The sequence below is a fragment of the Lepisosteus platostomus genome, chromosome 9 (genome assembly GCF_059453375.1).
Source record: "Lepisosteus platostomus isolate fLepPlt1 chromosome 9, fLepPlt1.hap1, whole genome shotgun sequence".
Lineage (NCBI taxonomy): Eukaryota > Metazoa > Chordata > Actinopteri > Semionotiformes > Lepisosteidae > Lepisosteus > Lepisosteus platostomus.
The window spans coordinates 34,902,622-35,190,979 of record NC_142619.1 but is presented as its reverse complement, the minus strand read 5'-3'; the positions used below and the strand labels follow the sequence as shown (position 1 = coordinate 35,190,979).

The following is a 288,358-nucleotide window of genomic DNA, read 5'->3' as shown; positions in this document are numbered from 1 at the left end:
TAATCTTTAGTACTTCTAGTACCCAAAACACTCCTGCTTCTTCTATGCTTGCACCATTTTTGTATCCACTGCATGAGACATGTTGTTAAAATCTTCCTTGGTGGACACTTAAGTAAAATACCCAGATAGTACATTAGTAATTTCCTAATGTCAGGTTCCCAAACCTAGTCCTAGAGGAACACTGTGTCTCCTAGTTTTGTATTCTGACTTACCTCCAAATCTCAAGTACTAAATGAAGACTTACCTAAAAACTGTGTGCTTTTTTGGACTTGTACTTTAGTTGTTCCTCTTGTCTTGAATGTCAAAAATATTTTAAAGGGTACTGATTCCAAAAATTTAAGCATATGGAACTTTGCACGACCATTCCTGAACTTGTTTTCTGTAGTAATGTTTTTCACTAAATAGCCCTTAACAGTCAATTAATTTATGATGAATAGACAGATGCAGGACTGAGACTGTATCAGACACTCCCACATTGAGCATTTTGTCCTTCTGCGGAGGTCTAATTGGTTACATTTCAAGGTTGGCTACATTTTCCCTCATATACCCCTGAAATTTTGAAAGTTTTGAAACTGAGAAACTGGTACAGGGTTGATACCATTTAAAAAATCCCATTTCACTTTTTATCTTAAAGCAAATGTATTATGTTCCAAAAATAAAACTGAAATCACTTAGTCTTAAGAACTTGGCTGGAGACAAAAACAGAAAACAGTGGTCCTTCAGGACCAGGGATGGGAGTCATTAGTCTAAATTACCCACTTTTGTCCTGGATACACATCTCTTAACGCTGAAATAACTTTTTATTTTTTATTTGAACCTCTATTGCAATATTTCTTTCCATCTATTGGCAGACTTTTTAACATTTTTACCTATGATTGCAGTAAAAGTAAATTATCTGAAAATCATAATACTGTATGTAAAGGATTCGGTCTCCATATTCTTAAGAATGACCTGAAAAGAACAATGAAACAGTGTGTTGTAAACTACAGGCCACACATTTCTCAGATTCTTAAGCAATAAAATGGTTAAATTGTTCTGCAAGGGGGTAGTTTTTGATTAAATTAGATTTGTGAATCCTCTCAGTTAAACCTCTCAAATTCCAGTATGTCATGTGCTACCCTAATGCACTGCCACCTTAAGGAATGAGCAACAGCTCTCCTCTGACTCACCCTTGAGCCTGTCAGAAGGTCCTGTGTCCTGTCTTGTGACTCCACTGTTCAGTTATAGCTGCAGTCTGGTATGCAAGGAATTTTGAACAAGGTGGAAGCCACAGCTTGAGCAGCACAATTTATGGCCCATGAACAACAGGATTAGCAGTCCTAAAACCTCATATCTTGGTTCTGCATTACTGCACAGATCACAGATAGCTGTGTTCTCATTTTCCACTTTGTTTTCCATTTTATTCCCTCTAAATATATCATAATGGGAGTCAAATGATTTTATTTTTAATTTTTCATCACGGTCTTAACTGTCTGTAAAGTGCTGAAAGAAACAACAGATGACCCATGGCCAATATCTCATCACTCTTGTAAGAGTGAATGCCAGTCACCTTGACCCATGCAAGCTGGATATTACTGCCAAGAATTTGCAGTATATTTGTACAGAGAGGAGATTAAGTCTGCTGCACAAAACTTAGTAACATACACCTAAGGGTCAAAAGTTAATGCCCTAAGGAAATAAAGACTTTAAAGTACTCTTTTTTTCTATGTGTGTTTGAGCGTGTGTAGGGATACTTTATGCTTTTTAAAGGTTGTGAGACTCGGATAATGGCTTTTCTTGGACCTAGTTTCAATCATGGGCAGTTTCCAAACAGGAACAGGCAGCTGTTGGCATCATGTTCAAGACAGAATAAATGACAGGCCACAGTCCTCCTGTTTTCAATGTGGTGCCAAATTTTAGAAGCTAAATGTAGCTTTCAGCCAGACAAATATAAAGAAATGCACTTTATCCTTCCATTTTCAACTCCTACAATAATACTTGTTTTGGATGTCTGGACTTATAATGAGGTGTGTGTTATGCTTAAAGTAATTTCAAGGGAATCTGCATACATGAAAAGCCAAGGAATCAATACCTTCAAGGAATAGGGTCTGAATCTCAACACACAAAGAAAACACACAAAAAGGAAATTGAGTTTTTAAAAATACAAGTAATATATCTGTCCATTGCTTACAAGATTAATATGGAACAAATTACTTTTTTCTTTAAATTCCAAATGGTATACATTTTAGTCTTATAAATCTTCTGCTTCAAGTTGTAGCATTTGCCAATTTATCTTTCTGAATTGTGCATAAAAACCTTTGAAAAAATAAAATAAATGATGTTTTTTGCTATGCTGTACCATTTGAAATTTAGACTGAAAAAAATAAAATCCATGTAAGTAAATGCAAAATCCACATTTAGCGGTGTGAGCATTTATGGACACCTTATTGGTGACCCATAAATGTACTATAGTCCAAGAATACTTTGCAATGTGCTAAAAAGCTTCATTACATATGAAATAGCCATTTTATTCCTCAGACTACCCTGAGTTTCTCACCCAGAATTATTGTACAGTACATAAAATTAATCTATAAACTCCTGCTCTTCATATAATGAGCATCAGAAGAAATATATTATTTTATGTGTGTATGGTTTTAGAAAAAAAATAATTCATACATTTAATTAAATGTTTTTGGTATCTTTTTTATTAATTGATCATTTATAACTGACAACAATACACTTACATGACTTTTGTGGAAATGCCAACTCACTCACTATTTAGGGAGTTGTTTGAAAACAGATGATGAGGTGGTTTAACTAGTTTAATATCAAGCCAGATGAAAATCAAGACAGAAAAATACAGAAAGGAACCAATATACTATGCTTATCAAGAGAACAATACCTTGTGTCATTGGTAACTTGGGGTTGAACTCACTAAAATGTTACTCACAGTCAGCAGTCCTGGCAAGATGTTACAGCCAAATTCAGTTAATTGATAATAGTCCGTGATCTGAGAGAACATGATTCACAATGTCTCAATAAGATCAGCATATCATAATTCTTTATTTTCATGACAATTAAGCACTTTGTGTTCCACTGCATCAGAAACACCAGGTCACAACAAGTTTTTGATAGCACTTTGACTGCACGGCACTACATTGCTCAAGTCCTCACTTTCTGTGGGTTCATCCTGACATGACAACATTCCACAGGACAACACATGTTTTCATTCTGCTGTATAGAAATGGCTTTCATGCAAGAATGTTACAGTAACATGTTGATGCCCTACCTGTCATGCTCGAGCCCTGTTGAACATTGATGATCTGGAACGACCAGACACAGTGAATTGGCACATACTTGTCCAAGCTACAGTATGTAGGATGAATGGGACAGGATCCTGCAAGATAACACTTGCATCTTGGTTCAAAGCATGCAGCACAGGTGTATTGTCTATTGTTTACTATGGTGGCTACACGCTTCTAACCTGTAACTTTCCTAACAGACATTATGTGGACTAATCATGTTGATAATAAATATTGTTTAATGTGTATATTTTATCTATGTGCTGTCTATTCAATACAATCTCATTGCACCTACTGCAAAAAAGATTTACTTTACTGATATTAGCTTTGCAAATCTGCCAGTTAAAAGTGATAGTTTTCTACTGATTCTTACTATCCATCATTCTTTATTAGAAGAAAAAAATGCATAACATTCTATTTCTCTTTCCAAAATTCTATACACTTCCTAACACATTTTTACATCAGTTTTTGACCAAGACTTCGATCCAATTTCCAGATATGACAAGTGTAAGGAAACCATGATACTGAGTGTAAGTCAAAAGACATGCTGGTGTATTAAATATAATTTAATTACATAACAATAAATGACAATAGTGGATTTTCAAATATCAACCTTTCCTTTACACCAATATACGAGGATTGTGTTCCATTGGTCTGGAGGCAATGGATAAAATTTACTGTGCTCAGTATTACTAAACATTAACATATTCAAGAAAAAGATCCCATTCATTCAATTGCAATTTCCCTCTCGGGATTAATAAAGTATCTATCTATTCAAGAGAGAAAGAAAGTTGAAATTAAGAACTCAAGTTCATTGTGGATACAAACTGGAGGATAAAGCAGAGACACTATATTTCAGAGGGGTTTCATGGGTAGTGCAGTTTATTTAGTGAATATTATGTGACAGGTTTAGTTATGAAAAAGGGCTGAAGTTGAAATACAGTATAAGAAATTCCCATTTATATTACTGTTGGACTGACTTGACTGGATATTGAGTAACATCAAATAGCCAAGAATCAATTTTCCTGCTTTTCTTGCTCCTGGTCTGTGCTTTTTGATTTGCAGTTAGACATCATGGATTCTGAAATACCAAATCATTAAATTTTTAATGGTATGGTGCACTTTCAGAGTGTGCTCATAAATGTCTTTAATAGTATGAATCACCTGTTGGTCATCAAGGATTACAAGAATAAGAGAAAGCAATTATAGTAAATGTTCCATGTTATAAGAAAATTCAAAGGTCAGGAATTTGAAAATAGTTTGAAATGACCATCCATAACAACATACAGTAATCAGGGAAAGGAAGGAATTAGAGTAAATGACGTCACATTCATCCATTTGTCCTGTATTAATGAAGCGTGCAAAAAACATAAAAACAAAATGCAACTGGATAAGTGAGGACAGATCATTTTTCTTGAACTTGATTTTGTCCAAATCAGCTGAAAACATACTGTATTGTACATGCTGTAGTTACATTTACATTAGTAAAAAAAAATAAAAATGTGAATTTTTGTAAATGAACTCAAGAAATAATTCAGTTGTAGAATTCTAAGAGGTACTAAAATGCAATATATTATTTTTGAAGTACAAGTAATGAAAAATACAGTATGCAGAACTGATCTGTAAAGTTACCAAATTTCTGTTTTGAGTCACCTACCTCTTAAATCATTCCCCAAAACATCAGATTGCCTTATTTACTATTGTTCATGGGAAGAGCATACACAAAGGTTTATGGAATTTGATGTATTTAATCACTTATTCTGTTTTCTGTTAGAATGTAACTCATAGAAAGAATGAAAGTTACACAGAGTCAAATCCACATATCCTGCCTTTAACATTGTCATTTCTGTTTCAAAACTCCATAAACACAAAATTCAACAGACGAGAGACTATGCTCTTGACATATAAAGCTGCCACGGGCGTCTGCATTAATTCAGTGGTTATATTACACGGGAAAAATGACTTACTATATTATCTTTACCCAACTCAAGCCTAAGGTAAGCATCTCACCTAGAATTAACATTCGAGGCACTGGGCTAGACCAGGCCAAGCGACTTAACAAGGTCATCGGTTGTATTCTTGGAAGGCTGCAACTTAAGGCATTGTGATTCATAAAGGTTCATCATCCTTCAGGGACTGCCTGACATGAACATTAATTCTGTTAAAAATGTACAGAATCTTTCTCACTCTTTGTTAGTGTCTGTTACAGAAAACAAAAAATCATGGGCAATTTAAAATAACAAAAATTATTACACTTTAATTGCAGGAAAAAATAATTTGCACTAAAACAGATACTTTGTTTGGTATTTTTATAGTTTTTTTAATGATATACTGCCAGAAAAAGAGATTCTTGATCTTGCATTTGATGACCACTCTCAAAATTACAAATGTGGACATCTCAGAGATTGTCATGATACGTCACTTCCACTATTTAATTTTTTGTTGCACATCTAGTTTTATGTGTGTTGGTGATGGTCTGTTATGGTTTCTCATTACAGTGCAATATTTGCAGAGATAAAGTAAGAGCTTCCATTTTAAATTCATTCTTGTCTAAGGTGACCACCATTGGATATACAGAGAAAGTTTAAAAGAAGTCAAACAAACAGTTTAACAAAATAAAAAAATGAAAAAAAAAACAGGAAATGGACTACAAGAGTATAAGAGTATTCTACCAGCTGAAGATGTGTCACTGTCTGAATTCTAATTATTGTTCTGCAATGTTAAATGTGCCGTGGACACTTCTTGACTATGAGATTTGAAAAGACTGTCAAAAGCTGCTTGGAAAGCAGGAACTAGTATGAGAAAATAAACTCTAATGCAGAACAAAAATACAAGAATCACACAGAATAATAACAGGCTGTGAAGCAAGTCTCTAAAGCACAGTACAGAGCTGATTTACACTCCTGCTTTAAAGTATTAAAGGAGAGTTCTCTATTTACAGTACATGTCACTTTCACGTATCTTGGATATCCTGGGGTAGTTGACATGCTTTTTGATTTGGTCTTTTGACATGTTTTCCTCTATGTGTTTTAGATGTATATTCTTCAAAATCATGATTGACAGAGACTATTATCTGTCAACTGTACCAAGGGAAAACTAGCTGATGTTTTTTGACATTTTATTCCTAGGAGCGGATTCAGCATTACTTGGTTCAGTGCTGGGATCATGATAATTTATGTGGGATAACTGGGCCAAAGAGGTGTAGGAAAAAATACAATTAAAATAATTGTTTTATGAATTTACTGTAATTGTGTTAGCCTGCCACTGTTACTCCATTGTTGAAACCAATGGTAACTAAGGTTATTGCTAGCTCCAATGTCTTCCATCTCCAAACTTTCATTTTGCTTCTATCCATATAAAATACTTTTTCTGTCATCAGTCAAACATGAATAGTTTCATCAGACCATTTGTAGAAAAGAATCCAGTTAACTTTTCCAGTACTCTTGATAAGATGTTTAAAGGAAAACTAGGAAGTCCGACTCCTTCTGAAAATGTGGTGGCAGCATTATTGTAAAGGGGGATTTAGTTTAATGGATCTTAAATGTGAATTATTATAATAATAGTTCCTTACTTTTCATACCAAAGAATCCTAAAGCACATTATACACTTTATATATGGGGCCCATTTCATCCACCACTGAAATACAGCACCCACCTGGCACATGTGGCAGCCATTATGCACAAGGAGCAACACAGCAGACCGAGCAGAGAAGTGAAAAATTGCTTCAGTAATTGAATTAAAGTGTAACTTTCCTTTGATTGGCCAGATTGCAAAAGCCCACACTAGAGCTCACTCATGACATTGGGGTTAACACCACTATGCGCATGAAAAATACTATGGGCTCTTTAATGCCCAATTAGTCAGCACTTGTGTTTAACATCTTATCAGAATGATGAGACTTTCTACAGTACTGTGTCCCTTGTCACCTTACTAGTCCTTACTGGTTTGGAAATTCATATTCTGGAAATTCAAGGAAACCTGTTATTCCTTGGATGTCTTCCATCTCAGTACTGGGCAGGCTCATCTGAAATCTGATGAGATCAACTTGATACATGAAGGCAGGTGCTAATGCTGCTGTCGTTAAGAGGAAATGAAGAAAGATGTATAGCAAATGTAGTGCTATAATGCACTTTCTACAATATAGTTTTTTGAATATACCACAACTACATATACTATACTGTATACTGGATATAGTTTTTCCATGCTTATGCATTATGAACCAAAATTATTTTCATAATATTTTCATTGGTTTTTGGTTTTTGGTCATTGGTTTATAACTTAGGGTATCAAGCATCTCTTACAATCACTTATGAAAATGTACTATTTAAAACCAAAAAACTACCAAAGATATTCAAAACCAGGCAGTGAAGCACTTTGTACAGAGAATTTAGAGTGGGGACCGACATGAGTTGTCAATTTAAAATGTGCTGTCACGAAAATTGTTATTCTAATCTGTAAACAGAATTCTTTTCTACATAATTATTTTTCTAGAAGTGTTTGTTTAACATTCAGGAAAACGTGTATGAATGTGATATTCTCCAAATATGTTAAAGAAGAGGTCTGCAAGGTTTTCAGAGTCTCAGAATCTCAGTCAAAAATTGAATGTTCTTAAAAGTGTTAGAAATACTTTGGATTTTTTAACACCACAATGATACATGATTTAAGATAACAGTCAAACAGACTTCATGTTAAAGTAAAACCATTAAAACCTACCAATTTCAAAATATCTAATACCCGTTGCTTTATTGAACAAAGTGATATATTGGATGTCTTTTTCTAAATCGTGATTTTAAATTTGAATTAAAAAAATATTGATATTCAAAATGGTATTACATGTGAAATACAGCAACCTGACTGAAAACAGAACACCGCCGAGGAAGCTTAAGTCTTTACATCATGTTAAGAATTTTCTGATTTTCAGTGTGAAATCTCAGCCGGATACTAGTGAATGGTTTACAGAATTTTCTTCTTTGTCTCATTATTCCTCAGGGATAGATTCCATTCCAGAAGGGGTTTACTGTCTTGAACCACTCATAAATTTTTAAAAGCTCCATTCATCCAGGACGCGTAGTCTACTCTCCTTAGACAGCGGTAGTGTGGAAATATTTTATCAGTACTCTTCATATTTACTGCCCTTGTGAGATTTGGTGGGTATTTCACCTTCATGGTTCTTCCTTTTTCATGTTGTTTTTATTTCAAGTTACTGAAGCAGCGTGTTAGTGTATAACATCGACTGCTCTTCCTGAGGTGGCACAAACAACTGTGAATAAATACAATTGTTATATTTTGGTTTCTAATATCTGTTTTTCTATTCTGTTGTGTGTTAGCAGTTTTAAGAAACTACATTATAGATGATTGGACATTGATTGTGGCAGCATCTGTGCCAAAATTTGCCCAGGATATTAACTGAAAAAAAGCTAAATTCTTACACAAAACATTTGTTTTTGTAAAAGCCAGTCTCCCTGGTGTATTACCTTCTGTTTCCAATATAAAAGTCAGAAATTTATTTCATAATATAATTAATATTTTTTTTGTTCTCTGCACAAGAGAATGCTGCCACATATACTATAAACATTGTGTAATTTTAGGTGAGAAACCCATATCATGAAAATGTCTAATTTTCCCTTTGTAATGTACCTAAATAGCGGACACTATCAGCATGTAGCCAGTATATATTCCAGAACAAAATATAGACTTAATCATGGGCTACACACAGTTTCAAAGAGGAATAAATAATATTTTGAGGGAATAAAGTATAAATAACAGCTGCCAAATGAAAATCATGCAACGGAATAACAAAGGCGAAATCCTGAACCTTGCTCCTAAACAGGTTACCACTCCACTCCCCTCATCCCAAACAGCAATAAGAACAGGAAATGCTCCTCAAAAAAGCCCTAAGGGCAGAGAAGTTCCTGCAACTGGAACCACTCCGCACACATTCCCTTCCCCTTGTCGATTCTGTGATACCTATACAGCTATGACATGAGCCAAAAAGTGGATGTCCTCCTCTTACATTGCAGTCAAAATGCATCACAGCAAAAAAAGTTTCCCTACAGTTAGAAAAGAAACAAAAGGCCACATTCATATAGATAAACTGGTTTTCGCCTTAGTTAACAAATGTGAAAAAATAAAATCTCACTTTTTAAAAGTGCTTAAAAATAATTCTAGATGCCTCTTGTAAACAATATCAGATAAAGAGTGGAAGTGGGTTAGATATTACTGTGGATGACAAATCAAGGCCTACAAGATGTCAGTTTCCAACAAATCCAATCACTGTGAGCTTCCATTACCCTGTGCTACTACAAGTTAATAATAATGTGATATACACACAAAAACACACCCCAGTCTGTTCTTAACCACATGGTTATACAAAAGAAATATAGTGAACCATATCCTTGAAAAAAATGTTGCTGATCTGATCTGAGGAGGTGAGCCCTTCAGATCTAATGAACTCCTCTGTTTCCTGAGCCAAAGTAAATAGACACTGCTGCCCTCAAGCATGGACTTTGACACTGCAGACAACAAAACAGACAGGGTGCCAGCCTCAGTAGTATTCTCATTCCTGAAAAGCCATGTCTTATCTCAATTGTCACTAGACTCTAATCCACAAAAAATCTTAGCCTAGATCACTCAACAGAACAAATCATAGCAGGTATGACCACCTGTTTTCTTTCAGAAACTGTTGTCAGTGTAGAAAAGAATTCTGAAAACATACTGTAACCTGGGGTTTGTCATGGCTTATGGAAGAGCAGTCAACATAAATATCTTTTGGAAGATGCACTATGGAAATACTATTACAACATCATCTAACTCAAGATTTTTGTTGAATTCTTATTAACAAAAAAATCCATATGTTTCTGTAGTTCCAAACTCCCTATATGAGTATTAAGTTTTTCTATTCCAGTTTTTCTATAACAAAGTCCCACTTTGAAACCAATTGCATAATAGTTCTTTGTGCATTTAGGTCTGGATTGTTATCACAACAATCCATTAATTTATTACTGCCTTCTCAGTTTTAACAAGCAGAGCCTGCTGTTCCATTGACTTGAGACTCAGTTTTAGCCAGTTTGAAAATTTCATTTTATCTAATTCAGGAGAGTCAGATTCCTTTAGTTTTTTTTTAATTATAGAGGAAGCAGGTGAAAATCAATGGGGTTTTAAACATAATATCCAAATATTAATCTTTTACACTTCTGCCTACCCACATAGAAAATATCAGTGTACCAGGTCTTCTAAAGAAGAGGTCACAATTAGAATCGACTTGCCACCAGTTGCTACTATAGTGCCTCTAATTGTTGGAAATGGTTACACTGGGTGTCAACCATTTAATAACAAGATTATTGTTGATCGGTACAGAAATACACATGGGTGTAATTAGTGGTTTTTGTGTGGTATAAAAAGGCGCGAACGATGCTAATGTTTTTTTTAACATTGCATTTTGTAAGATAGTAGAAAGCTTTCAATAAAGTCTCCTGCACTGACTTGGATTGTAATTAAACACACAGTCTCAAAATGTAAGCTATTTTATATGTACCTACTTTTTATATATCAAGATTTTTATATTGAATATTTTTATTTAATACTTTAGCATGGGGATTTTATGTTTTTTTTGTATGATAGCATTCAGTGTTCAATATTCAGCCCGTGTCTGCTCCAAGCATGTCTTGCGACACTAGTTCAACTTTCCCACACCAAGGAAAAGAACCTACTCACCAGAGGCACCATGCTGCTCTCCCTTCTTTCTTGACCAATTCTGAGGACATCACACCACCACTGAGTGCAAACAAATTCCCTGGGCCCCCATTGTCCTACCCTCTCTACCAATCTCTATTTGCTCTCACCCCTACCACAGTCCATATCTGGTTCTTTCTTCCACATCTCTTTTCTCCTTTTGCATCTTTTGGAGTCCTGACCCCCCCCTAACATCCTCATCCCCAGCAATGTCTACCACATTTCTCTCTTTCCCTTCCCCCATTCACCCCTTTACACTGTCCTGCAGTAGCTCATGTGTATGTTGATGCTTGCTCTGCCCCTCCTGATGGCCTTATTGCCCAGCTCAGTCCTTGTTCATAATTCACCAACCTCTCTGACCCCAGCACTCACATTGTATTTCTGCTTCTTTGAGTGCCCCAGTCACAGCCTGGCAAGCAGAGGCAATGTGCCTTCCTCACTGGTAGCCTACATGGAATGTTTGTCAGACCCTGACTTCTCTAACCTTTTCTGCACACACTGGTTCACTTGCCCAGTGTCCTTGTTTCTTACCTGTAAGAAATTAAGTGATTTGTAGCCCCTTGCAGCCTATTGAATTTTTGTCCACAACTTCCCTTTTGGATCTCTGTTCCACATTTTTTGGTCTTTATCGAGCCAAGCTCTGGAAGTGATATGGTGCTGATGCTGACTCTTCGTTCACAAGTTACTCAAGTATCCCTTTCATCACCTTCATTCAAAACAATACACTTTAGAGCATTGCACCCACAACTCTCCACCGTCACTGTTAGGCTGATTATATAGAAAGAATATCTTTCTTCATATTTAGTCAAGCTGCTAACTATACGGTCATTTTTATTCTATTATAGTCTTCATCATTAAAGAATTTGCTGCTTTTCGCATTATGGGATTTCACTCACTTCTTTTAAAGGTTTTGATATCCTTGCCCTCTAAGACCAGTTGTTGTTCTCCTTAGCCTGGCAAGCTGATTCACATCATAGGGTTTCAGGGCAGCTGAGTCCTATCCTGGCAAGCAATGGGTGCAAGATAGGACACACAGACACAAACACACTCACACCTAGGGTCATTTTTCCAGAAGTCAATTAACCTACCATTATGTATTTGGACTGAGGGAGGAAACCCACCAGGAGGAAACACATGTGAAAATGGAGAGCTATCTGCTCCATGCAGATAGCATCCCAGATCCAGAATTGAACTTGAGAGCTCAGAGCTGCCTGCTAACTATAGATTTCCAATTTATAAGTCCTACTGCTGTAATTACTAGTTTATTGTAATAAAACTATATTATTATTATAATTACTAATATTTCAAATACACTTGAGAGTGATTGTGATAATTAGGAAGATGACCCAATTTAAAGCACTACAATTATAAATAGAGAGGTTTATGCATTGCCTCCAAGTTATTGGAGTTCACAAGTTATTCAAGTTATGTATTGATGTACATATCTGTCTAAGTTGTTGAAAGTCTCAGACAATGTAGATGTTAAAAAGTTGTGAATCCTTGTCCTTAGAGGTCTGATGAGGCCTACATTTAAAATATGATCTGACAACAGTCAATATGATCAAGCGACCAAGTCCAGAACATTTGAAAAGTTTTCATACAGTACCTAACTCAATCCAAAAACTGTTGACATCTTTTCCAATTGGCTAGGCCATTTGCTCTGTGTGTGTGCCATTTGCCAATGAAAATAGTTTTAAGAATAAAAATGAAATAATAAAAACAAATAATATTTCAGATTTTAGATGACAGGTAAAAGGTATTATATTAGTTGTGCCAGAGGAGCAGAGTGTCAGGAATGTATTGCAGAGTGAATACTTTTGCAGAGTGAAATCCCTGCAAAATCAAACAAAGCTGTGAGACCTCCAAGAAAAGCCATTATTTTAAAATGTAAAGGCGGAAACCCCTAGACCTGAATATCATCACATTTCTAACACAAAACATATGCTATTGAAAGAAGCACGTTCCATTTTGTAGTTAAGTCGGAAATGACAAAAAAAACATCCAATAATGAAAAGTGCAGAAAAGAAACCACAGCTTGTCAGTTATGACAAACTAGCCACATCTCTGCCAGTTCCTAAAGATGTTAATTTAGAGAGAAAAAGCTATATTTTTTGTAAGAAAATATTCTGTGATTCATTTATTGAAATAAGGACACCTAGCGTAGGCCTGTTTTTTTCCATGAAAAACCTTTTCTGTTTACAATAGTTGTAATTTTGCATACTTTATAAAATTATCTTAATTATTATAATTACAGCCTACCTATACAAGCACAAACAACTGTAGTTAAATTTCAACTATAAAAATAAAGTTTTGCTCATAACTTTCACTTAACGTACAGTACATGCACTTCACTCTTGCAGGCTTATAGGAAATGAAACAATTCACAAAAAGAAAAAAAAACACTCTCTAAAACAAAAAAAAATATTACTGTAAATAAATATAATCAAATATGTATTGTTATTAAAAATAAAAATATAGTGTTTTAAAATTTAAATACACAAGGCAGTCATTATTTCAGGTTCAGGTTTGATGATAAGACTCTGCTTGACTTTATGGCACTGAAGAAGGGAACGAGTATTGAAATACTGTATGCTTGGTAGTCTGTTACTGCAGTGTTAACAAAATGTCCATGAGAAATTATGAGTGCTCTTAAACAAATACACAAATGATGCAATTACATTCAGAGCATTTTTTTTTGAATGTAATACTGAGTACTATGAGATTGAATAGACTTCAGGTCTAGCTGGACTGGACAAACCTCTTCCCTCTGTACATTGCTGTTTGCTGTCTTGTAAACAAAACATATTGGAAGGAAACCCCAACAGGAATGCCAAGAAATTAAACTTAAAATTTCACCAGGAGGGGCCTCAATTTGTGGTTATCAAACCTATGTTTTCTGTGACAAAGAAAAAAGAGGGAATTGGCACAAATATGAAACCAGTATGAACAAAGTGCATTCCTTGGGAATGCTCGGGTCACATCCAGAGCATGGAAAACCATTTACTGATTTCATAGGCATAAGTGTCATTGTGGAATTAAGCATGATTTATGTTCCAGGAAAGGAAATAAATATTATTTAACTCATCACTGCAAACTCAGACAGTGAAAGGCCATTGACATGCCTTGAACATATGTGTGTCACAATATAGCCATGTTATTCTCACCAGGGGAATGTGTACTTGTGATTTATAAGATTAGAGAAGAATTCTCTAACAGCTATATCAGGAGATGTTGAAAAAGCATGAAAGACTATCCTTGGCACAGGAATGAAGAGATCATTTTTCAGCATGTACCCTTTTTATAAACATGACATTGGTGTTTGGAAAGTCCTGGAAAATTACCTATAAAAGCAATAAAAGAAAAGGAAAATTTGGCTAATTTCTTTCTGAACAGCTATCTTATCATTGAAAGATAACAAACAAAGAAATCGTACTGAAAACATTTTTTTCCAGGCATATTGTTAAGATAGGCATCTGCTTTTACAAAAAATCATAAGAAGATAAAATAAGCTCATGTTTGTACGTAATTAAAATCCACATGCAGCTAGACAGATGCTGCAGACTTTATCCAGCTGACTGTCCTTGCTTTGAAACAAAAACAAGGCTGTGACTGCACAGGTCACATAGAAATGATAAGTCTACAAAAGAAAGGAAAAGAAAAGGTACTGTTTAGACAATGATTAATTCCAGGGCCACTGTTTCACTGTAGTGCTTTGAATTGCAGTTTTTGAGGCAGTTATCTTGAGCACTTGTTCAGTTAACACTTTATTGTCAATCATTTTAAAAATTTATTTACAAAAATATAGGTGGGCAGATGCTATAATCTATTATTAGTTTATTAATAGTCTGATAGTGTTTTCATCTTGCCAGTTTTCAATTTTGTGACATTTAACAAAAAAAAAACTATGGAATAAAAAGTATTTTGTAGGCAGCACAATGTTTGAATTTTGGATTCAATTGTGGACAATGCTATCTTCAGTTTTGAGTTTGCATCTTTTCACTGTGTTCATTATTAATAGATGGCTTTATTTTATGGCTAATCCCACAAAAACTGAAATTTTAATGATGTTACACATCATAGTATTTGATGATGGACACTTGATGATGGACACTATTTTTAATAATAATCTGTGTCTAGCAGTCTAGCAGTCTCATGAGTCTATAGATGTTTGTATTTACCAATCTTCTCATGAAAACATTACATCAAGATATTTGGAAAAAAAAACAAATTGGATTTAGCTAGCCAACTGCTTAGTAACTGATTCAAAATATATGGAAAGCGTTAAAAAGTACATTGCTGTGTTTTAATTTACATTCCAATGCTTTTCTCTTTCCCTAGAGCATTATTTATATAGTATAAAGTGCCCTCCATATTTATTCATATCCTGATGAAAGAGGACCAAAAACATAATTTGGCAAAAATACTTATAGTTAAAATATCTTGTTTAAAACAATTCTAAAAATGTTATATTAGGTATAATCCATTTGCTCACAGGAAAGTCATATTTCTCATAATTTAGTTCCAGATAACTTAAACATCACTTTTATCAACTCATCTTAGTATTCCTTCAAATAAAATCAAACAAAAACAAAATCATATGAGATCAATAACAATGATAACAAAGTGTAAAGAAAATACTTAGAACTAGGTAGAAGCCTCAGAAGAATTCCTGTTTTCCTGGGGTATAAAAGAACACATGGAATACATTCAGTAGCAGCATCCATCATTGTGAAAAAGGTTAGAGGACTGTTCCCACTACAGGCAAATCAGCATTGACCTCCACTGTTTATAGGATGTCAATGAAAGAATACGACACACAATCCACCACCTTACAAAGTAGTGTTCATTATTGAAAAAAATGTAGATTACAGGTAGGCAACCCAGCAAGGAACAAGATACCAGGCTATTTTGCCACTGTGGGCTGGTGGTTTGGGAGAACCACCTTAAATCCATAAGCAACAGTGGGAAATCCCCAACAGAAACTAGCATCTTTAGGACAGGAAGTATGCAAAAGTACCATTTGATGTTGTCAGAAAGAAAGAAGCCTCCTCAGAAAGCAAACCAGTAAAAAAGGCATCTTGAATTTGTCACACTAAATCTGAAAGACAGTTGGAACCAAGGTTTATTGGCAGATGAAATGGAAATTGAGCCTTTTGGACATGGTATTCAACATTATGTTTGGTGTAAAAAAGGTGAAACTCATGTTTGTCACGGACGTCCAAAGGGACTAACCGTGGGGAGCAGGAGAGCGGAAAAAGACCCATATGCGTAGCGGCGAGACGGGAAAAGTACCCGGACTCATTAGTGCAAAGAGTTCAGGAATGCCGTATAGAAACCTATGCACTCAGGGAGCGGACGTGGGGCGCCCTGGTGCTAGGCGGGTCTCAGGACATCCGAACGTCAATGCTGAGCGAGGACAGAGTGCAAGACCTGGAAATATATAGCCCAAAGGAAAGAGAGGGACAGGAAGGACAGCAGACCGGAAACTAGGGACAGGACAGAGAAGGAGCGCCCTCTGGCTGCAGAGGGCGTGACAGTACCCCCCCCTTCATGGGCGGCTCCCGACGCCCATACAAGTAAATAAGCTGCACAGCACTGGGGGGAGGAAAAACCTCATTTAACTGAAAGGAAAACTCCGGGAATCCACGGCTGAGAGCTACCCCTTCCTCCGGGGTATAAACCTTTATTCGGTGGAGGAAGGGAGGGTAGAGTAGAGCTCCGGAGACTTAAAACAAAAAAGTACACAAGCACAACCACAACAGACAAAACCCTGGGAAAGACCAGGGAGACAAACCACACAAAAAAGATAGGAACCAAAAACAGTGTTTCGAGATACAGAGAGCAGGGGGGACCAAAAAGGAGGGGAAACCAGGAAGAAAAAAAAATCAAAACAAAAAGGCAAAAAAACACAAAAACCCCGGGGAAAAATACCGCAGACTGGGCAAAAGGCACGTTCACATTCTAACGCTGATATCGGAGTGGACAACCTGAGGAAAGCCAGACCGAAGTCCGCTCACAGACACAGATGCCCGGAGTGATATGCAGCGAAAAGAATGGAGGAACGGCAAATGGGCACGTTCACATCCTAACGCTGATATTGGAGTGGACAACCTGAGGAAAGCCAGACCGAAGTCCGCTCACAGACACAGATGCCAGGAGTGATATCCAGCGAGAGGCATGGAGGAACGGCAGAAAGCTTACCATTCTATCACTGATATCGGAGAGAGCAAGACCAGGAAGAGCCAGGCAAGAGAACCCGCTCCAGACACAGAAGCTCAGAGTAATATCCAGTAATATGAATAGACAAGCCATCTCAACATTCAATCACTGATATCGGAGTGATCTACCCGAGGAAAGCCAGGTACAGGACCCGCTCACAGGCACGGAAGATCGGAGTGATATCCAGTGATTAGAATAGAGGAACTGAAAAAAAAAACAGCCCAGAGAACAAGAAAAAAAAAAACTGCGGCAAGACAAAAAAAAGCGCCGCTCGCGGGGTCAGTAGGTGGCTCAGCATTCTGTCACGGACGTCCGAAGGGACTAACCGTGGGGAGCAGGAGAGCGGAAAAAGACCCATATGCGTAGCGGCGAGACGGGAAAAAGGCCCGGGCTCATTAGTGCAAAGAGTTCAGGAATGCCGTATAGAAACCTATGCCCTCAGGGAGCGGACGTGGGGCGCCCTGGTGCTAGGCGGGTCTCAGGACATCCGAACGTCAATGCTGAGCGAGGACAGCGTGCAAGACCTGGAAATATATAGCCCAAGGGAAAGAGAGGGACAGGAAGGACAGCAGACCGGAAACTAGGGACAGGACAGAGAAGGAGCGCCCTCTGGCTGCAGAGGGCGTGACAATGTTGAGAGAATAGCCATACCATTGAGAAATATATCTGGGGTTGTTTTGTAAATACAGCTCCTGGAGTCCCTGTTAAGATCATAAATCATGAATTCTAACATGTACTGGACAATTTTGACCAAACATCTTGTTTCCTCTGCCAAGAAGCTCAGGCTTTCCCACCATACCAGCATGGTCCAAAGTTTACATAAGAGTTGATAAAGAAGTGGTGGCCTAAATGTTCTGTAGTGGTTTTACTTTTCAGACCTCAATACAATCAATTTGTAAAATATTTGTGGTTCAAACTCAAGAATTCAGAGTTTATAAATGAAAATTAATAGGCTCTCAGGGAGAAATTCTGTCTACAGTAATGGTTAATACTTCTCTGTCAGAAGTATCGGAACGTTATAACATACTATATGAGGTGTCTTCTCAGGGTAATCCCAAAAGGCTTCCCCTAAATTTAGGGAATTTTCTTGGCGGCAGGAACCTGCTTGATGTTACTGGGCACACTCTCCTCTGAAAGTAGTATGGTGTTATAGTTTCCCCTCTTCTGCGAAACTCTCAGCAACTGCTGATACTAGGATATTGAGGTACCATATACCCAACTAAGAAAGCTTGTTGTAGTTACCAGTCTCGCTCCATTTGAGTGGAGTCTAAGATCTCTGAACCCTTTGCTTGCAGAGTGCTTGCAACCTAACTTTAAGTTTCATGGCCATGTTTCATGGCTGTTCTGTGAGAAGGTGAGTTTTGTAATTACTTTGATAATGCTGTACAGATTAGTATATAGCACATGATTTTACTCAGATAAGAAAATGTGTGTTTATCCATTTTCTCACATGCGTTTTCTCAATCTTTCCACTAAGTAATTTCACATGTGAAAAGTGTGCTGCTAGGCATGCCTACTGTAGGAGAATGCGTGTGCATAATTTACTCACATACATCTCAGTTCTCTACAAAGCCCATTTTATACAGTACATACTGTACGATGCGTATTGCTCTCCCTGCAACTATCGCTAGCCGGTTACAGAATGAGAGAGAATGAGAACTGAGAGTTGCATAAAATGTAATCTTTTCTAAGTATTACATAAGAGTTACAATTAAAATGTCTTCACTTTTGTTGTAATCTGGTTCATGTAAAACAGAATTTTGAATTTCAGAATCTTTGTGGGTTTGAGCACTGTCTAACGCTAACATGTGCTGTCCACTTAATTATGGTTTAGCTAAAACTCAATATACTGTATATATTACAACATTTGTGTGCTTATTTTGTTATGGAACGGCACTATCCGAAAATTGCTATGAAAAGTATTTTAGAAAGCTACTGCCAAGAGGAATAAAATATGGTATGCACATCAAACTTTAAATTACATTTTCAACATGAAAATATAGGAACAAAATAGGGGCATGCTTTTGGTCATTTCATGCAGTTTGTCTTCTTGCGTTATGATAATAAAATTCAAAAGCATACTGTTTGAATTCATTCTAATTTTATCTTTTTTGTGTGTCAGATGTGTTTAGCTAAACATCGACATCAAATTATCTAACATATCCTGGGGCAAATTTAAACCAAGATAGCTCTGCCATAGATTTGGTCATTATAATAGTAGGAATTCTTGAGCACTCTCAGCAAATAAGGAACCAACAGTAATAATCGTGTTTCCCAAACTGTCTGAGTTTTGAACATTAAATTTAAATGGAAAAATGGTAGATTAATCTGGTAGATTACTTTACATTGTGTAACATAAGCAGATGAACATTTGTAAATTATACATAAATTAAATTTTAGATTGCTTTTCAAATTACAGAAAAGCAAAAGATTTTTTTAAAGATACAACTTTGAATTATTTTACATTGAAATGCTTCCTTGCGTGGCTCATAAGAAGTTTAATGTAAAGGTTTGATTTTTGATAATGAAATTTCAGTAGTTCATTTATACCCTAATTAGGATGGAGATTTGAAATAGTTTGTCTCACTGGTTTTAACTTGCTTGGCTGAAAGGACAACAAACTGTCCATGAGGACGTGATTGTTGGAACCTTGTTTTATGAGGAATGAACCAGAGAGCTGCTGCAAAGGTGAAGATGCGACAGAGGCCGGAAGTCCCAAAATGAAAAGTGTGTAGGTAAACTAGAACTGTGATATTTATAAGTTGGTGGGTGGAACTGAGCAAATCAGTGTTTGATCAATGAATCAAGTTTAATTTGAACTCCATTGATCAGCACGTTCAGATAAGTATTTCAAAGTGTGCTGAATACCACTTTGCTAGTATTAAGAAAACGATCAATAAATGAGAGCAGCATTACTAAATGACAAGATATGTATTTTATTCAAGGGCCTTGCAGTGATACACCCTGGACATAGACAAAAACTGATTACATAATGAGAATGTGCAGAAATGTTTATCTGGGTTATAAATCAAATAATTAAACAATTGTTGTTTTTTTCACTAGAAATATTTATTTGAATTCTCTTTTTCGCACATTTTTGTATTCAACCTGTTCACCTGTACTACTCATCAGCGGTTGTATGAGTAATTCCAACCCATTAAAAGTAATAGTATGCATATGAATCACCACATTATGACAAGAGAATAAGCTCATAAACTATATGAAACATATTGAATGGTCATTTATGACAACCACTGTTATATTATGTATATTAAATGATTGATATTTTATTATTATTACACCTCAGGATAAATACTCTTTAACTTTCATGACAACTCAGGATTTCTTGAAACAATGGAAAAAATGTAAAAACAAATGGAACACTTCTAAAACAATGAGAAATTTGTTGTTCCAGCTTGCTAATCCATCTCAGTAATGAAGAAAAACAAAGGTGATGAATGATCCTGCTGTTAAGTGTATATTTAAGTATTCGCAGCTTTGCCAGGAATGACTGGTAAATGCTTTTGGAGGTCATCCTTGGAAGGTCAAAGTGATGTTAATGTAATGTTTATGTAGTAATAATCACAGGAACATCAAACTGTATCATAAAATTGTTTTATTTTTTGGGGTGGTGTGTTTTAACAGTTATGGGCTTTTTTAAATACGATTTTTTTTTGTCAATTTTGGATCTAAATGTGAGTTTATCCTTGATTTAGACTTGACTTGTGAAAGTGTTTAGTAATGCCTAGGTCTTGACAGTTTTTTGTTTTCACTCATATTTTTGTGTTTGGGTCTCAGTACAGATCTTAAACGTTATGATAATAAGATTATTGTCAACCTTTATTCATAGCAGAATGTCGTGTCAGTGTCAGAAGTCCTATTGAAATGAGTTGGTGTTAAACAAGTGGCTTTGGCTGAAATCCAATCACGTGTTCCTGTTATGCTCCATTGATAGCTTTATGAATTGAACCCCAGTTTCTATTTTCAGACTGTCCTTTTCCTTAATAAAAGAAAATCTGTTTTCGGTGAAAATGTTTTTCTTTATCGTTTTATACCATGTGATGCAATCAGTTTTCTTATTTGAGTGCAGAGACTAAAGCTAAATAAAAAATGGCAATATACTGTACTGTATGTGCAATTAAAACACTGTTTCTTGAAAAAACACAGTATTGGATTGCATTTATGTGGCTTTACTTTCCCATTTAAAAGCTGTGCAAAAAAATACTAACATTTAATTTATGAAAATCAAAATGTAACCACTTGATCGAGCTATATACAGTACAAAAGAAGCATTGTGGCTTAACCTGATAAAGTTTTTCCCTCGCTAATTTATCAGAGCCATCAAAATGATTTGGATTCTAATAAACAGCAATTCTTTTTTAACTGACACTAAAGATTTTCTTCTCTGTGCAAATAAAAAGGAAAGATTTGAACAGCAGAAGCTAATGAAAGCAAAATTATGTATTCAATACTTTGACTAAAGCTCAGTGGAATATACTTTAAGTACCAGAAAATCTACAATTTACAGCAATTCCACAGCAATAAGCTATGTAAAAGAAACACAGTGATAATATAATCAGTGATTTAACATATTGTGTGTCATATATGATCCCTTATTATTCATGGAATGTATACTTTTATCTCCTGTGGGTACAGTTAAAGAGAGTTCTTGAAAATAACTGAACTGATGTTCGTAAGGCAACTTTTTAAATCTTGTTTTAAATCTGTGTTTCACTTTGACTCTTCATATCAACATAGGAAAGAAATATTACAGGAAAAGATTTATACTGTATGTACCAAATATAAGATCTTTTCCTTTTTCTTCTTTTAATTTTATGGTCACATCTTAGGAAGTTGTTGGTCTGCTTATTTGGATAGAATGCAAGATCTTTTATGGATTGGAGCTGTTGGTCAGGATTCAAATTTCAGTACCACTCATTTAAATATGTTCTGAAGAGTAAAGTCAATATCATTAAATAAACAAATTTAATAAACACCAGCTAATGCATATTCCATAAATCATTGTTTTCATTGCAATGATTATCAGGTTTTAAAGGCACTCAGATGCCCCTGCAATTGGCTATATGAGGAGAACCTTCTCAAGGCTTCTCAAGACTTTTCAAGGCTAAGCAGGACAGATTTATATATGTTTGAGCAAATTGTGGATCCACTTAAAACTCTAAAACAAAGTGCCCAAGTCTAGTCCTCAAGGGCCACTGTCCAGAAGGTTTTATAGGTTTCTTTAAATCTTCAGCTTATTAAGAACGTGGGAAAGCTTCAACTTGTGTAATGTAGGAATTAATGAGTAGACTTAATTAAATACCATTAATAGGTATTAATAGAAATTAATTTGACTTACATTGTCAAATTATGTATTTTGACATTACTGTACATGTGTTCACGCAATGTCTGTCAGATCATGCTGTAAAGAACACCAAACTCTTTTATTCCTTTGCAATTAGTAAGTAATGTCTGGTAAGGTGTGCTTGTCAAGTCCTTTGAATTATTTCTAGCAAAGAGACATTTCTCATGGCTGAGAAAGCTGTGCTTTCAATCCATTCAGCCAAGCTGTCCTCTTGTTTCAGAAACCAGCACTCACCCATCTATAGTACAGGAAACTCACTGCCGAAATTGCAGCAGAAAGAAAACATCCTTTCTTGGCTGTATTAGTAAAAAAAAACAGATGTGTTTTTTGAATCTAAAGTTGAGAGAAAAAATGTTGCACATCTGTTTAAAGTTTAATTCAAACTGCTTGATTTCAGATAAAGTTAGGGGTCAACAGATCTATGGTTGACAGAGGCCTGTTGATGTGCCAAAATAATCCCCGGTTTTAGCATCATGGAGTAACCACACATCAAAGCCATTTTAAGTCAGCAGATCTCTGCTTACCCTCATGAACAAAACTGTTCCTACAGTACATGGCAGAAACAAGTTAATAGTAATTACAAGCAGTGCTTCAACAGTTCTTCAATAAGCTACATTTTGAGCAAAACAAAAAGAAAGTACGTTCATCAAGATATTATCTGAAAATATCTTATTCCAGGTAAGAGTTACTGCAATCCAAAGTCTATACCAGAAGCAGGACTTCACCCTAGATTGGACCCCAGTCCAGTGTTGCAGATACAGTATACACAGATAATCGTGACACATCAATTGACAATAGCCAGTACTGTATGTCTTTGAAGGGTTGGAGAAAACTGGATAAATCAGCAATAAACCAAGTGGTGATGAAACTTCGCACAGATGGTACACCATGCCAGAATCAAACTAGGACCTACTGTAGCAGCTGTGAGGCAGCAGTGCAATCCATCATACCATTGTGCCACCCCTCCACTTTTATAAAGTAGAACAGCCAGCAAACTCACTTCAAAGTAGTGGTTTATAACTGTGATGTGAGAGGCAAGAAAACAGTACATACTTACTGGGATCTAAATCTATTTCTAGGGGAGAAAGAAAAAGATTTGAGGAGCAAGAACTGATGTTCAGAGTGGGTATGAAATACATAAAAAATAAATATGTCAAAATGAGTAATAATCATACATTAGCTACAGTATATAAAGTATATTATATGGTTACTTTTAGAAATACATTATAGTGCTTGCAATGCAGCTTAAATCTACCAAGCATTATAACCATCTAAAATCATTTACAAGTCATTTATATTTTCATTTATGCATGTATACATATATCTAATTTTTTAAGTATGCATCTGAAAAATGTATGATTTTTTTGGGTTCTCCCATGTGTTGGCAATTGAGTGTACACTCAATATTAATTGACAAGAGTTAATCTTAAATTCCACCTAACTGACCTCAGTTAAACAGGATTTGTATCACACTAAAGTAATAGAAAGCAACATGACAATCATCAATATTGTTTATTTAACAAAATGTTTCAATAGGAATGCGTTTAAAAATATTGTCAATGGTACTTAAGCTCTTAGTTTTGTCCATTGGTACTCAAAATAAATTTTGCATCACATGTGTAACTATATCAATTGTTTTTATTTTTTCTTAGTAAGGGCTTTTCTATTTCCCCAGGTAAGTTACATCATTTTATGCATTACTTTTTAAATTTAGAAATTGGATGGATCTACACTGGCAATAGACAAATTTGCCTAAAGTGACACTAAATAGGTGAAATACACCAAATGAAATTGATTATACCCTGACCTAAAAAGGTTTCCCAGACTTGGATATCCTGCTGTCACACCAGGCAGCTGGGTAAAAAGAACCTATACCAGATTAGAGACTGTGAGCAATCAATCTTATCCTCTTCTGCATGCGGTTTAGAAGTCCACTGGGGTATTCAGAGAAAGCCTTCAGTCTCTTCAAAAGGTCAAGGGCAGGTGGTTTACTCAAAATGTCTGTATGCTTCTGATATCCAAAGTGAAAACAGCACATTTCTTTTCTTGAAAGAATTAATTTATAAATGCAATTACATAAATGTACATTGAATATGCTGTACATACAGTATGTTATTCCAAACATGAACATATATGGTCTTAATATGCATTTTAGTTTGAAAGGTATATATTAGGCAGTCATTTAGCTTTTAGCTCAGGGTTTTAAGAGGAACTTTACCAGATTTTCCTTCAGGCATGCTATGAGTAAAGCAAGCCTATAAAACTTTGCTAAGTGATTCTTACATGATTTTACAATGCATATATCACATCTTTTTTTATTTTTTTTGCCATGGATTCCTACACTCTACGCCATACCATACATTTATGAACATAGGAAAATAAGGTTACAAATGATTGGAGGCCACTTGGAACATGTAGCTTGTCTGGGTGCTAGCAGTATAGTTATCTGAGGATCTCACTCACCATGTCTTGAGAAAGAAGTGTGTTACCTTGAGTTAATACAATAGTATAAGCTTGGTGAACTATGATTCCATTGTACATTACTACACTGTCCTCAATTTGTGCTAAGATATATTGATAAACTAAGGATTAGTTCTTATTATTTCCACCTTAATATACATCCTCTTGATTTGTTTTTGCAGAGGTTGTTTTTTTCCCATAAAATTGGGACATTTCAGTATAAATAACATTATTACTTTGGCAATGCATATACAGTAGGTGTGGCATGAAAATGTTCAGCCGCTGCTCTGTTTAACTGTGAAATTATTAAATATTTAGAAATAAATAAAAAGTCTATATTTTACATAAGAAGTGTTATTCTTTCCCCTAAAAATGCACACCCCAGAAAAACACTATCAGAGGTATGGCAATATTGCAGTGTGAACTCATTGATTACGGTTTCTTTAAAGATCTGTGAATACATTTCTGAGGTTAAATTTAAATAATGACTGTTACTATCTCAGTTTTTTAGGAGTACACAAACCCTCATGATATGGGGGATGGATAATGGATTTGTCCATTGCTTGTGTTGGTTTTTTCAAACAGGCTTTTGCACCAGAGAGATGGCAATTTAGAACTAGCATCCAACCACACACTCACTGCACTAATTTAGTAAAGCAAAGGTAAGTTGTTCAATCCCTGATAGACCATGTTCACCAACTAGTGGGTCAACATGGTGTATGATGGTTAATCCCCTCAATGAGGAAAAATAGGATTGGCAATTATAGTATATTCATGTATTTGTTCCCCATAGCCAGAGAATATCACCTGAATGCTACACAATAGACACCTCTACCCAGAACTGAACCCAGCGCCCACTATCATCAGTAACAACCATACTGTTCCTAACGTAATCCACTAGATTGACTTTGTCACTGTCTTTGAGGATTTTGAATACTTGATTAATGTATTCTTATAGTTCTGCATTCAGTTTAAAAAAGAAAAGTTTCCTTTATCCTGTCAGTGTACAGTAGATGTAGAGCATTGCCCTAGAATATACTTAGCTGCTCTTCCTTGGATAGAACAGAAATATCTTTTTTTGTAGTATGGTGAAAAAAATGTTATATAATATTCTCAAGGACTTACTACTGCATTCTCTGCTAAACAAATAAAAAATAATACAATGTTCTTTTATTGGAAGAATTTTAACATATCTTCTCTTGATAAAACTTGTGTATGTTTATATATCACAACATTCCACTTTCTTTTTATCGCTGCCTTTATGGTGAAGACATAATGTCAACATAAATACCAGTGTACCAATTTAATATTTGTAATTTGTTTTTTCTATCTATCTGTAATATTCTGCACTTGTCTACATTACTAGTTATCTGCAAATGTTTCCCAGTCTTAGAATCTAGATCTTTTTGATATTCCTTCAAAAGCTAACATTTATAGTTAGTTATCTGCAAACCGGACTAATTTACTTACTGTACCAGATTCTAGAAAGTGTATATCACGTATAAAGGACAACGATATTAATACAGATCCCTGTGGTACTCCACTATTAAATCAGCACATCCATTCCTTATCTGTACTTTTTTCCTGTCCATTAACCAGTTCTTTGTTGAAATACACCTTAAACTTGAGTAATCTTAGAAGTAATCCACCTACATTCTGAGAATTTAAGAGAATATGTATCAAACACCATCATTTACCAAACATTATGAAAATCTAAATGCAGTCACACCCTGCTGAGCACTACCCCATATAATGCTGAGTAACAGTTTAGCAGTGTTACATTGACTTTATTATCTTCTAGGAGCGCACAAAGCCTCAAGATAGTCATACTGTAAGTTACGAAATGCCCACATCTTACTGTCATCCGACATCTTTGTTTACACTTGCTCAGCCAGTAAGACCAATGAATACATTACAGTACTTGTACATTCCAAGCCAGCATCACCTCCCTGATAACCACCGCTGTCTTCTTACAAGTTATGTGCTGCCTTTTCTGCTCCTGCCTGTAATGAAGAGGTGGATTTTCTTCTCTTACAGTCATAACCTACATAATGCCTCTCATTTGAGTTTATGTGCTTTCATAACAACAGTGGGGTCTAGATCACTTCCATAACTGACTATACTACTACATTTATTATTAATGTATGTATTTTTATCAATATAGTATTAATGTGTTATTTTGTCATAAAGTACTATATGAAATACAGTAAAGTAGTGTTTATGGAAACTGCACCCACAAAGCATCTTTTATGCTGTTTTTTTTCTCTTTTCTGCAAGAACACATTCTAAGCACTATATGAGGTAGAAATGTATATCATATCATGGCCTATTGCCATCCAGATGATTCTCTAGTTTATAATTATGGTTTCTGTAGTCCTACATGTTATAGAAGGCTCATTAGTCCGTAATTACTAGGTTAACATTTGTCACACTTTTTACAGATAGATCCTTCAGGGACTAACGTCTCTATTAGCCCTAATTTAGCAGGCCAACCCTGTTCTCCGGTAGTGCACATCATCACTATCATGACCGGAAAATGTGCTAGCATGTGGCCTGCCTGTCCAGGAATTATTACCTCAAGCCTCCCTGTATCCTTCAGTCCCACAGGCCTTTAAGACAGCCCATGCTCATTACTACCATAAAATCTTCCTGCAGTTCTCACTCTGACTCCTTCCAGGCTGGAGGCTAGACACACACTGAAACCCCTTCTCTCACAAATGGTTTTGGAGACTCTTAAGTAACCCAGCGGAGTGGCTAATTCCACACAGAGCCTTTCCTCACAGCTCCTTTCCCTCACATAGACTCTCACTCCCTCTGAGTGCCAGCTACTAACTCAGACCAGCTGTGCCTTATTGTGCAGGTTTTCCTGATTAACAAGCAGCCATCTTGGCTCAAGGCCTGATAATACGGCCTGAGTTTTGAGCCAAGATGGTGGCTTTCTCAAAAAGACATCTCACTACTCACACCCCTGTCTTGAATGACTGTTGGAAGAGTTTTGTGTTTTTCTAACAGTGAAAATAAGTTACAACTCTTGATTCCTTAAGTACAATTGGTAAAAAATGATCAGGCCCTGTAAATTTATCTTTAGTTTTTCTAACACCTCTGAGAGCTCTGCCTCTTCTGGCCTATAAAGTATAATAATAATAATAATAATAATAATAATAATAATAATAATAATAATAATAATTAATTACACTTATATAGCGCTTTTCTGCCCACTCCACTCAAAGCGCTTTACAGGTAATGGGGACTCCCCTCCACCACCACCAATAGAATTTTGCCTTTCCTCAACCTGAGACATTTTGTTGATTTTCTTCAATGGCAAACACTATTTAACATTTGAGCCATTTCCCTTCCAAAAGTCTCAGTATTATCTGAGAAACTTCACATTGTTCTTTACTGTTCTTTTGCTTTAATAATTCTAAAAACAATCTCATTTTTTGTTTCTCTTGGCCACTGTAATATCCTTTTTTAAGTATGCTTTCAATCAACTCATTGAACTCTAATTCCTTATCTGGATTCGGTTCTTAAAACACTTTATAAAATGCTATTTTGTATCCTTATATTTTCCCAATTAAACAATCCATTTAAGCCACTGCTTACTTGCTTTTGATTTATTTATTTTTGGGATGAACTGTTTCAGGCAGAATCTCTTACCCTATTTTATTACTGTTTGTCTCAAATTCTCATTCTTTCATAGTCTCTCTAGTCTTATTCCTTAATATAGTAGCCTGCTCTCCCAAGGTTATAAATAAGCCTTTGATTTCAACCCTACCTACAGAATAATGTTTCAAAATATGGTTTACAATATACTATGTCATTATCTAAGTTCTCTAATGGTCTCTTACGTCTGTTTTCCAATACAGACATTCCCTTTTGTACAGTAGATGCTTTATATAACTGAGTAAGGAAGCAATTTCTTTTTTTGTCTCCGCTCCTTACAGTGTATGTACAATACCCCCCACTTCAAAATGTTTCTTCTTGTTTAGATGTTTCTGGTTTTCTCTGGTGATCCTTACCTCAAGCCAACTGTCCCTATCTCAATTAAATGTTTCACAATCTAAACTAAGATAAAAGCAGTGTTGCAAGTTGTATAAAGTGCCAAAAAGTCTTTTTTTCTGGTTAGTGAGAGGCTTTCCTTACTTTATCATCATAATAAACCTCACATTAAAGTCATCCTGAATGAGATTGCTTGACTGGTTTAAGAAGCTCACAATCTGGAGTACAGTGTTTTGAAACAGACTTGATGCATGAACCTTGACCACTCGTTTAGTATCACAGCAGTATGAATTTTAGATTTTGTCCTCTTTTGTAAGGCCTCTTTAAGGCTAAAGTAAACTCTTACATCTGGGGGAATGAATAAAACATCAGACAAGAAGGCACTCTGCCAGTATGATGAAAATGTCCTCTTGGGAACGGCATCATTTAAAGATCATTAACCCCACCCTCCCCAGACAACAGCTAGTAATGCTTTCAATTTTAGCACATGTTAAGATTGCTTAAGAGCTAACTTGTTTTTCATTTACAGGGATTTAGAAGTTAAAACAACAGAAGCAGAGAACAGTAAAACCCTTTCAGGCTGTGTTTCACATTCCAAGTATTATTAATGAATTCAAAGCTGAGCTATTAATGCCAATGAGGCTCAGACATTTATAATCACAGAAGTTAAGAAAGGCTTTTTACCTTGAAATGATAATTTCCTAAATATATTCCCTTGAAAATATGCACTATCAAAGGTATTCAAATGATGCCCAATAATATGTTTGACCTTAATTTGGAAATTACTTGAAGTTCCTAAAGCTAACTGTATTAGCATATACCTCATAAAATACAAACACCTTTGTTTAAATTAAAATGGATCTGAAAAAAACATGCACTTTTCCCATTTCTAATTTCTGTGTTTTATATTTTAAACCAATATTGTATGTGCAAAACTTTTATTAAAAATATTTTGATCATAAAGTTTTTTTTTCTATGAGTGAGCTGGGTTAAGACCGATATTAACTTGTTAGAATATAAAGTATTCTTAATTTAATGTTACCAATTTCTATTGCCATCTTTTTAATAGTCTTTATCTAGAGACAAAGTATTTAAAGTGTTCTTAAAATTTAAGCATTAGATCAAACATGTTTTTTCAGGAAATACCCACTCTGTCCCCAGTTACCACATTTATATGTATAGGGGGATAAATTAGGTTGCCGTCATATAAATAAGAGAACTTTTTCAATGTCTGTATGTGTACTTTTAAAGAGAATCTTTTTTCTCCAAATTTGCACCCCAAACTCTGTTAGCAGATTTTCTAAACCTGAAAAATAACATGAAAATATTCAAATATCCAAATGTAGCACTGAAATACCATTAAGACATTTAAATTTAAGATGTCTGAGCACAAACACATGTAAATATCACAATTAAACTATCCAAAAATAAACAAATGTGAAGTCAGGAGAGTCAAAAATTAGGTTCAGCTGGAACTAAAGAGAGAAGAATCTGTACTTCTTGACCAGGGCATTCTCTAACCTTAACATCTTATGTAGCCAAGCAGCCATACTGTATCACCTTGCAACTCACAACTGGCAACCCACTGAAGCTAAGCAGGTGTGAACCTGGTCAGTACCTGGATGGGAGACCTCCTGGGAAAAACTAAGGTTGCTGCTGGAAGAGGTATTAGTGGGGCCAGCAGGGGATGCTCACCCTGCGGTCCATGTGGGTCCTAATGCCCCAGTATAGTGACTGGGACACTATACTGTAAACAGGCGCCATCCTTCGGATGAGACGTAAAACCGAGGTCCTGACTCTCTGTGGTCATTAAAAATCCCAGGGTGTTTCTTGAAAAGAGTAGGGGTGTAACCGTGGTGTCCTGGCCGAATTTCCCATTGGCCCTTACCAATCATGGCCTCTTAATAATCCCCAACTATGAATTGGGTTCATTACTGTGCACTCCTCCCCACTGATAGCTGACGTGTGGTGAGCGTTCTGGTGCACTATGGCTGCCGTCGCATCATCCAGGTGAATGTTGCACATTGGTGGTGGTGGAGGGGAGTCCCCATTACCCGTAAAGTGCTTTGAGTGGAGTGTCCAGAAAAGTGCTATATAAGTGTAAGCAATTATTATTATTGTGTATATCACAATATCAAACTTTTAAGACTAATTCAGCCTCTTAAACTAATTTCAAGTGACAGTCTCTTCTTAATATTGAAACAGACAAGGGAACACACATACTGTAGATGATAACTGAAGAAGGTTAGGATCTTACTAGTGTATTTACCATGACAGAGGAGATTTTCTATGTTTTTTTCCTTTTTTAATGATTATTCAATGGATCGACTTTTTTAGATGAGATACTATGATTAGTTTATCTATTCACACATTATCAGAGAGCAGCTTTTTCCTGGTAAAGGTTGTACCAACCTAAAGTCTATCCTGGAAGCAAATGGAGAAAGGCGGGACTAATCTTTGGTGCCAGTCTGTTATGGGGTACACGTCCAGGGACAATTGAGAGAGACCTATTAACCTAGACATCATGTCTTTGTAAGGTGGATGGGAACCAGGAGAATACAATGCAAACTCCACATATAGTATAAGGAGTTATAGTCCAGAATCAAACTAAGAACCAAAGCTTTAAAATCACTAACAAGCACTAACAAGCACTAACCACCATTCCACTATGTCATCTGATTTTAGTTTATATTTTATTGTGAAAAGAGTCATTGTACTCCAAAAGCCACAGAAACCATAGGAAATAAAGTTCATGATGTTGCCAAGAAACACTCACAATATTCGTCTGCTCACGGAAAAGATTACGACAGAAAACTTTTCTTCTTGCTGGAGATTATCTGCGAGTGGGAACTGAACATACTGTAGAGCAATGATAACCTGAGAAGTTAGTAGCCTGGAGGGAAGACTTAGAGTTATTTCACTGGGGAATATACAATTTTACAGACTGAAGACTGAAAAAGAACAAGGCTTTCCATTGGAGCTTATTACTACCATCTGTCTGGTTAACATCAGAAACATTTGCTTTTTGCAAAGCAAACAAAGCAAATAACCTGTCTGAAGAGAACCAAGAGAAATACAAAATCAAAGAAGAGTTGTACAGTATATTTCCTCAGACATTTGGAGTCATATCTTCAGATCATAGCTAAAATCAAAGGCATCCTTACCTGCGAATGTGTTGTACTTTCCACAGATACAATTCTCAATGAAAATTTCAGTCCTGAACAGTAATGTTTATTTGAAAGAGCTCTAACTCCAACTACAAACTGCTTCTGCAAGGGCCAGTTATTGAGGTCAATTCAAAACATGTCATGAGGTTCTTAGTTTAATGATAGCTCTGAAATGAGCAGGGGGGTCAAATGGTCTATTCTCTCTAGAACCTTTTCTTATGTGATTCAGTATATGAAATAGATTTTTGTAGGAGAGGGGCAATCATATAATTGATATGTGATAATTCTGTTAGTCTTGCATATTTCTAGACGTTCATAAGACTGATATATACCATTTAAGCAACAGTCATTAAAATAAAACTGTACAATGGCAAATACTGTTTGAAGCTTAGTATGACTTTTCAGCAATAAACTGTATCATCATGGCATGAAAGAAGAACATATTCAGCTTATACGTGACTCAGTATTACACCACTATAACCTCATGATGACCTCTAGCATTAATACTGGTGATAAAGTAAGCAAATGGAATTCAATCTCTCTGGAAGCACAAGATACATTTACTTGGGTCCCTGTGGTTCACTGTAAATGAAGTTTTGCAATTGCATTAATTGTATAGATGCCAGTGGCTCTTTTTGGTTTTTCTATCATAAAGAATAAAAAATCCCTCTTTTACCCGTACAAGTTAACAAATACATTTTGATGTTAAGCCTTAATAAGCTCCATTAAATGGGTGAAAAAGGAGAACCTTTTTATTACACAACACGTCTTAAATAATTTTTCATTAGTGTGTCAGACAGATTTGTAAGCTCAAGCAGATGAACTATACATTATATTACTGTATTATTGCTTAAAACACTACTGCCATTGTCTAACACTTTAGAAGCAGTCAAATGTGAATCCGTGGTATTACTGACAAACCCTACTTGGTGTTCAGGGTTTAATTGTGGAAAGGAGGAGATTTACAGCAATTTAATTCACATGTAATTATCTAAAAATGCACCACTACCCCCTCCACTATCCACCCAAAAACCAAGCCCAGGTGCAGTTGTGCCTATGCACATCTTATGACACCAGCACTGAACAAGCCTCTAAGACAGAATGAAGTATTTAGATATTCCTTTCATACAGCAAATTCCAAACTTGAGAATCTTTATAGTGGTATTTAAAGGGGAATTCATGGCAGCTGGCTGAAAAACAAAAAAGTAAAACATTCTGCATTCAGTTGTTCCTGGAGGCATATACAGGACTAAAATTAGTGAAAACAACCAAAACAGGTGTTCTTAACGATGTCTTTGAATGCATTGAAGGATATGGAAAAACTCTGTGCAGCTCTGTTAATTACACAAAATTATACTACAGTGCAAAATTACCTTGCTATAAAGCATAGCTTGCAACTCCTAGCACACACACAAATTATTTAGAGATGCTTTGGCCTTTGGCTATGTGTCAATAAAGTAATTCAGAAAGCTATTTACACACACCTATAAATACAGTATATTCAACACCAGAGTCTACTTGTCTACTAGGTTTATTGAAAGTTTTTTACATAACCATATTTTATACTTAAGGAGATTACAGTTTGACCTAAAACCTTTGAAAGAAAAAAAAAAGATAAATTAGTTTGCATTTCTAAAAACATTTTTTATTTTCCTTCTTTCAAATATTTTTTACAAGGGACATGAAGATTTTTTTGCCTCAAGTTTATTTTTCAAGTATTCTATTTTGGCCTTAAGGATTCCTGAAAGGATGACTATTTTATACAGTATATTGACTGTTTTAAGAATTCAAAATTCGATCTGGATTCAAATAGTAAATAGCTCAGTAATATTGTTGGATAAACTCTTGGATAAACATTGCATGTAAACATTGCATACAGGAAATTTGTTCAACAGCTTAACCACATGAATGGTCTACTTATCTTTAGTAATGATGAATAACATATTTTTTCACATCCCTAAATAACAGTTGTGTTTTTAATAATTGAACGTCTAGAACTTAATCAACAAAAGGGTAAAAAAAATACTTCAGATTAAATTATTAGGCAGTATAAATAATTTCCTTTCCTTTGTAAATCATGTTATCTTTTATGATACAAGCCATGATCTAGCAGTAGCGTTTATCACATCACTTCATCACAGATTTAGCATTTTTAAAATTTAAGTATTTTCTGTCCTAATGTGTCAATGATGACATCAATGAATTTACGAAATCACGTAAATTTCCCTTTTCTCAGGTTTGTGCCAATCTTCCACAACATTATATTATTATTATATTTCATATTTCTACTCCTCACGTGAAACATTTTGCATTTATTATTATTATTTCTCCTTTTCTCTTCACCCTTTATACTTCAGACTTTAAGTACAACTTGAAGTTGTGCCACCTGCAGAAGTTTTCAGATGACTCTGCAATTGTGGGATGTATTGAGGGTAGGCAGGAGGAAGAGTACAGACTGATTAACAGCTTTTGGAGTGGTGTGGGGAGAACCACCTGCAATTGAACATTGCAAAGACGAAGGAGTTGGTGATAGACATCAGGAGGAAGAGGGTCCAACCTACTCCTGTCTGCATCCATGGGAGTGGCGTGGAGATAGTTGACTCATACAAGTACCTTGGCATTCACATCGATGATAGACTGGAATGAACTAAGAACACTGAGGTCATCTACATGAGAATGGTCAATATGGCCCAGAAGATCATCGGCTGTGGTCTCACCGAGATTAAACAGCTCTATGAGGACCGCTGCCGTGGTAGAATTCTGGCCATCACAGAGGACAGTCACCACCCCGGGCATGAGCTCTTCACCCCACTGCCCTCAGGCAAGAGATATAAGAGCATACGGACAATTACCACTAGATTCTTCAATAGCTCCTATCCACAAGCAGTGAGACTGGCGAACACATTTAGCCATTCCCCTCGGACCACACCTACACCATCACCATCTACCTCTTTATGATTTCTTATCTATTGCACATCTCCAGTCATTGTTTACACCTCTGTATTGTTTACATTCAAACTGTCTACATGTTTACTTGCACATTGTCTATTGTTTGTATATTGTCTTAATGCACTGTATGCACTTTGTTTTGTTTTTTACACTTGTTTTACAAGACTTTCTGTAGGTAAGAATTCCATTATACCAGTACCGGTTACATATGGCAATAAAGTTCAAGTTCAAGTTCAAGGAGCAGAGCCGACTTTACTTTTTGAGGAGGCCCAGGTCCAGGTCCAATGTGTGTAGTAAGATGCTTCATATGTTCTATCAGTCGGTTGTGGCGAGTGCCATTTTCTATGCGGTGGTGTGCTGGGGCTCTGGGATTAGAGCAGAGAATGCTAACAGGCTGAACAAGCTCACCAGAAGAGCAAGTTCTGTCATTGGGTCTGAACTGGATCCCTTGGAGATAGTGGCTGAGAGGAGAAGGATGTCCATATTAATGACCATCATGGACAACATCTCCCATCCCCTCTATGACATACTTGTGAGAATGAAGAACATGTTCAGCAATAGGCTGAGGGAGCGCTACAGGAGGTCATTCTTGCCTTCTGCCATAAGACTTTACAACTCATCCACTGTGTGTCTGGGCAGGGGCAACATTGACCTGTTTTTGGAGTAAACATGAATTCTCTGTTTACAGCTGGTTTTTGTGCAATATATGCTGGGGATTTTTGCAATATATTTATAATGTGTGCAATACATCTTTTCGTGTACTGTACATTCTGGTTTGTTTTCTATCTTCTGTGAGCAATTCTGTATACTCCATTTTTTAAAACTTTTTACTGCAGTTCTCACTGACTGTACGTACTCTATTGTATTGTTGTATACTATAATATCTTTATATAGCCTAGATAGGCTGTGTTTTTCAACCTTATTAGCCTCTTTTCTGTTATTCCCATCTTTGTATTATAAGCAAATTAGACATATATACTGTTTATGGCATGATAAGTCCCATTTACACACATTAGGAAGATCAGAGGACTTTGTATTGAGGCCTGCTTCTGATTTCCCCCAGATGGTGCTTTCTTTAAGATAGCCAGATTTTCTATGTTTTATCAATTCCTACTGTATATTCATCTCCAAAGTGAACTACTTATTCCTGCCAATATAATAAATAGAAATCTGTTTCAGTTGCCTTATGAAAAGGTAAATAACAATATTCCAGTTATGACTGGTCCTATTTGTGGTATACTGGCACACAGTAAAGATTTTGTCAAGTATTGCCCTTATTCCTATATTATTTTCCAAGTATCTTCCAAGTACCTGATATAGTATATACCAGATATACTACCAGATAAAGTATACGATATCTATGACATTGGTGCAATGGATATAAATAACACAAATATAAAGTATAAACAATATCTTGCACGTTTCACGATCTACAGTTAGTTGAACAGACTGCACCTTGTAATCTATGAACAATTGTTAACTATTTAAGGTGCACTGATCCCCAGCAAATAAAAATCGCAAGAGATTTTGAATGGTTTAGGCTGTTTACCCCTTTGGTCGTTAGTAATTGGCAATGGGTGTTAGTAATTCTTCCACTGCTGGACTGCTTCAAACTAAAATATATGTAATTAATTCTCTTTTTGGTCAATTGTTAGCAAGATGTGACAAAATTTGCAATCACTTGAAATCAGAAAGGCACTACATTATTAAGTATATATTCTTGGTTTTGGGACTTCTACTAGGATTCTATGAGGCTTCTGTCCTGACCCTCCTCCCAAAAACCACATCCCAAAGGTGTACACATGATGATGACATTTGTCTGGCAACCCAACACTTAGTTTTGACACCTTGGACCAGGACTTAAACGAAGACATATCAAACTTGAACAGCAATACACTTGCAAGACATGATGACTCAAACCAAGCCCCACAAAAACAGTATAATTTTATAACAGTACAATTTCATATCTATTTCACCTCCAACACACAAAAGCTTCAAAAGAGCTTAACTTTCAGATGAACAAGGATAAATTGCAGAACATTTCTACTCCAACATACCTTGGAGCGATCCTAGACAGGATGCTGACCTATAGGGAGCAGTACAGCAACCAAGCTCCAAACAAGGAACAATTTGATCTCCAAATTTACTGGTATATCATAGGGCACTGCCATTACCATCCTCCAGACCCCAGCCCTTGCACTGCCATTCTCAGCAGCAGAACAATGTGCCCCTGTGTGGTCAAGATCATCACATACACACCAAGCAGACACCCAGCTGAATGCCATCATGTGCATCATTAATGGAACCCTACACCCTACTCCCCTGGCTCCCTCATATCTACACATATTTGAGTACTCACAACCACCAATAATACACTCAAAAAGGTCAATCTGCCTCTACATGAGGACATATATATAATATATATAAATTCACCAAAAACACTATACCTCTCTGAAGGAGACTGAAAGGATTTGTCTGGGGAGAAAAACCCTCACTGGCAGGACTTCAAAACAAACTCCATCTGGGCACAAGAATAGGAATCACTGGACAACAATCAAGCACCTCATCACTCACTTCAGGAGTGCTCACATTCCATGTCTTGCCAACTTCTATAGATGCAAGCCTTTTTTGTGCTCTTTGTGCCATTGAGTTGAAGAAAACTATGCAATGCATCGTAGAGGACTACAGTACAATCCATAGACTCAGTGGAGGATTACTCATCCTCAACACACTAGACCAGAAGCTATTCCTTAGCTCAGGTACTTTGCATTTGGTAAATAAATATTATGTGTAAAGTATACTGTATATGTACTTTTCATATACTGTACATCTTCTGATGCTCTCCTTAGTCAATAGTTGCATTTGCTGTTGTTGTTGGCCAGGAATCAATGTTATCAGATGGATGGAACATCAGGTGTTTCAACCCTTATCCATAATGCCCTCCTGCCACCAGGTCAGCAGTGATAGCCAGTCACTGCTCATCTCTTTCTGGCCTCCAGTTTAACTCCTCTCTCCTGTTCCAGAACCAGCATGAGGCTCTCTCTGCTGCCTCTCCCAACCTTCAAACTGCTGTCTTTCTGTCCCTCCCAGTCAACCCAACAGCAGTCAGCATTCTCCACACTGATTGTGTAGGGAATAGGCTGAATCTAACCTCTACCAGGAATAACCACGTCTGCCACCCTTTCCCTTAACAGTTTTGCAGCAGATCTTCAGATTTGGCACTTTTCCTCTCAAAGGTCTCCTCACACCCTTCCTCCCATGGCACCGTCAGCTCAGTGAAGATGAACTTTCTCACTTCGGGGGACCTCATCACCACATCTGGCCTTAGTGATGTTTGTACAACCTCGGGAAACTGCAAGTTTCTCCAAGGCCCACTCTCATGTCCCACGATAGAGCTTTATGCAAATAGAATCTTTGATTTTCCTTGACCTTGTCCACTTCTCTCCCTCCCTGATAACTACAACTGGAGCTGTAAATCCTCCCTGAGATTGCAATTTCTTCTCTCTTATATAAATATGATGTAAGATAACTAAAACTTCAACTCAAATTTAAATAGTGACCAAGCCAAGCAATCTCAGACTTTGCCGCAAAAAAAATGTCTTTAGTTGTTTTTATATGGACGTTTATAGAAATGTTTTATATGTTCATATATAAAGAAATAAATACAATTTTTTTTTTTACATTAGTTGTTTTTGAGGTAGAATGTGTAATACTGTATCATTATTGGCAATAAAGTCTTTGGAAGAAACGTGAAAAAGTGCACTTTAAAAACTCAGAAATGTCTCTATTTGATAGCCAATTGTGTTTTGAAACAAGACTGTTTCAGTGTAACTGGACAGAGAGAAATGCAGTTTAAAGGTCAGCTACTTTATGGTGTCACAAGAGGCCTTTGCAGTTGCATTAACATGCTATGTTTGGATTGCAATTTTAACAATCTTCATTGTTATCTGCTGCAGTTACAGGTGTCTTTTACAACGGTAAACAAATGGTAACTACTTTAAAACTGTTTACAAAATGGTTAGTAATTTTTACTGCTTCATGGCTAGTATAGCTGCCATCAACAAAGATTTTGGTTGAAAATGGCACTATTGTTTTGCTGGAATCTCTTTTAAAGATGGTTTTTAGTCATTGACGTTACTGACAGCCAAATCAAATCCCATTCTCTTTCACACCATTGGAATTTGCTAGTCTGGACAACAATCTTTCTCTCATTTCAGAAAACTTTAATTTTTTTAACACTTTAATTTTTTCATTATTACAGAAGTGTGACTTTTACGGAGCAGGTCACAACATCCAGGAAACATTGCAAGAAAATATTTTTTTCTCTTTCTTTTTTCTTTCCTTATTTTCTTTGAAGAAGCACTAGGCCTAGGGGTTATTAATGCATGCTGATTTAATCATTCAAACGACAGAGTGAAAATTATGGAACGGTCATTGAGCTTACAACCAAAGGGGACAGAGCATGTTTGGTTCATGTTTAAAAAAACCCAATAATATTTTAATTTAATGACAAATTACAGTTCAGTGTATCAAAAGTATAATAATACCAATATTTTAAGACTTTAAACCTTGTAATTTTATGTAGAAACAGATTCACAGGGCTGCTGCTATATTATGTTGGTTGATGTTGCCAATACATATTTTTAGAGGGCTAATAACATGCTTCTAATTTAAGCATCTCTGGAGTGGAAAAATTATATGGGCAGAGTGGTGCCAATTACCTTTAAGCACTGGATTGTAAAAAGTGAATCCCCTTTTTGTGGTTGATGTATTCCACCTAACCTTTTGCACAATCTCCTTTTGTCACACACCTGATATTGAACAGGAATCATTGTTCAGAAGCCCGACAGTAATACATGGTGGAACCCAATCCTACCTATTAGTGTTGTCTACATTTAGAAATTAAATGTTGTAAATAATGGGAGCTATAAAATAACATTTTGGACAAACTCTGAAAGAATTTAATACAAAAAGATCATATCTACAGCTTAATATCCTATAATTTCCAAGCCATTGTTTTATGGTGTGATCCTCTGTTTAATATACTGTATAACTAAAATTCCAAATGAAGTAGAAAGGGATTTGGTTAAATTTCTCTACAAATGTTTTCTTGCATAACAAAACAATCATTATTTGGTATACAGTACAGAACTTTGCATTCTAAAATAAATGGAAAGAGAGTTGTTTTTCTGGAACATCCTACAGGGATTCCCCAATCCCATTGTATTCATTAAGTTTCTTGGTTTGCAGATACTGTAGGCCCAGCTGTTCCTAGTGGGAAAGACTTATTGCACCTTCAGGCAATGTTTATAAACTCAGAAAGGTAGTTTGTATGTTGACTCTAAGCCCCAAATGGGGCAGAGTGATCTTTCTATAGTTCAAAGAAAGTATAAATGGCTTAGCATTAAATAACAGTCCTATGGTGTTGAAATTCAATCAGATTGTTCTCCAACTACACTATGGAAAATACGCCTGGTACAGTATACAGTATTATCAAACATTTTCTTGAATTCAGTATTTTCAGTGTTATTTTCTATCAAGAGCATCATATTTACTAAAATTGTTGAAATTAAGAATATGATGCTTGTTGAAATTAAGAATATGATGCTTGTACAGTACAAGCAGTTATTAGAAAACCGTGTGATGTAACAAATTCAAACACAAAAGGGTCAATCTTATTTATTAGCTACAATTGTCTTTATACTTTTTTGCATGTGTGTAGTAAGATGCTACATATGTTCTATCAGTTGGTGGTAGCGAGTGTCATTTTCTACGCAGTGGTGTGCTGGGGATTAGAGCAGTGGATTCTAAAAGGCTGAACAAGCTCATCAGGAGAGCAAGCTCTGTCATTGGGTCTGACCTGGACCCCTTGGAGGTAGTGGCTGAGAGGAGAATGATGTCCAAACTAGAGGCCATCATGGACAACTTCTCCCATCCCCTCTATGACAGGCTTTCAGGAATGAAGAGCACGTTCAGCAATAGACTGATTCATCCACGGTGCGACAGGGAGCGCTACAGGAGGTCATTCTTGCCTTCTGCCATAAGACTGTACAACGCATCCACCTTGCGTCTTGGCAGAGGCAACATCGACAGTGACCTGTTTCTGGACTAAACGCATCTACACATCTACTGCTACATCTGTTCTCTTTCTATTTCTTTTTCTTTTTCCCGTTTACAACCATTTTTTGTGCAATATATGCCAGGGACCTGTGCAATACATTTATATCTATATTTACATCCATATCTATATTTATATTCATATGTGTGATACGATTTTTCTGTGTACTGTTCTGTTCTAGTTTGTTCTTTGTGTGTCCGGACTGTGAGTAACTCTTGTATTGTATTGTATGTATTGTACTATTATTATATAATTCGTTACACTGTGGCTGTGTTGTGTGTGTTAAGCTGCTGTTGCACTGCAATTTCCCTCACGGGATCAATAAAGTATCTATCTATCTATGTCATTGAGGCTTCCATTTTTTGCAATTTAAAACACATGCAAAAACTGGAAAAACTAACATTATTTTCATGAAAACATTGTTACCACTTTTATTTTAATAATGAGGAAAATTTGTCAATACAGCATATTGAGAATATTACTTCTTTCAAGACAAAAACATTAGTCATAAATTGCCTGATTGTCAAATTAAAATAAAAACTGCTTCATTTTTGGAATTACTTTTGGAATTACTACGATTATGAATTTCTGAAAACGAACAATTGCTTTTTTACTTTCTACTTGCATTCAATGAACTTTTCGAAGACAGACGTGGACATAGAAAATAAATGTGTCAGATTTTAAAACAGCAGTGGTCAAAATATGGAAAAGGGGTAATGCTTTGTGAACTACAGCTAGAAGACTTGGATTGCTGGTCTCGACAGAGTGAATGTGTGGTTTATAAAGGGAAAGCAAGATATGAATCCAGTGAAAGTCAACAGACATCTCAAAATATGAAATACAACTCAATAACTAACAATGCAACTTTTGCAACCAAATTCACAAATAAAATCCAGAAATTTGTTACTGAAGTCTGAAAACTGCAATCAAGTGGTTTTCATTTTTAAATTATTTAAGCCAAAGACGGACAGTATTAGTTTACTCACGCCTGAAGATGGCTCCACGGCCGAAACGTTGTGTTTTTTTTCTCTTCTTTTTTCAGCATGGGATAAACCTATTACTTATTAGTTTACTATGTTTTATATGGGAAAAGATGGATACTTTTGAACACTACCAAAAAAATCTTAACTTGCAGCATATGAAATTCCCGTGTTAGACACAGGTGATCTTCTTTGGAAAGTATTCTCTACTTAAATAATGTGGAGTCAAAATGAAAACAAGAAGAGTGCTCCTGAACAAAACATGTTTAGTAAAACTATGCCAAATAATAAATAAAAAATATTGAATCACATGGTGGCTTGGTCTTTTTGAAAAGCCCATTCATTCCAGCACTTGAGCCTGTAATAAATAATAACAACAACAACAACAACAATAACAATAACAATAACAATAACAATAACAATAACAATAATAATAATACTAATTATTATTATTATTATTATTATTATTATTATTATTATTATTATTATTATTATTATTATTATTATTATTATTATTATAAGTGCATACTAAATATATATAGTGTTTACAATCTTTGTGCCTTCTATCAAAAAAATAGTTGGCGGTAGACACCACATCAGGGGAGAAGAGGGGGCCACTCTGCCAGGCTGTGAGTGAGTAGCAGGCACCAGGGGCAGCAGGTGTATTGATTGAGTCCAGCATAGTGTAACTGTGCGATTGTATCCACTGTGAGGAGCTTCATGGGCTGGGGGAGGGGGGGGGGGTTCCTACAGGGTCAGCAGGAAAGAAGGATTGGGAAAGGTTTTAAGGTCTCCCATAATTCGACCACAGCCCCTTTAAGAAGGCATTCTTCCCTGCTTATTACCTAACCACTCATCATCCCTGTTCACCACCATACCTCCAGTCTTAGAATACTTAAGTGCGCTGAGCACTTACATCACTGCTCAGTATTTGGGTTTTTCCTGGCGTTGAGCTCAACCTCCTGTTTGACTTTGTGTTTTTCCTGATTCATGTACTTGTTGGCTTTTGGACTTGGCTTTCCTGTACGACTGTGATTCTCGGTTTTCGTCTTTGGTGCCTATACCTGGACATTTCACCTTGGTGTTAGAATACGCTCCCTCTAAACTCTGCTTAGGATCCATTTCATGATTCCACCAACTTGTAACAAAAGGGTGAGAGATAAAACACTGGAGATAGACTGGCACCAACTATAGGCCCAGCTGTTCCTAGTGGGAAAGACTTATTCTTGAGTTGGATGCCCAACAATAAAACAGGCTAGAAGGGAGAGACAAAAGGATTATGAAAAGAGAAGGAAAGAGGGGGTCCTGGAAAGAAAGTGATAGTGGCAAAAGTGCATAACCCAGTGAAGGCTGTCACTACTGTCAAAGCTGTCTGTGGCAGAATTAGGTTATGGGGCAGCTTTTTATCATGGAGTGAATTTCATCATCCAGGTGGATGCTGCACATTGGTGGTGGTGGAGGGGAGTCCCCATTACCTGTAAAGTGCGTTGAATAGAGTGTCCAGAAAAGTGCTATATAAGTGTAAGCAATTATTATTATTATTATTATTATTATTATTATTATTATTATTATTATTATTAATTTGAGGGGAAAAGTACCAGTGAAGGTTTGTGGGATATCTGCCCCTGCCTAATAAAAAAACATGGATGAAAAATCACCTTTCAGCAACAATGCACAAAGCTAACATTAAGATGGAGTGGCTTAAAAGAAGAAAATAAATGTCCTTGACTGGCACAGTCTGAATCTGATCTGTGTCAGGACTTCAAATTTGCTTTCCAAGTCAATAAAGAAGAATGAGGGCAAATTCCACCACCCAAGTGTAAAAGGTCAGTAGAGATTTATCCAAAAATTCTTCCAGCTGTAATTGTTACCATGGATCCTTCCATTAAGTAATGGATTTAGGGGAGTAAATACTTATGAAATTAATATATTTTAAAATTTAATTTAATTAAATTTCCTTTATTGTTTTAGATGACATTTAACTTATTTTACTAACTAAAAAGAGTTCAGTTTTTAAAATTATAAAATATTTATTATTAAAAATATGTACTTTAAAAAATAGTGTGTACATCATTTGTAATTTGGAAGGCACTGTGCATGTAGTAGGGCACCTAGAACATCCTAAGACAGACTGTGATATTAAAAATCCAAAAAATCTGGCCTTGCTGCTGTAGTCTTCTAGAAACCGTTCTAAATTCTGACCTATTGTTCCCCTTCCTTAGACTTCAATCTAGTTCCTGCTCTTCCCCAACTGCCTGGTGCCCATTGCAAAGTAGATCCTAATCTCAATGCGACACCATGGTCAGAAAATACAAGGAAAAAAAACATATGTATGAAAACTATACTACTGAAACATTTCAGAAATGTAAAATGCATTTACTATGCTAACAGACTGAGAGTGTTAAAATTCATAGAGTGGCAAAATTTCATAAATCAGCATGGTATGGTCCCTAACCATATAAATTGTGAAATGAAAATGGCAGGAGGGCAAATTTGATTTATTACGCAAAGCCCAAAGGCATAATACGGTGCTCAGAAGATATTCAACTTTAATTTACATTAGAAAAGCATGTAATTACTCAAATATAACATGGTAAACTAATTTTAAGCTTTCCTTAATTTTTCTTTCAAAATATTGGAATAAATGTATGAATTATACATAGTATTTTATCTTCCCTGTTGCTTGGTGTTTACTGAAACTGAGGTGTCGAACACTCAGTAAAAGAAAACTAAACTGCCAAAGTCAATTAATAAATTATGTTGGGAGTTATCAGAAGAATGTTTGGGTTTTCTGAAAAATGAAGATTTCATGGTTATAATTGTGGCCACAAACTAGGAAAATTGCAAAAAGTTTTTTTCCAGTTGATTTAATAAATTATATACTGTATATAATTAATTCACAGTGTCAATGTAAGCTCATTAGACTTAATTAGACCTATAACGGGGTTAATTTTTAAAAATGCACTGAAAATCCTAAACTTTTTTGCACACTTATTCAGGACATTTATCACTGGAAAATTATTCAAGTGTGTTTTGCCTTTGTACTTGCACACTAAATTTTAGAATAAAAAGATCAGACACATGACCTTACTTCTAACGAGGGCAAGTGAACCAGTAACAGCAGGGTTAAGGTGCCAAAACAGGAATCAGTCTGAACTGTACTGACATCTGTTCATTCTTCAGTTTTTTTTCTACGTTGAAGATTTTCAGTGAATGAATTTGAACCAACATGCCATCTTTCACAATCTGAAGGCATTTATTGGATTCATTCAAGACACTGTATTTTGGATTTATTTAAACTCTCAGATGATTTAGTTAAATGTTAGTTCTTCATAAAAAATTAAGTCCTGGAACATGTTTAAGGTTACTTGTTTTAGGAAATGGATATACCAGTAGTGTACAAGTATTTTAAGTGGTCTAAGTGAGGCCCTGCCCTTGTAATTTAATATCTGCTTTATTCTTTTTTATTCCATATAGTAGTTCTCTGAGTATAGCATTTCATATCTTCATGGTAAAACCTTACCCTGGGAGATCTGACAGCAGATCAGGTGTGGATAAAGAAGTAAAACATAAATTTTGAGCTAAAACGATTGAGAAGTACTGTAAAAATAGCCAGATTTGTAAAGATCCAGTCCCACACTTTCAAAATAACTGAATATTTAAATACTGCATAGTGTGAAGGATATATTCATAATAAGTATAGTATTAAGGAGATAGACTCTGCCTTCATTGCCTGTTGCTGCTTGTAAACTGTTATCTGTGCTTTCTGTCTAAATTGCTAATCAATAAGGATTTATCCTGCTATCGCCATTCTCTTAAATACATTAAAAAAGCAACCTCTGTATTTAAACTGTTTGCAGACAAAATGTTAAAAATTCCCAAAAAGTAAAAGACTTTAGATTTGTTTATCATATCTTGCTCCTGTCGCTTTTCCTGATAAATTGAATTAATGATGTTCAGCAGTACAAACCATTCTCAGTATTAAAAATAGTTCTGTCAAAGAATTTGGCTTCAGTGGCAGCAAATACGCTTGTTATTTTACTCTGTAATAAACAAGCTACAATTCCACATAATTATGTTAACTGTTATCCACTATAATACCTTCTATTTATGGGAAATGCATACAGTCATACCTATTAACAAATATGTTTTGACCAATGTAAATGCTACACAATATAATTCAATAGGCTTTTCCTGTGTTCAATACTACAAATACAAAAATAGGTTCTGGTAATGATGATATTTTCATTTGTCATTTTAATTTGCCAGTGTTTCCCAGTATACAACCCGTGTATGAGTGCAGTATTTCTCAGTGGTTATTAAAGGTTCACAACTGTCAGTGAAGACAGAAATTTAAAACTTTGAGACATTGAATAAAGACACCTACAGTGTTCTCCAAGGTACTGCTTGAAACAACTTCAACAACAATGTCAGAGTCATATATAAGAAAAATGACAACATGGTAAATAATGTATTGATCATAAACTTTATTGATTGTTTAAACTGTTCAGATACTTTCTGCTTGTGGAAGGTTTTTTGAACTCTTGGAACTATACTCAATGGGACAAGAGTAGATGGTGTAGTTCATCCTCATTATATTGTTCATGATCTCAAATTTGGAAGTTAAAAATGTATATACAGGGGATGTATTTCAGAAGCAAGGACTTCTGTGTGCTGGTCAAAGGCATTTTAAAGGTATTCAAGCAGGATAAGAAATCTTACAAAGCCTTTCCTCTTGAAAATTGATCCCAATTATTCCACTTAAGCACACTAAACTGTACACTATTTATGTAATATTTATCAGTTAATTGTTTAATATTCCCTACTTTTAACTTATAATTTATGGTATTATTTTTCATTTCTATTTTGGGAATTGAAATATTGGAAAATTGGTTAAAATTTGAAAGGATTATTTTAAATTTGTTTTCTTACAGAAAAGAAAATACAGAAATCACAGAGTTCACAAAAATACATCAGTCCTATCAGTCTTCCTGTGATCCCTTTCTACAAACAGGAAAACTGTTTGTAAAATGCTTTAAAATGTACCTTAAAGGCAAATCTGTTTCTCCATTGAAGCATTCATGGGTGAACAATTGTATAGTATCTGGAAATAAGGTGGTCATTATGATAAATAATCATTTACTAATTATTAAAAATGCAGTACATGTTCCTCTCCTCCATCCGTCTTCAGCGAAAGCTTTATCAACTAAGGGCCACAGCTAGAGCAAGCCTAACCAGGCTTGCACAGGGCAGGACGCAAGTCCATTGCAAAACAGACAAACAATTTAGAGATAGAGGTAATGTAAAGCTGTCAATTAGTCTAGACATCATGCCTTTGGATTACCAAAAGAAAACCCTTGAAAGCGTAATAAGAACATCCAGACTCTGCACAAATAGAACCAGATTTGAACCAAGCAACTATGCTTCTCATTGTGCCACTATGCCATCTGTACATGTTCCTATAATACAGTGCTAAGTGGATTTACAATGCTTATAAATGATAACAGCATAGTTGTAGCAGGTACAGTATGTTTTTCATGATTAAGTTAATTGTAAATTCTTTCAATATTCACATAAATATAACTTGTTTGCCCCACTCCACTCCACTACTTTTTTATCTGCGATGACAGCAAACTAAATGTGAAGAAAATCACAATGTCCCAATTTTTCTACTGTACTGTATACAGTATTAAACAGATGGAATCTATTCAACCCTAAATATAAAGAACACAGTTAAAGATGGTTACAGATTAGATTAGACATTCAGCCCATCTAACCCATTTGGTAGGTATAAAGAAATGCCCCTTGTTCTTGATTTTAAATGCACTTCCATATAGTTTTCACACCTATCCCCTGGTTTTGTGCCTCACTGTTGAATATGAAGAAGTCCACTCAAATAACTAAGATAGTATCTGGCTGCTTTTCGATGGACAGATTCATGGGCAGAAATATATTTTACAGTAGCCACAATTGTTTTCAATTGAAATGACACTACACTGCATTTCCTAGCATTTGCCTTTTGATTACTTGCCCCCATTATCTAGAAAATGTAAGTGATATGTCAACATATGTTTCTTTTAGAAGGAGTCAAATATTTTTTGTAGTTGAAGCCAATACTTTGACACAAATCATTGACAGCCTGGGATTAATTACTGTAGCTATTGACCACCAAATGGGCTGAATGGTCTCCTCTCTTTTGTAACCTTTCTTCAACATGTTCTTGTTCTGTGCTTCAAGCAGAATCTCTTTAACTGTTGCCATTTATTCATATACTGTAGATATATATATATATCTATCTGTCTTATTCAATCCATCCATTTTCTAACTGCTTTATCCAATTCATGGACATAGAGGTGACAGAGCCTATCCCAGAAAGCAATGGGCGCAAGGGAGGATACACCCTGGTAGGGACATCAACCCATCGAAGGGCACACCCAGACACAGATGCACTTGATAAAAATTTTAGTTTTTTTTAATGATATTAAACGTAAAACCCATGTTTTTCAAACCAGTTGTAGTATGAAAAGAAATAGCTGGACAGAAAAACCTAGAACAGCTACAACAGCTGTCCTTCTATCAACCAGTGTACTGTGAAATATGAACTGACTTGAAAAATAATTGTTGCACAAAAAATTGTTTGAATAAATAGATAACAATAGGTAAACCAAAATTGAATACATAGACAGTGTAGGTAAAATACATTTTTTAGATTTACAAACGGCTTGACAAATTGAGCTGGAAAATGTTACACAGGCCATCAAGGCATACATCATAACTTGGCAGAGCATTATTTCATCAGGTCATGATTTCATTAGGCTTCCTAGTTTCCAAACTTGACCAAGACAATTTTAAGCATAAACGTTTAAGATAAATTAGAATTAGCCAAAAGCAAAGCCAAAAGGTATGCTTACTAAGACAGCAAGACACAGAGATAGAAAGTACCACAACCAAGCTCCTTGCAGCCATTATGCTCAGAATGGCAATAACAGATATTCAAGATGACATAGAATTTAAACAAATATTAAAATCTTACTTTAACATCTAATGGCAATATTCCTAAAAAAATAATTTCTGAACACAGAAAGTTCCAGAAAACTAATGAAATTTAGTCAAGACTGCATATGCCAATATTTATCTTTGTATGAGCTTAAAATAATTTGATTAACATGAAAATTACATAGCTAAAAGAGAACTACATCTAAATTAGCAGTTAAAGTCAACAACAGTTGTTTGTAGAAAGTTGTTGTAGCTAAGTAATGCTTGCATTTGGGAACCTGAGAGCCCATTTCCCTTGGTGGGCTTCTATGAAAATTAACAAAATTAGATAAATGTGTCTGATGACTTACTGTACACATACAGATCCTACCATTCAGAATGCATGCCAGATAATGCAGTGCATTGCGCTGTGCGTTCCTCAGGCACCACAGATCACTGCACATTTTTTTAAATAATCTGTTGTGGGACTGCACTACTTTGTAAAACCACCAGATGGAGCACTGAATGTTTAACATGGCATGTGAAAGCAGTTGGACTGTCACTAGAAAACATCTGGTTTCGAATCCCGGTCAGTTCTGACGGACAATCTTTTTCCAGTTATACAATTTCAGTTGTATACTGAATAGACTTTTACTAATTTTAAACAATGTATTATATTATGTTAAATATTAGATTAATTTAAAAAAGAAAGTAGTGCTATTTCACAAAAGCAACCTTACTTATTTCCACGTGTGAAATATAGTTTATTATTCCGCTGTGGCTTATGTGGACAGATGTGCTTCTTTAAGGTTTACATTTGCATTGAGATAATCTATATTGTGTCTTAATGAAAATTTCAGCACGAGTAATCGGGATAATTTAACTTTAAATTTTGACTATGATAAATATATTTCACACATACTGTACTGTAGTGGCATTAAAGTCATATGGTCTCATTCATAATATATAATTAATGTAAACACAGTAGATGGTAGTGGTAGCTAAATATAAAAAACAAAGTACACACCGTTTTCCACCGTCTTCATAAACATTTTATGCATCAAAGTCCTTAACTAATTTATGGTGGTTATATTGGAACATTACATTAATTAGGTATATATTATGTTATACTTCTGTTTTTGTTTTCTGCTACCAAAATTTCCCTTTAGTTGTAAAACTCCATATTAATATTCCACATTAAGTGGATATAAACATGAACAGTAGAAAACAGATTAAATTAAGCAATTTGTTTCACTAACATCTAATCCACCACACGTGCCACCTATTGATTGTCTTTGGCCAGTGAATTGCGTACCACAACGCACTGCACTACTTTTGCCATATTAGGAAGAAATACCACACATTCTGAGTGGTTGCATCTGTACTTTATTTCATATTACAGACAATGCATAATGTTATCTATAATGTTTTGGATTGACTTCTGAAAAGATCAACAGCACCTGCTACAGTACAGTATATGTAATTAAAGCTAACGAAGTTCAGTTATCGTTGTTGGTCTTAATGTCAAAACACAAAAAGAAATTATCCATTGGCAATAAAACTGAACATCTGCACATCTATACTTAAAAATGGAAATGACATAGTACAAAAATCTATAATGTTATTTTTCTATCAAATAAAAGACCAGACTTGTAACATTAGCTCAATATGTATAGTATGCATTTTTTTAATGGAAAATGAGATAAACTATTTTTCAAAAAAGACATAGTAGAGGACATTGAAAATGTAACTGATTTTTCATCTTGAACAATAGACTTCATTGATAGGAACCACTTCTGTAGAATCTCTCTAGGAATTCAGTTAAACAACTTGAGCAGTCCAATGCTGATTAAACTCTGTTTTCAAGAAATTAACAATAACAACTCAGACAATATTGGTGATGTTGTCTACCAGAACATGTTCATTGCAGCATTGTTCTTTTCCCATATTTTATAATTTTGTTTTTATCTTGTGGGCCTAAGACAGCAAAAAAACACCAACCCACCATTACTGTCAGGTAAACATTAATAAGTTACAAAGAGGTAATATCAAGGAGATAAGGTATTATTCTGGGACATCTATTTGCTACTTTAGATTGGATTTTGAAAGTGCTTGAAAGCGGTAAGATAACAATACAACATGGTAGGTGGACAGGGGGGACAGAATAACTGTATGTTGGTTTTCCAGCTGTTAAATCAATGTTGTCTTTCACAGGAAGAATAAGTAAAATCAATAAATCTTTTAAGACCTACCAGCAATATTTTCAGAGTTTGTAAAATTATGTGTAAACTTTATTATCACTCGTAATTGCCACCTAAAATTTCATTAAACTGAGGCCTTCACTTGGTCAGTTTCTGAACATGACAATGAGTAAACCATAGCTATGAGTCTACAGTATGTGTGCAGATTTCCAATAACTATTAACTGGATAGGTGTCCCCACACACACGTCCCAGTGTGTGGTCTGTGTGTCTTTTTGTTGCTATGTTCCACACATCCTGACTTTGATTGTTCTCCCTCCTCCATTGGTCCATCATTACACCATTGTTTTCGTATTATGTCATCTTCAATCAACTCTCGACCAGTCAGAACTCAGCTTTTTCAGTATTTAACTTGGAGGTTTTCAGAATGAGGGAGCCTTTTGCTTGACTTCGGTTCTGCTCGGCTCAGGTTCATTTCACTTGCGTTTTGCTACGGCTTCATTTCACTCCATTTTTGTTCGCTTCGCTCCGTGTGTGTTTCCATATACAGTAGCTTCAGCGTTGTTGGTTTGTGTTCGTCTCCTTGTACTTGTTTGTAGGTATTATCCTGTATTTTGCCATTACCTTGCCCAAACATATTATATCAACCTACAGTATGTGCCCTTTTGTACCCTATTCCTTGTGTCTACTCTCATTTTCTCTTATTTGTATTCGTAGTTCACTTGTGTATTTGTGCGAACTTTTGTGTTAAGGGTTTGTTAAGGGTACATTCTACACACGTAGTTGATATTTGTGTTGGTAACACTAGTTTAGGACGGGTGAGTGCCTTTTGTCTTGTATGGTTTTGGGCAGTTAGTGAAGGTTAGCCAGGGTGTTAGAAGACGCAGAAGACCGAGTGTTTCAGGTTTTGTTTTGGTACATAGGTCAGCTTTCCCTCACTTTATTAGCCAGCTCCATTTTGTTTATATTCTTTTCTTTGGCACCGTTCTAGTTCCCTTTCCCTATGTGTTAGTGTCCTATTCACGTACCAGTCATTTATTCACTTTAAAATCACTTTTGCACCAAAACTTGTTGTCACACTTCCTAAGTCTCTCACCAGAAACTCACCTGCATCCAAATCATCCTAAACGTTACACCCCTTTACCACTAGACACTTGGGGCCGTGACACCCACCAAGAATGATGTTCAATGGAAACTATGAAAGGAATATGCACCTACAGTATGTCATATATAGTAGTATAAAATAGCTGACTACTAATGATGTTAATTTACAGACACATATGAGAAACTGACACATTTTCCAAAATTTTCCTAATCTATAAGCATTCAAATTTTGTTTTACATACTGTAGCTTTTTTCTTAATTAATTTTTTCTATCAATTAATCCACAAGTAAGCATAAAACCACAAGGAAATTGTAAAGCAGAAAGGCAGCTGGAATCAACAAATTTACAATTCCTGACCTTTGTGGCAGGACTCTTCTAAACTCTCCACGTATTGTTAAAAGGTACAGTAACAAGAGTAATATTAGCAAATACTCATAAACCATCAGACACCAGTTATGAAAATGGCACACAGACTTTGTTTTAGTGCTCAAAATGTGAATATATTAAAAACTAATCTTTTAATTTCAAGAAATCAGACTTTTACACAGATGCATGACCCAAATATGTAAAGCAGAAATTGACTTCTTTCATCACTTAATATTGTACTTAATTACTATTACTTTTGAAACTTCTTAAGTTACAGTTCCCTGCCTATTTCTTTTTTCAATGCTGGAATTCTAATAGTACTAGTTACTGTCATGGCAACAAATATTCCTTGTTCACTACTGAATTCCTCTTATGATTAAAAAATGAAAAAAAAAATTCTAATACCAAAACCTGTTTCTCTTTTAGTAATTTATAACTTTATACAGTAGTCCAAATGCACAGAAAATATTTCTGAAAGTACCTCAACAAGAACAAACTTTGTCTGTGACCCAATAGCAATAAAACTTAAACTTTTTATGTTTCTTCATCTTCTTTTATTTGTATTATTACATCAACAATAGTGATGATAATATATTGTACAGTAGCAATTATTATTGTACTTATTATAGTTAAGTGAGTTCCATTATTATTCAGAAACAAAATATTTTTTTACATTTTGTTGTGTGACTCTGAAATACCCACATTTCAGCAAAATATTGCTTTAAATCACATAATACTTCTTAGAGAGGAAATAAAAGTGTATAATTAAATCATAACATGTCTGCCTGAAAACCTAATTATTATGCAGAGATGGTCTAATTAATGTAGTTAGGTCATCCTTGACCTACTGCAAGAAAAAAGTAAATCTTTTTAGGCCATACACAGGAAGAGTGATTTGTTTCCTGGCAACAAAAACCAGCAACATTTTCTAAGTATGAGTAATGGACAAGTCAAAATGCCAGGCTTGACTGTTATATTGCTAGTTCTAAAGAGGCTTTGTCTTATTCAACTCATTTGTTTCTTTTATGCCCTTCAGCATCTTTTAATGGCATTATGAATTTGTATTATATCATAGTATAAAATAAATGATAAATTTATAGACGGGATAAAGAACCAGTATAATGATAGGTTGTTGTAATACTGAATAGAACACTTACTAATTAAGACTGATAGATATTAATATTTATACTTTTTTTGTGAATTTTGAATTATCACTGTAACTGATCTGTATCAACACCTGAGCAATCAGTAGTCTCATGAAATAGGTTTGAAAATAAAAGCATTCAAAGGCATCATTTTGTCTATGAAGAATCTCCTGAATCTCTGCTGTGAATGTTATGGTTTATTAATTAAAGGGTAATAAGGTCATAAGGTAAGGTAATAAGGGGGGCTACTGGATGCCATTAATTTGATATTTTCCTGGAGTTCACATTCATTATTGCTAAATTATGAAAGAGGTCATTGCATGTTTTATTTTTATTCAGATCAAAACAGAAAATGTTGTATTGTCATGTGAAGTTAGTTTATGAGAATGATTAGAGTTTTAATAGATTTTCTGTGTATGATTTATGATGTCAGTGATGGTGAGACTACAGTATTTTTATTAAATAAACAAAAATCTGAGGCTGATGAAATACTATATGCATATATACTGTAACAGTCTATTGGTCATGTTGTAACAGGATCTGTAAAAATAGGTGGGTCCAGAACAACAGACACGCAAATAGAGCTGAAAGGCTAAAACAGCTATGTATTTACAGTGCAGGGAACAATCCAAAAACACCACAAACACCAAAACAAAAACCTAAGCCCCTCTTCAACTACTGATTCAACTTCTTCAAGTCCCTCTCTAGCATATTAGCAGCTAAGCTGCCTACCGACTTCAAAACAATTCAGTCTCACCAAGGCCCTTTACACAGCTCAGTCTCCCTGAGACTCTTCAAAACAAAACTTCTAAAGACCTAAAAAATTCACTGGCCCAGAAAGCCGTCACTTCCTGGTTTTTAAATTGTCACCTTACCTATAGTCATCCAACAATGGTTCTAAGAGCAGTAGGTCATTCCACCAGAGCTTCTTGGGGAACGTGATTCAGACAAGGCTGCTATCTTGCCTGAACCTGCTGGGCTCTTACGGTATGGTATATGCAGTAAAATAGACACATCATTTACAGTGTACATTTTGGACCTTCTTCTAACTGAGGGTTGCAGGGGAGCTGGAGCCTATCGCGGCAAGCAGTGAGAAAAGACACAATGCACCCTGGAGGGGATTCAGTCCATTGCAGAAGATACATACTGTACAGTACATGATGAAAATAAAATATAACTAATTGTAACTTGTCCCAATTGAGCAGGTTAATAATCATGAGAATAAAACATAACATATTTCTATTGCACTTAAATATACATGTACATACTCTAGTCCAATTCAATGCCCTAATGGAAGGAGCTCATGTTCACTGTGAAATGGGTGGTCATGACAGTTAATAATTATACTAGCCTTACTTGTTTGGTACAGGTGTTTGCCATCTGTAGTTGTTGTGCACCGCTAACTTTGCTGCCTACCTTCACTAGCCTTCTTATTCTATTTGTATTGCACAACAGCAGGGTATGCACCCAGTCAATGTCACTCTGGATTGTAAGACTCAGCTTTCAGTCCATGTGAATGCAACTTGCTGACTGAGGAACAGTAAGATACAGTAAGAGCGATTATACAGTAGTAGCTCTTACTGTTGCAGCTGTGGATTATCCTAATGGAAGCTGTGTCAATGACCAGTCATAATCAAGTACATGTTTTTGAAGCACAGAATAGAAGAGCAGGATACGCAAACTCAAAACTGAGGTATGCCACGTCAGATCATTGTAATAATACACAATATGCACAATATGTGCAATCATGTAATCATTTGTATTTAATTTGGTTTTGAGTCTGTCAGATCCATGTAACTAGCAAATTGTAGACATTTTCAAGCTTGACATGCAGACTGCTTGAGGTGTTTTATTAGGCTGCGTCCCAATATGCACACTTGTGGAATTGCACCCTCCATATGTGCAATCCTGCTGAAGTCTCCAAGGGCTTGGGTGTCCCATTTCTAAATTTGTGTGTCATAAGTGTGCTCACGAGTGCCCCCATAGCATCCTTACTGCACCCTTCTCTGCATTGGAGCAGACTCTGCTAAAGGAAATCGCCCCCAGTTCTTTGCAGAATGGTGACGTTTCATGTAATAGCCTATCAAAGAGGAGAGAAGCTGCCATGGAGAATAAAACATTCACGTATTAGTAAAATTAACTTTCTTACAGTTGTAAACCTCATTTTATGTAAAAAATATTCATTTGACTATTTAAGATTCATACTTTAGGTATTTTAGGTTCGAAGTTTGACGTAAAGTTCATTACCCCATTTCGACTGATGAATATTTGTTTACCTGCGATATATTTTGTTCATGGAATATTTAATAGTACACATATTTAATAGTACAAAGCTTTGCGGTATTGCCAAGTTGACCTCGTTTAGTTATGACCTCACACATTATGTTCCTCGTACTGTCATTTTTGTACCAGATAGACGGGATAAAATGTGTTTAGCAGTACAAAGCTTTGAATAAACAACAATAATGCCAAGGTTTCTTTAGTTTACTTCGACTGCTTTGAGCCGAGCTTGCTCAACGATGTGTCACTACTTTTGTGCAGGGATAGACGAGATGACATTCAACATCATCAAATTGCGAGCGAAGAACTAAAAAATATATTTTTAAAAAATATCGGCCAACATGCCCATAGCCACTGTAAAAGAAGCATCATCAACAGAAAGCATCTTGACAGTGAGCCATGTAACCAACAAGTGACATCACGTGAGGATGTCCCTTACCTTTTTGTAATGGTGCCCCTTCAAATTCTCGCACCCTTTAAGTCCACTCTTGCGCTACATCACAGAAATGCGGACTTGAAGGAAAGGCTTAGGGCGCAGTGCGAGATTTGAGACACGGTCTTAGACATTAACAGATTCATGCTTTCCACAAGTGTACACAAGTTGCGCCAGGCTAAATATTGGTGCTGCCTGACCAAACGAAATTGCGAAAGTGAATGTACAGTACAAAAGACGATTAGATGTAATTGGTATTAAAACTCATTGTTTTCCTTGTGGTTTCTCCTGTATTTCATTAAAGTGGGTTTTCTCAACTTTGGATTGCAATCTCTCTCCCAGTGACAGCGGCAGGAGCCGCAGGAGAGAGGAGCTTTTCAGGTATGATTAAAACATAGCTGAGGTTGAAAATATAGACACATTGATTTACCGATCTTTTTTTTAAATAAAACTTTACCATCTGCTAAGCCTTACCTATCTCACCTCCCTTGTTACCGAGTGCACTTGTTTTTGATGCTTTATTTAATTTATTTTTTTATTTCTGCAATTCATTTCTACATACTGTAGGTTTCAATGCAGTAATTTTTAAGTTATGATTTACTAAAATTTGGAAGTAACAGAGATCCAGTTTATCATTATTTGTTTTTAATTGTTTAATATTTTCAATGTTAAAATACATAATCTCTGTAAAATGTACTGTATGCCTCACAATCTTGTTTATAAGTTATTCATTATGTGTTCTTCAAAGCTGGTGAATTAAAGTTTTCTACAAGTAGTTATATAATTTTATTGTTCTAAGTAGTAAAATAATGCTGTGTTAGGAGATGGTAACAGTAGTGTACAGTATGTGCAAATTTGTGTTCTGGAGGTGCCGCTTTCCAAAGTCTTGTCTATGGCCCACAAACTAGGACCAGCCCTTCCTACTTAACAATTGCACATAGCTAATTTTTTAAAATATGTGTTATATATTATGTTCATAAACATCAAAGTATCAGGGATTAAGCAATGATTTTCTTTGCTGACCATTGTAAACTTCAACCGTCACTCAATGAATTTACCTTTTTATGATTTGTGTTCTCCTATCATGTGTTCTAAGAAGCCTGAGAACTGAAATCCTTCAACCTTCTCCAGTCTTAAAATTCATTGCATGCAGCTCTTTCTCAGCTTTCAGAGAAATCATTGTTTTTCTAATCCTCTTTAGCCCATGAAAATAACACCATGCTTCAGATATAAGTAGGACTCACATAAACAGACTTCAGAGGCAAGATAAGCCTCGACTCTTCCCACCTGATTGTCACATGCTGATTGATGTACGTCAAAATAGCCACTTAGTGACATTTGTATTTGGTTACTCACACTTAATTAATTCACCAACCAGACAAAATGAGATGGTTCAAAAGACCCCAATCTATTTACAAGTTCAGCCAATGAAAACTAAATTACAACAGGCAATAGGAACATAAGCCTTTTCTCTGTTGCTGTGTGAAGATTTGTGCTATTGTTCTGTGAAAACTAATTCAGTTTAGTCATCCTGGCATTTGCCTTTAAAGAAAAATTATATGTCATCTGCATCTCTTTCAGTTCTTACTCATTGTATATCCAATTGTTTGCATTCTATGTGATTCTTACATTTTTATTCAGTTTAGGATAACAATTTCTGCTGAACAGCTACTGAAAAGGATTTCCAAAGCCAAAACAGGGGAAATGTAATGAGGAAATATATCAGGGGAGCACACAACACATCTTCACTGAATGTTCCAGCATGGTGCTAGTATGATTTTCTTGCAACTGGGAGAAAGATTTTCAGTGGATTAGGCAGCCTGCATGATGAATTACAACAATAAATCTAAATCAAATGGAAATGTAGTGTAAGAAGGCTTTTTTCCCCATGAAAAGTCCATACATGGGGGAATAAAATTAGAACCATGCTGATCACCCTTCAGTCCAGTAAATATAGTTTGTTTTGCTAAAACTAAAAAATCAAAAGTAGGCAATTTTGATATTAATCCGAAATTTGTCAAATCTAATTTTGTTGCTTTATACTTCATGTACTGCACAGTATTATGCATTAAAATGATCAATGCAGTATTCTTATATTAAATAAGTGAACTGAAACATTATGCACATCCTACAGTGTTATTTCACACTATGTAGTATTATTATTGTATAGTTATATAGTGTATTATGTTATTTTTAACAGCATTTCACAGTTAACATAATGTTCTTTAGCACTTCCTGTGCCAAGTGACATATAATAAACCCACACTGCTCACTGCTTGCACCTGAAGAAAGCGCTATGGCGGAAACTTTGTGTTTTCTTTCTTCTCTTTTCAGCATGGAATAAACCTATTACTTGTCCCTATAATAAACCCAGTTGTACAGTATATTCAATTTCTACACAGTGAGGCATTTTAAACATCTTAAAATTGTTAAGAATAGCCCTGCTAGCAATGGAGTTTAATGTTAATTCTGTGAACACTGATTGATATAAATTTGTGCAATATCAGTTCCTTATCTAAGTCACCCTGTCCCATCTTTACCATACTGATAAGGCTTCCAGCAATGTAATGGTGCCTTTAATTTAATTAGTACCCTATGGTTTATTTCCATGAAAAATCTCTAATGAATAACTGATATATGCTTTCTCTGCATTTAACTGAACATGGAATTGCATCAAAATGCACTTAAACATAGTTAGACATACCAAACACATCCAGTCTTCTCAGAGTAGAATGTCTTCATTACAGCTGACCCCAATATAATTTGATTAGATTGATCAAAGTTAACAGAACGATACAATAAATATAAAGACAGCATACTTTAAGTTCCGTGTTTGGTATTAACTTGCCTTGCTGCAGAAATGACACAGCCTCTTCACTTGTAAGGAATAAACCAGGGAGGCTGCTGCAAGGGTGACAATGTGATGGGTGCTAGAAAAGATTTACACAAAGGAGTAATCAGCAGCTGAAGCACTGTATTTATACATAAGAGAGAGAAAGAGCAAGATTACAATTTGGCCTCCTCCCAGAATTCGGTTTAACAACTCCTTTTAATCTGGGTTTCACTTTTACTACATCATTATAAGTAACATAGATCAAGAAAAAAATACAATTTACATTTATCTGACAAGGTAGTGTCACTTTTTATGCTCACCAAATGTATGATTTCATTTTCGAGAGAACTGATTTCTACCATTCTGATTCTGGTTCTCTCAGACAGGTGCACATAAACTGTAGGCATACATTAGCTTCTGATGCCTTAAACCATATTTCTTTGTCTATTCTCTTCTTGTGTCTTCAGTGATGCTTCACTCCCTTATTTGACTTTTCATTTCAGTTAAGGGAGTTTCATTATCTTTGTTTCTGTTCTGTTCAAGGCAATTACTAACTACTAAATGTCTAATTTCTGGAATTTTGAATTAAGATTAAGTCATTATAAAAGAAACATCTTTGAAAATTGCATCTACATCACACTTCTCTATAATTCATATGCACTTTTTGTGTACTGCCATAAAAATATTAGGTTTCAAATGAGAGGAAGCTTTGCAGCCCATCTAGCATATTGAATGTCTGAAGGTAATAGACTGCAATGAATAAGCTGCTGTCTTTGTTTTCAAAGGTTATGGGAATCTGGAACAAGTTTGCAGCCATACTTTGGAAGCCAATATCTGTATTTCTTTCAAGAAATGGCTGGAAGAGGTCTTAGGATCAATCAGCTACTAGTAAAATAGCTAGATGGCCTGAATGTGCTCCTCTCATTCGCAAACCTTCTTATTTTCATGTCGCAGCTCTTTGCAGTTTGTTTCAATAGCAGACGAAAGAAGAATAAAGAGAGATGCAGATGAAAAGAAGAAAAATGTAGAAATGCTTTATTTGAATGTTTCTGGATTATGGCTTAATAATCCCTTCATAATGCATACAAGCATAATGCTTTTCAGGGACATGTGCAAATGGAATAAAGTGTGCATAGGAAGTCAAGAATTGTATCATGCCAAGTACTATAAATGATACTAAAACAAATGTCATGACCTCTTAGCACAGGTTATCACTTGCACGCCTCTGTAAAGCAATACATATAGAATTTTATCATCTTGTGTAGCAGTTATGAAGGCATTATAAAGCCAACAAAGCAACAATTACAAAAAAAAGCAACAATAAGATTGTTAATGCCTAGAGCTAGGTTTTTTGGTGTGTCATCACAAAGATTTTGAAATTTGGAAAATTAAAACAAAGAAAAAAATCGGTGAAAAATGACACAATTGCAAACTTGAGAAATGCATTTTGTTCAAAAAGCTGTTTGTTCTTTAAATGAAAGACTCCAAATGCCACTGTTTGAAAACCATATTTTTCTGTATTAAGAAAATGAAGCAGACAGAGACAGAGAAATGGAAAGAGAAACATGATTCATGTTCAATTAATTCCCTAGTTCCTGGGTTCACATTTTCTGCATCTCAAAAACACAATCTATTACAGTGAAAGATTCTCGTGAGAGTAACAGGTACCTGGAGTGTAGAGTCTTGGCCAAATAGTGTCTATATTGATAGGCTGGGCAAAAGATTTTTATTTTTTTAAAAAGAAATAAAAAATGAGATATAATGATGTGTTCCTGCTTAACTTTGCACGACTTTAAAACCTATAAAAACAGGTTTCGAGAGTTAAAAACCACTTTTTATGCGCAAAAAATGGGTGATTTTTCTTCCTCGTGATCAGCTCAGAATCTTTGTGTACGCTGTAAGGTTTTTACTTCTTAATTAAACGTTTAAAATACACAAATTTCATAAAGACAACACACTTTTCGAAGAGAAAAAATCCCATTCTTTTCTCTTCCTGTTGTGTGAAACTGATCAGCAGGTCTTTTTTTCCCAATCAGAGGCTCTGAAAATAGCGTACCGACCACTGCGCTCCGTCAGAGAGGGGCGCGGCACCGAGAGAGGGAGGAGGTGCAGAGCTCAGCAGTACAGAACGAACGTTCTGCTGCCTGGAGCGCTTATGGCAGCAATCGCGTCTGCATTTATAACTAAGTTTTTAAAATTAATCAAGCAATATGAAGCATCTCTTTTTACTTTTAAGTCACTTAATTATCATTAAGCACAGCTTTCTCACCACTTAGACTACTTTTTGATACCATCCTTAGACAAAGCAGAATCTTGTTGTTCTGTCTAATTACAAGTGGAAAGATTACAGATTTTAATCATCTTTAATTTTGTTACGTTATACATTTTAGAAACGTTTCATCCATACAAACACCACAAAACTATTCTCGATTGTATTTCTGAATGGTATGTTACACTTAGTTCACTGTTTTAAATACATCTAATTAAGAAATTTTGGTGTTAGCATAAACTATTAGCAATTAATAATAATATTAATTTTAGCAGTGTTATAAGTTGTTGCACTTTCCCTCACATCTTGTAAAAATATATTTTCATTGTTCAAATATACATTAAATCTGATCATATAATAAGTTAAATACAAAACTAATGAAAAAATAGGGTTAAATATATTTCAAAATATTTTACTAACAATGTTAACTGTTTATGAATAATAAAATGTATTAACTAAGGAGTAGGATGACACAGTTGTTAGTATGCTTTTTGTTTTGTTTCTTTTTCATAAATACAACAGTAGTACCTGATGTCTCAGTGGCTTTCAAAATTAAATTATGCATGCAAACCTGTGAACTAGAATGATAACTAAGATATCCATCCATTTATAATGGTGGCGAAGTGGTTAGCATTGGTATCTTGCAGCACTGGGGTCCTAGGTTCAATTCCTGCCATCCTGTGTGTGTGGGGTTAGCATGTTCTCTCTGGGTTACATGGTTTTTCTCCATATGTGTGATATGACTCCCTCTCGCACTCCAAAACATACTGGTAAGTTAATTGGTTTATGGGAAAACTGGCCCTGGTGTGTGTGTGTTTGTGTCTGTCTGTCCTGTGATGGACTGGCGCTATGTCCAAGGTGTATTCTGCCTTGTGTCCGTTGCTTACTGGGATAGGCTCCAAATCCTCTGTACTGGATAAAGAGATTAGAAATGGATGGAAGTAAAGGCACTACACGTATGTGGATGGAACTATACACAGTGTTAGAAACCCACTATGAAATGGCAGCATCTCACTGAGAATAAAATAATTTATAGTGCTGGCTTCAGGAAACAGCCTTTCCACCTCTCTTGCACCATACCTAGTTATTTAAACAAATTGCCTCTAATTATAAACATCTTAATATGCTGGCTCTGTGGATCCGCATCAGCTATGTTTGCCCATTCCTTCAATTCATGTGCATCCAACACACAGTTCAATGCTAGCAACTACACAAAATCTAAAATACAATCCTCATTTCAGTATCTATGTAAACATACAGTCTGTTAACTTCATCATCTTCATCAAAAGTAAGCCTAACCCCATTAGGAAGTGTTCTTGTTATCAGTGTATTCCTCAGCTTTCCCAAAATTATCTTCTTCTTACCAACATCTCTAGTCTTTTATCCTGCAATAACTCAGCCAACACTTAAATCTCCAAAAGCTGATTGTGTTAATTTCTTTAAATCACAAATATCATGTGTAAATACTGGCCATGTAATACTCTGCATTGTGGAATAATAGTTTATTGTAAAGGGAACTAGAGAAACTAAGAACTAGAGAAATCAAGAAAAGTTTTTTTTTCTAGAATTAATAAATGCACATCCTGTTCACTGGGGAAATTAAATCCACACTGAGCAATCTTCAATATGTTCAGAATATGACAGCGAGAATCCTATCAGGGATGCATTACACCTGTTTTCAAGTCCTTGCACTGGTTACCTACAGTATCAGGTTTCAAGTCAACTTCAAAATCCTCATCCTCATTCAGTACCTACAGCATATGGCTTATTATCTGTCTACTCCCCACCTTTGTCCGTCTGACTCTGGTCTTCTAGGTGTCCTCAAGAATATCTACATTATGTGGGTGACAGGGTCTTCTCTAGCTGCACCCCAGAGCTCTCAATTTGTATTCCCAGTGATATCAGTCACGTACCCTGAGTGCCTTTAAATCTAACCTCAGAACCTTTCCCTTCAGAAGACTCAGTGTCTGTATCTGCTTCATTTTCTAATTTTGGTAGCACCTCTAACTGCTTGTCTTTCTTATATGTATTTTCTTTGTAATCTGTGGTCTTTTTATCTGTTTTTACTGTTTTTTATGCATGCTAATTTTCTGATTCCTCACTCTGTTTCATGTTTATAGATAAGACTTTATTGATCGCGAATGGAAATTGATGTACATATTCATGTACATGATGAACATGTTTGCATGTTCTTTTGTAACATACACCTTTTTGTGATTTTTTTGTATATCTAAGCAAGTGTTCCTGCATCCCTCTTCTGCACTATAGTCATGTCTTTTTTTCTGTTTGCTTATTTCAAAGCAACACCTGCTCCATTTCTAAAACTTTTTGCTCATGTGCATTTTTGTATTTTTTACACCTCTAGCACTTTAACGTCCTGAATTTTCATTTGCCTTACTTTGTAGAATGAATTTGAGTTTTAGCCTTAAAAAGCTTAAGTTTTCACTATCTTTTGTTTCTTGTCCTACAACTGTTATTATTGATCACCGAAGTATTGTACTTGACACGACTTCATTCACCCTTTCCTGAACGTCTATGACAGGCAGAGAGAGTGCTGTTTCTGGTGCGATCTTTTGCAGCTGACATTTCACTGTTTTAAACGAACAAGAAATTAGATTGCTCATAAATCACTTATTCTATATAAACACAGCGTAATTGCCCTCCGAAAATCCTCTTTTTCTTGTTCGTTTTAGAGACCTTGATCGAAACTGATTTTAGATGTTAGAAAGGATTTATTTTCTCTGTATTTCCTACATTGCTTTGTCGAGATTTTAACTTTATATTTAGGCTCAGATTTCAACTATAAATCGTACAGTAATTAATAGCAAGTAAATACTGATGTTTTGCTCCCTCTTACCACAAAAATATATATGTTTTGTAGCTGGGATGAACTTTATTTCGTACACGTAGCTACTGCGATTCGGACACGGAACAGTTAAAGATGGCGGCAAATCAGGCACCCAGAGAGAGTGGAGGGAGGGGTGTCTTCTTGCCTCCATAACTAAAATGACAAATAGGAGTGGCTTAAGCGACATACACAGTCGTGTAACTGACAGTTTGAGGTAGCCTATCGTGTACATTTCGCTTTGTTGCTGATAGGTTAAGCTTTCGAAACTCTGCCCCAAAGTCATGTGACTGATTTTTCGCCCTGTTTCGTTGGGTAAACACAATGATCACAAGCACCACCATGGTAACTGGGATGTGTAGTTTTTAATTCCGTTTGAATTATAACTGTACGTACTGTCTTCATATTTGGCCTGGGCTTTAAACAGAAGGCGCGCCAAAAAAATTCGGTGCCGTCGTCTCCGCTTTAAAGGTACCCCCGTGCTGGAAGAATTTGACCTCGGAACGTTTGCCCAGCGTAATAGTGGCTATTCTCTACCCACCTAAAATAATCTTTTGCAGGGATGCTCATGCTGAAAATTGGTGTAATGGTGACAAAAGTTGAAAACAGTGATAATATGGAGTTGTGTTTTTAATCTCTAACGTGTCTGCTCTCAATAGAATCATGGATTCTGGCCAATTGCTTGAGAAAAATGACTGGGCTCTGATACAAAAACGATCCCTAGAAAACTTTGTGTACTCTGCCAAACATTTATGTTTTGTTTTAAAGTCATGATGACCATTTGCAGTTTATTATTTTATAAGGTATAACTTAACTCTAATACAAAACTGAACCTGTCAAACACAGCCTCTGAACTTTTCTGGTTATTTTCCAGAACTATGTAAGTATTGCTTCATCGCAAATCTGAGATTGTGCTTTTAAACAGTCATTAAACTAACCAAAACCATTACCAAAAACACATGGGCATAGCAGTAGAAGATTCCTCATAAGTTATTCAATCCAAAGTCTAAAATCAAGCATTAAAAAACATTAGACAATATAATTTGTTTAAATTATTGGAACACTATTCCTAATACATTATATCTAATGTTATGCTATAGACCTATACTATGAAATCTGAAAGCTGCCAAAAAAAAAGATGTCAGTAGTACTTTATACAGCCATTCTTCACGGGACAGATGGTTACAATAAGTGGAAACAATTTTAAGTGAAACTCAGATATTAAATTCAACTCCACAAAGGCTATCCAAAGACAAAGAGCCAGAATCCCAGCTTTTAAAGTGCTGACCCAGCATCATTCTAGAAGAAAGAAGTCCTTTAGCATATTAATTAATATGTGTCTGTTTCTTATCATCTTCAGGAAGCTCCATACACTTCCTTTCCATTTCTGAATTTACAGTTTTCTGAAATCAAAATATCCTAAACAGCTGATAACAGGAATCCTAAATAATATTAGGAGCCAAGTTTGTACTATTATGCATGATTTCAATTCAATTCTGCGACATTATACAGAAATATGGATTTTTAAAACAGTACTGATATACATGAAAATCAAAAAGAGCATTACAATAATTCATATCAATTGGTTATACTCATATTCCAAAAAGAACTAATTAAATATCTTTTCATCCATGTGCTTTTGTTTATACAAAATGACTTAAAAATAATAATGTTATTAGAAGCTTTCACTTCACAAATTATGTTTTAATTTTAAAACACATTCGAGATTTTTACCAGTTCTATCTCCAGATTGTTGGAAATTATGCAGTGAAAATAGGCACAATACAAAATTACAAACCAACACAAATGGTCATCATTTCTCAGGGCAATTCATAGCATATGTATCAAGCCAAGAGATAAACTATGGTCTGCTTAACATCCTGCACATTGGTAGAAGGTGGTTATCAGTTGACACTGAACACTGTCAACATAACTCACTGATTGCAGATACAGCTGTAATAACATAAGGAGCTCTTCCACAATACATACATTTCAAAACTGCTTATTGTCTGGCAAACTAAGGCTGGCATTAAAACATGAATTAATTGTTTGAAAATCCTTATAAAGGCAGAGTCAAGGGAACACATTTAAAAATAAACCTTTGAATCACCAGTTACTTTCAATTTCACTTCAGTTGCTATTTACTAAAAAAATAAGACCTCACAACTCAGCTAACCTAGGACAACTTACTTGTATTGTCCCAGATGGGAAGTTTACTTTGGACACAGGTAAAGGACATAACACAATACATTGAACACAACATGAATTTTTTAACAAATAAGAGACATACATGTAGGATAAGAAAGAAAAATCAATAAATATATAACTAAAATACACAATGAATTGTCCAAATTCAGCAGGTTAATAGCCATGGAAATAATATAACTTGGTTCTATTGCATTTGAACCTAGGTAGCCTAAATTGATGCCCAGATGGACGGAGCTCAAATTCACTGTGCAAGAAGTGGTCATGACAGTCCATGATTATATTGACCTTCTGCCCTATTTGTTTGATGTAAATAGAGTATTTGAAACCTGGAGATGTTTGCTGGATACCTTCGCAGTCCTGCTCAGTCTGTTTTTATAGTGTGTATTAGGGTTACCAAACCAGGCTATCACAATAAATATTAAGAAAGATTCAATGAAAGTTGTTGCTTTCTAGAATTTATGATAATGTTTGTGGATTTTGACACATTACGTTTAAGGAAGGGGTTTTTACACCATTCAACAAAAGTCCACTACAGGCCCATTATCAGTGTCTACGTCTTGGAGGAGACTGACATTGACACAGTCTCAGAAAACTTAAAGTTATAAACAAAAGCCTGGCATTTGTCTTGGGACCTTTTAGATGTGAATATTTAGAGCTATGGACACAAAAACATCTTCTGAGAAATGAAGCAGTGTGATGATTGTATTTTTAATTATCTTTATCAGCTGAGCCAGCAATAGTCGTTGCTGCTCCTGTTCACTGGCAAGCACAAAAGTTGAGTTGACCACACTCTTTTTTCAGCACTGATGTACGAGTCTCCAGAATACAGGTCTAGCTTTATGCAAAAGCAATGGCTATATAGTTGTTACTGCCATATTCCTAAAATGACCATACTGTACCTGCCTCCCTTGTTGGGAAACCAAAAACAATAACTGGGGACACATGTGAGAATTCTAATGGCACAAGTCAAATCCATAACAGGGGCACAAATCAACAGGAATACTATATTTATTTTACTTAAAAAGTGTGAGAATGCTGAGCGCTGAGCTGCAAGCTGTAGTCCTGAAACAGGATGTCACCTTTGGGTGGTCTGTCACTGTGAGTTTGCTGAGCACCTGGAACACTCAACCAGTCTTCCCTTCACAGAAAGATATACATTCTCTGTATGAGAGACCTACTGGTACACCTTACCTGCCTTAATCACCGGCACCCAGTCTCCAACTATAAACAACATTAACCTACTACTCAATAGATAACTCAAATTAATCCTGGAACACATATTAAGAAAAACAAATGCTAAATTCACTGTGAAGCCATCTATCTTTTTTAAAATCCAATCCATAACAAAACCTTGCAAGTCTTCATTATCTTTTTCTAAACTTTCAAACCTATAATGGAGTAATGCTGCCAGCTGATGTCATTCAATGCATTCAATGCCTTGATTCAATTCAATCAAGGCAGGTGTGTCCAATTTACTCTCCAGGAGGAACCTACAACCAAACCTCAGCTTGCTCCATCACAATCAGTGTGCAAGCAATTTTAACAAGGTGAAGCCGTGCTGTTTTTCTTGATTGAGACTCAAGACTCTCTGAAATCCCTAGCCAAGTGAATATTTCATTTAAACAGCATGAATGGGTTTAAAACTTTACTATTTTAAACGATAAGATCTTCTTATCTTTTATCTTATCTTAAATGTGTTTTGTGGCAACAAATGTAGGCAATTGATGGGAAAGTATTTTATTATTCTATTATTTTCAAGGTCATTGAGGTATTCTTTTTGCAGCCATGCTAACCATAGTTATAGGCATGGTCTAATTTTTTATACTTTACCCAATCATGCTGGGGTGTTATTTGCCAAATTAATAAATGAGTCACACCTGTTTGAAAACCTTTGCTTTCAGTATATTTGGTGTTCCTTATTTGCGCAGGTATTTCCTTATTTTTGTCCACTACCTGTACATTCTATTAATTGTACCACAACTTCCATAATCTGTCTATTGATTCATCATTCAATTATTAGAAAGCTGCTCATTGTTGGCAAAGGTTCATGGCAATCTGGAACCTCTCCTTGATGTGTAAGATGCAAGTAGGTACTCCACCCCAAAGGAGAGGCCAATGCACGGTATACATACTTACTGTATACACAAACAAGGACAATTTAAATAAACACATTTCTCTAGCCAGTATGTTTTCGAATGAGAGAAAACCCAGTTTGACACTGGGAGAAAATTTCATACACAAGGTCCTCCAGTCTGGAAGCCAAGACAAAAGAGTGTGGAGGAAGTGCTAATCGTTGCTCTAGTGTGGTCCCCTAAAATCTTGCTAACGGAGTTAAAACATTTTTATTAAGTGGGGTTTCTTTTACATGGCAGATTAAAAATAATACTTCTTTCCTTTCACTTAGAGTATTCGTAAATAATGGTTCAACTGTTGTACGTATCTAAATTGTCTCTTTGAATCCAGTGGAATGGAAGCTTAGCTATAACAATCAGCCATTAGCTAATATGTTGGCATCTTGGTAATCGTTTAGGTCAATTTTGTGTACCTGGTTAGATTAATATTTTGAGATTATGGAATGAAAACATTCAATCACATGGTTTGAGAATTTTTTAAAAGGTATTTCTAAATGTGGACTCTAATGCTGTATAATAAACAACAAGGTATTTATGATGAACACTTTACATTAAACATGCTTAAAATGCAGGAGAAAGAATGTAGTATTTGTAATGTTGTTAGAGTGCAAAACAGTGTAAAATACAATTTCTATCAAAACATTTTTATAACTAGTTTGCTGGTTCACTTATTAATACCTGCTACTCAGTAATTAAAAAAAACAATTATAATTTTCTGAGATCATATCAGAGTTATAGGGAAATATTTAGATCAGCTCTGCTAAACAAAACCTTTTTCTTGGATGTCAGCATTCTTCATGTTATTAAAATTTGCTTTACTTGCATAAAGTTATTAAAAGAAAAAAATCAATGGAGGGAATGGATTAGTGAATCCAATGATCTATTATCTGTGATGAGCAAAAGTTAATCCACACATGAAAGTGCTTGGTGTCTCTGCTAACATACTGTGACAGGCATATAATGGATTCCCTAGAGCGTCATCACCAAAAAACTTACAAGCCAATGTCATCTTTTGTCAAATCCTGCTCTGCTAAGATTCTCTTTACACGGCTAAAATTTCAGTGCAGCTTCAGGGATTTGAAGGCAAAGCTGGTCCTGGAACAAAGCCATCCATTTGTCTTGAAAGACCAAGATTAACTTGGCATCCAGCTACACTGTTTATACAAGGCCTTCACTCTGTTGTTGAACTTCAATAACATTTAGTAAATTGGCACTCATAAGAATGCCCAAGAAATAAAACAAAGGTCTTCTTTAATTTGTGTGATCAGTCTCTGTATGACTTTTGAAGATATGTAGAACATTTCTGATCTCACTCAGCTTGCACAGAGGAAGAGTCTCAATCATTCTTCTAAACTAAATATACTTTAAGTAGGATAATTCCTATGCTATTTCTTACCCTCTGAAGCTGCCAAGAAGGGAAATGTCTAAAAAAGCAATTCATTACATCAAACTTCAGAGCCTGGGAAATAGCCTATTTCCATCAGATGTATCCAAGTCCAGAAAAAAAATCTAAGATTTTTAATCTGCTTTAGGAAAGAAATAACTCTTTCATCCAAATTACAAAAAATGACCTTCTTTCCACTGCTGTAGTCTCAAACATTTAAATCGTTTTTTCCATGCCACTCTAATATAAAGTGGCTTCAACATATTTCAGATGATTCATTCTGATCATTTTATTAAACAATAATATCCTTATTCTTTTCCTTATTTTTTAAAGTCTCAGGAGTAGGTTAGTGGTCATACAAGTTGTGTGTATTCTGTGTTGATTTACTTTATCCACGTTATTATTTGTCACAGTAATTATTCCAACAATAATAGCTTTTAATCATGCTTCTCAAAGCTGACTTTGATAAGTATTACATTTGCATGTCTAAATCCTCTGAAACCTACCCATAAAAAATTGATAACCTTAGTCCACGCTACATGGATAGATTTCCCTCTTTTTTCCATTAAGGGAATTCTGGCCCACTCATCCTTACAGTACTGCTTCAACTCTATGGTGTTTGAGGGCTTTCTTGTATGCACAGGTCTCTTAAGGTCTCTCAACAGCATCTCAGTTGGGTTTTAGTCTGGACTTGGACTTGGCCATTGCAAAATCATTGTCATACATTTGCTTGTGTGTGTTGGACCATTGTCCTGTTGCATGATCCACTTTGGATTTATCTTTAGCTACAGGACACATGATCTAATGTTTTCCTCTAGAGTACCCTGGTATACTGTGGAATGTTTGGAAGACTCAATGAAAGCAATTCATCCAGGTGCTGAGGCAACAAGCAGGCCCATTATTTTGCTTGATGGCTGGTATGAAGCTCTTATGATCAAAGATTTTGTTTTTAGCTAAAGATGGCAATTTGCATTATGGCCAAACAACTCCACTTTTAGCCCATCTGTCCAGAGCACATAGTTCCAGAAGTCTTGTTTTTCATTCAAATGCTGTTTTGCAAGCATACTGTACATTGTGAAGCATTGTTCTCCTTAGAGAGCAGGGATTTCCTTCTGGCTATTCTTCCATAAAAGCCAAACTGAATTTTCTCTATTTGTAGATTATATTTATTATCATGGAATGATGAACTTTAAATTGTTTGAAAATAGTTTTATAACCCTTCCCAGACTGAATCCCAGATGATTTTTACAAACAGATAAGATAAGATTAGATCACTTTATTAGCCATATACAATTTCTTGCATTAGGAATTAATCTTTTCCACATACCCCAGCTTGCTCTCCATGAGAGGCACAGAAACACAGGGAGAGAAGATTTGGGTCAGCCATTGCACAGCACCCCTGGAGCAGTTGGGGTTAAGGGCCTTGCTCAGGGGCCTAATGGAGTAGGATTCCTCTGCTAGCCACAGGATTTGAACCAGCAACCTGCCAGCCACAAGCACAGATCCTTAGCCACCACTCCACCCCTCTCTTAGCCAGACAAAGTTTCTGATTTTATATACAGGTGGAATCATTTCCTGATGATCAACAAATCATTTGCACATGTTGTGCACTTGAGTCTACAGTACATACCTTCTTGAGTTGGTACAGTAGAACTAAAGGTGCACTTACTTTTCACACAAAGATATTGAAAGATATTGCTAGTTGATGTTTATAAAATAATGACAAAAAGTAATTTTTGTGTGTTATTTTTCACATGAGGTTATTAACATGAGGTTTGTTATTTGAAAATTAAACATATCAAAAGTAGATTGGAAATCATCTTGCAGCAATACGGAAAAGAATTGAATCATATATTTTATTGCCTTTGTTCTGTTAGTTTAATAATACCACATGCTGATAGCTGATAGCTGATAGCTGGAAGATTATTTTTAACCAACCACAATGCTAAAATTAGGTAGAAGTAATTTAGCTGATTCAATAAATGCTAATTGGATGGAAAGTGATCCTTGGTGTCTGACAGAAGTATGCTTGTCTTTTCTTGACACAGGTACTAAAGCAACATGATTTAAAGATGTAAACTTAACATCCCTCCCAGGTGTGTCATTGTTATCATGTGTCGCTTCTTCTCTGTCATTTTACTGTAGGTCAGTTACTACTGGCTACTAATTTACTGTATTTGCTTAGTCATCTGAAAAGTGCACACATCACTTATCTTACTTTGCATATCCTTGGAGGCACTTACAAACAGAGGGACTTTTTGTGGTGGGTAATAAAGCTTAGAAGTATATTAAGAACATACTGTCATATCCTTCTCCAATTCCAAAAACCTCTGGAGGGCTAGAAAGGGTGAAACAACACAAATCACAGGACCCTAAAAAAGACAATATACAAAAATTGAGCATTTGAGCAGGCTAAGAGACAGAAATAGATCATGATGAACTAAAGCCTCAGTGACCACAGATTGGCCCAAAAAACTGGGTGACACAATCAGACCTGCCTTCCATAGAGGCTGTGCTCCCACTGCCAGCAAACAGATGCAGAGACAGAGATCCACATTCTGTTGCACTGCAAGAAATGTTCTGGGATTAGACAAACATTTTCCCCAAAAAACAAATACAATCCCAGAATTCCCACACCTGCCAGAATCAGAACAGCTTCCAATCTTACTGGGAGAGAGGGAGAGGAAGCTCAATAGACTTACTGTAGCAGTCTTAATACAGTATGTGAACTACTGTCATAGCCTAAGGAACAGACAGTGAACCTGTTTCACAAAAATGTTTTGTGTTTTATGTAAAAACCAAGATTCATTGTCTCCAGTAACCCATAGCAGAAGTCTCAAAGGAGAAAAAAAGTCCAAGAATACCATTCTCATGACATAGATCTGTCTTGTATCCTGGTGTACCTACAGTACTTACACTGCAGCTAAGGAAGAGGAGACCTCTATGTAGTGGTTATTTTGCAACAGCAGCTGCTGAAGCCTAAGCACGGGACTTAGAGACAGGTTTTTCTGGAGAGGCTTCAGCAGAGAGTGTGGCTGCAAGTCTGCTGAGATAGAGGAAGCAAACAGACTGACTTAAGTAGGTGACTGAAGAAGTGAGATAGCTGTGTGAGTGCTGTCTGTAAAAACTAGGCTGAATTTCAGCAGTAAATAGCTGCCTAGCTAGCGTCAGTAAAAAAGCTAGAAGGGAGGAGCCTTAAGAGAAAAGACAGTGAAGCCAGCTGGAGAAAAAAGGAGGAAATGGGTGGATTGTGTCTTCAGGGGGCTGATGTCACGACCGCCAGCCAGCAGAGATCAATCCACAAAAAAGCTAACCAGTGCCAACAACGGGTTGATAACAAGTGCTGCCGCACGTGTTAATCCATCAGCTCACGCCCTATTGTCCGGCAGGCAGTGCAGTTTAAGCCATCCTAACCCGCTTCCCGCTGCTCAGTATTGGGTCTACCTCGCCTTTGTTTGTACCTCGCTTGTGATACTTCTCCCGGCTTCTGAACTTCCCTTTTGCCCTTCGACCTTGAACCTCGCCTGTTGTTTAGGATTGTATGCCTGTCTCTGTATCTTCTGGCTTTCGAACTACCTTTTGCCTTTCGACTACGAACTCGTCTGATGTTTTTGATTATACACCTGATTCGATATCTACCCGCTCCTTTGTCTGCATAGGATCCTCATATCTCATCATTGGGATTCGTTACAGCTTGTAAATGCTAGCCAGTGTGAAAGAGCTTCTGCTGGATCAGTGCTCTTAAAAGTACTGGAAAAAGGCTTATAATTTTGGCTAGATGAAGTGGAGGAGTCGCTAAGGTAGCTCGATGTCAGAGCACTGATCAGTGGAGAAAGCAGCCTTAAATAGGCAACCTAATGAGCTGATTGAGAACTGTTTGAGTTGTTTGCCACCTTATTGGAAGGTCTAGTAGAAAGCCATCCAGATCTCATTAGCATTTGATCGGAGGAAAGTTTTGGTTGATCCTGGCAACAGCAGGACGCAAGTCATCACATCCCATGAATGATGGTAGTCCTTTAAGATTCCTAGGCATCCTCTTCAGTCCCAGCTGTCCTGATCAATGCGGTCCATTATGCTCCCCCCAACCTGTTTCTGTGAGTCCAACACAGGGCAAGGTATCCTTTAGATGCCTGAGCCTTCCTCTTCCGCTCTCTGAAAAGCTTCTGATGTCTGCATCCTCCTGTTTCTAGTGGTGCAGTCTGTGTCCTCCCTTCCTGCTCTTGAAATTCTCCTTACGAGTCCTCCTAATTAAGGCTTACAAACTCCCTTCCTGGACATAAGTTCAGGATTCGAAATGAGGGGCAGGAGTGATGACAGAGGAAATTGGGTGTAAGCAATCAGGGTTGTTTGAGAGCCATCTGTATGTTGATTCCCAGGTGTCATAGAGCTCTATTTCTTCCTTCCTCTCTCCTCTGTTTCCTTTGTCTCCTTGTTCCAGGTATGGTTCCAAGCAGGTTCAATGCCAACTCACTACTCAGTGTGCTATCCCTTGCTGTATGATAGTTAATGGCCATCTAGTCACACAATCACTCACTATCCCGCTATCACTCCATTCTAAAAGATTGCTGTTTGCTGTATTGTTTTCACAGAAGAGAATGAGAACAGAAAAGAATACCTAACAAAACCCTTGCTATTTTATGCAACTTACTCTGCTCTCCTCCCCACTGATAGCTGATGTGTGGTGAGTGTTCTGGCGCACTATGGCTGCCGTCGCATCATCCAGGTGGATGCTGCACATTGGTGGTAGTAGAGGGGAGTCTCCATTACCTGCAAAGCGCTTTGAGTGGAGTGTCCAGAAAAAGCGCTATATAAGTATAAGCAATTATTATTATTATTATTATTATTATTATTATTATTATTATTATTATTATTATTATTATTATTATAAGTATGTTTGGTGGTACAGGGCAGTGCTGTGGTGAGCTGACAGGTTGGGATACAAGTGCAGGAGGTTTTCTGTGGGGTTTTGGAAAGCCAACCGCAGCGATCTTCGGGAGACTGGCTGAGTGATATTGAGGGCAGGTTAATATAATGTTGGACGCAGGTTGATAGTTGATGGAAAAGGCAGATGGCTGAAAAATGGCACTGTGGGGTAAAGTCAGGCAATGGAGCCACTGAGCAGGGGCTGTTTGGTTGGCAGGTACAGTAGCTGGGTCACAGAGATAAGAAAGAGAAAAGAAAAAAGTAACTGGCAGTGATGCTGCTGAGCAAGGGCTGTCCTGTAAAGCAGACAGCAGAGAAGCTACTCAGGGGCGGCTGTAGCAAAAAAAAGTTTCCACTTGATTGACGCTGAAATGTTTATAGTTTGTGGTCAAGAGGTAATGCGGAACATGTGATCTGACTGTGCTACACAGCTCAATGTTGGTGGATTGGACTAACTGGAAATTATGTCTTAAATAGGCTGATCAATTGTCACATTAGCGTTCAGAAGAACCCTGTGCAGGTAACGAACAAATTCAATAGGATAAAGCAAAGTCGGTGTCGGTGAGGCAGGCTGAGTGTCGGAGTTCAAAAAGGCAGAAAAAGGCTTTCATCAAATCCAAAGGGGTTACAAGATCAGTGTCGAAGAGGCAGGCTGAACCGGTATCCAAAAGGCAGAGTCGAGAAGATTTGCTTTGCAAGGGTTTGAAATGAAGGAAGAGCTAGGAGAAACAGCAGGCTATTTAATACCAAACAATGAAGTGCGATTTGAGGAAAGTATAAATAGAAGGTGCGGTGAACAGCGAGAGACGTGATAGGACGATTATTTAGCGTGCTGTTGTTTCCAAGACTTGGATCAGGTATCTGATTATCTGAGGTCATGAGAATGTGCCAGCGTTTAGGTAGGTTAGGTGTTTGATTATGTGCGAGCGTGACATCAATCAAATCCTTGAAGGTTAGATTGGCTGTCTGATTGAAAGATTAAATGAGGAATGGAGAGACAGCCCTAGTACCCAATGGACAGGTGAGTGCCTGTGGGAATGTCCCAAGATCCCATGGCAAAGTCAAGCTATGAGCCTCTCCCAGCCCAGCACTGGTGTCCTGCCTTTTCCAAGTTGTTGCTGAAGAACCTACAACAGGTAATCCAGGACACCCTTTGAAACCTGCAGCCTAATGATCACATCTCAGGGTGAATTTGAGCCTAGCAAGGGAGTGTGTAAACATACAAAAGTAGACTCAAATGTTTTACATGGGAAAACCAGATTTGCTCAACATCTATTGGGCAAAACTAGATGAGCATGTTCTGAAATCCATTTAAATACATTTTTCTGCTTAAGAAAATGATTTCACTAAGTTATGTTTGTCATGTTTTGGGTCAATATGGATTGCTTAACCAGATGAATGTTACATCCAATGAAAAAGTGACAACATCCATAATGATTTTCAGCCTGAAATTGCACATTGCAGCAGAAGCTGTAAGCAAGGCTCTGTTGAATGTACTGCTGCTGTTAACATAAGTAATTAAGGTCCAAAATCTCCAAGAGTGATGATACCTATCACATCTACAGTGAATTGTGAAAGGTGCTGAAGATCCATGAAAATGCATTTGCCAACACAAAATCCAAATATAGAAGTCACTGAGGTTTTAGGAGTTACACACAGTTACTGTATATACAGATACAGTGAAGCAATAACCTGTCACTTTTGTATTGAATATCTACACAATTTCTGGAACAATATTCTACAGTTCTTTACTGATAAACTGTAAACAAAGTCTTGAGCTCCATCTGAAGCAAAAAAAGATCACATACCACTACAATATATTAGATTTTTTGTCTTAGTTGTTATCTGTGATCCTTGTATGCCTTGCTTGGTAATATTTTGCAATAGGAGTCTGTATTTTTAATGTAATTACATTTAAAGCAATACAAGAGTTAATCAGAAAGTTAATATGAAATGCACTTTTATTCATGATTTATTCATGGGCCTTTTACATGACATATCTTGCTCCTCATGAATTAAACATTAAAAACCAGGTGTTGAGTTTCTGTAATTACATTCAATATTAAAAATTAAAACACTGTTTGAAATAAAAATATTAGTACTTTTCTGAAACAAAGTTTTCAGTAATTGATTTAGTATTATAAATATTGATTATAAACTGTACTTATTTTTTAAAGATATCTCTTCAGCATTTATTGCATGTTGAGTTACACTAGTGGTAGTAAAGATTCTAGGTGAATAAACTGCATTCAGTTTATAATTCAGTTTATTAAGGCATATACAGTAGTTATATCTTCAATACTATGTCTACTAAACAAAATCTACAATTTACTGTCTCATTAAAATGTATTTGTAAAGATACTTTGCCTTTACATATAATTTTTTTTAATCATATTTAGCCTTTATCATCTTGCCCAATTTTGGCATTTCAATGCAGGATTGGGTGTAGTCTCTCTTGGGATTCCACAGTTTCTTGGCTTTGTAATAACTTCACTCACAGATGCAGCAGAAGAGGAGTACAGTATATATACAGACAATGGAGAATTGTGAATAAGGGTGCTGTCAGCAACATTCACCTGTTAAAATAAAGCTGGAGCTTTTATTATTAGAATGAAAAGGATATGACTCAAGGTGTGAAACACTGAGCCAAAGTAAGAATGCTTTGATCTCAAAGATTTAAATTTTTGAGTGAATGTTCTCCACATCTGAAATGAATAAGACAAAAACCTGAACATGTGTAGGTATGTTCAGCAAAACTGGCTGCTGGAGTTTGTTACTGAAATTTGGAAAGTATAGTGGGTTTGGAATGCTTCAGTAAAACACTTTGATACTATATCCTGTGTCCAGGAAATTAAAGTCAGAGGTTGTACAAGATGGATACAATCAATAGTAAGACCATATTTACAGAAGAGAGAACAAATATTCTGCTAATTTAATTTTAATACCACACCAGCTGTACTGAGCTACAGACTGGACCATAAAGAGAGAGGAATAAAGTAACAATAGTATACTTTGATACCACAAAATGGAAAACAAATTGACAACACTGAAATATTTTGAACTCTTTTAAATAATAAAAATAATTACTCATTACCTAGAGCTGTGAGAGATACAAAAGTGAATATTAATGTGATTTCCTATAACAAAACTAATGCAAGCTTTAGCTAATAAGGTTTGTTCCTTTCACATTCTAGTATAAATTGACCAAACCCAGTAAATAAGAAAAGAAGTCTGTGTTAATGAAGGATACAGATACAGCCATCTCGAACTCACCTTATAATTTGCACCAGTGGAAAGCATACCGTGGTATACTACAGTACTGTTCAGTGTGTCATTTTCAGTCCTTCACTGCTGAAAGCAGACTGATAGGTGGCTCTTGTGTTGTGTTATGTTACTGAAACAGTGACTTCATTTGTTTTTCTGTTTTTTTCTTATTTGGATAATCATTTTTTTATAACATATTTTATATATATTATATATATATATATGTATGTATGTAAAATACTGTACATAGCCAAGCTACTGTGTTAAAATGTATTGTGGCTGTACTTTTTTATTCTGAAAGGGATATTAGATGCCATGAATGTATCCCGGATAATGCTTCCGCATTAGACCACTATGTGTGGTACTTCAAAGTACTGTAACATTCATGTACTGGAAGCTTACTTCTTTAATTCCACTTTATATAGAATCATGTAACTAAAGGGAAAGTTGGGTAGCTGAAAATAAAATTAACCAAAATATAATGTTTCTGAATGTGATTGACAATATTAAAATTGATTAATATAAATATGTTAGCAGAAAATAAAAACAGAGCATAAAACAGTATTCCACCTTCTTCATAAATATTTTCTGCATCATTTTTTTAACTGCGTCACTTGCTGTCATTATTTTTGAAAAGTTTTGATGTGTTTAACTACATTTACCATGAACACTTGCAAGGTTCAAAATAAAAAAATACAGCAGGAACGACAGCAGGAACGTCTTTGAGTCAAGGCAAGGGAACTCATGATGGAGTAGGGGGTATTCTGAAGAGAACTACCATTTTTAAATTTTCACAAACACTTAAAACATTGCCAGCAGCTGGCAAAAGGCTGTACTACTACAACCACATTACTGTACAACATGAATGTATGGCTTACAATATTAGGTGGTAAACAGTACGATCACAATTACATATTGTCATTGTATTAAAATATATGGTATATTTACTTCTGAAATAAAGCTAATATGCAGTAGTTACAAAATTAAACAAAATTAATAGTTTGATAATTACTATATGTACATAATAATAATTAATAATTGTATACAGTACACAAATTATTTAAAAAGCAATGCGTGTCTTTTGTGTTTTTACGTATAGATCATTTTAATATGAATATAAACCTCAAAAAAATACATTCACCTGTACAGATTTGACCTTCACCAAGTCCTCACCAATTTCTAATAGTTTAAAAAAAAAATGACTTATTTGATAAAAAAAATAATAGTTTTAAAAATCCATACACTCTACAGATAACATAAATGTTGTGCTCAACAAACCACTGAGTGGCAAAAACTGCTCTGTGGATGAGGGCATTGATATTGTGGAAGACATCCTGACACTAAGCATGCTGGTTTTTTTATGTGCTTAATTAACATTAGCCATATCCATATGGAAGCTCTTGCTTTCAATATAATTAGTATCTTATTTACACAGGTGTTTCAATTTTATTTGTTCAATACTGTCACACCCTCTACATCTAGAGGGTGCTCCTGCTCTGTCCTGTTCCTAGTTTCCCTGTGCTTTACTTGTTCTTCCGGTGTGTCTTGTTGTCTGGGGCTTTATATTTCCAGGTCTCCCTATCCTCCTTGCTCGGCATCGGGATCATCTGCTACCTGAGGGCTTATGTCTCGTTCCGACTCTGCCCGATACCTTGAGCCCGGACCGAACCCCTGTGTTTGCTCCGTTCCTGCCGCTACGCATAGGGTCCTCCCGTCTCGCCGGTCTCTCTCCACAGCTAGCCCCCGCCTTCCGTGACAACTACCTGTAATTTTTCTTTTATGCAATACCTTCTGAATATGTTGCATTTGATAAGACATGGGGAAAATAATGCAAAATGAATTATTTGTAATTGTGTTTTTTGTTGAATGTATAAAGTACATGACAGTTAACAGTGCTTTGCTTTAGTACCTTTATACTTTTTATACCTTGGCAAGCATAACCTAAACTGAAAAACTAACCTGGTTTAACGTCTATGTATATTTAAATAACTTTAATTAGGTTAGTTGGTGGATTTTTTTTTATGTTCTATTTCTGTGAACTTGAATGTGAATAGGTAAAAGATATTATTCTACTGATAATATAAACAAGAATATGGTTGCTGGTATTGGAGTCATTCTGAGTCATGTTCCAATGACTGTTGCCATAGAAACCTTGTGTGGGAGGGTGTGCTCAAGGAGTTTACAGCACATCATCTGCTTTTTTGTTGTTTTCCTGTTACATTTCTCTCATATGGTGTTCTATAATAATTGCTGCTGCTGTTTCTTTGAAGATGATTTGTTTTGCAAATTTCTTATAGCAACATTAAACTGAGTCTGGAAGCTGAAATACTTCTCAAAGTTTAACTTCGGAAATGACTCAAACATATTAGTGCTGCATCATTCAATAATAAACAGGCCAAAAGGACATTTGCTTCTAAACTTCTCGGCATTAGGCTATCCTGAGGCTTAATGCTGGTATCCTGAGGCTTGACTGTCAATATATAACAAGCTGGTTTACATTTCAACAAAAAAGATTATGGAGAAAAACACATAATTATATTGTTTTGATAACTTAAGGCATCTATAAAGCATCAAGCCTTACAGAAAATTTACTAAATTTAAACAGCAGAGATTAGTTTTCCATGCTTTGTATTTCCCAACCCTCTGAAAGAGAAGTGTAAAATGACCTGCCAGGTCAACAGTGATAGCCAGTCACTGCTCATCTCTTTCTGGCCTCAAGTTTAACTCCTCTCTCCTGTTCCAGAGCCATGAATATAACATATCAACAAGTAAAAACTGTGTGCTCTCGCTAGCCTGCGACACTGTGTTAGATAAAGTGGTTAGAAAATGGATGAATGTGTATTATATGTGACATATGTATGTGTGTACTGTATATAGAGAGAACAGATAATGTCATATCTTATGCAACTGTTTAAGTGACGTGTTACAGTATGTTCGAATTATCAATAGTTAAAGAATACAGTAAAAAGGCTAGGACCATGAGGAAGAGAATTTAGTGGCAGCACAAATGTATAGCTTAATATGTAGTATGTAAAGCTAATAAAAAAATTAACACAAAAGATTATTCATTCTAAGAGCTTTTTTTTTTATTAGATAGCAGTTAAGGAAGTACAGCGACACTCTCTGGCCTTTATTCCAAAAATACTAGACACGAAAAACAGACTATAAATAAAAAAATGCTCACACAGTCTGCACACTGTCTGTAATTCCATGAAGATGACTCATTTGTTTCCTTTTGGAATTTGTAATTGAAAATCATTTGTAATTGTAATTGAAAAGCACATACTGTATATTATACACACCATACACATATACAGCACAGTACAATACTTAATATACTGATTATTCCTTTATTTCAAGGAATAAAAAGGTGAAGGCAATATATGAAGTCATATAATCCTTGGATCTTGTCAACTACAATTAGAGTAAAGGCAAATACCAAAATTTATATTTGCAGTTAAATTTGCCCCAGGTGCTTTCCTCTTGACTGGTGTTGTTGCCTGAGGTGTAATGCTCCAGGAATCAGTCTGAAGTGCCCTCACTGCTGCATCATCATACACTCTGATATGAACCTGGCTCCAAGGATGAGCCAAGACCCCTCTGCATCAGCATGGCAGCTGTCTGGATTGAAGAGGATGGAACACTTCACAAGGGTAATCAAGTGGGAACCTCCTTTCTCCTCTTTTGTTGACTATTCCACAACAGCTCAGGAGGCTTGACAGTGATGCTGATTTTGCAGCTGAAGTTGCAGCTTCTATCTGTTGCTTCCAATAACAGATTTTAATCCTCACCTTGACTCTCGTCCATTGAATTCAACATCTCTGAGTCATAGAGTACGCCACAAAATGCTGACACTGCATATACCAAAACTATCTACTCCCACTATTCTACCACTATTGTTAAGTCATTATATTAGACTTTTCCATTTATGGAAAGTCGTTTTAAGTAATTTTAGACTTTTTTCATTATATTAGGAACTTTTCCTTCCATGGCACAGTAAAAACAAAGTCTGGCAATCTCAGATTAAAAAATAGTGTGCTATAATTTACTACTTCAAGTTGTCAAGGCAAACATTATTTCTGCTAACTTTACATCCTGTTTGCCCCTGTGGACAGAGAAATGTTTTCTTTGTATGATGATGAAAGTCAAGAAAACCCTGCACAATTCAAACACATCCACATTTGGTAAAACTTGCCAGTTGTGTGGTACAATGGGATAATCCACCAACATTAGAGTATGTAATTGAAATAGCCCAAGAGTTTGGACAACAGCACCCAATCTAGCATTTCTTACCAGTAGTGCTAATTGTGCGACATACCGTAATTTGCTGACAAAAAATATTCTCTGAAAATGCTCAAATTAACTGCTTGGTTTTCAATAAGTATAAACCTAATCATTTGCATAGCACTGGTGTGTAAGTAGGTCTTCCCACTGATGATACAAAAATATTATTACTGTATATAGTGAGGGCAACATTTAGAAGTAGTTCTCTGCTAATACAGTCAAAAACCACACTACAAACTACACAGCCATAGGAACTTTTCCATTAGTGGCATCATGAATATACAGTGTACAATAGCTCAGTGGTATCTATCCAGTAAAAGTGTAACATACCTTGCCATTTAAGTCATATTTTATCTGTATGACTTCATTAATATTTTAATTGATGCACAGATTAAGGCTAGCTTTACTATGTATATCAACAATACAAAGTTATTTATAGTCTACCACTCACTGAAAATAATACTGTACATAAACAGCAAAAAGACTCCCAAACATACTGTATGATGATATTAAAACTCAGCAAAGACACTAATATATGTACTGTAATACATTTTTAGATTTAGATAAAAAATGAAACAAATTTGTATGAACAGTAATGTTTAAGGTGATATTTAAAGAAATGAATATCTTTTTTTAAATGTACTGTAGGCAGCCCTTACAAATGTAGACAAATCTGGGTGAAATATATTCAAATGTGCAGAACTTTTCAAGAACACCTACTGAAGAGTTGTATATTGAAAGTGCAGTGGCTGAACCAACATGTCCTTCAATTCTGCAGCAGCATGCTTAAGTTGCACAAAACATTAGAAACTATTTAACTGGTTAAAACACACTATTATCCACTCCAAAATACTACTGCGGGTTGTGTATAGTAACCCTATGTAGATCACTCTATATAATTTATTGACAGGCTAAACTATAGCTCCATGTAGTCTTATACAGTTCTGTTACATTATCATAAGACTTTGGCCTTATGTTTTTTTTCGTGGTTTTTCTCAGACCGTAAGAGCTGTGGTTAAAGAACCTCTTATATTGCACTGTTTAAATACAGTGAGGTTTAGTGGGTTCACACAGATATTAGCCTCTTCTTTTATGCCGGGGTTTTCTTCTCCTTAGTTCATGGTTTACCTCAAAATATCTGACATAAAACCAGTGACAATATTTCTTAATAGTGGGATGTCATCTCTCACTATATTTAATGTGTATTTTTCTGTTTAAGTATGAAACATAGACTTCCTCACTTTTTTATCCATGCACTAAACAGGACTGAAGTAAAATAGCTGTTTATGGATTAAATCCTTGTATTTTCAAAATGATTGTAAACTACTGTAGTAAAGAATTATTAGAGACAAAGGTATGTCTTTGTGTGCTCAAATTATATCGTGCCATTTGAGCTCCTGTAAATTCTATATCAGATAACAAGATTACAGATTAACTGACTAAGGCATTCAAAGACCAGATAAGGATGGACATTGAAGTACATACTGTATGTACAAGCTGAGTTTGTGGTGTATTTGTTATGGACAGGGTCTGTAGTCCGTGTCGTGTTTTGTAGTAGACTACATGCGATGCAGTAAGAGCTGGAGAAAACAGTTGGCGTGGAATGGGAAAACACACAGGGGTTTAATGGTGCACAAAATAACAGTGACAGTCTGTGAAACAGTGAGCGAGGGAGACAAAGAGTGGATGTAGGGTATCCTGGTACGAGGCGGGCCTCGCGACATCTGTACCTTAATGTGTCACAGATGTCGGAAGGGACGAACCGTGGAATGGCAGGTGAGCGAAAAAAGACCCTATGCGTAGCGGCGGAACGGGGGTTAGCCCAGGCTCAGCTGTTCAGGAAATGCCGTATAGAAACCTATGCCCTCAGACCACGGATGTGGGGCAACCTGGTGCTAGGCGGGTCTCAGGACATCCAAACCTCAATGTTGAGCAAAGAGGAAAGCGTGACCTGGAAATATATAGCTCCAGACAGAGACACACCGGAAGGACAAGCAAAGCGCAGGACACTAGGGGCAGGACAGAGTAGGAGCGCCCTCTAGCAGTAGAGACATAATGTTGAGCCCTGGAGGAGCTAAGGAGACACAACAAGGCACACCTGGAACCCATATAAATGATCACAGGGAACTATTCACAGGAGTAAAATGGAGCGCCCTCTAGGGGAGGGATGTCAACTGTAACAGTATTCAGATTAATTTAACATAACTATAACAGTCTGCTATGTCTAAAAGAAGGACTTTTGTTTCATCCACATCTTCACAATAAATAGTGAAAACAGTCAGCATAATCTTTAGTGCTAGCTAGACTGCAGAATCGTGTAAAAGATTTAAATTTATGAGGACTCTTTATTCCATAATTGCATAGGCATGGAGTGAGACACTTTGTGTGGTTTCACAAAGTACAATGATTGTTTACCAGCAGCATTAAAATTCCTTTCCCAGTCTTCCTAGTCATATTTTGTACTAGACAACAAAAAAAACAAAAATCTCTGAGATGCTTAAACTTTGTGACAGGCTGTCCGGAAATCCAGAATCAATCAAATTGAACTTACTCAGCATCCTCTTTATAAAAAAATATGATTTCAGCTGTGTCAGCAACAACTTGTGGTTATCTTAATGTACTTGATCTGCTTTCTATTAGCACAAAGACAACCCCCATTCACAGTCCCATAAACATGAAAGTTTTTTGGTACATTTTTCTTTCTACCACATAATCAGCCACTGACTTCATAACTCACCTCTGATAAGATGCAATTAATATGTCACTGTGATGACAGACACAAGCACAGAGGATGCAATTCCTTGTAGGGGAAGTTACTTCCATTCCCTTTAAGCATGATGTTTTAGTTGGTAAGATAATCTTCTGTAAATATTTGGAATGAGTAAGCCAGCATGACATAGAAATGTGTATTTTGGCTCAGGCAGATGGCTTAAAAGAAAGACAGAGAAAGTAGAGCTTAAAATACTTAAAGCACTATTTGATACACTAATACAATGCTGCATTCCTTGCCAACAAAACCCTTTTCCTCTTATTTCTGAAAAGAAACCTACCTGCAGGTTTATTAACTTTATTATGGAACACAAACCAGAGGACTCAATTTGAAAGTACCGTATATGGATTTCATTTCATTTAAAACATGAAATGGGGTGCACTTCTTTATCCAAACTGTTGTGGGAGTATGGAATAAGGTATCATCATTGTTGAAGTCAACACCCTGGCTTCTTTAAAGAAATGGCTGAATAACATCTTTGGGTAAAATACCTACCAAAAGGGATTAGTAGAAACACCTACTCTTCAATCAGGTTAAACTCAAGTCTCAAACTTAACCATTCAATACTGCTTGTCTAGGGAGAAGCATCTTTATCTATACTCACTTTGAGGATGTCATGTTGCTGATATACTGTAGGTGATAAAAATTTCTCCCAAACATATGGAAGCTAAGACATTTTTAGCAACAGACAAATGATGCATTTTCGCCCTACTGAAAATAAAAATAAAAGCAGGGAGATTTTTTTCAACAACAAAATACACTGTAATACTCATATTTAATCCACAGGATCTTGTCTTAATCTTATTTACAGTAGATAACCTTTTCAACTAGTTCATGAGATCCTAATCCATCAATGTTCCTATGGGATTTTCACCCATATTCTTACAGTTATAAATTGCTCATTGTACGTGGGAATTTTAAAGTTCTGAGTAACATTTTACACATTTTCAAAATGATTTGTTTATACAGTTAAATACATTTCTGAATCCCAGCAATATTTCAATATTCCAATCGCAGCACACAGACATCCCTATTAAGTGTAAACATTAGACAAATTGATTGTTTAATGATAATTGAATTTTTTTTTTCTTTCCTCCTACAGTAGTTCTAGTGGACCATACTGCTGCTTTTGGTGCATTGATTACTTCATCTTCACAGACAATTTAACGGATGAGGCAGTCTAGGTATTGTAGTATAATAATATAGTATAATCTCCAGTGTCTTCAAGTTCCAGGGAGTTAACATCACAGAGGACTTAACCTGGACCCACCACACCAACATTGTGGTCAAAACAGCACGGCAGCGCTTATTCTTTTTCCGCTGGCTAAAGAAGTTCGGCAAGCCATCACATATCCAGGCCAGTTTCTAAAGGTGCATTACAGAGAGTATCCTCACTGGCTCCATCACTGCCTGGTATGGGAACTGCTCTGCCCGGGATTGAAAAGTACTGCAGAGAGTGGTGAAGTCAACACAGCTCATTAGCGACTGTGAGCTACCAAACATCCAGAATATCTATTTAGCTAGATGTCTTAAGAAGTCTAGGTCCATTCTCAAGAACTCCAGTCATCCCACTCACAAACCGTTTTCTAGCCTACCGTCTGTAAATGGTATAGAAGCATTCGGTCAAAGTCCAACAGTTTAGCAACAGCTTCGATCTCCAGGCAATAAGACTGCTAAATAGCCAACCTGCAGCTTCTTCAACAAATCACCCGTAATGGCTACATGGAAATAGTTTTCATTGTATTCGGCATACTGCACTACTTGGACATAATGTATTGCATACACCCTGGACACATAGCAGCTCTATTTGTATTGTGTTTTTTCCGAGTTTATTTTATTCAATTTCTATTGCATTATTATCTATTATTATGTAACCTTATTTTGTAACTTTAATTGTGTGATTTTTACCCCCCCTCCCCCCGGTGAGCTCATAGAAAAGACATTTCATTGCCAGCAATTACTGCTGCACACTGTATTGTTGTGCATTTGATAAATAAACTTTGACTGATTGATTAAGTACAGTCAGTCAGAAGTGCAGTAAAAAGTAAAAAAAATGGAGCATACAGAATTGCTCATAGTACAGAAACAAACCAGAATGTACAGGACACAAAACGATGTATTTGCACATTATAAATATATTGCACAAATCCCTAGTATATATTGCACAAAAATCAGTTCTAAACAAGAAAACCAGCTGTAAACAGAGAATTAATGTTTAGTCCAAAAACAGGTTAATGTTGCCCCTGCCAAAGATACACAGTGGATGAGTTGTCTCATGGCAGAAGGCAAGAATGACCTTCTGTAGAGCTCCCTGTCGCACCGTGGTTGGATCAGCCTATTGTTGAACGTGCTCTTCATTTTTACAAGCATGTCATAGAGGAGTTGGGAGATGTTGTCCATGACGGCCATTAATTTGGACACCATTTTCCTCTCAGCCACTAGATCCAAGGGGTCCAGATCAGACCCATTGACAGAACATGCTCTTTTGATGAGCTTATTCAGCCTGTTAGCATCCCCTGCTCTAATCCCAGAGCTCCTGTACACCACCTTGTAGAAAATGGTATGCGCTACAACTGACTGATAGAACATATGAAGCATCTTACTACACACATTGAAGGACCTGAGCCTCCTCATGAAGTAAAGTCGGCTCTGGCCCTTCATGTAGATGGCCTCAGTGTTCTTAGTTCATTCCAGTCTATCATCGAAGTAAACGCCAAGGTACTTGTATGACTCAATTATCTCCACGCCACTCTCATGGATGCAGACAGGAGTAGGTTGGACCCTCTTCCTCCTAAAGTCTATCACCAATTCCTTCATCAGTTGCAGGTGGTTCTCCCCACACCACTCCACAAAGGTGTTAATCATTTCTCTGTACTCTTCCACCTGCCCACCCTCAATACATCCCACAATTGCAGAGTCGTCTGAGAACTTCTGGAGGTGGCACGACTTTGAGTTGTACTTAAAGTCCGAAGTATAGAGGGTGAAGAGGAACAAAGAAAGAACTGTCCCCTAAGGAGCCTCTGCTTTACTCACTACCTGAACAGACACACAATTCTGCAGTCTCACAAACTGTGATCTGCCTGTGAGATAGCCGATGATCCATGAGATCATGGAGGCACCCACTTGCATCTCCTCCAGCTTCCTTCCTAGCAATAAGGGCTGGATAGTGTTGAAGGCACTGGAGAAGCTGAAAAACGTAATCCTCACAGTGCTGCCAGCCTTGTTCAGGTGGGAGTAGGCCCTTTGCAGAATGTATATAATTGCATCTTCCACACCAACATTGGGCTTGTAGGCGAACTGCAGGTTGTTCAGTGATGAACTGTGGCCTTACCCTGGTGATCCAGGGTTTGTTATTGGGAAAACAGTGTATGTATTTTGTGGGAATGGTGTTGTCCACACAGAAGTTAATGTAATCATTAACACAGTCCACCATGTTGTCTATGTCGTCCCCATGTGGCTCACATAGCACATCCCAGTCGGTAACTTCCAGAGCACCTCCATAGCCTCCATAGCCTCCTGAGACCATCTCCTCACAGTCCTCATGGTCACAGGTTGGCGCTGGACAATAGGCTTGTATAGTGGTGTAAGCAGGACAAGGTTGTGATCTGATCTGCCAAGGGGGAGATGGGCAGTGGGGCTATATGCGTCCTTAGCATTGGCATATAGTAAGTCTAGTGTTTTAGTTTCTCTGGTTTTGCTCTTAATAAACTGGTGGAAAGTAGGTAGAGTGGTGGAAATAAAAAAATGATTAAAGTCTCCTGAAATAGCCAGGAAAGCACTAGGGTGTTGTGTTTGTAGCCTGGCTGTGACTGTGTATGACGTCACACGCTGCCTCTGCATTTGCTGTAGGAAGAATGTAAACAATAACAAAGATGGCACATGTAAACTCCCATGGCAGTTAATGAATGGCATGTTGGTGTGTGAGGTGGTGCTGAACCAGTTCAGACTGAAAGGGGCCAAAAAAGAAATTAGGGAACGAAAGACTGTTTATGTGGAGCTTCCTCCTGTAATCACCTGTACATACCTACCCCTGACTGACTGACAGAAAAGCAAGCTCCCACAGAGCGGTATTGGCTGGCCAAAAGGATATAAAAATTCTGTACAGGTGCTCTTTACCTCCACCGAGAACTGTGCTGGGACTTTATTTTCCTGAGGGCAAGGGACACTAAAAAACTGCCCAGGAGGGCTGGTACTGAGCCAATGGACAGAGGGGAAACAGAGTGGGGTCTTTGGGAGGATTTCCAGTATAGCCCTGCCGAGGCAGAGATTAGAGAGATTGGACTTTGCAGAATATGTGAATACAGAATGTGAGACATAATAAATTTACCATATTGAATCTGTCTTTTACTGATTCTGTAGGTACACTGGAGATCCAACAGCCTGTGTGTAAAGAAGGGTCCTAGCACCTATGAAATTGCTAGGAGGTGTAGTTGACTATGAAGAATCCCGCAATTTGGGATATTATCCCAAATACCCAAATACTGTATATCATTTGTTATTATTTGTATTTATTTAAAGACATTTCTTCCTTTGCCTCCAAGATGTGGAAGCCTAAAATGATTATAAAGGTAATCTTGATAGTTCTAAAGTTGTTTGTTTTAAGATGTAGTCAGTTATCTGTTTAGAAAAACAATCTTTAAATGAATTTAGAACAGACTGATGTTTCAGTTGTGACATTCTGTTAGATGGAATATAATGTACACAATTAGTGTAATTAGTGAAATTAGTTGGGCAGATCCAATCAAAATGGATTAAGGAGTACACTAGAATTTAAATGAAAATGACTAATATATCAGTACAAGGACTCAATGGAGTGCTCAAATTCATTTTATAGAATAGTAACTTTAACTTTAACTTTTAGTTTAGTCGTTTTATGTTTTGCTACATACTGTGCTGTATCTCTACTCATTTTAATTTGGGTCCTAGCTGTAAATTCCAGGTGAAACTCTTGTGCTTGGCCAGAGTTTAAAAAAACATTCTTCATGCAGAATCTAGACAAAGACACAGCAGACTTCAGTAAACAAATAACCAGAACTATTATTTTGACATTGCAAGTCCTCTTTAATAAAGAGCTTGAAGCATTAAATTACCTATTTAAATTCTTGCACCTGATTTAAATCAGATGTTAGAAATTCCAATCCAAGCTATAATAAGTATTTTACTCTTCTTAAACGCCACACCATATGAACATCAAACATTCCCCCTACATTCCTCTTAATATCCACATTCGTGCCAACATAAAATTAAGTACACAATAAAGCTAAACATGCCACCCTGTGTTTTACTTATGATGTGTTTTTTATATTTGTAATAAAATAACTTTGCTTTGGTGTTTAGTAGAACAATTTTAAGATCAATTTTCAAACAGATATAATATTCTTTGAAGAAAATCCAGCATAGATCATTTAGATAGTTTAGGAACTCCTTGTGAAAGTCGAAAGGCCTTCTTCATTGTTAAGTGAAAAGCGGCTGAGGTTTGTTGTGAAAGCTAATTCATAGAGGGATTATAGCATGTCACTGATAGTGTTTAACAATAGCAGATGAGAAAGGTGTAAAGGTGTAGCTGAAATGAATTGCGTAACATATTGCTATGGCTCTGTCACTGTTATCTTGTGGAACATGCACAGTGAGAACAAATGTTTCTATCTGTCTATAAGGGTTCAGTTTTCTCTTCCTTCTTTTGTCCAGTTTTTGTCTCCTTGTTTTATTAAAATGTTTGATTTGATAACACATATTTTCTGTTCATATCAGTTTATTTAGGACCTGTCATTTGGCATTTGCAGCACATTGTACAACATCCATTTTAAAATGTTTTTTTTCTCTCTAGAAGAAATCTCCTATCTTCAAATAAAATTTCTAAAACAAAATGGCATTGGAAAGGTAATTTCAGAAAACACTACTAAAAAGATAAAGTGGTTAGGTAGATTTATTATTATTATTATTTTACATTCCAATTTGTAGTCATTAATGATAAAATATGAAGTTCCTTAATACAAACACTGCCCTGTTACAGCACAGGAAGAGCAGCCTTCTTCATTTTCACTTCTTCATATCTTAATTTTAATTCAATCAAGAAAAGTATTAATTTGTTTGCCCAAAATGAATGTCTCTGAAATATAAGTAAAGCTTTCCATTATTTATGTTTACATAATGCATTACAGTCATTTTAATGCCAGTTACAGATCTTTAACAAATTGGCTTAAAGGAATAAATAGAATGTACATCCTTTTTCACCATAAAGCTTTGATCTCCCAATGTTTATAGTAGGGAAAAAAACAAAACAACATTTGATAAAGTTGTTCATATGCTGGTGCTTGCCTGACTGTGGTGATTTTTCTGTACATTGTTCATCAGTCTTGTCTTTCTTAGTTGAGATAAAAAATAATTTTGTCCTGTACCATACCCTTGTTTTTGAACACCACGTGGGGCTGTAAATCTTATTTTTATTACAAATGCATCGTATAGTACAAATCCATTGCTGTAATTCTATAAAATTCAAAATAAAGTGAAGTTGTGAAGTACAGTATTACAGTTGACATCTGCAACAAATTGTACTAAGACATTGTGGTGAAAGCAGAAATTTCAACAGCTGGCTTTAAAACACTTTTAGTACTGGAGAGAAAATAAATAACTGTGGCAGAAAACAAAGCACTTTAACAGACATGCATAACCATGAAGGTCACTTTTAAAGGTTTCTTCTCCTAAACGCCTTTCATGGTCACAACTTTTATAGACTGTTTTGTAAAAGATTATAATAAGAGTGTCTTCTGGCAAGACCTGGATACCAAAACAGTGAGAGAGTGAGTGAATTTTATTTCCGTAAAGAAGGTTCTTTCACACCATCTTTTACAGATCACAGCCCATACAGCATGCCCAGCCCCATAGCCACAATTGTCCCTCAGGTTCCAGCCTCAACTGACTACTACAATATAATAATCTCCTACTGAACATAATATCTATTGTAAAGTACCATCAAATAGTATTTAACTATTAAATGCAGTGAGTTTTAATGGTGTTGTTAAACAAAGTTTCAGGAGGAGATCAAATTGGACTCAGCTGCTGTCCACAACTCAGCATGTATCTTTTCCTAGTACTCATCGAGTCAGAAGTCTTTTGCACTTGACTTTGCTAGACCTTGTCACATTCTCATTTTCCAAGCCAGGACAGGAGTCACTTCCTTGCTTCTTCTTGATCAGGCAGCTCTTCAACCACATTTTCTCAACTAAAGGCAAGTGGATCCCTTCACCTGCCATTATTTCCTTGCTTTTCTTCCTGTTCCTCTGATGTCATTGCTGCTTCTTCCACCCTTCACTTTCTTCTGCTAACCTAACTCACTCTACGCTCTTCCTCACCCTCGTTTCTCTTCATTCTGACTGACCGTCCAACCCACTGCAATTATAGCTCCAGCCTATCTTCATTGTTTCGTTTCTCTCCTTTTTCAGATTCTCCTTTCGGTGTCCCTCTTAGGTTGCTGATATCCACTCTGTCCTGAGAATGCGAGTACACATCATCAGTCTGCACTGGGCCAGGACCCCTGAGTTGCCCTTGTTGTGGTATAGGCTGCCACGGAGATGGGTTCCTCCCTGTGCGGTTGTGACAGCACTGACCTTCAGCCAAGGTTGACATTTCCTCATTTCATGTGCTCATTTAATCATAATTAGAATGTGATTGACCTACTGAAGTGGTGTTAGACAGAAGTTCAGGAGGGGGTTGAATTGAAATCTAGCACTTCTGCTATCTTACGTATACAGTAAATTTTTCCCTGCTGTGCATCTTTTCTAGCACCCCTCCCTACACCATATTTGCACCCTTGTAACAGCCTCCTTGGTTCATCCTTTGTAAGTCAGATGGTTCCTCAACAAGGTGAGTTAACACCAAACGCTACAGTACTAAGTATTCTATTCTTTGTATTTGTTGGCTCATTTCATAGTAATTAGAATTTGACCAACTTACTCAAATAGAAGCTATAAAAAGACTGTACATGCATACATTTTCAGACCTTTTCCAAGACAAATCTGTATGACGTAGAAAATGATATTTTCACAGCAGTTGCCGAGCCAAAACCAACCCACGATCAGAGAAGTATATTCCTACAATTACTCATTTTTAATCTAATAAGGAAGACATACTGTATTTTTTTCATTAGGAAATTAAGTGAATACATAAATATTTCATAATACATTCCACAATTTTAGTTCTTGATTTCTGTAATAATGCTTCATTATATTTAGAATACTTGACAAAGAGTTCAACAGAAAACAATTTCATGTTGAAGGAAAAAAAGGAACAAGTGATTACGACTATAAAACCAGGTAAGAATAAATGCATGAAAATCTCAACACATGATTCTCACTTGATCTTAACAATACATAGGGCTTATACCCCGTCAAAAACAAAAAACTATTTCTATATTATTAAATCCATGAAAAGGGAGTTTGCAACAGAGTTCCTGGAGTAATTGTGAAAATACGTGACACCTGTGCATCAAAAGTCAAAAGGCTTTTGTTTACATAACCTGCCAAATTTGATATATGTGGGATTCATGTTCACCTGGCCAAGAAACTATGGAGTGTATTATGAGATGATGGTAGACACATGAATAGTTTATCTTACCCTTTAAGACTTTTTCAAGTAAGAATTAATTGCATTTCATTCAACTAAAACTTAACTTGGCAGATACTTTTGTTCAAGTAGAAACAGGTAATTTGTTTTCCAATAAAGCACGTTTACCAATACACTTTGGAGACAATGACAATATAAAGCTGGTTAGTTATTTGGAGTTAATTCATGAGTTTGACCTCATGTTTTAATGGTCAGTAATACTTTCATATCACTGTAACACTATTTTTCTATTTTTTTTAAAATGTTTGTCAACAATCCATGATCTGAATTGTATCACTTGAATTTCTTTTTTTGTTTTGTTGTAATCTTCAGTCTCGCTTTTCCAGATGTCTGTGCTTGAGACAGTTAATATGAGTGAACTGACTTTGTATCTCCCATGGAGCAGAGAATTGAATGAATCTACAGATGGCAAACTAACATTAACTTTCCAACTAACTGGCCGTTCTGTGTCCATTATTTTATGCTGTAGTGATATTATATTTTTATCTGAGAACAAATTAAAGTCTACTCCTTTTTGGAATGGTTTTGACAGATTTAAAAAAAAGACCTAAATACCTAAATACCTAAAAGCCTTAATTAGCAAATCCTCTTCAGGTTCGACACTTGTTTTTAAATTTTAAAATCACTTTAATCACTTTTTTAAATTAACTTGAATTGTTCTTTAACTGAATTTATTACAATTAATATAATTAATTATTTCTTCTAAGTACCTTATATACAATTTTTTAGATTCAGGTTCCATGATTTCACAAAGTTTGCCTCAGTTAATTTTAGTCCTCTCTTTCTCTATGGACAGCAAATAAAACCACATACAAACTTCCTCATGATGACTGTTTCTTTCTTTTGATAATAAAATGTATTTAATATATTCATATATTTTCTGGTTTCCTATCACGGTCCAAAAACATACTGGTTGGTTAATTGACTTCTGGGATAAATGGCAGTTGTGTGAGTATGTGTGTGTATGTGTTTGTCTTTCTGCCGTGTGATGAACTGGCATCCCGTCCAGGGTATATCCTGCCTTGTGCCCATTGCTTGACAGAATAGGGTTCAGGTACCCTGTGACCCTGTGTTGGAAGAGGCAATATGATTATCCATACATCCATTATGAGCAAGTGGTTTATCCCACTGAAAGTTGTGGGAAGTCAGAGCCTATCCTTGATGTGTAAGATGAAAAGCAAAAGAACTGCGAACACAAGACAACTCTTGCCCTAGACTGGATGCCAGTTCAAATCAGTACCATTCAGACAGAGATGAATTAGAGTATCCAATCTAATTATTAAGTCAGGGAAACCAGCACCTGGCAAAGACTCACATGAGAACAGGAAGCAAATGCAAACAGATGTCTGAGGCACCAGTGCTAACTGTCATACCACCTCTTATTAAACATACGATACAGTTTATAAATGTTAGACATATTGACAATTTCTATATACTGTAGTTAATACAATAAACAGTGTTTGTTTAAACAGAAATTTGGGAGGAGGTCAAATTCTAGTCTCACACATTCATTTTCCTATTCATTAAGGCTCCCTGGCTGAACATGACACAAGGCATATTTTTTCTAGTATTGTTTTTGGGGTTTCACTTTGTGGCAGATGGGCATGTTCCACACTCAGCTTTGCTAAAACCTTACTTTTATCTCATTCATATCCTACAAGCAAGAACCAGACTGACTATCTTGCCTTGTCAACCTCATTCTTCCACCAAGAACAAGCAGCTCTGCTACTGGCATGCCATCTGTGCTTTTCCTTCTGATGTTGTCAAACCTTCCAGAAACTCCAAACAACTGCGGCAATTTTGGCTTCCTTTGTCCCTTCCCTTCTCTCTCTTCCTCATCCCACTCACTCGACTTTCCATCCTTTCTCCTTTTCTTTCAGGTCAAGCACCCAACCCACCACACCTACTGCCCCATCCTATACTGTATATGCTGATTCCTCTCTCTTCTCTCCCCAATCCTTTTTGCTGTCCCCAAAGGAGCAACAGGTTGCTGTCTGCCACTGCCCACCACAGAGTTCCAGTCTCAAGCTAGCAGGTCTAGCAAGCGCTGCTACAGTAGCTGCTGGTTCTATCACTTGTTCACTGACCCATTTTGTATCACTCGCACAACACATGCTTTTCATTCAATTCACTCATCATCTTTGTTCCTCCGAATCACTGAATTTCCAAATCTACTCACTCATTCCACACTACACGCATATTCTGCTCAATTACTGTGAAAATACGAAGTATTATGCATGGTAATCCATCATATCCTCCATTTCGTCATTAGACGTTGGCCAAACTACTAAATTGGTGTTTAGTTAAACAGGATTTTGGGAGGAGCTCAAAGCCTAATCTTGTACTTTTGTTTTCTGTGCGTATAAGCTTGCTGGCTGAACATGGCAATGCGTGCATCTTTTCTAGCATCCCTCCCTTCAGCCCAACTTCACTGTTGCGATATTTTCTCCCTGATTTTATAAGTGAGGGGGAATATCTAACCAGCACTGCCATTTCCTCAGCCGGGTAAGTTAAGGCTAAAATCTTAAGAGTGCTATAGTATCCCTTTATATTCACTGACTTGTTTCATCATTAGAGTTTTGCCAAAGTTCTCAAATAAAATTATATACTGTATAAGGAACATGACGATGGTTGTATTTTAATATTCCAACAAAATGGCTTAGCTGAATACCTTAAAGATAAAGCAACAGTAGACATTGGTGTCTACCAATGTTTCCCACTGAGATGTGTGGTTGATAAGATTAAGATTAAAGTTGGGTTCTAAGAAAAGTTTTTTTTCCCAGAATGTGACAAATAAATTTAACAGCAGAGCAGTGATGTAAAGATCCAGCCATTCAAAATGCGCGAAGTACGCTGTGTCAAAACACGGTAGGCGTTTTGAGAGACAGAGAGACAGAGACAGAGGAAAAAAAATATAAACAAGACCTTTATGTGGAGTGTTCTTGGTGGAATTGCTTTTTTTAATAGTTAAGATACTGTATCTCATTGCATTATTACAGAACAATCTCAGCAGAGACAAGAGCAAAGAAAAATGTAAAACGGAGATAATTTTCTCAGTTACATACATTTTTATCTAAAACATGACATTAATTAAATCTGAACATATGACACCTATCCTGATAATGCTTGTTTAGGTGCAGAGAAGAGTAGGAGTGTTATAATGGTGTGAAAAAAACAACACACAGAAATGTGAAAATCCAAACTGATCCTACTTTTTTTTTCAATTGGTTCAAATCATTAGATCTTTTAATACTGCTGTTTGTAAAAAAAGAAGATAGCTGAATGCAGCTGGTTTTCTGCAATTTATGTAGGAATGTATATTGTAATAAATTTACATTTTGGCACGACCACATAGTCCATTTATACGTTGTCAATACTATGGTAAGGGAAAGAGAAAATGCTGTTGTGTGGGATACTGTCAAGAATATGTTGGAAATCAAAGTGGAGCAGTGGCTCTGTGGCTAAGGATCTGTGCCTATGCCTGGAAGGTTGCTGGTTCAAATCCTACAGCTCGCAGAGGAATCCTATGCTGTTGGGCCCCTGAGCAAGGCCCTTAACCCCAACTGCTCCAGGGGTGCTGTACAATGGCTGTCCCTGTGCTCTGACCCCAAGCTTCTCTCCCTGTCTGTGTCTCATAGAGAGTGAGCAGGGGTATGTTAAAAGATGAATTCCTAATGCAAAAAAATGTAAAGGGCTAATAAAGTGATGTTAAATCCTTAAGATGAGAGATTGTTATCATTGTGTTTGGAGTACTGTGTTTTTGGAAACACTAGTGAAATCCTGTTAAACATTTGATGTGGCACACATTCAAAACTTCTTCCTTTATACTCCCTCTGAAAAAGTGTAGCACTAAATCACTAAGAGATATAGAACTTCAGTGCTGCATTAAAAAAAAAAAACGCTTGATGTGAGACACTGTTATATCCAACAACATAATTACCCCCTTTATACAAGACGCAACAGCTGGAATCTAAATATAGAGGAAAAGGCTAGGGTTTAGCTGTCAGCAGTGCCAAAGTAGAACACGTTATTGCCAAGCCAAATAACTGTTTTGAATTGCATTTTTAATTTATTTCACCACAGAGTTATGTATACAATTTACCCCCTTTTTACATTAAGTAATACCCTAGAGTATTTCTGTATACAATCATCAAGAATCATTCAATCACTCTGTGCTGAGTTTATAAGCTTGTAAGGAAAATTCTTGTGACCTGCAAATTTCAGAAAATAATATAATACTGCAATACGTTTTGTTAAATAACAATAAAATAATCAGTCATTATCCATAACTATTTCTGGTCTTTGGAATGTATAGTCAGTACATTTACTTTATTTCTCACAAGACCAAAATAAGAATAATAAAGATGGACATATTTTCTGTTTCTCTCTAATATAAGATGATAAATTCAAACATATTATATAATATATTCTTCGTGTATAGACTAAAGATGTATTCCTGACAGCAAAGTCTGTCTGTACTGAGTAAACTTATTCAGCTAATGTCAATGAGCTGTTTACCCCTGACCAATAACGATCATGTAGATGTCCACCTGACCTCATCAGTCACTGGCTCAGTAGGGATTCCTGAGATGTAACTGGCACCAACCAGTGGAGAATGCCTGAAGCATGGAAACAGACGAAAGACAGGATTGTGCAAAAGGATTTTGCTATTTACAAAGCAGCACTATGTGGTATTGTTAACATCCCTCTTCCTGAAACAATAATGCTTGTGCTTCACATGAACACATGGCGACTTTGCTGTACAACTGAATATTTGTGTATTGTTGATGCAGGTCCCCTCTCATACGCTGATGCTTGACACTCCTTACAACTAGAACCTGAAGTTTGTTCAAAGACTGCAAAGATAAATATATAGTATACAGTATACACATCAATTTGCAGAAAACTGCTTATTCCAGGTAGAGGGTGCAGGAACACAGTGTCTATCCAGGAAACATAAGAGGAAAGGCAGGCCTTGGACAGGATGCATCACAGGGAACACAAATGGATAATTTATAGATACTGTTTAAAGTAGGGAACATACTGGATATTTGGGAGGTGGAAGGAAACTGGAGCACACAAAGAACAGCCTAACAAACACACGTTCCACACAGAAAGCATCACAGTCAGGAATCATATGCAGAACCCAAGTGCTCTGAATACTGAGACATACTGACCACAACACTAACGTGCCACCCACAGACTGCAGATGTACTGAATAAATACATAATGTGTTTTTTTTTACTTGGAAAGTTAAATTATCATTAATAAAGAGATTCTAGGTTAAGAACTCATTCCTGATGTTACTTGTAATGGCCAGATAAGATTTTATTGGGGGAAACCTACTGTCACATGTGTTGTTCTTGGCTATCCTAATCTTATACAGTACCACACTACAAATTCCTCAGTCCTCTTTTATACTCAGAGGTATTTAAAATGTAACAAATTCTATTGGACTTCAATACAATATCACTAATTACATTTAAATACCTGTTTCCCTGTTAGCTATATTTAATGAGAAATGATCAGCAACAATATTTGAAAAGGAAAGTTTTAAATTAAGCTTAAGTTTAGCATCAAATGATACTAATGGTAATTATTTAATTGAAAACTCACCACCGTCAAAATTATGTTAGAACTGAATTACAGCAGGAAGGATCATAATTGTTTTAATTGCATATCTTCTTCAACTAAATAATTATAAAAAACAACATTCTTTAAAAACATTCAAATGGGAATGTTAATGTTAATTAATGGGAAATAGGAAAATCAATCCAAACATTAAACTTGTTCACAGACTTTCTTCAGCATAAATCAGACAGGTCAATAAAGTCAATAGTACTGAGTCTAGTGCTAATTTTGCTGTCAGACACAGCTATATTGTTTAATATTTTGAATTTTAGTTCCATTCAATGCACTGAAAATAAGTACATTCTTCAGATGCATTCAAGACAAAATCAATGTTCTTTGGGGAACCTGAAGCTTTAATAAATGTAACATGTAAAAGGCAATTGGTGAAGTTTTTATATTGTTTCCTTTCCAGTGATTATAGTATTTATTTGGCACAGAGGTGATTGTAATTGTACCTTCAGTATGAGATGGGATGTTGAAAAAGGGTCATTAAGATAATTCTCAAAATTCTCTGAAGACTTGCCAGCCTTTAATAAAAATAACTGTTTGCCATTTCTTTGCATATACCCTTTTAAAATTTTAATCTATGCTGGCTCAATGTTTTTTACTTCAATTTGTTATTTCAAATCTTTTATGGGCATCAAAGTTTAACATTATTAAGCCAGAAGTATAGTTGTGTTGCCCACAGCGTCCGTTTGGGGTTTACGACACTGCCGCGTTTTGGGGTTTGGGGGTAACCGCTTAACAGTACTTACATGCCTTGGTGGGTTTTTACCATTCTGTGTCAGTTATGAGTTATGCACAATAAAGAGCAGACGTCTCTGAAATCTGTGCGCCTCAGTCCCTGGTCTTCCGTGGTGAAACATTCAGTGTTTGATATTCAGTTTTCTTTTTTATGTGAATCCAAGATGTACATTAGGGGATAAAAAGAGAATTGAAGATACATTTACAAAAAAAGCCTTTAATCTTATTGAGCTATTTGATCAGACTGTCCAATATCAATCACAACTGAAACAACTATAGCCTATTCACAAAATTATGTTCAAATGATATGTCATTAGTAACAAAAACTTAAATCTCTTGTGATTTTGAGGATTTTCAGAAAGAATTCTGTGCTTTGGTTATAGGTGATTTATTAGTATTTGTAGTCTACATACCTTACTAGCAGTAATATGTGTGAAATATCTGTAATTATGTTAGTCAGTTTGGATGCCTTAGCTTTTATTCCACCCATTCCAACACCATATTCTCATATTGCAAAATCACCCATTATTTACATCAATTGAGAACTAATTCTCCTTTATAATGACCTGACCAAGAGGCTTCTACCATTGTTGCTCAGAAAACAAAGCAATGAAGGAATGAGAATAATCAATAAAAGTGACAAGGGCAAGTCTCAGGTGAAAAAGATTTATGTATACAGCTGAAATGCCCTCAAATACAAAGGTGGAAAGTTTCAACTATCATTACTCTTCAGATTGTTTCAGTCTATGGTAGAGGCAAATAATGACTTGGGCCCAAAGTCAACAGTTGTTCTAGGGTTGTCTAGGAATATGTGGAAGGCTGAACCATGACAGAGGGCTTGCCACATGTGTCACTCCTCAGCTGTCTATTATTGCCTTATCTATTACTGCTTTAATTAGACACATTGTTTTTCAAAGTCATCCTCTGACAATGGAATCCTTCTATCCATTTTTTAACCAGTTTATCTAATTCAGGGTGACGGGGGGGCTAGCACTCAAGGTATGGAACTGAACCCAGGCCCTCAGTGCTGCAAGGTAGCAATGCTAACCACTACACCCCTGCGCCATCCCTGACAATAGAAAACACATATTTTAGCAGGATGAAAATAAGTCAGTCTGTAAATAAGTCAGTTTGAAAATACCAGTGATAATCAGAGGGAGACAGAGGGAAATGTTTAACTTTCCAAATCCTGAGAAGTGCATTGAAGGGCATCTAATTCTTGATGTAATGTGTTTCTAACATTATAACCTCTGTTTAATTATGGAAATATACTGTATCTTTCTCAATAATGACATCAGTGTAAGGAGATTGAAAAGAAAAATTACAATTAGAAATGGAAAAGCAAACATCTTGGATTTATACAAAGTAGAAGAAAACATTTTATTGCTCAAATGGTTTACAAATAATAATGATAAATGACAAAGATTCCTTCAAATGCAATCTAATATAAGGATGATATGCAGGACATCATGCAATTGAAATTATAATGTTGTGAATATGAATAACATTATCACTTTTAAAATCACCTCCCACCTCTCAAGATGTTGTTTTTCTTTGAAACTGTGCTGTGGCAGTAAACCTCCTATTAAGCATCACTTGAAAGAGCAATTACACTTGTTCTCCTCAGTTTAAGTGCCCTTTCACACAAACAATATTTTGCTCACTATACTGACTAAAATGTTTAATCCTTGCTTAAAGCAAACACGCAAACCATGTCCGATAAGCAATGCATCCCTGATAGAAGACAAAGCTAAGTAAATGAGATCCAAGAAAACGTCCCGTTCATGAAATGAACCTCTTTTAAAATCTACATACTGTAGATTAAGAACTGTAAAAGAACAGTGATTCTCTGTGGCTAACATTAACTCAAAGGACTGTACAAGAGCAGCTGCAGAAAACCTGGAACAGACTAAAGAAAGTAAGGCTGAAATCAGAGCTTTTTTGATATTTTTGAAGTGTTTTTGAATTAAGCACCCATGGAAGATAAAGGACAAGGAGCATGTCACACTGCCAGAAGACTGCCATGAGAGCTTCCGCTCAATGCTCTGCAAGCACACTTCAACCCTGACGAGAGCACCCTCTGTCATTCAGTCCTGGGCCCCCCGCTGGGAGACTGATGAATAGTGTGGCACTTGTGTGATGTGAAATAGTTTCTTCATGGGGGGGGTGAGTGGGTGGAATCAGCTACAGTCCACCTAACTTATTTCACTTCTGGTCTGAGCCTTCAGCAGTGAAAAGCTTTGAATGATGAAGGAATCTTAAACACCCATGGCACCAAGCAGCTTCTTCATAGCAGTTTATTGTGTAAAATGAACAGATCGATTTAGATCCATGTAGTCATAATAGCTGTAGATTGCACATTTTTTGTAAATAGAAGACTACAGAAATAGTTTCCAGTTTCAAATATTAAGTGTGCAAAGTGTGTTGATTCAGACTTTACATATGAAATATATGTTAAGTCTTCTTTCTGTTTACTAAGGTATAGCAATTACTATATTGAACTATAAGTAAATAATGCTTGTATTGGGCGTATTTTTGTTCTTAAAGTTTTTTTAGAAAATGAAAAAGACTTTGGATCATAAAAGGATATCACTTATGAAAGTAATCTTTCATAACTTTGTTTTGTGTCTTTAATACAAGATTCAATTTATAGTTATCTTGGAAATGTCCTGAAACATATACAAATTTATAACTTTCTCATCAGAGAATAAAAAAAATAAACTGCTATCTTTAGATCTCTTTAAATTCCAACAGTTCACTTTCAGGATCTCTTTGGTTAAGGATGAGTGTTTTGCTGAAGGATGAATAAAGTAAAACGTTTACCTATGCTTTTTGTACACATAAACCTACATTAACAAACAATAGTACCCTTGATTTATCTTTCTTTTCCTTAAAAAGGTCAAAGTATACATTTGTTTTTCAAAAGTTTAGATTTTAAAGAGACCTCAGAATAGTCAGACGATAATTACATTGAGGTTTAGAAAAATAAAATCTAGCTTTACAAGCATAGAGACAAATGTGAGTTTTATTTTTTCTCGCTGTTACAACCCTGTCACAACGATGAAAAGTGAAGTCAATGGATATGTGTTGTGCCCCAGTCAAAACAGTGATGGATGGATCTGTTGCTTGTCAAAAGGTTATGGATTGATGTTAAAGGACAGAAACTATTTCCTGATGCTATTAAATTTAACTTGCAGACTGGCTTGATGTTACCAGATGTTTTATCACCCATTTCTCAAGGTGATGTAAATAAAACATAGACATTGCCAGGTCTATGCAGGGAGAATGTGTTCCATGAAAAAATAATTCTATATTTGAAACAGATATGATTAGGTAAGTGAAATTAATTGCACGTTCCATATAGGTAGAAACAACTTAATATTCTGACCCCTTCACTATTGTTTTTGAAATTACGGTTTCAATTGAAATTGAAAAAAGTGATTTTTGTTTTCAGTTTAAAAGTTATCTAAAAATGTATAAGAGCAAAAAATATATATTATTTTTTAAACAAGCTGTTAATTTTTATTTTGTAATGATGCATTTTTAAAAAAAATATATAAATTTCTTTCATTAAAATGAGCACAAATATTCTGTTTAAAGGAGAATCGGAAGTATACAATAGTGCCCTCTGTTGCTCAATCAACACTAAACAGTCTATCAAAATTTCCCTGAAGCTGAAGCAGAAGCTGGTACTGTATATTAGAATGAATAACACAACAAATTACTTTTTTTGTGTTTTTTTCATGTACTGTACAAAGTGATTCCACTGTGCTTAGATTTTTGTGTGCTTTTACCTTGTTTCGGCCTAGTAACAATAGAAGCAAAGCACTTGTATACTGTATGTAAATAAAAACTCATTTTTTTAGAACTGGAAAGCCCTGCTCACTACAATATGTGCTGTCACATTCAGAAAAAAAAACAGAGTTGAAAGGAGTGATCTGTGTATCAACTTGTTGAAACTTTCTGAGGGGCCTTTTTACACTAATGATCTTGCAGGTGTGCATTTTCTACGTGCATGCATGCATAAGGGAACTTACTGGTTGAGGTGGATTTCTCATATATTTTGTTGACTATTGGACTGCCACCATGATCAATAATACAATGATAAACTGGACCGATACCACGTGTTTGTCACTTATATATGGTGCACTATTTAAACAGGAACTGTTTTAAACTACTACGAGCCATATGAATAAAATGGATAATATATTTAATTTTATATATGAATAAGGATATGACTTATTAGCTTTGAATAGATTAGGATATTCAATATAGTGGTCTACAGTGTATATGTAAATAAACTGAAAACATTTCATGGTCTTTTTTAGTTTTCTCCCTAACACCCTGTAATTTTGTACATTTAAGGCTAACGCATTAAAATGAATATTATTAGAACATCAGCAATTAGCAATAGATTCATGGCATCCATTTTTTGTAGTCATACATGTTCTTTTACAACTAAATGGCAGATTATAGAAAGGAAATTGATGAAGATGGATAAGTTACAAATATAAAAATGCAAATAAGTTCAAGATAAAAAATATTTTGGTTAAAACTAAAAAACACAGAAAAGTGTAATAAAAGTATTATTAAACAGTAAGTGTAAGTGATGGTAGGGAAATTAGAATAACATAGAAAGCTAGCACGCTCATTCTAACCTTGGATAAAATAAAAAAACAAGGAAACAGGTTTGAATTTTCTAGGAAATTCACAGATTCTATAACTCAGTAACTGTAAAGGGTCACCTTTACAAGGGAATTGTTGAATGCTAGCCACACTGACATCAGAATCCATAGTAGAAAGTCTGGAGGGATAAACAAAGCTCGTGCTGTATGGAAACAGTGTCAAACAGTGTCTAATGCTGTTCTTCAATATACCTGAAAATGTCAGCTAATTTATCTAAAAAGGGCTGCTGTTTTGCTTAATAATCTGAGATAAAACAAGTTGCATTGTGAATCCCACTGTATAAGCACTTCAGGAATATTTGTGAATGGCAATCAAAAATAATGATAGGGAGAAATAAATAAAACAAACAAAACTAATCATCTCAGTTACCCGAGTGTTCTTTCAACTTAAGAGTCATTATGAATTAACTGAGATCTGCATACAAATTACTGTCACAGTGAGTCAGTAGTAAGTGGCTGAATAAATTAGCAACTTCAAAATCTCATCTTGAGAGATTTGCTGTGAGTCTGATGTTCCTGTCTGTGTGTTTTTGTTAGGAGGTACATCCTGTCATTCCCTTACCACAGAGGCTTTGATATTGTAAGTCTTCCAATAAAGTTGTACACCTCACTCTAGAAGGAGTCTTTCCTTTAGCTTTAGTAAACCAAATTTCTGCTCAGAGGAACACCAATGTATGAATTTAATTTCAGTCAAACCTTTGTCTGAGTGAGACCCAAAAGTGAATTTTAGTTGTGAAATGAGACATTGTGCTATAATAATACTTAACCAAGGGTTCAATAATAATTATCTAAAAGTCTTTTAATGATAAAACATGTACAGTATATACATACAAGCACTTGTTTTGAACAAATCTGTAAATATCAGGTTGAAAGGACGGACTGAAAATTTTTAAAATGGAAAAAATAATTTAAAGCCAATGGAAAAAAAAAAGCTGTCCTTTCAAGCATCACATGCCTTAATTAGTTTTTCAACAAAGCACTGTAAGGCACTCAGAGGTAGCACCATTCTTCTTCTTTTGTGAAAGCTGACAGTTTACCAAGTTCTTCTTTGTATCATCACCTTGGCTCAGAAGTTGTGATTAACAGTCTAAACAGGCCATGGCTGTGGGCCTCTTGTTAGATTCATTGCTGCAGAACAAAGACATCATTCTACTGAACAGTTTAATGTGCCATAATGAACTGAAATAAAACAGCGTGTTAAAGTGGTGAGATATGGGCACTCTGTTGGAAAGTAAAGTCATTAAAAATAATGAGCTTTCTGTTCTGGTTACTCCCTTATTATTAACATTTTTTACATTATTTTGTTCTATTCTCTCTTCAGTATCAGTCCAGAATGGAATTATAATCTTTGTTTTCTCTTGAACTCAGAGAAACCACATTCCTTAATTCTTCGTACAATTCCACCTTAAAAGTACATTTTCCAATTCATTAATTGAGAAAATAAGGCATCAGTCAAGAAGGCTAATTTTGAAAAAATACAGTTTTCCTTTTGTCTCAACTCTGCACACAAATCTTTACAATAACATTTATAGTTAACCTAAAGCACAGCTGGTGTGCACACTGTAGGAGTCATAGATATTAAGGTACTTTTGGGGAGCCTTTGAATTGACATTTACGAATAGTTTTTCCTCAACAGTATGCTTTGACTGTATCTGTGTAGCATTCTCTGACTCCAACAAGGAACATCTTTCAGTGTTATGATATCCTTTAAAGAGCAAGAAGTTACTATGAATTATGGGAATGGCTATTATTTAGCTCTCATCATTTCACAATGCTCAAAAGCAGAACTTTTAATCTTCAAAGATACAATCATATATCCCCTGTCAAATATATTTCACTGGCCGAGCTATGTCACACTGATGACCAATGGTGAAACAGCTGGTTTTGGCTGTGAACTTCAAAAGGATTTAGAAGACTGTTTAGACAGATCTGCTTCTTGATGTGAAACAACAAATGGAGTTGTTAAACAGAAGTTTTGGAGGAGGTCAAATTACAATCTCACACTTCTCTCGCACTCTCTTATATATAAATATTTTACATGCTGTGCATCCCTTTGTGCATATCTTAACATCTCCTATAGCCTTTTTTGATAAGGCCATATGAATCTAAATTAGAAATCTGACAACAACTTGCCTTCTCCAGTGCAGGAGAGGATACCTTACTCACCATCTGGAACAAGCAGCTATTAGATCTCTACTTGTCAGTGGAAAACAACCAGCTCCTTGTACCTACCTTGATTTCCTCTCATTACTTCAAATCCCTGATGATGTCAAACCACCCTGGATCCCTCTCCCCTTTTCTTTTCCGAAATCTTTCTACAGGTACTTTTTTTTCTCAATTCCTGGTCAAGCGTTGATCCCACCCACTGATGACCTCAGCTTATCTTCATTAATTCATCTATTCCCCTTTCCCAGTCTTCTTTTTACCTGTTACCTGTGGGAGCACCTCTGGTCTCTGACGTGCACTCTGCTTTAAGTGTAAGAGCACATGGTATCAGCCTCAACTCACAGCCCCAGCTGAAATCCAATTAGTGAGCTGTCAACTCTTCCCATTCAAGGTTTCCACCCATAGAACTTCCCATAGAATTCTCTCAAGAACACCAGAAATTTGTCCTCAGGACCAATGGCTTTGCTGTTATTCTTGGTTAGAACCTTCACGTTGAGAACATCGCTTAGCAGCTATTTCTTCTTCTTCTGTGGGTTCAGAGAGTTCCTCATCTTTAAGTTGTATGAAACGGACCAAAGAGGGCATTCACTTTAAGTTTATCAAGCTGGATTCCATTATTAGCCTTATGTTTCTTATAACTTGCCTTATGTTTCTCACTCAGCCTTTCTGCCGGCTTACTGACAAAGGTCAGCAAGTGGGTTTACATACTACTAGCTCCTATTCTTCTTCCAAGCTGGAGCAGATTACCTCAAGATACTATTTCTGGGTCTGCACATTATCTTCTTTATCCCGCCACTGAATCCCAATCTCTACTAATATATAGTTTGTTGGATCCACTGCCACATTATATTTTTTAAAAGTGTATTTAACTTTGGTATTAATTGTTGGAGTGGTTAGCTTTGCAGCCTTGCAGTGCTGGGGCACTGGGTTTGATTCGAGACCTGGAATGCTCTCTGCAAGGCATTTGTATATTCTTCCCCTGTTTGCATGTGTTTGCTCCGGGTTCTCCAGCTTCCTCCCACAGTCCAAAAACATTCTGGTAGGTTAATTGGCTTATGGAATAATTGGCCCTGATGTGAGTGTGTGTGCTTTTGTCTGTGTGTCCTTTGCAATGGACTGGCTTCTCATCCAGAGTGTATCCTGCCTTGCTTATGGGAATAGATGCAACCCTGTATTGGATAAAGTGGTTAGAAAATAAATGGATGAATTAATTGCTGCAGTGATTTGTTTGAGTGTGTGGATGCTCTAATGACCAGCTAGTGCACTTCCTGCATCAATTTACTAATCTCTCCTGTCCCTTAAATATACAGTTAACATATCTTCCACCACTCTTCCGTTTCTAGAAATAGATTTATCTATTAACCTTCCATGACTCTCTAACTTAGTCTATTATTTTCATGTAATTTTCTCTATTCTCATGCTGGTTTTGATTTCACACCTTTCTTCACCCCTCTCCACTTTGCACTTCCTGAGTGGCCTCTCTGCCTTAAATTTCAGATCACTGATAACGCTTTGATATTCCTGACAAGCCAGATTCACATCTGAATTAAAAACTGTGTTTTGCTGGTATTGATGGCCTAGTAAATTATTAGAAACAAGTTAAATACAATTTCTCTGTAGGCTCCTCCAGCCTCTGCTTAGTCAGGGTCACTTTGGCCCAGTGAAAAAGATCAATTAGTCTTTGCTAGAAATCAAAACATTTTTACTGGTCTGGCACTCAATGAAAGTCCCCATGAAGGAACTGGAAAATGGCAAAGACTCAGGACACATTCTGCAAATATTGTAATTTAGCGGGTATATTCTTCACCAGGGAATGCAAGCACCAGCTTTGAAATTTAAAGTTGTGTCTGTTACACCAGTTGCCTCTTGCTACAAGTTCCATCCACATATTATAAAGACTTCTATATTAAATTTCCTGAGAACATATTGTGGTGTAATGCAGGGAGTGTTTGGTGTGGGGGACGGAGCCACGGATTAAGGGAGACGTGTTGTCATGGAAAACACACCTGATGTGAATAAGTGGAATGAACGGCAGGTGTGGGAGTGGTTTAAAACCAGCCTGAATACTTCCTGAAAGAGGGGAAAATCTAGTAGGACCTCAGTCTTGCTGTGGCTGCAGTGGTGAGAGGACATGGGAGAATAGTTCTCCTTACAGTAGCGGGTGTGAGACGCTACTAGACAGCGTGATGTTGGAAGAGTGTGCCGCTGTATATGAGTGAAGAAAGAGTGACTAGCCACTGTAGTAAACCCCATGAGGGGGTGGAGAATATCAACAACCCCGGTGGGGATTGTGAGAGGAAAAGCCTGCGAGGAAGGGAAGTGAGAATGTCAGTCTCGGAGGAGACAGACAGACGGAAGAAATGGAGCTTAATGAAATCAACAGAAGGTTTAAATGGACAGTATCCTTCTAGGGTGTGAGAGCAGGGCTGTCGCTCCTCTGTATGAGTGAGTTGTGATTTTGATTAGTGAGTTAGTGTATGTGGACCAGAGTGGGTTCTGTGGCAGACGAACCCTCTCCCTGGCAAGGTATTTGGGAAGTGAGTGGGGTCTATCTAACTACAACCTTCTGGGAGGTATTGCAGTGGTGGCTGGGCACAGTGTGAGGTGTGCTGGCAGCTGCATTGTGTAATGCAGTGGGGGCTGGGCATGGTGTGCTGGCAGTTGTGAGCTTATAACCTAGAGATGTGAGAGTGAGGCACCAGAGAGGTTGTGAGTATGTGTTAGAGAGCGACAGTGCGTTGGGTCTCAGCACAGTGTGTAGTGCAGAAGGGACTCTGTGATGTAGGTAGCGTGTGTTTGTGTAACTCAACCTAGTGATGTCAAGGGGGGACATCAGGGCTGGAGGCGGACCTGGGAGTCCAAGGCACTGGTTGTGTAGGAAACAGTGGCCTAATGGAGTAGGAGGAGGTGGCTCCATGTTGGTGTCTGGGAACAGGAGGTTCCTAGCAGTAAGGACAACAGAATGAAACTTGGTGAGCCTGGGACTCTGCAGGCAAAGGGCCCAGAAATAACAGAATGTGGAGTCATGTGTCCTGTTACCCCGATGAGGGGCCAGTGTGATCACCATTCTCGGAAGAGAGTGAGTGTTCAGAAGAAGATAAGGAACCCAAAAGAGGCTAAAAAGGGGTGTGACAGATGTGAATGGGAGCCTGACCACGCCCAAGATGGTGGCCACAACCCCTGTGGCAACAAAGTACTGTATATTAGATCTTAATGAAACTCTCTTTTTGCTTATGCATATTCTGATTCACTTTATATCTACTGACTAAAATAAAACGAAGTCACGAATAACTTAGTTTATTTTAAGAAGAAGTACAGTTTAGGAGTGATGCTGTCATTCTATAAGATATTTCCTAACCTCTCTCTTTGCAGAGAAAAAAATAATCATCATTTAAAGGCTACCACTGTTTATACACCCTATAATTATTACAATTACTAAACCTCTTCAGCATTCCACAGTTTGAATGTTGCCTGGCTTAAAATAAATTCATCTGGAATTCAAGCCTTGCAGATAAATAAGATGCTTATTATCTCATTTGACATTATATTTATTCATGAAATAAAATGCATGGTATTTAAAATTTTCTGTAAAAGTTATAAGCAGCTTTGTTTTTGTAAATTATGATATTTCAAGTGGCATTTGTTACCCGAATTGCTAAGTATAAAAATACTTCCCTTACTGAAAAACAGCTTTGTTTCTTGTAATGTAGGAATACACAAGCATTTAAAATGTTAGTTTAGATGTGATGCAACATTAAATTGAGCTCAGTGTTCTCTGCAAAGACTTAATGTTCAAATTGCAAAATGAACAACTACAGTATATACAAATTATTTCGCTTCTCAGAAGATTCTGTACAAGTATCAGGGCAGCATCTTAGTTTTGATGTTTGTAGTTATAGTTTTCTACAAAAGATTGTAAACAGCAATACATGCTTTGGGATTTTGAGGAAGTGCTTAAAAGTAATTGAAAAACACTTTGGCCACTAGACTTAAATTTCTGTTTGATTTGAATATCAATAATCCTATTGCTACAAGTTTTCTATACTGTATGTAATAATTGACAGCATGTGTATCACTCAAAAGGTCTTATACATACTGTAATCATTATACATTTTATGAATATATCCTAAAAGGCACTCGAAGCTGAAGATTTGTGGATTATAATTACACTCAGAATCTCAAAGATGCTGAAATCTTTTGTTGGTATTTTATAATTGCTGACATTGGAATAGCTGACAGTGGTGGTTTCAAGTTTCAATTGGTGTTGTAGTTTACATTTGTATATGCAGTAGATTAAAACTTTAACTGTGCAAGCAATTTATTAGTATTTTAATTTATTATTCACTGTTTTTCCTCTAAACGTGGTTTTGAGTACTGCTTCCGAGACCATTTGCATGAAAATGTAGCAACACTTATTCCCACATTATACTTTCCCTTACACTGTTTATTTGCTAGGACAGAAAAAGAGTAGATCCGAGGCACTGTCATTTTCATGAGGTCTCTAGGACTGGACAGCACTAAATCTTAGTATGTTCCTCATTCCTGAACACTTTCACTGTACAGTATGCAGATATGCAGAGTCCCTTGCTGTCACTATGAATTATACTGGGGCAAACTTTCTGCCAGTCAAAAAATGAGAATTTAGGTAAATAATAGCTGAGTGACACACTTGATGGGCTCTAAAATTAAAGGATTTAATCTCATTACCACACAGAAAAGAGAAACCCATGGCAAAAAGCAACTTTCAGAAGCAAAATACTCATTTGAAGTGGCAATGATTTTCCTGGTCAATGGAGAGTTCAGAAAGTGACCAGCATGTTCTTTATGAACATGAAAATAATAGCGTAATGAGAACTGAACCCATGATCTCCTGATAAATATTACTACTCAACCCTAACCCAACATTTAGCACCCAACCAAAGTACAGTCATTCTGTATGTCTGTGAACAACCACATGAGAGCTTATGGTTTTGTTCAAACCAGCCAAACATTCTTTCTGAGTCTTTTACTTCATAGTGTGTAATTAACTTAGAAAAAAATAAAGTGTAGTGTATGTATCAATAACTCACAGACTACATAAAAATAAAAAGATTGAATAGACCTAAACCATAGACAAACAAAAATATGTGGATTATCTGATTCAGGCTATAATGCCCTGTTGTTCAGAAGACGGGAGGAAAAAAACAAGTCCTCTGCACCGTTCAGTGGGTAACATTAATAAAACGTGAATGTGATTTAGGGAATTTATCTCATAAAAGCAATAATCTTAAGCATGATGATGTTATTCTAGACGTAGAAAATTATATTATATGTAAGCTTGCACATTTCTTAAATTTGAATAGTAAGAATATAGTATGAATAGTATGCCATAAAATTATGATTTATAAGCAGAATTCTATTTATTTATGCTTCAGGATTGTTGAACAATGTACTGTCATACTTCAATAAACTATTAGTTTTATAAATTAAGGCACTAAAACGTTTTATGAAATTAAAAAGTAAAACATTTTATTATATCTTTCATAATTGCTATTTAGTGTGTACAATGTTATGGTGTATAGACCTGTTCAGTGCTGCACTGTTGATTAAATATCCAAATATCATCAGCTTGTGTCTGGCTCATTTTAACTTTTACCTTATCTAATTTTATTATCTTATTCCATTTTAATCCACCTGGTTCATTTGAAACAATATTTTATACAAAAATGTATTACAAAAGGAAACAGATTTACTTAGAAGCATTAGAAGTGAGTGTCATATTGAATGCTAAATAAAGTATTCCAAACATAATCAATTTTCCTACTGCTTTCATACAATACAGGGTCACGGGAATCTAACCCAGCAAGCTAAATAATATGTTCAGGTGGGTAGCTGCATCAGCATGCATAGGCTGCAAAGGAACAAGTAATAGGTTTATTCCGTACTGAGAAGAGAGAAAACACAACGGAAAAGGAAACTCTCGTCTGAAGAAGGTGAAACACCCTCACCCTCACACCTGAAGAAGGCTCTACGGCCAAAATGTTTTCTTTCTTCTCTTTTCAGTATGGAATAAACCTATTACTTGTTCCTAAATAATGTCATGTTTATTTAGCTAATCAATTGGCGCCATCTGGCTGTAAGCCTGTGTTTTTTCAAAATCATTGGTAAGCTTTCAAGTATTGTATATACAGTATTTTTAAAATTTTCAGGCATCAGATTTAGTCATATTGCTTTACTTAGTAATGTATATACTATGGAATGTTGTCTGCCTGTAATCAAAGCTTTACCTCTATTCAAATTAGCCCTCTTTATTTCATGCAGTAGGTTAGTGATTTTCCACAACAAATCTGCTAAGAATTCTGTAACCCAGAAAACCCAGAAAAACACCTTTTGGAAATATTGTATTGACTGCAAATCAAACAGACTTTTAAGTGTAAAAGGAATTTCTACTTGTAATCATCTTTTGGATCTTCAGTGGAGAAACCACTTTTCTACAGAAAATAGAAAAGATAACATAATGCTGTGGAGAAGGATTTGTATGTTTTATAAATATAGAGGCCAATTCAAAGTAAAAATGTGTATGACGTGACTCAGAAACACTACTAATTTAATTGAATTGGTAACAGTGTGGTTTTCTGGGTTGCCTTTTAACTGGCAGGAGTTTGATACCTCGGGTTGAGGTAGAGAGCTATAATATCTTTTTTGTCTGTACTGAGATGTTGGTCTACTAACGGTTTTAACCTCTCCTGAAATGTATTTACATAATCCGGGATGTTATTGGATGTCAGCGGTTGAGTCTCCCAGGGTCCTCAGGGAATGTCGAGGATCCCTCAGTGTTGCCTTCCATAAAGTAACTCAAACAAGGAGAATCCCATCAAGGTCTGGGGCACTTCCGGGATGGCAAACATTAGCACGGGTAGAAGAAGATCCCAGTCCTTTTTTCGGTTTGAGACTTTCTTTAAGATCTGTTTTAGAGTCTTATTAAACCTCTCCACCCAGCAATCAGTCTGGGGGTGATATACTGAAGTTCTTAAAAATTTTACTTTTAAGTGATCTGCGACCTTCTGCATCAGATGAGAGGTAAATGGAGTTCCCTGGCCAGTTAGTATTTCTTCAGGATGACCGACTCTGGTGAACAGATTTACCATCTCCCTAGTGATATTTTTTGCTGAGAGCCCTCCGAAGGGGTATAGCCTCTGGATATTGGGAGGCATAGTCAACGATGACTAATATGTATTCGTGCCCCCTGGCAGTTTTTGGTAAAGGACCTAAAATATTCATGGCAATACAGATGAAGGGCTCTTCAATCACAGGGAGGGGCTGCAATGGTGCACGTAGGTGGGGCTTTGGCGAATTGAGCTGACAGTCAAGGCGAGTTGTACTGTAATGCCTGACGTCAGTGTACAGTATATGCCTTGCCAAAAGAACCTTTTTAAGACCCTGCCACAGATCGAGATGTCCTCCCAGCAGATGAGAATGAGCCAGGCAGAGTATGAACTGTCGGTGCTTCATAGGGACCAGAACCCTATCCTGGTCCAGCCCATTACATTGATATAAGAGGTCATTCTTGATGAAAAAGGAAGTTGATTGCTTTGGCGGCTTTCGTCAGGTTGCCTGTTCAGTTGTACTACCTGGGCTCTGGCATTGGTAAGGGTAGGATCTTCCGCTTGGTCTCAGGGAATTTCAGCTTTTAGGATTCCCATTTCCCAGCTGTCAAGGAGGTCTGTGTGGGATGAAGAAGCCTCAGGTCTCCTAGATCTAAGAGGGGAAGAAGGAGAAGAGGCTTCAACATGAGGGTCAGTCTGGGTGGCGATCCCCTTTCCACCACTTTTACCCAGTCCACAGACATCTTTCTCTGTTTTTACCTTTTTTTTCCTCAGCTGCCTCTCATTTCTTTAAAGAGCCGCTTCCCATTATTTTGTTTGTTCCCATTCATTTAAATGCATGATGTAACTTTCTTGTTTCAAAAATTGTTATGGTATTAGAAGATGGTGATAAAACTAGCACCTTCTTCAGATGTACTTGCAACCGCAACATTCTATAAAATTCTCTATTGTTCTAGAAACAAAGAGCCATCTACATGTGAAGAAAATTGTTGTAGAAATCTTACAGTATGTGTTCATGTTTTTTTTTTTATCTGAGCTCATATTTTCAAAATGTCAAATACTATTTTTAATTAACTTCTTCTTGGTAATGTCAATAAGCCTACATACTGTATCATATATCTTTAACAACAGATGCATTTATCCTCTCATGGATACAAACAGAATAGTTGAATGCAATTAGCTTTCTACATACATTACCCTACTCCATGCCATTTCACATGGATATGAAGCAGGTATCTGTTACCCCAGAGAAGAAAAATATATTGTATAAATACAATTAAAACACATACTGTAAAATACAATAATGCATTGCTTTGTACTAATAACTAAATTGTAATAGTAGCTAAAACTAACCCAATTTGATAAATAACACACAAAAGTCTGCCGTGTAATTATTTTTTAAAGTAATCAGCCAACATTCAATACCTTTGTATGAAAAAATAAGTGCACCCCTTAAGACCAAATTGACAAAGTTTCTGATTTTATCACTTTATGATGATCAACATCATTGATCATTTGCACATGTTTTGGTGCACCTTTTTCAATATTCTTTCTTAACTGTGATGGGAGAACTAAGGGTGCACTTACTTTTCCATACTGAATTATATTGAATTATTTTCTAAATGATGACAAAGTAGAATTTGTGTGTGTGCTATTTGTTAAATGAGGTTAGTTTGATCTAACTCTTTGTGATGACTAGGTGAAGGTAAAATATGTCTGAATAGAGTAAGCCATGGGGGGAATAGTGGTGCAGTGGTTAGCATTGTTGCCTTGCAGTGCTGGGAGGCCCAGGTGTGTTTGTGTGTGGTTGTGTGGAATCGCATCTTCTGATCCAGGGTTGTGGTGGGGGGAACTAGAGCCTTCCCTGGCAAGCAATGGAGCAGGGCAAGGTACACCCTGGATGGAACATCAGTCCAATTCTGGACAAACACACAGACACAAACACAGACGTGCACACGCTCACACCTAGGACCACAATTTTCTCAGAAGCTAGTTAACCTGCCAGAATGTTTTTGGACTGTGGGAGGAGACTGGAGCACACAGAGAAAACCCACCCTAACACAAGGATAAACAAGACCATGCACATAGCACTCCAGGTCCAGAACTGAGCTCGAGGCCCCAGCACTGAGGCAGCAATGCCACTGTGTCGCCCACCATATTGTTGCATTTGATTTCAAGAAAAACAGTGATATTTAGTTGTTGTGATGCAATACATTATTTACTGCAATTAAATTAAGAAACTGAATAACATTATTTTGGTTTTTACATAGTTATGGAGTAATTGTTATGTTATCAGGCATTTTAGATATCTTTATATTTCGTTGAATAAGCTTTTCTTTCACAGTGACATGACATTTTCTGTCATATGTCACTGGCACTATAGTGAACAGATGAGTAAAAGCACACTTGTATCCAGCAGAGGGCATTGTTCACTGCATTCTGAGTTCTGTCCTTCAAAAGGCTTCGAAAACATATGCATAACTTCCACATGATTCTTGGGAGTCACTAAAATTTATAGAAGATTGCTTAAAACGGCACAAACTCAAGAGAAAGGCTTTTGTACTGCTTTGACAGGAATATAGGTTTATTCCTGCAATGTGTGACCTACAGTATGTATCACTTCCACATGATTCTTGGGAGTCACTAAGATTTCCAGCAGATTGCTAAAAACTGCACAACCTCAGCAAAAAGGCTCTTTGGCTGACAAAAGAATGCAGCAAGACAATACAAATTCCCGTTCTAAGTTCCAATGCAATCTTGGTTTCATAAGACCAAGGAATGTCAAAAAAGCTTCTGCGCTATCAAAATGTGGTTTTGTGATAGTCTTGAAAATCTTTCCAAATCTGTTGAACTAGATCACCTTTTATTTGGACAGTACAGTTTTTATTGAAAGCATATTAAAAATGTCCCGCAGCTGTTTCTAAATGTGGATTTATAAAAATAATTTTATTTCTGATTACTTTTTTAACCATCATCAAATTCTTTCTTACTGAACTAAAAAAGTTTTTTTTCTGTTTTTGTATTATCATGATGACATCTTCACATTACAGTAGGTTATATTGATGTTTAGATTTTTAATGTTTTAACAACGATAAAATGGTAAAAACAAACATATAAATACAAATCTATTCCAAAAGGGCATTACATATTAATAAAGCATTAAAGATTGACTGTTAGAATGTATCAATATTTGTTTTGATATATTTAGATACTAGCCAATGGATGTATTTGGAACAATTCATATGTTTAAATATTATTTTTTATTATTCTCAATACCACAAAAGTACAATATATGCATTAAACATCACTTTATTACCATACATTATGAATCTGCTATACTTTATTCATACTTTGAAAGATTTCCAATGGCTGGTTTTACATACAGTACTATCAAAAACTGCCAGTATCGCATACATTGAGTCATGAAAAAGGAAAAGTACATTCCTCAAGTGGTGATATTTTAAAGACTGTTTGTTGTCCCTTTTGAATTGTAACTTGAAAAATAATTTGTATTAACAGCAATGAAAGTTACAGTTCTCAAAAGATAGTTTGCACATAATTAAAAATGATACTAAATAAAAAATGACAAAATTCCAGACAGGTTCCAATTCCAATTCTGTGACAGGTATCTTCATTTTACAAGTGGAGCCTTCTCTCCACAATTGAAGGCAGGAGACATTCTGACAATCTGACAATCCTTCATATTATTAATACTACTGAAATCATTTACTGGTGAAGCAGAAGCAAATGAGAACTCAAGCTATTATTGGGATAAAGACATTTTATTTATTGTAAAGTACAGTTAGTACAGCAAAAATAACTAAAACATCTGCAAATATCCTCACAGCAATTGTCATCTTAGCACCAAAGGGATTCCTTTTCACATATATTACATACATTAGAATGCGTGATTCATTTTAAACAATTATGTTTTCTTTGGATAAAACAAAGCAAAAAAGCACCTTACTTCATATATAAAATGTCCATTTAATATTTAAAAACACAGTATAATCTTCAAGTATGAATTATAAAAAAAACATAAATATCTCATAAGTTACAAAACCATATTGTTAATAATTATAAAAATGTATACAAAGAGTTTTCCTAGTTCAGACTTCCTAGTTCATTTTATTACAAAATTTAAGGCACATAGTGCATTAAGTTCTTCTTTAATTTCTGATACAGATCTCCTAGGTAGAACTGTCTATCACAAAAATTATGATAGCCAAAGTTCATATAGCTGCTCACTGAATTTAATCAGGGATCCTTTAGTATTGCTTAAAAAGGAGGTGCATTGTCAGACACAAGCTTTCTAAGTTGCAACCTGGACACTTTGGTTAAAGCTAAACATTCCATGTAGTTTAAGTGGAACACTGCAAAGCACCTTGTTCAGTAAGAACATTTGGTGTTATGTATATTCTACTATATGCTGAAATCTGAGGAATACGTATTAAACACAGATAGAAGAGTGGATTTGTGAATAGTAACTTTGACTCAGTAACTTCATGTGTTAAGATTAATGTTCATATTCTTTTGTCAATGAGAGGTAATTACAGTAGTTAAAAGCACCATATACTGTAGCAAATCTTTTCTGTTCAGTGGTTACAATCATTCTATAAAAAGTAATACTTTTTAAGCAACTTAAAATAATGGCTTCTTAGCTGGCAGTGTTCAACATTAAATGTATATACATAATAGCACAGAATAAATACAATCAAACATAAATATTGTACACCATAGTAGTATACTGTAAATTTGTGTACATACATGCCTGTGAGAGGTAGGGGTGTTATGCAACGGGAACCCAGCAGTGTATTGTTTATGATCTACAAAGCTTCTATAGGCAGGAAAAACTAAGTTTATCATATTAATCCAGTGTTATTAAAAAAGAAAAAAAGCACAAGAACTGGCTCCAAAATCAAATATCTCACATACTGATTAAATGCTGATTTTATCATGAGTGATCATTGAATAAGAACAAGTGCATACATTTAGCCATCGACAACCTAGTATGTCTTAAATGCCAATTATACATGAGTGCTGGGATTTGATATAAACTATAAACACTCCAGCAAACATATCTTCTCTGAAGATGTATAAAACTGTACTGCAAGGCACAAAAAAGTACTTGTTACCTTTTTTGTTTGTTATGGTGTAATGTCACTTCCCCTCATTCAATAGTGTGCTCAAAAGCTGTGTGTGCTAAAAAAGTGACAGTTACATCCGAAAACCACAAATAATACATGACATATCACAGGTAACAACTAAGGAAACAAATGGAAATTCAGAGGACCTAAACTTTCTATTTCTTTAAGGTAATAAAACTTATCTATTTAGTTCTTCAGGTCAACTTTTAAAAGTTCTGTCGAGAGTTAGCGCATGTAGAAGGCCTTTCCACACACCACATGTTTGGCATATGACAAAACCTCTATATTTTAGCATTATAATGCCATATTTTAGTTTTTGTGTGACAAAGCTGTAATGTTTAAAAAAAACATAGAATGAAAAGCTTGTAGTAACAGATCCTTTCAAATTTGGGGAAAAAAACTGAAAACAATAAAAGTCAACAAGATTCTAGTCCTCTGGACATAGGTAACAAATGTTCGTTTATAATGCATTTGTAACACAGAAGGAATTTGTCAATTGTACTTGGGCAGCACATGAAAGATCCCATGTGTTTCCTTCATTCTGTTATTTTGTGGCCTAAAATTCTATCGTCTATTACTCAAAACAAGTACAGTAACTCAGAAGTAACTCTTGTAATAAGTTTCATTGATCAACACCTTTTTTTTCTAACACTGCACTATAGAGTTTGATGCAGTTTGGGTGAATAGGCCTTCCACAGAACTACTAACAAATGTATATTTATGAATTTGATTAGAATTATCTTTGTGCTCAATTCAAACTCAGCTGTCATAAAATTCATAAATATGCTGAGATGACATTACAAAACTTTTAAGCACAAAATACTTTACCTCTTCCTTTCATTAAATGTTCAAAATGTCAAAATCAAGACAGTCATATGTTTATTTCACTCCTCTTATGACTGAGTTTTAAACTCCCTTTAAAGTACCTTAACCTTTAAGAAACAAGAACATTTATGTTCTTGTAAACATAAATGCTGAACATGGTGCTTGCAAATCTAGATAAGCTAAAATTAACATGATTTATCTGGGATCTCCCACACTAATTTTTTACATCACACCTGGATGAACACAATACAATAGGAAAGAGGATTTTGATGGTTTCACTGCTAAAACAGGTTCCCTATTAGCCCAGAAATAACCTGCAAGACAAAATCTTTTTTATGATATCAGTAACAAAGGAATTAGTTCAGATGCCAGTTTTTACAGCAATTCCTACAAGGTTTTCTTAAAACGTAGAATAGTTTTAACAACATACAATACAGCAGGGGTGGCCATTGTTAGTCCTGGAAAGCAACTCAATAGCAAGTATTATGATTTTAGTTCCAAACTCTTAATAAAGTATTTAATTTATTTACTGGGTTTAATTACCTTCCAATATATTTTATGAGTGATGATTTAACAATATAAACTTTCTACACAAACAGTATTGGTCAACACTATTACAAAGCGGTAATTTTCTGTGGTTTGAATAACGTACTAGGTTATTTAGAAAACTCTTCACGTAACTTGGCATAATATACTAATCTTGAAAATTCTAGTTCAGTTACCGTTTTCTTACACAAAGTAAATCAATTCAGTCCCACACAGCATGATTTGCCTCTATATTTGCTCTTTCACAATTGTTATACAGTATTTGCTTTCTCAAAAATTGGTTTTAAAGAGATCTCGCATAAAGTTATACAGTTACAAAGTGTGTGTTTTTCTATTTTGGAGCAACATCCCCGCAACCACACTTTGGGAGAGAATAAGGAAGTGGAGAAAGTTTCCGCCAATCCATTTGTCTTTTAACGTGACAGGGACACTCGTGCCCTGTTCCAGAGGCCGAGAACTGATTGCAGGAGAGTCACGTCTCTCACTGACAGCACCATAAGCCTGTAGAGTTGGATTGTAAACTGGGAACTGGGAGAACCCTGGCTAACTAATAGCCGTCTGCGTGTGCCAGCACCTATCCTCCGCTACTTGAGGAATCCCAGTCAGTCAGCTAGCGAACCTGTGAACATTGAGCTCAACCTTCTTTTTAAGTGAGCGACTTTACTAGTTGAGCAACTCAAGATGTCTCTGGACTCTAGTAATACCTTGTATTTCTGGGGAATTCTGGAAGTAAAGGTCTCAAAAACAAATGGTCTGAATTATTTAATGTGCACAAAATAATGCTTCAGTTTGCTGCATGAATGGCCATTGTTCTCTCTCAATTTTCTTGAGAGAGATAAAACAATACAGTAAGTATGATTTCATCTATTATCTATTGTAAAGGTTTGTAGCAACCCAGATACTGTGCCTGAAGCATAGAGTGTAAGGAGTGTCTTCACCCTGGAAAGGATGCTAGTTCACAAGCACACAGGGACAACTTAGAGACACAGTAATTATGTAAATACTAGTATTAAATAAACAACTGTAAGATGCTGAATCATGGAATGAAACGACCATTTGATAAAATGTTAATATACTGTATATGGTAAAAATGTCATGAGAAATGTCAGCGCAAATGTATTTGTTTACTTAACAGTTTCTTGTGGATCAATGTGAGGTGTTTGAGCATCTTACCATTAAAATTAACATTTTATGTCTTCTGTTGTAGAAGAACTACTTATTATTCTCTGTTGAAACAATACACATGATGCACTATTATATTTTAATAGTGTAACAGAGTAGAAGCACTTGGAGCTTGCAGGTAATATTTATGTTCTTATTTTCATATAGTTTGACTGTTTCAGAGACCATTTGTCTGTGCTGTCACTTCCCTGACCCTGTTTGAAAGGACGTAATTCAGTAGCACACAGTTCTGTGACATTTCGCTAGTGTTGTCATCCTATAACGTTTTTTTTTTTCATTTTAATGTATTTTATAAATATACATAATAATAAATTAATTATTTGTTCTTTTGGAAATATATTAGAAATGACCAGCATTCAATTATGGCACTGACATAATTCCCACATGTATATGTAAAACTGTACAGGGGACTTGTAACTTCATGTGTTACAAAAAAGATATCTGGTTTAAGAAAGTGAACTTTGTGGAAAATCTGTTATAAATTTTGAATTTATCTGTAGTCTCTGTGAGTCCCTTTGCATTAAAAGATAAAACCAATTGGTATACTAAGTATGACACCTTATATAAAATTGAAGTGCAATATTTACGTACCAATATGCAGTACCTGTGCATCTGGCAAATGTTAAGCATACCAGAAAGCTGGCACAGCATATGGGCCCATCTTCAGAAAATCATTTATGCTATGGCCGCTTTCATAGACAGACAAAGCACTCCTCAGTCTAGAGATGCCAGAAAGCATGATGATGCAGTATAAGCAGGCAAATGAATTCACAGACAAATGTGATTACATTCCCAGTAGATGCATTTGATTTGTTTCACTTCAGCTTTAGCTTCTTGTTCATAGCACTTGGAGAAGAAGACCAGTGGTAGTCTGAGGAATACATTTTCCACAGTATCCTCCACATCTTCCATAGATTCTGGTCCCGTCCTACAGACATAAGCAAAAAAACATTGGATTTGTATTGTATGCATAGACAACTTCTTCACTGACAAATCTGGCAAAAACACTTCAAAATATCAACCAGATATAATGTTCCATTACATTTTTAATCTGTTGCACATTTTGTCCCCAGCCTGCTCCTCTTTATCATTTACATACAACAGAATACTGTCATTAATTGTTTACTCAATGTGGCTTTCCAGCAGCTTGCACAACTATTAAAGCTTAAGAGGAAAAGTCAAGTATTCATTTATAGAAAATTTACATTTTGATTGTGTATTCAAATGTGTATTCAAAACATGCAAAATTACATGCATCAGACATACTGTAGTGACTGAAAAATGCAACAACACTAAAATACTAATGGAATAATACTAATGATACTAATGAACAAGAGTAAAAAATGATTTATATAACAATAAGAATAATAAAACTTATATACTGTAGAAGAGTGGTAGATAGTCAAATCAATATTTTTCTTTAAAAACAAATTTTTAAAACTCTTTCTGGTTGAAGTACAAAGACTTCCATCTTTAAGATAGTGAATGATGTATTTATGAACGTAGACACTTCTACAATATCCATTTGGTTCCATTATTTATATACTGTATGGTTCCAATTAAGTTTAGAACTGAACACTGTTGATTACATAATGCCAGATATTTTTTATTTAAATGTAATTTCAGTTGTTTCAACATTATATCCATGGTAATATTCCTTAACATGCCATGGACCAGAAAAACATGCCTTGTTACATTATTTACTAGCCCATTGGCCCAATTAGACTACCAAAGCACGTTTGTATCCTACTTACAACATGTTCATAATTCAGCTTGTCAGGTGATTAATTGTACATACATTACTGGCTTCCAGTAAAGTTTCAAAATGTTTTTAAAATTTTATTTATCTTAAAAAGTACTTAATGAGCTTAGTTCATACAGATGCAGCCATTCAAAGTGCGCGGTAAAGACACCGCAGTACAGATACCGCAGGTAAGATGACACGCGATACCGCGGTGCGTGATTGGTTGACCGACAGGGGCACTCGTGGTCCGTTGGTCTGTCGTAGAAAGACTTACTGTACTGTAAACGTCTTTACTGTGCCCGTTGTAGATATTGAATTTTACCACTGAAGGGAAATCTTAGTAGCTGAGCATAAAAAGAATAGGAGCATACTGTAACGCGTGTGAAGGCCATAAACGATATTAATTTTGGAACGTAAACATACAGTATATGGCTGGTCTTGGTACTTTAAAGAAAAAAATACGCACCAGTATTCCATTTCTCCCTAAACATTGTAAGCTTCGAAGTCTTTAACTAACGTGATACCGGAGTCAACAAGCATACTTTTAGAATTTGATTAAAAGGGAATATAATATGGAATCGCGTATCTCAATAATTTAATAACGGTATGATTATATCCGTGTACTGCGGCAGAGCTATGTAGGGCTGTTTCGCCTGCCTGATCATGTGAGCTCTCTTGTAGCCTACTGGTCTAGGTGCGTGCACACCAGCTGGTAGGTTGGGTGTTCGAATCCAGCTGGTTCTGGACTTTTCATTTTTATTTATTTATTTTTTAATCGCGTAACATAAACATATTACCGTATGCAAACTGTACTGTATACAGTATGTATATGTATATTTAATGTCTTAACTGTGCCCGTTTAATTGAATTTAAAAAACATATTTAACACGAACATTAAGCTGCTTACATCTTCCGCCTGAGAACAGTCACCCGTTGCTACCCAACGCAGAATGGTGATTGGCTGACACCATCTGACACCCCTCTGATTGGAGAAAAAAGACGTGCTGGTGTGCTATACCAGGAAGAGGATTTCTTTCCATTCAAAACGTGTATTTTAAAAGTTTAAGAAGTAAAAACCTTACAGCGTACACAGATTTCTAAACTGATCAGGATCGTTATCTTTGTCTCATGCATAATAATGTTCACCGCTCTGTCCAGCAAATTAATAATAAACTTTATTTTATATAGCTTTTTAAACGAATAAGTAATTAGATTGCTCATAAACCTAATCACTTGCTTTTTCTTTTTATTTAGGCTCAGATTTCAACTATAGATCGTATTATTAATAACCATAATAACAACCAACCAACAAAAACAACCATATAAACATAATACCAACCAAAAACATAGATAACAACCACAATACAAAATCAAATAATCAAACCATTTTACACTCGCAAAGTCATCCAATTATCATAATCCCGCCCCTTATGCAAAACCAAACCTTCCTCCCATCCCAGTTTATCCTGTTTATCATAAACAAAATCCACCTCAATTTTCAACATAAAGCATTACACAAAATCAATACCTCAACACTCCATACTCAACAACGATAATTCACAAACAGCCAGAACATGTAACTACACATTCCCAAACATACCTACTTTCCATAGCCCCGCCCCTTATGCAAAACCAACATCCCTCCCCTGTTCTCTCTCTCCCCTGGCGGTTGTAATTGTTTTTATTTTCAAATAAATTTTAGCAAAGTCATGTATTTTAAAAATCTTAAGATTTTTCTATTTATGTCTTTATTTAGTGGTTTCATTAGTGACAAAGGCTAAACTTTCTTGGAAAAATGTCTTTTATGTAAACCATGTTTGCTATTAATTCATTCAGGGCTAAAATATGTTCATTGTCTTCTAATGAAAGAAGGGTTCCTTTCGCCGTAGTCGAGAGCCTAGCCTTTAACTAGTAAGTACTGTATTTACTGGGTTTTTGAGGGGGGGGGGGGGTGTCTTTCGCTGGAAATCTCGCCTCCTACTTTGAAAATACCCGTGAAACCGGTTCAATTCGTCACAGCCAGCACTCCTGCAGAGAGTTGGGTTGTACTTGCAGTGTATACAGTACACGCGTTATGCTCTTCGTTAATGTCTGTGAAGTTTTATTTAATCTCTGAGCCATACTGATTCTTCTGGAAGCACACCAGTATTCCACTTTCTCCCTAAACATTTTTAGGATCAGAGTCTTACATGTGGTTATTTCGAAAACGTTTGTACGTGCTCCTTCTTACCATGTTACTGTTTACCGTTACTGACCATATTAAGTTTAAGTGCCTGTGGGCACTTTTCCTGTCCGTGGGGGGTGGACCGTCTTTCATTAGAAGGTTAGTCTGTTCTACTCTGAGAATGTAGGGGGGGTGGGGGGGGGTGGGAAGTGCCCGCGGTCATTTAATTAGTATTAAAATCTTAGTTATCTTTCTAGTTCACAGGTTTGCATGCATAATTTAATTTTGAAAGCCACTGAGACATCAGGTACTACTGTTGTATTTATGAAAAAGAAACAAAACAAAAAACATACTAACAACTGTGCCATCCTACTCCTTAGTTAATACATTTTATTATTCATAAACAGTTAACATTGTTAGCAAAATATTTTGAATTATATTTAACCCTATTTTTTCTTTAGTTTTGTATTTAACTTATTATATGATAGACTTAATGTATATTAATGTATATTTGAACAATGAAAATATATTTTTACAAGATTTTACATTAAGCACTTAAAATTAATATGGTTAATAATAGTAAACTGTAACATGCTGTAACAAGATCGGTTAAACTTCGAAGAAAATCCTTTCAGAGAAAATGTTTCAGGTGTGAAGAACAAACCTGTTCCCACACACCCTGCCCCCACTACCATTAGAATATACACAAACATTTTATTTTTAGCGTTTCATTCTGAGCAGAAGACCCTCACACCTGAAGAGTGCTGGCTGTGACGAATTAAACCGGTTTTACAGGTTTCAATCACAGATTGGGACTCAGTAAAGTAACACACAGCGCCAGTGGATTTGATAATACTGTACCTAACCAAAATCCGCAATATGGAAACAGAACCTGTGTAATTGTTGATAGATGATGTACTCGTAACATTTTTTCAAGACGAACTACAACATTTAAAAAATGACTTGTATGTACTTGATATCTCTAATCAATCCACGGGTCCCAGCACAAAACGAAAGTAAAACGCATACCGTTTCGCGCTTCTTATTAGTTGCTCAAAAGTAATTTGACCGTATGAAATGCATAATATAAACCTAGAAACATATACGTGAGCAGTACTTAAGCACTGTAGTATCGGTGTTAAGACATACCTCTCAAATACTGTAAATCAAGTTAAAAATATCTCAAGAACGATTCTGGTCGTAATGAAACCATGTTTCGTGTATGTTTTCTTTTTCATCTTGAAATAACTCATTTCTAAATACCTTTTTCACTGTTAACATCTTGTAGCAACTTTGCGACAAAATATACACTCTGACAGTTCATCCTGCTACCAACATTAAATAAAACAAATCTTAAGATTTCTATATTTATGTCTTTATTTAGTGGTTTCATTCGAAGCTTACAATGTTTAGGGAGAAATGGAATACTGGTGCGTATTTTTTTCTTTAAAGTACCGAGACCAGCCATATACTGTATGTTTATGTTAAGATTTCCCTTCAGTGGTAAAATTAGATATGAATATTCAATACTTAAATGGGCACAGTTAAGACATTAAATATACATATACATATTGTATACAGTACAGTTTGCATACGGTAATATGTTTATGTTACGCGATTAAAAAATAAATAAATAAAACTGGAAGGTCCAGCACCACCATTATGTTTATATGGTTGTTTTTGTTGGTTGGTTGTTATTATGGTTATTAATAATACGATCTATAGTTGAAATCTGAGCCTAAATAAAAAGAAAAAGCAAGTGATTAGGTTTATGAGCAATCTAATTTCTTATTCGTTTAAAACGCTATATAAAATAAAGTTTATTATTAATTTGCTGGACAGAGCGGTGAACATTATTATGCATAAGACAAAGATAACGATCCTGATCAGTTTAGAAATCTGTGTACGCTGTAAGGTTTTTACTTCTTAAACTTTTAAAATACACGTTTTGAATGGAAAGAAATCCTCTTCCTGGTATAGCACACCAGCACGTCTTTTTTCTCCAATCAGAGGGGTGTCAGATGGTGTCAGCCAATCACCATTCTGCGTTGGGTAGCAACGGGTGACTGTTCTCAGGCGGAAGATGTAAGCAGCTTAATGTTCGTGTTAAATATGTTTTTTAAATTCAATTAAACGGGCACAGTTAAGACATTAAATATACATATACATACTGTATACAGTACAGTTTGCATACGGTAATATGTTTATGTTACGCGATTAAAAAATAAATAAATAAAAATGAAAAGTCCAGAACCAGCTGGATTCGAACACCCAACCTACCAGCTGGTGTGCACGCACCTAGACCAGTAGGCTACAAGAGAGCTCACATGATCAGGCAGGCGAAACAGCCCTACATAGCTCTGCCGCAGTACACGGATATAATCATACCGTTATTAAATTATTGAGATATGCGATTCCATATTATATTCCCTTTTAATCAAATTCTAAAAGTATGCTTGTTGACTCCGGTTTCACGTTAGTTAAAGACTTCGAAGCTTACAATGTTTAGGGAGAAATGGAATACCGGTGTGTATTTTTCCTTGTGATATTTTAAGCTCTAGTTGAATGATAGGTGTCGCATTTTAAATCATTTTCGTAGCTAGAAATTATGAAACGCCCTGTTAAAAGCAAGGAAGTTTTTATGCCCCGTTGAAGTAAAACAAAATGCCTGACAAAGTATGGCTTGGACAGATTCCAAGTGCTTGTACAAATGTGCTAAAGAAATTATACTTTGAGTATACAGCTTGTCCAAAGTCATCCATTATTAATACTATTAGTAATATCTTCAGTAAAGGCTTTGATGCATAAATATTTCTGATAAAGGTAGGTTGTGTACTTCTGTCCAACTGAGCAATCTTGCTTTCATAATATATACCAACATTTTAATGACTGATGATTAACATGCTGTAATACACAGTTCCAAATTAAAGGCTCAAATGCTGTACATGAGAGGTTAAGCTCCCCCTGGCGGTTTTACAAGGCGACGCCGGATAGTTAGTCACGTGACACACGTGACACACGTGATACCGCGTGATACTGCGTGATACTGTGACACGCCCACCGGGGTATGCCGCGAAATACCTCACCCATTTTGAATGGCTGCATCTGTACTATCTACTTGAGCACTTGCTGCTACAGTATATACACTTCTTCCTATGCAGATTCCGGCCACCCCAGAAACAAACAGTAAAAGGAAGAAAGAAATAACTTTTTGTTACTTTGTTCAGTGTTTTAGAATAAACTGTCTTTTGCTGCCATTATAAATGATTTTTTTCCCATATTTTCATATATTAAGACTTAATGTTCACATTTTTGTACGAGTTGTTTCTTCTGTTCCTATATAAATAAGTATAAATAATTTAATTTATCAGTATAAATCAATAACCTTCAAATTTACCTGTGATCTGTGAACTTTGACTGTTGCATAGTTACCCTGTGATATCCACTTTGTTGATTCAGCCACCTTAAATCCGGTTCCTGTCAGGTTGATGCTGAACTGGCCCTGTAAATAAAACTCCAATTACTATACTTGAACAAAAAAATTACACAGCAGGAATGTAATATCTGCAATTCAATATGCAGATGAGGAAATTCCATAAATGTAAATCCAGATATTTTCTTTCTTGTGTTATATGATATGTACAATTTATGTGACAATTACAGCAAATAATGTGCTAGCTCTTAGCACTAAACTATACCTTGGAAGGACTAAATATTGGTGCAATAATTTTGATATGTTTAGATATTATAAACCCATGTTAATGGTCAGAGGGTTATGAAAAAGATTTACCTTCTAGCAACAAAACCTAGGTGGTGCCAGAAACAAGCTGCCCTACATTTCAAAAGTCAGACTTGTTTATCCAATGATCTGAGGAAATTGGTAACACATGAGGTTTGTCCCACTTCACATCTTTTTAAAAAGGGACTTTTTGTAAGGAGATATATATTTTAATGGAATAACTAAATTGGTGTTTGCCAACACTTTTTTTCATTTTCTTCAAGAATTATGTAACATGATTGTAATTGTTTTGTAACATTTGCAATGTGGTATTAATGCTGTTTTAGACATATTTAATTTGTTAAATTTACACTGATAGATTAAACCACCCACACACACATATACCGTATATACAGTACATGTTCAGGTGGGTAGCTGCGTCAGCATGCATAGGCTGCAAAGGAACAAGTAATAGGTTTATTTCATGCTGAAAAAAAGAAGAAAGAGAACACAACGTTTCGGCCGTGGAGCCTTCTTCAGGTGTCACCTTAAGAAGGCTCCACAGCCGAAACGTTGTGTTCTCTTTCTTCTTTTTTTCAGCATGGAGGTGTCACCTGAAGAAGGCTCCACGGCCGAAACGTTGTGTTCACTTTCTTCTTTTTTTTCAGCATGGAATAAACCTATTACTTGTTAATATACAGTACATATTATATATAGAATGTGAGAACCTCAATGGAAACACCATATTTATTAAATGATAGGATTCGGCCAGCCCTTTGCCTTCAGAACAGCTTCAGTCCTTCTGATAGTACTGTACTGATCCATTATTGAAGAAACAAAGCCTACAGTTCTTTGAAAAATGAAGGAGGTGGAGATTTACTCTTTACTCAATAACTCATTCAAGAACTTCCCATAAAGGTTCAATGATTTTTAGACATGGTTATTGAGGAGGCCAAGGGAAGTGTTTGACTTAAGACCGACGTTCATGAAACTACTCTTAAAACCATTTAGCAATGTGTATGGGGGTGTTATTGTCTTGGAATACTGGAACATCTTGAGGAACAGTGTTTGCACCATAGAGTGCACCTGGTTCCCTAAAATGGTTTTGTATTCCTTGGCTGGAATTCTACCATGCAGAGTAATAATTGTGCTCAATGGCTCCCATCAGATTGCTGCCCATAACATAACAGATCCACAACTATGTTTAACAATTGGAAACAGGCAGTGTGGGTTTAAGGCTTCCTTTGGCTTTCTCCAAACATAAACCTATCCAGATGTAGGTAAAACAGTAAAAGATGATTCATCAGACCATATCACTTTCTTTTACTGCTCAGAAGTCCAGGTTTGGTGATCATTACACCAGGTTTGGTGCAATGCTGTGCATTGGCCTTGGTTACAATGGATACCCAATGGCTTATAATAAATATAATCTTTGTCAAGCTCATGACATACAGTTTTGTGTTGAGACTGGGCCATGGAGGTGTAGATTCATTTCTGTGGTAATTTTTGAGGCCAGTGTTTTGTTTTGTGGTTTTTAGTGACTATTCTTGTATGTGTCCGTCCATCCCTGTCAGTGAGCTTTCCTCCTACCACTGATCCTCTTTCCTGAAGCTGTTTTCCCTTGTTTGGCATATGTCGTCTTGATTTTCATCATGATACTGTTCCCCTTGACACATTAAATAATTTTGCCGCTTCTGTGACTGACAAACCTGCAATTAGGGCACCAACTATGTGTTAATCTCTTATGTTGCTTTAGAAACTCACATAATAAAGTGTTGATTTCAAGACATCTTTTTTAATGGAAACATTATGCTAATTAGTACTGAAATTAACATAAAATTAATGTGTAGAATCCTTTTTAATTGTAATTAAGATACTCCAAAATATTATAATTTTTCAATAGGTGTTTCCATTATTTTGACCACCCCCTGTATCTTCACAATGCTATTTTATACAAAAACCTGTACAATGTTAATTTTTCTTAAGGGTTTCTGGATGAAACTTAATGCAAAAATGCAGATCAAAATAACATTTTTTTCTTTTTGAAAGAAGGACAAAAACTTTCAAGATGTACTTTCGAGAAACTTCAGTTTCATACCTGTGGGCACCTAGCAGCACTGTAGCAGTCCCCTGCTGTGGCAAAAGGAACTGGTCTTCCCAGTGGTGTCTGGGAGAAGAGGAGGTCTGTGGCTACAAAAGAATATACAGTACATGAAAGAACTACAATTCTGAAGTTTATTTTAAGAAATATGGTCAGTTAAGAACTAAAACAGTTGACATTGTAGATACTATAAATTGAATAACTTTTTACTCTGTTTCTTTGTAAAACTGGCAACTTGTATTTTTCAGTTTTACAATGAATTTATAATTCTGGTAGACCAACAACAAACTATTTATGTTGTGGTTAATTTTTAAGACACAAAAAAGAGCTGCTTTTAAAGGAAGATTAATCTTTGTGCATACTATTGCAAACAATGAAGAAAACTGAATGAAAGACAAAAAAAACATTTAAAGCTTAATTATAGATTCATACCAAAAAGCTCAAGACCCTTAAGATATTATAAGAAGTGGAGGTTACTATGTTTCAGGCAGGAAACACTAATCTTTCTTTTTTTAATAACTAGAATGCCTTCCAAGTAAATTAGAGTGTTCAAAAATCTTCCTGGAATGTTTCAACTATATAATCTTCAAAGCATCTTGAACTCATTATTTTTTCTACCTACAAAAAAAAGCACAAAACAAATGAGTAACATGCTGTCTGAGTGTTTCTCTGCTACAAACATATGTTGCCCCAAATGGACATGTGGCAGAGAACTGACTGCCCTGCTGCAAGAAAAGTTATGTTTTCATTCTTCCTGGAACAACTCAAGAATACCACTCAGACTACGCAATTCATGAAGATATGTTGTCATGTGCATGTATACTTAATTATTTTAACCCCAATACAGATATATCAGATTTAAAAGCAATCAAAATTATGAGCTATACCCTACTTGATTGGACTCTCTGTGGCAATTATGTCTGAACTACCTCCTATCAAATCTCTTGAGAGAGACAAAGATTACAAGGTCTTTAAGCAGTAAAGTACAGTTATTCATGAAACTTTTCTGAACAACTTTTGAAAATATGCCGAAATATAGCCTTGAACCAACATCTACTGTATTATAGTTGAGATATGCTGCACTTTCTGAAATTACTTTAACTTCACGCACGTCTATAGCCTTGCTTTCAAACATTTTCAGAATCCCTGTGGCAAACCAAATGCAGCAAAGTAACCTCCCCAAAAAACAACAGGAGGTTAAGCACCTATTTGTTTTCCACATTGGTTTTACTTAAAACCAGCATCAGCAGAGCAGCTTAGTAGTCATATTGGAAATCGTGGATAAAAATATCTAAAAATGTATAAAATGTGTTTGGGTAAAAGAGTTCCTTGAGGTTTTAGTTCAGCTTTAGGAGAGTCACACTGAGTCCTCAACTGTGAAAATGAGGAATATTTCATATAAGAGGTTCTAAAGGGCATTTAAACATGACTCCATGGTGTTTATTGAGGCCTGCTGTTGACTATATATTACCACATTACTGAATCTAAGCAGAAGGTGCAAAATTGTAATTTTGCCAGTGTAAACAAGTACAATGTGCACATAGCTATTAGTTTTTATTTTGACTGACGTAACTGAGGTGTCTCTGGAAAGGAACACCTATTTATTTTAATTATATTCACCACTGGTGTCCTCCTAGCAGAGCAAGGCTTTAGGTATACTAAAAATATTTTTAAACAGTGATTAAAACACTACTGAGCATTATTTTTAGATTTTTTTAAACAATTGTGAGTTGTGAGTTGTCATTTGTTGAGATGACAGCTTTTACTCACTGCCATTCATCCTCTATTCAAACCTGACCTACCTGTAATATTGCACCTGGGTATCTGTTATATATGGTGACAGACTAATTTGAAAGTAATTTTTGCTAATATGAATCCAGGAAGAACCTTTTAAGCAATAAAACATATTAAGAACAAGCAAAAAATCACTAAGAAATCAAACCGGAACAAAAAGATTATATGAACCAACACTTTAAAACTCATGACTACTACTTCCCATTGCCTGATAATTACGTACTTATTATCCGCATGGTACTGATATCCAGTCGAACCTTATGAAAAAGTGTGTATCCAGCTGCAGGGTAGTCATTTCTGCAAAAGCAATCTTGACTCCGGCTTCCATTGAAAGGGCATTCAAATGGGTTCTGCAACCTATCAATGAGAAAAAAGTTACTAATTCAGGCTCACTAAAATGTAATTCTGTTTGAATTAGTAGTAGTAGTGGTAGTAGTAGAAGTCATCCATGAGATGCACGAGACTTTGGACAGACTTCCTCTGTTAATGGTTCAGGTGGGTAGCTGCGTCAGCATGCGTAGGCTGCAAAGGAACAATAAAAGGTTTATTCCATGCTGACAAAAAGAAGAAAGAGAACACAACGTTTCGGCCGTGGAGCCTTCTTCAGGTCAGCCTGAAGAAGGCTCCACGGCCGAAACGTTGTGTTCTCCTTCTTCTTTTTTTCAGCATGGAATAAACCTATTACTTGTTCCTCTGTTAATGACATACAGCAGCTTCCTGGTTGTGCTCTTTCAATTTGGCACCATCAGAGGGTCCTGCGAACCACCAGGGTTTCTGTGTTCTTCTCCAGATAAGCGACTTGGAAGCCCTATGCATGCCACCTCAACTTTAAGATTATTTAATACTGTAAAAAGTCTATTTTCTCACCCAGAAGACATACCTGTATCCATATACTTCAGAGAAGTTGTCTGTCTGACCACTGCGTAAAGTCACATACTCTTTTGGATCACTAGACTGCATGTCGGCACAGTAGACCTGAAAAAAAAGTGTAATTGAAACACTTTCTTAAAATGCAAAGACAGCCACAAACATACAGTACCTGTCAGGTGAAAGTAAAATACTTATTTTCATATCACCTACCTGGAGAATTTTGTTTTTAATACGGAGAAAATATTCCCCTTCTTTTCGAGACCCTTCTTTAAGTTGTACGTCTTTACAGCTCGTGAACAATTCACCTGAAATGTTAAAAACAAATAACCATATACAAAAAAATCATGTCAATTAACATTAAATGTGTTGCTAAACAGTCCTTAATATATGTTGGAAAACATGCAATGAGAAGGAAGAAGAAATAATCTAGATCACTGCAACACTACAATAATAACAATTAGTAAACACAATTTCGATATTTTTTAACCTGTTCAACAGGAGATGATAATGTTTAATTTATGCTTCTTCACACCAGAAGAAGGCCCCACAACTGAAATATTGTGCTTCTTTTCTTCTCTTTTCAGCATGGAAGAAACCTTTACTTGTTCCTAATTTATGCAGTGCAAACTATGCTTTTGTTCACATAGAAAAGGCTGTTTATTTATCTTATTCTATTACTTTCACCACGATAACTTTCACCATGATTTCACCAATATCTATAATAATAATATAAAATATCGATAATAACTGAACATCATAATTAAAAGGAACAAGTAAAGGTTTATTCCATGCTGAAAAGAAAATAAATGAAACAATGTTTCGGCTGTGGAGCCTTCTTCGGATGTGTTATTGTATGTATGGTACATTATTATTTTTATCATTATAAGAATACATGATTCTTTAAAAGAAAGACTTAATTTTTACTCTTGTTCTCCATAACGTTTGTGGGGACATTCCTTGTGAAGCGGAAAGGTGGTTATGGTTTGCTGATTAGAATTTTTTTCTCATGTGCAGTTGCTTTCATCTGTACGGTTGACATATAATTTTCATTTACAATAACCAAACTTGGCTATGAGAATTAAAGCATTCCGTCCTACAGAAAATGGCAGTATCTCAGAACATTTGGACTTTATCATCCAGAAAGGAAATTTGCAATTCTTGGCTCAACAGCTGTATTGTGTTTCAGGTCAAAAGTGAAGGTTACTGTTACATTTTCTAAGAAATCTGAAAATATCCAATAATGGTTTCACAGAATTCACGTTCTAGGAAAAAAAAACTTTTTTTTTTTGCATGCATTACTTATTGCATGCATTACTTATTCTGACATATTAAGCACAGCCTAATCTCAAAATATATTTGGAGTCCCAAATTTATTTGACCTTATTACTAAAACTAAACGTATTATTATTTGGTTCTATTTTGTTGTCAAAACAAAGACACCATCTATTGTAGGTTTAAGTGTCATCATTTTATGTTGTAATATAATTTGCTGTTTTTTAATGAATTATTTTGCAAATTGATGTTACATTATCTTCTAATGACAATTTAACACAATAAAAGCAAGGCATCTATTAGGTCGAAGTAATTCAAGTAGGTAGCTATCTATTAGCTATCTAGTAGGTAGGTCTTACACTCTCGCTCTTGACAGGTAGCCCTGGATTCAGGCTTCTGGTTTTGGTCACAGCTTTCAGAAGGTAAACCTTTAGTGGTAAGGCACTCCACTCTTCTTTCCATTACACCTGCTCCACAAGTCATAGAGCACTGTGAAACACAACAATCAAATCCACATTAGTCTTAAAAGGTATGTAGTGACTAATATCTGACACATAATGAAATGTACAGTAATATCTATCCCATGTCAAGACTTGGGTGAAGTTAGTCTAAAAGGAGTATAAATATATGGCACACAGCTTTCAAATGGCAAACATTGACAAAAAACAAAGTCTTTAAGTGACATACATTCTCCAAGTGGAAACTCTTCAATATAAGAGCGTACTTTATCACACTTAAGTGTTTAGATAAAAACGGCAATATAATTAACTGTTAAATGTTGAATTTAACAAATGTTTAAGTGGACGTCAAACTCGAATGTTACACTTCCATTCTTCTTTGCATTAATGCTCCCTGGCTGCACAGAGCTCTGCACACAGCTTCCTTCATAAGTGATTGGGGATGTAATCTCTGACCAGCACTACCATTTCCTCAGCTAGGCGATCAACACTAAAGTATTAACTACGCTATCCTTTTTATTCGCCAGCATGTATAATCATGATTAAAATTTGACTGAACTTCTGAAAAAAAAACCCTTAGCCTTCTGCTTTGTTTTGGTTGATGAAACCCTCACAAGAAATCAGTGTCTGAGAAATATACTCACCTTACTCCAAGGACCAGCTTTCCAGGAGGCTGCAGGAGGACACTGCCTTAAATTACATTCCTGTTTGTCAGGGGGATATGGCTTTGGACAGTCAGCATGAGGCAAAGACTGAGGGTCATAGGAGTAAATATCCTGGGATGAGTGTAACTCTGAACAGGAAATCATTCGTTGTTGAAATCCATGTCCACAGCTTGCTGAGCACTGCAAATACACAGAATAAACACCCACTTGTCACTCACTTGTTTTCATCCATTTTCTAACCTCTTTTTCCAATTCAGGATCACAGGCGAGCTGGAGCCTATCCTGGCAAGCAATGGGTGAAAGTCAGGTTACATCCTGACACCCTGGACATCAGACCATCACAGAGAGACAGACACAAATACAAACACGCACATAAACCTAGGACACATTTTCCAGGAGGCAGCTAACCTACCAGTATGTTTTTGGACTGTGGGAAAAACCCAGCACCAAGAGGAAACCCATGCAAACACGGGGAGAACATACAAACTCCAAGCAGATAGCACCACATTTCTAGAACTGAACTCAGAGCCACAATACTGCAAGATACCAATACCTCCCTCTGCGCCAATGTGTCACCCCACTTCCAGCTTCTATTTACACTTTACAGAAAAAAACTTTTAAACAAATTTAAAAATATGTAATATCATGGTTTCAAGAAGAATTAGCATTTCTCTGAAAACTTTTTAATCAAATTGAAAGGAAAATATGTCCTGTGTGTTTGACCTTCAATATTTCAGAACATGTTTAAAAAGAAACATTCAATTAAGAATGCAAATTTATTGGTATTGTTATTGCATGCCTGGATTACTAGGAAAAGAGAAGAATTTGAGCAATGTTAGTATAATGCACTTAAACATTTTCTTAATTTAAATGTACAGCATATATATATATATGTCTTAGACATTCTTCACAGCTATTGTATATGAAAAACATTGTCAACTGGTATCTCCCTTTTTTGGATAGAGTATGTCAATTCATGTTCACACACATACCTGTACAAGAATTTCAGAATGTGTTTGAATGGATATCATGCTTATACACAGAGTTTCACGGAAAATAATGTTTCACTGAGGTGAAATGCATTCACTTGTGTAACTTGTACTGTATTGACATTATAAATATTTTACATTCACATCCATATCTTTGAAAAGATACCTGTGACCAGTCTCCTGTAATCCAGATGTATTTGCAAGATACAGTTTTGCACATCTGTGAAGATGTAGGTTTGGATGAAGAGTTGCAAAGGCTCTCATGCACTGGTTTCATCATGTGATCCACACAGGAAACCTTTCGTTTCATTGTTCCATTACCACAGGTCACATTGCACTGCAAAATAATGTTGTGAATCATAAATAATACACACATAACTTTTAAAATGGTAAATTTCCTTTTTAGATGATACAATTATAATATTACATATATTATTAGCTCCTAATATTACAATAACATTATATATTCATATATTACCATACATAAAAAACATATACGGTATCACAGTAAACTGTGGCTTATATCTTCTAACTGTATATAAGATATTTTTATTTTATTGTCAGTGTGGTTAATCTACCCTGTGAAGACACATATCTTCCAACAGAATTTATAATAAGATGATTGCAAATCTTCTTCGTTCAGCACTGCCACTGACAGAGTCAAACTGCTATTGCTTCATTAAAGTAACCGTGAGTTGCCACCAGAGCATATTTTTCTTTAATGGTAATTCTCATCTACATTTTATCCCTTTGTACTCCATTTTTAAACTGCAAAACTACATCAATCTCACACAATGAAAGATGAACCAACGGCCACACTTTATTCTTTTAGCTGTGTTTTAAATTGGTTGCTTTTCTTTAAATCCTAAATCGTAACCAGTGAAGCCTGACGTAGAGGTGTAGTAGGCGCAACCAAATTATTTGCTAGACTCCTGCATTTGCAGCAAGCCACAGGTTTCATTCTTGTTCAGTTCGTTAAGAATCACCTATCCAACTCTCTCCAATAGAACATTTGTGATGATGTTCTGTCACCACCCTCAGAGACACAGTGAATTTCCAGTGCTGACATATTCATCTGTATAGACAGTCAACCTCTATCCTCCATGGTCTCCATATCCTCCTGCCAGCCTTTCCTGTTACAACCAGAATTTCTAATTTCCTCTTTCCTCATCATACAGTATGTCCAAAAAACACAGAACAAATAAGCTCTGAACTCCACTCAATTATCAAATTTAACCCTAATGTTTAATTAAACAACTACAGTACCTGATAATTTGAGACATACAACTAAAAGAATTTAGTTCAATTTAGCAGTGCTTTTAAGATTATACAATAAGAAATAATATATATTACACAACATTTGCTTTATAAAGCTTGATTACAAATGAGTAATAAGATAATAAAAATATTTTCTTTTTACCACTATATTGCAATTAATAAATTGCATACTTTGTGTAATCGGCCACAAGCATTTTTTAACTATGAAATTAACGTGTATGATTTTGGCAAAGCTCAAAACCCTGCAAGATGAGACCTACTGTGTTGCAGGCAAGGTGCTATTTGAAGTCTGCTGAGAGAAACCCCAACAAAGGATTGGATGCAATTAAATACAAATGTTCAAGTCATACCAGTCAGTACTTACATCTTGCCACTCGTCTGTTATCCATTCATAATGAAGACAGACAGAGGAAAGACACTGCTGTGTGCTGGTGGGCCGCAAGATGGGGTTACAAAACTCTTCATTTACCCAGCCTGTGCCTTTCATTTTGCAGTAGACTTCTCTTTGCTGAATCCCAACACCACAGGTCACTGAACACTGAAACATATTAGCAACCAAAGCCACATCATGAGCATTTCTGCTACAAGAAATCTTGTATAATGTATGTGCACATACAGTATCTAGCTCATATTATTGACATTATGGATTGGTTCTTTTTTGATTCTCATAATGTACTTTTTAAATTTAAATGCTGCAACATTTGAAACATTCAGACAATAACATGGGGTTGCAGTGTATTCATGTGATGTATAGCATGGTAAAGACATAGTATAGACTGTTGCACTTAAAGAACAGGAAGCATTCAAGATGCAAAGTGCATGCTACATTGATGATGCTTTCCTGAGTTAAAAGTTTGTGATACATCAGTTTGATGTTAACCACAAGTTGATGTAGAAACTACTGAATAATGCTCAATATCATACTGATCAGTGAAAAAAAAAATCAAAAATTAGTACTGGAAATACAAGACATTTCCAGTGATTAATCTTTGAATAATTGATTTATAGTATATAAGAATAAGAAAATTTAAGAATCCTAAATAAGTATTAAGAATTAAATAACAATACAATATGATAGTTTTATTTTGTGGTAATGCCATGCATACATTTGATCACATTCGATCAAAAACACTTTGTGTCCATCCCAGATATTTTAAGTGACAATAAATGTTGGGACACATTGTCTTTAAGTTAAAATTCAGATGTAAAAATCAATATTTGGTTGCTTATCTTTTTGAGGCAATAACTAATCTGCAATCCATTGAGCTAAACAAACACTTACAGTAATCATTTGCACACATCATGCCTCACAGATGCGGTGGTGTTCTTAGGAGCATCTGTAGTTTCTTTCTTCACACTTTAACCTTTCTATCACTTCGGAAAACATGATCTTGGTCTCATCTAAAACTTGCTCTAAAGCTATCCTGGCTCATTTTTGTACATTGAAACATATCTTAATCTGTTTCATCTGTTATCAGTGCTTCCCTGCATTCCATGATAAGCGGTTTACATCTTTTGATGTAGCCTTTGCAATTCTTCTGCTGTCTTCTGCTTTCTGCTGTGTCAGCCCAGCATTCTGGAGACTGATATCACTTACAGTTGTTTCAGGGTTATCCTTTTTCCTGTCCAGCTCAGTCTTATGACTACGAGATTATACTTGTGGTTTCTTTATTTTTTGGTACATTTTCAGTATCCTAATTTCTGTACTGAAGTCAAAGGAGACAGGTCAAAAGGATGGTCACAGCTCTGAAAACCTCACAAAACCCCATGGCCAACGAGACACACTTGTCAACCAAATGACCTAGTACTGTGTTTCCTGTAAAATAAACAGGTTTAACCCTATCAGTTTTTTTAATTGATCCAAAATCGTAGAATTTATGTTTTATTCCTTTCAGTTAATGTACAATACACTGCTGCCAACACTGACATAATGGCTTATGTTACATTCACATAACAGGAGTGTGAATTGAGACATTATAGGACTAAAACTTAACTTCCTCCAAGTCTCAGAGTTGTTAAAAATATTACTTTTTGGTTGACTAGACATGACTTCCTCCTATCGACACTTAACAAGAAGAAAAATGCTTATGTGTAGCTGCAATTCTACAAGAAGGTTTGTACCATAAGAGACAAACACTTTACTGCGGGTTTATTGTGTCGAACATAATTATTATCAGTATTACTTTGAGTAAGCTAAAGAAAAGCAACAAAATGGTGATTTTGAGGATCCTGGCTACACCATGCTACAGTAAGCAAACAACTGCAAGTCATTTTTTAAAAAGCTTTCTGTTTTCTCAGCTACCGGGAAGGACTATCTGTACAGACCTATCTACAGAGGTACATAAGCCTGTCTGAAACAAAAGATCTACAGATCTACAGATGTACATACGCCTGTCTGAAACAAAAGTGTACTAATTAACATTGGCCAAGAATCTAGGGGGAAAAAATCAACAACAGTGAAATTAGAATGTGAATGTGGAGAATATAAATTAAAGTAGAGACAAAGGTAGTAGAGATGAGTAGAGACAATGAGAGAAAGGGAAGTAAACATAAAAAAATCAGGCAATACGTGCATACCTAAATGCAATGAGTGTTATGGAAATAATGTCCATAAATTGAAGCTAATGCATTAGCATTTGCCTATGCTGTAACCATTAACACAAAAAACCATAGTTATCAGAAAGTAAAAGGTGAAGAATTCAGTATTTTGAAGACAGAGGAAAGTTGGAGGCATAGCATTACACGTCACAAAATCACTAAGTTATCAAAAATTTCAGACTTGTAATTGATGATGTGTGCCACACATCACCAAATTCCAATATTATTTACAATGTCGTTTTATCCAATCGCATCAAGAATTTATATAAAAAGGAAGAAGTGGTTTTTATGGGGGACTTTAATTTCCTCTATCTTAATCAGGGAAAAACCTACATGGCCAGCTGAAATTTAAACTGTAGATACGGCTAACAATTGATTTCTAACTTAGTCTGTCTATGCACATATAATAGAGAATTCCTCTATTTATTTTTGGTTACACACAAGATTAATACTTAAATTTAATGTGGTAGGCATCCATGTTAATACATACATTTGAACTGAGAACACAAAATATAGACACTGTTACGTCCCCATGTGTGTCCGTATGTTTTGTTTTTTTTATCACTTCCTGTATTAGGCTACATCTCCCCCCACTGGTCCATCACTACACCATATTTGCCATTATGACATCATCTTCAATCAACTCTCGACCAATCAGAAGTCAACGTCTTCAGTTTTTAACTTGGAGGTTTTCTGAATGAAGGGGCCTTTCGCTCGACTTCGGTTTTGCTCAGCTCAGCTTCAGTTTCGTTTCGCACTGCTTTCATTTTGCTTCAGCTTCGCTTCTTTTCATTTTCATTTGTTAGTGAAACCATAAACTACACATACTGTACAAAATGGGAAAGTAACAACTTTAAGAAGTTATGAGAACCTACGAACAAGAATTAGATGTTTATATTAACACATCATTTTCCACATCTAAACAATATGGGGAAGCAATTCATTGTAACACATAATTCAATCAAATAATATTATACTAAAATTGTACAATGCATTAGTGAGATCTGAAACAGAATACTGTGTACAGTTTTAGCCACCACATTACAAAAAAGAAAGTGCTAGTCCGGAATGTGCCCATAGAAGTGCAACCATCACATACTGAAAGGAATATCCAAAACTGACAGGCAGAAAGAAATTAACATTTGTAGTACTGAACAAAGGAAACTATGAGGGGACCTGATAAAAGCATTCAAAGGCACAGGCCAGTTTAGAATCAACTGAAATGTACCAGAGTACAAAAATGGAAACTACAGAGGGAGTGCATTTAAAGCTGCAAACAGAAGGTCCTTTTTTTACACAATATAGTTTGAGAGCTTCTGGAATTAGTTACGAAATAATGTTGATGAAGATGATTACCAGGCTTCTTCTAGGAAATGGATGGATCCAACCAAATAACCTAGATGGACCGGATGACCATTTCCCAATTGTTATATTTCTTATGTAACTTATTTCCACAGATGATCTAAAACATTGAAATGAGACACAGAAAGCCTGGTGACCACTTATATATTTATAGAAGGCACTTATTTAAACACAAAATTTGTGGTTATTGTTAAATTATCTTTTATTAGTCTTCATGTCTGTCAAGCCTGTGCTCACTGACCACTCTCCCTGGTCTTTATTTGTACTGTGCAATATATTTAAAAACGTCTTTGTAAACCTTGGATTTACAGTTTAGTCTTTGTCAGAAACATTTATGTTTTGATGTATTTATGGAATTGTAACTGAAATCTATCTTCTTAAACCTTTGTATGTAGTTGTTAATGACCAATGTTTTCATATCTTGTACAAGGGAATCAAATCTTTCATCTTTCTTTGAAGTTGTTTTTTTAATCTTCTTACCTGCATAAGAAAGAAATCCTTTCTTCCTGATCAAACAGAGGGAGTTATTTTTGTTTATTTTTTTCTTTTAAAACATATCTCAGCAACAGCTAAAGCTGTACATGTGAATTCCTTTGTATATGCATTGAAAGTCTTTTTCAAACCATTCACAGGCTTCCATCTACTGTTTTAGTCAGCTGTTTAAGGAACTGCTATTTAGTTTTAATACAAAAAAAGGCATCAGTCTTAATCTGACCTTCATGGCAAGTCTAAACAAAAATAAGAGACGAAACATGCATTTGAATTTCCCTATTCTCCAAAGAGATGTAAAGAATTCAGTAATGAGGGATGGTACTGTGGTAATAGCCAAAGATCACTGGTACTATTCTTCCCTTTTTTATATAAAGAGTACACATTTGTATGGAATACAGTGTGGTGACTATGGAAATAGGAATTCTACATGAAATAAGTGCATTTTGTTGTGACTGAAAAAAAAGAGAAAGAAAATTTCCAAGAAATGTTGCTTGGCACAAAACATCTAGCAAAAGGCACAGGTAGAGATGCACTACATGTGTATATTTCTAGAATAGATAACACAAATATGGTACAGGTGCAACCTGAGAGGAATTGCTTTCCAATTGTTGTAGTAAAAAAGTCCCAGATGCCCCAAAGACAGGACCTTCGTCTTACTGTTACGTGATTCAACAGTACAGAAGAAACGTGTTACACGTCTCAAAGTAAGCTCTCTCACATCTGGAGCTAATTGTTTTAGCATTGAACTGGTAAGAAAGAGCAACATTTAACTTTTCTCCATAGAGCTTCACACATTAAGAAGAGGCAAGTTCAAGTTACCTCTTTTCTTTTCTAACAGTCACATGAATAGGTCTTTGAAGATACAGTATAAAAGAGATATCAGGGTCAGGCAGAATATTTGCATACTGTATGACTTGTGGAGAGTTTCTGATCACTGCATAAATATGTCAATCTGCTCGGTTATTCAGAAGGTGAAACGTAGCACATTTTTGCCACACATTTTTTCACTATTGTGACATAATATATGCAATTGCAGATTTTTGGGGGGAATTCCTTTCATATAAAACGCAGCTGTGGTGACCACAAGCACTGCGTGTTTTTCTTCTTAATCTATTGCCGACGTACTACAGTCTTGTCATTAAAAGAAAATGATAAACTAAATGAAACTAAAGCAAGCTATTGCTTTCTAAAGTTTAAAACCACTAGAAACTGTAATGTAACATTTATTTAATTTGACCCATAAAGAGAATCAGAAAGGCAAAACTGCCGAATTGCAGCAGTTGGCGAACTTTTCATTATAAATTTTCATCAAAGAGTACATACAATACATGTTTACATTTTTAAGCTGCACACTCTTATGCTAAAAGTCAGTACTGTTTCAAATTAAAGCCTGAACTCAAAATCTACACATTTAAAAAAGGTAGTAAAAATTACTATCTTATTATGACAACATTTTGGTAAATGCTTTTAGTTTTTATTTCTGTTATGTATAATGTAGGCTTAAATATGATTTTCTAGAAAAAAATAATAATAGATGCAAGCTAAAGTTCAAGTGTGGACATGTAAGTGTAAGAGAAACTGGGTGATACTGTGGAAGAAGAAATGGCTTAGCGCAGATATATTTTACTGTAAAACATTAAACGTTTTAGCCAATTTGTCACGATCGCTCCTCCTCCTCTTAAGGGCGCTCCTGCTCTTCCTCGTTTGCCTTATTCCCCACACCTGTCCCTTGGTCCAGCCTCCTTCCTGTCCCCCTTTAAAGGCCAGACGCAGTCCCCAGTCATGGCTCTGCATCTGATTTCCACATCGTGTGAGCCCAGGACCTGGCTGCGCCTGGCTCCGTTATGCTTTTAGCCTCCTGCTCCTGCTCCTGCTCCTGTTCCCTCCACCGGTCCCGACCCGGCACCTATTTTTAATCTCTTGTTTTGGATGGATTACCCGGCCATGGACTTCTGCTTGTTTTTTGGATTCTCCCTTGGATTAATTCTTTGGATTGTTAGCCTCGGCCACACCTCCCCGGATCACCAGCACTGCATGGACATGCCCCCCTGTTTTCATCCCCGTATTCCTGCATTACTTTTTCCCCAGTGTTTCCTCACAATTCTGGATTGTGTCGTCCGCATAGGGTCCGGAAAGAACTGTTCGTTACACAATTCTAACACATTTTTACATAAATGACACAAATGTAAACATTTCATGACTTGTAAATGAGACATTGTAGTCATAAAACAGTAAGGAAAACAGGATAAAACTCCACCAGAATGGTCAATGAATTGTTCCAGTGATGGTGGAAGTGAGGGTGGTGGAGTTAGAGTCATTGAAAAGACTGCAGAAGAGATGTAAAAGTTTGAGATAACTCACCCTCAGCAGGGCTGGCACTATCAGAAGATGAATCTATTGATTCCCTTGACTCAATGAATGAGTAGCACTAGCAAAGTTTGGCTTCATTTGATCTGCATTTGCACAATTTAAATTGCATTACTTTATTCAAGCCGATGATTGACCTACCTTGCCTTTTCTAGAGCACAGCATGATCAGGTGGAAATTATTAAAACAGGGTGTTAGTGGGGGCCTAGTCTTATTTCTAGAATTGTGTTAAACCGAATCTGTTAGTCAAAACCATCTTAGTTGAAGAGTATATGTAATGAGATCTATAGTTTTGAATGTTTGTGAACTTTTGAAAATATAAGAATGATTTCATTGTCCTTCCACTTGTGGTAACTGACATCAGAATGCATACCTCCTTCCACTTGTTTGCTTTCCAGCTGGGGCATCGAGTAGACCTACAAGGCTTGTGTATCCGAGGCCTGGGCAAATTAATACAGTGTTCTTCTCCCACTTGGTTTTGGTCTCGGTCAACACAGACAATGTCACGGTGCTTTCTTCCTTTCCCACAGCTCACAGAACACTGAGGAAAAAAAGAGTTACACTTAATTTTCATGCTTTAAAAAAGCACATGAAACATGTTAACCTTCAAGGATTTGCACATTTTGGAAGAGAATGTCAATATTCAAACATTTATTTCAAGGAAGCAGAAAGATTAATTTACACATTTTATTTTCTGGGCTAATAGTTAAATTATTTTGAAAATTCAGTACTCTGTTCAGGTAATTACAAGAAATATTGGGTGACTCTCTAGACCTTGGGAGCAAGGCAATTTTTTTTGCATGTTAAATAATAGGAATGTATTTTTTTGTCATACAAAAATTCAAATCTTGTCTCAAAACTTTCTGAGGAATTAACTATTTTCACCAACAACATGGCAAGGGAAAATGGTCACAGAAATTCTTTGAAGGAATTTGTAGATGCATTATTTCAATCCATCCATTTTCAATTAACCTGCCTTGGTAAATATCATACAATGGGAAACATTTAGAAGAAATATTTCCCATTTCAATAAAGAAAATATTATTTCCATGAACATTTATTACCCCAGTCTTAAAATACATTGTAAAATGCACAGCAGTTCTTACACTTTACATTAGAAAGCTTTAAAAAGAGGCCATGCCACAAGGTGTATAAAAGCGATATGTACAGTATTAAGCCTTTGCCATTAAATTATTTCCAAGCTAGGGTATAACCACATACGTTTTACAGCACAACAAACCAGTTGCCACCACAACCAACATCAGCTTAATTGTGTTAGAATAATAACTGTCAAGTCTTTTTTTCACACTGTATACAAGTTTAAATACAATGTGGTTTCAATCCCATCCAGATCCGATTAACAGAGAGTGTACAGCTAAGCCTTTATGTATGGCTTTGAGAAAGACAGGCAGTGAGGGGGGTTCTGAGAAATAAAACTCCTATTATCATCAGTCTATGCATGGGACTGAGAATCATCTGGACTCAATACATTGTGTATAATACTTTAAGAAAGTTAAAGAGCAAAATATAATGAACAAAAACAGAAAACCTGCTGAGAAACGTCTAAACATTCTATGGTTCTTTTTTATGTCAGAATAGGTTTAGCAGTAATGCCCTGATTCTTCAGAAATTTCTTTGTCAAGGCAGCAACTTTTCAGAAGGGCCCCACACATAAGCTTGTCAGACCCATGTGTGGGTTTTAAATAGGTTATTCATAGAAAATATACATTAAATTTAAAGTCTGTTTTGTTAAATCAGTTTCCAGTTCAGATGATAAACATAGTATCGCAGTTTCTTTGGAAAGAGTATACAGTTCAACAGTTGGACTTTTTAGTTCTTGTTGCATTGATGGCTCATTTTAGATTACCCATGACATAAAGAGAACGTGGCTTTTCTTACACCTAAAAGTTCTAGGTTCAAATGTGCAGTTCCCCTTCATAATCTAAGGTTTTGATCATATGTATACTTGATTTATTTTTCTTAACCCAAGACGTTTTAATTACATTTAATGAAAAACATACCAAGACATTCCTTAATTACAAAAATGCATAAAATGCTTTTGAAAGAGTAAGCATTTGGATTCTTAACAAAAAGGTGTTATTTTTATCCCAAGGCACACAATTGCAGGCACTTTCATCAATGGACTTGGCTTAGTTTGACACTCCATGTATATTTCAGAAACATTGTAATTATTCAGGCATTTTAAACACAGGGTTGAGGTCAACAGACAGACAACATCAAAGCAATCCTCTGATAACGTCTGATCTTACAAAGGTGCAGATACTAAAAGTCTCCTGCACTCAAACAAATGATAACACTTAGGTCATTCCACTTCAGACAAAATTATAAAGGCAAAGCAAGCTCCTCCTTGTTATTTGAAAAAAATATATATTTTTTCCTGTTTAAAAAGAAAATCATAGCCACATGCCTGGTACTCGTTCACTGTACTATGTTTGCTGCTAATAGTGGGAGAAGACATTATATAGAAACATGCTCCTCCCTCTCTCAAAACATAGTCATCTGTCAGCCATTACTTAATCAAAGCTGTTAATCTCTAGAGCAGAAGACCAGCACAGCAAATGGGCTCAAAGGACAGCTTTGTTTCAAGGATGGTGTATAGCTGTTAGATCAGCTTCTGGGGAAGCTTCCTTTTATTCAACACCGGACTCTCCATCAAGCAAGGTAAGACTTGAATGATATTTGGCTACACACAAGACTGAGCAGACAGTAATGCAATGCTATATTTATTTTTACATATCTTTTTTATCCTCCTTTTATGGTTGTTACTATTAGTATAAGCATTATTATAAGGTTATAGAGTGTTTAGTATAAAATGTTTGTAAATGATATTCTTATGCTGGTAAAAATAAACTTTAATACCTGAAATCTTCCCAAAATAGCTAATGAAAAAAAGAAAACCTGAGTATAAGATTGAAAAATTCTCTAGATTAGATTACTTTAAAAGAACTGCAATATGACTGCTATAGAGTATGTGTAACTAATCTGTAGTTTCAAATGTCCAATTCAATTTTTATAACTAATACTGTGGAAATTTAATATTTTTAATCCAGTGCATTAAATATTTTATTAACTGGTTTAATTACATTATAGTTGTATAGCCTATGGAAGCTACAAGTCAAAAAAGAAACTAAACTAAATAAGTATTATGTGTTCTGTAAAGTACTGTCTGAATAAGCGCTCATAACTTTAAATATTTAGTATACAACCAAGTGTAATTATTTAAAGTAGAAAACTATGGAGGAGTATTTTGTACCTTGTAAGCCCCTCTGCACAGCACTTTACTCATGAATTATAAACAACTAACACATGTAAGATTTTTAGTCTCTCATTCTAAGGTGAGTAATTCCACATAATGTTCTTGACAGTACAGTAAATAGAAATAGCAATTTTCTATTATCATGCAAAAATGTCACCAGAAGGATATTAATAAAAAAACATAACTTTATGATATACAGAAGATGAGGGAAAATAAATAAATACATACTGCAAACAGTTCCCTCCTTAGTACATGGCCCTCCCAAGTTGTAGTTACAATTTATCCCACATGACTGGCCAGGTTAAGCCTAGTGTAAACTGCAAATACTCATCTGGATATAATATGCACTATGGTTAAACAACACTTATAGAATGAAGCCGTGTGAATAAACATGTTAAGGAAAACAAAACAAGGCATAATCTGTCATTTAATGTAAAGAAATTCACAACTGTATGTTTTACTACTTTCAACCAGTATACAATAACAACCAGTATATAACAAAAATAAAACAAAAGTAAATGGCGGTGATATACTTCCTCCCATATTAATATTGCAAACTTCCCTGGGAAATTTTCTAAATTTACTTGAGGCCTAAAACTCTTTATTTACTCTAACTAAAAATATATAAGTACTAAATGTGTGTGACATGTAACATGTTCTCAACTGTTTTTGAAAAACAGCAAGACTGTAAAAACCTAAGAACAGTTACAGACAACGCCATTTGGCCCAACTAGCCCATTGGGTAGTAATTAGGGATCCAAGGATTTTCAGACAACCATTTTCTAAAGATACTTTGTACACTTCAACAACATGGTTGGGTACTGTAGCTTCTTACATACTGCACTTCTACAACCATTTGTGTAAAGAAGTGTTAATTCTTTTTCCTGTCATCATAAGAGAGTACATACATTTTCAGAGGATATCAAATTTCAATTCAGAACAAGAGTTACAAACATGAAGAGGCCATTCAGCTCATCTAGCTCATTTGATACCATATGGCCCAAGGATCTCATCCAACTTTTTCTTGCAAGAAGCTTGGGTATAGGCTTCAATTACATGGTTGGGAAGATATTCTGAATACTTATGTCAGGTACCATCATAGTTTTCTTTATTCAAGACTAAAAAGGTTCTTTTTTCAGTCTGTCATTGTAGGACATTCAAATTTTAGAATGCATCTGGTTGCCTTATGCCCAGTCTTGAATTTACTAATCTATCTCTTATTTTATCTGTCTTGATTTGAGGCTTCCAAATGTTTGTTAATCCTATTTCAGTGTCATCTGCAAACTTGGCTAGTTATCTAGAACAGAATCTAAATCATTTATATAAATTAGACAGAGCAGTGGACCTAGTACAGATCCCTTTGGTACTCTTCCCTGGTGTACTGTATTTATACACCAATTGGTAATTTAAAGAAGGTATAACACTACAGAGCAAAAAAACATGAGGTCACGAAGGCAAATGAAAAACACACTGACAAGAGCCAAGGAATTCTGTTCAAGCACTCTGGAGATTTGGGGGTTTCATTTTTACTCACAGTATTAACAAGTGTTTTGTGCTTTCAACAGTATATTAAAATCTGGCACAAGACAAACCATCCACAGATGCTAGAGGCAGTCTTTAAACTTACAGAGCTGGCCGTATTTGCCTTCCTACTACTACAGGCAGGTAAGTAAAAGAGAAGAAAAGGTTTGAAAATGTAAAAACAACAACTCCACTGAATACAAGGGAGGCTCAGTGCTCTTTTATGGCAGCAGCAGGTTTGGCTCTTTCAGACTGAATGCATGAAAATCACAATCTTTTATGTTCAGCCAAGGCATTCTTATGTGAGTCTAGTAAATGTTCAACTGGAGATCATGTTTCTCTTAGCTTGAATGTCAGAAGTGCCTCAACCATTTAAGTAAATGGCTTTCTTTCAAAAATAAACATATATGTATTCCAGCTGTTTAATAAATGTTATATTTATAAGTTCTAGCAGAAAGGGTCTCTCTGCTATAGACCTTCTAAAATTATGGCCCAAACTTTTCTTATTTATTTCCATTGAGAGTAATTGGTCCATACAGTCTTGTTTTATTCAGGATTTAGGGAAAAACAACAGTAAAACATTAGTTTTACCATGTTAGAAAGCACATACTACAGTATACAGTTTTTCTTGATTGATATTACCTAACGAATTCCATATCTTAGGACCTGCAGGTTGCCAACTTGGAATTCCAATCGCATTACTCTACATTGAAAAAGAAACATGATGGTAATATTAAGCATATGTTCTCTTATTCTTACATAGCTCTTGCACAATCAAAGTCAGTCTTACAAATTGTAGAATTATAAGTTTAAAAGCTTATTGAAAGATACATTTGATGTTTAAAAGAAGCACTATATTTTTGATAATCATATTTTTTAGATCACTACTGTACAGTATGTCTGAAATGTATTATTTGGATATATACATGTTGTACAGAAATACTTTGATATTTAAGGTGTTCACACAAAAAATACACTTAAAAAGTTTTGATGAGTGGATTTGTGTATAGTCAAATATATACAGTGTGGTTAGAAAAGTATGTTCATTGCCTTAAGATTTTATGGTTTAACGCATTTGACCTTCACCTTGTCCACACTGAGTCCTAATAGTTAAATTTACCTCATGTAACAAATACACATCTATTTGTCAATATTTTGACAGAAAGTTCTTCCAGCATCCAACATCTTTGTGTGAAAAAGTAAGGTCTGTCCTATTAATTAAGAGGGCATGTAGAATCTTGTAGCTATCGTAAATGTCGTAAATTCAAGAATCTACAATCAGGAAAAGCTTAAATAAGAAAGACTTTCATAGAAGGATAGCCAGGTGGAAAACTCTGCTTTCAAAGAAGAATATTGTTGCATGGCTTAAGTTTGTAAAACAGCACTTAAATGAAAAACATGACATCCAGAACAATGTGCTCTAGACAAATGAATTAAATTTTGGCCATAATGCAAAGTGTCATGTTTGGCAAAAACCAAATGCTGCCTTTGACCAGAACAACCTTATACCAGCCATCAAGCATGGTGATTGGGGGTGATTGTTTGGGCCTGGTTTACTGCCTCAGGACCTTGGTGCCTCATTGATTACCAAGAATTCCACAATATACAGTACTGTACCAGAGTATTCTAGGGGAAAGTGTGAGACCATCTGAAGTGTAAAGCTGAAATAAAAGTGGATCATGCAACAGGATAATGATCCACAACACACAAGTAAATCTATGACAATATGAAGAAGAAAATCAGGATTTTTGGAATAGCCAAGTCAAAGTTCAGACCAGAGCTGCTGTAGTGAGACCTAAAGAGAGCTGTGCCAGAGTGAGAGACTGAGCAACTCTTACTCTTAAAATGTTGAAATTTAGTTATTGCTGCTGAAGGCACAAGTTACTAAATCAAGGTTTGCACTTACTTTGTCATACACAGATATTAAATGCTGGCTGAATTTAAATAAATAATGACAATGTATACGTTTTTTGTGTACTTATTATTTCACCATGCTGTCTAATATAATCGATAGTGCAGCTATACAAGAGATTTATACAGTTAAAGAACATTTTCGACTCTAAATCATAATAAATCAAAAAAATGATATTCATTCCAGATGAAGTTGTCTGTAGACAAATCTACTTGTCTGGATTCTTGTGATAAAAGTAGTTCAATTTGTTGTTTGACCATCACTTCATTATTTTACAGTGATGTAAAGTGATAGGATTAAAGCTAGCCAATTCAGACCTTTTAAGTTAAGTTCTCATTAAATTAAAATATTTAATGCAAAACAGCAATATGTCCTTCAGATCAATGCTATGCAAACAATAGGCACTCATATAAATAACTGGTACACATATAAAACACAGAAAAATCTAATAAGTATTTCCCCCTTAGAATGTGCTTCATGGATTTAGTTATTAATGGTCATTAACATTTTTAAGATACCTCTTATATTACAATACAGAGGTGTTTTTTATTATCCAACACAAGTTTATATTTTCACGTAATACAATAGAAACTACAATGTCCTATACAGTATGTTGCACTGAATAGTGAGTGCTTAACAATCATTACATTACTTTTTTCATAAGTATAAATACTCCTTAAGATAAAAACAGGAATCTACAGTCTACAGATAGTACTACTAGCATACAGTATGCCCTTTCTGCTGTTTTAAGGCTTGACAGGTATAAAGTACTGTAGCTTTAAGGTTTAGCTTGGTCAAACTAAAGGAACCATGTAAAGTTATATTAAGTCAATATCAAGTATCAAAATGTTCAGTGTTGCATTTTGCTTGTGGTTGAAAAATTCTCATTATCTGAGACGTGTTTAAACCAATGTAGATAAAAGCCTGGAAATCATACCAATGTGTGACTTTATTGAAGGCCTTAGTGGCCTTTGATATTCAAGGTTCTGTTTGTAGGAATTTCCAAGAAGAAAAGGAGTCATAACACTGTGGGAACTGCTGGTAGGTGAAATGCTCAGATACACAGAACAATGTTTTCTGCAGAAATACTGTTAATTTGTGAGATGTAACACAATTTTACACAAGATTAAGATAAGACAAGTGCGTATGGATTTAAACATACTGACACAGTTGTACTCAGAGTTGTAAACTGAACAGAGGTGTAAATCTAAAGGAGAAGAAACACAGGCGGTCCTTGTTTAAGGTCCTTAATGGGGAGCGTAAAAAGGCAACATTTTGTGTGAATAAACAGAACATTCTGTTGTAACAGCACATGAGAGGTGTAGTGTATCGTGTATGTACAGAACACACAAAGATTAAATATTTTTAAATTAAACTTTTATGTATAGTATAATATTGCATAAATTTACACTAAATACTACAGTATACCTATGATAAATAAGGACATCTTACACTGTAAGTAAGTAAAATTATATATTTAAACTATTTGAACTTATCTAGAAATAAGTTATCTGCTTGTGCTTCGTGATATTTCTTGGAACTTCTTTGTTAGGGTACTTTGCTTTTAGGGGACATTAAGTCAGGGCATAGAACATATATATATATACAGTATATCAAACAAATACAGTAATGAAACAATACAGTAAAAGATGTCTATAATGATTTTTATTTAATACAAAGCAATTTTTAGAATGATTGTTGTGAAATTCTAACCCTTTTTTTCTGGTGTCCCCTTTTAGGGTTGAGTTTACATCCATTGGATGTACAGTCAGTGATTTTTTATGTCCATGATCAAAAATGAAATTAGCAGCTTAGATATAGATCTACCTGGTCCTTAAAACATATTAGGGGCATTTTCTAATTTTGCTACATTACAGAATTGCAAAACTTGATTTTACTCCATTCACCAGCTGCATATAGAATGTAATTCATATTCAATGAACCATTAAAATGTTTTAATTTTCAAATATTTTTTATATATGCATACTTATGAGTGCAGCTATGGCACCATTAATATCAGAGGAGCAGCTCATATATCTTATAGGGGCAATGTGAAATTAAGATGTTTAAAAAATAATCACCAGAAAAACAGTTCTGCTAGCCCTGCCATCTGTATAACATAAACAAGTTGTGCATACACACTTGAGATGCAATTTACAATTTTCACTACAGCTTGTCAACATAATTCCCTTAGGAATGTGTGGTTGTTCAGAAAAGGTCAAGTGAACCATCATGGGTTCTGACATAGAGTCAGAAAGGAATGATCTAGACACCAGTTTCCTTTTATACAGGGTGTCTGGCCAAATATTTACAGCTGGCAGTTATGGACCTTTCCAATCGTTGTCTGGAACTGCCAGCTGCCACTCCATGAAAAGAATGGAGGTGTTTGTCTGACAGCAGAAAATATAGATTAGGTGTCAGTGCACAACATCTCTGCTCCCCTTTGGTGAGCTTTATGGACTTTATAAATACATGACAAATCTTCCCATATTAAAATTAAACTTATCTGAGGTCACCTGAGAGCTCACAGTTGTATTACCACCTTTAAAACTACTCTTTCACGTCTAAACAAGGCTGAGCCTGATCAATATCAGAAGCAGACCTTTAAGGAAAACCAACTTTCTCTGGTTTCATTTTATGTGATATTGGTAGGCCAGTAGGCGGCATTCTTCCTTTTGCATCAACATTTCAATCCCAATACATCAGCATTATAACCAGATTTACTGGGCTGTAGAAGGTGCTTCCCTTCAGATGCCACATTAAACCAAGGTCATGACTACGCAATCTTTAAAGACCACATGGCACTGATTTCATTTTGAGCTTGTACAATCTGGTCATACATAGAGCCTTTGGGATGAAAAGCTACATAAATATAAGGGATTTTTCATTACTAACTTGTTACATTTTTTGCACCTAAATAATCTTAGGAAATTACTGTAAAACACAGTTTTACAGTGTAAAACACCAGCAATCTATCACAACAAAGAACTAGTGTTTCTCCCCAACAGTGGCTTGAACATGAATATACTGTAAAGTACTTCCTTAGTAGAAACAAACTATGTCTAAATATTGCTCAGATTCAAATTCATGTTAAATAATTTTGATTATTTTACTTATAATTATTTTACTTAAAATTAATTATGTCCTTACTAATTGGATAATTGAACAATAAGAATATTTACACCCCAACAAAACCCCACAACCAGGGTTCAGCATGTTTAGAAACACAGCAATAAATTCACTTTACTGCAGTCTTGTTTCTTCAAAAATCCTCAAGCAGTAATGAAGTGGATGAAGAATATTAGCAATTTACAAGTTATGTCCCCTTTTCTATACTTTTGAATCCTTCGTAATACTATTTTCATACATTATAATCTTCTTAGTTTTTAAATCAGATATCCCCAACTCTGGTCTTAAGGAGCCCCAATACAGTTTTATGTCAGTTGTTTCTAATAACTGGAACATAACTGGAACACCTGTAAATTATTGATGAATTAGGCAGGTAATAATGTATAATTAAAAGAATTCTGCTTTATGAGAGTTTAAGGGTAATCAAAATTTTATTACATTATTTACCAGATGAAATTGTTCCAAGTCTTTAGAAATTGGTAATTCCAGAGTGACATACTGCACAAAAAGTTGTGTACCTAAAGTACTGGAGAACTATTATTCACTGCAATAGCTTTGTGGTTCTCACTCACAAAACCACAATCTCATAAGATTTACTTTTTACTTTGCTAATTTGTCTATTACAAGCAAAGCACACACCGGCTGATGTAAGCATCCCAAAGCCCAACAACACTGTCCTAACTGTGCACTTTTCCCAGAAATCAGATTTGAAACACTGATTTCTGGATTATAGGATTCAGTCAGTATTCCCAGCAATATTGCACTTTATTGTTGTTGGTTGTGCCATTAAAATAATAAGGCTTTGCATTCCATATCAAGATTCATACACATTAAAATTAATGACTGAATATTTCATCATTCCAGTTGGTCAGACATGTTATTGCTTTGACAAAAATGTCAGTTACAAGTAGCAACACGAATATTCACTTTAAAGAAAAAAATATTTAGATATAATGTTCTACATAATACTTAAATAACACTATCGACTAAAAAAGTAAGTAACATGGCCTGTCTTTAATAATGCACTTTTCTGATCTTCCACAGGCTAAAGAAAAACATGGGTAAGTGTTTCCAGATTGCACTCAATGTCTTTTTAGATTTTAAGCCAGACATCTACTCACAGCTGGATTGCCTGTGAACAAATATCTGCCTAAATTGAGAGTTTTTGTTCCCATCTTTTTTTTTTTTTTAAATGGAGGGTCTCCTTTTTTTATTTTTAACATGTTTTTGTCAGTTTTATTATTTTTAATAAAAAATAAATTAAGATTACGCAATGTTATAAAGTCATAAAGTTGTGAAATACGCATGTAATTACATAATATCTAACTGGTTAAAATGTATACATTTTATATTTAACAGAATATAAGGTGATTTATAATAATCACATACATGCACAATTATCTATATTTTTCTTGTTATTCATTTTTTTTCTTCTGTTATTCATTTAAAAATTCATAAACATTAGTACATTTCAGGTAAATCTATAAAACACAGATACCTTCATAAATTGTATTTCATTCATACAACAATTTGATCTAAAGATTCCTGCAATGAATATACCCTTAAAGAGAGTATTATAAATAGATCAACATACACTAGTTAACAGTTTATAGCACATAAGGATTTATAATTAATTTGCCTTCAGGAAAAAAAATGTCCACCCTTGAACATTAACATTTCAATAGTCATTATTCTGAGACCCTCTTATGCTTCATACTATATATATTTTTTTAAGTGCCCAAGCTGTGCATAAAAATATGCCAAAATATACCTAATAACCTTGGCTAAATGCACAAAAGACAGACAAGAATGAAAGTTTAATAAACACTGAAGGTCAAAAGAAAAAAACGCTAGACTTTGTTTGGGTTTTCTACTACTTCCGAAAAAAGATACATATCTTCTTTAGATGTGTGATAAATACGCATCTTTTAAAATCTTTCAATAAAATAATAACTTCAGAGATTATTTTATATTTTGGAACATGAAATAAACACAGAATACTAGCTCAATGATGTTCCAATCAAATGAACTTCAAATGATTGAACATGTTGAAAACTTTAGTCTGACTGGCTAAAGGCATAACTGTGCCTCAAGTATATCAAGCATATGTATGTGTATGCATGTGGATCTTATTTGAGCAAATGCATCATATTAGGGAAAGCTTTGGAGATTTTCAGACATACCTCAAATCTTTCTCAGCATGAATCAGATTTACTAACAACATGGTCTGGTTGCCTGAAGACATTTACTGTTCATAACCACCTCACACTAACAGAATATTTGGCTTAACATAAAAAAAATAATTTTGTTTACTGCTCTTAATCGCAAATGTTTTCCGTTAATTTAATATTTACTGTATATATTAAAATACATTTATTAATGTATTAAGTAAAATAAATCAGTAGTAAAAGTTAATGATCCTTCTGCATATGAATTAAAATCCCACTCCGTTTTATATTTACTGACAAATTTAAGTCCAAACAACAATGTCATGTAAAATGCAAAAATGCAATACTTTAACATTCATATTCTTAAGACATTCATTTTCTTAATAACCACCTAGAACACAGTTTAACCCTGGTGTTGAAAGAAAAAGGTGGAATTATTCTGTCTTCATAGTTGTAAATGAAAAGCAGTGCGGTTGTGGTGTACAATCGGACGGCAAGCTAAAGTGACTTAAAATCAAGCAACTTGCAGGTGAGTTCATTAATGTGCTGAAGAATGTTGTGAAGTTGTAGTAATATTTTTATATATTCTAATAACTTAATTCAAATAATTTTTAATATTACTCAGTGAAAACTGCTGCATTTTAGCCGCTTTTGATTTTTTGAGGAGGCTCTTCTTACAACACTTTGAGGTAATATAAATATTTTTTACCTTATTTTTGATGTTTTAAGGGATTTCTTAATTGATTCTCCTGGTATTGTTAAAATGACTGATAACTAACACTTGACAACAATGGTGTGTCATGGCTCTTTTTGGAAGATGTGCAACAAGTGAGAATTTTGTGATTACAGAAAACAAGTACTGTGCATCTAGGATGCAATGAGAGCCTAGAAACCAAAAACATGTTTGCCTTTACAAAGTATAAATCAGCATCCTTTCTGGGAGGGTTTCTTCATGCTCTCAGAGATAATGCATTAAGAAAATCGGCTTATGTAGACTTAGCAAACATTTTCCTTGTGTTGATGTGATTCTGTTGCTCCTTGTTGTAAATATTTGCCAAAATGTTGTAAACAGCTTTTGGGTTGTTTTGTGAAATCTGCAAGATTTAGAAAAAATCTATTTGTCTATAACAAGTTTCAGTGCAAAAGCACCAACATCAGTTTTAACAATTTTAAAACCATTGGTTTAAAAATTTATAAATAATTGAGTAATACAAAAAAAACTATAATTAATCAGTTTTGTATAAAATTTGTCTTATATACTGTGCTCTGCATTGGGAAAGCATAAGTGATTTACAACCCTTAAGCTTCTATTAGGTAAATTACTACTGTTAAGAAACAAAAAGAGGAAAGTAAGGAGCACTGTCAGAGATGGAATAGTGAAATATTCCAGGGATGTATTATTACCTTTTACAGATTTGACATAATCTTTGGGCTTATACACATTCGACACATGTAAAGAAAACAACTCATGGTAAGACCATCAGTTTCCAGAAAACACAGGGCCCTACTGATTTATTAGTCCAGCAGAAAGCATTAAGGGGCTCACTACTTACTTTGCCTTGTCATTGGTGATTCAGTTCTGAAACTGCATGCCTTGGGCAGTGTTTTAATAGCAAAGTCAGTACTGCAGCTGTACAGCATCATGTTACGAGAGACTTTTGTCTTGAGATGAGCAATTGATGCAAATTAGAGCATTGCATGGAAACAGTAGCTGTGATTTGATTTCATAATGTCAGGGCAGTTTCTTTCACCAATTCCATTTTTATTTATATTCGCATGCAATGTCGTGAATTTTTTGTAATTATTACCATACAACTTCTTCTGTAACTCTGAATTTCGATGCATGTCTTGAATACAGTGACAGAAAGTCACCTCTTCCAATGCAGTACAATCATTTGCTTCTCTTACTACATTCCTCATGAGATTTCCAAAATGTTTTTTTTACCATATTACAAAATACATAGACAGCAACAAACAAAAATTGCAAGTGTCACTCTTTCTAACAACATTGTTGAATTAAGTACAGAAATAATAAAGATACATTACTGCACATTTAGCCTGACTTGACTGTGAGCTCTCATAATAGTACAGTATGTGATCAATACAAATTTTTCATTAAATAAATAACAATAACCTCAAACATTCCTAGGATAGAACAATGGCATTAGACAACAAAAATCATTTGTATAATTTAAGGAAGTTGACAGAACTTTACAGACAGATCAAAAACCTCACTTCAGAATCTATATATTATTCATGAGACTTGACTTACTCTTCAATATTGTTGTTCCCTACAGCATGTTACTCAGTCTAGGCCCTCTGACAAACCCTTCTTTTAACCTTATATCTATTTATATTTATTTAGGTGCTGTCTGGTTCACCAACAGGTGAAGGCCTAACATGTCTTAAAAGAAAATGTTGCTAGAACAAAAATCCCTTCATTTTCATGAGACACCTGTTCATTCACTCTTTTCATCAGCACTCCAAAACTGCCATCTTGTAATAGATTTAATGTCAAATATAAACTGGCATAATAACGTAGGGATGTATAAAGCCCATATAATATTTATAGCTAAAGGTCCAAGGATATAATTCGGTTAAATGTAAAATGTAAAAGGCTGTTTTCATAGGTTTTCATGATAATTACACTTTCGCATTTTACTGATACTGATTTTATTGAAGGGTTCCTGTTGTACAGGTTGTTTTACTGCTTTTTTACCATATGCTAAATAAAGAAGCCTTTTCCTTCCTTCATATATTCTACACTGCAATGAATGATCATTGTTTTCAACTTCCAGAACTTTGATACCTATTGGGTATAACTGATGAAATTGTAAAAAACTGAGTTTATAATGAAAGTTAAAGTAGGGATGGCAACAGCCAAGTTCAATCATCCTCAGCTGTCTGTAATTTGTAATTAATCATGATGTAAATTCCTCACTTTAACATAATAAATGCCACACTGTAATCATATTACCATTGCATAGTGCCTATTAATTTTGGCCATATATAATTAATTGAATTCCAGAAATCACAAAAGTCTCCTTTATTCACACTTTGAAGTATTACTTTCAATAAAATCCAACAAAAACAAATCTATAATAAAATTCTGCATGTTAGAAACCCCAGACATACCTCAGACCAGAAACAGTATATAGAAGCTACCAAAGGTTCCCTATTTTCCAGGGGTATAAAATGAGGTAACATATGGAAGACATACACCAGTAACCATCAATGTCTTAAGATTGCAGCCAAATGGTCATTGACAAGCTGGAAAAAAGCTACAAAAAATACATAAAAAGCTGAAACTTTCACTTTCCTTTTTAGTGTTCTTTAACTAGAGTCAGTTGGTCTAGGTAGAAAATTCAAGTATAGCTTGTCACCATGGGCTATGAGACATGGAGATCAGCAGACAATCATAAAACCAAACTGGCATCTTCAGAATCTGAACTGTCAAAAACTACCATTTAACACCGAATGCATGGATATAGCATTCATAGCAAGGTTTCAAGGAAGAAGCCCTTTCTGAAGGTAACCACAAGAAAAGAGGAATGAAATTTGCCTGAAACACAACTGGAACCTTATCTTATAAAATTGATTTTTCATTAAGATTGGTGAGAGTTTTGGACATGCTTATTGACATTATGTTTAGTGTGAAAAAGGTGAAGTCCATGCTGATAAAACATGTCAATTACTGGAGGGGATCTACCATGTTTTGGGGTTGTTTTGTTCTGGCACAGGTGTTAGTGAAAGAGAAACATGAACTCCAAAGACTTGCCGGGGCTTTCCGGACAAACACCAGGGTCCCCCTGCTTTGTGCAAAGACATTATGATTACAGTGTAGGATTTTTAGAATTTTGCTAAGCAATACACATTATTCAAAGCATAAATCTTCCTGTTACATAAAGCATTTTGGTCCTATTTCATCCAAGGAATGAACACTTCTGGAGGGCACTGTACACTCACTCCCAGGGTTACATTAGGCTTCAGTTCCTCCAGTTTTTATGTAACCTGAATCTTACGTAAGTTGGGAGCGACCCTTTCATTCATGATATTGCACCACCTACAGTAGCTGTGTCTGCGAATGGGGAATGTGCAACAGGAGGGAAGAATCACAGGCTCACCAATATATGGAAAGAAAAATGAAATGGAAAGATAAATGAAAAACATGAAAACATTTTAAAACCCTATAATTAAAGTAATTAAACACCAAATATGGCATATGTAGCGTATGCATGAAATATGAAACATGAAATAAATAACAAAAATCACTTGGGTGCTTCCCTGACATGACTGCATTATGGATTACTCACAGTTTTCAAAAGCACAAGATAATTAGAAAAGGCTGCCACATGTTTATTGCAGCCATGCTGCCACAAGGCTGCTTTGCATGAAAGAACAAAGCCCTGGTGAAGACCGCATAACGCTTATTCTACGTTATTCATATGCAGAAGAAATTTACTGCACTATCTTCTCTTTATGCATGTAACATAAACTCTCCTTACCACAAAAGATATTATTTGACATGGGAGGTTTTTATAAACTTGCATAAGTCCAGGGAGATGGTGCGTAACACGATACATGATTTATAATAGACCACTTTGAGGTGGTGCACTATAAAGTATGAAAGTGGTCAAACATTAATGACTTAAGTGAAAGTAAATAATAAGAATAGGTTAGAATACCTAAATTTTATAAAATACAGCATCATTTAGCTGCAGATTAGCTACTGGTAAAAACCAGCTAAAGTGGAGACATCACACACAATCTGCAAAGATGGAAAAGAGAATGTTCCCACGTAGTAATGTGGGTAAGCTTAAGAAAAGTCAAAGGTAAGCAATTGCTATTTCTGCTATTTGCAGACAAAGTCTGTGACATGAACAACTGGACTGCTACAGCAATAAAGCTAAGTAAAAAAATTCATGTTTTATCTAAATAAACTATAGAAGAAAACAATGTATTTGCTAATTCTATATAGCCACAAATTTGGGAAACATTTTTTCATATCAAGAAAAAAATGTGAAAGGATTTTTGAACACCGGATTTAAAGTAATTTTATTTCTTTGCACCTTGAAACCCTATAAGACTTTGCCAATACAGTTTAATGTCCGTTTATTTTTGTTGTTAAAACAACAGTTTTTAAGTTGCCTGCCAAGTGCATAACAATTTAGCTTATTAATAAAATTGTAAACAGATGTAGTATTCTATGCCAAATTCCGATTTTGTAAAGGTATGCATTCTCAAGAGGTTGACAAAATAAACAAATACTTTTACAGAATATAGATTTTAACATGAACATAAGGGAAAAGATTTGTATTTTATGTTAAAAGCCTGCTATATATATATGTTATAAATATTCTCCAAACAGGGTGGTGTGTTTTCTACTTTGTTTGGATTATTCACGTACAGATTAATTATGAATTGTGTTATGCACTTCCTGTGTTTATTTTACAACAACATGCTTCCCTTTAAAGGTCATCATGTATTCATTATATCCCAGTTTGTCAAAACGTATTAATTGGTTTCTGAGAATTAGGATTATTTCTCTTTTTTACCCATAATTATTTAAAATGATAGGTGTGATTACTATAAACAGTGTCTGGTGGTTGGGTCAAAGTTTTAATTAAATCGTATTATGGATTTTGTTGTTTACTTTTTGTCACAGTTGAGTCAAAGTTTGTAATTTTCTGCACTTCCAATAAGACATCTATTACAGTTTCCTTGTTAAGAAGGGCATATTTTGCACAATAATTATTCAGTTGTGGAGTTCAGAGTCTTTTGTGACTGATATTTTATGATATTTTGTTTCATGGATTCTGTCAACATTGACATATAACCTGCCTATACAAGGCCTGCTTAGCCTGCTAACAGCCTAGATAAGGAGAAACTTATAATGCCTTGTAAAATGAATCATTGTTTTGTTTTATAACCTTACTTATAGGATTCAAACTTTGTACTACAATACTTCTAAAGTTTTTACAATTTCCAACTTTGAGAAGTCCCTATCAATGGAACTGTGTGGATTTTAAATGTACAGATAGTATTGTTAGATTTACTTTTTAAAATAAATACAGTTAAAACTGTTGTTTCTCTTTAACAATTGTCCTGTTATTACTTCAATTGTCCTGTTATTACTTCAATTGTCCTAATCTCATTCCATTAATACATTTTATTTCCCAAACTTAACAAACAATTGTGAGAGTATGGAAAAAGCTACCAAGTCATGTTTTTGAAGTTAATAACATCTGAATGAGGTTCTCAGATGAATTACCATCTAAATACCAAGCAGTGTAAGTGGTTTGATTGCCCCCCTCTCTTTTGTTTCTTTCTTAGTTCTTATTTCATGCAAAAACATCACAAAGGTGTCAATTAAAGTATTAAAGGTTGTATTAAACAACACTTAATAAATAAACAAAATTAAACTGAGTGTGTCAGCAGACCCACAGTATGTACCTTAAAGTAAATGAATGTGACCCTACTGTACATTAGCTATGGTGCAAGTGTCAAGAAGCTGACAAATTAAATTCCTTCTTATCTTACAGTAGAAATTAAATATGGAGTAAATTTAGGGGAGCACTGCTATATCTCCCAGAACATATTTAACGAGATAATATCTGGCTGTATGAAAGTCCATGCAATGTAGCACGGAATCCAGAAAAGCTAAAAATGAAACATCTGAATTTGACTTTTTACTGAGGATGACATAACCCCCTAATCATCTCCATACATTGCCCCAATTCATTGTGTTATCATTCCAGGGTTATATCTTTCCTATACTACTTTCCTTATTCCTCTAATTGATTTCTGAGTCACCCTGAGCTTTTTCATGTTTGTTTAAATAAAGTATGACTTAGAATGAGAAAACCAAAACTAACACGTACAGTATTTGTTGTCTCATATCTTTCCTTACATTTGGAATGTGCATTAAAGCTGCATGAAGCAGTACATTATGCACTTAGATACATACAGGGCTTTAAAATAATAAACCATGAAATATTTTATTCTATGTATGATGTATTCTATGCATGTATGATGTGTATGCAATTTTACATTTATATTTGCATATAAGAAAAATAATATAGAAAAGGAGATACAGAGAAAGAAAGGGTTCTGTGCCAAATTTCACAGTGTGGCACAACATGAAAAACAACACAAATTACATAACCTTTACATTTCTTTAATATTACACACTGGGCTATTCCAACATTTAATAGTTTTGTTTTTCCATGAAATAAATATATAAAACCACCAGAAGAAATTGAAAATAAATATAAAGTTTACAAAATCTCCTTTTAAACTAAAGCAATATTCCCCCACATTTATGGGGGACCTTCATACCTTCAAAAAGCACCTTCAAACAAAATATGAACAATGACTGCTACAAACAGAAAAGTTGAGATGCTTTGACTGCGAGTCCTGGAATGTGGACAGATAAACATTGAGCTGGCAAATAACAGAAACAAAGAAACTATGAAGTTTCCAACTGACAAACCTGAATCCTGAGACACAGAAGACAGAGGACTGACAAGAACAGAGGAAAAAATGTACATGGCAACCATAAATTAGAGGCTTTTCAAAAATCAACTGCTGTAAACAGAAGTTCTAAATAGAAAAATCCTTCAGATATACAGTATTAAACATGGCCTACAAAGTCACATGTATTTGATACAGCAACAAATTACTATAATGTCAAAAGAAGAGGTATTTGTGTGTTACATTTGAATAAGGTAGTTCTGAGTAAAGATCAAAACAGAACTTTTGGTCCACTCCATGTAATTTTGATCATAATTATCTCTAGTGTATAAAAGGTATCAAGAAAAATGAATCCCCCCAAAAAACACCACATTGAGCTAACAATTCATCCAAAAAACACATGAGATATTGAATTAGTAAAGTTAAATTTGCATAATCAAAGCAAACACTGAGCTGTCTTGTGTTTCACATGAAATGTTAAATTATCTGTTGTTTAAAAATGAGTTGTTTGGTATAGCACCACCCAAATATCAGCACAACCTTGCTTGACCTAATCAGGATGACCTCTTTACTGCAGTGTTTATGGTCCTAAAGTGGTGTATAATTGTATCTAACACAAGAGGACAAAGATTCATTCTCATGCTGTTGAGCAGCTGTTACTTATAGAGCTCCCCAGTATGTATTTACACCCCTGAAGAAATAGGAAAATAATATAACAGAAATATTTCCGTATTGGATAATGGGTCTTGAATAAAAATCCTAAAAATATTAAGCTATAATTACAGTATATTATAAATGCAGAAAGCATTTGTCAAAAAATAACTGAATTAGACCAAAGACAAGGGTCACATTCATTCAAATCTTTTAAATAAAATCCAGCAAAAACAAACATACAGTACAATAACGTTAGGTTCCTCGGAAGTACAACGTATCTTATCACCTTGGGATGTAAGACAAGCGGTTGAAGAGGCAACCATGAATCCAAAGGCCGGGTTTGAAGGAATAAGCCTCAAGCCAAAAAATTGATTTTTTAACATGTCCACGCTCTACACTCACTCCCAATGTGAAATATGGCAGATTTTTGCATTAATGGATCTTGATGCATTCTTATAAAAAATTCCTACACATAATACAAACTTTTGGCCAAATACCTGGTTCTCTCATGTTTTGGTGAAAATGGAAAATCCAGAATGAAAATAATACTGTATATGAATATTCTAAAGCATACATCTTAAATCAACAAGTAAATGATTAACTGCACAAAAAATACATGATCTTGGCCGTGCATCTCCATATTAAAAGCAATCCTTCCTGGATGAATGGTCAAATATTCCCCATCAGAAGTGTCAGAACGTCATAGCACACTACAGGAGGTGTCATGTCACAATATAGTCAATTCTAGAGGAGAAATTACAAAATACAAACTAAAGGATTATGAATAAATGTGACCCTTGTGTTTTCTGGATTTAAATTATGCCAAACATGATTTTACATGAAGCAATGTTATATAGATAATAGTATATATTTTTTATTTTTTCATATTATACATTACTCAGTCTGTAAAGCTTTATGTCATATGATTTCTGTTCCTCTTTCATTGGGGGTATGAATGATTTGGGAAGGTGCTGCACCTAATCAAAATCTAATCTAAACCTAATCTAATCAATATAGTTTAGCTTAGTCACTAAAAGACAGCTCAGATAAAATACTTCTCCAATGCAAGTGTGCAACAATTAACTTAAGGATCTTACTGGCACATAAGACTAGCACTAGACAAAAAATTCACTTAAATTATTTATACTGATGCACAATGAAAACACAACAGTTTACATTTTACACCTATAACTCATTAGGCACCTACATAATGCAATTTATATTTTCAATGAGCATACACATTCATGAATTAATTTGATTTTCAGAAAAATCATTGTGAGCTTAGTGTATTTCTTTGTAAATTAAAATTGCCAAAATTAGGTGGTTATGAATGTAAATAAAACGTCATTAAAAAAGATGTCCAAGTTGCTATTAATATCATTGAAACTATATATGCGAGGAGCTGCTAAGAGAGTGAAAAGCTTCAACCATCATCATACTAGCCGAAAGAAACCAATAAATGGGCTTTGTTAGAGAGACCATGTCTTTGGCATGGATCTGAGAAGGAAAGATCCACAGTGTTCCACATCTGTACCGTACAGTATATGTCTGAACCGTTTACATAATCATTTTCTAACTACATTGGCTGAAACATAATAAATCTTAAGTGCATTAGCTTGCAAACTCAGAGGCTTCTTTCTTCTTTTTTTCAGCATGGAATAAACCTATTACTTGTTCCTTTGCAGCCTACGCATGCTGACGCAGCTACCCACCTGAACAAATAATATTCTATGTTATGGCAGGTTCTGTTCAATCAAAGTTAGTATACTAATTAAAACTTATGTGCACAGATATTGTATTAATTTTGTTCTCTATATGTATGGCTTGTAATTATTTTAATAATGTTAAATGATTATTGTAACTATTTTAATATTTTAATAGTTTTTGAGTGAGTGAAACAAATTTCCCTACTTTATTAACTCCATACCTGTAGTTTTAAATAAAAAAATACACCACTGAAACAGCTATGAACTTTAGTAATATGGTTATTAATTAAACCAAATTATTATTTTCTTTTAAGAAAACAGCATGTAATTATAATATGGTTAATTTTATGTAGTAAATTTGACATAAAATGTAATACGCACTTTCTAGTGACAAACTTTAATTATTCTTAACCTTTTTAATGACGGCTGAAAACTGCTAATTAGTCTACTACACATTGCGATCCTAAATCCTAGGTTTTATGGAAAAAATATTATGTTAAATGGTAATACTACATTCTGCAAACAATAAATGGGATAGAAACTTCATGGTCTTAAGATATCTGAAAACAACAAAAAAACAACTACCGTATGTAGGAAAAATGCAGTTAGTTTTAAAATATATTCCTCTGTACAAGTTTGGTCATTTATTAAGATAAGAGAGAGGTCTGACTTAATGCACCAGCAAAACAGTTAAAATATAAACATAATATTATATTTAAAACTGAATGTAATTAAAACTGTACAAAGATACACATACAATATACAAAAACATTTGTTGCTGTTTGTAAAGAAAAAAATATTAAAACTCTTATACACAAATATACATTTGTGTACTTTGATTACAGGGAAATAGTATAGCAAGCATGTTTCACATATTAAATAAATATAATTTTAATTATCTGTTTGCTTCTCAATACAATGCATTCACAGACATCATTACTATTCTAATTCATAGTTTGAAATTTCAAGCCTTTACTTATAATTTGATACATATGTTTGTAATAATGTCAAATTATGAGCACCGTTTTAATCAGCTCCATGTAATTGAGAACACAGCCTGGGTGGGCTGCAGCTACAGTGAACCCCAGAATCCAATTTAATGTCCCAGAGATCTGCTGAAACATATTAGTCAGGTTAACCTGAAATAAGCTCCCTGTAATGAAGCACAATTGATATTTATTCACAACAACACAACAATAAAGTAAAAAAAGAATACTATCGTACCGGTTTCCATGGTCCTCGTTGCCATGAAACACTACCTGGACACGGCTGCATGTTACACTGCTCCATGTCAGGTGGTTTTTCCAAAATGTCACAGTTATGGTCATTTAATCTTTGGCCATTAGAAAGCTGGCAAACAACTAGTCTTGTCCTTGTCCCACCTCCACATGTCTGGGTGCACTGAGAAAAGAAAAAATGCTTTCAACTTGACTGTACAAAACAGTCAATTTAGTACTGCATGTTATTTGTCTTAATTTCTCAAACCATATCTAAACAAACTGTGTAACATGTCTGTTAGATAATTTCATACAATATTTGTAACTTAACATTGGTGAGCAGCCCCTGTCCTTATGTATCATATTGTCACATGCTTTTTACTTCATCTGGGCTCTTGGTTACTTGGTAATTGTTTATTTGAAAACATTTAGCTTCCTTTTCCCAGACCTATACTGTGCAGTGCACATCCCGGACTTGTTGATATGAACCACCTTTTCTGAGACACTATTTTTACGTATCTCTTCCTTCTTTCTTAATAGTCTATTAAAATCATGCTTAATACAAATGCAAACAGTTATCTTATTCAGTGTGTAACTCCTTTGAAAATGTAGTAAATTTACATTTACTCTGAAAAACTCAGGAATGGTGATGAAAGAGCAAATGCTGCAAGTACTTAAAGTAAAATATTAAAGTAAAAAAAAATATCAGTTTCTTCTTTTTGGTTCAGCTTGTCACAGGACCCACCTCTCCCCAGATCCCATAATTCCAGCGAGGACATGGTCCTGAGTCACAGCTTCTCGACTCGGCAGGCTTCAGTCTCTCTTCACAGTAGTTGGCAGTGTGGCCCTCTCCATCCTGACAGACCACCACACGCCGCTGAAAACCCCCTGCGCAGGTACTGGAGCACTGTTTCAAAAGAACACAATTATCACAATCGTGACAATCATGGCACACTGCACCCTTCAAAAGACCTTTTTAACAAAAGACCATGCGTTTCTATACTTGTCACTTTTCTTGACAGCAGCAGAACAATTTTGCCTAAGATAAGTATTTTGAACATATTTGGAATTAAAATCAAAAAGGGAATTAAGAAGCACAGACAGACTCCTCCAACCCGCTCACCATTTTGACACTATCACAGGCAACACAGCCACTTATATGATGTTCAGTGCTAAATGGAGGAGATGTGCATCTCTTAAACGACAGCCCCACCAGTCTCCAAGGACTTGGGAAGCCAAGTCATTGTGCTACTTAGAGCAAAGAGATCTCCTGGCAAATAATCACACTCTTTTAATATACTCAGCCAATTGTCTATTACTGCCTGGGGTATCCTGGTCACACTCAGCTAGTGACATGATACAGTCACAAGGCCTAGTTTATCGGCTCAGCCTCGCAAAGATCATAGTAACTGTGTTACGCTCTGATGAATGCGTGTGCAAAATATTTAAGAGGTTCCTATGCAAAGCACCCAAAAAATAGACAAACTGTAGAGGGTGAGAGTAATTACCAGTAGCCAGTGTCCACAAGCCTTAGTCGAGAGTCTGATGCGGGGGTTCTTATGCCAAAAGGAAGAGTGAGACAAAAGGCAGAAACCAGAAAACTGGAATCCAGAAATCAAAAGAGAGTCCAATCCGAGAGAATCAAGAACACAAAAAACAATAGCGAAACACGAATGCCGTAACCAGAAATCAAAGTCCAAAAGTCGTAGTAGAAAATCCAAGAGGAAACGTCTAGTACCACAAAACAGCAAACTAACACAAAAGCCAAAACCAGAAGCCTGAATTTACCGGAGAAGGTAAACCCAATACTAAGCAGAGAGTGAAGAGCCAGAATTTCCTGAAATAAGAAAAGGCCGGAGATGTGGTGCAAAACCGGTGAGGTGATTGGTTAACTGTCAGAACGAGGTCTATGCCCCCTAAATGGGACGTGGAGCTGTAACTTTATCATAAGCTCAAAAGAAAATTCTGCAGATCTTGATTCATTCGGTCTGTTTGGCCATTGGCTTGTGGGTGATAGACTGAGATCAAAGAAACTAAGGCTCCGAGGGATTTGCAAAAAGCGCCCTCCAAAACCTAGAAGTAAATTGTGGGCCCCGGTCAATGACTACGTCATGAAGTCTAAAAACATGTTGGATAAACAGGTCCGCCAGTTCTTGAGCCAAAGGAAGAGAGGGAAGGGGGATGAAATGCACTGCTTTTGAAAAGCAATCCATGATGACTAGCATGGTAGTGTGTCCTTGACTCTCCGGAAGATCTGTAATAAAATCCACTGAGATGTGGGACCAAGGACGTTTAGGAATTGAAAGAGGTTGTAAGAGTCTGGCAGACGTCTGGCGGGGGGGATTTAATTTGGGCACATACAGGGCACATGCAAACATAATCTGTCGTATCCTTCTTTAAAGTAGGCCACCAGAGGTCTCGGGAAATAATTTCAAGGTTTCTGAGGACTCCGGAGTGTGCAGCAAAGTGGGAGTCATGACCCCAACAGAGGACTACGGATCAGACCGGGTTGACAACGAAGAGCTTGTCAGGGGGACATTGTGAAGGAATCGGGTGGTCAGACAGAACACATTTGACCTCTTCTTCGATGTCCCATCTAATAGCCACTATAAACCTATCCAGGGGGATGATGGGCTCTGGATCCTTATTCATTTCAGGAGGGTGATAAAGCCAGGAGAGAGCATCGGCCTTGCTGTTTTTTGAGCCAGGGGTATATGTAATAAAGAAACGAAAACGGTAGAAAAATAATGACCATCTGGCTTGACAGGGACTCAGTCAATTTGCGGATTGTAAATATTGCAGATTTTTATGTTCGGTGTAAATGACAAAAGGGTGTTGAGCCTCCTCCAGCCAATGTCTCCACTCTTCCAGAGCTAGTTTAAAGGCTAGAAGATCCTGATTGCCAACATCATAATTGGACTCAGCAGGCAAAAGTCTTCTGGAAAAATAAGCACAGGGATGAAGAATTGGTTTTAGACCATGGCGCTGAGAAAGAACTGTCCCCAGTCCATAGGCTGATGCATCTACCTCCAAAACCAAGAGCCGAGAGGGATCTGGTTACCATAGTAGAGGAGCTGTTGTAAAAATATGTTTAAGGTGGGTAAATGCAGTTTCTGCCTGTGGGATCCATTTGCCTTGTTTCGGATTCTTGCAGGTAAGCGCAGTTATGGGAGCGACGACCGAACTGAAATCCCTAATAAAACGTCTATAAAAATTGGACTACCCCAGAAAACGCTGGATAAGTTTCAGATTTTTTGGTGATGGCCAGTCTTTGATGGCCGCTAATTTACTTGGATCCATTTGTATTCCTTAAGAAGAAAGAACATACCCTAAGAAGTGGACTGTAGATACATGACATTTTTTTTTCAAATGACATTTTTCCAAAAAATTAAAATGTCATCTAAATAAATTAAGACAAATCTTTGTAGGATATCTCAGAAAACATTAATAAAATTCTGAAAACCAGCAGGGGCATTAACCAAGCCAAAAGACATAATTAGGTATTCATACCTAATCATCGTTTTCCATTCGTCACCCTCCCTGATACGAATGAGATTGTTTGCACCATGTAAATGTAATTTAGTGAAGATGGTGGCGCCGTGTATAGATTCCAGAGCAGTAGTAATTCATTGTAATGGATATCGATTCCTGATGCTAATATCATTGAAACCGCGGTAATCCATACAAGGTCTGAGACATCCCATCTTTTTTCTCGACAAAAAAGAAGCTAGCGAGATGTTGAGGGGAGAATAAAGCCAGCTTTGAGTGATTCCTGGATGTATTCTTCTAATGCCTGAGATTCCGTATTAGACAGAGGATAGATCTTGCCCCCTTCGAGAATTAGTGTTGGGTAGGAGGTCAATTGAACAGTCATAAGGGGGGGTTAGGGCTTTTTGTTTGTTAAAGGCCTCCAACAAGATGCTGTACTGATGTGGAAGTCTGGAAACATCAGTTTGAGAGAGGTCTGTGAAGCCTACCTTTATAGGCAGATGGCAGCAGCGGGAAAGACAATTAGCACCCCAAGCTACTAGTTCATTATGAGACCAGGAAATGTGGGGGTCATGTAGGTGTAGCCAAGAAAGGGGATGTAAAGGAGACTCCAGGAGAAAAAGTTGAATATGCTCAAGATGAGTGTCATCAATCTGTAGGGTGAGTGGGACGGTCTGCCAGGAAATAAGGCCTGAAGGAATAGAAGAGCTGTCAATAGTCTGGACTCGGAGAAGTGGGTTTACAAAGAGTAGAGGGATATTCCAGGACTTAGCGAGGGAAGAGTCTATGAAGTTCCTGGCGGCTCCAGAGTATATAAAAGCAGACAGGGGCAGATTTTTACTTTTCCAGGAGAGAGTGGCAGGAAGATGGAGTGCAGTTGGGGTTTAGGTAAGAACTGTCAATATACTCACCACTGATTGAGAGGTAGGCTGGGAATGTTGTCTTCTTAGAGGTCTGACAGGACAAGAGGCCGGAAGTTGCCAAATTGACCACAATAAAGTCAGCGACCCTCCAAGTGACGTCTGGTCCTCTCTTCAGTGGTTAATGTAGAATGGGCTATTTCCATCAGTTGATCCGGGGACACATGAATAGAAGAAAAGTTCCGTGGTGGTGAGGAATTCCGTGAACTAGACCTTTCCAGTCACCTTTCGCAGAGCCTGTTATCCAAATCAACGACCTGAGTAATTGTTTCTTCAAGGGTTTAACCAGTAGGAGGCAAGATAGTCAAAAGATCCTTTAATTCTTCTGAGAGGCCTTGTCGGTATTGAAAAATAAGGGCGTCCTGATTCCAAGACGTCTCAGCTGCTAGAATGCGAAATTCAATTGAACAATCTTGAGCAGTGCATCTGCCTTGACAGAGAGAAGCTAGGAAAGTGGCTGAAAGTGAGCTGGAAACTGATCGATCAAAGACGGATCTAAGGTGTTCTTGATAAAGGTCAAAGTCATAAGTTACAAGTGAATCTTGCTCAATTAAGGCAGTAGCCCACTTCAGTGTCCGACCGGTAAGTAATGAAACGATAAAGGCGACCCTTTCACGAGAGTTTGGAAAGTTTTCAGAGTTGAGTTGAAAAAACTAAGTACATTGTGTCAAAAAGCCATGACATCATCCAGGTGGATGCAGCACATTGGTGCTGGTGGAGGGGAGTCCCTATTACCTGTAAAGTGCTTTGAGTGGAGTGTCCAGAAAAGCGCTATATATATAGAAGTGTAAGCAATTATTATTATTATTTAGACGGATCTCCGTTAAATCTTTCCGGGATGACAAAAGTTATAGGTCTGGAGGTGGGACAGGCTGTAGGAGGAGTATTAGAAGGAGGGCAGGTAGTGGGAGGAGGGGGAGAGGTGGGAGGGGGTCCTGTGGGGTTGAATCCGATTGCAAGTCCAACAACTTTCCTGAGATCTGGCATAATGTTGCCTGTAGTTGAATGAGGGCTTGAGAATGTTGATTAAGGAGTACACACATAGAGTCTAACTCCGCGGGATCCATATTTAGGGTTCAGTATTCTGTTACGCTCTGCGGAGTACCCAAACAATAGAGAAACTGTAGAGGAAAAGAGAGTAATTACCAGTAGCCGATATCCACAAGTTGAAGTCGAAAGTCCGATGCGGGGGTTCTTATGCCAAAAGGAGACAAAATGCCGAAGCCAGAAACCAGAATCCAGAAATCGTAATAGAGTCCAATTCAAGAGAATCAAGTGCACAAAAAACAATAGCGAAACACAAACGCCATAACCAGAAATCGAAGTCCAAAAGTCGTAGTAGAAAATCCAAGCCAAAACTTCTAGTACCAAAAAACAAAAGCCAAAACCAGAAGCCGAAATCCAGAGGCCAAAAGGGTGAAATCAAAAGGGTGATTCAGAAGCCAGAAAAAGAAGAACCAAGTAGTAAATACACAGGTAGCTCGGAGAAGGTAAACGCAATAATGAGCAGTGAGTGAAGAGACGGAATTTCCTGAAATAAGAGAAGGCCGGAGGTGTGGTGCAAAACAGGTGAGGTGATTGGTTAACTGTCAGAGTGAGGTCTATGCCCTCTTAAGGGGACCGCAGAGGAATTACGTGGAGCTGTAACACACTATGAATAAAGGAACATTCTTGTAAGCTCACTATATCAGATATGTTTTATAATGTTTTTTTCAAACAAAAAAAACCCTGCAAAGACTGCCATTTAACAGCTGTGACGTGAGAACACTTATAATGCAAAACTGAAAAGCGGCATGTACCTCCTGCAAAGAGAAACATTAAATTGATGTTTAAGAAAAAATTATGTTACATGAATTTATTCATTACATGAATGCATTAAAAACCTGAATTATTACTGCATGTCTTTAACTAGATACACGTACTGCGCCCCAAGGCCCCGTCCTCCACTGGTTGTCTGCAGATGGCACATTCCAGTCACTGTGTCCTGGATGGCTAGGGGGGTTGTAATTTAGATGCGGGTTCTGGTAGTCTACAAAGGGTGTGTTTGGTTGGTTATTGGGTCGGAGATGATACACTGATGGGCAGGGCACTGTTGTGCATTCCTGTTCTGTGCTGGGACGATCATCTGGATCACAAAGACTGTCATCCACCTGGTGGTGGTAGTTTCCACAAACAACCTGGCGTGTTGATCTCCCAATGCCACAGGAAACTGAACACTGGCAAAACAAAATGAATACCAACATTAAAATGTAAATAACAGGTTTAAGACTGATATAACTAATACAACAGAATACAACTGTTATATTAGATATTGTAGTCTAGCTTGATAAATTTTCATAGCTTGTTTTTTTGGAGTAGATGGCATATAATTGACAAATTAATTTTAAAAATACACTTTCCAGGATCTTTTGTATTACAGCCGCTTAATAATACCTCAACTGAAAGGAGTGAAAGGAGTGAAAACAAAAAACTTTATTTCAAGAGGGGAAAGAAGTAAATGCTGTGGACTTCCTGACTTAAAATATGCCAACTATATCCATATTGCTGTATGCAGCAGCAGAAACAATGTGCCCTTTCTTTCTACTTTTTAGCCCGGAACTAACATTGTTGCAAGGCTTCATGTATTTCTCGGCAAACTGATAATCACGAAAATGTATAATCTTTTAAGAGATAAGAAACTTTTTAAAAGAAAAAAATCTGCTCTGCAAAAAATAAAGAAATAGAATTAAAAAAAACTGTAATACATACAGGAGACCATTCTCCAGCATGCCATTGCCCACAAGGAATAAAGCAGCCGGTGGTTTCTGGGGGGCGAGGTAAGTGTGCGCAGTACGACTCATCTGCTACTCCGCCTTGGCTATCTCTGCAGCTGACATAGCGAGCCTGCTTCCCCTTCCCGCACGTGACAGAGCACTGTGACACAAACACATCCAAATTCTCATACCTGCTCAAGCCAAAGCCCTCGGCATTGCAACCCTTGTGCTGCAGGTGGACACACTAATCAACATATTACCACCTGCTGTGGTGGAAGATCTGTCCTGCTGACACGTGTTTAGCTCGGGGCTATTTTATGTCTGCCTGTGTGATGCTCTGTCATAGTTTGTCTTGGTGTTCTCATTGTACTCACCTCTGTGCTCCGACCGTGTTTATTTGAAGTATGATTCCTGAATTTCCCTGCTTTGCTTGGGGTGTGTCCCAGGCCTTGGACTTGCTTGAACTTACTAGGTTCGGTCTATTGATCATCCTTTTATACTTTTGACAGTACCCTGCAGTTTTGACCTGTTGTCTACCTTTGGATAATGGTTCTGGCATTTGTTTTGTTTTCACCTGCTTCTCTCTGAATCACTGCAACTCACCTCCTGCTGCGTGCTTCTCGCTTGGCTGACCACTTACCCTTGCCTACATCTGGATCCAGGCTTAAGCCTCGGATCGCTACTTTATATTATAAAGTACAGTAATATTACAGGATAATGTTTATACTGAAAATCATACAAACACCTATGGACTTTTAGGACTCAGACCTCTCACACTTAGCGCAACCTTAGCTTTAGCAAAGATATGAATTGATAGACATCTCTTCTGGCATCCCTCATAGTCAGGGATAATTGTGCTTCTCAATTGTCCTATCTGTGAGTCCAGAGATAGCTGAGTCAATCTAGGACAGACAGAGTTTGTTACAGTTTAGAATTGATTACCCTAGGCTGTTGATCTGATCAACACATACTGTACAGTAATCATCACAAACAGTATAATCCCAAAAGTATAATCCTAATAAAAAAAACTGATTAAATTAAATGCATTGAAATACTTTAATAGTGTAACATTTCTTCATGAGTTTGTAGTTCATCAGTCTTAAAGATGTGCTAAATTGTTTATGCCACAGGGATCACTGAAAGCATTATGAGCCTGTTATAAAGCTACATGTAATCCTCTAGAAGCTGAAGGGCATTCCAAACTTACTGGGTCTCCATGGCTGGACAGACAGCAATTGAATTCTGTTTACAGAGTGAAGTCACAAATGCTACTGTACATTACATTAATTATTCAAAGCAGCCCTTGTTGTGCTACTATTCATTGGAGTGGTATCAGTTGTAACCAAAGAAAGTAAGGGAGAGTTTCGCAGCACTGGGGCCCTCGTTCAATTTCTGGGGCGCTATCTGCATAGAATGTGTATGTTCTCCCTCGCAGGAATTTCCTGCATGTGGTCTGTCCAAAGACATACTGGTAACTGAATTAGCTTCTGGGATAACTGGCCCTGGTGTGAGTGTGTGCACGTTTATGTCTCTGTGTGCCTTGCAATTAACTGGCATCCTGTCCAGGGTGTACCCTGCTTAGCTTGCTGGGATAGACTTTGGCTCACCCATGACCCTGAGTTGGATAAAGTGCTTAGAAAATAGATGGATGGAGGGAAAGTAAAAAGACATTATGTCAGATGACTTTACTTAGTTGCCATCACTCTCATTTATAGGGAACCGTTAAAATCCATATTCACTGTTGTCATCTAAGTCATTCTATTTTTCTCCTAGTTTGCTTTGCTTACATTTTTTCTAAATATGTTTCACACCAACCCGACTTACACTTAATAGGTACATGTTAGGTTCAGAGATCATACCAGTTTCAAACATTTTTAATCAAACCACTTCTGCATTAAAACCACAAAATATAAAAAAATCAGTTTATTTATATAACTTATTTCCCTCTTATTGTGTTTTAAAACATGGAGTAGTCCACATAACATAAAAGGTTCCTGCATTGTTATGAAGATCTATAGCAGAAAATCTCAGTATCTGTTTGTTTTAGATAAAAGGAGAATATGTTTATATTAACTTTGGAAAAGCCATTTACACAGTCTATTAACAAATAAGAAAGGTCCCATCAGTTCTTTGGCAGTAATAACAGGAATTCCAAAACTGATAATTCTACAAAGTAAGGTCAGGTAAACTATAGCTACTATTCAGTCCCGGTTCATTTCAAAGGTCTTCTCCTGGAATTTCCCTTTATCAGTAATAAAAGGTTTTGTAGACAATACCTTCTCTGATATACTATGAAGAATAATTGAAATAATTTTCTGTATAAGAGACCAAAAACCATAGTATTGGCTATGTACAAAGGTCCTTTAATCATTTACTTTGAATTCTCTAATCCAATTGTCTTTAATAACCTTTTTGTACTTATATTGCTGTTAAAACACTTAAAGCTCAAAGAGATGTAACATGGTTTATGGGGTCTTCAGCCATTATTATTGTCCTCATGTCAAAGATTCTAAAAGGTTCTTTGTTCCCTGAATAAAGGTTGGTATAATATACCTTAACAGAATGAATGCGAATTGTGAGAATATAAACAATTTGTTTTCAACTAAGAAATTTCAAGTGCCCATAAGTACTGGATCAGTATAATTCACCTGAAGTAAATTTCAGATTTCAGTATTTGATTACATATTCATTTAAGGCAATAACTGCATGAGGTCTGTGGTATTGTATAATTTGAGTAGCTTAAATACTTAATTCCATTATATTATAGTCAAAGGAGTTGATTATTTAGCCAATCATGAAGACACTATACACACTCTGGTTGTACAGTATTATTCCAATTTACATTGGCAGACTGATTTTCCATTTTTACAGATAAAATACAGATTGAAGCCCCTCCTTATTATATTTTCAGGAGATCATTAAATCTTGTCAGTGTGATTATTTTTAAAAACAGTAAGTACACTAAAAGTATTAAAGACAGTCAAGAACTATAATCAACTTTGGTCATTTCTGAATTGTATTTGATACTCACAGGAGTCCAGGAGCCATATCTCCACTGTGTTATGAATTCCCTCTGAACAATAGTGTGGACTGTGCTGAATGCTGCAGGGGACTCAGGGCAAGCAGGCATCTCACATTCCTGTTCACATAAGAGCAAGAGACCTCTGCCTCAGTACCTTACACTCAATCTGCTGAAATTGTAAGTCAGCAATTACTATGAACTAGTCAGAAGAAAAACTGGAAAACTAAACAAATGCCAATCATGACCCTGTTTTTAAAAAAGCCTCATGACAAATGCCTTTGATTAACTTAACCAGCCTCAGTTTGTTTGGACTATTTGTCCATACCTCTGTCTATGACTTATTTTCAGAGTAGTAGCTGGGGCTCTGGATTAACTAACTGTGGGTTAAAGTCTCCACTGCAGACACTGCTGTTGTTTTATAGTGCTACACTTTTATACTGATTGCCCCAGCCTGCCAAGCTGTATAAATGGTAATCAGCAATGTTAGATGCATCCTATTAGAGTAGCATCCCAACCTGAACATAGTCAAGTACTCTTAGTCTGCTTAAAGATACAGAAACCAGAAGAAGCTCTGGCCTGTTACCTGATACTAAGCTGAAGTAGGGACTGAATCTGCTTCTATAATTTATTTATGTATTAAAGTGTGATTCCTTTTCATCTTCACAGCACATTTAATGACCATTTATCTTTCACCACACTATATGATTCACATGTGATTCCAATAACACCAATTATATTAATTTTATAAGGCTGAATTATATTTTGTTTGGTTCTGTGGCAGTAAATTCAAGCAGACTTGCTCTCAAATTAACACAGATTTGATGTTAAACTATGTAGAAACAAAGAAATTTGAATATTAAACATAACATTTACCTGACTGTCTCTTGGTCTAGCAGCTGCATTGCACTCTCGGTCATCTAAAGTTTCCCCATATGTCCCTGCTACACACCTTACAGCCCGCATCTGATAGCCATGGCCACAGGTCACAGCACACTACAATACAGAAAACTTCCATTTTTTAATGCACACACAGCTAATTGCTTAAAAGAATGTTAATCATTAATGTTAACTGAGTTAAGTAAATTCAAAATTATTTTTAACAGGATACAAAAACAATGGTTTAGCACCATTTTGCACATGGTATTCATGCACGTGAGGTGAAGATGCTTTATGAAATATTTTATTAAGTGTTTTAACCTTATCATAAACCACAAACCTAGAGTCATTTTATTAAATACTGTATAGTCCTTGAGTATTTTTAATTCACTAATCTAGTTTTGAAAGTATATGTTCTACAGTTTATCAACAAATGTATTTGTAACATTTCATTAAATAAATATATTTAATAAATATATAACCTTTTAATAACAAGTACTATTCATACTCATTAAAAATGGTCCTCTATCTCAATAAAACATAATTCCATTGTTTGTATAACTGTTTCTTAGGGTGATAAGATAATATACACCTTAGGTATGCTTCTATTTATTGCTAAACTCTGGACTTAACTCACAAAGACTTAAAATGCAACATACTGTATTAGCGTCTGAAGTGTTGTTAGATGCTATCAGCCAGGCCTCTACATCTCAAATGACCCATGTTACTCTAGGTGCTCTAATATGTAGACAATGATTGCTTATGGACTCACCATTCCCCAGACGCCAACCTGCCAGGAGGCACACTCAGGAAGCTCACAGACTCCTACTGCTTGAGGCTTGGTGTTCGGGTTACAGAAATGATCACTCATTCGTTCTTCATTAAGTTGACACCAGACCTGCCGATGTCTTGTCCCCTTCCCACATGTTACAAGGCACTGAGCGCATGCACAGAAAGAAAAATATAAACTGTAAGAGCATGGGGACACTGGAGCTGAATGCACTCCCTTCTTCATAATGAATGTCTTCATACTGTGAACAAAAGTATGTTAATGAAGACTGAGCATAAACCAAAATACAGTATACTGTATAGCTGATAAAGCTCTGCAGCCCAGTGCTTTTGATGTGTAATAAAATATCTAAACATTTAAGACAATAAAATCTACATGACTCAAACTTCAGGGAATTGGTACATCCAATTTAATAAATCCGTTTTATTCCCAACAGTGCTTTAAGATATTCAAAGAATTGTGGAACACCTATTTGTTTCTCAACCCTACTTTCTTCAACTGTGAGACTTTATCATCTGCTTTTTTCTGTTAACTTCTGAATGAGCCAGAGAAAATGCTTTTTATATTACTCTGAAATCACTAAAATAGCATTTAACACAATTTAAGTGTGGGTTGCAATAGTGCTATACTAAAACATTGAAAAATTGTTGACATTTTGTACCTAAGAAACTTTTACTTTACTTTTTGCTGTTAAAGCGTATGCATTTAAAGCTGCAGAAAAGCAGACTTTAACAAGTTTAACCAACAACATCTTACCTCACTCCATTCACTAGATGCCCACTCTGGACAGGAGACATCATTACAGATCTCTGTCACCACTCTCTGGTTTTCATGACACTCTCTGTCAACAAGACGCCGACCCAGGTTGTTCATGCAATATGAATCCCTGGATCTGGTACCCCTTCCACATGTCTTTGAGCACTGACAATCAACACAGTGTTCTTACTTATTGTAAAAAAAAGGCATAAGTACTGAAGTTGCATTCATGAGGTTGAAATAAGCACAATGTTCATAGTTACTGTAAAAAAGATGTTCTTTCAGCAAACAAAAGACCACCACAGCCAAGTAGCTGGATCTAGTTAGCTAACTCTACATTGGTATTCAATCTTATTATAACAAAGAACATTGTTCTTTTTTTCCTGCTAATGATCCACATTGGTAGGCAAACAAATTAGCATATAAGGTAAAACCATGACTATTTATCCATTCATATATGTGACTAAAAAGCATGCCCAAGAAGTGATGATATTTAAAGATAACATATGTCATTGAATGTGTTATTTGTATTACAGTTTTGTACTGTTCTAATTTAAAAACACTGATGCAATTTGCACAGATGTGTTTTTAATGAAAAGAAAACTGACAGTAAAGCCAATAAGCAGAGGGATACAGCTCATTTTAGTACATCCCAGAGGACAAACACACCCAAGTGGTAGTGATACTTTTATGAATAATAAGAAGGCATGCAATTCCGAACCATGGGATATTGTTAGGTCATTGACAAAGCTATGAAATACTAATTTGAATTGCACAATGATACCAATATTTTTTCATTTAAAATACTTAAAACATTGTTTTATAATAGAAATGACTTAATGCACACATTGCATTGGATCTCTATGACAGCTCAAGCTGGATGCAGTTTCAGGATGTTGAGATTTTCCAGGTTCTTGAAGACACTCATCCTTTAACCTCACAACATCTCTAAAGCATAACAACATCACAGAACAACTTAGATCCTGTTGTCCACTATTCAATTTATTATCATTAACTTATCATATCCATGAACAACAGCTGCACTCTCACCTCTGACCAGGAGGAATAGTGCCAGCTTTTTAAAAGGCAGTCTCCATGGCAGGTCTCTCTGACTTGGGGCTTTGGCTGGTCACTGCAGAACCTGCTTTCAACTCGGTCGCTCTGCGTCTTTAATCTGCTGTACTTCATGCAGTAGACGTCCAGAGTTCTATAGCCTGGACCACATTTAGCTGAACATTCACTCTTTCCAGCCACATGCCATCTAGAAATAAAAAACATACCAGGACAATCTGTAAATGACAGACGAAGACTTCTCATCGTCTCCAGAACAAGCAAATATCAGCAACAATATAGCTAGGGTAAACGGTAGTTGCTATTCGCTGAAGTCCCTTTTTATGATGAGACTGTTCTGGTGACAAAACCTCCCAGGACTCCTGAGTGTTGAATTCTGTCACAGTGGAAGTTTGGCCTTTGGGCATAGCATAGTTCACAACTGTTGGATAACAGTCCTAATAATGTAGTCGTGGAGTATAAAATTTCTCATTGTGGGATGACCCTGCTATGGTTAAGCAAACTCCAAGAACTTCCAGTAGCGTTTTATGCTTTAACAGCAAGAAGCTGCCCTTTTTACAAAGCAGAATTCATTTCTGCTGGAGGGCACTGTTAGGCTCGGGACTGGAAAAAACCCTAAGATATTATACAGTTAAATCCAAACCAGGGAGAGGTTATGCGTGCCACAGTCTCGAAGAACAAATTTAAAAAATATAACGATTTACATTTTTTCCTTCACCTCAAATGAATCACATCCTGTACTTTGCTGAAGTTAGCTCAACTACTAGGTTAAGCATGCATACTGTATATGCCTTAAACTTTCTACTGGTACTTGTACCACGTTCAAGGGTACAGCATATTCACCTCACATGCTTGGATCCTTGAAGTAAAATTAAAATGCATGCCCATTCATCACTTACTTTAGCTTTCTGTTAAGTTCAATGTAAGAATGCTTGGATCCCAAGTAAAATTAAAATGCATGCCCATTCATCACCTACTTTAGCTTTCTGTTAAGTTCAATGTAAGACTATGCAGTCTATAACTATGAACTATGCAGTCAATATTAAATATTGTAGTAGCTAAACGATTACATTTACCAAACAAACTAACATAACCAAATGTATGGCTTTGCTCATCATTGACATAATTTGTTCCTCTCTCCACCCTTAAAGCAAAAAGGTTATTTTTGTACAAAAATCCATTACAGTTAGCAGGTAAACCCAAATAATTATATATTTTTTTAAAAATCACTTTAGAATTGTATTTCTCTATAAAGAAAAAAAAAGTACCACAATGCAAAAAAAGAGTTTTCATTGTAATGAATAAACAGTTAATGTCATATTGTGATGATAACTACTGTATTTCATGTACCATACAGTGTAGTGAAATCATGAAATGACAGGGAAAGGTATTGTTAATAAAGGCATGCAGCAGTTGCTGTGAATGCAGTTAATACAAAACAATGGCATACCAAAAGAACAAAAAAGAAATGCCAAATGTAAGAATGGCTTTTTAAATAAATATAAAGGGGAAAATATGTTTATTTTACAACTTCTAGCAAGATGTTGAGGAAATTATCTAAAAAAAACAATTATCATTCTTTACTGTATTACAAAAGATCAATGACCTACAGATGGGTCCTTGAAAGAACTTGGGAATGATTTGACTGAAAAACAGAACAGAATACATAAACATGACAATTCAGGACAAATTAAAAGTTGATGAGTGTCAAATAAGTCAGAACATATGGATAAAATAAAACAAAGGAAAATAGAAGAATAAATCAGGATAAAAGACCATTTGAAACAACCAATAGTGTTTTTGGTCATGCAATACAATGGGAGTCTGTAATGGTGATTTTCTGTTTGTTTCTTTTGAGTGAGTGTTTCCTTTTTTCAAAGCTAAGGAAACATTTACTCAAATCACAACTTAGCCAGCAGATAAAACTGAGCAGAGTAATCTGTTTCTAGTTCACCAAATTCAGATGTTTGCAAAATAGTCTTGAAAAGGCAAAGGTGTCTGTCCGTATTTTATTTGCTGAAAACACTGAAAGAAGCAATAATGGGAATAATATCCATAATAACCTGAAACAATGTAAACTAGAAAATACTTGCAAGTAGAACTTGCAGGGGAGATTTTATTTGGTTACAGTAGATGAGAATATTCTTTCTCTGAAATAAATGAGAGATATGCAATCTACAGTGTATAGAAAATGTTTGTGAACATCCAATACAATTTTTGGAATCACAATGTCTTATAAAAATATTTTTGTTTAAAATTAAGCTAGTCTTTTCTTAAATAATCAAAGCATTTCCCAAATCAGTGTTTATTAAACACAATGACATATGAAGAAAAAATAATTAAAATGTGTGAACAAATAATTGATATCCAGTTTTACTTATTAAATATTTAACCACCTTAAACATAATTAACCACCAATAACATGTAAGGGGACAATTTGAATCAGGTGGTTAAATAATTGGATAACACCTAAACAAAGACCAAGTTATACCTTCTGGCCAGAAAATATGTTATTATGATCTTCACCTTACAGGGTTAGTGGAAACATGTCAAGCCAAAATAAACAAAGATTTCAGAGAACTGCAGAAAAGAGTGGTGGATGCTCATCAGGCTGGAAAGAGTTACAAAACCATTTCTGAAAAGACTTTTATCCAGTCCTCAAATAAAAATATACAAAACCATGATGTCTCTACCCAAGACTAGCAATCCTTATAAGATCACACAATTTCTTGTATTAGGAATTTGTCTTTTCAGATAAAACTTGCTCTCCATGAGACATAGAGACAGGGAGAGAAGCTTAGGGTCAGAGCACAGGGTCAGCCATTTATATGGCACCCCTGGAGCAATTGGGATTAAGGGCCTTGCTCAGGGGCCAAATGGAGTAGGATTCCTCTGCCAGCCACGGGATACAAACGGGCAACCATCCTTAGCCACAGAGCCACCGCACCGCCCGAGAGACCTTACCAAGAGCAACCCGTAAAACACCAGGAAGTCACAAAGAAGCACAAAGTAATATCTGAGGATTTTGTAATCCAGTCTAATTGTGGCAAATTTCATATGTCATATTATAGTCTCAACTATCAGGAAAAGACTATGAATGAAGACATTTAAAGGGAAGACAGCAAGGAAATAGCCCTCAAATATTATCAGCCTGAAGCAGTTGTGAAAAAGAGAATAGGCCAAAATTCATAAACTCTGATGCAAGAGACTGATAAACAATTACAGGAAAAGTCTTGTCACAATCATTGCTTTAATGAAGATTTAACTGCTGCATGAGAATATAGACCAGCCAAGAATGGTCAACTTTTTCTGGGCACTGTATGTACAGTACAAACCTTCCTTTGAGTATGTCTGCAAACTCAAAAAAGCTGTGGTAAAATCTGTCATACTCTTACAAGGATATTTAAGATCCTTTACAAATACTTGTATCACAGATTATTTTATCAGTCATCTAAAGAATGTATAAAGGTGATTTTCATTGGTTGTGAAAAATATGACCTCTAAAAGCTAAAGGAACTCAGAACCTCCTAATTAAATACAAAACTTGGAATATTGTCAATGAATATAAATGAGAATCGTTAGACAATGCTAAAAGCAAATGCAAGGATAACATAGTCAAATTATATAAATGCATGCAGAAAGTAAAAGCAACAAACTGAAGCATCGTGGGAAAAAGTTCTTCAAGTTGGGAAGTGAAATTTGAAAAACACTTGAGGAGTGAATTGTAACCCAGTTCAAACCAAAGACATAAAATCTTATTTGAAATCACCTCAGTAAGAAACCTTAATAATATGCAAGTGCTATAAATACCTTTGAGTAATTTTCACAGTTTAACAGAGCAAGTACTATTGTTTAAAATGCCTTAGGTTATGTGTTTCTAAGTACAGTCCACTATTATTTATAACACATTTGCTTTCACATTCTTTTTCAATTAAGAAATGCCACTTGTAAAACTGATGTAGAAATGGGTCTGTCAATTACAGTAGTTCTTCGTTCATTCTGCACCCATGTTAGTTGGTAACAAGGACATATAAATCATATTAAAAACAAAAGTGTGCATTTGTAAATCAAAAATTATTTTCATTGATATATTTTTTCATTGTTTAGTTACAAGCTGAGTCAGGAACCCTTTGATTTACCTTAATTCACAGTCAGTGTTACAGGGCTCAGAAGCAATATTTGGGAGAGGCAAATGTTCACAACGCTGATCGGATACCACCAGGTGATCGCTCTTCCGCACACATGCAGCTTTGCGCTTTCGCTCACCTTGAAATAGAAAAGCCAAAATTGAGTCTGAAAATTAACATGTAGGACTACCACAGCTTACCTTTACATTGTTTTATACTTAATACAACTGTCTGCCCTTTTCTGGTTTCTAAAATATCTTAAACTAGACAGAACTCGATCTGCATATTTTGGGTGAACCTATTTCTACTTCAGATAACATATTAAACAAAACCACTATTTTCACCCAAATCATGACTATGATTTGTGAGCCAGCAAAATTCAACCAAAAACCTTGGATTTCGAACTGCCTTGGTGTTGTAACCTCAGCAAAGACTGAACCTTGTGACTTAACTGCAATCCAGTAAACTTACTGTTGCAGCATGTGGTGTTCCTGGATCAAAAGGGAAGCTCCCTCTCATGTTTGAACAATACAAAGGATACTGAGTTTGCATTGTAAGTGAAATGAAGATCACTACTAGCTTTTCAAGAGATACCTTCAGAATCGGAGCAGAAGAATGCACCAATGTTTGATACATAAAAAAAGTAAACCATCCACTGGCATTTTAATTCTCTTATTTTTATATTTATAATATCTTGCATTCAGTACATATGAGCATGGGACAGTGATGAGAACCACTTGCTACTTAATGCGGTGAGAACGCTTCTTCATCGTAATTTCTTAAAGGGTAATAATAGTTAAATCAATCACACATCTGCTGGTTAATAACGTACTGTACATGTACAGTACTGTATGTGTAATATGCTACTGGTTAGGAAACCAGTAAGTATAGAATTACGATGAAGAAACGTTCTCACCGCATTAAGTAGCAAGTGCTTCTCATTACTGTCCCATGCTCATATGTACTGAATGCAAGAACACCACATGCTACTGGTTAGACTAACAATGGTTTTATATTAGTATATACACAAGGACCTCAATCTAATATTTTGTTCACATTCATAGCCAATAGCCAGGATACTGTTTAGTGTTTAACACATTAGATTAGACAGAAGCTTTCATTATACAAAAATCATCATCATGTGTTGAATTATTTTCACACTGAGAAACATCCTTAATGACTACTGTAATACTGACTGTTATAATGTCAAATTCATATTTGCAGGCAAAGAATTTGGAATATGTCATCTTTCAAAATACATAAAAAGTAATTTACACTTGAACATACTAAAATTAACTCAACAAGTCACCAATGCAAATTTTTAAAAACTATTAATGTGGAGTTTTGTTCATACTGTAGGATATATGCCAGCAGTCATATCACCCTGCAACTCACAATTGGCAGCCCACTGAAGCAAAGCAGGTGTGAGCCTTGTCAGTACCTAGATGGGAGACCTCCTGAGAAAAACTAAGGTTGCTGCTGGAAGAGCTGTTAATGGGGCCAGCAAGGGGTGCTCACCCCGTGGTCTGTGTGGGTCCTATTGCCCCAGTATAGTTACCGGGACACTATACTATAAAAATAGAAAGGCACCATCCTTCGGGTGAGCTGTAAAACCGAGGTCCTGACTCTCTGTGGTCATTAAAAATCCCAGGGCGCTTCTCGAAAACGAGGGGTGTAGGGGTGTTACTCCGTCGTCCTGGCCAAAATTTCCCATTGGCCCTTACCAATCATGGCCTCCTAATAATTCCCATCTATGAATTGGCTTCATTACTCTGTTCTCCTCCCCACTAATAACATCATCCAGGTGGATGCTGCACATTGGTGGTGGTGGAGGGGAGTCCCCAAGACCAGTAAAGCGCTTTGAGTGGAGTGTCCAGAAAAGCACTATATAAGTGTAAGCAACTTTTATTATTATTATTATTATTATTATTATTATTATTATTATTATTATATCTTTCAATGGTAGAAATACCCCAAACAGTATAAATACTCTCTAAATTTGTTTACCTTGACAAATTCTGTTGCATTCTTGCCATGATCCATAGGGATCCCAGACAAACTGTTCTTTGCGGTCCTCAATGGGAATGTTAAAGGAGTAACGGACATCAGGGTTGTATAAATTTCCAACACACAAGACCTTATTATAAAGAAAGAAATTCATTATGCACTTAAAACTTTTTCCTATTTTTGATTTTAATTTACTTTTATAAACCTAGCCTACTGTCTATATCATAGCATCTGTGGAAGCATTATGCATAAATGGTCCATATAAAAATGTTATTGTTCTTGTCAGTAATCAAAAATTCAATTATTTACTTTACTTTAGTTATTTACTCCTTCCATGTCAGAAGTGAAATAATGCTCCCCATACAACCATAACAACAAAGGGATTAGAAAAGCTAAGAAAAAAATGTTGAAGGAAAAAATAAATAAAAATAATTTTCCCACACAGAAAATGTCAAAGAAAAGAAACAGTCATACATTAATCAAGTTGTAGATTGTATTTTTAATGAGAAATGCTAATAAAAAAGCACTTCCTCATTATACTATCTGCTCTATCTCTGTGACATAACATCTGCTACCCTTTGTCTTTGCTTTAACTATTCTAGATGATCAGTCAAGACAAGCAAGACAGATAGGCATCCTAATAGTTGAAATTGCTTTTGGGGAATGTAAACAGTCTTCCACACAAAAAGTAGCTTCTTCTTTAGATGTGTTCTATAAACATGAGCAGAAAACAAGGAAACAAACTTATTTAACATAAAACCTCTGAAAGAAAGTCAAATGCACCTTAGTGCAGGGAGAGGAAACTAATGGTTTATGTTCAAGGTTTACTTGGCAAGAAGTGGAAAAGAGTTCTTGCCTGTAGAACAAGTTCTCCTTCAATTTTGTCAGTGCAGTTAATACGCTCCACGTTGGTGTCCGATCCACTGTACTCAACAACAGTTCCCTGAAAAGTGATTTCCCTTTTAAACATGGCCACCACAAAGTTACCATTTAAAATGAAATTGGACTGGCTATCAGATAATGCTGTTAAAAAAGACACAAACAAAAAAAGTGTAAGTACATACAAATATTTCGGTATCTTGGTTTTATAATATGGAGTTTTTATCATTGTCATTTATACACAATTATTTAATTTGCTTTTTTAGGATTCTTACCTATTGGTGTAGTAGGGAATATAATGCCTCTGATGGGCCTTCACTACACTAAGGGTTGGGAATGTTGAAAAACAAACCATTATGGTAGAAAATTGCGTGGACTTTGAAATACCACTGTCATTGTGTCATTTTCTGCTGATGTATTAGGTCAGTCAGACATGAACACTAACTGTTCCTTCAAAATACTATACTGTTAAAAGATTGGTTAAATTTAAATGGAAATTAAACAAAAGATTTGGAACAGGAAAACAGTTTCTACAACATGCTTTTTCAGATACTACAGTTAAAAACAGTGCTTTTAATACAAACTTTGCAGTACTAGAAAGTCATTACCATCTTTAATTGTGAATTGGTTAAAAATGTACTTTTAAGACCCAAACCCCAAATGGTATTTTATTATGAAAGCATAATTCATGCAGTGGCAAAGTTTATTTTAAATGTGTTTAAAAAATAAAATGCCCTAAGCTTATTTATAGTGCAAAGCAAGACCTTAAGAGCAAAAAGCGAACATTATGTGTTCAATTGCCACTGCTTACAAATTTCCACACCAGGGTGTTTATCATCACACATCTTATTTGGCCCTTGTCCCCTTTCATCTCTGTCAGGAACACATGTCTCTAATTATCACCTATTTTAGACTCATTCATCTTTCTTAGCAAGTGACACTTGGTTTGCTTATCTAACCTATTTGTTTTCTCATAACCACACAGATCTTGGCCTCATTCAGTCTCCTTCATCTAGCACTGAACTATGTGGACTGTGAAAATCACACGTTTAAATAACAAATCAACACGACAAAAATTGTATCTGTCTTCATATGGCATTGTGCAATTTAAAACCATAACGGACAAAAAATAATAATTTGGTTGTTACTATAATAAATAAGAAGATATTGTTCTAAATGTATTCTTTAAAGTTATAAAGGGGTTTGAGCTCAGAAGAAATCAAAATTTCTACCCACTCATTCACTCATTACAAGACCCAAAACTGATATCAGGTAGATGATTCTATTTGGCAGATATGAAATGTGAAATAATATATCAATTAGAAAATTATTTAGAAGTATAACATTATATTTTGTGATTGAGTAAGTGGGTAGATTGTTTTAATTAATTCAAAGTATTCTGTAATGTACCATTTTATTTGTGGTAAACGCTGTTTACTTGTTATTTTTAGAGATGAAACCATACATACATATAATAATATGGTTTCAGGAGCTATATAATTGTATATGCTTTGTTCCCCCGAAATGCTGTATGCATTACAGTTTATATTAATGAAGTCATACTGACAAAATCCTAATTTCTGGATAGTTTACTGTACCAGAGAAAACCTGGTTAACGTATTACTAAATGTAATGTAATACCTTAGATAAATAAAAACAGACATGACTGCTACCATATTAAAACAATGAAAGGAAGTTTTAGATGAAAGAATATGTAATGTTGGAAGACATTCCAAACCACCTAGATAGGTCATTCATGAACTAATTCTAAAAGAATAATCAGACCATGCAAGCAAGTGTGCTCTGTGATCATATTTTTATTGAAAACTGTTTTATATAAATGTGAACAGATAAGATAATATCACTTTATTAGCCATATACAATTTCTTGCAATAGGAATTTGTCTTTTTGCATACCCCAGCTTGCTCTCAATGAGACACACAGGAACACAGACTGGGAGAGAGAAGCTTAGGGTCAGAGCACAGGGTCAAGCCTGCGTGTCAAGGTTTGTAAATATAATTTTAATGTTAATGTTAATATAATTTTCTTTTCTTCTTTTAGTAACAATAATCACTAGAGATATTTATATTGTGAAATTGTATCAAGGTTACATTAAAATACCAATAAATGTCAATATGCCAGGTGAAATAGATTGCAAAAATGTCTCTTATTTTGAAAGCAACACTTACCGAGGTAGTTGTCATCCTCTGGCTTACCAGAGTAGCTGTGCTGTCTTATATCGATATTAGTTGCTCCCGCTGGAATATGTACAACCACATTATAACCTAAAATGGACATTGAATAAAAGTACATTTAAAAAAATGTGCTAATATGTATTTGTTATGGTTAAAGATGTCTTAAATGCAGTTTTACAGGTATTGTACAGATAATATGCATTACTTGCTTAACAACCTAAGGAGTATTCAGAATTAAACTGTCAAGTAACTGTTTACTTTATGTTGATGCATGTTCCAAGATAGAACAATATAAGAATTAAAACATAGGACGAGAAGTTAACTGATAATAACTGTAATCACAAAGACTAGCATTAGACTAAACAAATCTAATATTTAAGATCTTTAAATTATATTAAAAATGTAAATAAAAAATATCCTTAATGGACTGCTCAAGAGTAAAGATATTAAACTAATTCCACCACTCGGGGGCAGCATCTGTAAAGGTTATGTCTCATGCACACCGTGAATCGAATAAAAAATGTAAAATCAATTTTTTTCTAAGATCTCATTTTTACATCAGGTGGGTGGCTCCATTTGCAAGTCAGCAAAGATTTTTAAAATGCTGCCGTAGAGTCAGCCTTTGTAGTCATTACATATAATTGTTTTAGCTTTTACTCATACACCTGAAAATAGATGCATTACAACCTAAGCTGTTTTAACAAGACGGACAAGAATTTTAATTGCAGCAAACATGACTAGATTAAATTTCACAACAGGTTTTTATGCTTAACTTAGCTAACACTTTATTTAGTAACTCCACTAATGGCAGGGTGACACTGGAAGCAGAAAAAACAATGTGAAAAGAACCTCGCATTAAGCAAGAATCTTAACAAATTGCAACAGCTGTTCAGAACTCTAGACTTCCAGACTTTTGTTATGCCAGAGGAAAATGCTAGATTGTTTTGTGGAAAAAAAACACACACCTTGAAGAAAAACTTTACTTTGTCAATATTCTTCACAGTGTTATAACCTTTCAGAACAAACAGGTACAGCTTAAGTTTTCTTGTGCTCCCACATTCCTTTCTAAAACTCCTAAATGTAAACTAAATATCATGAAAAGTCCCTCTTTTCCCTACTACTCAAGTAACAATTGATAACATAGGTAATTAACCACATTTCAAAGCCTAGTAAAGGATTTTATAAGTACAATGTCAAATGCTTTCAACTAACAGTATAAGTACATAAGTACATGTAATAAGTGAACTATAAAGCCACAGCAATAATCACCCACATTATAACCCCACTTAGGCTCCAGAAGGATTTCAAACTCCAGTTCTTGTCAATGACCACACAATTCTTTTCAATGACCACACACATCATTTACCACAACCACAAATAATAACACAATAGTCTTTGAGAGTTACTTCCTAAAAGACTCTAAAGATCTTGTTTCAATCAAGCTTGGCATTCAGGGATTTTAGAGGCTACCTCAAATGGGAAAAAGAGATACTTTGCAGTTGCTGCAAAATAACTGGATTAGTGAAGGAATTTACATTTAAGCCTAAGGGGCACACCTAATCATTTACAAAGGACCTGACAATTTATTTGCACTGTTAGTAAAATGTAACTGCTTGCCTTATCTGGTTACTCTTCCAAAAATGTGGTTTGCTCCACAAAAACAAAATCTGCTAAAATACTTTGATTTGATCAAAAGTGAGAAGGAAAGAGACCAAAGCAGTAAAGGCTAACATGGTTCCTCACTAGTGTGTTTGCCTAGTAAAAACTACATTAGTTTGTATTCCATTAATTCCAACAGAGGTTTTTTACAGCACATACCTACAACAGCTAATACCTACAAATGTAAAGTATACTTTGGAGAAGAGAAGCCACAAATTAAGATGTGTGCAGAACTACTCTAAAACACTGAGCTGTTGTTTTGCTACAGGCATGTGTTCATGACATTTAAGAGTAAAGCTAATGTTTCAATTGGTATGTGGGGCTGGGATGGTTCTGGGCTTTACTCAAGAAACACATAGGCCCGGGACAAATAGAGCACAACCCCTGACTTGCCCAACATGTATGTACTAAAGGGACACAGATCACAGTGCATACAAGTGGTTTTAAGTACATGTCATTACAGATGCAGCCATTCAAAATGCGCGGGCGATACCGCATTATTTTCCGGTGCGCTTTACGCAGTCTACCGCGAGTTACCAGTAAATACCGCTAGTTACCGTAAATTCTCCTATAATACCGCAAGCAAAATAATAGTATCCGGAATTTCCGCAAGGTTGAGCTAATAAAGCTCAACCTCTCATGTTTGAGCTGTCGCCATCAAAGTCTTTAACGAAGATATTACTAATAGTATTAATAATGAATGACCTTGGACAAGCTGTAAACTCAAAGTATTGCCCTGGTCCACATTATTTTTTTTCATTGACCGTCTTTGTAAAAGTAACACCACAGCATTTCGCAATCACGCATTTGTTTCCAATCATGCAAAGTACAGTGATTCACCATGCCTTTCACATGCTCATAAAAGAGATTGATTTAGGAACATAAACATATTACCATATGCAAACTGTACTGTATACAGTATGTATATGTATATTTAATGTCTTAACTGTGCCTGTTTAAGTATTGAATATTTATATGGAATTTTACCACTGAAGGGAAATCTTAGTACCTGAGCATAAAAAGAATACTGTAACGCGTGTGAAGGCCATAAACGATATTAATTTTGGAACTTAAACATACAGTATATGGCTGGTCTCGGTACTTTAAAGAAAACATACACACCAGTATTCCATTTCTACCTAAACATTTTAAGCATCGAAGTCTTTAACTAACGTGATACCGGAGTCAACAAACATACTTTTAGAATTTGTTTAAAAGGGAATATAATATGGAATCGTGTATCTAAAGAAATTAATAACGATATAATTATATTCATGTTGGAAAAAAACTGCAACGGACATAAAAACTCCCTTGCTTTTAACAGAGCGTTCCATAATTTGTAACTACGGAAATTATTTAAACTGCGACACTTATCATTCAACCAGAGCTCGAAATATCACAAGGGTCCTCTAGAGCACAGCAAAAACTGTATTAAAGAAATTAATAAGAAATAAGTATATTAGTGTACTGCGACAGGGCTGTGTAGGGCTGTTTCACCTCTCTCTTCATGTGACTCTATTCAAAAGCCATTTAGCAAAGAGGGGATGAGAAGAGTGACAAACAAGTATACAGTACTTTAGATCTTTTTTTCTGAACCGGGGAAAATCTGATCATGTTTCTCTATAACAATGGGGGGATCATTGTGTGGTACAGAATGGAGCTCAGTCAATTCAAACAAGTTCAGCGCTGATTCAGTTAAAAAAAAACTGCAACGGACATATGCTCCTATTCTTTTTATGCTCAGCTACTAAGATTTCCCTTCAGTGGTAAAATTCCATATAAATATTCAATACTACAACGGGCACAGTAAAGACGTTTACTGCAAATCTTTCTACGACAGACCAACGGACCACGAGTGCCCCTGTCGGTCAACCAATCACGTACCGCGGTACCGCGCGTCATTGTGCGTCACAATGCGCGACACTGTAGCCAATTACCTCCGGTACGTGTCTGTACAGCGCACTTTGAATGGCTGCATCTGTATTTTCATTAAAGTGAGGCTCAGTTTTTCATATACAATTACCATGAATATGTGATTTTATCTTAAAACCTCCAGAACAAAATATAGGTGTACTGTATGTTCAATGTATGTTAGGCTTACTGTTCATGTGCATCTACAGATATTTAAAAATTGTAATATAAGGAAAATATATGTGTGTTCTCGTAATTTAATATTATTAACTTATCTTCAGTTTTAGGGTAAATGTAAAAAAATCAATTATAGTTTATAGTTTAGTCATAATCAGGCTTACCATATTGAGCACTATTGAAGGTCCCAGCTAAAGTTTTGCATGATGAGTTATCACCACCGCACACTCCACATTTGTCTCTCCTTGCTTTGGAGTTCAACACATGGTCACATCCAGCTTGCTATAAGTGAGAGAAGAAATTGATGCATGAATGAGCAAAGGTATTAGATAAATACTTCTCCAAAACACTTTTGTATAGAAGAGTGTTTTCATCTCTTCAAATGCAATACTTGAGAGACCAAATGTTTTATTTTCTAAAAGGATATTATTTAAATCAAGCTGGATATTCAGAGAAATGCAAAAGATTATATTATATTAGTACAAAGTATTTTATTGCTCATAGCATTGGGAGGCCTTATCAATACCCTGCATAATCCTTGTACACAGATGTCATGTGTGTCTGGTCCACACTGGGTTCCATCAATGACGCGATCTTTCAGTTGATAGTAGGCAGTTGTTCCAGCAACTCTGCAGAACAGCTTGCAGCGATCCTTCATGAGAACTGAAAGAAAATGCACAGTGCTCATTAAAACTATTATCTATTTACAAAAATAAAATACAAATTGTGTGATCTACAAAACTCCCTAGGCTCATTCACAAAGATTTTGTAAATGTCTAAAAAAGACAGGTATAGTAGGTAGTAATCACAAAGGTGTGTACCCCTAATGTAAGCACGCCCAATGGAAATCATTAGTATAGCTACACATGTAATGTAAGTGCAGAACTAAAGAGTCGACATTCCTAGTCAGTGCATCTTAAATGATATTGTACGTACTGTAGGCACCACTGACTATAAGCCTATGTACAAAAGGCTTCATGGAGACTTGTCTTGAAAAGTTTTGCAAAACAAAAATGGTCAGAAAATGTATCATAAAAGTGTCAGAAAGCTATGAAAAGGGAGATCAGGAAATAAGGAAAGCTAATGTTCGGTACAGTACAAAAATAGTACTGTACAGTATATCATGACCATAGTTGATACCTTGGATTAAATCCATGGCCAATATTTCTCAGAATGACTGAGAATAACTAATATTTAGTAAGTATTAAGTGACATGTATAGTCAACATCTAGCAAATGACCTAAATGTGTTTTATACCCTTTTTGAATTTGAATATAACTGCAGATAACAGTACTGACTTTACTGGATATGAGGACGTCAATAAGAATGACACAGTAGATGTAGTAGGTGCATAGGCAGTTTAGGAGAGTCAATGTTAAGAAGAGTGCATGCCAGATACTGTGTCTGGCAGAGTTCTTACTTTTTGTGTGGATCAATATGATATTTTTTGTCTGCTTTTTTAGATTTCTTTAAATCTCTGTGGAGGAAATGTGTTATTATTCCCATCCCAAAAAACTGCCAGGTGACAGGAGTTAATGTGGCTCTCACATTGCTTTCTACCAAAAAGTTTGGAGATAATACTGAAGCAACATATTATAAAGGAAACAAAGAACCCTACTGATTCCCTGCTGTTTTCATATAGGGAAAGGGTAGATGATGCAATCATCACTTTGTTACATACAGTACAGTTTATAAACATCTTAACCAAGCAAAATCTTGTTTTATAATGTTTTTTTCTTATTTTCTGATTAAATAGTAACCTGGTTATTTTGTAGTAAACTAGTGTTACTAATACAAAATCAACTAAGTGTGTAAAGTGTACCCAACAACCTAAACTAACCTTATACACAAAAGTTAACACAAAAACACAAGTAAACTAGGAAAACAAATAAGGGAAAACAAGAGAAATCAACAGGAACAGGGGACAAAAGAACACAAAGGTTGAACATGTAACACATCAGGGGCAGGGTAAAGGCAAAACAAGGATAAACACACAAACAAATGAAAGTACAAAGAAACTAAAAGAAAACCAACAAAACAACAAAGCCGAAGCAATAACCAAAAGCGAAGCGAAGCGAAGCAATAACCAAAACCAAACGGGGGCGAAGTCAAACAAAGGCCTCTTCTTTCAGAAAACCTCCATGTTATATGCTGAATAAGATGCACTCTGATTGGCTGAGAGCTAATTGATGATGACATCATACTGAAACAGTGGTGTGATGGTGGGCCAATGGGGGAGGGAGAACAATCAAGGGTCAGCAGTGTGGAACATAAAAAAAACACACACAGACCACACACTGGGACGTAACACAGCTTTTGATTTTTTTACGTTTCAACAGGTAACAATAGGGAAACTATAGCTTTAGAATGATGAATGGTCCATTCTAAATGATTTTGTTGAATGCTGTGATGAGTTCTCTTTGCTTTTAAATGTTTTGAAAACAAATTAACTTATCATTTACTTTAGGAATAATTTTGTCTCCCACTATAATAATTTGTAAAACTGCAGAGTGTGTTAATGGTAACAAACATTTTGGACTGGTCAAAGATAAAACAATTAAGATTTCTTAGAAAACGTGCTTCTTTTCTATGAATAATTTACTGAGAGTATCTTAAGGTTTTATTTGTCTGTATGATAACATCAGTATTACAAGTAAATACTATGTTGGGGAACATAGTGAACACAAGTAGCAAAACCACTGGAGTAAATCAGATCAATCTTAATACACTGAAGCAGAGTAGCCAGACTTTAAAAGAAGCAGAATTGGTGGCTGATGTGGTTGCCCACTATAGTGCCAGTACTGTTTTTGTGATCTATCTGTATGTGAAGATTCCCTGTGTAATGAGTGGGAAATGCCTCAACCACCAAACTGTGTGTACCAATGTTCTTTAAGCTCAGGGCCTGTCTTATTCCTCACACTTTTGCCTGGGTGTAAGAAGTGCCCCTCTGTTAAAAAAAACACTCATTCTGCATGAAATCTTGAGGATCAGCTCATTACATCAGCTTTTCAGGAGCAAACTACCAAAATGTTTCATTATGCTACCTTCATTTATGAGTGTTATGGTCTGGCAGCATAATCACATCTAATCTTATAATCTTAGTAAGACTGGGAATGTTCAGTACTGGAATGCTGAACCTCTAGATGTTAGAATGTCAGGGTGCCGCTCTTGGTGGATCAGTATATGCTTTCCAAGCCAATACCTTAAACCTAGGTCCTAATGCTTGGTGATTAAATCCCAAGGTACTGTTTGTAAGAGTGGGGATGTTATCTTCAGTGCCCTGGCTAAATACCCCTTGGTGCAACTTAAACTCAGTTAAAGGTAAACACAGGATCAAAGGGAATTTTCAGGTTTACTCAAGTTAATTAACTTTTTGGTAAATCATTAAGAGTGTTCATCATCCAAAAACACAGCACAGAAAAGAGAGAGATGAAGAGAAGACAGAGAAAGGAACAGAAGGAAGGGAGAAGCACCTTATCTTCTTCTAAGCTCATGCCAGGCAAGATGCCCTTGTGCTGATCAGTCTTGGAGTCCAGGTGTTTTAAAAGTAATTTGAACCTTACTAAAGACAGCTTGCCTTCCTTTTATTTTACGAAACTCTGATTTCCTTAACTGTGGAATCATCAGGCTAAAGACGTTCTCTACAAGTTGGTGATTTTAGAAAACAGAGATAGATTCCCTTTTACTTTTGGGCCTCCAGGTTGAAGGAAGGGAGATATAGTGCTGGGTCGTATTCTTTTTATATGGAAGCAAGGTCTGTCATTTGTTTAGGTTTTGTATTGTTTTTTACATTACATGGTTAGCATTCTTTGTTTTCAGGGTCATTCCAATTTTCTACATACCTCAATGTTTATAATAATATATATAATATAACGGTGTTTTGTTTGTGTGAGTTGTGCTATAATTAATTATCTTGGAGGCGGGATGGGGGTTAACCCGGGCTCAGCTGTTCAGGAAATGCCGTATAGAAACCTATGCCCTCAGGCCATGGACACGAGCGAGGAGGAAAGCGTGACCCGGAAGTATATAGCCCCAGACAGAGACACACCAGAAAAACAAGCAAAGCACAGGAAACTAGGGACAAGACAGAGTAAGAGCGTCCTCTAGCTGTAGAGAGTGTTACAAAAAGTTTACATTCTCATGCACTGTGGCCACAGTTCCCTATAGACAGACAATCAGAATAGACAGGGGTTGTCTAATCAGACCCTCACAAGTCTCTGGAGGGTTAGATCTTAAATCTCAGGAATACAGTTATAGTAAACATCCTGGAAAATATTCTGGTTTGGATAAAAATTAGACATCATCATTTCTTTAGTTTGAGTAGCAGACTTGATCATTACCATGCCGTCCTGCCAGCTAGAAGACAGTTACTGAGCACATTGCCCTACACAGAATTGACTGGGCTGGGACTTCCACTGATATGTGTTTGGGTGAAGTGGGAGTTCGGCAAGTATAGGGAGGGAAGGAAAACTTGTTCTAGACACCTCCTCAACACCCACAATATAGGGATGGTTGATGTGCATTTTCTCCCTGCTACACTACCAATTAAGTGGGATGTGTTTCAGCCTTATTGTCAATATTAGTTACATCAAATGTTTAAAAGTTATGAAGTAAACCTTATAAAGGTTTAAAGATGTTCATCTATATAGAATGAGATAACATGATTTTATTAATAAAATGAATTTTAAGATGATAAAATGCATTGCAAAATAACAACAATCTTTGAAAATGATCTGCTTTATACTCCCCTTACCATGAGGTGATCTCCTTTTTCATAACTTGTATCTCTGGAAAGGTCAAACAATAAAAGTTTTAAAGTGTATTTTTATAGTGTAAATTTAGTTTTTCCGACATTTTCTCTTCTGGTGTAAAACTGTGCCAAACTGTCATTTGCTTTGCCAGAAAGTGATCATGTCCAGCTGCACGAGTAAGTGTAATGTTAAATTCTTTATTATTCGGTCTGAAAAAAATAATGCTTTTGTAGGAATAGTACATTCTAACTTCTGATTTTCGGACTATTGAATATGTGGAGCTTTGAAAATTACCTGAAAGCTTTTTTTCCTTTTCCTGGTTATACACCAGTACAGTGGTCCTCTTCCCTGATCCTGGGTGATCTTTGTCTTCAATTTTACATTCCATTCCAACTGAACTCTCTATCACAATGATAACTTATCTTTGCAAGATTACCAAAACTCTTAAGCCAATGGATAGGGTTAGTGATTTGCATCAACCATGAATCATTCTGTTTTCAGATGTGTGAAAAGTATATCAATAAAGCTATGCAAAAAAAATGTGATTCCCACCTCTGTTTTGACATCATTCATTGGCCACCATTTTCGAAATAAGGAAACAACCATTTCATAAGCCAATTGAGAACAGACTCAACAAAGCTAAATTTCTTGGTGAAAACACTTCAGCAGCAGATTTCTGAAACCAATGTGAGTGCAGAGACAACTTAAAAAGATCTAATCGAGCAAGAAGTACAATTAAAAGCATCAATTAGCCTCAGTGATTAAGAGCTCATTTGGAATGAAAACAAGAAGACACAGGGGTCCTCCAAGACCAGGGCTGAGATCCACTGCATTAGTAGACATGCGGGCTGACCAGTGACCAAGAACAAAAACCACAGTCATTGCTGTGGGACACACTGAGCAGAACTAATGTGTATCAGCGAAAACCAAAGCCCAGTTTTCACAGTATTTTGTCAGCTTTAAAAACACAAGACTTAATTGAAAAAGAATACTCTTGAATAACACAAAATGGAAACAATTCAAAAGTTTTAAAATTCAAGCTCTCCTCCATTGTGAGTAACTAAATATGCTCCACTGTGAATTTCCCATTTTCAGTACTACTTACTGCCACTGTATTTTGGAACCCATCGTACAGTGGGAGGTAGACCATTGATATTAAAATGTTTGCCATCAAACTGAGAGCACTGTTCCTCTCGGAAGTCCTTCCATCCTTTGGGACAAGCCTCAGTATTACACGATCGGAATTTCATACGCCGCCCAACACAGAATTTCCCTCCATTTCGTGGCCTGCAAAACATATTTTAAGATCATCTCCAAAACTTAATATATTATTAAAAATGGTGTATTTATACACAGAGCAGTAACAGAATTACAACATTATATATCAGTGTTTTCAGAAAAATTAAGTGTAACTCTATGAGTTGCATAAACACTAAGTCACCTCAAAGGTGAGTGGGTTAATAGGCCACAGGTAAAGAGAATATTTAACCAGCTGCATGTGATGCCAGGAAAAAATCAAGAAAGTAAAACAGAAAGGGGAGCAACATAACTTGCTTATCAAATGAACAACACCTTTGTGCAATTCTTATTTTGCAGGCTGGACTACATAATCTTAGAATCCTTAAAAGCAATGAAGTCAAGTCCTTTTACGTTCTGTCATCTAAATTGGTGTGTACTACAGATTAACTGATTATGAGGTCCAAGTGTAATGGAAACAGGAATCTCTAGTCACCACAGAGCACTGATTAGATGAAGACAACCTGAGTTTACCATGATAACGTTCCAAGACCTTACTTGCTGCTCTTATTGCTGTAGGCTTATCCATATATGACAGCATTGCAGCAGGACAATGTCCTCTTGCTGCTTGTGCAACAGTGATTTGTGGAGAGGCTGAAATGTGAGAATGGCACAGATGCCCTACTCTCCATATTTGAGATGCTATGATATGTGACATCTGTGTCTCATAAGCCAGTGAACTGGCAAATGCTTGTCCAGACTTTGTGAGATGAATGGATCAGAATTCCATTATATAGCATGACATTTTAAGTTCTAATTATTCTTGCTAAGCTTTGTCCAAAGTTCCTAATACCTTTGTCAAAGGGAAAAAAAGCAACATATTTTTCAAAAACTGTTTTTTTTCTTTTCTTCCACAATCTTGACTTTAAAGAACAATATGACTTTGGGTAAAAAAGTATAAAGCATCAGGCACAAGCAACAAAAAAGAGAACGGTAAAAAAGCACTCACTCAGGTTTATTACAGTCTCTGGCTGCACTTCTAATTCCTCCTCCACATGATCTGGAGCAGGTGCTGTATGGACCCCATGGCCCCCACTCTCCGTGCACTGGTCGCACCTCCATTTCTTTGGTCACACATTTACCATGTCGACAGTGCTGTGTATGGTAATAAAACAGTGACTCTGAGAAAGCTTTGTCATTTCGGAAGGCTGTGTGGAGATATTATCTTTATAGGATTTGAAATTCTGCTTATCCATCCATTTCATCCAATGAAGGACTGAAATCCTTCAGTAATGAAGCTTTCCCATGATCATCTGTTTCTGTTTTCTTGTATATGTGGTTTACATATTCCTAATTCCAATAATCCAAGATTATTGGTTACAGTTTTTTTTTTCCATAATGGTAACATCACAGAAGTCGAAATCAGGAAAAGGTCGACTAACAAAAGATTCTTTATATCCCCTCAAGATTTGCTTTTCTAATGTCAAAAGGTGAATGTACTTTGGAAATCATCTGCCTGTATTAAATCCCACACTGTAAAATTAGTTAAGATTTGCAAAAGTAGAGACCTGTAGACATATATTCTAAAATGATGTGAGATACCAGATAAGAAAGGGAAACTTGAGTTTGAGCCTATACACTGCATGATGACAGACAGGGAAGACGTCACCAAAAAGAGGGTGGAAGAAGACATAAGACTTGTGACAAGATTTTATATAGCATAGAAGTCTTATATGAAGCAGATATGAAATGTCTACCTGAAACATGGATGTGTATTTTTATCTGCAGATAAAGCTTTTTGTTGTTTGTGACGGAATTACTGACAGGAAGTGCAAACATGACAGGAGATCTCTTTAGAGAGCCAGTGTTCATGAAGCAGTGGCACTGTTCTATATTATGTTTAAGAACAGCTCTGCATTGCAATGTCCTGTTGTAAAAGAAACCCTGTCAGACTTACTTGTAAATAGACACTTTTATTTATTGTTTTCTTTCTTGTTATCAAGTAATTGTGCTTCAAGACACAAGACAAAAGATGTTACCACTTGGCCAAAAGCAGTTTTATAAATATAGTACACATTTTATTTATGGAGAAATACTCTTTAGAAGTACATGTGTAGATACTTGACTTTATACTGCCTTAGTAGCTTTTAAAAATGTCACACTATCATCAATGTAAACATACACTGAACTAAAGTATGAAAATACGCATTACATTCTCAGTGCCACATCCTCATGTATAATTAAAATGTACATATATATATATATTATGAATAACATTTATATATTAATATCTATAATACATCCTTTTAATGGATTTTCCAACACTACTATTATTAAGACAACTTTAATCTCTGCTTCAGTGGAATGCAGGACATAATTGCAATTGGCATACAGTAAGATGTAAAACAGAGTCTGGACACAGAAGCAAAGTCTTGTAAAACATTGATAAGGAGACATTAAAATTCAAATGACAGACCTTTCTGCAGCACAGGTATTAAAGAACATTTTTCTTCTGATTAGAATGTTATTATGTGCTATAACATGAATAACTTTAAGGCCTTATTGAAAAGAGCTACAGGCTGAATTATAATTATCAGACCTGATTTTGAGTGCAAAAAAGTCCACCTCAGCATATCCATCTAGACCTGCCAATGACATTTATTGAAAAATAATTCTGCAATAAACACTCTCTATTGCCAGTTTTAAAATACTACATAATATCATAAGACAAATATAGATATATATATATGTAAGTTATCTCTCTAAAGGTAAAGGTTAACTAAATTAATATTTACAAATACAAAAAATAAAGCAGTGAAAGATTACCTTAAACAAACAAAACACAAAAAATAAATAAAACTTAAACAAAACACATGAACATAAATGTTATTCAGGTTATTCAAAAATGAATCTGTAAGTTTTGCTGTATATAAAATGACTAATAAAATATATTGTAGTAAAAAAAAAGTTACACATCGTCAGGCATTAAAAAATGAAGTCACTGTTAAAGCTCCATTAAAAGCAGATGGAATATATTTTTGAAACTGTGACACGCAACACAAAACTGAGAATCACACTGATCTGCGCAGAGCAGATGGATGTTCCAGTTACAATTACATCATTTTCCACATACCTGATTAGATTTAGTTTCCATTCTCTTTCAACAGTGTAAAAACAGCTGCAGTACATTTTTGGCAATTCAATCATCCTAATAAATATGTTTAATTCAGTCCTGCTTCTGATTTTACAAATGTCCTTCACTCATTCTGCTTTTTAAATCAATGTCCTTAAAGTATATTCTTTGTCATATTACCACAAAGGGAAGATTATGACAAATGCCATGAAGGAACAGTAGCCCTCATGTATTAAACCTAGAAAGTTGCTACAAATTAGTGTACTGACAGTAATTTTTTACACTTAATTGTGGGTATTAAATGCTGTCAGTTGGATATTAATCGCCACATTTTGCTACAGGATACAACAGTAGATGTTGAATACAGAAGGTGAGAAGAAGCTTCCTGTCAGTCAGAAAAACACACAAGCAACAAGCCAAGTCATATGATGGTTTTTAAACTTCATAAGCCAAGAGCTGGGAGGTGCACATACTGGGATTGTCACTGTGGTCAAAATGTAGAAACAAAAACAAAAGGTGGATCAAACTAACCAAAGTAAACACTCAAGGAGTTATATGTAATATAGCAATACATTCTTATTTTAACATCACCGTTGACCAAACAAAGAAAGGTTCAATAATGTTGTAATCTCTCCTGTTCGCATTATAAACCATGGTTTTGAATAATGCAAGAATTTCAGGATTTAAAATGCATGAATTGTGTCTGTATAATCTTCGGGAATATATTAAGGTAAGTCAGCCAGGTTTATGATTTTTTAACAAGGCTAAAATGGTGTTTTAAATGTTCTTAGTATATAATTTTATTTTCATTGTCTACTTTATCAATTGTCGTTCTTTTTAAAATATGAAAGCTGATGACATATTCACATCACAATATATGTTTATGCATATATTTTTTGCTGATTACATATTAAATCGGGATTTCACTGAACAGTCCAAAAATGACCATGGACTTTGAAGCCATAGGATATTCAGAAGTTGAAAAACAAGTTAAGAACAAGTTAATGTTTGTGATTACATGAAGCAATCTGCAGCTCCTCCTGTTATTTATATTTACCTTTACCTTTGCTTTTTTCTCATTTGCATTTGGCCATTTCTCATTATTTAATAGAAACTGATGTGGCAACAGTTCTTTTCTCCTACTTTCACTGAATTGTGCATTAGACAATTACAGTACATTGTACCTCCATATGATATTGGCAGCTGCCAATTTTCTATCCCTGTGTGCTGCTTTCTTAAATACAACAGAGGAAAGAATGTCTGTTAGGTATTACTATGTTTTCTGTCCCATTGTCACACATGTCATGAAGATATGAAATTGATTCCTCAGTCCATAAACTTACATATTTGATACCTCTGTTAAAATGCAGAGCTTTAGCAATTATCAACCAATAGCTAAGTTACCATATTGTTAAATTTTTAGAAATTCTTGACATTCAGCTATAAGTTCACTTATCTGTAAATAAGCTGTATGAGACATTTTACTCTGAGGTCAGATTGATGTATAATACTGAAACAGTTCTTGTTACAATCACTAATTATTTACTGATGAGTGTAACAATATTTTATGCATTCTTGTCCTGCTGGACTTCAGTGTTGCTTTTGATGCAGTTGAGTATCTAAACTGAATAAATGAATAAATTAGAGAAGGCTTAGTATAGAATACCCTTACCCAGCACATTAGCTACATATTTCCAAAGTGGCATGTTAGGCAAATCCAAATTGAAGAAACTTAACACCTCATGTAATAAATAAGGATATGTGAATGTAGCAGTGCAAAGTCACCCATCAATACCTACAGTATATATCTACAGTGGGCATAGAAAGTCACCACACCCTTTCAAAAAGTTCACCTTTTGTTGACCTAAAGCCAAAAAAGAACACAAATAAAATCAGACTTTTTCCCACTTTTACTTACAAATTGTACCTTGCAACATCCAGCTTAAAAAAAGAAAGCAAAACTTCTGAAAAAAAGTAGAATAACTGGGTTGAATAAGAGAACCCCCCATGAGTTAATACTTGGTGGTTTGCTTGAATGACACCTTGAGTCTGTTTGGATACATCTCTACCAACTTTGCACACCTAGAGGCAGGAATATTTGCCCATTCCTCCTTACAGAATTGTTCAAGCTCAGTCAAACTACGTGGTGACCATTGATGGACTGCCCTCTTCAAGTCATTCCAAAGATTTTAGGTGGGATTTAGGTCGGGGCTCTGACTAGGCCACTCAAGGACATTCACCTTCCTGTCCTTCAGCCACTGTACGGTTGCTTTGGCAGTGAGCTTTGGGTCATTGTCATGTTGAAAGGTGAACCGTCTTCCCTTTTTCAACTTCCTGGCTGCAGGTTTTCTATAAGAATTTGCCTGTATTTTGCACCATCCATCTTCCCTTCTATCCTGACAAGTACCACAGTCCTAGCTGAAGAAAAACACCCCCACAACAGGATACTGCCACCACCATGCATTATTGTAGGAATGGTGTTCTTTGGATGGTAAGATGTATTGTGTTTTCGCCAGATGTACCGTTTTGCATCCGGTCAAAAAGTTCGGCTTCAGCCACAGAATCTTTAAGGTGCTTTTTAGCAAAACATAAACAAGACTTGATGTGACCTTTAAGGAGTGGCTTTTTTCTTGCCACCCTCCTATACAGGCCAGATTTGTGGAGCGCTTGTGATATTGTTGTCACATGCACACAATGACCAGTCTTTTTCATTAAGGCCTGTAGCTCATTCAAAGTTGCCATCAGCCTCTTGGTAGCCTCTCTGATCAGTCTCCTTCTTGCTTGGTCATCCAGTTTGGAGGGAAGGCCTGATCTAGGCAAGGTCTGGGTGGTACCATACGCCTTCCACTTCATAAGGATGGTCTTCACTGTGCTCTAAGGGATACTTAAAGCCTTTGAAATGTTTTTATACCCATCCACAACTCTATCTCAAAAGTTCTTTTGAAAGCACCTTTTCACCCATAGTGGATTCTTTCCTTTGAAATGCACATTCAAGCAATGGAATCCGCTAGAGACAGCTGCTTTGATTCTGAACTAATCAAAATCACCACAATTGATCACAAGTGGGAGCCAATTAGTTTGGTGTGTAGTTTGTAAAGTGATTGGTTATACCTGAGCAAGTTTACAAATGCAATTGTAAGTGGGGGTGTTTTTGTTTTACTTGGCTAATGTGGGTTACTGTGTATAAATAAAAATGGAACAAGCCTAATCTAATTTGTTTTTATGTTCAAAGTGTCATACAACAAAAGGTACATACACATTTTGAAAGGGGGTGGTGACTTTCTATACACAGTGTATAGTATTGCACACAAATAAATGGTCCTACCAATACTGTATTGTCTATGAAATTAAAATATAATAAAATAATATTTACATTGTACAATGAGAGCATAAACATTTATGAAAGCTAAATGTTTTTTCTTGACCAGCCTGGTATTAGATGATTGGTAATTATACCTGTGGTTTCTTTCTTTATTATATTCCAAATTGTTGATTTTGGTTTGCCTAATTTATGTGTTGTGGTTCTGATTGAATTTTTCTTTGCTTTCAGCTTCAAAATTCCCCTTTTTCTCAAATAAAAAAAATATTTCACTTTTGTTTAGATTATGGACTCCAAAGAGTAAAGGTAAAGTGAAACAGGTTGATCATATGCTCACACCTCTTTTGTGCCTAACAACAATCATGTGACCAAAAAGACACTCCTGCTAGTCAATTGTCCCAATATTTATGCTCCTTCAAAATTAAGAGGTTCAACACTATCATTTAGTTGATCTGACCCAAAATGAATTGTCTTCAAAATAAAATTATTTTTCATGAGATGTTGATTCTTATACGACTTGATGGTTAAAATCTAGTGTTAATTTCGTCAATACAAATTCTGATGAAAATATTTGTCAATGACCTGTTTTTCATTTTAATTAACGATCACGAAACACTCATGAAAATAATCCACAACGCTGATGACGAAAACTTAATTGCACTGCATTTTTCTTTGAGTGAATTAAAACGATATGAAATGAATTCTTTGACTAAACTCATGTTGAACTAAATTTTGTCAAATGAGATTCACCATTTGCGCATTTACTTTCTGTCTGGCCAACAGCAGGCTGGCTGCTACAGGTACAATCCCAGGGCTGTGGCTATGTGAGCATTGCATGGTGCCTCAGGGCTACTGCTGTGCAAGATTCACAAGTATCAGGGTGTATCACTTTCTCACTTCTTCTCTTTTGTTTTCTAACTGTCCCTCATTTCCAGCCGGTGTTTTCCACACCTCATTTCATGACTTCTTATTGTGTGTTAATTGATTGGTACCCAAAACAAACAATAAGATGTATACACTACACTAATTAAATTAAATATTAAAACTAGAACACCTTGCTTAGAAAAAGAAAAGCAGCGTAGACGCAAGAAATAATTGTGACCCCATGCTTTCAGCTAAAGAAAAAGATCTGAAGTTCGGCAGTGCTTCATATACAGTAGGACAAGCAAACAAGGAAAAGTTATTGTAAAACATTACTAAAGATAAACACAATGCAGCTACATCATGAGTTGAAAAACTACAACAAATTTAAAGTGCCACCCAGACACTTTTGCACTAATCCTTTTTGTACATTGCAGCTTGTCAACAAATTAAATAGTAAACTAAGCAAGAATAAACCATATTTTACAGTTTGCGAATTATAAAATTATTACAGTATTTTTTGTCTTGGCTAGAGATTAATGTGTAAGAGGTAAGTTACTCAAAACATCGAACATGTTATGTGCGCCGCATTTCAGCTTCTTAATGGCACTCTGTCAGCAATTTGATTTTTTTCATATTTTATTTTTAGAATGTTAAAGTGAGTCAGTAAAAAGCTTTTTACATAATGTTTGTCACAGCATGTAACAGCCATCAGAAAAAAATGTTCTTTAATTACATGTAGTTTGTTTATGTAGCTGGGTGTTTAGTTAACAAAGAAAATATGATCATAGTGCCAATATCTTATAGTGTATATAGCATGCCGGCATTCCATCTCATGTCTTTGGAAGAGAGTGTGTGGAAAAAGCTGTGACAGACCTGAAGCACCAGCCTAGTTATTGCAACTGGCAGAAGCCTCTACTGAATAAATTTATAATGATATTTGTTTGAAACTTTGAAAAAATAACTTGACTTTATATAAAACTACTAAATTATTATTAACAGTGACTAAATACATTTTCTTATTAGGAAAGATTCATACGATGTCTCTGTAAAAGATGATTTATTATTAATTCTTTATTGCATACATATTTATTGTATTGGATATTTGACCTTTGTGGGGATAAGTACGCTTTAGATTGTGCAGCAAAGACTTATGCTTTTGGACAGAATCTTATGAGAGTGTTAAATATTTTCTTAGAAATACATTATACAAATAAATTAGTTCAAGTGGGTAGTTGCATCAGCATGAATAGGCTGCAAAAGAACAGGTAAATGTTTATTCCATGCTGAAAGGAAAAGAAAATAGATTATTCCTTTCAACATGGAATAAACCTTTACCTGTTCTTTTACAAATAAATTAAACTACTTGGCTAAAATGTGATTAAAACTAATAACTTTAAGTTGACTAAAAGTAAGACTAACTATAGTCAAAATTTAGTTGATGAGACTAAATTGAAAGTGGAAGCAGAGAGAGTGACTATGAATAAAATACATTTATTTGATTTGCCTAAGACTATGACTTAATCAAAACTGGTGACTAAATTAACATCTCACTTTAGCCTTCATTGTACCAATACTTCACAATACTTTGGGGTTATACTATAAACTATAAACTAAATTCCTTTTGGATTGGCAATGATAATATTATTAGTCAGAAGTTGTTTGAAAGTCACTATTTCCATAGTGCCAAAAGAGTTGTCCTTTTCTAATGGTCACTATTAAAATGATAATAATGGGTCATTCTGTGTGAAATCAGCTCAATTTTGTCATGGCCATCTCTATTGTTTTTTCAAATTTGACACATACATTTTCCCTGTGGAGGACTCTTTTGAGGGAAAAACAACAGATTTCGAGATATGGTTAAGCACTAGTACATTACCACTGAGGATTCTTATTAATTGCTGAATATCTGAATATTCAAATTTAATTATTCAAGACGGACTAATATCTATATTTTTAAATATCCATAGATACACAGTATACTGAAGTTATTTGTGTTAGTGTTAGTTTCTTAGACATGTTTATGAGATGTTTTTAAAACAGTCTGATACATTACTCGAGGAACTGAAGGGAATTTTAGAATCAAAGTTACAGTGTCATCACCTATGATCCTGAATTAGAAGAACTAGTTAGAAAATGGATGGATAAAACATTAAAAATGCAGCAAAAATCCTTTAAAATATATTTTATAGTTACTATATAATTGCAGCATGCTTGCCTTTTTATTTTTTGATACTTGCATTTTGGAGTTTGACTTCCCCTGAAAAGCTGTCCACACATTGCACCAACATAGGAAACTGCTTCAAGAACTCATGTGAGTTCAGCTGTGTATTTTACTGAAACAGTTCTGTTTAAGCAACTTTCTCAGGACACACCTGTAGTGTTCCACCTAAGATCTGAGCCCACAACCTTCTAGATATGAAACCTAACCACTGCTGTTGGATCTAATGTGTTAATCCTCTACAGATGTTCAATGTGAAAGCTTTTCTAATACTGTACCTACCTCAATTTGAGTTCAACTTGTATTGCAATTCTGGAAAGAATGTAGATAAAATATTGCCAAGAAAAAGTTAAATTAGATTACAAAGTATTTTGAAAAATAAACATACTATCTGCCAAGTCAGGGTTTCTCTTTTCATTTCATAGATTTAATGACAAGCAAGAAGTAATGCCTGAGGAAAAACAGAAATGCTATATTTACAATAGTTAAGATTTACACTAATTGCACATTTGGCCAAAAAGAAAGAATTATGTCTATGAGCAATGGGTGAACTCATATGTTTGCTAGCAAGCTTGGATTACTTATATTTGAACAACTGAAGATTGGTGGAACTTTTTTGATAGACATTTTTTTTTCCCCTGAGGTTAGGGCTTCTTAATTCTAATCCTGATGACCCTACTATTTGTTGGATATCAATTGCTCAATTCGGCCTTCAATTGAACTAATAATCAGATATTTTAAAAATCGGAAGCAAACTTTTTTTTCATGCTTAAAATATTATTTTTTGAAATTACTGGATGTCTAGGATTTCAGAATATTTTTTTTCCTTTCAATGACACATAAAATCCCTGCTGGAATACAATAAAATAGAGCTTTCTAATCCATGTCTTCATGACCTCGGTGTTGGTGAGTTTTTGTTTAGTTCTCTTGACTAATTCACTAATTAGACCATTCTGAATTGTATTCAGTTCTGGAAATGTCAGAAATGTTATGTTACCTATAAACATGCTTACAGTACATTGCTTGAAAACATTAAAACAAAAACTATATTAAAAGGACTTCAAATCAGATTACTAGTTTAATTATGGGATCCAATGACGATGACAACTGAATGTCTAGCTGGACAATAACACATGAATATCTGCCTGAGGACTATCATATCTTTACAGAGTTGTATATATACTAGTGTTGATAAGAATGATACAGAAAAGAGCTGCAGAACAAGCTAGTTTATATATTTAACATGCTTTATGGTTTATAATTAAACTTTATTTTGAGACCCCACTTGTCTTTGTAACCATAGCAACAGTTAACCGCAAAATGTACACACTGTAATTTAATCAGCTTTAGTTCTGTAGTTCTAATTTTCCAGCTGCTAGACCTTCTGCCAATAAACTAGAGAAATCATACACATTCAGCCACTAATGGCTAAAAGGTAGATGGTCCAGATGTTCTCAAATAGTACAGAAAACAACCATCGAAATGTAAACTAAAACCAGTTTTTACAGTTCAAAGCAAAACAATCTTTTTACATTAGAGATCCTTTTATATTATTAGTCAGGAAAAATAGAAATCTGATTTGTATTGATGTGCCATAAGAAAGTACAGGAAACATGATTTCTAGTATATTACTTACTTTCCTACAAACAAACTTGTCTAAATCTTAAATACTATTTAAACTGTAAGATAATTTAAAAAGTCAGTGCTGGGTATCTAATGCTTTTCTTTTTTTTTTTCCTCTGGAACACCAAACAAGAAGAAATGGAATGATTAGTGCAAGTGCATTTATTCTTCAAAGCTTCTAATTTAAAAGTGAATTCAGTCTAAAACAAAAATGCATACAAATCTGCAGCTCCAAACGTAGGTTTTTGTACAATTAATTTATATTCAAAACATTTCCACAATGCCTCACTGCCAATATGAAAACAATGCATTACCTAAATTAACTACCAATGTTATATTAATCTGGCTTTACTCTTCATTAAATACATGTACATACTCTATTTATGCACTATTTATGCACCTACTCTTTAGCTGAAGTTCCCCATTATTTAGCTCTGTGAATGGAGAATCTGAGATTAAACGGATGAACGTGGAATATTGCTACCCCTGCTGTAATGCATGAGTTTTTGGCCAGTGTTGCTCTTTGTCTAAAGCCTTATTTCTCCAAGGACGTTTTAATCTGTCCATGGGTGTTGTGACAGATGTGCTGATATGGCACAATACTGTAGTACAAATGCCTCTCCTAGCACTTAGTAAAGAAATCTTTTTTCTGGCACAAGAGGCAGCACTGAGTGGACCAATTTGTGAGATTAGCATGTGTGGTGTTACAGAGACGTTTTGAAGCATAAAGTATTTGGCAATGACCTCTGTATAAAGTGTAGTGTGGTATAAATTATTCTGGATTATTGTATGTCAAACATACTGTATTTCCATTACATACTGTACATATTCTTTAACAAAACTACTATTCTATGCATAGTATTACTATAAGTGAGTAATTGTTCCACTATAAAAAAAATACTTTGTGTCATTTCATTAAAACTGCATACAAAAAACGTAAAAATAACTTATTTTAAGAAGAAAGCAGGAATACAAAAGCCTGATCTAAGAGAGCATGTCTTTAATAGAAAATGAGACCTCCTTTGCAGACCTACATGACTGCACTAATACCCAGGGATATCTTCCATATATACTTTTAAGTACAATATATGTTATTTTGTTAATATAATAAAGACAGTTGTGAAACTATATTATGAGAAATAAAGACATAAAGAGTTAGGGTGCTTCTTGTGTGCCAAATAGGATTAACTTTCCTGTACATTTCAAAAAGATTTAATGAAGTGCATTTCTGGATTGAGGGATGAGAAAAGTGTATGCAGGTGCATTTTAGAAAGCCAAAACGAAAACAATGAATGCTGTCTTAGAAGGCATAATAGGCATTCTCAATATTTCACCAAGTTATTAACATAATAACATAATAGATTGACACTTTTATTCCACTTTATTTCAGTTAAATAAAAGGCAAAAGGCAGACAAGTTGACAGCACTATAGAATCAAGACAATGGCACCTAGCAGGAACACACAGCATTACTTCTTTAATGTCAGCACTCTCTCACCTACATCAGTTTTTGTCTTACTTCTAACTTTCTGGAAACTTTAGTGCTGTCCTAAGAAAGCTATATCAGCTGCCAGCCAGTGGCACCTAGCTGTATTGGTGGTCCTACAATTTTGATTCCTGTCAGACCACCAGGGCACTTCTCTGTGAGACCTAAATGACTGTCAAATACAAGTGACTTGCTGTCTGTTAAGGCAAAAAGTTGTTTCCATTTCATGTTCTGAAAATCTAAAGACAACTGTATGAATCAGGATATAAGCTTTCTGCTTACATTCTATTCCCTGCTGCTAGTTCATGTTTACGATGTCTTTATTCAACAAAGTCAAAAAATGAGAAACATCTGCCATGTGTATAAGTTCAGCAATTGTGTTTGTAATGAGTGCACCTGGATGTATGTTTAATCCCAATTAATTCTCTAAAGGAAACAGAAATACTGAATGAAAAATGAAATATTTAAAAGAAATAAAGAAAAGTAACTCAGCGTTCAATTAAAAACAAAACCAAACTTTTTCCTAGAAAACACTCTCAGGCCCCCTAATTAAGAATGCACTCTGACTTTTCAAGGACATGTGAAATAAAATCCCCAGCTGTTTTTAACATGTGCTTCCTATTTAATGTTTTGAGTAAAAAAAAAAACATGTATGGTTTCTGTCATTGAAAATGTTGTTATATAACGTGTCAGCAGATTTAAAAAGGAGAAAAAAAATGTCAAAGGGGGAAATATCACCTATACTGCTCGAAAACATCTATACTGTAATGCGAAACAAGAACATAATCTCTCTATAAATTTTCATCACCTGTTACACAAAGTTAATCTCTACTGTTAAATGAAAGAGGGATGTGCAATCAAATTCTAAAAAGCTACAAAGAAATTCAGTTAAAAAATGATAAAACTGCTTGACTGTTCTGGAATTCTCTACAACATGTTACCCAATGAGAGCTCTTCTGTGTAGGAAAAACAATTCACTTGCTTTATTTACTGCATTGTTTTAGCCACGTAGCTTATTGTTTTCACAGGAAAGCTCACAATTCATGATATGATTATATCATTTTTCACACTTAAGTGTGAAATCAAACATTTTGGACAAAATGGAGCTTGCTCAGAAAACAAAGTTAGATGGATTTGTTTAACATAAAGACCATACTGTTTGTGCTCTATGTTGTGAGAGCATCGTTTGTCACACATCAAGTGTCCAATGATATTTTCAGACAAAACACGACAGACAAATGCTTCAGGGATGAGGCAGACAAGGCTAAGTCTATCAAATGGGCCATAGCAATGTCCGGAAAAAAAGCACCGTCTTTACTCATTTCTGTGGAACCAAAGTTCTGGGATCTCCTCAACACAGTTGAGGCTACAGAAAGCAACCACGGCAACCACGGACTCTGTCTTGACCTGTTGTAAGTCCCTGCCAGTAAAATTTAAATGTATCAAATCTGAATGTATGAAAGTGGCGTTTTCACTGCTCAATGCCTTCGGATCAACATACCACTGTGAACAGGCACCATTTCACCATTCGGTTCTTTGTCATAGCTGGTTAACAACTTGCTTTCGTGTAGCTCAGCAAGGAATAGCAAGGGCAAATTTCACACTAAATAGTGAGAAGTGCATATTAATTTATTAATTTAGATATGATCATATTTTAATGTTGTTTTTTTATTAATGAAAATGTAAGTAGGACTTTTATTGATGATAAAAAAGTATCGATCACATGCAAATAAACAAAACGTGAAGGAGCCAACTCTTGGCACATCCTTTCTTAAAGGTCACTGACCCCTGACCTAGGGTTTGAATTCTTGGTGTCCAAAACAGGCAGTATCTGGATTCACCTTTTGAATGATAAATTGATTCAGTTGCAAGGACAAAGAGCTAGAATGTTCAGTATTCTAAAAAGAAAACCTGTGACTGAAAAAACAATAGTTTGGCTCTTTAGAAAAAATAAGAACTAAAATAATTTATATTTCCAGGTGCTACTTATTTTATTTGATACTGATATAAAAGTTATGCTTTATTACAGCAGTCCATTATGTGAAGATGATATTTTATTCATGAATATACATCTGAAATTGTACACCTAAAAGGATCACAGCTTTTTGCTGTTGCAAGGTAATGGGAGTGTCTGTTTTGCGGGAACTGGCAAGAAACGCAGAACGACACCCTCTCCTTTGCAACTTGTCTTTTTACTACTGTATGTAGACAGAGAAGTAATGGTTGTGTATTACCCTGAGTAGACATGAATTACAGAATCACTGCATTGATTGGATGGTGGAAAAGTGTATATCTAGGCATCATCACATTTGAAAGTTATAGGCACAGACACACAAAAATAGTTGTCTGATACCACAACAACCGCAGAACAAACCGAGTGTACTGAATCAATTATTTATGGTAATTTTTTGTTGTTTTTTAAATGACATTGTTATTAAGGTCTTGTAAAATAATTTAGTTTTTTCATATGAAACACTCAAAATATGAAAGGTTGTTAAAACTTTCCCTCGAATGCACGCATCAAAACAAAAATAATACACCTTTATACAGTACTTGCGTAAAACACCTTCACTCTCCAAATGTGGGAATACAGCAGGAATGTTACAGTGAGAATGACAAGAGTGACAACTGCAAGGCAGATGAAAAATAGCAATCAGGGCAAACAATGTAAGGAGAAAAATGCTCATACTTGTTCCTGTGTCCAAACAAAAACTAATCACATAATGGTTACAATGAGCTATGAAAAGAATGTATTTATAAGAGGAGGTTGCTTGAAAAGGCAGCAATGCAACATAAAGTGCCATCTGCAAATGGAATACCTCAGAGACTGACGCTTATTTATGTAATGTTATGCTTGACTTCAAAACACCAAAGGCAAACTCTTCTCTCTGAAGTTCAGGTGTAATTGTACAGCTGAGCCTTCTTCTTACCCACTCATTTTACAGAAAAAACAAGCCTTATTAGGTTACTAAACCCTGATAAGAATAAGAAGTCTCGTCAAGAGAGCATTCTGTCATTATTCTCTTGCTCTAAAAGTATAAACTGCCTGTCAGGGCCCTGTATTTATGAATGAGTGAAAACTAGGGGACAAATTTGTAAACACAGTACTCTGCAGGTGTTGTGTACTCAGAAATGCTCCATACAAAACCTTAAATTGCAGCAGTAAGCATTTTTTATGTTGTGTCTTAAGGGTTGCACAATGAGTGCATAATCATCTTTTCAGAGAGACAGGGAGAAATTATGTGAAAAGGAATTGCAGTAAGTAGCTAAAATGCAGGATTATCACAGTGCGGAGATAATCTAACGTTGCGAAATCAATCCATTCATGAAGTGAGGTTACAGATGTTCTTACTGGATCCAGTCTTTACAATCACCAAAAGAACTGACAGCATATACTGCATTTGTTCTAAAAGTACTTTCATACCCTATGTTTTTTTATGCCAGATATTAGTAGAACATACAGTACCAGTCAAAAGTTTGAGTACATCTGTTTGAAACCAGGTTTTTCATGATTAACAGTGCTTTAAACTGTATAAACCTGTGTATAAAGACATAATATTTAATTACATGATATGTGTACTTATAATTTTTCATTTTCAATAAAATGAGCACCCAAAGCAAGCAGATTTCAGTCTGAAACCTAGGTTAGGTAAAAGTCAGAAATGTGTATAACATGGTGTTAGAACACTAAAAGAAGTTTAAAATTCTTTGTTAGATGTTCTCAGAGTTAACTAGCATGTTACCTCATTTGCCTTTTGTCACCAATTATGGCATGGGCAAAAGTTTATAATTCATGAATTAACATCTTTAAGACAAATTGCAAGTATAAGTAACTGCTGTGGCCAATTCTATCAAACGATACGAAGAAACTGGAACTCATGAGGCCTCAAAGGTCCAGTTTCTGTGTTTTTTGGCCCAAGCAAGTCTCTTCCTCTTATTCTGCACTCTTCCTTGCAGCAATTCTTCCTGGTAGGCCAGCGTCACGCAACCTCCTCTGAACAGTTGATGTTGAAACATCTGTACTTCTGGTTGCATAGAGCTCAGCTTGTACTTCAGGGGCAGTTAGTCACCAGTTTTGCAGATTTGTAACTCTAATGAACATATTGTCTGATTCTGAGGTCACCTTTGGCCTGCCTAAATTGTTTCGGTCCTCATGAGTGCCAGTTTCTTCACATTGTTTGATAGTCCTGGCCACAGCAGTTACTGACACTTGCAAAGTTCTTGCAATTTGTCTTAAAGATTAGCCTTCATTTCTTAAAGTAATTATAGACTGTCTTTTATCCCTGCTTGCTGAGCAAATGTTGCCATGTTCCTTCAGGAATTACAAACTTTTGCCCACATTCCCTATATTTATAGTAATTGTGGACCCTCACCTGTTTACCAATAATTGGTGACAAAAGGTAAATGGGGTAACATGCTAGTTAACTCTGAGAACATCTAACAAAGACCATTTTAAACTTCTTTTAGTGTTCTAACACCATGATATACACATTTGTAACTTTTAACTAACCTGGGCCTCAGACTGATATCTGCTTGCTTTGGGTGTACATTTTATTGAAAATGAATAATTCACATTTTCAATGCAGTTCACTTAAGATTATAAGTACAAATATCATGGAATTAAATGTTAAGTGTTTATAGACAAGTTTATACAGTTTAAAGCATAGATAATAATGAAAAACGTGGTTTCAATAAGGTTTCAAGGAGGATATCATGATTGATTTAATCAATTTGCTGGTTGCTGGAATCTGTTAAAGAAATATCACAACATAAATTCACATTTAGAAAAAGGAACACTGTCTCCTTTAGGGCTACATTGCAGCCAACAACCACAGATAGCTATGAAAAAAGTTAAAACACAGGGTTATATAAGCACTTACTATATTAAAAAATACTAAAGCTTCAAAAGTTGCATTACGCACATGTAAAAATAACTATATATTTTGCTTTCAATTTTAATTAAATAATTATAAAAAGGCAAAGGTTATGTATTAAGGAATGGTTCTCATTACATTTCAGCGTATGTTGGAAAAGGACGAGTCTTGAGAACGCTGTATCAAAATTTAACCAACAAATTCCAAAAAAAAAAGCACAAAAAATCTGCAAATTAAAATATTTGGAAAGATCATAAATTTGCAAAAATCTTAAATTAACAGCAATGGCTTTTTAGATGTGGAAACATAGTCATAGCTCTCAGCAAATTCAGATATTAAGCACATTTGTGTTGACATTTTTGTAGTCTAAACGTTTACACATACATTTATAAAAAAACATACATTCTGAATGGGACAAAACTGTCTTTGATACAACTATAATAGCAGGGAGGAAAGAAGCTAGATTTATCATGCCTCGCTGTTCCCAAAGTATCACAAAGGCTTTGAAAACTGAAAAAGAAGGGAGGCGGAGGTATTTGTAGACAACAAGAGATGGGATGCCCTCATTAAAACACAGCTCAGTGAGTGGGATGACAAAGCACCGCTGACCATATGGCATGGTTACTCACTCAGCGGCTCCAGGAAGAGCAGTTTACCAGGAAGTACCACACATGATAGAACTTGGTGGCACAGCAAAGTGCTGAAGGGCCTCACACACTGAACACTCTGCACCAATCATTTCTTCATCTGTGACTGTCTTGTTCAGTTTTCCTGTTTAGTAAGTAAATAATAGTTTGCCTTATTTTTTTTAGTAAAAGTTAAACACGCCGAGGATTAATTTTTTGGTCTCAAAATTGTGAATTTTCTCAGAACACTTAGGAATTTCTTAGTTATGGTATCCACAACTCATATAATAAACACCCAATGTCAGAAAATAATGACTCCCAAATAGAACATTGCCACAGTATTGTTTGATGACAACATAATACTTCATATAGTTTTGGTTTAAGGTTATGGCCTAAAATGACCTGATTCAGCATGAACAGATTACTCCTTATTATTGAAAACATGGGAATGGAAATGTAATAGCTTTTTTGGTTTTCAAAAAAAATATACAGAACACAGTACAAAGTTTGTGTCAGGTATAAAAGAGAAAAAAACATAATGTTATCAAAGACATTTAAATGATACACAGGACTGTTCTAGGATTTATATTGGCAACAACAAAAAATATCACTAAAGCGTTACTAAATAACGTTAAGGCACATTTGCCTGAACTGAATTTACCTGTGACCTATAAACTACAGATTTTAACTATATGAACTATAAACTACATGTTTTTTATATTACTCAAACAAAATAACTCAACAGAACATAGTTCATGAAATAATACACCTTTAGTCCACTTCATTTAACATTGAGTCTTTCAAGATAGATGGTACAAGCAGAAAACAGATGTGTCTTGTTTAAATATTGTAGAAATTCCTCTTTTTACACGAACAGGACCTATGGTATACAAAATGTTTTCACAAAATCTTACAGTAGTTCAACTAAGTAATAATACAAATGAGTTTATTTGTTTTTGGAATTGCTACTTATTTTTGTTATAGTCACCTGAGTTTTAACGGCCAATTGTGTGTTATTTAGGTCTCAGCTTGCAGCTATGTATCACAAGTGGATGATTTGGAAACATTTTGACATTAGTTTCTTTTTAAAAAAAAACTTATATTGTCCTTGAAGTTGTAATAAACACTGTAATGTAGCGAGCTGCACCCAGGTGGTTCAAAGCACAATCAGAGCATTACTTTTACGGTTTGTTTCTTATATAGCCGAATGCATAAAAATAGTCCACTATTATAGCTTATTGTGAACATGATGTGTTTTTTTTCAGGTTTACATCTGAATTGAGAAAATCTATATTTTGTCTTAATCCAAACAGCAGCAGCCAGTAATCACCCAACAATTTAACTTGGAATTAAAAAAAAAACTTTAAACTGTACTATATTGGGATTTAACCCGGTCTGAAAGCATCATTCAATGGGGAACCAGCTGGCTGAGCTAAAGAAGACCTATGCAGCTATGAATCCTGTGACCACACATGGGAAAATCAGCAAGTGTAGGTCGACTCCTACAACATGCCCACCTTCAAGCCACTTGTCTTTTAGCACATCACAGACAACACAGCCCAGTACCAGAGGTCCATCTCTGAATCAAGGAGGGGTATATCCCTCCTGGGACAAAAAGCTGGGCTGTTGTGTCACTCGAAGCCAAAAGTCCTACAGATCCAGCCATTCAAAATGAGCAAAGTACTCTGCATTAAAACGAGGTGGACATAGCGCAACATATCACCTCATACCGCAACATACCGAATGTTTTTTGAAAATAGAAAATAGTATCCGGAAGTACCTTGTAAAACCACCAGGTAGAGCTAATACAGTACAGCATTGGAGCTGTAATCAGAGAATGCCCGGTTTCAAATCCCGGTCACTGCTGAGGGACAATCGTTTTACAATTAAGTTGTATACTCTTTAGAATTTTAATAATTTTAAACTGTGTATTACAGCATGTTAATCATTAAACATTAAAAAGTCAGTATATTTTTTAAAGCAAGATTGCTCAGTTGGACAAAAGTATACAATCTTCCACCTTAATAAATATTTTATGCATCAAAGTCTTTAACTTGATAACTTACATGGGTTCTGGTTTAAAGTACTTGTTCTAACATAATTAAGCTTATATTCTGTACTTCATAAGAAGTTATAATGTTTTATCCTTTTCTAAGAATATGTAGTAAGAACACTACTTGCTGTTATTGTAAAAGGATAAATGTTGTAATGATTTAACATCACTTGATAGTTATATGAATATGGAATCGTGTAACTCAGCAGCTAAAGTATCACAAGTGGATGATTTGGAAACATTTTGACATTAGTTTCTTTTTAAAAAAAAACTTATATTGTCCTTGAAGTTGTAATAAACACTGTAATGTAGCGAGCTGCACCCAGGTGGTTCAAAGCACAATCAGAGCATTACTTTTACGGTTTGTTTCTTATATAGCCGAATGCATAAAAATAGTCCACTATTATAGCTTATTGTGAACATGATGTGTTTTTTTTCAGGTTTACATCTGAATTGAGAAAATCTATATTTTGTCTTAATCCAAACAGCAGCAGCCAGTAATCAGCCAACAATTTAACTTGGAATTAAAAAAAAAACTTTAAACTGTACTATATTGGGATTTAACCCGGTCTAAAAGCATCATTCAATGGGGAACCAGCTGGCTGAGCTAAAGAAGACCTCTGTCCAGGTGCCTGATTTGCTCTGGGAGGTTGTTTCTGGAAAAATTGGCTCCGGTGTATGTATCTGGATGAATTATTATATGTGATGGTTTTGTGTTTAAGGATTTCTTCACGGAAATCTTTAAGTTAAACAAAGGAGGGGGGAATGGTTATTTTTTACAATTGCCAGTAATCGGAAAACAGCCTATCAACACAATGGGCAAATGTTTTTTTTTTATGTTTTAAAAACGAAATCAAAAATAATATACAATGACATGACACTGCCTTACATTGCATGACTTTTAAAGCTGTAAAAAACTGGTTTTGACATGTTCCTTTTAACCACATTGCTGTCGATACTGTTGCAATAGACAATGAAACGCTCAGTTTGTAATGTCGGGCACTCTGAACGAGTTAAACTTTGATGCAGTACAAACAAATGTATTTCCCACAAGCTATACTGTAGTGGCTTTAAAACTATACAACATCACGCTATATGCATGTGGCACGTCTTTGTTCAAGTTTTAAAACTACAGTATGGAAAAATGAGTGTTAAGAAAAAACAGGACATTTGATTGCTGGTTGCCTTATGTTAAAGAGCAACAATGACAACAGAGCATGCTACTGAAAATTAGTTCCCCTCCCCCAGTAGAACTGTCTATTCTACATAACATTACACAGCTGGGTGTTAACACTCCTAGCCTTTGTGAGAAGTATGGAGCTGCTTTAACATAAAGTGGCTGCAATGGAATATACTAGTAGGCAAAAGTTAATTCCAAACTGGAAAGAAAAGACTCAATGTGTCTCCTCTACAAACCGTCGAAGGTCATTTATTATTAATAATATCTTCTGTATCGCATTTTAATTTTAATGTTTTTTACAAGTGTAAATTCAAATATTTTCTAACCACTTTATCCAGGACAGGGAACAGTTTCACCAATACTATTTGGTAACATTTTTTTATGATTTTGACAGACTTCAGAATGCTTCGACTGATGATTAAAAATGTAACAATGCATACTGTGGTAAGAGCACAGAACATCTTTCCGCCTGTGAAAAGATTTGCATATGTAGTTTATTCTTATCTGTGTAAAAACAGGAAATACAGAGGGTGTTTCAGAAATTAAACAGAGGTCAGATGTTTACAAAGCAAGTGGACTATGGTAATAATTTGAGCTATATGAAAATAAATCCTTAAATATTAATTTCTTTAGATACGCGATTCCATATTTTATTTCCTATTAATCAAATTCTAAAAAGAATGCTTTTTTTACTGCGATAACAAGTGCAAGTATTCATAGATAAGGTTAAAACATTATAACTTTTTATAAAGTATATAAACTTAATATAGTCAGAAGGAGCACGTCAATTTTTTTCCAAAATAACCACAGTAAGTAACGAAATGAAAGACTTTGATGCTTAAAATGTTTATGAAGAAAGTGGAATACTGGTGTGTATTTTTTATTTAAACTACCAATAGCAGCCATATACAGTTTAGAAAATATGTTTATATTCCTAAATTAATATCACTTAATATCATGTTCAGAGATGTTATGTAAAATTTCTCTTTAGTTGTAAAATTCCATATTAATATTCAATATTAAGCTAATTTAAACATGCAAAGTAAAGAGATTAAATGAAGCAATTGTTTCACTAACAACCAATGCACCAAGAGTGCCGCCTGCCAGTCATTTTGGCCAGCCAATCACGTACTGCGGTTTAACATGCTACTCTGCAGATAATTTCACACTGTATTTGGTTTTACTTTGCATTTTGAATGGCTGCATCTAATCTCACCCTACACTCAGCTGCTTTCAGCCAACTGTGTATCACCACTTGGGGAATCCCAGTCTAACTGGGCGGGTTTGAACCCATGATCACAGAGCTCAGCCTGTACTTAGATGTGTGCTTTTACGTGCAGCCACTGAGGATGATATTTCTTTTAGTTTTTTCAAATAAATATGTTAACGAAAAAACACCCGTAAACATACCTTACAAACATTAGAACTCAACAAACTGAAAGACAAAAAAATACTTCTCAAGAAACAAATCATTTGGGAATGACATCCATAAAAAGTGACTCATTAAAGTTTTGATAAGTCAACAAGATTTTTCCTTTTAATAACTTACAATTACACAGCAGGCAGTTTGTAATGACAGGTTTAGTTTTGAGGTTGTGAAGAGCAGCCCTATTTTCTCAGGCAATACCAGTTACATTTCAGGAAACAGGGCTTGTGTTAAGACTTTTAATTGGTCTTACTTCATTGATAGTAATAATACCTTACTCACATTGTCCCACTCCAACACTTAGCTGCTTATAATCAGGCATATATCCCAGAGTCCCAGAGTAGTCTCATTCTTCAACCTGAGAGAGTTAAACTACCTTGAAATCAACTGGCTTTTTGAGCAGACAATGTTAAGTATGATAATGAAACACAAACACCTCTGAGAAGCTCAGACTTCCAGCTTAAAGTTGTGCACACACACACTAAACCTACCCACATAAAAGGTCCTCTATAGGCAGGTGAGCCAGTCAAGCACCCTTCTGTCTGTAACTTCTTAAACTTCAAAGGCTTCAGCTAAGATGATGTGAAATCCTCAGCATGAAAAACAATCATAGTGATTTTTTTACCCCCTCCCCCAAAACATGACTTTTTGATCTTTGTATTTTTTTCTTGCATTGAAGGACACAGTAAAATACTGTGTAACCATATCTTTCCTGATGGTGTTATTCTGACTGGCTGTTCATTTGGATGACTTGAAAAATATAGGACCATGACTAAAATGGTGTTGTTTTTCATAATATGGGTGTGCAGTTTTCAAACCTTTATTCTTAAGAGGTCAAGTGAAGTGATTTAGAATAAAGCCAGTGTCAAAGATAATGGATGTTGCTAATGAAGTTGTGAAAAAAATACAATTTTTAAACATATTATCATTATTAAATTAACAGAGTTAACACAGAAACTCTGTTCAATTTTCACTGTTAATTAGATCAGATCAAGTTTTAGATTGTGGGTGAAATAAAATGTTAGAATCAATAGTTCAAGAAATTATTTTCCTTTGGTCCCTTGTAATGCACTTTATATAACATCATTACTGCTACATTCTACCCACAGATTTGAATTTCCTTTCAATATAGTGATTGGTGATCCCAGTGACATTCACTGTTAGAAATGCTTCTGAAATAAATTCAGAGATGGTATGGTAAGGATACTACTGCAATAACTAAAACTTTATTTTTGTACATTATCTTGTTATGAAAATATTCCGAACCTAATGTTATCCCTTAATTCAGCTGATGAAGCAATTTCTCACTTTTTCTGATCTGTTGTGTAAGAGGGGCTACTCGTGATTTATGGCATAAACCAGGAATGTATTTCACTTGATGTATTAAGTTGGTTCCTTCCTGTGTCTTAAACTCTTTCAGGATAGAATTATAGGAAGATTCAGAGAACTGTTCACAGATGTAGTCAGATACCAAACCTTTCATGCCTTTCAAAGTGAGCTGAATAAAATTTAGAAATGTATTCTGAAATTCACAGAAAGGCAGTGCAAGGATGCTCAAACATTAGAACAATTGGCTTTGTATGGAGTTAAGCAGCTGAATTCTGAACATCCTGCAGCTTCTTAACATCATGTTTATATTTACCATTAACCCCATAGCACCTTCTCTGGGTTACGGGTTACAGGTCACCAGATTATGGTGAGCCAGAGCTTTACTAAGCTTTACTCAGTTGACATTGGGTGCTAGGAAGGACTACACCCTGGAAGAGATGCAGAGTTCATCACAGGACACACACACATAATGACAATTTAGACAATTATACAATTTAAAGACACATGTACTGTCTGCCATGACACCATGCCACCCATTACAATAATCAAGCCTGAATAAATTAGATTCAATGTGAGCACTATGTTCCAAAAAAGATAAAAAGAAAATGGAAAAAAATCAGTTATCCGATGTTCTGGCAATATCATTTTTGAAGATTTCTCATTGATTGTGTATTTATAAATTAGTATCCATAGGCTAACTACATAAGAAGGATAATATAGTTAGCATTAGTGTCTACACAATCATTGAAATAGGTATTTTATCATCTTAAAATGCTAGCACCTTCAGAACTGTTGTCAGTTATGACAAAATTATAGCGGCAGAAATCACATAGCAGGATATTTGAAGTTACTGTATATTAATGTAAGTCCATAATTTTAATAATGAAAGACAACCTAATCAAAAGCAACTGTACTACTTTCGTATGTTTACATTATATTACATTACTGTATGTTATGTTGACAGTGTACTGACTTTTGCTTTATGTAGTAAATAAGTCACGCACAGAGCAGTAGTTCGGTGAAAGAAAAGGACACATTGACAGAAAACTATCCACTGAGACAGTACTGACGAATGATAGGTACAGGTTATGAGGAAGAATAGTAGCAGCATAAAAAAACTGATGTCATACAGATTCAAAAGTGTGAAAGACATGTCAAGTGAAATTCCTAATGAGAGAATATAGCTCACAATGTAAAAGACTATGACAAAAATAAATAGAGTGGTGCTTCGGCTGCACTATAAATATATGATACAGTATCTTTTTAACACTAGGTTATACAGATGCAAAGAAAACCAGTCTCACTGATTATGAACTAGTAAGCAATGTTCAGGAAATCATTGGGTACAAGCAACTATTTATCAAGAAATGTGAGTATGAAATGTATTTTCAATGTATTGCATACAAAACGCAGATTGATTTTAAGGTAGAAAAACATGGTTAGATATGTCTTTTTAAAACAACTCATCTGCTGAGTAACAATCAATTTTTGAAACTAAGCATTGGGGCTTATTTAGTTTTAAATAGTTCCATTTTGATGGAGCTGTGGTAATGATGGGGTTTAGAATGGGATGCAACCATCTTGAATGTGAGAGGTGTCAGTAGGTATACCACAGTAGGCAAGGCATCACAATGTTTTTATTTCTTCAAATAACCCAATACAGGGCTGCACTACTATGCTTGGTGGCACGGTGAATCCTTAAAGTAAAGCAGCTGTGTGTGTCTGTCAGTACAGTATCAAATTTGTAAGAACATTAGTGCACTTTCATTACATACAATGATTTCATTGTTGAGACATAATATTACCACACTGCTACCACAACTCCAGATACAATACTGTATGTCACAATACTGTATAGCACAAACAGAAGTATTATTTTTAATTACAAATAGTGTACAGAATTATAAGTAATTGTGTATTAAAGTGAATTAGGAATTAGATACATTTTATATTTTGATTATTAAAAACATATTATACACAGTAGCTTAAAAACATATTTTAAAGCAAGTATACATATAAAATAACAAAAAAGAGGTCAGATTAAAATATGTTTTGAGTAGAGATTTGAATGACTTTGTCTGTTGTGTACTGTAAGTTGCATTGTACACAAAATGCATAATTGTAACCTATTTTGAGTTTGTTGTATTCTGTTTTATATGGTCATATGCAGGTATTGTGGGTAAATACCTGTTGAACAGAAAATCTCACAGTATGAACTGATGTACATACAGTACATAGATGTACACTACTGTTATGCCATATTTTAGCCTGTGCGGAATTGTGTATATGAGATAACACAGAAAGTCTGTTTTCCTGATGTAGAGGTACGAGTGAAACAGTGTGTAGTGGGGAACTAAATAACAGTTGCCTTCAAAAATCCAGAAGCTTCATTCTAACATTATATAAACTTATAATTTGAAAAAGAACAAATACATTACAACATCGTCTCATCTTTCTCATTCATTAACTTACATTCCCCCATACACTAAGTCATCCAGTGAGAGTGACACATTGGCAGTTCAGTGGCAGAATTCTTGCCTGCCACAAGGGAGGCCCGGATTTGATTCCTGGCCAATGCAAAAGCTGTACTTTGTTTACAAAGTGATCATTGGGGATACAAAAGACTCAATTTGTCTAAAAATAGAATACATATAATAAATAATAAGTATACTATATAGACATTTTTATTCATTTTATATGTTAGTATGTTAAATAATAATAATGAATCCAGTAATTACTAAATTATAAATAAATGGAATCGCCATTTGAATCATATTTGCAATTGGTTTGAATAATTGATAAATTTTCCATAATTTAACTTAACACAATATTTGATTTGTAGTTATTTGTAATAGATAACTCATACAGGTTAGGAGGATAAAAAGCATGTTTATGTTGTTACAGTGAAAAGCAGGGAAATGTCTTTCTCCACCAGATTGTTTTTTAGATGCGAATGAACCCTACTTTCCTGGACCAATTGCTAGAGGGGGGCAGAGTTACATATTTGAAAAGTGATTAGCATATCAGTGTGAAATTATTACATAATTTCTGAAATACAGGAAAAAATATATTTGTCACCAGCTGCTACCAAAAACCAAACAAGATGCACGGCAATCGATTAGCGGCTGCCCAGCTCACGTAAGTGTTTCACACAATTGCATCACAATTTGTATTGGGGGTGCATGAAGTATTAAACTGAAAAGAACATATTTTAATTAAAATTCATCTCTCTAGTGGTCTAATGGTCTAGCAGTCATTTTATTGACAACTATTTTAATATATTCCATTACACTTCAAAGTGGTATTATACACATAATAAACATGGTTTCAAACTGCTCCGAAGTCATAAAGTTGGACAGCATAAAAAGCTTTCAGTACATGCTTCTCCACACATCAAAGATTATAAAAGGGTTACTCCCAGTACCCCCCCCCCCACACACACACAAGAAGACAATGTAACCATCAAGGCATGGGACACTCCGGTATTACATCAGAAAAGTTATGCTGAAACAAGACTCTGCCAGAGAAAGCACTTTAACATCTTTGGTGAAGCCAAATTAATAAAAACTATAATTATATGAACTACTAAGAAGAAAATGGTCAGAAACAGAAAAAAACAATATTAAATATTTTAATGATAAAAAATATACATAGTAGCTTTAAAATCAGTTTTTAAAAGCAAATTTACATGTAAAAACCATAATTGCTATTTTGTTTAAGAGTATCTTTAAATTCCTTTACTCTCCAGGCATTCTGGAGATTGCCGGTCTTGTGATCCAGTGACTGGGAGCTCTGCTTTCACTGTAACAACATTAACATGCCTTTTATCCTCACAACCTGTATGTTTTATTATTACAAATGACTACAAATCAGATACTGGGATGAGTTTTTTGACAGGAAGCTTCATTTTCCTTTACACTACAAAAAAACATTATATATAAACATATATGTAAACATTACATATAAACAGAACAAATAATGGAAATTACTGATATTACAATTGCTGTCAGAGGAACTCAAACCAAAAGAACTGTGTTTCAAAAATAAAATAAAACAAAAACTTAAAATTACTGAGAAATCCCAAAACAGCATATTATATATCAACAACATTTAGTCATGATTATTGTGGCTTTGTGTGGTTTCTGCTCCTTAAAGGCAATCTCTACAATTTCTACATCTCATTGAATCTTTATGGTAAAAACCCAAAATAGCAGAGTGCAAACAGTATCTGAACATGCTTTAGCATTTGCTTAAACTAGTCTATTTTCATACATTTCTGTACTTAAAAACAATAGCAAAACATCTATTGGAAGGAATCAACACATTGTTTACTATACTACAGTGATTCCTCCTTAATTCCCTTTGCAGGGAATTTCCTTTGGACGTTTCACAAAGCAAGATTACTCAGTTAACCAGATAACTTTAGTAAACATGTTTTAAAAAAAGTCTGGAGTTTCCTTTTCACAAAGCAAGACTGAATTGTGTCTGGGTAAGAACAGCAACATATCCTCTATCTTTAACTTGCTCCAGGGTATGTTAAGTCAACTTAGCCTGATGTTGTGGTTAAGAACGTGTGTGACAGTGTGTAGTGGGCGGCACTGTGACGAGCAGCGGTAAAAAGTCTTCGCCTTGGGTGAGGGGACGGAAGCACCGGTGAAGCTAGCAGGGACCAAAAATAATACAAAAAGAGTGGAAAAAATAAACAAAAAGCAAAAAGAAAGTGTAGCACTGTGCTGTGCTACCTCTAGGCTGGGCTTACCCTATTAAACAGGGTCCAGCCTGGGAAAAAAAGAGCCGCTAGCAAAGCAGTGACCAGACTGGACTTACCCTATTCAGCAGGGTCCAGTCTGGTGAGCAGGGCGCATAAAGTAAAAACAAAACAAGAACTATTGCATAACAAAAATGCGTGTGTATGCCTGCCCCAGTGAAAGTGTGTGATGGGACAGGCAAAAAGAAAACTTAAAAGAAAAAGAAAACCTTATGCGGTTGCAATCCCTTCTGGGACTGTCGGTGTAAACTCCCCCCTTCCGGGGGTGGCCCTGCTAGTCCCATCGAAGGGTGTCCAGTGTGCCTTTATAGGATCTGCACAGCTGTGGCTCATCATGTAGAAGCCGGGACAGCTGGGACTACAAAGGCGAGGCGTTGCCCTTCTACCAGGGCTCCGCCTCCACACTGGACATGTCCCCACGTAATGCCACACTAGACTCACAAACCAATCAATCCCCTGCAAAAAATGTGACCATGTCATATTTCCTCATTGATCCAGATGACATTACAGTTTTACAAACAAATCTAAAAATAATAAAAAAAAACATTAGAGCTTTTTTGGGAGAATGAAAGTCTAGAGATCGCCAAGACCCTTTACAGGTGGCTGATTTTGAAGACATTGTTTCAGCAGACAGGGTATGCTTTAAATGCATGATCTCTTATGCCCACACATTGTTAATACTGCTTGTTATGGCTCAGTGTTAAAAAAAAAATCAAACTCTGTGAAAGATTCCTTGTGACTAGTGTAGTTTTTTAATGAGTTCGTGACTCGGAGCGCTTCATTTAAGTGACAGCGTGTCCTGCAATGAGGAAAGTAGTGTTTGCACTAAAACAGTTCTTGTCAGCATTCATAACGTTTCACGACCATATACTCTATTAGTGAATATCATCAAACAGGTTTGATGAAATAGCTGATAATATTTTCATGTGATAATAGCTGCCCTGGACTGCACAGACATCCTAAAAAATCCATTAACAGTGCCAAGAGAGGCCGTTTTGTTACAGAAAATCAATTCAAAGTATCAATGTACAGTAAAAAACTAAATTCTAGCCTAAATATTAACGTTAATTACTCAAAAAAAACTTTTTAAATTTTAAGTATATTTTATTTTTTATATTTTTTTTTTATAATTTAAAGTAAATTTTAAGTTGTTTATTGCCTTTAATTTGAGCCTTGCAAGTGTTCATGGGAAATGTGGTTTCAAAAGAAGCACATAGAAACGTTCTCAATATAACCACAGTAAGTAACTGAGTTAAATAATTCAATGCAGAAAATGTTGAAGGAAAAGAGGGTGGAATGCTGTTGTGAATGTTATTTTCATTTTCATCTACCACTACCAGCTATATAAATATGTTAAATATGTTTATATTAATAAAATAATATTATTAATAATGTTCCTAAATATTATTTTACTTCAGTTATTATTTTTGGCTACCAAAATTTCCCTTTAGTTACATGATTCCATATTGATATTCAATTTTGGATATAAAGAAGCATTACAACAAATGAAATGATGCTTCAGTTTCATTAACATCTAATGCACCATAAGTGCCACCTATCGATCTTCTTTGGACAGTGAAGGGCTAAATTCAACATGCCAAAACACACCGCATTATATTGTACCTAGCTTAACGCTTACTCAGGTTTTTAAATGCATTAAAGATGGCTGCATCTGTATTTTAGATGCAATTAAATTGTTTAATTACCTTGCTAAATTTGAAAACCAATATAATTTGTTCAAATTATGGAACAGGTAAGGGTTTATTCCATGCTAAAGAGAAAAGAGACCCAACGTTTCAGCTGTGGAGCCTTCTTCAGGTGTGAGGGAGAGGGGAGGCTGTTTTATTTGCAGTATGGAATAAACATTTACCTGTTACTTTGCAGCTTACGCATGCTGACAGCTACCTACTTGAACTTGTTCAAATTATACTTTTCTCCAAAAAGAAGACAACAGCTTAGGGAAAATGTGTGAAACATTAGATACAGAACTGGAAAGGTATAGTGACATAAAGTCAGCTACAGTAAATGGGTTTCATCAAAATTAATGGGCCTAATTGCACTAAAAGTCCACCTTAATGCAACTACTCTGTACTTTGAAAAACTTGAGCAAAAGCAGAAATACAGATGAAAAGTCAAAGGAACGGAAGTTTCAGCCAGGAAATCTGTTAGGTTCATATAATTCCTGCATCCAAAGGAAAAGCTGTGGAGGCCAGTAACGAATTTTATCTCTCAAGTTTCAAGGGCAAAATTGCCTTTTATTTGAGTTAATAGTAGATTTAGATCTACTCAAAGAAAAATGACCTGATCAGGAACAGAATAGCGGAGTAAGCATGCAGTTCTTAATGCATGTTTCAACAGTGAAGATGTGCATTGAATCTAATGTCAGTTCCATTAAAGTATCAGGAGCTTTTTTCTGCAGAAAATCTCAACTCTCAAAATCTCAACTATTTCATTATTTTGACAGTACTTCTGTTTCAAATTTCACACTTGAAAAAGTGGCTTTTATGTAGATGATGTAGATGTAGGTGATGTAGAATCTCTGTGGCAGTATGGGACAGGTAAAAGTAGAAGATTGCACAGTCATTTTGAACAGGTGTTGCCAACTGAAGTTAGTGACAGCTCACTTCAAGGTTAGATCACAGGTTCTCCAGATCAATAGATATTTAATGGACTGCTTAAAACAAATCTCTGGTTATACTGAGGTTAGTTAAGATTCATCTTACTATCAGCCTAAGTACAACAGAGTTTGCAGGTATGAAACTCATAGTTACAAGTTTAAATGTGATCTTGACAGAAGAAAACAAGAAATAAGAGTCTAGATTCCTTTTTTGAGCATTGGATGTTTTCCAATGGGAACTACACTGTACAGTATATTCTGATGCTCATTTCAAAAGGTACAAGGTAGTATTGAGGGGCTGAGTCCAGAAAGTTCTACAGTATGCTTAAATATTTTAATAATATCCTCGCCTCTTCTTCATATTTGGACATTTTCAATACCAATAAATTTCAGTGTTCGAATATTACTGTTACACTCAATAAAATTTCTAGCTAATGGTGAGGTCAAAGCCATTCCTCAGACAGCACTTTTAGGTCCCTCCAATTCCCTAATTGTAGATTAGTCTTCCCCATGTATCAGATTCCCCAAAGACATAATAAAAGGCAAATTACATTTGTACTATTACATGTAAACCTTTTGAAGAGTTTTTCTGTACATGAACAGACAAATCTGTTTTAATCAAATTATTACACAAAAGCATTTAATGATAACCCAGTACAATAATGATGGTCTAGAATAATCCGTGTGAAACAACCAGTCCTTGAAATTGCACTACTACAGATAAAAAGCAGGATGTTAAAAAACAGTTTCGTTCTCAACAAATAACATTTAGTCATCAATGCTGTTTTTTAAATCCTCCTCTTTTCACAAATGCCTCTGAAAGTCTTCCTCAAAAACTGAAACTTTATAGACTCAGAAAGAGTTGTAACAAGATACTGATACTGCACGACCAACACAGTAGTGTTACCTTTTGGAGTTTTCTTGTTGTTAATACAATGTTAAAATATATGGTAGGAATGAAACAGTTAAGTAAAGAATCCATTTTCATCTGGATCACTGGAGTGCAACATTTGTGTAAGTGAGCTTCAGCCTTGAACTCCATTACTTTCTCTAACCATTGACCCACAAGCTCTTATTTTTATAGAGGTTTCAGGTCAAGGGTTCAGAACAAGGTAATGACTGAGTTTCTTTTTCAAAAACAATACTTCACTTTAATCTCATGTTATGTTGGATTTCAGAATTCTTTTTATTTGCTGTCAGAAGCAAAACCTGGCATCTAAATATTAAAAGAAATTTAAAAGAAATGTATTAAAAGATGGTTTAAAGACACCATAAGTGAGATAACTGAACGCCTCTGAACTGAACTGTGAGTTTATAACTGAAGTCCAAATCCCCCAAAAAAGAAAAAAACAACTTCACCATCTACGTTTGGCAGATGTTATTCACCTATCGATCCCAGTTCACTTATACAGTCCTTAATTATCTGTGACTGTATATGATATCTATGAATAAAAGATAGCAAAACACCTCAATGCATTATTTCTAAAAAAAGTATCATTAGACTCTTAAGTTTATTTATTCTAGTTACTATTCATTCATCAGTAGCTATGTGTGATATTTGCAAATTTTCTAGGATTTTTACAACCAATAAAAAGCCAACACCAAAGCCACTATTCAAATCACACTTTCCTCTGAGGCCATGAACATAAAAGTTAAATAGTGAATGTATATTTTCTGTACTAAAAATAAATCAACATAACAGTTCACATTTACAGTACTATTCCATAATACCAGGTATATGAACAATTTCCCAGCAGAAATTGTTTCATATTTTAATGTCTGTGTAGTTCTTACTGTACAATGACAAATTGGAGTGTCTTAAAGGAGTATTAAATCATTTCTGTAGCAAAGATTAAATTACATATTTTAAAACATAAAAAGTTAAAAGTGACAGAAGAGCATGTTTTTGTTTCTTAAGGACTGAATTTAACCGGTGGGGACAGTCAGAAAAATAATTTCCCAGGAATACCCAAGATATACTCCTTTTTTAACATATTTTTACAGTGTATCTGTGTCGTACTTTCCTTCCTATCTACACCCAAAAAAGCGCTGTTTTGTCTGCATCACTGAAGGTTAGCAAAATAACCATTTTGTCTGGGAAGAGGCACAGTCACTTAAAAAACATGAACTTTGCTGGTGTTAACTGAACACACTTTGAAGCAAAATGAGAGCATTCCCAATGATAGATGTGACATTTATTAACTCACTTTGTTCCAAGACATTCTTTAAGAACATTCTCTTTACAAGAAATCTTCCCCATTATTGGGTCAATGCCTCAAATGCCATCACTACAAGCTGTCTCAAGTAAGACTTAAGCATTAAAACAGCAAATATATTTCAGTAACAGTGCAGTCATTCCTGTAAAAACATTACAGCAACTACTTTAAAAGAAAGCAAACTGGTGAAACGGAAATCACTTAAAACCTTCAGTTGAACCTAAATATTGTATTAACAAAAGAAAGCTTATAATATTGCACAGAAAACTATAAGAAACAATAAACTCCGGTATCAGAAATTGAAAAAAGACTAAATCAAATGCCCTTAACAAGTTATAAGGGGCTGAATAAGTTGTATTTTATTACCATGTTATTATTTTCACACAGTAAAGGTAAGATCCAGTCATTTGGAAATTGAAAATAGAAATACTACTTTAATACTAAATACTAAATAATACTTTTTCAAAATACTTTAAACACTTCTTGTCAGAGAAGTAACCTTAATTAATGTTACATTATGTTGTTTTTTTCCCAAAAGTCATGCATTGTACAGCGAGACCCCCATAGCTCCCCTCTGTGTTCCCCTGTAGGTCCTACCATTCGGTGTCCGCACTCCGTACCATCAGCAAGTGGCATATGCTGTGTACGGCAGCCCTTAAGGTCCCCTTCTGCACTGGTGCACCACAGGCGCTTGCACTGTTTCTGAAAAAAGAATGCCGGTGATTGCAAGGGTAAAAACAAAAACAAAGATCTTACAGTCTAACTTCAGGTAGAAGTCAAAGAAGACTGAATAGGTAGCAAACTTTGAGTAATTATTTTAGTATTTTTCTGTTGAAGTAGACCCATGATCAAATTGGACAGTAAGCCTGCCAGGAATCAAACACAAACTTTTAATGCCAACTTGGCAGCCTTCCCCTCTTTAATTATCCATACTTAATCCAAGCAGGTAGTTATAAATGGGCTTCAATGGTATTTAACAAACCGAGTCACAGGTATAGATGTTTTATGATTTTGTACATGTTTGAAAAAGACTTGTCAGTCTGTATGTTAATTGAATCAACATTCAGGTTATTTTCCACCTTATTCAGGCTGGTAAAGACTAGGAAAGGAAATTCATCCACATTGAGCACAGTTGATTTCATTTTTCTATCCAAGAAAAATCTATTTTTAATTGAAATTGACAGCAGGATGTATAAACCATGTAAAGTAAGTTGAATATATTCTAGAGGAAAAAATGCAGTTACTGGAAATGCCATTACTGGAAAAAAAATAAAATTCAGCCATTTATACTATAGGCTTAAAGGCTATTCTTCTACCACAAATATAGAATTGCATGAAAAATTGCAAGCAAACTGAAAAAGAAAAATAGGGCTTCTTCTCATTTTATAACATCTCTACCTAGAAAATTACAGGATATGAAGCAGCTACTGTCAGGAACAGTTCTTTCCGGGCCCTATGCGGACGACACGATCCGGAAGGTGAAGAAACAATAGGGAAAAATATCATGCAGGAGTCGGTCAGGAGACAGGGGGGCGTGTCCGAGGTGAGCAGGTGTCCAGGGGAAGTGAGTCCGAGGCAAAAAATGCAAGTATAAATCCAAAAGGGAAATCCAAAATAGGAGGCAGAGTCCAAGATCAGGGGATCCATCCAAATTAATTTAAAAAACCAGAACCGGGTTGGGACCGGCGGGACAGGGAATCAGGAACAGGAAACTAAAACCATAACGGAGCCAGACGCAGCAGGACCCCGGGCTCTCACGAAACGGGATTCAATGAGAAGCCCCAGGCAAACGCCTGCGTCTGGCTTTAAAGGTGGAACTAAAGAGGGGCTGGAATAAGGAACAGATGTGGGGAATGGGACAGAACGAGAAAGGGCTGGAGCGCCCTTAAGAGGAGGAGTAACGATCGTGACAGCTACACCACCAATATGTTTTCTACCCCTCAAATTTTAATCAATTTGTGAAAATAATGTTATGACCATAATAGTATGGTTTAAACTGAAAATATGTTGTTTGCATTAAAATGAACAAGTATTAAAACTGAAATTATAAAATGTCTATGAATATTTGTTTAATATAAGACAGAAGTTAAATTCAAGCAAAATAAATATATTAGCACACTCTAACATGGATGTCTCTGTTTCTATTGTCAGTTCATTGACAACTGAACAACTATACTCAAAATCTCAAAAAGAAGTCTGCACCTGAACTAAGAAATCAGCTCCATTGAGAGCTGAACTCGGTATGAACAGACTCCTTGTACTGTCTCAGGATGTTCCGCTAGAAGATTTCCAGGAATGTGGTCAAATGTATAGCAGTATGTATCGGATTGCCTATTCCAGATAATTATTACCTCTTCTACCATCAAATGCTCCAATAAAGAACACTATATAAGCCTATTTCCCAACAATGTTTTATTATTGAGCACTACAGCAAAATACAGACAAGGCATTACAGTATATTTGCAGAACCATGCAGAACCGAAAAACTATTATTTTGGAAAATCTATATAACTGAAAAGGCTGTAACAGCAAATAAACTACAAGATGAAAGTATGTATGTGTTCTAAGAAATCCCTGAGGATGAAATACAGCAGACACAGTAAAAACAGAAGGATCTAGATTGAAAGATAAGACATACCATATAGGGACAAACTTGGGATCCTGGCCCAAACGTGAGCTCACACTGGCTGTTAGCATTGTAGAGCTGACCGGGAAGTTGAGGGGGCAGCTCATATGTTCTGCTGATAGGCTCATCAAGAAGGCACTCTCCATATCCAGTGCTGGAAGTCAACACACACAGTAAATAGACCTTACTTTATTTCATTTAAATTACTTATATTATTTAAACGAAATATGTATGTTATACTGTATGTTATGCCTGCAGCTTTTGAAAGTTAGCTTGCAAAAGTAAATGGATACTGGTTTATAAATGTGAACAATTGCATTCTCAGGAAATTAGCTATCTTTCTCAAAACTTTGTATACTTAGTCCTGTCAGTTTCCTTATAATGCTCCAATAAATTGGCTATGCTAAAATAGGTGAATTGCAGCAAGGCAAAAACTAGGTTCTATTGAAAAACATTTGTATTACAACCAACTCCTAAAATCGATTTAAATGAAAGTTCAATGAGGAATATGAAATAAATAGTATTCCAACAAATTTATTTTCATATAGTATTTAATTTCCATGGTGATGGAAATGCTCCTTAATTCTAAAGTTGAGCCCTTTAGGTCAGACAAAAAAAATAGTCGAGTACAACTGTAAGAGTTAACTAATAGGACCGATACTTTGAAAGTACATTACAACAAAGGTAAAGCATCATGATTTTCTGTGTGTGCAATATCAATGCTTCCCAATACTTTTCTCCCATGCAGCTCTGACAAGCTTCTCTATGGTTTTAATGGAACAGCTGGTGCATTTTTATTTTTGCATAAAAGAATCCAGACTTGGCAACAAAGTGACATGGCAGTTAAAACCTGCTGCCTCACAATTCTTGGGTTCCTGGGTTCAATTCTGAACCAGGGGTGCCTTCATGTTGTTTGGGTGTTGTTTTTGCCTCCTTCCACCTTACAAAGGCATGCTGTCCAAGTTAACAATTCAATTCAGCTTTATTTGTCATTATACTTACACAAGCGCATAGTATAGTGAAAAGTGTTTCTCATTAGTCATTCAGGTGCAGTATATAAATAGAACAGAAGATAAGACAATAGACAGTAACACAATAACAATAACAGTGTAATAACATAACACTGTAATCAAAACTGCGCAAATACGCAAACAGAGAAAGAATACAACAGGACAAAAACAGTGCAAAAGTAATTCGGGGAACAGTGCAAAAATAGTACGGTGATTAATAAATATTACAACTAATACAGTTTCAAGTACAATTTCGGCTTACATTCACTTGTATGTATGTAGTGGGTGTTACAGTCATTGTGGGTACAGGAAGACATCTCTAACTGACATCTCTAATTGACTTAATTGTCTACTGACATACTGTATGCCCACCAGTGCTCATATGTGTGAAAATGTACTGTATGTGTTTCATCTTATCACTTGTATTTGAGCCCTGTAATGTACTGGAGTAAAGCCCAGGATGTAGGTCCACCTTACACCCTATGCTGGTGGGTTGGGCTCCAGCACACCGTGACTGAGTGGTTACTGAAAATGGATGCATGGATAATTCAGTCTTTAATTTCCTTCCAAAGGCTCTCTTGAAAAGAAAAGGGAATAATTAACCAAGCTTTTTGTTGAGGCTTGTTAACAAATTTAGAAAGGTATGCGCAAGTCTATTTTTTAAATATTATACACCCCCCAATACTGTGATCTTGAATACAGACAGAGCTGTAATGTTCATGGACGAGTAACAAATCAAACTAAGTTAGTAATCAGTAATCAGTTGATCCCTTAGATCAACTTTCTCTTTTCAAAGAGTAAAACTAGAAAATTATTTAACCGGATAGAACTTAATTTTTCTTAAATGTCATATCAGTAAGTTAGGTCTGCTGGATAATTTAAAGCAAATTCAGCTGTCCACAACACCCAGCCTAGAAACACACATCAAAATTCAAAATCTAACAATAGCGGGGATTTCAGAAAAAGACCACCCCAGTTTTTGCTGTATTTTATTAAGTCTTATAAAAATATTGCAACACACCAAACACCAGTGAAAACAAAACACTGAAGTTCAATTAACTATTTAAAGACTTTATGTTAACTGCCTTATGAAGAGAAAAAACATTAAACTAAGCTACACCTTATAAAATGTACAGTATAATTACCTATCATGTTGATGTAGCATTTAAAGTTTTTGGTGCCAAGACAAAAGACACCTGTTATACACCAGCTGCATCAAGTTTGCACCAAGGAGTATAACTTGTAACCTTTAATATTTGTCTAAATCATTTTAAAAAATCTCTATTTTCATTAAAGATTTGTGCTCTCTAAAATTGTTCTATTTTAGAAGGAGCAATGAAAGAACAGACAGTAAGAACTGAACTCTGATACAGCTGATACTAATCTAACACTTGCCATATATTTATTATTGTCTACAAGGATGTCATCAGCTCATCAAATGCTAACTAAACTTTATGAGTCCATTATTACAGGACATCTATGACAGCAACTCCTTCGCGCTCCTACAGTATGATACTGTAGCCTGAAGCATGGTCATAACTGAAGATTTAAAAAAGCAGTGTAGACCATCTATCCTGGCTGCCTTCCAAGGCATGCACCTGGCTGTCATCAGTGTTTGCATGCAAAAATAAAGTAAACTTATTTGCTAAAAAATACTTTGAAATGTCATACAGCTTTCAACATGTGTTCTAATGCTGTAATAAGTACCATTAAATTTTGTCCTTCACCATTGACGAAAAAGGTTAAAGGAGCTGACATAGGAAGATGCCATTAACCCTCAACTTGACATAGTATGAGATTGTTATAATGTACAGTATCCTTTCACAGAAAATAAATAATTCTCAGTTTTCTGCTCTCAATGTATTATTTTATTTGCTGAAAGATTTGTCTAAGACTGATATTACTGATAATAATGTCATGGACATTGGAACTGTAACATAAAAGGAATATGAATTTATGAAAAGTACTGTCAGAAAAAAAAAGGTTATATTTAAGTTCTGACATTGAATGAATACATTGATTGTATGGGAGAATTGTATGGCTTCTTTAATTTGCTGAATGCATTGTGTTAAAGAGGTAAATTACAGGGCCTTGACAGCAGTAATTATGTAGTAAATACATATGTGCAGTTAAACTAGTGGGTGGCATACTCATGTTTTGCACATAATCTTCATTTACATGGTTTAAATGTAAAATGTGAACAGATTAGACTTTGTCAAAAAGCCAGTGAAAGGCATGATTATTGTTTTTTTATTACATTCTCAATTTCCAGCAATTATTTCTTGAAAATTGCAAGTGCAAATTATTTCGCTCATCAAACATTGCTTGCTGCAGAAAATAGGAGCAGTTTATGCATTTCTATGAACTGAATGTGCAATCTATTATTTTGCTTTTCTACTTCGTGAAGAAACTATGCTAATACCATAGTTGTACCCAAAAAATGAAGAGACTACACCTTAATTTAAAAATGTAAAAGTATACTTTGGAACTTGCGAGTTAAATATTAGACTTTTCTTAATGAAGAACAGCCAGTCAAAACACTGATGCACTTGACCAAGTAACCCCTCTTGAGAGCGTAAGTGTGCAGTTTTAATCAATGCACTTCATTGTTAGACAAACACAGGCTTCAAAAGCTGTAGGCTGCTCTCTTTTATGAGTTTTTCCCACTAGGCCATAATACTGTACTGTATGTTCCTAGGGTTTGAATGTTTATAAATATTGCCATTGTTAGGCAAATTTGATTCCCAAGCCTTGTGTAAAAGGTTAGTTTACTGTTCAATTTACATTTCCTGCCCTTTACCAGAGTTGTGGATTTGAAAGTGAAAAGAAAAGCTTATTGCTTTTGTTTTACATAAATATGATAAAACATGTTTCATCAAAGAACTCAAGTTAGAACAGTCAGTGGAAAATATGTGCAGGCCTACATAACCTTAAACCCCATATAGTGCATTCAGAATGAACTGATCCCAAGATGCAGTAGTCAACAAGGCGGCCTTTTGTAAAGGTTCACAATCAACAAAGCAGGAGAAAGGATCAAAGGGTCACGTCAGGGAAAATCTAATTATAAATGACATTTCCCATCTTAAATGAAAACCCTTCAGAGAAGCTGTGGTCAGTACTTGGCCTTCTAACAAGTGAAAGACTCTGGTTGCCTAAGTTACCATTTTTGAAAGGGAAAGTATGCAGCATCTAAATGACTGTCCAGGAGCTTGACCATCATTCCACCTAGTGTAGTAACAACTGAAGAATGGAAGAAGATATCACCAATATCTCTTTACATAGGAAGTATACGTATGTATTGATTTACCTGGCAATAAGAATCTGACATGGAACTTAAAAAACAACAGAAACGTTACTGTACAAGTTTTTCAGAAGTGTAAAACAAAGGACAAAACAGTTTTAGACAAATTTGGTCATTTCAAATTTTCTTAATTTTGCGGCGCAAAATCATGAACTCAAGAAATCTTATAAGTCATTGTAACTCATCTATTAAAGTCTATTACATTGAAATTGCTACAGGGCACTGAATTAACACCTCCTGCTATTTTGAATAAAGAATAACAAAAGACCAATAACCATAGACTTCTCAACTGTATTTGGTTCAATGCAGGTTTTTGAAACAAGAAATATAAAATGTCTTTTAGTTTCCATTCTTAAAGATTATCCACTGTGTAGTTTTGTCTATTAGCATAAGATGTCAAAATGTTAAATGTATGATGAAAATACCTACTCAAGAAATTCAGTGATATACTTGCGACTGCACTTGGACCATGACCAGGGGCTTGTGTCATAGTTGAGGGTTGGAGCCATGACGTGGTACTGATGTTTCATTCCAGCCTCTTTACATTTGAAACTGTCATCATGAGGCATGTTGAATCTGTAGCAAAAACAGAAAGTTATTAAAATAACATTTGTAAAGAAATAAGATATTGCTTCAGAAACATTTCAGGTCTTCAAACAAATAGGTGTGTTCAGTTTACAAGTAATTTTATCATCTGTCTAGGATTAACAATACAACTGTATGAATCAAATAAACAATTTTGTATGTACTTCCATTCATCTCATACTGTATATATCATATAAAAATACAATGATATATTCTGCCTAAATGGAAATGTTTTATAAGAGCATTCTATTCCTTACCTTCACTATAGCCCACAGAACACAATTTAGCTCACATGTTCACATTTCAAATGCTTCTGGTCCGGAACACTCTTAGCCATTAAGATATCAACTGCTACAAGTTAAAAATCTCCTAAAGACATTGACTTTTTCATATACCTATTTTTTTCACTTTCTTAACTGCCTAACACTGTATAATTCTGTCTTGAGAATTTATATTCTCTTTTTATTAACACAAATAATTAAATAATAAATATAATTTTAATAGTGCACACAATTTAAAAAAGTGTAGATCAAGATTAAGAATCCAAGCTGTCATCACAAAATGTGTTAAGAATTGCTTAATTGTGAAGCTGAAGCTTCCAGAATGGGTCTTTAAACTACAAAGGAGATTAAAGAAATAATACTGGTCTTCTTTGTGTCAGACTGGTGGACCATACAGAACACATCATGCAGCAGTGAGTGCTGAACACCCACTCTCGTTTCCTCAGTGGACTTGCTTTTTTTATATTTGGGTCAGTTCTCTATTTTAGTATTAAAATGTTGATACCCTCTTAAACCGATAAATGAATCGATGAGCTATGCAAGTTACGGTCTTTAATCTTTAATGGGTTATTAACAGATCTAGTACATTTAGGACCTGTCTAAGGGTTAAATTGTAACCCCCCTGGAAAAGTAAAGAGTATTTCAGGGAATGAAGGGAACATTAGTGCAGATTGTACAACGTGGGTACAGTTTAACCTGCACAAATCATCCAGGATCTGTTACTAGGCTCAACTGCACAAATATCACTGTCTAGAGTGGGTTAAAATAGTATGGAGTAATACCGCTGTCTTTAAAGAGCTTCATAATACAAAGTAACTTTAATCTCTATGGTCCATGCGCCAAGTCTAGGCTCAGAAAACTTCTAAAAGCCCAGATTTTTTATCCAGCTGGCAGCTAATCAATTAATTTAAGATCTACACTGTATCATATTGACAAAAAACAAACGTCCTCTGTTATTTTAAAACTGTGGGTGTGTTTTCATTATCCACACTTTAAAGAAAGTAGATTTTAATTCTTACTGGTACTGAATCAAAAATGTGGTCTGTAAGGAGGTTGTCCAGGACAGGACAAAGCTAAGCCAATAAATATATTTAATAAATATATCTTGCAGTTAGGCTCATTCACACTTGTCATTGTTACTATGGCATTCATTACTACACCATGGTTGCAAAGTCAAAGGATAAGTGCAGCAGGGGGCATCTGCAATACAGGCTGACTGGTATAACAAGTGGTCTTGGACAAGTGCTGATTTATATTAAATGTAAGGGCATTTGTCATTAAGAGGGCAAAGACTCCCAGAAACTTGAGCTCAATATTAGCTTTAGCGAGAACATTCTGGTACCCATGAAGTATGAAGTGTGTCTATCCTCCTTGCGAAGCATTAAGACAAATGAGGCTGAAACCTACTGATGCACCAGAGAAATTACTGTGGTGTTCATCACTGCAGCAATCAAACCAATTTATTTTTTCAGGTGGGTAGCTGTGTCAGTATGTGTAGGCTGCAAAGGAACAAGTAATAGGTTTATTCCATGCTGAAAAGAGAAGAAAGAAAACACAACGTTTCGGCCATGGAGCCTTCTTCAGGTGTGAGAAACACAGATGATGAGATGAAATGATGGGGTGGTCAGAAAAGAGGGCCCCAATGGAGGGATCATCCTGTAGGATGGAAAAATTGTCGTTAATAGTCCTATGGATAGAAAGTGTGTTGGGGTGGTGGGGAAGCACCAAAGAAATGTGGTTGTTACGTCGGGAGTTCCTGCTCGAGTTGATGATCTGAGGGGTGTTTTTGGCTCGGGAAAGTGTGCAGTTTTCAATCCTACAGTATGATCCCTACATTGGGGCCCTCTGACCACCCCATCATCTCATATCGCCGACTACCTAATCTGCGTAACCTTCTTGTTCACAGCTCCCTTGACCGCCCTCAGCAACCATCCACACCAGGCACCTTCCCCTGCAACAGAGCTCGCTGTATCACCTGCAAGTACATATCTAACACCACACTCATTCAAGGCCCCTCAGGACAATTCTTGATAACTCAGATGACATCTTGTACCTTCAGCAACCTTATTTACTGTATCTCTTGCAGTAAATGCCCAGCCATTTACATTTGGGGAAAAAGGAAGGAGACTCAGAGACCACTTCAGAGAACATGTTAGGGCTGTGAAGATGAAAGATCTCTCCAAGCGTATTGTTTCTCGTTTTACCTCTGACGGCCATGTTCACACTAATCTCTCCGTCTGTGTTCTCAAAGCTGGTTTTCCTAACTCCAACATCAGAAAGACTACAGAAACTGAAATTATCCTGCAGCTAGGATCACACCCTTTCCCTTCTCTAAAAGACAGACTAATTTTCTTCTAAATTCGCTCTATTCATTGTAGGTTTCATTTCACACCTCTCTTCACCTATCCTGACTTCACACTACCTGATTGGCCACTCTGTCTGATTGGCCACTCTGTCCCCTGCTCCCACCTCTCGCTCCTCCTCTCTCCCAGCTTTTGTTCTCCTATGCTATATTACCTTTGCTTACTGCCCTGTCTTTCTCACAACTGAGGAAGGCTCCATGGCCAAAACGTTGTATTTTCTTTCTTCTCTTTTCAGCATGGAATAAACCTATTATTTGTTCCTTTGCAATTTATTTTTGTTGTCCTTTTATTTGATTGCCCTTCCCAAACCCAAGAGCTTGTGTATTTTGAGGCATTCATATTTTGAGTATGTTTTAACATCTTTACAGAGAACACCTTAAACTACTAAGAAACCTGATGCAGGTACAGTACAGTACATAGGTTCAGTTATGCCTCTGAAGTCAATAGTGTCTTGTGTTTCTAACGTATTGGTATCACTGATGTTAATAAGAGAAATAAATAGCAAACAAGAATACATTTACTTCAGCACATACAAAAGTCAATTAATAACATGAAAGCAGACCTGACGTTGACCAGAAGATTTTTTATTTCTGGGCAAATGGAATAAATATGGGGTAGAATAAATCACTTAAGAATGTACTGTAAATACAACATATGCATGATTAAATAACCTTAACAAACTGTAGCTTGTCCTACAGTGGCTTCACAGTGACAAATGTAATGCTAGCGTTGTTTTTCTTAATATTATAAATGCCCAGATAAGCCATAAAATTAAGAATTACATAATCATGCCCAACTATAAAATTATGTGTTTATTTCCAATATTGTAATATTTTCAGTTGTATATCTATTTCTTTATTTCCATATCTGTCAGTAGTATTGCATTTCCAATAAACCCTTTATGTATGTATGTCTATATTTCTTGAAAGGTCTAACAAAATCTCTGTTACAATACAAAATTTTTCCATGTAAATATTTGCAAACGTCTTCCCATTGAAAGGAAAACAAAGCAATGTTTTATAAAACCCTGAAAGTTTATTTCTTTCATTCCACTTCATAACTAGCAACCTACATTACGAAGTTTCCATGCACAAGCTCAAATAAATGTTACAGCTGGGTTCCAGTTTGTACTGGAATGTTGCAGCTGTCTGAGGGTGAAAAGAATAACTGTCATTCTTATGTCTTCACTGATACAGACTATATTTACTCTATAGAAAGACTATTAGTACTATTTATATAAGCATTTTAAATTATATTTACAGAAATGATTATGACAATTCACATTATCCTCTTCTGAAACTACTATTATTATTTACAATTAATGTGTTAAAGTTATAAAGCTTGAAGTGATTTATTTTATTTAAGGCACTTTGGACTAAGAAAATGTAATCAACAGGTTCTTCACCTGTGTCAGATTTTACTCCAGAGAAATTTTACATTAGCATTGCAAATTAGAGCTTTTACGAATAATTGTTTCAGGAATATTTCACATATATTTTGATTTGGCATGTGTTTTAAATTAGAATCCTAGAATCACCAATTTTCCCCCTTTTCACACCCCGTTGACTAATTGACTACAGTTCTCCCACACTTAGCATCAGTCGGAACAGTAGACCCATACTTGTGGCCTCAAAGAATAGTGGTGATCCACCCTAGTGTTCACAAACAGCAGTGCTGTAAACGCCAATTACAGAGACTGTTTCCACTCAGATCACCCATTCCTACAATTACCATCATCAGCCTCAGTCCACACCATCACAATGTCAACCAAGCACGTGCATCATAACAAACAGGGAAAACCTCACTGGATACAACAGCCAGGCTACATGTATCTTGACTAGAAAACTTAATCAATGAGAACAAATTAAATGTTTTCTTTCCCCCAAATTTCTTTATTTTTAAAATTCCTGCTTGGTTCTAAATGTATCGTCACGCAGGACCCCTCTGTAACAAAAATGACTGCATGACTAACAGACTAATAGAATAAGTTTCAAATATTCACATTTTTACTGGAAGGAAATTGATAACTAAAACTCAAAACAGCACCATTAACCATGACTGAAATACACTCTTGCCCACTATGATTTCGAGACTAGTATGGTGACTAGCATGTATTCCACTTTCACCTGTATTCACCACAATATGGTTCTTGCACAGGTGACTACAATAAAACTAGAGGCCTGTCAGCTTCAGCACACTGCTCTCACTACTCTTCAGAGCTGAAAGTAGTAAAACATATTTCAGTTTACATAGTAAAAATCTAAGACAATATTGAAAACGTTTTGTGCTCAAGTCTCTGAACCTAATCCACACTACCACCTGTGAACTGAGCATTAAAGGTCACTGCCAGCAATCCAACATCATCTCTGGTACTTGTATCTGCTTTTTCAACTCCCCAATGTCATTCTTTTGGACAAACAAACTTGCATTGTTAAAGCAAACTTGAATTCTAATAACTACAGGGTTATCTCAACAGGGAAAAAAACTGAGGAAAGATCCCGTATTGATTCTGGCATGTTAATGGATTTTTCACCTGCACATACTCCATATAAAAAAGTATTTTGTTTATTAACTTACACAGCCACAAGAATACTTACACATGCCCCAGCTCATGTGCAATGGTGAAGGCAGCACTGAGGCCATTTTCTTCACTAATTGAACAGCTACGGAATGGGTCACACATAGTTCCAAGCTCAGCTAAGCCTGGAAGAGTATTAAAAAGCAGTTGCTAAAATGAACAAGAAAACCTCACACATATAATTTCAACAGGATAGCCGTAAGACTGTAATTTATCAATGTCTGCCAAGTATAATTGTACATTGTCAAGAACTGCATTTCAGAAAAAAAGTTTTCATTTTTCAAAGCATTGCTATGTTTCCATTGTTCAGCTTGTCCATTAAAATCAAAATCTGTTAAGGTTATATGTGATATGTTATATGTAAATTATTTATTGTCTGTACAGTACTTGAAGTATCATCTTTAAATTAATGCAGCTCATTTTTATCTAACACTCAATTAGTAACAGTTTATGATGCATAGCACTCTTGAATAATTTCTTAAAGCTGACCACATGTTCTTTTAAGACTTTCCAAACATGCTTCACGTGCTCTATAAATTCCTTAATTTTGTGATAACATAGTTGTGTCAAACAAGAAGCACACATTTAACCGATAGTTAAATAACTCACCCAAAGTATCACACTTGTCCTTCGCTCTACAGATGTCTTCCCTACAATGAAAGACATGTACATTTGCTAATTTCTAGTGCATTTTCATGATTAAACCACAGTTCCATTATAATTTAATTTTGTGCTCACTTAGCTTGCCTTGCTGAACTACATCTTGTATTTTTCAAATGCCTTTAAAGATGTCTTTACTATCCTCCCAAATCTCCAATTAGCACAGATGATTTACATTTTCAAGAAAATAAAATCCTATGTTTCAATAACATTAATTAACAACATTAATAATTAATAACATTAACAGTATTTAATTAATGTGGCTAGGGTTCTGACTTGCTTCAGCTGCTTAACTGGCTGATAGACCAGAATGAGAATGTAGGCTCATGCCTGACTCTGACTAACTGAGCAAGCAGCGAATCAGCCTTTCAAAGCTGTCAATGAAGATGAGTTATAGTTTTAGTTTGAACATGAGTCTTAGGATTTTGAGGATGTGAGGAGTTTTAGGCTTTGTTAGGTGTTGATTTGTTGTAATTGAGCACTATTTTTGGAAAGTTGTACTCTACTCTCTAGTGGCCTTTGCTGGTTGTAAGGCATCCAGCATTCGATTAGCATCAACTGCTCCTGATCATTTTATAATCAATCCCTTGGACTATGTTAAAACAAACATAAAAATAATACCTTGTAATGAGAACTGCAGTATCATGGTGTGAAGGATGGCTGTCATCTTGAACATTCTGTGCCTGTTGCCATACACAGAAATTGTGTAGGGTAGTAGCAGCATTGAAACTGATAGATGGTCCTTCCTATAAAAAGGTAGATAGGAAGATGGCAGTTCAGGGAAAAGAACTTGTGAAGGTTTTGGAGTTTAAAGGGAGTGAATCTCTTTAACTGCTCTCGTACCTGCTCATGATGGACAAGCACTAATTTCACAACCATTATGTTGATCAGATTTCCCACACTTGGATCTCTGTAAATAGCAGCAACCTATGACAAAGATGTAGACAAAAATGCGTATTTATTTTTTGAAAGCCAAAAATGTGTAGATGCTTGTTCCTTGTTTTGGCAACATTAAAAAGAAACACAGAAATGTTGCATGAAATCATTAATTTACATAAGTAAATATCCTTCATTTAAAACTGAATTCACAGCACAATTAAGAAATAATTTTAATAATAATAAATAATAAGTATACTATTGTTGAAAATACTTATCACCAGAATAGCAATAGTGTAAGACAGACATTTCAGTTTAAAAAAAAATACACCAAGACAGGTGTAGTCTTAACTACTTAAAATTAATAAAGGAACAGGTTTAGATAGATTAGAGCCAAAGTTTATTAAATGGGATTCTAATATAATGAAATACTCTTTTACAGATTTGTTTAATGTATCATTAACAATCGGTGAGATTCCATCTATGTGGAAATGTGCTAGAGTGACCCCACTTTATAAAGGTAGTAACTATTCAGATTTCAATAATTATAGACAAGTATTAATAATCTGTATGATCTAAACATTTTTGAAAAACTAATACAGTCATAAACATCTGATTATTTTTAATGACTTCAATTTATTATCACCATTTCAGTCTGGTTTTCGACCAAACTATTTAACCACAACAGCACTGATGAAATTAACCAACGACATTTTGTTACGATATTGGCTCCCTGCCAGCAGAGGGTGTTTCGCTCGCAAGCTTCTACCTCAGTCTACAGGGGAAGGCGTAGATCACATAGAATTAGATAACCAATCAGACCTCTCGTTTACCACCATACCTCCACTCACTAGAGTACTCTGGCCCAGCTCACAATAGCTACCTTCCTCAGTATTGAGTGTTACCGGTGAGCTTCACTTCCTGTTTCGTGCATGAACCTTCCTTGTGAGTTTTTTCCTGTTTTTTGGACTAAGGCTTACCTTAAAACCACGATTCCTGGATTATGTCTCTGGTTCTTCACTGGATCTCCATTTACTTTCGTACTCTTCCTTGTTTTTGGACTAAGGCTTCTCTACTGACTCTGATTTCTGGAACATGAACTTGGCTCTTCCTTGAAAACTCTTTTGATAAAGTACTCTCTCCCGAATCACCAAACGATTAGAGTCAATAACAATACCTTGTTCACAAAGCCTCCGCATAGGGTTCACCACTCCCACTACTCACAGTGATACCACCGTAACACATTTATTATGATGATGGTAAATTAACTGGAGCTATTTTTATTGATTTTGCAAAAGCTTTTGTATTGGTTAATCATAATATGCTTTTAAGAAAGTAAAAAAAAAACTCCCCAGAGATGTCTGGCTTGGTTTAATGCATACTTTTGTAGTAGACAGCAGTGTGTAATTATAGATGGTATGAATCTAAATTAATCTTGAATTACAAAGAGGTGTCCCTCAAGTCTCAGTTTTAGGTCCTTTAATCTTTGCTTATTTATAAATGACTTACCTTTATTATGTAAAAAATTCTAATGTTTTAGAACCCTCGTGAAAATAAGATGATGCATGTCATATTTATCCTATCAATAAACTTTGGGAAATAAATAATCTGTAGTCATTGTAAAGTTCCAAAAGTTCTATTAACAGCTTTTTTAATATTTCAATTTTGAATTCAACTTAAAAATCTACATAATTCACATACTAGCTCTAGAGCACAGAGAATATCACCATTAATTAAATATTTTTATATTAAAAAGATCCAAAACAGAAGAGTAAGCTTTACTTAACTTATGCAAGCTTTCAACTCTGTACAACCAGATAACCAGGTACAATCAACAAGACTATTATATGAGAAATGTTCAGTACCTATAAACACTTTTATAAAATAAACACTCCTTCTTACTTGCCTCTCACACATCAAACATGTTCCTATATAGTGTCCCCCCTTAGTTTCTTTGAACCAGTCCAAAATTATAAATAACACTATGATTAACATTTGATCAAGAAATATATTTTTTCATAGAACTCCAAAAACGAAACTTTTTTCTAAGCATTTTCTAAGACAGTACCTACTGTACAGAATCACTGTCTTTCCATCTGTTCAATCATCTATTTATGAGAATAGCTCTGCAACAAGTACACTTAGGGTTTGCAATTCATATAAAATTACTGCTAATTAATTGTCACGGACGTCCAAAGGGACTAACCGTGGGGAGCAGGAGAGCGGAAAAAGACCCATATGCGTAGCGGCGAGACGGGAAAAAGGCCCGGGCTCATTAGTGCAAAGAGTTCAGGAATGCCGTATAGAAACCTATGTCCTCAGGGAACGGACGTGGGGCGCCCTGGTGCTAGGCGGGTCTCAGGACATCCGAACGTCAATGCTAAAATCAAAACAAAAGGCAAAAAACCACAAAAACCCCGGGGAAAAATACCGCAGACTGGGCAAATGGCACGTTCACATTCCAACGCTGATATTGGAGTGGACAACCTGAGGAAAGCCAGACCGAAGTCCGCTCACAGACACAGATGCCCGGAGTGATATCCAGCGAAAAGAATGGAGGAACGGCAAATGGGCACGTTCACATTCTAACGCTGATATCGGAGTGGACAACCTGAGGAAAGCCAGACCGAAGTCCGCTCACAGACACAGATGCCCGGAGTGATATCCAGCAAAAGGAATGGAGGAACGGCAGAAAGCTTACCATTCTATCACTGATATCGGAGAGAGCAAGACCAGGAAGAGCCAGGCAAGAGAACCCGCTCCAGACACAGAAGATCAGAGTGATATCCAGTAATAAGAATAGGCAAGCCAGCTCAACATTCAATCACTGATATCGGAGTGATCTACCCGAGGAAAGCCAGGTGCAGGACCCGCTCACAGGCACAGAAGATCGGAGTGATATCCAGTGATTAGAATAGAGGAACTGAAAAAAAAAACAGCCCAGAGAACAAGAAAAAAAACTGCGGCAAGACAAAAAGCACCGCTCGCGGGGTCAGTAGGTGGCTCAGCATTCTGTCACGGACGTCCAAAGGGACTAACCGTGGGGAGCAGGAGAGCGGAAAAAGACCCATATGAGTAGCGGCGAGATGGGAAAAAGGCCCGGGCTCATTAGTGCAAAGAGTTCAGGAATGCCGTATAGAAACCTATGCCCTCAGGGAGCGGACGTGGGGCGCCCTGGTGCTAGGCGGGTCTCAGAACATCCGAACGTCAATGCTGAGCCAGGACAGAGTGCAAGACCCGGAAATATATAGCCCAAGGGAAAGAGAGGGACAGGAAGGACAGCAGACCGGAAACTAGGGACAGGACAGAGAAGGAGCGCCCTCTGGCTGCAGAGGGCGTGACATTAATGCCAAACCTATCACCATCTGCGGATGAATAATGCAGTTGTTTTCACAGTTACTAAACAACATGCATTGATAATTTGTTTTTGCAGCAAAAGATGCACTGTAAATGCACAGATGCTTTATTAGAATCAATCAAATTTGATTTTACAGAGCGGAAACAACCCCTGCAGTGGAAAGAATGAAAATACCTGATGTCCATATCCTGGTTGCAGAACTTGGAAAAAAAGAAATTTGCTTTTCTGTTAAAAGTAATGAAACTATTATGAGCATAATGACATATTCAAGGCTTTTACAAGATGCTTGTCCTGAAATCACAAGGTGCAACATCACCACCACAATGCATGTCTATTGCTAATATTTACTTATTGTAGTAGATATTATCCAGTATATCGTTACATTCACTGTTTCCAGCTACCTATTGAATTTTTTTTGTTTTGTTTAATGTATCTTTTACAGGTTTATACTCATTCAGAAATGCTGGAATTGCAACATCTCAATTGTTACAGAAAAATGTACCTGTACAAAAGCAAACAAAAAAGCAGGACTATTATTTGCTGTTATAGGAAAAGAACTACTTCTCAGTATATGCAGAAATGGTTAATTATAGAAATAAGTTAGCAAAGACTAAGGTTACTGTATAACAATCCACAGCCCTTCAACATTTAGAAATACTGTTAAAAAATTAATAAAGCAGGATTTCCTTAGCTTGCCAGTTGATACCATGGGGTTCTTGGTGCTACAAGGAAGAAATTAAACCTTTAATTCCCCACAAGAAGAATAAGGTTTTAAAATCCTTCCTGCTCCATTTTATTGTGTTTGAGGGTGTAACAGCAGTTTGGCTTAAATGGCATAACACTTTAAAAGGTGAACCTACAATACCCCCACTGCAATAAAATACAGCCACCAACTGATTTTACAGGAAATGAAAGGAAACAGCAATTTCAGGGAAAGGCAAAGGAGTCACCCACTAGTTGTTTAGCTGTTAAACTGATTTAAAATAAATACATGTAAATACATTTTAAGAAAAACAAAATACAAAATTAGAGCTAAACACTGCTAGTCATAGTCTAGCTATAACACAGTAACACATTTAAATACAAAATATTTTTGACACAGTTCTGTTAGTGTCCCTAGCCACTTGAACCTTCCTGACAGGAACTAATTAGCAGACTATAAACATTTGGCTTGTCATGCCTTTGAGGGAGATCTGTTACAAGGGCCAATTTGAAAGGACCTGTGTGGGAAATGAAGCTCACATAAATCATGTCACCAGCATTATGTCTACAATGGATTCTAATATGTAATAGTGTTTCAGCTTACGCAACGTTAAAAGAAAACATATTAAATTCTGACTTAAAGTTTTAGCACACCGATTAGACATTCACTGCCTGAGTAAGCCTCCCTGAAAATCAATCTGGATGTCTTTGAGTTAACAGCACATGACACCTGTTGTTAACTAAGCTTGGAAATTTGTCATTTCGACAGCTACGGTGCCTCCTAAATTATCATGCCTAATATTAATGGAGCCTATTAAGGTTTTTTTATGACTTCACCTGCTATAATTTAACTTGTGGAAGGGTAGTTATTACTGAATCACCATCTTAAAGCATTCAATCATTAAACAATAAGCATCTTTACTATTCTAGAAAAGTGCAATAATTCATAATGTTGAGAAACAGAAAGGAAATACAGCTTATCAGTTACTCAGAGCTATGGGTACCTCTATATCCAATCATTTACTGCAAACCTAAGCTCAAGAAAAAGGCTTCCCCTTAGTAATAACTCACAAAAACACGAAGTGGCACTTTCATAGCCTTAACTGAAAAACATGTGAGGCAAAATACACTGGTATTTATAAAAAATAAAAAATACAGAAAATTTAATTAAAATGTACTGTAATTACAGTTTGATAGTCATGGCTTTGTTAACCAGCTCACTCTCTTCTAAAGCTGCAAAGTCTTTCATTTTCTTAATTAGGCCTTTAAAAAAACACCTCTTTTAAGTGTTAGTCATCAAATCGAAAAAAAATGCAGTCTTCATTAACTATGTACTTTAAGTTTCATTGTCAATCAAAATGATCACTACTCATTGTGTAAAGACTGTTTCGATGTGTAAATAAAAAAACATAGTACAACGGCAAACTACATCTAAAAAAATGAGGCCATAAATTTAAAAAAGCAGTAATAGAAAAAGATCTGTACTTCTTGATTGAAGAACCTACAGTATTTTGTCATATCAATCTACTGCATCATCACTGAAAATTGTACTGGTTCAATAATAACACTCTGCATCATCTTAATTAAACAGATCCAAGTCAATTATTACACGTAAGTCATGTAGAATAATACAATAAATATAGCATATTTAGTAAGACGCGTAAATCTTACTTAAAGGTAAAGAAAGATTTTACTTACTACTGACATAATTGTTAATAGGTAATGTTCCAAATTTCGTCCATGGTGCTGAACCATCTTAGAATCGGCGGTCACCATCACTTCAACAAACCGTGGGTATGATAAAAATCTTTTCCGTCGTGAATGGGTTCCATTAGCATAGTCTGTGGAATGGAATGCTGGATGAACTGACTTCAAGGCTTCATGTACAGAAAGAAGATCTTCTCCAATATCTTGGTTTCTTTTTACGTGAATGTGGTTTTCAAAATGCTTATCTGTGAACATGAAACAATATGTTGTCAGTCGGAAGAAAAAAGCTGTCAAGGAGATCAAACCAAGTTTTAAAATTATTATTGATGATTTGCAGTAATATGGATGGGGTATACTATACTAATTATTCTAAAAATGTATAATTTTGTGCATTGCATTGCAAGTTTCAGTAGTTGTATTCCAACTAACAAAAATACTTCTAATTTCTGATTTCCACTACTGATTTCATTCCAGTGAACATGCTTCACAGATTTTTTTATCTGAAAAGAATTTAGAAAAAAGCTTTGAAAGACAGGATAATGTGTTGAGACAGTTACAGCATAACAGCATTTTTATTCCCTCCAAATGCCAGCAACGTAATGTCAGAGAGAGATGCGAGGTTTTTCTACTTGACTGCAACACAAATACACTCTTACATTCTCCCCCATTTGCACTTGGCATCAATAAACATGCCCATTGTGTAAAGAGTTTGTTTTATTTTAAAAAAATAATAGTTAAGATATTTTGTTCTGAAAATTGTTCTGCTACCTTACCAGAATACATTACTTAATAAAAATAACACATGTAGTGCTTTAATAGAATGAAATTTAATAGCAATATCCACAAAAGTTATCCAAAAAGAAAAGAAAAAACTCTTGCCTTGTCTCCCTTTAATATAAAGCATGTAATATGCATCATTAATCATGGATCCAAAATCATAGGTCAAGGAAGAATACACCAGTGGATTAATGCTCTATAGTCCATTTGCCCTAACAAATTGAGCACTCAATACAAAATCTTCATCCATATTTTACACATTATGTTAGGTTTTTTACAATGCGGTCATTGTTGTAAAGTCAAATTTAAGTCAATTTAAGTGCACAATGATGGTAAAAAAAACTTAGCTTTGTAATGATGCATGTGTCACCTATACGTGCCTGTATTCTGTCACATTTGCAAAAGCCAGCAGCCATATCACCCTGCAACTCACAACTGGTAGCCCACTGAAGCCCACTGAAGCTAAGCAGTGAGCCTGGTCAGTACCTGGATGGGAGACCTCCTGGGAAAAACTAAGGTTGCTGCTGGAAGAGGTGTTAGTGGGGCCAACAGGGGGCGCTCACCCTGTGGTCCATGTGGGTCCTAATGCCCCAGTATAGTGATGGGGACACTATACTGTGAACTGGCGCCGTTCTTCGGATGAGACATAAAACCGAGGTCCTGACTCTCTGTGGTCATTAAAAATCCCAGGGCGCTTCTCGAAAAGAGTAGGGTGTACCCCGGTGTCCTGGCCAAATTTCCAATTGGCCCTTACCAATCATGGCCTCCTAATAATCCCCTTCTATGAATTGGCTACATTACTCTGCTCTCCTCCCCACTGATAGCTGATGTGTGGTGAGCGTTCTGGCGCACTATGGCTGCCGTCGCATCATCCAGGTGGATGCTGCACATTGGTGGTGGTGGAGGGGAGTCCCCATTACCTGTAAAGCGCTTTGAGTGGAGTCTCCAGAAAAGCACTATATAAGTGTAAGCAATTATTATTATTATTAATATTTGTATTATTCTTAGAATAGCCTTTTGAATTTGTAACTCACTATGCCACTCAACATATGAAATATAAAATCACAAAAGCTGATTGCCTGATTGCCAGGCAAGCTCATTATAGTCATACTAAGCTGGAAGAATTCATACCTTTATCACCAAAATAATAATAATTTTGTGATATGATCTATTTGTTCCGTCATATTTTGTTTCACGTTTATTTTCCCACTATCCAATCCTTAAAGAACACCTAAAATGTCTAACAAAAAAAGAAAATATACCTTGTTTGTAAGAATCGTATTCCACCAATGTTTGTTTCAACAAATGTGTATATATTTACATTACATGCTGAAAAGTGAAGAAAGAAAACGCAACATTTCAGCTGTGGAGCCTTCTTCGGGTGTAAGGGAGCCTTCTTACACCTGAAGAAGGCTCCACAGCCGAAACGGTGTGTTTTCTTTCTTATCTTTTCAGCATGGGATAAACCTATTGCATGTTCCTTTGCAGCCTACGCATGCTGAGGCAGCTACCCACCTGAACTACTTCAACATATTTACATAGCAACTTGGAACCCCTCCCCCCATTTTAAGCAAACAAGAAACTTAAATCAAATCGACCTACTTCCGGATCCCTGATTATGGAACACTAGGAGGAACTTTTTGGAATATGGAGAATTGTGAAAATATTAGAGATTTGCTTTTATTTAATCAATCTTAGTTTTCTAAGAGTAAATTTGGTGTTTGTTCAGAACTCACATTTTTTAAATGTTTGTATTAAGTCCAGGTTATGTCACTATTGCTTATATTATGAGAACAGCGAGTGCAACAGTTCTCCCCTGCAGATAGAGAGAAGGGAGTATATTCAAAGATATTTAAAGGAGTTTTTAACACATATATTAAGAACAAAATCATTCTATGAATATTTTCTGTTTCAAATGGCTAATGTCAAGGCTGTAGCTTGATTACATGCTGCAAAATATAATTTACAGCTCATTTTATCTTATCATTATGCATTTCTGAAACACCCTTTATTAGTGTTATAGATGTGTGACTGTACTGTAAGATAATCAGAAAACTGTTTGCTAAAGTCATCACTTTTAAAGTATCTTTAATACTTTGTTTAAAAACAAAAGGATATCAGGAACAAGTAATAGGTTTATTCCATGCTGAAAAGAGAAGAACGAACACACAACGTTTTGGCTGTGGAGCCTTCTTCGGGTCCACACCCACAGCCGAAACGTTGTGTTTTCTTTCTTCTCTTTTCAGCATGGAATAAACCTACTACTTGTTCCTTTGCAGCCTACGCATGCTGACGCAGCTACCCACCTGAACTACTTCAAAAGGATATAATCTACTTTCATAATCCAATAAATAACTATGTTAAGCACTTACATAGAATAATGAATATTATTAATAAATTCAGAGAACATAAGAATCATTACAAACAAGAGGAAGCCTTTTGACCCATCTTTGGTAGTTAGAAGATAATTATTCCAACCATCTCATCTATCATTTCTTCAAATAAACCAGAGTATCAGCTTCAACAACATGCCTGGGTTTTCCATACTTCCACAACACTTTGTGTAAAGAAATGCCTCATGTTCTTGTCACTTACTCTGTACTGTATGTACTCGCATACTTGCGTTTCCACTTTCATCCTCTGGTTCATGTTTCACAGTTAATTCTAAAGTGTAGGGATATCCCCACATACTTCACCACAAAAATCTAAAACATATTACAATTCATAGCATAATGCATTTAAGATTTAACATGCTAACATGCTATGCTATTTAACAGAATATTTGCACTGAAAGGCACTGAAGGTGATTACATATTTTAACTAATCACTGAAAAGAGAAAACAACAACAATTGTAATGTTGCATCTGATATTTCTATTATACAAAGTATAAAAATCATGGAATGGAACAGCTTAATGGAGTTTTGCCGTTTCATGCCTTTGAATGGAAGCTAAAAGATTTAGAGTTCTTCAAGATTATTCAAGCAATACTCGCAGGACACAACCAGAACAGATGCTGATGTGTGACACACCCGCCATCCTCGAATGGGATTCTGCAGTAGAGCAAGTATTCAAACCCAGTCTATTTACTTGTTTTGCTAAAAAGGGCAATGTTTTTGGACTGCTGGAATAAACATCCTTTTCCTGTGATTCTTACATAGGCAAATAAGTATGTCAGAGCAGTGTGTTATGATACTGAGCTAGAATTAAGTCTAAGACAACATATTGGACTTACTGCATTTATTAATAATTCTCATGCAACCATGAAATACATATTATTTCCTCTAGATATATTTTAGTAAAGGAAAGGTTAGACCCATATAATGTTTAAATATGTGAAACTTGTTGACATGTTTTTTGTTTCACTCTGCCATTTTCCAGATGTGACCACTTGAGAGTCATGAAGACAAAGGAAGACTAAATTTTTATTTTATGTGTGCAGCTAGTATTTATGACTCTATTAGCTTGTAAATGTTATGTATTTGAAATTTCTGACACCTTTAGTTTAGAGACAGAAACTGCAGTTTAATTTGTTTTGTAGTTCTGTATTCTTGAACGTATTTGCTAATTGTCACGCCCTCTGCAGCCAGAGGGCACTCCTTCTCTGTCCTGTCCCTAGTTTCCGGTCTGCTGTCCTTCCTGTCCCTCTCTTTCCCTTGGGCTATATATTTCCGGGTCTTGCACTCTGTCCTCGCTCAGCATTGACGTTCGGATGTCCTGAGACCCGCCTAGCACCAGGGCGCCCCACGTCCACTCCCTGAGGGCATAGGTTTCTTTACGGCATTCCTGAACTCTTTGCACTATGAGCCCGGGCCTTTTTCCTGTCTCGCCGCTACGCATATGGGTCTTTTTCAGCTCTCCTACTCCCCACGGTTAGTCCCTTTGGACGTCCGTGACACTAATGGCATAGTTTAAAAGTTGTGAACCAAATTTAGATGGACTATTAGTCTTCACATGGAGCATTAAGAATTTCTTGTTTCTGTTCTGGACTCAAGGTCATAACCCTATGCATTTATATTGGACTCGCCACACAAGACTTGTTGTTTGACTGCTTTGCTTAATTGTTAAAGCTATAGTTGTTAGACATGTTATGTGCTTGAAGTAGATATCTCTGACTCAAGTCACTGCATAGGGGCTTGAAATTATGAGGTAAGTGGTTATCTTTTTGCATCTGTGTTAATGTTTGTGTTTTACAGCATTGAAGACAGCCAAAGGAATGTGTGTGCTCAGTAATGAGGGTAGTTTGCTTTCTGTTCAGTGTAGTTGTGCTGAAATGACTTCTGTTTTTAATAAGAAAGGGGAAGCCTTTTCACAAATCTTTACTTGTTTTGCTAAACATAGAGAATGTACAGTATACAGAAGTGTTGTAGTGTTTAAAAGTTGGTACAGTGTAGTTTTAACAGCCACTTAATGTGTCAACTTTTTCATTATGCTGTTGAAGGTATCCGTTGCAGTCAGTGCCATGCTTTGTTATGAGGTGTCCTGTAGTGGAAGTCAGGAATATTTTAAAATAACAGTAAAAAGAGAGAACTTTAATCCTGTTTAATTACCGTACCATTAAGATCATTTCTAAAAGCCAGTAGAAGTTTGTCTTTACTATGTTAATTTCCTTTATTTTCTGTACCATATACTGTACTGAATGTTGCTTGTGAAAATAAATATCATTTTTTTAACATCGGAAACACTCCTATTTTCAGACTGAAAAAACCCTGGCATTTGTGGTGTGAAGCACTGAACACTGAGCTATGTATAGTTTATAGCCATGGTTCTCAAACTGTGGTACGCTTACCACTGCTGGTACCCGGAGCGCCCCCAGGTGGTACACCAGATGACCCTGGCAATTTTTTGTGTGCACTGAAAAATTGGGACGGGTTTTCATATTTTCTATTTTAAGCAAATTAATTTGTGTCATGCGCAGCCTACGTACTACGATACAGCATGTGCTAGTACGTGAGTGGACACAAGAGCTACTACGTAATTCTATACCATTGTATAGGAATATGTACTACGAACGTAAGTGACCAATTGTATTTTTAAAAAGTTATCTCCAGCAAATAGGGAGGTAGGAGAATGTTCGTGATTTTGGAACAATGCCAATCTTGTGAGCACAGGAAAGCATGATAGATAACAGAAAAACATATAAGGACTGTTCTAAGTTAATTTGAGAATAATACACTGAGCATCTCTGTGTTTTGCTCCCATGCAGGTAAGCCCCACACTACTTGTGAAGAACTTTGTTTACCATTGGTGAAAGAGGTGACACATATTATGTTTGGAGAAAAGGCTGCTAAACAGCTCGACCAGCTGCCCCTTTCGAATGACACAATCAGTCATAGAATTATTGATATGGCCGATGATTTTAAAAGTATGCTGATAGAGCACGTTAAGATGATCAGATGCTTTTCACTACAATTAGATGAGTCTGCAGATGCCATCGATTTGGCCAATTTGCTCGTTTACGTTAGATACGAGTTTGGGACAAGTCCCATGAGGCCTTTATGTTCTATAAGCTGCTACCAACAAGAACTACAGGAGAGCACATATTTCAGCTTCTGAACGAATTTATCTAAGAGAATGGCATCGACTGGATAAAATGCGTCGGAGTTTGTACAGACGGTGCTAGAGCGATGACAGGCAGACACAGCGGTGTAATTGCACAAATTAGAGAGGTTGCTCCAGATATGAAATGAACGCACTGCAGCATCCACCATGAGGCCGTGGCAGTCAAGAAAATGCCTGAGGATTTAAAATCTGTTAGACTCTGCTGTCAAAGCTGTGAATTCTATCAAGGCTCAATGAATGAATTAATATCTGATCTGCTCCAAATATATGGTTGCTTTATGCTTGCCATAGAAATATCTCAGTGCAAAATATCTAAAGGTATGTGTGCCATAGGTTGCCGAAGACTGGCCTATAGCTTATGAACTATAGGTGTTGACACTTTCAATTATCTATGTGGTCAAGGAGTTGATTTGGGGTTCAGTACACTTGAATTCAGTTTTGAGAGGATTATTTAACCAGAAATTACTTAGTTCTTTATCTAATAAGAAAGATGGGCATACCTGGATAGACCTCCTTCGTGATGTCCTTCTTTACTATGTGCCTATCGGTTCTGCAGTAAACTAAAAATGCTTATTTTTGGTATCAGTTTTTAAATTAGATATTTTGTAGCATATAATAGTTTGAATAATTGTTTCCTGTATGTTTTTTTTTCCATTACTTCACATGGGCAACTGTAAGTTATCCAATGTTTTATAAATTCTATAAGTCCAGCAGCTCTTTTAAGTTTGTGTGATCTGTGTTTGCCATTCTAACTCACAGGATGAAACTGCTCATATACAAGAGCTTGCTTCACAAGCACAGGACACCAAAGGTGCTGTTTAGAGTAAAAAACAGTGTCAGTAATCCTAAACTGCTTTCTCAGCTGTCTTAATATCATTGCCTACACTGACTCACTCTCAGTCTAGAAAAATATCCTTTTTTTTAGTAACCTGAATATGTTAGGTTACTAATCTGGGAGACACCATTGTTCAGGAAATTTATTCTAGTAGATGTGGTTCCTATGTTCTCTTTCAAGTATTGACCATTTAGTGTGACACAGGTAAGATTGATAAATGAACTATATTTTATAAATTGGAAATGCTGAGGAAACTATTTTTTTACTCAACACATATTTAGCAGCTATAAGCAAAGTTGTACCTTAAAGGTTTATTTTTTTTAATTTGGCCTATGGTGTTTGATGGTAAGAATATTATTTTACATTTTAAAGTGTTATTAAAAATACATTTGACCTAACTCTATAAATATCTTCAGGAACAAGACCTGATTTTTTTTCTTCAGTTTTAACATATTGAATGTACCTTTTTTTAATTTGCATTTTACATGGCAAAAAATATCAGAGTGTAACACTTACTTTTATTTTTTTTAAACTTGATGAGTTTGCTAATGTACAGTGAGCAAGTCCTTAATAATGGGTTAGATAAATGTATGTTACTCTCATATCAGCAGTTAAGTGTCCCAACTAAGTAAGCAAAATAGAACAGACAAAAACCTATTGGTTAATTTCTCTTGGTATTTACTGCTAAGCAAAGGACTTTGCCAACAGTCTAGAGTATAATAAAAGGACAGTCATTCTGGATTTTGTCACCCAACTTTGCTGTGTGAGGTTGAAAGAAATATTGTGAAGTTTGTGTTTTTCAGATATGGAAAAAGAAGGAAGGAAGAAGGACAGGCACACAGAGACTGGGGCTCTGGGTTCAGTTCTGGACATGTGATACTATCTGTGTGGAGCTTGTATGTTCTCTCTATGTTCATGTGGGTTTCCTCCGCGTGCTCCAGTTTCTCCCACAGCCCAAGAATTTACTGGTAGGTTAATTGGCTTCTGGGGAAATTGTCCCTGCAGTGTGTGAGTGCCTGTGTCTGTGTGCTGTGTGTGCCCTGCGATGGACTGGGGTCCAATCCAGCATGTACCCTGCCTTGTGTTGCATTCTATATAGGCTTTGGCTCTCCCATGACCCTGAATTGGATGAACCCAATAAAAAAAGGACTGATGGATAGATTTTGTCTAGTATTACTTTGCACATGTTTCTACTGACAGCTCAAAATAATCAATTAACTTAAATAGTTGGTTTATGCAAATAAATAAAACTTATCTTATAACAGATAACCATGTTTTTCATGAAGTCCCTGGACACAGAATGCAATAAATTGAAGCTAAGCATTTTAAACCTAACATTTCACTGGTTTGAAAAAGGCAGATATTCTGTCCATATTCTGTGTGAACCTCTTTTCTGCAACTTCAAATGTATTCTGTATTAAAAAGTCCACACTAAGCACGCAAAAGATGTCTTTATATGGAACACATTTATGCATATTGTTAAAACCTTTTACAAATTTCCTAAATGCTTTCATTATGAACATTATGATAAGAAGCAGTTTTATTTGGGTAAGAATTACCTTTTCTTAATGTAAAATGTCCTGCCAATTTCATTGGCACCCTAGTGGTACAACTCTTTTTTTCTCAGTAGGCTATGGTGGTGAAAGAATGTTAATTAATTCAATAAATAAATAAATGTTGTCTATTGTTCTTTTTGGCACATGTGGAATGGGCTATAAAAAGGAAATAAGGTATTAAAAAAACTTTTATATGCCGAGTACATTTTGTTTAATTTAATCTGTCAAGGAACCTATAAGTACTCTATACACATATATTACATCAAAGCTGTATAAAAGGTCAATAACTATTTTTGTCAAGTTAATCTGGCTGTGAAGCCCTATTGCCATTCTCACAGTGTAAGTAGCAGCTAATTCCTTTATGAAGGGGATTTGAATGTAAGCAGATTGAAAGTTTCTGGTGCCGGCATGATTTAAGTAATGGCATTACAATGACAGCTAAAAAAAGGTTGTTAATGCCGTTATCTATCTATTATGTTATTTAAAATTCTGAAACATCATTCAAGGTATAGCCATATATAAAGACTGAAGTAAATTATTATCTGCTATTATTCAGAAGAGCATAAAAAAACGTTTGATTATATAAGACTGTATCTTGTAAAGAATGACATAACAACACAGATCAACAATTATGTCATGTAAGTAAAACTGTAATACATTTCTGGTATTCTGCATAATTATCACTCCTTCAGCACTTAAAAAGGAAAAGTGGAATATATGGCTGTTTTATCAACAGCAACTTATATTTATACTCAAATGTAATGCACATGTTACACCACTGGAATATTTTACAGGAGCAATCTAAGTGAAAGGGCATCCATTTTTTCTATTGGATTTCATTAAACATTGCATGCTTCATAGGTATACAACATTTTAAACATAAGCAAATATATTTCTTCAGAATATCATTGTTTAGGAATCATGTAGACCTAAAGCTATCTGGGGTCCTTATAATTGTTAAGTCTGTGTAATGAATTAAAAGTAGAATTTTTTTATTCATTACACTAGACACACTAGTCACAAAAAGAAAGACGCTATGTGACTTCACTTCTACCAGTGTGATTTCAAAACACTGGAGTTTTTTTGGGATAACTTCACCGTAGGATTTCGCCTGTCCACATTTTGACCTTTGTGGAGAAGGTTACATGATGGTGCACTTAGCACCTCATAGTGACAAATATTGTTTAGAAATTAGCAATTAAATATTTAAAGGTTGAGATCTGAAACATTTTTTTTTAAAGGCCTTTATTTTAGATGCTGTTCTTTCAGCACCTCCTTGGAAAATAACAAACTTCAGTGATCAAATGTCAAAGAGATTTATGGAAAAATATTTAAAAGATAAAAAAATAAATATAATGCACTAGTACTTTAGGCACATAAAATACATCCACTATACATTATACAAGCTAAGGAAGATCTAAGTCCACATAAAAAATTAAGTCGAGGGAATCACCAAATACAATAATACAATAATATAGACCAAGAATTAAGATGTGATACATCCTTTAAGCAAGTTGGTTTATACAAATGTTCAAGCTGTCATGGACACCATAAACATTTGATTTGTGATTTTTTTATACCTTATTAGTTGTAATGACTTTCCTCTGTTAATTAATAATAATTCATTCATTTTCATAGGAGTGCAACTTTTCTCCACAACATTTAGATTTCACACGCTTATGATTTTAAGCAAAATTTTCACTAGCACTGCATGAGGACAGTTCTGAGCAAGAAGAAAACATCTGAATTATCTGTCCCTTTGTAAGATCTTACAATAAGCATATAACTTCTGGTATAGTACTTTTAACTTTAATACGGCACTAACCCTGTTTTTTTAAGTTATTTGACTTTGCTTTACTTTGCAACTAATACCGGTTTAAAGTGTGAACATTTTCAAGACATCAGTTATGTCATTAACCACTATTTAATAACAATAATAAAGAATGAAAGGAAGAACATTTCATAACACCGTGAGTTACTTAGACTGGTGAAGAAAGCATTACCCAGGCAAATACTTTAAGGCCGATGTTCATATTCAAATGATCTAAATGCCTGATGACACTTCCAGCTTTTTGCTGATCTTCTCTACCACTCTTTACTGATGTTTCACAGTACATGATTTCAAAAGAACTGTTTGTCGTTACTTGAATGTACAAAAGTTCCAATGACAAAACAAAAATATGCTTCTCTGCCTTTAAATCTGTTCTTGCAATTCCTAGTCATTACTGTGATGAGGAGCTCTGTTCAACAGCTATGATTTTTGTTACTTGTGAGGTTTCTCGGCATTGTAATTTATGTCATTTTCCTGAAAAGGTCTTTGAAATGAATAGATATGCGAATAAGCACATTGGTTCTCAATGCAAGAAGAGCTTTGGCAAAACTGCAATTTATAGTCACAGAAGTCAGTCAGTTCCACATTCAAATATAGTAAGTTCCAAATTCAGAAATTAAAAAATCTTAAAATATTCTTAGATAATAATAGATTCACCAAAATAAAGGTAACAATAACTGTTATTTGAACTTGCAATGGCAAGCTTTACATATACCAATGTATGGATATTTTCAATGTTTTAAATTGTTCTATGAACAAATTTAGAAAGATCTTGAGAGCGATAATTAAAGTGCAATGGTGTGTCAGCCTCCAAAATGTTGTGTTGCATTTCTTTTAGCTATACTTGCTAATGCAATCCAATATGAGATAAAGAATATTTGTTGCACAAAAGACATCTGGAACTGTACACATTACTGCAAGGGCCCACAGGTTACTTAGCAACAAGATGATACAAGAGGTTCACACTTGCTAAGCAAACTTCCTATTCTTTTCCATGTGTTGGGTGGATCCCACTGCTCTCTTACCCTAGCATATAAACAATCTAATTACTAATAAAACATAGGCAGATTATTATTCACTGTTATTTTTTATAATACAACAAAATAATATAACAAAAGGTTATATTCACTATTTTACAACAGAAAAACCCTCATGGAAGTTACAATGCAACAGATATGTTTAGTTTATGTCAGACACACATAAAAGTAATGCTTTATAGTACAATCCAACATATTTTGAATTAAAACTTATCTCATTGTTGAGATAATTGATGATAGTATATGTTGACTGTCTCTTGGAGAACTCCCAGAGAACACCAATGGCTTTTCTTGTTTTAAATGCTTCCAGCAAGTACAAGGCACAGAAGACCATTTGACTGAAAAAAGACTCAAAACAAACACCTTTTAAATTTGCAGTGTTTGTTGTCTGAGGGATTGTTAGCTGTTGCCATTCTCATGTATCTGACAAACTGGGACAGTTCGCCGGATGAGACTGCCTACAACAACCTTAGCAAACGAACTTAAGCTACAAACTACAATGTGAGACAAGACGTTTCTTTCAAGGGAATATAAAGAGTCGAGAGCAAGTGCCATGAGATCACTGACCTTCACAAAGAGTGCTTTAGACCTCGTCAGGAAGGAAACTGGCTGAATACAAGGAAACAATTCCATTTGCTTAATTCACATTCTTCTTTAATTGATAGTATGAGGCTGAACCTTCACAGGACGTTTAATTACATTTAAATTATAATTACTTTTCTTATTACTATCTTTGCTACCCTAACTAGCAAAGTGAGCTTGGTGGTCCTTTATAGACTATGGTTCACATTATAAAAATGTTCACACAGTTTGGCATGGTTCCCTCCAACTGGCAGTGTTTGCTTAAATGTGCCCGAACTGAATAAGCGGGAGGCTGAATTACCCTCTCAACTATCAGGGTGGTCTATCCAGCAGGGAGTGATACACACAGGCAGGACACTGCCAGAGAAATCCCGCTTTTGGGTGCACCCATTTATGCCAAATACATGGCCTGAAGAGTGGCAGAGGAAGCACCAGTCTAGACCAAGACCTGGCTTTTATCTTTAACAAGTATAAAATATTTATGAAATCACACAGTGCTTCCTGCTGTTCGCAACTGAGAAACCTGCTATTTTGCTCTGACAATGATGGCCAAAAACTTTAAAAACTGCTTTGATGCGCAGCAATCAAAGCCAAACACAACAGCTCATTGTTTAAGTCAATTTAAGCAGGTAAGTCATGTAATGTCATGCCATGTATGTAATGTCTTAAAAGCAATTATGTGGGCAAAGAGCAAAGAATCCCAGTGGTGTCTGTCATGAACTTTACTCACATCACGGTTTAAAAAGTTTGGGTTGCGGTCTGGATTGGAGGAGAAGAAGTGATGATAAAAGATCTAAGGCAAGCAGTTTCTGGGACAAGAAATTAACTTAAAGAGTGACCACAGGGAAGCATACAACTACTAATGTTGAATAGTCTTAACAGATGTCAGTAAAAATAATCCTACAACAACCTGAAGCCTCAAGAACAAATGAGAAAGAAACTAACTATGAATCCATAAGTGCATTCCATGACTTCAACGCTGAGGTCTTTATACACTTGTTTTGAAGCATATCACTGTACCTGTTGAGAGATTCTGCTTCAGGGTATTTCACCAGCTCTGAACCTGTTAAAAGGCTGAAAACTAAGTAGGTCAGCACACTGACTTCTAATTAGGTCAATGCTTCAGGCAAGGAAATGAACTGGTTTACAGCTTTGACCACTTTATCCCTGAGAAAGGACAGAACTCTGATTCTAAGGTGAAAACAAGTTCAGTGAAAATAGGTGCTGGGGACACAAAGCTAATTTACACTTTTCAGAAAACACTGACAATGACATAGTCAATGGCAGCAACAAAGTATTTTGAAATAGTAAATTCAGTTATTTAACTTGAAATGTTTTAACTTTACATAGTAGACGACACAAATATTTGAACATTAGAAAACACTATAAGGATTCACTCCTTTTGAGGCGTTTTGGCCTATCCCTTAGCAGTGCCATATTTCTGAAGCAGTAACATATTTGTAACATATTACAAAGCAAGCATTTTATTCCTCTTTTGGCATGTCATATGGAGAAAGAAACCCTTCTCGCACGGCCTTGTCATAATAGCTGAGGGTTAAGTGGGGTACTACATAGGCCTACCCTTCAAAGGGCCTCTTTATCATTACATCTGAAAACAGATGCTATCTGATGGGAGTTTGGAACCATCGATTTGGACACCTACTCCAACAAATCCCTTTAAATTCTGATTCATCGTCTGCATTTTGTACTTTGATGCTTGATGCAGGTGTCTTCTTTTTTACTCCTTATCTCATCATTATCACCACCTCTTCCATGAATTTAAGAAGTGTCTGCAGAGGCATCTCTTCTGGCACAAGTTTTAGAGCATCTCAATAAATCCAAACTTCATTCATAGAAGCATTTCTGGGGTTTAAATGGTTATCAGATTTGGTAATAATGTTATGTTGGTCAAGATCTTTTTCTCTAAATGAGAGTACACCCTTTTAGGACGTTCTGTGCCTAAAAGAAGCAATACATAAATGTGAAAATCTCTCAAAAACCCAGGGGTCACTTTAGGCTTCTAACCCTTATTGCTGACTTATTTGTATTGTTTACCAGGTAAACAATACATGATAATGAGCTCAGACAACCGACAAATCAAGCTCCCTGCTGATAAAAGATGTATGCTGTCTACAAAGAGGCCGCCCACAAAGATTTCTTCTGGTGATCTTTTCAGATTTATGCCATGGTGAACTTTGCAGGGTAAGGATTCCTTTTGTGCTCTGCTGCTCTACACAGAGGGAAAGGCTATAAAAAAGTCAAATGAAAAGGCAGAATTCTAACAGTCAGTTTAACAGGGGACCCAAGTTTTTTACACAATCTTGAAAGGAATTATTTTTTAAATTGGTACTCTTTTGGGATATACCATATTAAACATCTTACGTCACCAGAATAGAAATGCTTCAAAACATTAATGAAACAGTGCCCTAAAGCATTTCTGTTCTTCATTAGCTACATACTTGTAGATTTGTTAGCAATAAAACATTATGAGTCATTTTATCAGATTATCTTGCAAAATACTGGACTTAATCCTGATCTTTTCAAATACATGTACATGGTTAAAACATAATCTAAATTTATCCTATAATTGATTGTGCTAAAGTAATCGCTAGATCTAATCCAATATTTTTAATTTAATTTTTGATTGCAAAAATAAAGTATAAAAAAAACTAGTTTCAAGATCTTTAGAAATAAAACTAATCTTCATAAAACTAAACAACCATATTCCTTTGGTGGTTCCCTACCACCCCAACACACTTCCTATCCCCAGGACTATTAATGACAAATTCCAAATCTTACAGGATGATCCCTCCATTGGGGCCCTTTTTTTTACCACCCCATCATCTCATATCGCCGACCACCTAATCTGCGTAACCTTCTTGTTCACAGCTCCCTTGACCATCCTCAGCCACCATCCACATCAGGCACTTTCCCCTGCAACAGAGCTCGCTGTATCACCTGCAAGTACATATCTAATACCACACTCATTCAAGGCCCTCAGGACAATTCCGGATCACTCGGATGACATCTTGTACCTTCAGCAACCTTATTTTCTGTATCTCTTGCAATAAATGCCCAGCTATCTACATTTATGAAACAGGAAGGACACTCTGAGACCGCTTCAGAGAACATGTTAGGGCTGTGAAGATTCAAGATTTCTCTAAGCCTATTGTTTCTCATTTCACCTCTGATGGCCATGATCACACTAATCTCTCCGTCTATGTTCTCAAAGATGGTTTTCCTAACTCCAACATCAGAAAGACTACAAAAACTAAAATTATCCTGCAGCTAGGATCACACCTTTCCCCTTCTCTCAACGACAGACTAATTTCCTTCTTAATTTTCTCCATTCATTGGAAGTTTCATTTCACACCTCTCTTCACCTATCCTGACTTCACACCACCTGATTGGCCACTCTGCCTGTCCCCTGCTCCCGCCACCCGCTCCTCCTCTGTCCCAGCTTTTGTTCTCCCACTACATTACCTTTGCTTACTGCCCTGTCTTTCTCACACCTGAAGAAGACTCCATGGCCGAAACGTTTTGTTTTCTTTTTCTCTTTTCAGCATGGAATAAACCTATTACTTGTTCCTTTGCAGCCTACGCATGCTGACGCAGCTACCCACCTAAACTAATCTTCTCTATGTTTTCTCAAATGGTTATCAAATATCAACAACAGATTATACTATTTTCACTACATAATTATATTTAGATAGAAACAGCTGTTTTTAACTAGAGGTTTAATTGAATATGAATTCAATCAGATGTCACATAACTGTCAGAGATTATAGTGTTGATACTACTAAAATATTACTGCAAAAACACTCAACATTAAACTTTTTTTTCCAAGGAGGAGATATTATATTGTTTTAATTACAAAATGTTATGGGGCTTTTTATACCAGAAAATTATATTTACACACTTGACACTTTAAGTGATGCATACATGTCTGCCTAAAGAAAATATAAGTTATCACAAAGCAGAAACAAATTTAAAGTAATTAAGCGAAATAAGAAAAAATTGGATGTAATTTTAAAATGCCTTCTATTAGCTTTAAGTAAAAAAGGTTTTTAAATCTTTCTTTGTGAAAAAAAGATTTAAAAAGTGGATACACCTAATAGATCTGTTTGTCCCTGTTACTTTATCACTTTTATCACTGGTGTACAGAGAGGTTATCTGGACGTGGTTACTATAAAAAGTCTCCGGCCACAGACACTAACCTTAAAAGTATAAAAGTGTTCCAGCCTAAAATCATAAACGGCATTTTCTAAACTTATTAGCAGTAAATAGGAAAAGGCATGATATACTGTAATTGTATGCATCTGAAAAACCTTTAATTTAACAAGAAGCAAAAACCCCTAAGGCAAAGGCGAGTGTGACCTTGTTACAGTATGTACATGCTAGGTAACTGTGCTAGGTAATTTTCCTTAACAATTTTTTTTTTAATTTATTGCTTCAGATGTGTCTAGATAAATTTTGTAAATGTAAAAAAAACATAAGGGTGTTAATTTATATTAACTTCAATTACTTTCCACATATGGTATACCACATGGTAATGGAACAAACTGTCAAATTATACTGGATCCTGTGTCACTGAGGGCATTTGCGAACAGTCGTTACCATACTTCCTTCACTTAATAATAATAATAATAATTGCTTACACTTATATAGCGCTTTTCTGGACACTCCACTCAAAGCGCTTTACAGGTAATGGGGACTCCCCTCCACCACCCCCAATGTGCAGCATCCACCTGGATGATGTGACGGGAGCCATAGTGCGCCAGAACGCTCACCACACATCAGCTATCAGTGGGGAGGAGAGCAGAGTAATGAAACCAATTCATAGATGGGGATTATTAGGAGGCCATGATTGGTAAGGGCCAATGGGAAATTTGTTAAAAAATTACTCTACTCTTTTCGAGAAACGCCCTGGGATTTTTAATGACCACAGAGAGTCAGGACCTCGGTTTTACATCTCATCCGAAGGACAGCGCCTGTTTACAGTACAGTGTCCCCATCACTATACTGGGGCATTAGGACCCACATGGACCACAGGGTGAGCGCCCCTTGCTGGCCCCACTAACAACTCTTCCAGCAGCAACCTTAGTTTTTCCCAGGAGGTCTCCCATCCAGGTACTGACCAGGCTCACACCTGCTTAGCCTCAGTGGGTTGCCAGTTGTGAGTTGCAGGGTGATATGGCTGCTGGCCTTTGATGGCTAGTTAGCAACCATAAACTGGATGAGCAGTGATGGGCATATTATGTAATGTGTTACTTACCTAATGCTATCAAAAATTAAAGCAAACCAACTGAAAAAAACTAATTAATAGCCTAATGTAGAGGTAAGGTCCATGCTGCAAAGCTGAAAAAATGCGAAGCACACCTCCTCAGGTGTAAAACCTTCTTCAGATATGTGGAACCTTAAATTGAGATGAAGAAAGTTCCACAGCAAAAGCAATGTGTTTTTTTTCTTTCTACTTTTCATTTTGGAATTAACACGTACTTGTTCTTTGCAGATCACATGCTGATACAACTCCCAAATAGAACGTAATCAATAGTATGAAACTTCTTGACTAATACAGAGGGCTCACCTTGAACAGCAAATATGGCATCAACAAACATGTCACAAAAAGTCAGGTTAAATAATCTTACCTGACACTGCACAAGGTTTAACATCTTCTTTCAGTGGTGTCTCCCTCTTAGGTTCATGTTTGTACATAAGGTGAGGTTTGTTGTGCTCATCTTCATACTCTTCTCCTGAAATCATCAGTGGTTCTAAAAAATATTCTCCATTTCTGGTTCTAAATGTTCCAATCTGAGGGGAGAAACACAAATCTTCTGATTAAACAGAAAAATGGCACTACATCTGCTAACTGAACATATCCAATTAACCTATACATGTGATTTTGCTCCTCTCTCAAACACACAGCATACAATGTTTAATTTCTGACTAATTAATTAAATTAACCTATTCAGAGACTGAGAGAAAGATGAATACTGATTAAGGATTCTGGTTGCTCTAGGGCCTTGCATTGACCTACACTCCACCACATCAGATGTGCTACTGAACGTTCTCTGAACAGGGACATGAAGGTGTAAAAAAGGAAGTCTAATTGTAATTTTAAGGACTCTTTTCAATTCTCTATAAAATTATATTTAATAGAAAGTACTTAAAAACACTCACTGCACACAGTTTGTAGGACATAGACACAACACAGGGCCAAGAAATAACATTATTGCATTATATTATATGCACCGCATCACTCAATGAAAGACACTTATTCAGTCGGGTGATCTTAAGTATATGCGGTCAGCTAATAATCTAGTTTTCTCTGACACATTCTCACCTGGCTGAAAAACAATAAATAGTGCTTGTGGAAGGGTAAAGAAGTATGCTTTCACCACGTAACAATTTACACAGGCTGATCAGTTGGAGTTCATACAAGGAAATATCTAAGGTTTTAGGCTTAGGAAGACAGATCAACAACGGCAACATTTATAAAGTTCAATAACAAATCCTATAATTATATACAAGTTACACAGTGACATTTTCAACCATCCATTTTCTAACCACTTCATTCAATTCAACAGGGGAGCCTCAGCAATCAACAGGCCCAAGTTGAGGTACACCCTGAATGGAGCACCAGTCTGTGTGCAGTGCACACACAGACACAAACACAAAAACACAGACACACACACCAGGACTGATTTACAGTGATTTTTGTTTTACAGAAAGAATATAGCACCATCAAATTTAAAGTGCTTTGCAAAAGTATTCCGACTCTATCAAATACCATATCATTTTGTGATGTTACAAAATGATGCACACATTTTTAAAATATTCAGACCCATGAACAGATTATCTGCTGAAAGCACTTTGTCCATTCTTCTTGGCAGATTTATTTAAACTCTTTAAGGTTACTTGGAGATAACTAATCTGGTGTTTTAATGTCTTTCCACATATAATAAACAGGAGTGAGGACTTTAACTGGGCCACTCAAGGACATCCACTTTATTATTTTTGGGGTACTCCATTGTAGTTTTAGCCTTGTCTTACTATAAGGTGAATTTTCATCCCAGTTCTAGGTCTTCAGCAAACTAAAGCAGGTTTACCTCTAAGACTTGCCTATAATCTGCTCCATCTACTGTATTTTGCCTCAGTATTGACAAGATTTTTAGTCCCTGCTGATCAGAAGCAACCCCATAACATAATTCTACCTCCTCCATACTTGACAGTTGGGTGATGTACTGGGTTGTTTGTACTGAATGTAACATTTTGCTTTTAGACCAGAACGTCAGAAGTTTGTCTTGTCTGACCAGAGAACAATTTTGCCACATGTTTGCAGTATCACTTACATGCTTTGTTGCAAACTCCATGCAGGAATTGAGATGTTTTTTTTTTGTCTAGTAATAACTTCATCTTGCCACTATGCAATACAGAACAGCTGTGACTAGGGGATATTTTCTCCCATCTGGGCATTTGCAAAGTCACTATTGGTTGTCTCTTTTGCATTCCTAGCCTCTTCCTTCCTTGTGCTGCTTTAGGCTGCCTGGATAGTATAATACACCTTCTACTTATTAATGATTGACTTCACTGTGCTCTAAGGGACATTCTTTTAATTTTTAAATAACCTTTCTCTTGGCTTCATAAAATTCTTGTCCCCTGAGTTGTTTTAAAAGCTTCTTACTCATCATCGGTTACTGAAGGAACCAATAGAAACAGTCATATTTATTCTGAAATAAGCTAATATTGCTCTATTGCATACCAGCAGAGGCCACTAAACAGTATGGCTTGTTAAAGAAGTTTTGTGTTTGTAATTTAAATTAGGCTTGAATGCTTATGCCTTGAATACATATATATTGTGATGCTGCAAGGGCTGCCACACCTGAAGGCCAGTACTTGCTGTGAAGCGTCCCTCAGTTTGTAAATACTTTTGCCAGCATTAAAACTGCCATGACAGAATTCCAGCAGCACAATTGAACAGGAAACAGCTGTGTGCTTTGTTCCATCCTATATGAATAAAAAACCAAGCCGACAGCAGGTGCACCTGTAGCGGGGAAGCACTGCAGAGTGAGAGAAGGTTGCCACATTCTAAATGTTGTTTTGTTGTAGCTGTTATATTTTGTATATTTTTTCTACAAGGCAGGAAAGAGCAACATAACAAGTTTAAGACTCAAGATGACGGAAAAGGCTGTAATAAAGAAGATCTGAAGGAAGCAATCTGAACCAAGTCTAAGGAATGGAGCAGGATGCTGAACATAATACAAACATGAAAAGGACGTCCACAGTGTGAGTCTGGAAAGACATTAATTTTTTTGGACACACGTTTTTTTTTCATTAAAAAAAAACCAGTGGCAGGTTAGTTGCCCTGGTATTTTGATGAGGAACTCGAACTAAGAGCTAGGCTTTCTTTTAGCTCTTTGTTTTATTTTTCCATTATTTGTTCAAATGTAAACTCTGCATGAAGAGTGGGAACATTGTTATGAGATAATTATCAATTAGCTTCTAAAGTAATTTGAAAATCTTTATAACAATAAAGATAAACATTTTGGAAGTTTACTGTAGTCTATGATATTCACATATTGATTGTATGCAGTGTAAGAAATATTGTTTAAATACTATAATAATAATATAAGGAATAAATTTAAATACAACAAGCTTACCAAAAATTAAAATAGCAATTTTAAGACTTTATTTCACTGTGTTCATTTGTTGTAATCTTTGAAGTTTGATTCATATATTTATATAGAGGTATTTTTCATTTGCTATATTACCTGTAATTCATGTTAAAAACTGTAATTTTATGCAATGCATACACGTCAGATAATGTACAGTATCTTGCAACATGCTGGAGGTGTAACTAGAAGTGTCTTATACACTATCATAGTACTCTGTGAATACTGGTCAGATATTTAGCATATCAACTTATGCATAGCAATTGGATCAGTTTTGACTGAAAAATATAATCACTATAAGCAACACACTGTGTTACAGTATATGTAGAATATCTGGGATATTCCTCAGACTTTTCATTATTTTTCTTCCTTTACCAAGTGAAATTTTTTGTTGATCAAAAACTGTTATGATTGGACATGGTCATATTTAGAAACACTGTATCTCAATTTTTGTCTTTGAACTGCCTCAGACAGCAAATTTAAACATTTATGACAGCCAAACATGGATCAAAATGGCTCTTGACTAACTAAAAATCTTCTTCCAAAACTCTACACAGACCACGAATGCTTTCATAATCCTCACTGCCCTATTCAGTGTACTTAGTGGAGCTCTCCCTTTTAATTAACTAGTCAAGTTATACATCTTATATTATCTTTGCTGTACAACAGAGATTTCAAAGAAAACATTTAGACACAACACTGGGGCTTGAGAATTAGAAAAAAAACATCTGTCTGCTTAAGAATTAAATGTATAAAGCCCAATCCCTAATTAGCAAAAGACCATTTCTGCAAATTGGAGTGTTTCCCACTGCAGATTTGTACAATACAAATCTACTCTATTGTTAAGATGTTATGTTTTTCTTTGAAGGTAAACATAACCACTAGGCAACAGGCTGTCATTTACAAAAGAAAAAGCTGAGGCCCAAAATTCAAATGAACATGTGCATGGCAATGATAAGACGCTCTTGATCCTATTTATACAGTGAACAAGTGCAGTACTACAAAGTAAAATGTATTTATGAAAGAATATTTGAGACAGTACTCAAAAGCCATTTATCTGATTTGTGATACTATTGCTTAAATAGAACCAAAATAAGGACCTTCAATCGTTGAACATGGTTGAAGGCTTTTAAAATACCAATGAATCATGATGTTACAATGAAAAAGATATATAAAACTTAAACTTTTCCCAATTAATGTGATCACAGGCTCATAGCGATGGATATTATCTAAGATTCGTCAAGGCCCTGGGTTGGGACAGGTAAATTAAAACATTCATTTGTTTCCTTGATTAGAAAATTATCAATTTAAATACAGTAATCATTTAAACCAAGGTAACTACGGTGTCTCCGGACTGCTCCAATGCTGAATTTTGTTATAGCCAGCTGTTTAATTATTTAGTTGATAAACAGAAAGAACAATGCAGTAATTAAGAAACTGTTTGCAACACAGTACAGAAGTGGATCTTATTGGATGGTCTGCAAGTTATGTAACAATGATTTAATCTGTACTGAAGCACAAAACAAATACAACAAACCAGGTCTAATGTATTCAATCCAATATTTTAAACAAAAGCACCAAACCTAGTGTAAACAAACTGTTAAAAATAAAAGGAGCATAAATTATAACTAATACGTTGTCACTATGGTCCCCTGTCTATGGCAATTGCAAATTGGACCCACAGATGTTCTGACTCTGGACAAGAGATACAAGCGCAAGACCTTTACATTGTTTTCTTGAACTTCTGCCATGTAATCCTAGTACTATGTCATCTTGCATTGCCCCACTACAAAATCATCAATTCAGAATTAGATTGAAAGAGCAGAAAAAAAACTGTCAGCTAAAGGGCTTCATCAGTGTATTGGTGAACACTTAAATATACCCTCAATCTGCACCAATCATGTCAACAAAACCAGTGCCCATTTAATAATAGATTAATTTACTTACAGTACATTAAATTACAGTGAATTTCAATGTGCTTCACATAAAGGAAAAAGCTAAAAGAAGTTAAAGAACTTACTTAAACTTAAAGAACATAAAGATTACAAAGAAGGATAAAGATAGGAAATTAGATACTTTATTAATTAGATAATTAGAATTTATAGAACTGGACATTGATAGGCTTGCTGGTAGAGAAAGTTTTAAGATCTCTCTTAAATTTCATGATAATCAGGTAGGCTACTACCAAGCAAGGAGCATAGACTGAAAAGACACGGTCACCCATAGTACTGTACATAGTTTGGTTCTGGAGATGTGCAGCAGATTAATTTGACCTGATCTAAAAGGACCAGGTGATGTTTGAACAAAAAGGTCAGCGAGATAGACAAGGCCTTTGCCTTTTAAACTCTTAAAAACCAGAAGCAATTCTTTAAAATCCACTTTCTGATGGACAGGAAGCAAATGGAGCTCTGCTAGAACGGGGGTGGTATGGTCTGACCTCCTTTCTCTGGTGAGTACCCTGGCAATTCTGTTCTGAATAATTCATTGTTTAATTAATGTGCTAAATCACAAAGGAGAGCATTATAATAATCCAGGTGAGATTAAATGAAGGCATGAATTACATTTTAAGAGTCTACAAAATTGAGAAAGTTCAAGCAGGTAGCTGCATCAGCATGCGTAGGCTGCAAAGAAACAGGTAAAGGTTTATTCCATGTTGAAAGCAAAAGAGATACAACTATTTTAATTCTTCTTAATAATTGTTTCAGCTGTGGAGCCTGAAGAAGGCCAACCCCTTGTGTCTCTTTTCTTTTCCTTTCAGCATGTAATAAATCTTTACCTGTTCCTTTACAGAATTGAGAGGAGACCTTAGCCAGAAGATTTGAGAGAAACATCAAACTTTACTCCCAAATTGTTTACCACTGAGGACAGGGGGATAACATTTCCAACAACTGTGAATTTGCTGGTCACAATCTGAGTAGGTGTTCCAATCAGCATGCCCTCTGTTTTGGTACTACTAAGCATGAGAAAAATGTGGCTCATCCATATCCTGATCTCCTGTTTACTTTTCTCCTCCTCTTACTGAATGCAAAATAATTTACAACACAAACAGACAAAATTGACAACAAAAACAGCAAAACTAGTTTTCCAGATAATTCCCCACTAACAATTTTAAGTAGATATGAGCTTATTAAAATGTGTAGCCTGTATCATTTAACAAACAATGACATATCACATATAATAAAATGATTTATAACAGAAGGATTCTTTAATGACTATTTAGTATTTCAGTTTTTACACATGTTAAAATTGGCTTGTTTGCTTGAGTTTGTCTCAATTTAAAAGCAACAATATGGTACTGTCTATTGACTGTTCTTTGTTGCCCTGTATCAGATAGTCATATGATTCTCATCTCACTGTACAAAATTTAATATATGCGTTTCTGCTATTATGTGATAGTTGTGTTCCTGGAAAACACCACATTATGGAAAATTGTGTTACAGCAACTGATCATATTATTAGCTTGAATGTATTACTTTTGCACAATATGTAATGTGTTTCATTATAATTTGAAACAAAACAGTGAAAACATAAATACAGATATAATATGCATCAGAATTTACATTAATACGTGATGAGTAATTCTATAGTGAAGGTTTTTTTTTGTAAGAAACCTTTTTTTAGAAATGCACACTACAGTAAGCTCAGTAGCATGAATGGTATACAAATGACATTCTTTAATTTCTCTCATATAACTTGTTAACATAGTAATGGTTTTTCATTTCTTTCACACAAGCAGAACACTTCTTACCCTTGCCATTCATTGCAACAGCATTATATACAGTGTTTTCAAAGAATGAAATTATAGCAGATGAGCACAAATGCACAACTTAAATGCATAGGGATGTTAGACAAAGAGACCAATTCTTGAGAGAACACATCAACACATCCCAAGCATGTGTCCCTGCGCTAAGGCTGCCACACAACAATTTTTCCTCTACACGTCTGTCTAGTAGTACTTGAATCACGCAAAAGCATTATAGAAAAGCATTACACAATAAATCTATCGAGTTGTGGCCTATTCATGATATGGAACATATGTTAGAGCAGAAATGACTGTATTTAAAATTTTACTATTTCAGTTTAGATTACGTTTCTACAATATTGTACATATAAGACGTATACATGTGAGAAGACAAGAGTGGAGATACCTGTTCCAACACCCATCCATTTTCTAACCACGTTACCCAATAGAGGGTTATGGGGGAGCTGGAGCCTACTCTGGCAAGCATCAGGTGCAAGACAAGATACACCCTGGATGGGAAGCCAGTCCATCACAGATTATATTGTATATGTATATGACTATAAAGCCATATAAGATAAATGCAACATCATTTTTTCATAAAGGAAGTAAAAAAGAAAATTAAAATTCCATTAATATCATAAGGTACTTATGGACTTAAAATTAACTGTCCCTATTTTTTTATTTTATTGAAACAAATAAACTATGAATTCCAAATGTAAAGCACAGAATTACTCAGTAACTAAAATTAAACATATTATTTATAATATTTATGTAAAAAGTATTGTGTTTAATGCTGAAAAATCCCAATCCACTGTAGTGCATACGCATATACGTAACGTCCAACGGTGCTAGAAAGTTTGTGAACCCTTTAGAATTTTCTGAATTTCTGCATTAATTAGACCTAAAATGTGATCAGATCTTCATCTAAGTGATAAAAATAGATAAAGAGAACCAAATAAAACAAATAACACACAAAAGGATATACTTTTTCATTCATTTCATTATCATTTTCAGTCAAATGTATGCAGAAATTCAGAAAATTCTAAAGGGTTCACAAAATATCTAGCACCACTATTCAACAAGGCAGACTTTGGCAGGTACAGTATCATTAAAGATGTTAATGACAAAAGATTTCACAAGTCTCACAAAGTACAATAGGGAAAATGATAGTAGCTGTGGTACAAAAAAATATTGCATCTTGGTAACACAGTGCAACCACAAAAACACATACACCCATTTTGGGTATTACAAGTATTCAAACGAAAAAATGTTAATTGTTTATGCAAATGATTCACATAAACTGCATGAAACATGAACACATATGCATGAAATATACTGACAGTGACGGAGGAAATAGAAAGATATATTCCTTTAATTCGTCCTTCTCTTGGCCTTTGTTTCCTTGTCTATGTAAAATTCACAATCTTTTGTTAACTGAATATTCATTCAAAAAGGCACAAGTGTATTTTCTTTCAACAGCAGTGGTAACTAACTACATGCATTTTTATTCTCTTACTGCTGATTTTTTTTGCATTCTTCAGGAGAATGTTCTTGATTGGGTAATTTATTTTCTTTTCCTTATTTCTCTGATGTATTGTCCTGTTGTATTGTTTTTTATTGGTTCAATTGTGGTGGGGGGGCATTGGTGCTTTTGCTTCAAGTCATAATAATATTGGTGTCACAGATAGAGCAACGCTGAGGGAGATGGTGGTACAGTATTCTGTAATAAAGTGAGATAATGGGCTTCTAAATTTAACTCTACTTTCACTAAGATGTTGCTATCTACTGTATATTTTTTAATCAAACCATGAATTCCCTTAGGATTTGGATTTGAGATCAGATACACCTGACCAATGTTCAGATTTCATTCTGGAAAACATAAACTCTTACATTATAAGTGAAAGGTTCTTCGAGAAATACATATTGCTGTATACAGGAAACAACAGGATGTTTGCAGATTTGCTAATACATATTACTACTGTATATGTCAACCTTCTATTTTGCAGAGAACTAAACAATGAAGGCCTTAATGGTTTTGTGCAGGTATATTCTAATTTCTATATTTGAGACAGGGGAGAATGGAGAATGGCCTTTTGAAAAAGAATATTTCAGGCAACAAAAATATTTTTTCAGTTTATACTCCTATGACATTCAGACTAGGATTTTGTGACCTCTTGTCTAAATTGCAGCAAGAGTTTATGACTGATATTATTCTGGGCACAGATATAAATGTTGTCATGAATCATATACTGAACAGATTTATGTAAAAGGAGATGAATGACTAGATTCTCGCATCAGATTGGTCTCCCAAGCTTTTTTTCTGTGGTACACAATGCAGTGATTCTACCCATATCACTACAAGATCACCATAACAACTTCTGAAGATATGTTTTATAGGCTTTTTTCACTTGACTACTGCTGGCATCTTAACACTGTACATACATTTTAATTTTGGCTGTTTTGGACATTTTTACCACTGAATGTTATCAAAACATCATGTGGTCCTGGTGATATATAAAAGGTGTCTGAGTGAGCACCTGACACCCAGGTTTGCTACTTGTTTAATTTATTTCATAAATTAAGGCATTCAACATCCATATACTCATGCATTTTATTTTTGGTTCAAATGTAAGCAGCTGAGTTCTAAACACACTGCAACTTCATTATAATATTTTGGACATACCTGCAAGCATTACATAACGGTAATAAAGCCATTTCCCTATAAGATGTATTATTTAGCAACATAACCTAAAGTTATAACGGGGACCCACCAAACACCTGATGATGTCACAACCAATCACCACCCATGATGATCTGGATTAGAGGTTGCTGGACACACAGTTGTGACAGCTAACTAATCACATGACTAAAACCAGCACAGTCTGACCACAACCATTACAGAGTTAGATGTAGTAATAGTTTTGAAAATGTGAATGTAGATGATGATGAGGATGAAAAGTTATTGGAGTCACATTCTATGCCCTTAAGAAATGATGAACTTGTAGTGTTGAGCCTGCAAACTTTAGAATGTTATGACATGATGACACATCCCAACAGGGTTGCTATTCCAGCAACAGAAAAATGAATATAATGAAATAATGACATTTCCAAACTGAAGGAGGTTACTGTCCGAAGCTATGAGACATTTTTTAGCACTGCAGCACAATGCTCAAACCCATTCAAGAACATCATTCTCTTTAGTCTGGTCAAGTAAAATGTTTTATATAATTATTGATTATATTGATATTCTGATATTGATATAGAATTGATATTCTGTTCTGCTCTCTAAGAATACATTTGTGGAATAAAATTATTACTAACATATTAAAAAGAATAATACAGGTTATCAAAAATGTTTTCAAAATGTCACATAAACACTGTGCACTATATAATGATAATGTCACCTCCCTATTTAATATTATTAAAATAGGAAAAATTCCCCATTATGAGTAATTTCAAAATTCTTTGTACTTTTGTGATCGCAAACCCCAATGTACAACAGGTGTGCATATATTTTTACTGTTTATTGACGATGTTCGACTGGGGAGCTGCGAGCTGACTGCATCAGCATGCAATGGCTACAAGGAACATGTAAAGGTTACTTCCACTCTGAAAAATAGAAATAGGAAACATAAAATTCCGCCTGTACTGCTACTGTAGTGAAGGTTTGTTTGGCACACTTTATCATTGTATTAATAAAACTGTAGAATGTTTTCCAGGAATCCATGTGTGTATGTCACTATTGTTTTGATTGAATCCCAGCAGCCGTAAGGTACTCCCTATTTGCCGTCCCAATATCTATTTGTTTACTGTATCTAAGTTCAAACCATCAAATCGCTTCACTGTTATACATAATAGTTAACATGGGAAGCTTTAATGAAACAAAGGAAAAAAAAAGTTGTTTTCAATGGAAGAGCCAAAAATTTTGTTTTAACTTAAATAACTGTACATACTATATAACAGAATTCAGGTGGTTAGCTGCGTCAGCATGCGTAGGCTGCAAAGGAACAAGTAATAGGTTTATTCCATGCTGAAAAGAGAAGAAAGAAAACACAACGTTTCGGCTGTGGAGCCTCACACCTGTAGAAGGCTCCATGGCCGAAACGTTGTGTTTTCTTTCTTCTCTTTTCAGCATGGAATAAACCTATTACTTGTTCCATATAACATACTGTTGGTCGTCCCTCTGCATGACAATATGTTGTAATACAGGAGGCCAATTAATGCACTTACTGTATAGAATTATTCCCACTGTACATCATCCCACAATAAGTGGGTGTTTCTATCCATTAAAGATAACTTTCCTTACAAGTACATTCAGGACAAATATAACCTACCTTTCCAATTTCTGGTGAGTCTTTCCAAACTTTTAACACATGACTGCTGTTCTAAGGTACATGCTTAAACCTACTGTACCTGAATAATGGTTGATGTCTTGTGCACTAGAAGAGAAGATGAAGAACTGCCAACAACTAATCTGAGGAACCCTACAAAGAACTTAATTATATGCACTGTGAAAAATTAAAAACACAACAAATGTTATTAGTCCCAAAAGCACTTGTTGTATTTTTAATGCCTCTTCGAATACTAGGGTTAGACTGTAACAAGAATACAAATACACACATCTCTGACAGGTAGAAATGCACATAAATGCAGCTGCTTCTAAAGTCTGACAATCTTATTTTTTTCAGATTCTGTTGAACTATGATTCACAATACAGTTTTTGTACATGGAGCTTATACCAGTCATAATCAGCACCAAAAATGTTTTTTTAACACCAATACAATGATGACATGCTAGTTGGTAGGCCCTGAAATGATGTATTTAATGCTGTTGGAAATATTAATTTACATAACATCAGAGGTGTACAGTATTGGGATTTATTATGACATAATGAAAAGTAATGTGATCAATTTTCTAATGATCATTAGATCACTGATGTAAATGTTTCATATACATTAATTCATGAAGAGAGTACAACAAGCTATTAAAACACTGCACATTTATTGTTATGCTAATAACACACATTTTAATCCAATTTCATATTATTCCCAATACCATTCCTTAATATTCTGTTTACGAAGACAAAGGTTTTTCTAATGATTTCTGTGTGAATGTCTACATAATAATATCATGCACCAAAGGTCTGCTTGTTCTGGCCTTTGGTCAAAAGCTTTATCTGACCTCCTAAATATCCATACTGAAATGCAAGATCTAATATGCACATTCCCAGGGATTTTTCATACATTACTGTGAAGACGTTAAATTCATCTGTGAAATGGTTTTCATGCCATAAAATTGACATATTTTTTAAGCACCATTTCAGAAATTTACATGATTTATTATGCACCTCTTTATACTAATTTAAAGACATTACTGGTGTGTAATTCATAATAGCTTCTACTTCCTAGCACTTAAGCAGTCTAAAGATTAGGAAGGAAACTGTGAAAGCATGCAAGGGCAAAAGCAAATGTAAACAGTGCAAATCCAGAGGGCAAACAGTAAACAGGAGGGTAGTTTTCAGTGCTTAAGGAGTTGCCAGAAAATCCATCTGTGACCACAAGATCAATAAGGAATTAATGTTAACACACTATCTATTTTTACAGCTTGCTCTTAAAAAGCCTTTGAGATTTTGTGGGGATCTTTCCAACTTAATTTAGGTATGGGCAGACTTGGTGACCTTTCCATAATAATTCACTGCACAGTAAATTCTTTTTGAGTTTATCGTTATATTCTTAGAAAAAGAACACAATAATGTACCCAGAATTTAACATATTGAATGCACCAGTTAGAAAAGACACCTTATTATGTATCGTTTCTGACTGGAGTAACCAAAGAGAATGTATCATGCCTAGAGCTGCTTTCTAGTAACCGAATTTATTAATTAAAGCATATTTCTGACCCCTGAGATCTTTAAATACTCTATTTAATGGTTCCTCCTTACTTATTTATAATCATTGAAAGGATACAATCGAATGGCTGTTTTTATCACTTCGGGTACAAAGTATAACTAGAACTAAGTGAGCCGCCTAAACTGTAATAGGGCGTGTTGAAAATGGGTAGGAGTAACATGCTGCTCAGCTTTCACTCTCTGAAGATAGTGAAAATCGTACTTCTCATGTAAAATATTTTTACACTTTTCAATGGTATTAGTAGTTTTCACTTGATCAAAAAGGGACGACTTTAAATAGATTTATTTTGTAACAGCCAAAGTACATTGAATCTGCCCTAGACTACATGGACTCTGAACTAGAAACGCATGCGCTCGTGTGCAGTCAAAAAGCATGGACAGCTATACACCGGCATTAATGAACTTCGTTTTAACATTATCTGTATATAAAAGCAGAGTTTTCATATTTCTTGAAAGGTGTACAGTTAAACTGATTTATGAGAGACCTGGGATTTTGTCTTACAGATGAAAAAGTAATACTCACGAGGCCAGTGCATAGACTGAAGACAGCGATGTATTCACTTTCGGCGTTGACATGCCCATTGAAAAAGCAATGCCTTATATCAGTGGAGTCTTCTTGCGTTTCTGATGAATTGCTACGTTCTGCTCCTAAATGTGTCACGGTGTAGGAGGGCGCTATAAATCCGGAATCAGCAGTTAAATTTAGTTGAAAGCGTTGTCCAAAAGCATCAATTCTGTAGTGCGCTCTTGACCCCCAAAGACTCGCATCCGCACTTCTTTTCCTCCTGTAGTGCAGCGTGTGTGGAAACGTTTCTCCGAAATCATTCACACGGAGAGGCGTGATAATTTCGTAGGATGACAGCTGTTTGACGAACTTTTCTAAAAGAAAAATGTTGATGATAATAAAATGAAGTTTAAATGGAACAAAATGTTTGTAGTTACGTGTTTACACAATAATAGTAATACTGGCAGAAGTTCGATCATCTCTCGGATTTATAATGCCAGGGCTAACATAATTTCAATTTTGAATGTTGTGCACATTGCACTCATACAAAAAATAACAAAATCACCTCTCGGGCTGTTTTAATTGCACATTTTTAATACTCAACCTTCTATACAGCGCCATTGCCCCACTAGCAATTTTTTCCTAGAGTTTGTAAAGCCCCTGTAATACTCCCCCCTCACTCAGCAAGACATTTACCTTGTTTGGGATGCAATCGATATTCCAGTGAATTCCAGATAAGTGCTGAGAGGTGACACAGTAGTCCAGCCAGCCAGACTGTAAACTGCATGATTTCCACAGCAAAGAAGCGAGGGATTTATTCTCCGGCAAAGTACCTTCTTAAACTACCCGGCGTCTCTCCCCCTCCTTTCCCGGCTTGTCAGCACCAACAGGTCGTATGGTCCGTGGAGCCTCTCTGCAGCACAAGCTTGGCAAAGTGCATTCCCGTCATCGCATTACCAAGAAGTCATCCACTACCTTAAGCAAAAACTTACTATTTGCTGTACATTCCAAAGAGTTAGTGACTGTGTGAGCTACTTCTAGGCTACGACGGGACTGGTGCCAACTAAACTTTTCCTTAGCCATCCATAGAACACCCCTGCACCCCTCCAGCCAACATCAAACACTAGGAACGCCCCCGGTCTGCTGCACCAATCACGGGTTAGTGTCTCATTCTCACATATACCACTGAGCACAGCTGAACCGAACGGTTTACGCTCTTCTTTCTGGAGTATAGGATGTCCTTGGTTAGGTTGTAAGCATAACCCCAGTGCCGTTTTACTGCAGAGTCTTTTGAGGTGAATTAAACTGGCATAACATCTCCTTTTTCTTAAATGTGCAGTCGGATATACATATTCTCCGTTCTGCAATTCAGATGCATTCTTTAGTAATCAAACTCATTATTCTATGCTAAGTTTCCTATATCCATATCCTAACAGTGATTCACATATGATACAACGGTGATCACCATCAGTCAGTTTGAGCTTTATTGATATGATTTATATATATATAATTAAAAGTTTTCTACCCTGGGGAAAGCTAAGATGATATTATGTCATGGCACATATCCGTAGCAACAGTAGTGGTAATGTTGATTAAAAACAAAAAGGAGGGAGGGATTCTTATATTTGCGAGTGACTCTATATTAAAATATTTTCTTAAAATGGTATTTTGTACAACATTATTTTAATTCACTTTGTTTTATTTTGAAA

General features: G+C 35.6%; 1 protein-coding gene across 1 annotated transcript; it reads right to left on the bottom strand.

Moving 5' to 3' along the window:
• Positions 1–118,381: 118,381 nt before the first annotated feature.
• On the bottom strand, positions 118,382–287,841 carry LOC148654895 (A disintegrin and metalloproteinase with thrombospondin motifs 20). Its single transcript, XM_088644799.1, has 39 exons — positions 287,346–287,841; positions 286,668–287,023; positions 273,471–273,633; positions 255,636–255,889; positions 249,845–249,928; positions 249,623–249,747; positions 248,951–248,991; positions 248,361–248,466; positions 242,964–243,110; positions 238,236–238,377; positions 236,195–236,299; positions 202,876–203,021; positions 201,736–201,917; positions 196,406–196,542; positions 196,044–196,161; positions 192,127–192,222; positions 189,915–190,081; positions 189,059–189,188; positions 187,064–187,190; positions 182,904–183,114; positions 181,854–182,018; positions 181,080–181,244; positions 180,305–180,424; positions 179,441–179,548; positions 176,405–176,569; positions 175,579–175,872; positions 169,993–170,154; positions 169,255–169,431; positions 146,564–146,731; positions 139,736–139,909; positions 138,260–138,430; positions 137,084–137,284; positions 136,341–136,470; positions 134,920–135,014; positions 134,720–134,814; positions 134,063–134,196; positions 132,043–132,134; positions 129,624–129,728; positions 118,382–123,246 (listed from the first exon to the last, which is right to left on the bottom strand). The coding sequence occupies exons 1-39, from the start codon at positions 287,434–287,436 to the stop codon at positions 123,157–123,159; spliced, it is 5,739 nt and encodes a 1,912-aa protein (XP_088500925.1). The 5' UTR covers positions 287,437–287,841; the 3' UTR covers positions 118,382–123,156.
• Between the last annotated feature and the right edge of the window lie 517 nt (positions 287,842–288,358).

Coding starts and splice junctions, on each gene's coding strand:
- LOC148654895 (XM_088644799.1), bottom strand. CDS start 287,436: ATGCAGTTTACAGTCTGGCTGGCTGGACTACTGTGTCACCTCTCAGCA. Junction 236,300..238,235: donor CCCAAGTTTGTCCCTATATG/GTATGTCTTATC, acceptor TTCTTTTTTCAG/AAACAGTGCAAGCGCCTGTG. Junction 189,189..189,914: donor AAGGAGAACTTGTTCTACAG/GCAAGAACTCTT, acceptor CTTTATAATAAG/GTCTTGTGTGTTGGAAATTT.